A 282,370-nucleotide genomic window follows, 5' to 3' on the forward strand; every position below is an offset into this window, starting at 1 on the left:
ATGTATGTATGTGCATATGCATGTATGTATTAAGGTATGTAGGACTGTAGCCAATCGATCTATTTTAAATGGAATAAGTTTCCTTTCTTCGTTGAGCTAAATAAGGGAGAAAAGTTGATATGATAAACCGATATCAAAGCAAAAACTTGTTTTCTCTCGTGCTGCTTTTGACAGTGTGTCCATCCGAATGAGATTAGGTGTATATGCTTGTCGGATGAAAGGTCTAAATTCGGAAATAGAATGATAAGACACGTTGATCATTAAGATAAATAATCCCGAGTTCTGTTAAAGTAGGTTGCCTGGACTTGGACACATTATAGATTCGCAGTATGAAGATTGCCATTGTTTTGTGTCTTTGTTTCGCCCTTACAAAGGTAATGTACATAAATATATGCAGTTTTAACTATACTTCGTCTTCATGTCAAACTTCAAATCAAAAGTAATGTGCATAGGTTGGAAAACTCTTCCGACTCTATCATATGAGAACCAAGAGTTCTTCGTCTTCTCCTGATTGTTGTGATCCTTGGAACTTTCATCCCTCATGCTCAGACAGTTATGTCTCTATACCTTGGCCGCACGTTCTGCATAAAGTCTGTACGTTGATACTTTTTTAAAAATTCGAATCTGTGCGAAAATATCTCTATTTCCTTTGTAAAATTGTATTAGGGTTTAAGAAAATTAAGACTAATTATTAAATTATTTTAACTTATCGTTATAAACTATCTCAACGTATTATTATGCTAAGCATCTCAACGTATCATTATATTAAGCATCTCAACGTATCATTATATTAAGTATCTCAACGTATCATCATATTAAGTCTCTCAATGTATCATTATACTAAGTATCTCATCATGTTATTATGCTAAGTATCTCACCGTGTCATTATACTAAGTATCTCACTGTGTCATTATACTAAGTATCTCAACGTATCATTATACTAAGTATCTCACCGTGTTATTATACTAAGTATCTCACCGTGTTATTATACTAAGTATCTCACCGTGTCATTATACTAAGTATCTCACCGTGTCATTATACTAAGTATCTCACCGTGTTATTATACTAAGTATCTCACCGTGTTATTATACTAAGTATCTCACCGTGTCATTATACTAAGTATCTCACCGTGTCATTATACTAAGTATCTCAACGTATCATTATACTTAGTATCTCAACGTATCATTATACTAAGTACACTAATCAACTGTTAGTTCATCCAATTGCAATCCTTAAGAAAATCAATATTTTTTCCTGCAAATTTGCTTACTACAGAAGAATGTTACCTGCATCAAAACGAATGCAGCGTAAATATTTTTACAGTAAATATCTATTTTGCTCACCTTCGTGTTTTTGCACAAAATAATCAAGCAAACAGGTGGGATTCTGCTGCCGGTTACTTTCGCTAAAATCTTCTGTCATTTCATTCCAATACAGCTATTATTCGAAAATGCAACACAGCCAATGCTGATTCCTTTGATATACTTGGGTCAGGTTAGTGCCAACCGTAAATAAGATAGCCTTGATGTACTGGACCTATCACTGATGCACTGAACCGAATCAGGATGCACTGAACTGTTATGATGTACTGAAATTAATAATGATGCACTGAACCTATTACTGATGCAATGACATTATTAATTATTAATGATGGTGCACTGAAATTATTAATTATTAATGATGCACTGAAATTATTAATTATTACTGATGCACTGAAATGATTAATTATTATTGATGCACTGAAACTATTACGGATGCACTGAACCGAATAAGGATGTACTGAATTGATTATGATGCACTAAAATTATTCATGATACACTTAAATCAATTACAGATGCATTGGAATTGTTACTGATGAAATGAACTTGTTACTGATTCAGTGAATTTCACAAAAATGTAAAATAAAGAAGGAAGCATACCAGGCACATAGAATAGTAATAAATATAAAACAAGTTCAGATTAGTAATTAATAGACAAGAAACCTATAGACTTAATAACTATACAAGAAACCTAGAGACGTAATAACTATACGAGGAACTAAGAGCAGTAATAAATATACGAGGAGCAACAAACATACAACGGATTTCGAAATAAACATACAACGGATTTCGAATTGTATATATATATATATATATATATATATATATATATATATATATATATATATATATATATATATATATATATAATCTACAAGGGAGGTAGAGTAGCAACAAATATGCAAGGGACCTAGAATAATCAAATATACAAGGGGCGTAAAATAGTAATAAAAATACAAGGTACGTAGAGTAGTAATAAATATACAAGGGGAAGGGATGTAGAGTAGTATTAAATATACAAGGGACCTAGAATTGTATTAAATATACACGGGAATCAGAGTAGTTTTAAATGCACTCGGGAATTCGGGTAGTATTAAATATACAAGGGACCTAGAGCATTAATAAATATGCCATTAATTTAGAGTAGTAGCAATAAATATACAAGGGATCTAGAATATTATTTAATACGCAAGGGAAGTAGAGCAGTATTAACTATACAAAGGAAGTAGGGTAGTATTAAACATACAAGGGACCATGAGTAATATTAAATATACAAGGGATGTAGACTAGTAATACATTTACGATTGACGTAGAGTAGTAATAAATATATAAGGGACCTAGATTAGTATTAATATATAAGGGAAGTAAAGTAGTATTAAATATACAAGGGAAATAGAGTAGTATTAAATATACAAGGGACCAAGAGTGGTATTATACAAAGGAAGTAGGGTAGTATTAAATATACAATTGACGTAGAATAGTAATAAATATACAAGGGACATAGAGTAGTATTAAATATACAATTGACGTAGAGTAGTATTAAATATACAAAGGGCGTAGAGTAGTATTAAATATACAAGAGACTTAGAGTAGTATTACATATACAAGGGACCTAGAGTAGTATTATTTATACAATGGAGCAGTATTAAATATACAAGTGACCTAGAGTAGTATTAGATATACAACGGAGCAGTATTAAATATGCATAGGACCTAGAGTAGTATTAAATATACAAGAGACTTAGAGTAGTATTAAATATACAAGGGACCTAGAGTAGTATTAAATATACAACGGAACAGTATTAAATATACAAGGGACCTAGAGTAGTATTAAATATACAAGGGACCAAGAGTGGTATTAAATATACAAGAGACCTAGAGTAGTATTAAATATACAAGGGACCTAGAATAGTATTAAATATCCAAGGGACCTAGAGTAGTATTAAATATACAACGGAACAGTATTAAATATACAAGGAACCTAGAGTAGTATTAAATCTACAAAGAACCTAGAGTAATATTAAATATACAACGAACCTAGAATATTATTAAATATACAAGGGACCTAGAGTAGTATTAAATCTACAAGGGACCAAGAGTAGTATTAAATATACAAGGGACCTAGAATAGTATTAAATATACAAGGGACCTAGGGTAGTATTAAATATACAAGGGACCAAGAGGATTATTAAATATACAAGAGACCTAGAGTAACATTAAATATACAAGGGACCTAGAATAGTATTAAATCTACAAGGGACCTAGAGTAGTATTAAATCTACAAGGGACCAAGAGTAGCATTAAATATACAAGGGACCTAGAGTAGTATTAAATATACAAGGGACCTAAAGTAGTAATAAATATACAAGAGACCTAGAGTAGTATTAAATAGACAAATGAACCGGAGTAGTATTACATATACAAGGGACCTAGAGCAGTGTTAAATAGAAAGGGACCTAGAATAGTATTAAATACACAAGGGACCTAGAGTAGTGTTAAATATACAAGGGACCTAGAGCAGTGTTAAATAGAAAAGGACCTAGAGTAGTGTTAAATATACAAGGGACCTAGAGTATTATTAATTATACAAGGGACCTAGAGTAGTGTTAAATGTACAAGGGACGTAGAGTAGTATTAAATATATAATGGATGTAGAGCAGTATTAAATATTCAAGGGACGTAGAGTAGCATTAAATATACAAGGGACGTAGAGTAGTAATAAATATACATGAGACGTAGAGTAGTAATAAATATACAAGGGACATAGAATAGTATTAAATATACAAGGGATGCAGAGTAGTTTTAAATATACTCGGTAATTTGGGTAGTATTAAATATACAAGGGACCTAGAGTATTATTAAATATACAATTAGCGTAGACAATTAATAAATATACAAGGGATCTAGAATAGTATCAAATATGTGAGGGACCTAGAATAGTATTAAATATGCAAGGGAAGTAAAGTAGTATTAACAATACAAAGGAAGTAGGGTAGTATTAAACATGCAAAGGACCATGAGTAATATTAAATATATAAGGGATGTAGAGTAGTAATACATTTACGATTGACGTAGAGTAGTAATAAATATACAAGGGACCTAGATTAGTATTAATATATAAGGGAAGTAAAGTAGTATTAAATATAAAAGGGAAATAAAGTAGTATTAAATATACAAAGGAAGTAGGGTATTATTAAATATACAATTGACGTAGAGTAGTAATAAATATACAAGGAACCTAGAGTAGTATTAAATATACAATTTACGTAGAGTAGTATTAAATATACAAAGGGCGTAGAGTAGTATTAAATATACAAGAGACTTAGAGTAGTATTAAATATACAAAGGAAGTAGGGTATTATTAAATATACAATTGACGTAGAGTAGTAATAAATATACAAGGAACCTAGAGTAGTATTAAATATACAATTTACGTAGAGTAGTATTAAATATGCAAGGGACTTAGAGTAGTATTAAATATACAACGGAGCAGTATTAAATATACAAGGGACATAGTGTAGTATTAAATATACAACGGAGCAGTATTATATATACAAGGGACCTAGAGTAGTATTAAATAAACAACGGAGCAGTATTATATATACAAGGGACCTAGAGTAGTATTAAATATACAAGGGACTTAGAGTAGTATTAAATATACAACGGAGCAGTATTAAATATACAAGGGACATAGTGTAGTATTAAATATACAACGGAGCAGTATTATATATACAAGGGACCTAGAGTAGTATTAAATAAACAACGGAGCAGTATTATATATACAAGGGACCTAGAGTAGTATTAAATAAACAAGGAACCAAGAGTAGTATTAAATATACAACGGAGCAGTATTAAATATACAAGGGACCTAGGGTAGTATTAAATGTACAAGGGACCAAGAGTAGTATTAAATATACAACAGAGTAGTATTAAATATACAAGGGACCTAGAGTAGTATTAAATATACAAGGGACCAAGAGTAGTGTTAAATATACAAGGGACCTAGAGTAGTATTAAATATACAAGGGACTCAGAGTAGTAATGCCTTCAAGGCAGCGTCAGACCCTTGTTTGAACAAGAACACTGACTAACATGTTATAACTGGCATTACGACTGGTTATAATCTCAAATTTAGTTAAACTTTTCTTTCTTTTCAATTTGACCAAAATAATTGTTAGCAAAGTAAAGCAAGTAAATACAATTGCCGTGAATGTACGTATATACTGTGTTTAAACTACGTATACTACTTTTAGTATAGAAACTTTCAATACAAAACAATGATTTTACATACACATTTCATAAAGAAAACTGAATATGTCAATTCATTTACTTTCTTGGGTATCATATCTCATGTTATTTTTCTTTCATTTTTAAAAAGTCACATTTTAATCTGTATTTTTATATTTGTGGATTTGTGAAGCGGTCCTATTGTATCCACAAAAGATGGTCTTTCGTTGGATCCTTAAATTTATTGATTGGGGGGGGGAGTCATATTGAAGGAGAAGGATTCATTTGATCTTTAAATTTAAAGATTTGTAGCAACTACGAAACCAATAAAAATTGTTATCAGATCCACACAAAAAAATACTGAACTTAAAGTATGTTTGTGATTTCTGGAGATGGCTGTCACCGAAAGGTAGACCCAAAAGTTAGGATGAAAGGAAACTGATCAGTCCTTTCTTATTTAAGTTGTGAATTAGAACGACATCCTGCAATCGTAGTTTTGTAATATTCATTGTGGCAGAATATCGATATGTGATGGCTGTTGTTTGCAGCCTTCCTGTCATGATGGAAGAAAAAAAATAATAAGTCTTGCAGCAAATGAAGAAATATGCCCACAGAAAAGGTAAAATGACCAAAAGAATGTGAGCATTACAGCCCATAAAAATATCAAGACAAACAAAGGCACACTCATGCATAGATAACACAAACAGCTGTCTAGAGTGTTGGTTTTTTTATATAGATAACAAACACCTGAAACGAGTGGGGTTTTAAAGCTGATATAAATAACACAAACACCTGAAAAGAGTGGGGTGTTAGAACTAATATAAATAACACAAACACCTGAAAAGAGAGGGGTTTTAGAACTAATATAGATAACACAAACACGTGAAAAGAGTAGGGTTTTAGAACTGAAACGACGGATACAGTCCTGGAACAACATAGAGAGGGTAAATTCTAAAGGAACCAACCTTGCTCCAAAACATGAATTCGTTAGCGGAATAACTCCACCTTGATATCTCAAACCGGCTTGAAATATATATATATATATATATATATATATATATATATATATATATATATATATATATATATATATATATATATATATATATATATATATATATATATATATATATATATATATATATATTCAATCAAATAATACTATCATACAGGTTGGAGAATTTTTAATTCATATTCCAAATGAGATTCAAACCCAGGGCCGCGGGTAAACGGCACCCATTGCCTTGACTGCACACACGAGCCCATATTCACTCACGACCAAGCAAACATCACCAAAAAATGATGTTACTCTGTCGGTGTTATATGCACTCGTGTGTAGCAGACACACTCGCATGACGACCTCGTAATTAATTCTCATGTATCTACACAGTCATTCCGGATTCATATGAAACAAATCAAGGTATACAGAATTAATTATACAGAAGTATAAATATACGCCAGACAGAACCGAAAGTGCTATCCCTGTATTCTTTAGAAGAATGCTTGATAATAGTTGGCAGAATTAAAAAATTCTCTAACCTGTAATATTTGTATTAAATATTAATTCCGCCTACTATTATCAATCATTCTTCTATAGGAATCCAGGGATATTACTTTCCGTTCTGTATATTGATAATTCTCTCTCTCCATATATATATATATATATATATATATATATATATATATATATATATATATATATATATATATATATATATATATATATATATATATATATATAACTAATCCACATTCTGTGTTGTAGGGCGTTTTTCTAAACACACTGTTTGCTGAGTGTAGGGTTGACTCCGACTGCCGGGGTCTGGGAGGCTGCTGTTCCTTGGAAATAGACGACCTTTTGGGGGACACCATTCACAGCTGCACCCGATACTTACTGCCGGGGGAAAAGTGTGACTCTAACGACAACGGCCATTGCGGATGCATGAAAGGTACACATTATAGTTGATATGATTGATGTAAGTGTCGTTATCATCATGACCACACCACCACCACCATGAACACCACCCTCTTCACTAGCATCACCTTTAGAATGTAGGTACTTGGTAGAATGTTAGTACTTGGTAGAATGTAGGTACTTGGTAGAATGTTGGTACTTGGTAGAATGTAGGTACTTGGTAGAATGTTGGTACTTGGTAGAATGTAGGTACTTGGTAGAATGTAGGTACTTGTTAGAATGTTGGTACTTGGTAGAATGTAGGTACTTGGTAGAATGTTGGTACTTGGTAGAATGTATGTACTTGGTAGAATGTTGGTACTTGGTAGAATGTAGGTACTTGGTAGAATGTAGGTACTTGTTAGAATGTTGGTACTTGGTAGAATGTAGGTACTTGGTAGAATGTTGGTACTTGGTAGAATGTAGGTACTTGGTAGAATGTTGGTACTTGGTAGAATGTAGGTACTTGGTAGAATGTTGGTACTTGGTAGAATGTAGGTACTTGGTAGAATGTAGGTACTTGGTAGAATGTAGGTACTTGGTAGAATGTTGGTACTTGGTAGAATGTTGGTACTTGGTAGAATGTTGGTACTTGGTAGAATGTAGGTACTTGGTAGAATGTAGGTACTTGGTAGAATGTAGGTACTTGGTAGAATGTTGGTACTTGGTAGAATGTTGGTACTTGGTAGAATGTAGGTACTTGGTAGAATGTTGGTACTTGGTAGAATGTAGGTACTTGGTAGAATGTAGGTACTTGGTAGAATGTTGGTAGTAGTAGTATGAGGAGGAGTAAGAGTACCCATCATTATCATCATCAATTTCTTCTTCAACGCTGTCATTATCACACAGAGCAACAAATAGCATCACTGTTGTTGTTGTTGTTGTTGTTGTAAGGTTTAACGCCATTTTTCAGCACACGATAGGCTATACATGGCGGCCAGTATTAATGGTGGAGGAAGAACCCGGGAAAACCCCGGAAAGAACCACCGACCCACGAAAAGCTACTGGCAAGCTTTCTCACATACCCACATTGGCTGAATCCGAGACTGGAACCCATGCAGAATAGCATCACTGTAACCGTCATCTTGATCATTGCCATCATCAACACAATTACTAATACTGACACTATACAACAGAAACTCCCTGATGATGGTGGTTGTGGCAGTAGTAATGGCAGCACTAATAATAGTTGCACACCATAACTAGTAATGGTGATATTGGTGGAGCGGCAGGAGGTTGCATCAGTTTTCATTTCTCCCCTCGAGGAGGTGATATTGTTCATCATCTTTTTTCTTGTTCAATTTATTGTCATACGCTGTTCCTATCTTCTCTTTCTTTCCAGGTTACACGTGCACGGTTCGTGACATCAGTTCCTTGCACGGTATTGCCCTTGAACCGAACACCCATCTAACCTTAGGCACGTGCTTGCCGAGTAACGGCACTTCTGGCGGAGCCAGTATCGCTGTGGAAGGAGGTCGTTAATTTCCATGAACCTTTAACTTAACAAAGTAGTTTCGCGTGGGAGAGGCGAGAATAAAAGATACGAAATTATATATGACAAAGATTTTATCCTAAGATATAGTTTCATCAAATTGAACGCACGACAGTTACTTTCTGGTTAGTTATGACTCATGAATAAAATACAAGATTTTAAAAAATTGAAAATATTTCTTTGCTTCTTGCAAATGTAGGTCATTAGTCACAGCCTGACAGCACCGAGTCAATCAAGAATTAGGTGTTTTCTGCTCCAAGGAGCTCAATATGCCTTTATATCTTCAACTACCAATGCATGTTTAGAAGCAAATTTTGGTTCATTTCAGATACATACATTTCTTTGTGTCCCCGTGTAAGAGTGAGATTTAACCACAAGTTCTTAAAATACTGATTGTGACACGATGGCCGTCTTTCACTAACCTGAGAAGATTAAAGAAAGATATACAATGTAGCGATGGCAAACATCTATAAACTCAAGCTACTGTTGTAAAAAATCTCTGCTTAAAATGTAATAATTTCGCGAATTTATTCATTGCTTTTCCTTCCTTATAAAATAAAAGATGTAGATTATAACGTCATCGAAAAGCTCGTTCGTTCGTTCGTTCAAGAGAGAGAGATGCTTTCTAAAAAAATTCAGGGTAGATAACTCCTACAACACTATAGCATCCCCCATCTGTCTCCTTTCCTAATATTGATTTTTTTTATATTATTGCGTTCTTCTTGTATCAACAAGCGTACCCAAGCGACACAGGTGTGGCATTTCAGTTAAGTCTCACACAAGCCATCATCGGCCAGCTTTGTTTCCTTTAGGATATCCAAGCGAGGTTACCCAGTGGGTGAAAACTGTCCGTCGCTACCTTGTATACAGGTGTCGGCGACTTCAGCAGCACTGGTTATCGCCTGACACGGGGCGTTGTCAATTACGTTACCTGTAAAATTTCAATTGCTGGTCAAAGGTACAAATGAATGATGCATAATCAATGATTTGATCAACAGCACAAGGGATATGGCGTCGCATGGCGGTAGAAGGTAGGTTTATGTGTTTATTTCAGTCTGTGTTATTTGTGTGTATCAAGTGAACGAAAAGTAGGGTTGGTAAAAGTCAATATCACACAACTTGGTATATTTAGGTGGTCTTTATTGCAATATACAAACTCAATACACAATTCTATACAACGTCAATATTCTCTGCTGATAAAATTGTCAAGAGGATACGTTATGTTCTTATGTTGGATACATGTTCTTATGTTGGATGCATGTACTTATATAGAACTGTACTTGTACTTATGTTGGATACATATTCCTATATTGGATACATGTACTTACGTCGGATACTTGTACTTCTTATGCTAGATACGTGTACCTATGTTGGATACATGTACTTCTTATTTTGGATACATGTATTTATTATGTTGGATACATATACCTATGTTAAAATACATGTATTTATGTTGGATACACGTTCTTCTTATGTTGGATACATGTACCTATGTTGGATACTTGTATTTATATTGGATACATGTAGTTATATTTTATGACTTTAATTGTTATAAAACTTTTGTTTCAGACGATGCGCAAATTTCATGAGTTTCTCGGTTGCTGAAATGCAAATTTTTTAATTCTGCTTTTTAAAATTACTGGGGGGTGGGACAGAAGAGCTGCACTCTTTCAGAAAAGGTATCATCTTTCAAATGTAAGTCGCTGAATGCATTTGTATTCAAATTATTAGGGATCCACCATTTAAATAGTTTGGGAGCGAGTGTGTGGATAGAATGGGTTTTTTCTTTGACCATAAGATAATATTTTTTTTAATGAATAAGATGGATATAACATAATCTTTCTATTCTGTAAATTAGATCAAGAGTAATTGATTCAGGCTAATTGTGTGCTGGGAATACCCCCCGCCAATCAAATGGTCGTACCCGTAGTATAAAAAATGGGATTGGATACATTATTACAACATATAAAATTTTCAAGTGGTTGTGAGACACAGCATTTATTAAACAAACCACAGTACAACACCAGTGATTACAGCATTTATGAAACAAATCACAGTACCACACTAGTGATTAAAATATTTATGAAACAATTCACAGTAACACACAAGTGATTATAGTTTTTATGAAACAATTTACAGTGCCACACCAGTGATTACAGTATTTATGAAACCAATCACAGAACCACACAAGTGACTAAAGTATTTATGAAACCAATCACAGTACCATACCAGCGACTACATTATTTATAAAACCGATCACAGTACCACACCAGTGATTACAATATTTACGAAACAATTCACAGAACCACACCGGTGATTATAGTTTTTATGAAATAATTTACAGCACCACACAAGTGATTACAGTATTTATAAAACACTTCACAGTACCACATTAGTGATTACAGTAGTTATGAACCCAATCACATAACTATACCAGTGATTACATTTATGAAACCAATCACAGAAACCACACCAGTGATTACATTATTTATGAAACCATTCAGTGTCCCATTAGTTATTATAGTATTTATGAAAGCAATTACAGTACAAAACCAGTGATTACAGTATTTATGAAACGAATCGCAGAACCACACGAATGATTACAATATTTATGAAATCAATTACAGTACCACACATGTGATTACAGTATTTATAAAACAATTCACAATACCACGCAAGTGATTACAGTATTTATGAAACCAATCACAGTACCACACCAGTGATTACAAAAAGTAATCTAACAAGGAGACTGAAAGGTACAGCTTCACCAGGACCCTGTCACTAATTTAAGGGAACTTCTACAATATTGTGTGGGACGCTTGGTACGGCCACTTTATGTTACATTTATTCCTAAAAATATGGGCATGATCTTTTGAAATGTAAGTGAAATAAGTTAGTAAGAACTGTAAAATACGATTTATCTGGGAACGTTATAACCGTCCATCTTTCCCCCTTCTCTCAATAATAATAATAATAATAATAATAATAATAATAATAATAATAATAATAAAAACAAACAACGTTGTTTAACGATAATAACTCATTCATTCGTGAAAGACCCATCTGCCATGTGGTCCACAATTTTTGTAAGTGGGTATGTTATTAAAATAATTTATAAAAGGAAAAGAAAAATTGTTCACTTACACACACACAAGCGTCTTCGTACACGTAATGACACATATTTAAAATGAATTAATATGGATAACTATGCGGGTCAACAGATACATATATGAACGATATACTATACACAGGTACATACATATCGGAAGTCGTGTATACACATTCCAGCGTAACCGATGTTGTATATGTATTCGTCTAATAAAACATGCACATATTAGTTCTGGACAAAATGATAAAGTTCTCTGTTGGGACGCTTTAATGCTATTCCAGCCGATCAAGAAAGATTTTTTAACTGATGTTTTAAATGAAGCAAGAGAATATAAATTATGTACCCTCAGGGGTCAAGAATTCCAAAAGATAGGTGCTGATACTGTTACGACTCTGGTCACAAACTAAGAAACAGAAAGAAGCAAAACCGACAAGTTTTGTAATATTTAACAAAGAATTCAGTTATTAAAGCCATACATGAAAATGTGAGAGAACTAAAAGTATATAGATGTAAGTCCAGAATAAACCTGAAACAAATTATATGACAGTCCATAATGAACTAAAATTTCTGTAAAATTTAAAAAATCGGAAACGTATCGTGACGTTTTCAAGATATCGTCGTCCAGAATTCCTTCGAATAATTCAAAACAGTTCCAAAATAATAATAAAATGTCTGTCTTGCTCCAAAAATACAAAAAAAAATTACGTCTGATTCAGATAAATTATTTCTCAAAAGTAATTAGTGGCGTATGACATTCATCTATTGTCCCCCGTTTAAATGTAAATGCGTCAGATTTCAATATATAACAACTTGCAAGCTGTTTTGATTGATGAATATAAAATCCTGGACTTTGAAATGAAGACGATTCATGGATTGTCCTCATTAAATATCATAGGTTCATGGGCCCCCAATCAAACAGGGATGGGGTAGGACTGGAATTTTTTAAAAGCGAAATTCCGTTCCCCATATAGCTGGGATAAAATATTCCTTCTAAAATCTTCAGCTAAAGGCAATTTAGTCTGTATAAAGAAAGGTGAAGTTTGTCGTGTTGATATATACTCCCCTATCGTTACACACACACATACACATACATAGATAAATATATATATATACACATATATACACACATAGATACATATATATACATGTACACACACACACACACACACACACACACACATATATATATATATATATATATATATATATATATATATATATATATATATATATATATATATAGTGTGTGTGTGTGTGTGTGTGTGTGTGTGCTTTTCATTAAGTAGTGGTTCTTATGTAATATACGACTATCCTAATCTGCCCAGAGCTTGAGGTCTAACTAAAGGTGGACATAGTTCAATATCATGTGTATGCCCAAGTAAAATACAAAATGTCCGACTGAGTAAGGGGATGGGGTTGGGAACATTAAGAGTATATATGTTGGCAAACTATTAATGCCTTATGGTTATACGGAAGAAATTGTTTGCAACATATTGTATGAAAAATTGTATGGCATTTGCGACCTTCTGAGTGTTTGTCATTAGTGGTTTGCACGGTGGACATATCTTTTTACATTGTCCAATGTCCAGTGTAGCAGCCAGATTCTTCATGACATGTATATCTTTTTATTTAGTTTTGTTTTCAGATTTATTTAAAAGCATATGAAAGTGCACAATACTTTAATAGAAAATTGGAGTAATTGAGATTGCTTAAGGACTAGTTCGCGTGCATTTATTTTACGAAATATTTTCAGTAACATAGCATGGTATTGCATTAGTTTTGACTGTTTATTTTTAGAGGTTTTCATGTACAAGATTTATGACGATATCCGTATTATAGTTTAGACCGTCTATTTTTAGAGGTTTTCCTATATGAAAATTTATCAATATATATAGGCACATAGATACCGTGAGGATGTTGGACCCTGCTGAATGATACCCAAGTGAGATAAGCGTCTACTTGCCTTTGTTGCAAACTTCTATATTTTTTTTACTTTAGAATTGTTAATTGATTTTAGCCCATGGTCTTGCCATTAGATTAACTTAAGATATTGACGTTTGTAACCATTTAAAGTGGAGAGTAATTACTAGGTGCAGCGCGCGGTTCAACCTATCAGACGACGTCCAATCTTAGGTATACATGTGGTATGCGTGCAGGTGACTCCTGATAAAATTACACCTCTGTATATATAGCTAATAGAAGTAATGGTAACAAGTGGTTGGGAACTTGTATTCAGGCTGCTTGGTAATCAATTTTCAAAATATTTTGGAGTTTGGGATTTTATGTATTTTTACTACTTTACCCACCTATTCATTTATATTATGCTGAAGTATTATTTGCGTATCTTTACAAATTAGAGCCTGTACTTTTAAATTAAGATTTTAAAGTCTCTGAGATGAAAATAAAGAATTTGATGTGGGCGGAGTTGGGTGGGTGGGTTGATCTGCTAATCGAAAGTAAAGGAATGCATAATATATAATTATCTGAACTGATAAAGTCAGTTTCACTATTGTGAATCACACATTTTCTACTAAGCCTTATACATTAAAATGTCATCAGAGATGATTTCTTGTAGTCAGCATTTGCCTAAATACATACTTTACATTATTTATGACAATTAAAATTTAATGAAAATTATATATATATATATATATATATATATATATATATATATATATATATATATATATATATATATATATATATATATATAATATGTGTGTGTTAAAAATACGTCCTTATTGGATATCCTTTCAATTCGACTTAAAAACATTATGTGGTTAATTATGTTAGCTGAATATAAATTTTGCAAAATGATTTCATAAGATATCTGACCTTAAAAAGGCAATACACATATGCTTCTCACCTTATTTACTGGTTATAAATATTTATAACAATGCTTATTATTTTACTTATTACAACAATATCTTGGCAAACCTTGTTCAGTATGAAACAAATCAATTTGAATACCACTTATAATATCTCCCTCACTCCCCAGATGAAAACAGAAGGTTCCATTAAGAAGAGAAAACGTTTATAATTTTTTTCAAATTAATTAATTGATGATGATGATGATGATGATGATGATGATGTTAAACTTTATTTATTGAAGGCAACTCAATTACTGAGGACACTTAATATCCATTCAAGCCATTTTACAGCCAAATTCAAGAAAACAAGAAAAGAAAGTCTGCACTGCATATACCTAACCCAATATATTGTAGCTATTGACATACATATCTACACTGCATATACCTGACTCAATGGACTGACCTTTGCTCCAGTGTGAGTGTGGTCTGGACTAGTTCAAACGATGTGTGGTCGAAATTGAATGTTGTGGTGTGGTTAAGACGTTTTATCATGGAGTTCTTTGTGATGGCAGCAATTCCACCTCCACGAGAATTACGGGGGAACGACTTGATGGAGTAACCAGTGGCTATTAGATCCACACACTTGGGCTCATCGCCTGATGTTTTTAGCCATGTTTCTGTCAGGAAAAAGATGTCAATATTCTGGTCGTTAATAAAATTAACTATTTCTGTACGCTTTTCCGGTGGTCCTACTGAATGGGCATTGAATAATGCAATGCGCAGAGGTATCTCTTGGATAGTTGACACAAAAGTTGACGAATTAATTGAGATTTGAATTAGGTTATCTAAATTAACGGTCGAACTTTTTTTTAAACTGTTGAGCCGAAATAAGGGAGATAACTGGAACTCTTCTTCTTGTTCTACGCCGGCCAGCTTTGAAACAACGTTTCTTTTTCCGCTTCTGCGTACATTTAGGTAATGATGAATGTAGTCCTAGTTCGTTTAGTCTAGAGCACAATGTAGTGTGGAGAGCCAAGGAGTGATCATTTAAAGCAATTAACGAGGGCCCATCGTAGCATAAAGGGGTTGACTGGCGAGTATCACGTGATGGCGGTTTGTTCAAAAACAGTGGAGCAAGACAGCTGAGAAAAAGTCTAATTGTTCTCATTTCCAAAACAAGGAGATGAAGAAACACATATGAATTTAACAGCCAATACATAATGAACACAATAACGTAGATGAAAACAGGCAACAAACACAAATATCGTGAAAACGGCACTAAAAAACGGAACAGCAGCTTCAAGCCGTTTAAGCGATAGCGGCCATATTGTTTCCCATATCTACACAGTATATACTTAACTCAGTACATTGTAGCTATTTATATACATATCTACACAGCATATACCTACCCCAATACAATGTAGCTATTGACATACATATCTACGCTGAATCTACCTGACTCAATACATTGTAGCTATTGACATACATATCTACAGTGCATATAACATTGTGGCTATTGACAGACATATCTACACTGCATACACCTAACTCAGTACATTATAGCTATGGACATACCTATCTACACTGCATATGCCTAACCCAATACATTGTAGCTATTGGCATACATATCTACACAGCATATACCTAACCCAATATATTGTAGCTATTGGCATACATATCTACACTGCATATACCTAACTCAGTACATTATAGCTATGGACATACCTATCTACACTGCATATGCCTAACCCAATACATTGTAGCTATTGACATACCTATCTACACTGCATAGGCCTAACCCAATACATTGTAGCTATTGACATACATATCTACACTGCATATACCTGACTCAATACATTGTAGCTATTGACATACATATCTACACAGCATATACCTAACCCGATGCTCTTAACACTCACATATTGAATTATCTAAGTAGTTTTCACCAGCTTATTCCATGTTTTTGTCTTGTTTTCTTTATTACTATGTTCCGAGTTTGATCCATTCCATAATTAAAATATATTGACTTTAACGTGCTAGATTCTATTTCTGGTGGGTGAAAATCTTTAGTTTATTTGGATAGTGTGGTTTAAAACTCCCAGTTGTATAATAATACAGTTTCTTAACATGAATCTATTTAAATTTTTAAAAGCAGCAGTCTAGAAGGATTGTATCCACATCAAAATTAAAGGTCAAAGGGAATAAAGACAAAGCCTATTAACGTTTCGAATGAGCTACCCAGAAGTTTCTAACTGGTTAAATGCCATTGATGCCGTAAAAATGAAATATTCAGTGTCATTTGGTAGATGAATATCATGCTGTCGGCTTGTTTGTATTTACTTTTCCTCGATCATCCTTCATATTACTACACTGAATGATTGATCTACTTAAAACGAAATCTTTTTGTTCCTGCGGTTTAGAGTTGGAAACGACAGACATATTTGCGAATTTCTGAATAGACTAGATATAATTATGAAATATTAGTTCTTTATAAGTACACTATTATTTATCAAATGCGATATATGCATTTAGCAGTATGTGTAACACTAGATGAGTCATTTTGTTATAAATGAATACATACCAATTTTAAAGAATCCATCTGAATTAAATAAACTGCAACCGATTTCAAGTTTTCCTTAGGTCTATGTGAGAAATTTGTTTTCGGCTAAGATTTCGAATTTTAGATGTTCCTTCTAACTTTGGCGTGTCCAACCTCTATATATTGTGCTAGAAGATTTTTAAACAATCTTGAAGCATACAACTGAGGTTTGATGGGGACAACATGTTGTTGTTATTGTTCTGTATTTCATGTGCTGTATTCATAGCACCCTTGTATTTTGCAAGGTCTACCATATAGTATATGCTCTCACTAGTAGTCCACTTACATCTAGGTCACACGCGGACCCCAGCCCTTTGATCGGACTACTTGAATAAGTGCTAAACGAAGATTAGTGTTTAGTGAGGAGGGTGTGATCAGATGCATATATTAGGCAGTAGGTAGCCTCGTGTTAAATAGTGGGGTTGTATTTTTTTAAAGAAAGAGAAATGTGCACGTTTTACTCACTGGTTATCCTGGTTGTTAAAAAAAGACCTTTAAACCTTACATATTGTTAAAAGACCTTTTAATGCAATTCCATTTATTCTGTATGATTGATGGGTGTAATTAAGGTTATAGAGTATATAGCTTGACCTTATTTCAGATACACACTCGTCCAAAAACTGCCAGTTCGGCTTCGTCATTTTCACTTTCTGGACTTTAAAGGTACATTATAAAGGAAAAAAAAAACGAGAGGATAACTTTTTTTAAAATACTTTTTATGTATTTGTAGTTCATTCACTGCACATTCAAAAGCGGGTATTGAATACTCTGGAAAAATTCATTTTCCCTATTTTAATAACTGCTACAGTTATTGAACTTTGGGCTGATTCAGGCTGATTTTTCGATTACATGGAAGCAGCCATTTTAGTCAGCTGTGTGCTTTGGTCTTGTACAGTTTCCACAAGTACAATACAACAACAACAAATCAGGCATAGTGTCTAAAGGTAGAAAAAGATGTATGGCAACATTTTCCCCAATTTGCATGTTTCAAATGCAAACAACTTTACCTAACACATGTCACTACGTCAGAAGTATGTACTATTTGTAGAGCGCCTCCCGTAACAGTTGTTTTTATATAGTAGAAAGGTTATTGGCCACGTGGTTACATGCACACACTGGATGTAGGTTACCTGTTCTTTATGCATTGGTAAGGAAGGTAGCCTCGTGTTTTTTGTTTATGCAATAATAAGGTATGTGTCCTTGTCTTTGTTTATGCAGTAATGAGGTAGGTGTCCTTGTCTTTGTTTATGCATTACTGAGGTAGGTGTCCTTGTGTTTCTTTAGGCATTAAAAAGGTATGTGTCCTTGTGTTTGTTTATGCATTGATAAGATAGGTATCCGTAAGGGTGCAACAGTTTTGTAAATGTTCTCGCAGCACATCTTATCGTGGTCAGCATGACACGTAACAATTAACTTTGATGTTAGGTTAGGCCCGCAACCAATCGCCAGCCTGCGATGGTCAACCTTCCTTGTTTGGTGGCATGATTGAATTTTAATTAGGTCTCGCTAAGATAATGGTCTGACAGATATGTTAACTTGCAGTTAAGTAGAGGAAAACGACGAAGTAGAGACAATACATAGTTTGTGCCATTTTAAATAAGTGTCATAAAATGTGTTTTTCAAGATCGTTATTAATATAGGCGAAATAGAATGAATTCTTATAGCTTTGATGTACGTGTTACATTTTTGACGGTTAAATAAAGTTAATTTTGATTGGTTATGCTAAATGGCGGGGGTTTACCCAAACGAAATTCGATGTTTTAACTAATTTCCCTCGCGACCTTAGTCTAGCTTCTGTGGGAAGCCAAGAAGTTGACTCCGAGAACAGCAACAAGTATTTTTCACGTTAAATTGTCCAAGGGACGGGTGCATGGAAAGTTGAGGACACGGAAAGAGAGATTCGGCTTCATAGAAAAGGGATCGAATCTCGGGAAAGCACAAGGAATAAATAGCTCCATATGTGCACAAAGCTTTTTCTTACAGATCCATGTTAGCTGAACTAAGACTCGATCCTAATAAGAGATGTGAGTGAGCTGTAAATTCGAGCGCTTTAGATTAAACAGCCACTTGGAGACATTGATTGGTCTTAACGGCACCTTGAACGCAGTAGGATCTAACTCAAGAAATATCAAAATATAGCTATAATTTATGTCCTGATTTTTCAAAGGTACCAGTACCTTTCCGTGGGTCGTTGGTTCTTTCCTGGGTATTTTCTCCACCAAATATATCCTGGCCGCCATGTATAGTCTAAAATGGCGTTAAACCGTTAAACCCACATCATCCATCCATTCATTCGCGTTTAAGGAATCCACACAACATGTTCTTTTGTAGGACTATTTCCAATTTTATTAGGATTACAGCCTCATAACCGAAGCTCATAGGAATCTACTTTTTACTATATATATATATATATATATATATATATATATATATATATATATACATATATCCCAAACGGCGGATGGCCTTTCTGATCAGTAATTTCTAAAGGTAGGAGTACATGTTTATTCAATATTATACTCACCATAACAATGACTACACATTGCATATCGTGTTTAGGTTACATTCAGCAAGTTAACTGTGTATTTCACACGGGAACAAGAATGAATAAAATCTTTGGAGTTGCACGTATTGTGTGTGAGGCCTCGGCTATAGTGGCTAATGAAGGAAATTATCGATGAAGGAATTATGCTTTTAATAGTGGTAATCCTGGATGTCAGTCCAAGATTAACGGAAGCTTATATATATATATATATATATATATATATATATATATATATATATATATATATATATATATATATATATATATATATATATAATTTGATAGTTTTTATTTTTGTACCGTTACAAACATTTCGTATGTCAAGATTACTTTTGTCTTATGATGTACACATGATAACACGTTTATATTTTTTATTTTTACTGCGGTCGCTGGGTGAAAACTTTCTTGTTTTTATTACGAAGGGCAGTGCGTTTTTACATTAGCTTAAATTTTCCATATGAGGTCTCTGTTAAATAACAGTCTAAGTTGCTAAACTTAATATTTTGTTGAAAAACCGGAATTGAAAACAGATGTCGCATACACAGAATCACGCCGTGGAAAACATAATGAGAGCAGGTATATAAGGGATGTGGAGAAATTGTTTCAACAAAGGTACTGAGAAATTACATGGTAACAAACATAAAAGCTGGTAAAATAATCATGCTCACTTAACAGTAGAGTCGCAGTGCGACTTGTTGAGTAATATAGTGTCCGCAACATGGTAGGACGGGTGTATCAATGTGGCCTTGACAGTATCGGAATTGACACGGTTCTGATGATGTGTGTTTAATTATATGGGACATTTTTCCGAATTTCGCCCAAAACAAGTGAATGTACATGTCGCATCGTGCGAGTATTAACGGGAATTATGCAATCCCTTTTCTACGATTGCAATGAAGACAAAAACGTTTTGGAGTAGAGAAATAAAACCTATCATGCCTTAAATGCATGTTATTACGATACAGTTGAAAGGGACTTTTCAACTCGTCTGCTGCACATTAACTGGTGTGTATTCTCATTTGTGCATAAATCATAATGCGATTAAGAATGAGTCATTTCACTCAAATTTCTGCCAAACATTTGATAGTTGCTTTATTGCTCAGAACTGACATCTATTACACTGAAATATTCGTTAAAGTGATTATTTCTGAATAGATATTAGCTCTCTTGTGAGAATCTTATCCGTTATTTTCCACGTGGTCAGAAGTACTTTTCTCAGCAAAAAAGAATGATTCGTTAAAGTGATTATTTTTAAATAAATGTTAGCTCTCCCACAAGAATCTGATCCGTTTTTTTTAACATATTTTTTTTTGGGGGGGTTTGTTGTTGTTTTTTGGTTTTCTCACGTGATAGGATGGATAGGAAGTGCTCTCCTCCCGGTCAAAAGAATAATTAAAGTCATCTTACTGGATCGGCGATTTGACCTGGGCGACTTTCAATTGCATCTGAACATTTAACAACTTGTTTTGTTTTAATTAAAGGTTATCGATCATAAATGTTGTTTTTTTCAACAACAAAAAATTATCAACATTTGTCGAATTCCACGAGTGTTGAAACCATCACCTTTCGAACTCGGGGTTTAACTCACTCGTAACATGGTGAACATAAATACCAGAAAAAACAATTATGCTACTTTGCATATCGAGGTTTGTGGAAGGAAGCTTTGTTCACAAGGATGTTGGTGAGATTTCTTTTATCTTTTTTTTTGGTTAATGAGATTCTGTTTTCCCTTTAATGGCTTGTAACGCAATAATACATAACTATGGGGTGGGGGGTGGGGGGGGGGCAGGCTGAGAGGATTCTCCGAAGAACAAATAGCGAGTAAAATATGATAATCACTATGTCCATTTATTACAGATAAAAAGCATCTCCTTATAGCGTACGCGTTATTATTTATTGTTCGAGGTTTTCAAACAAAATATATGACAATGTGTTTACCAAAACATCATTGAATTCTGCTCCTTTTGAAGAAAAACAAAGATCGAGATATTTGATGACGATCATATGTGCCTGCCTAAACGCGTGTTTTATGACACATCTGTCTATCTATCTATCTATCTATCTATCTATCTATCTATCTATCTATCTATCTATCTATCTATCTGGTAAATAGTGGTAGGGATCTTAGATTTAGACTGCTTGATAGTTGTTCGTGAAAACATTTGGAATTGCGTAGAATGTACACCCAAAAGCAAAGCGGAAGCAGAGTATTTCAATATTGTCATGTTATTGAGAAAAAAGATGCTGAAAATAATCACCCGTTAGAACATTATCTCAGCAACTTTCAGGGTGATACATGTCAAATGTTGAATCAAAATATTTATATCACACACGCGCACACACACAGAGACATATATATATATATATATATATATATATATATATATACACACACACACACACACACACACACACAGAGACAGACATAGATAGATTGTGTGTGTGTTTAAGGATTCTCTAGGACTATAATAATAATAATAATAATAATAATAATAATAATAATAATAATAATAACTATTATTATTATTATTATTATTATTATTATTATTATTATTATTATTATTATGTAGAAGAAAACTCGATTATTAAATACACTAGTCTCCCTCGGGGCCTTCTGTGCTGTCCAATTAAAAACCCATAAACAAGCAAGCAATTACTGTAACTATTTACGTACCTGTCTGTTTAACAAATCTAGTCACTACACTTAAACACATGGCCCCACATAACACATTTACATCCACCTCATGTAATATGGTTGTCACAAGCTTATTTCATGTATTAGTATTTGACTTTACCTTCAATGCATTCATGTGATAATGGCATTCAGTGGCATGTACTAACTGAATAAATGCATCATACGGTCGACTTGCTCTCGCTAAAAAGCACCATTTCCAACCATCGGCTAAGTGCGTCAAATGCAAGCTTACAACACTGTTAGTGTGGGTTCTTGTTGGAATTGACTTTATTTTCTGGGCAAACAAGAAACAATTTTTTAAAAAAGAGATTTTGTTCTTTCTAAGGACGCTAAAGTGTTACAATTGCGATGGACACTTTTAATAAACATTTATCACTAAATGAGGAATATGTTATTGAAACATTTAGATGATCCACTAACAAATTAAACTTAAGTTTTCATTAGGATCTCTTGCCTATTAGGTGGATCCCTGTTGTCACTTCAAATTTCCAAGTTCAGGAATTTTCCTACTGGAGGATCACCACCACTGTCTACAGTATGCTTTGTACAGAAACTGAAATCATAAAACAGATGTTTCTGGTGTTCGTTGCTTTTTCGGATCTGACAGTATTCATCGTACTAAAGACATGGGAGAATATGTATGCACACATCTGTAAAGGATTTAACGGCACGTCAGTGTAACCCTGGCTATACAGTGTCAAGTAACTGGTAAAAAGTAAACGAAATGTTCGTGAAGCTTGACTATGGGATACAGAAGGTATTAATATACATAGATGGTCATTACAGAGTAACTTAACTGCTTATCTGGTTTTAAATCACTAACAGGAAAATAAGGGAGAATAGCATCTGTTAGGTTAGTGGACAGGATGAATTTATTATATCATTATCCATACAGATGAAGACGTTAGGGTTGGAACACGTGACAGTTGGATTAAAGTGTACTTTTACATGAGGGGGCTCTCACCAGTTGTTTTGAGAGAGTGACGTATGTAAGGCGAAGTTGTTTGCTTTTGAAACATGCACAGTGGAGATGTAATCTGGCTGACATTTCTTTGGATATTGTAATTTTGGAAACTGTACATGATCTAAGCACTAGGCTAACTAAAATGAACGCTCCCTTGTACTAAAAAATCAGCCGGAATTAGTCTGAAGTACACTATACTTAGCAGCTATTAAAATAGGGAAAATTAATTTTGCCAGACTAGACAATACCAGCTTCTGAAAGTGCAATGAATAAATTACCAAATACATAAAATGCAAACAAAAAGCTATTGGCTCTTTTATTTTACAATTTACCTCTGAAGTTCAGAAGTGAAAATGACCAAGTGAAGTTAGCACTTTTTTGAAATGTGCACATCTTGAGTAAGGCCAAGCTGTATACTCTATAACCCATATTACACCCAACAATCATAGACCAAAAGAAAGGGAATTACAGGTTCCTTGAGCAATATCTAAGATATACAAGGTCTATTGTAAACAGCCAGTATAACCAGTGAGGAGACCCAGGGAAATTCTTTTTCGTTAAAATTCTATCTATACAAAATACTAAACTGTAGAGCGCCACCTAAGAACTAATCATTAAGAACTAATCATTTATATGTTATTTATTCGCATAAACGGAAAATCGGTTAAACGGATATCCAGTTGACTCGAATAAAGTGTAACTGTAGGCATACACTTTTTATCTGATAATGTTTCTGATGATAACGGAAAGAAGTGATGCACACTCGCTACTTTATCACTAGTTCTCCCTTTTGTCACGAATCTCTGTATTAGCTTTCGATCGTTATTTTAAGTGGCATGGACTGGTCAGCTAATACACTGATAATGACCCTACTGATTCCTGGTGGCAGAATCACTTTGCCACATATTCACAATCGTTTCATATATGAGTAAGTACACTAAAACCTCTCATGACGAGACACTCAGTAAACTGAAATCTCCTTGGAAATTAAGGACATTTTTAGCTATGAGTTGTTCCTGTAATTTCTAAAATCGGTTACACAGTCGGTAGAAACATCTACGCTGGAAACCAAAACATCTGCCACTCCAAAAGTAAATTTTACACCAGAATGAATCATATAAAACCGAAACCTAATCAAAGTAATGAACAATTTCATGACTGATGCCATCCATGGTATAAATTAAGGAGAAGTCGACATTATCTCATTTGAAGAGATGGTTTACTGGGAATTTATTCCAATGACCCTTCCAACTTCAGTGATGCCCTTCCATCTTCAGAGATAATCTTTCCAACTTCAGTGTTGATTATATTATTGAAACTGTTTTTTGTTTTTGAAGAAATTAAGTTTGGAATTATCATGCAACATTGTACAAGAACAGTGTTTTCACCTACCAGACAAAGGTTGTTCAACTAAATAAAACTACTTTAGGTAACGCTGTACGCGTCAACTAAATCAATTACATATAGTCGTTCTAATGCAAAACCAAGTTTTTTTCATGTCTTATTCTGTGATAAGTAGTACCGTCACGTCTAAGGGGCAATAGGCTTTTTTTTTCTGGTATTCCAGGTATAAACACCTAAACGGACACCGTAGTCCAAGGGGCTATAGGCTTTTTCTGGTATTCCAGGTGTCGACACCTAGACGGACACTGTAGTCCAAAGGGCTATAGGTTTTTTTTGGTATTCCAGTTGTTGACACCTAAAAGGACACCGTTGTTCAACGGTCTATAGATTCTTTCTGGTATTTCAGGTGTCGACACCAAAACGGACACCATAGCTCCATAATCTCGAAACGTCGTACATTAATGCTTATGTAACTGTTGCTATGTGTACAAATGTTGTTTCGTGTCCTTGAATGAAACTTATGAGTATCGCATCTTTAAAAGAAATGCAGTCACCACTGCTATTGATTATTAGTGCTCATATGTACTGTCTGCGAAAGGTTTCTGTTTTCTTTTATGTTCTTGTCCTATCTTTTATTCACTAATGGATTCGTTCATTTTCGTATTGCAAATTGTTGCTCTAGACAAAGCACTGAGTAAATGCAAACTCTTTTAAAACATGTCACTCAATTTCTTGATGCAGCTAACCCTAACCCTATTTCATCCATATCGGCTTATAGTCACCCCATTGTAAGAAACGTAAGAAAATAGACAACGTAAATAAAAACTATGGAGTCCATGGAACAGATTCTATGCAAAACTAAGCAATTGACATTAATTATAGGGATAGTGTATCGTGGTCGGACCACTTTCTTGTGTGCATCTTTCAATGGCAATAGCTATAGACTTAAGATGGAATCTTTCGTTGGTAACTGGTAGCTAATACATTTTTCAGAGCAAAACACACATTCGATATTGATGTCGCGGGCATTCCATCCATATATGAACAGACTTCATTTTTAGCTACATACGGTGCGTCCCACTTTAACTTCACACACACACACACACATACACACACACACACACACTCTCTCTCTCTCTCTGTACATCTATATCATAAAGATACGTATGCAGTTTAACAGTCTAAAGAACGGTCCATTCTTCTGTGACTATTGCAAAATTGTGTGATCATTAACTCTTAAAGCTATATATATATATAGCATATATACATAAGGGGGTGGAGGACAGGGTGTTTGTTTAACCTTGTTTGACATTTATGTCGCATTTAATTTAGGCTCAGATATATTTCTTGTAGTCACAATAAGAGCGGAAAGACATACATACATACATACATACATACATACATACATACATACATACATACATATGACTATAGGTCAATTACGGTCAAGGAGATTAATATAAGTGTGTGTACGTGTGTGTGTGATTTAGATTTTTAACTTCGCTCTAACAATTTTTTCAGTCATTTCGATACGATGTTTGCAGTGTGGCAGTTTAAAGTGATGTCTAGCACTGGGACATCATGTCGCACGCATGTAGCATGATGCCCCATCCAGTCATATTATCATGACACCAGGCCGACCAGTCCTAACACTAATCTCTTAATGCTGAGCGCCTAGCTAGGCATCTGTTACTACCATTTTTAGAAGTCTTTCATATGACTCGGCCGGGGTTCGAACCCACGACCTCTCGCATCCGAGGCGGGCGCTTTAACCACTCGGCCACCGGAGCGGTCCATTAATATAAGTCAGTTACGGTCAAGGAAAACAATGTAAGTCATTACGATCAAAGATAGGAATATAGGTCATTACGATCAAAGAGAGGAATATAGGTCATTACGGTCAAAGAGAGGAATATAGGTCATTACGATCAAAGAGAGTAATATAGGTCATTACGGTCAAAGAGAGGAATATAGGTCATTACGGTCAAAGATAGGAATATAGGTCATTACGATCAAAGAGAGGAATATAGGTCATTACGATCAAAGAGAGGAATATAGGTCATTACGGTCAAAGAGAGGAATATATGTCATTACGGTCAAAGAGAGGTAGGCCTACGTAAGTCATTTTATTTTCCTCTGATTATTTATATTGTATTTTTAGAGACTATTCGTTGGCCAGTAAGCCGGTCTACCCTGGAGTCCTCAACGTATTTGCATAACACAAAACACACTGATGGATATGCACGCGCAGATAACTCCACACAAACACACGATATAAGACTTAGCCAGAGACATAAAAATGAAACACGTTTACAACAGTGACAAATACGAGATTATTATTGTAAAATCTAACAAAGAAATGCTGATTGGAATTAGAAGATGTGGCATATACCGGGGTATAATCTGCAGATTTCGACAGAAATATCGTCTTTCAGTAAAGATTTACTAGAACGCTAAAATGAACACAAAAATGGTTTAATGTCTAGCAGAGGAAAATATATTGTACAGACTGGTCACCAAATATATAAAAACAAAGTTTAAGCTGGTAGGTATAGAGACAAGGTTTTCGGGGGACTCGCTTAAAGACTGTCAGTGAACATTAGAAACATAGATAAGGAGGTTAGATATGTATTTCGGTGCAAAATTAATGGCGACTTAATCTACTAATATGGATTAATTGCCGCATTTGATTCTATCAAGAACAGAAAGTGAATCCAGCTTCCTGAACGTTTCATTTGATGGGATCGTTAAGTCAGTTTTTAATATCAATTTGGCTGTCCTTTTTTTGCGTTCAATGTCATATTTTGATACGTTACTAATCCATAATAAGGCGATCTTAGTCAGAAAGAGGCTAAATGTAGTCATTCGGTAAGATAAGTTTTTGAACATAGTGTATAGAACGATATACGTTTTAGGAGAGTACTTTTACTGAACGTATCAAACGAAACTGATCAATATAAACGTTCCAACATAGATTTTCATGTAAATATACCCCAGAAGTTGTGTTTGTTTTAAAGACGAAAAGTTCCTCAGTTGAATAACTTATTTGATTTTCAGTTCGAATTCTCAACGGATCGTTGTAGAGTATCCGTTTTCTTGCAAGTGGTTTTTAGTGGTGTGATTACCATGGGATTAGATACCATGTACTTCTGCAGTTGATTTTAATAGCATCTTTGATTTCCCAGAGGTATAAATAGCTGTGTCATCAGGAAATAGCTCGGTGTTACAATGAGTGGTATGGAATTATAGATCATTTTATGACATAGAAATAGAATGCAATCTTACTTTGGATTTTATCAAAATAAATCACATTTATTAGTGTAATGATTGTCAGCCTTCCTATTTCAACGTTTACAGTAATATAAGTTTTAATGTACTGTCATGTTAGAACCTGATTGTTGTTGTTGTTGTAGGGTTTAATGCCATTTTTCAGCACAAGATAGGCCATACATAGCGGCCAGTATAATTGGTGGAGGAAGAACCCTGGAAAACCCCGGGAAGAACCACCGACCCACGAGAAGCTACTGGCAGGCTTTCTCACGTACCAACGTTAGCCGAGGCTGAGACTCGAACTCACGCAGACAGAGGTGAGATGGCAGTGATCCGTAACGGTGAGCGCTTTTAGACCGCTCGGCCCCTTGGCTCCTGTTAGAACCTGAACTACAATATCAGTTTTAATGCACTATCCTGTTATAACATGGACAACAATATCAGTTTTAATGTACTTTGTTACTAGAACCTATACAGTAATGTCTGTTTTAATGTACTGTAATAAATTTGGGGTATACTCCATTTGTAAATACCTTTCCATTTTAAGGATTTATTCGATTTTTGTGATTACGTGCTTGATTATGGGAAGTTGGTGATGGGGAAATATTCCCAAGGCCGAGTAATTAGCCATATGCTATTGGCAAGCGTCATAGAGTGTAGTGTTGATGGTATTTCATGATGGCATTGCTTAGTTTCGCTATGCGTTTAGAGCCGCATAATTTATGCCTTTAGTCAAGTAGTCCCTATTAAAATTTAATTATGTTGATTGATTTTGTGCGTCTCTGAAGTATTTGTGATATAGGCTGATAAATTGTACAATAGAATAATTGAGAAGGGGTTGTTCTATTATCTGGAGGCGCCTATTATTGCTGGTACGATGGTAAATTTGGTGTAGAGCTACAGGCGAAATGAGGCTTAAAATCATGACTTGACTGACCTAAGGACAGAGTAGAAAAAATAGTTCCCTGTATCTCCCATATGAGTTGCATTTATATTTTCACGGCGTGAATTGTACTGGCGCTGCGTTTCAGAAATGCAATAAGAAGAAGCCATGCAGTTGTAAGGATGGCATGCATTTGTGACACTAGAACCTGTATAGTAATATCAGTTTAAATTGACTATGAAACCGTACACCAGTTTTAATTAGTATGCTATTAGAACCTCTTCAGTAATACCGTTTTTATTTACTATTTGAACCTGTACATTTATATCAGTCTAAACGCATTTTCCAATTAGAATCTCTACAGTAATACTGGTTTTTATTTACTATTTGAACCTGTACATTTATATCAGTCTAAACGCATTATCCAATTAGAATCTTTACAGTAATACCGTTTTTATTTACTATTTGAACCTGTACATTTATATCAGTCTAAACGCATTATCCAATTAGAATCTTTACAGTAATACCGTTTTTATTTACTATTTGAACCTGTACATTTATATCAGTCTAAACGCATTATCCAATTAGAATCTTTACAGTAATACCGTTTTTATTTACTATTTGAACCTGTACATTTATATCAGTCTAAACGCATTATCCAATTAGAATCTTTACAGTAATACCGTTTTTATTTACTATTTGAACCTGTACATTTATATCAGTCTAAACGCATTATCCAATTAGAATCTTTACAGTAATACCGGTTTTATTTACTTTTTGAACCTGTACATTTATATCAGTCTAAACGCATTATTCAATTAGAATCTTTACAGTAAGACTGGTGTTTCTTTTTTACTAATTGAATCTGTACATTTCTGCCAGTCTAAAAGTGTTATCCAGTTGGGAATCTCTACAGTAATACCGTTTGTTTTATTACTATTTGAACCTGTACATTTATACTAGTCTAAACGCATTTTCCAATTAGAATCTCTACAGTAATACTGTTTTTTATTTACTGTTTGAACCTGTACATTTATACCAGAGACTGCTCCGGTGGCCGAGTGGTTAGAGCATCCGCTTCGGATGCGGGAGGTCGTGGGTTCGATCCCCGGCTAATTCGTACCAAAGACTTGACAAAAATGGCACTAACAGCTGCCTCGCTTGGCGCTCAGCATTAAGAGGTTAGTGTTAGGACTGTTTGGCCTGGTGTCAGGATAGTGTGACTGGGTGGGACATCATGCTATATGTCTGCGACATGATGCCCCAGTGCTAGGCATCACTATAAACTGCCACACTCCAGACATCGTAGCGATATGACTGAAAATTTTTTTAAAGCTACGTTCAAAATCCAAATCACACACACACATTTATACCAGTCTAAACGCATTAACTAATTAGATACAGTAATACCAGATGACGTACATTACTCTATCAAGATTAACATGGGTAGATTAAAATGACTAGGAATCGAATATCACAAATTACAACTAATTGATTAATTTGCCGTGAACGAGTGCCTTTCATCTGTCTAAATAGAACTATATTGTAAATCGTTCCAAAATCGGTCCTTTCATTCATGATTATACGGGTCACGAAAAGGTCCATTAGTGTAATGGATCTTGTCTAAAAGACGTTGAAGGGGGGCTTCATATGTGTCTAAAAGACGTTGAAGGGGACTTCGTATGTGTCTAATAGATGTGAAAGGAGGAATGTCATATTTTTCCTAAAGATGTGGAAAGAAGAACGTAATATTTGTCTAAAAGACATGGAAAGGGGAACATCATATTTATATACATGACGTGCAAGGTGGGCTTCATATATGTCTATAAAACGTGAAAGGGGAATTTGTCATATTTGTCCAAAAGACGTGGAAGGAAGAACGTCATATTTCTCTAAACGACGTGGAAGGAAGAACATCATATTTATCGAAATGACGTGGGATGGGGGATTCATATTTGTCCAAAATACATGGAAGGAAGAACGTCATATTTGTCTAAATGACGTGGAAGGGTGAACGTCATATCTATATACATGACGTGGAAGGAGAATTTCATATTCGTCTATAAAACGTGGAAGAGGGGGATTTCATATTTGTATAAATGACGTGGATGGGGGAAGGTCATATTTATCTCAATGACGTGGATGGGGAACTTCATATTTATCTATAAGACTTGGACGGGCGGGTACTTCATATTTGTCTACATGACGTGAAAGGGGGACATGATTGTATAAATGAGGTTGAATAAGGGTTTCATAGTTTGGATCTAAATCAACCTTAAGTTTTATGATTTCCATGTCATATTTAGGTGAAAATTTTCACCATTTATAACTAAAACCTAAATATTAATTTGGCCCGAACGGATTTCAGTCTTGAAAGGTTTTACTGTATTAGTAACGACTACATTAGCTACTTAAAGGGGTCCAAATTTATCTTGTTTTCATGAGAGTGAAATGTCTAGTAAAACCAGCAACCCGGGGGACTGTTGACACGTTTCAGTCAAGCATTCAGGTATAACAGCGAAATGATATTCACTTGTCATCAGTGTTGTACAGTAAGAAGTTATTAAAGTAATCTGTTCAAGCCTCAATGCCACCGTTATGTGCAAAAGGTCGTATATGCCATGTCATCTGAATAATACAGCATTTTGAAAGATATTGGTCTGAACATAATTGGGTTCCATTACAATCAGATAATATGGACATTTCATCACATTATCAGTCGTGAAATTTCTCCCTCGAACTTAGAAACTTTTCATTTTTCATAGCGTATGAATTAATCAAATGTTGATAGGCGGCACCCGTGAGTGAACCGATCTGAGTCGAAAACTGGAAAACAAGATTTGATGACATCAACATTGTAAACATAAGAAGCTAACACAACGCTATACTGGATTTTCTAAGTCCTTCAAATTATTCAAGTGTCCCAGCTGATCACCAATAATAACCCGAGTCTTATTTTTGTCTAATGCACGCTTTTTCATATCAGATCCGCTTATAAAAATCTGGCCTGCCTCTCTTCATTCCCTCTTGAATCAATTTGTGAACCATGTAAGAATGTTGTTGTTTTTAGATTAGCCACTTATGCAATTTGTGGAATGTATCACATCACTGCTTTTGGAACACCCTAAAAAAAGAATGGAATTACGAGCGACTTCGTTGATTGATTTAAGGAGCGGTACCTCTTAATTTTGAACTGAATATTTGAACGTCGTTTTGATTATTTCAAAGGACGCTTAATATCAGACATTTTTGAACAAGCATTTCCTTCCTTCCAAACTCTTGATTTGAAAATTGGTGAAATTTATGATGAGCGGCGGCATTGGCATTTAAGTAATTGATTACTTGAAATATATTTTTTTATATCATAGTCCATTCTTGCAAGAAGTAACGAACAATTGTAATTGATTATACATCCTGGAAAATTAATTACTTTTAAATTACAATTATTATTTATCATAGTTACAATAACAATTTACAACATAACAGCACAATTTCGAATAATGGAGATAAAAATGACAAAAAGGAACTGTTTACAAATTTTTTGAAATTAGTTTTACAATACTGTACCAATTTGGTACGTTGAACTCTTACTGCGAAGAACATTATTCTGTACAAAACGTGAACTAACCAATACGAACTATAAGTTGTGGTGAGAGCGTCCACCTTGGATGCGGGAGGTTGCGGGTTCGAACCCCAGCCGAGTAATACCTAAGACTTGGCGCTCAGCATTAAGAGGTTAGTGTTAGGACTGGTAGGCCTCGAGTCAAGATAATGTGACAGGGTGGTACATCATGCTATATGTCTGCGGCATGATGTCCCAGTGCATGACATCATTATCAACTGCCACACTGCAGGCATGGTAGCGATATAACTGATTGTTTTTTTTTAAAGTTACGTTTAAAAATCGAAAACACACACACTCACGCACACACACACACAGAGTTGCACTCTAATCACAGTAATAAACATTAGTTGTAGTTGATTACTTCAGTGTGACAGAGTAAATTGTAATCATTACTTGTAATAATTTTAAACACTATCACAAAGTCCATGTCAGCTAAATCTTGTCAAGACGATTATCCCACCACCACCACCACCAATTATCATGGTGTTGAGTTAGCGCGAAGTTCGTGATCTGCAATATGCAGTCGTTATCATAAGTTTTCTGGAGGTGTTCCTTTACTTAAATAAATAAACACATCAAACCCGTCGAACATAATATTGATTGAAAATGTATATTAGTATTGAACACTTAATTTTATAAGTTTTTAAAACCGACTGGATTGATTTCGGATATCTTCCTCACTGTGCGGAAGGATAATTTCAGTATTTGTTGTCATATACAGGTAACTATTCCGTATCGAATTCGTTGAAGATGGGCTTGAGGGGGCAGCAAAGGAGAAATAAAGACGATATAACTATATCCACAATCCATCCGAATGTTCGTATAGTGTCCGAAAGGTCAAATATGAGGCTATTATGAACGAGCAGAGGCCCGTAGAACTGCTTTTCGGGGGTTGGGGTGGGGAACATCTACTGATGTAGGGCAAAACATGTTTAGAGGTGAAGCAATCGGACCGCGCGTGTGTGTGTGTGTGTGTGTGTGTGTGTGCGTGTGTGTGTGTGTACAAGTACCCCTATTTGTGTAAGCTCATGTGATCGAGTCTCCGCTCCACTCCGTTCATCTCCAACCACCCCCACCCCATTTCAAAATCGCAAATACGCGACTAAACGTACCCATACTTCTGTTCACTTTATCAGTCCTTTTTGAATAATGTATTCACTACACAAGTAGTCTTTCTATTTAGTTTCTGAGAATTGTTTCTTTATCGTGTGAGATATGTCCACTTATAGATAGTACCTTTGTACTATCAGCCAATTTTGCAGCGTCATGATGTCACATGTAAGAAACAAGCAGTACACATAACCGTGAATTCCGATTTACTGCGACATATTAATTTTTCGCTTTATTTTCCTCGACTGTCCTTCCACATTTTAATTTAAAATAAACCTCATTGCTGCACGTCGTACAGCTTTAATGTTTGACATATTTGCGAAACATGTCAACATTGCATTTATGTTCAGACCTCGATCGCTTAAATTTCTTCATTTCAAACTTATTTAAACAAAAATAACTGCCATTTCCCATTAGTTTAAAATGCATAACAAGTATAATAAAAGTGGAAACAAGTCATTCTTGAATATAGTACTAATTTTAGTGACATTACCCAAGTATGGGTGTTTGCTTTTTTTTCTTTCTTCCACCAAATTCTGTTTTGTAAGGAAATGCGTCTGTTCTCCGGTTGCATCATTTGGGCAGAGAAACTTCAGCTGTTTACTGGAAGAGTGCAGACAACTAATCTAAGGGTCGCGGGTTCAATAACAAGCAGAGGCCATCTCATTTCTGCAGTCTCAGTGTGACCTTAAGAAAAGCACTTATTTCCCATTTTTTCGGCATCATATAGCCAATAATTTGTTAAAAACGCCTTTTTGTGTGTGTGTATGTGTTTTATTTATAGCTCAGATGGACACAAGACCAAATGAACTTACATAGTTACGTCATTTTCCGTCGTCCATTGTCTATCACGCCCCGCTGGTTACAGCTTCAATTATCAATCCACTGCACATAATCTAACCGAATTTGAAAGAAATCATCTTCTCATGAAGACATGTCAAATTTGTACAAATCATGCAGATTCGTCTTCAGATACGGCAGTTGTATTATTTTTTAAAACAACTAAAAACCCGCTCAGCAGAATGTGATGGAACGCATTCTAGTGCGTTTACATATTCTGCCATAAGGGGCTTTCAGATGCGAACAAATGATGTCATTACTAAAAATAGACACAACATTTTGAGCTTAATTCCAGAAATTGCTCACCACAAACAGACTAAAAATTTACAAAAGATTCCAATTTACCATCAGATATGGCCATAGTTAATAAAATTGGAAAACCCTTTAACGACTTCTTCCGTAAAAATACTAATCTGGATTTTATCAAAGTTTAAATAAAGGATTCAGGTATTAAGGGATTGTATGTTTATATAAATATTGACAATAGTAGTAAGGTGGGATACTTTACGGACAATGGAAATTCCAGTCAAAACACCCCTGGGACACTTTACGGACAATGGAAATTTAACATGGCGAAAAATCGTGGGAACATATACGGACAAGGGGAATTAACATGGGAATAAATCGTGGGACACTTTACGGACAAGGGGAATTTAACATGGGAATAAATCGTGGGACACTCTACGGACAAGGGGAATTTAACATGGGATTTTTTTTTTAAAATTTTTTTTAAAAAAGGGGTAGGCAATTCAAAGACTATCTCTTTTCGAGAAATATGGCTGGCCCTGAAAAGGGCCTTTGGGTTTTCTTCTGCTTCTAATTTCTTCTTTTCCTCCACCAAGTTCTTATTTTATCTCCTACACTCTTCTTCTCTTTCTTTTTTTTCTTCTCCTCTTCTTTCTTCTCTTCCTTCTCTTTCTTCTTCTTTTCATTTTCTTCTTCTTTTTCAATTTTTTCGTTCCAATTGCGTATTCTTATTCTTTCCTCTTCATCCTCCTTCTCCTCCTTGATCTCTTTCATGACACCACTAATTTTGTCCTTTGCTTTCCTTAAGTTATTAATTTCCATCTTCACACGATGGGGACTATAGGAATAATGGTCTTCAACCAGTCTTAATAGCATCTGTTCCATTATTCCTAAGTTGTCTAAAACGTCTTGCAAGGTTTGTAATTTGTCCATTTGGTTTGACGCCATCTTCTTTGTATTCTTTGCAGAATGGTTTGAACAACTAATACTGTGGGTTCTTATACGAAAAGCGCGAACGTGAAGGAAAACATCCCCCTAAAAACATAAAATGGATCTTACCTAGATGATGACCGAACATCGCGTGTACGTGAAGGAAAACATCCCCCTACTTTCTCATTTCATATAATATAACCCTAACTATACTCTCCACATTTGCTAAAAAACCCATAATCTACTATTCACACTAACATACCTGAGCTCTTACAAACACACAAACACATACACTTCCACTATTAATAAAGAGTTAGTGTTTATTTTCACACTACTCTACCTACTCACATTGGCAAATTAATAGTTATTTCTTTTCTAGACTATTGGGTAGCCCTGAAAAGGGCTGTTTTTTTTAAACTCCAGATGCACCTATCTAATGGTTGCACCTTCCTGGCCTGGCGCCGCACACGCATCTTCTTCCCCAGTCTTCTTTCACCTTTCTTCTGGGGAGCGCAGAGGGAGGATGATTCGCTTCAGCACCCCAATCCTCTGTTTCAGGAATATTAAACGACATCATCTCTTCTCTTTTCTTTTCCTCCTCTTCCCTCTGTCTTCTCTCCTCTTCTTCCTTCTTTATTCTTGCTTCTTCTACGATAGCCTCCGCTGATAGTTCGTTTACTATCCGCCTGGCATATTCCAGGTGCATCTGGAGTTCTAACAGTTTCACTATTCTGCTAGTCATTCTTCTGGCTGTGTTGATCAATCAACAAGGGTAGCTGGACTGCCGAACAAGTTTCAATTTATACTGAAAGCGCGTACGTGAAGGAAAACATCCCCCTAAAAACATAAAATTCATCTTACCTAGATCATGACCAAAAAAAAAACAACAACAACGCGCAGACCTAAAAGAAACACTCGCTCACTTTTTTATGCTACCCATCACTTCAATAGACTATCCACATACTCAAAGCAATCCAATCTAACCCCAAATATACACCTCAAGCAGCCCAAAAAAACAAACATCATTTTTAATCTACTATCCACACCAACCTACTTTATCACTTACAAACACAAACACACCAACACATACCCTCAAAATTTTTAAGAAAGAGTTAGTGTTTATATTCACACTACTCTACCTACACACATTGGCAAATGGATCATTACTTCTTTTCTAGAGTATTGGGGTAGCCCTGAAAAGGGCTGTTTTTTTGCTATGGCATTCTTTTTTAGTTTCTAAGAATGCGATGTCCTCTGAGGATAGACTTTCTGGCGATAGGTCTGCTTCTTCGGAAAGAGAAGAAGAACTTTTTGGTGTCGATACGACAATCGACAAAGCCTCTGTCAGCTTCAGGTTGTTGCTGCTGTTGCTGTTGTTGCTGCTGTTGCTGCTGTCTCTGAAGTCTGTACTTCTCTGTCCATTCTTCTTTTTCCCTGTTCATTTCTTCTCTGAAGAGCTCTTCTATCAGGTCTTCAGTGATTTTTAACATTCTCACATTCTCTATTTCTTCTGGCTTCGGTATCAGACTGTGTCTGACCCTATGCAAATTCACGTAGGCTTCGTTGAGTTTAGCTAGTTTGGAGCACATCTTCGTAGGAGAATGAGTCGACAATGGATGGTTAGACTGGGAACAACCCGGTTCTTAAAGTGAAAGCGCGGACGTGAAGGAAAACATCCCCCACACGGTTTTCGAGCCGCAACGTTCATGAGAGGGATAGTAAGAAATGAAAGAGCATCAATCCAACATTCTTATAGCTAAACAAACCACAAAGTCATTTTTTTCTAAACACAACATTTTTTATTCAAAAAATCACTTAACACTAAACATCAACATTTTTAACAATAATCCAACATGATAACATCAAACAATTTTTTTCAAATCACAAACATTTTTTTCTTCAAATACAATCTACTTTAAACAGGGCTGACAACGTTGTGAATGAAATTGTGATTTCCACTGTTGGAAATCATTAGGCCATTGATGGACACTACGTTTCCTAGCTTGAGACAAAAGATAAGCATAATGGTCACAAAACCATCGATCTACTTTCACATCGTTTCTAGCAGAAGAACGAGGATCAAAATGAGTCACTAAATGTTCTAAGGAATAGCCCAGGCTGCGATGATGCAGAAAATACACACAATATTGTCCACACACCAAGGAATCTGTGCCTTGTAATTTCACGTTATTGAATCGGGTGGTTTGAGCATTTCTTCTCATAAAGTCGATGATATCGTCTTCCAAAGGGGGCAATCCGTACGAATCGAAATATTCCACACAGCCTTCTTGAGGAAAGTAGACGGCTACCCAGTGGGTTCCTGGGAGATGACTGTCGTCCGTGTTGATCACGTAAGCTTGATGGTCTTTAGGTTTGCGATGAGGGAGTTCATCTTTAGCACAGACGACAGGATTCCAAGAAGACGTATACGAACTGTGGTTCAAAAGGTAATAAAGTTCCCAGATATCCATTGTTTTGTGTTTGTTTTCTTCTTCACAGGTAATAATACGTCGTCAATTCGATCCTGACTTTTTGCATGAAAATGTCTGACGAATAAACGGTTATTCGTTCTGTTTCCTCACTCTGATTCAGGAGAGCTTCGATACGATGGATCTCTTGAGTGGTTAATGCTGGACAAGAATGTTCACGCAAGTCTTTATACCACTGGTGCAACACGTCTTTGTTCGAGATGAGACTCCAAGCTTCGTCCAGATACTCGTCCAATTTTTCTTCTTGACTTAACATCAGGCATTTATCGTGTTGAATTTGACTGGGATGATCGTTTTGACATCCATAGCAATTTTTCTTGATCAATTCCGTTATTTTGTCGACCAAGTGTTTGGCAAAACAGGAGACTAAATGGGCTTCTTGTTCTGGCCATCTCGACTTCATCATGATATCTTCTTCGTCTTTGTCTTGAGATTCTTCTCCTTCCACGGTCTCCTTACATTCCATCTCCAAAGTTTCTCCACTAGGTAAAGAGGGATAACAGTCTTCCATGGCTTTCTAATAATCTAGAATGACTTCTCTCAAACTGTTGATTTCTATGGTATTATCTAATTCTGCATACAGGATGACGTTCACTGTCTTGTCCAGTGGCTTTGCAAACTGAAGTTCCACACGAATCTGGCCTGATTTTATAGGGTGGAAATGTCCCTCGTCGGTGCCTTGGTCTGGAGTGAAATCGAAAGCCCACAAAGCATAGCCTCCTGCATAATCGTTGTACTCAATGCCGTGACTGGTGTTGGTTCCTAACTGACCGGTGGCTTCGTACAGGGACAAGTACGATCTCAAGTAATTTTTGTTGGCAAAGTCAGGTTCGAAAGGTCGGGTACACAAGGTCTTGCCATCGCGACTGACTTCGACTTTCTTCACGTTGAAGTGTTGAAAGTTGAAAGGATTTTCTTTGAAGGCTCCGTTGAAGGCTGAATTCGTGACCATACCAAGGATCAAACGTTTGGGTAACTGTCCTTGGAACAGATGATCTTCGGTTATGGATTGCAGTCCAGCAGAAATGGTGAACGTTTTCACTTCCACACGTCGGATGGGATACTTGGCGGTCGTTCTGCTCAACGTCTGACTGATGTCGTTTGCCACTTTAGGTAACACTTCTACGCGTCGTACGTACAGTTTGGCCTCTAAAATTGTGCTTTTAGGAGGCTTAGTAGGATCAGCAGCCATCAAATGGAAAGTGGTACTGCTGCGATTCAGTCTCAAGCGGACATTGACTCCGTTCAGCAAATATTTCTCTTGCAACCACATGTCCAAATGCAAACGATCCATCAGTTCTAAAATGTTCTTGTTTATGATTTTGTCTGCTCTTGCCTCAAAGCTGGAATTGGATGTATCTGTTTTTTCTAAGTTGCCCGCTTCGTCAGCTACCCACAGCACACAGGCATTGAGATGACTATCCTTGGCATCTATTCCGTACGTCAAGAGATTTTCCAAGTAGGCACGGTAAGGGTATGTATCCATGCTGCTGCTGACTAGTTTGTTATTCAAGTACAAATCCACTGAGCTGAACAAGGAATGCATGAAATTGTTGACGGGACCTATTTCGTCATCGTCTTTTACTCCATTACCATCCTTATCTAGAACTTGGACTTTCAAGTACAAGTAACTGCTATTCAGATCGATGTAATCTTCGGGCTGTGCCTTGATTTCAAACTCGATGGGAGCGGAATCGGTCAGTGAGGAGACGGGATGAAATTCCACCCATTGGGATTCTTGCATCGTCATCATGGTGGGGGGCATGGCAAACAGATCCAGTTCCGTCTTGGAACAGGCGCAAGACTCTCGGTGCATCATTTTTTGTTGTTGCTGTGTTTCAATAATCGAAAACGTCTAAGTCTCGAACGGTTCTTCTTTTCTTGGCCTTTCTCGCTTGAAGTCTGGTGAAAGGGTGTTTTCTTCTTCGTCGTCTCTTTCTGCCTTGTCCTTGCTGAATGCTTGACTCGGTAGCGTGCAGGGCATTTATAGGTGTGTCTCGTCGGCCCAAAATGTCTTTGCCCGTTTGCAACAAGACATTTTTGCCAGCCCTCATGAAGGCTTCTTTAGGGTTTTGTTTGTCAATGATGACATTTTGGAGAAATTCTTTGCCTTGTGTCAGTGCCGCATCTTTCAAGGCGTGCAATCCGCGTGTCACCATCGGTTTCAACACCGGGGCCACCGAACGAAAGGCCGATTTTAACATGTCTCCTAAACCGTGTCCTCGCTGTCGAGCCACCCCTTGGTACACTGGATACATGACTTACTTACGAATCGTGAGAGAACCGTTTTCGAAAATGGAGTTTCACCGTGACTTTTCCTTTGGTGAATGGAATATTTTGTCCCAAATCTCCTTTTATAGTAATGTTGACCGTGTCCAAATACGACTTGCTGACCGGCAAATAGTGAGGATGGACAAATTCGCGGTGGACGTGGTAAGTGTTTCCACCTTCCTCGTCAGCGTTCGTGGCAGAATCCACTTTGAAAGGAATGACACGCAGTAACGGTACGGAGGTGTGTCCCACCACGTTGTATTCCACTACATCGGAGTACACAAAGATCAAATTCAGTCCTTGGTTCAGTTCTACCGGGGTACGAAAATACTGGCCAAAAGTCACGTTGTCGTAAATGACTGGTAATTCGGGTGGTGTTTTTTGTTCTAATTTCTTCCTCATCTCCATGTCACCGCCCAACATGTCAAACAATTCGTGACAAAATTCAATGGAGACGATTTTACTTCGCTCAAATTTCATCAAGAAGCGACGAGCTACTTTGTGGTACTCCATGGTGACACTTTTGTTCTTGAAATTGTCCTTCTTAAAAACTTCCCCAAACACGCCATTAAACTTGGAGGCTATGGCGCTGACCAAATGATGACCACTGAAATAATAGCCTGGGAGAATCACAAAGTTGTAGGTCCACGTTTTAGTTTTCTCATCATAGGTTTTATTGCTATATGTGCCAATCTTATCCAACTCCTCTTGCAATGGTTTGTCATGAACTTCTACCTTAAAAGTATTTTGATTGTTAATGACATTGAGGACTTGGGTCGGGTGAATCATTTCCACTAAAGCCACTTCCCAATGGGCTTCGTGATCTAACGCGATGGCTTGAGGTAATTTGGCTGTGTAACAGCACAACGTGTTGTTGGGAAACACCTCCATGGAACTGTCACTGGGTAAGGTTAAGTAAAATTGGTTTTGGTGACTCATAATTCCAGAGTTCTGTGGCTGTCCGAGGGGTTAGTGGATGTCAGAGGCGTGTCTCCGCCCAAAATGGGGTTTTGGTTGTGGTTGGAGTGGTGACTGGCACTGACACTGGCACTGGACACAACGTTCCCGTTCGAGGAGAATTTCAGGGAGGGATTGGGAAGTAGGTAACCGATGCAACTGCTCAATAAAATGGTCCACAATTGTTTGTCTCCTTGTTGCAAACTCAAATTGGCGATGGCTGCCCCGATGACACAATACACCACGAAGATTTGGCAGAAAAAGACGATTTGCGTTTTAGGCACACGTTCTCCACACCACACCCACAAGGGTTGTTTTTGTAAATCTTGCACAGAAGAACTAGGGGAAGAAGGACTGGTCGACGTAGCTGCGTCTGCTGCTGTGTGAAAGGGCATGATGGTCACTTCTTCTTTTTATAGTCAATGACTTGCGAAGCGTCGATCCAAGAATCGAAACTGGGTGGATATCCTTTCCAACGTACTTTGACTTCTTTGACACGTCGTTTGCCCACTTTACGGGTTCTGCGTTCGAGAATGCTTTCGATGTCGTACACGTCGTCTTCTTTTTTGGTGACACGTTGTAACTCGGGCAAATAAAACGTTCCTTTGAGTACTTCTCCGTTCATGTCTTCCAATTTATAGACGGCAGGATGACGGCCATGCACTCGTCCAGTGACGCGAAACAGTTCGGTCGTCCAGTTAGGTAAGTAACCTTTGTCGAAAGTGCGTTTGGTTTTGCCAATGCGCACCCAATCTCCTACGGTCAACTCTCCACTTTTCTTGGGGACAGCCCTCGTCGGGGACGTACCGAACAGGCGCTCGAACACCAGCACTTCGTTGTCGGGAGTCACGTCTTGCGGGGCACGTCCGATGCTTCGATGGTAAGATTGGTTGTACGCTTGCACCAGGTGCGGTAAGATGTCGATGTACTTCAGAGTGTGGTGATGCGTAAAATATTTCCACATGCGTTCTTTCAAAGTGCGTTGAAAACGTTCCACGATGCTGGCTTTGGTTTCGGGATTCTCGGTGGTAAAAAAATGAATGTCACGTTTCTTTAATTCTTTTTGGAAAGCTTGGTTCAGAAATTCGGTGCCTTTGTCCGTTTGCCATCGAAGAGGGCGACGACCACTTTGTTTCAACACCCGTTGCAGGGCTCGCACTAACTCGCTGCTGGATTTGGAAGTCAAGGGTACGACCCAGGCAAATTTGGAAAAGACGTCGATGACACAAAACAAATATTTGTAACCACGATTGTAGCTGGCCAAAATGAGAGACATCGGCTAAATCGGCTTGCCATTGATGATCGATGCCTTCCACTCGGGTGCGACTTCTGGCAAACTTGCGTCGAATGGGTTTGTGCAAAGTGTAGGTAGCTTGTTCTTGTAACCATCGTTGCACTTGAGGTAAACGGAGACTTTTCAGTCGCGTTTTGGCAGCACGATACAATTTTTGAACTCCTGCGTAACCTGCAGGATGCGATGGATCGTAGTAAATGCTAGCTAAGACTTTTTCCATTTTTTGTGTTTGTGTGTTAATAAGGCACCCACTCTTGGAAGAGGCTACTCTTTTTCTCTTGGGGTATTTTCTTGGATTGCAAGGCTTTGCGTGTGCGACCGGCAATAGGTGTCGAAGAGGAGGATGTCTGAGCAGGGGATATCGGTTCTTGTTTCACTTCTGTCTTCACTTCTGTCTTCACTTTCTTTTTCTCTTGTGAGGAAGAAGGGGTGGCCATCATCTTTTTAATCCATCCAATTCTGGAGGTAGGTGGTGTTGTTAACTTGCGTACTTTTTCGGGTGGAGTTTGAAACCCTTCTTCTTCTTCTTCTTTTCCTTTTTCTGTCTTGGTCACGGGTAGTGGTGGAATTGGTACTGGTACTGGTGATGGTGCTGGACTTTTCATCAAGGTCTTAAAATCTTTCAAAGTGGGTAAAGCTGTTTCGTCTAAAGCTTTCTGGTGAAAGAGTTGCAGTCGTTGCAAGAGTTGACCGTACTTTTGCGATTTTTCTGTTTCGGACAAATCTTGGCGATCCATCAAGGATTGCAATTCGTGTTGTAACTGGGACATCTCGCTCAAATTGGGATTGGGAGGTAAATGCGGGGTGCGTTGTTCTTGCCACCGATGGTATTCCATCCATCGTTTGTAAGGCACTAAAGCTAGTTTTCGTCCTTCCATGGGGTTGTCAGGGGTCGATTCTGAGATCTTGGGACTTTCGAAGGCCTTTTTATCTTGCTCCCATCAGTCCTCCCAACATGGTTCCCAAGACTCCTTTCAGTATGGGGCCTAGCAAGAGAGGCAAAATGCCTCCACGTTGAACCAACATCTTCTTTTTTTGACGAATGGGAATTTTCTTTTGAACCATTTGGCGAAGAACGTGACGATGTTTGCCTAAGCATTGTTTCTGGTGTTTGGACAAAGGGATCGTGCCTTTCAAAACGTTCAAACAACATTCGCACACGGTATCGATGACCTCTTTGGAGGCCGTTTGAATGAGTTTTTTTCGTAGGGGCGAAGAAGCTTTGGACAGGACAGATAACATGTCCCCATGTTTGGCTAAACGTGGTGGCAGTCCTTTCCTTTTCTTTCCTTGGGGTTTTCTGGAGGGTGACATTTTTGCTTGTGGGTTCCGGGACATTCACCGAACAGACACTAACGTCGATGACTTAACGCACACCCTTTTATCTTTTTTTTGGGACTATCGCTTTGTCATAAAGGTGACAATGTTTTTCCCAAAATCGCCAAGGAATCCTCCCCTTTGTTGACGCCTCTTTTTCTTGGAACGACTGTGTCTTTTCTTAGGGTAATGTCGATGCTTGGCTAAGCGCTTTGTCGGATGACGCGTCTGCCTTTGTCTCTTTCTTTTGTGGCTTCTTGGAGGTGACATATTTTTTACAAGTTCACTGATACCCCGACTTGGTCACAGGCTCTTTTTATACTGGAACGCGTCGCCACTGATTGTCTTTACGTTTTATCAGTTTGAGGACAGGCATGACACGTCGTGCAGGGGTAACGGACTAAATCGAGCCAGTTCTTGCTTGGACAAATCCAGTAAACTTTGTAACATGCCCGATCTTTCTTGGACTTTGATTTTGGGAGAAGGTACTTTGTGAGCAGCAGCCACTGCCACTAAATTGGAGGGTCCTGCCACTGGGGAAGTTCTTTTGGGGGTCATCAACGGAGATGTTCTTGGTGTGATCAACGTCTCCAAGTACTCTTCAGTTCTGGGTGTCATCAACGGAGAAGTGGATGAACGTGAGGATGCCGGAGACGCAGTCACTGCCGTGGTGGCAGGTCGTGGTTTGCGAGTGTAAGGTTGCGTCCTGGCCGAAGTGCCTCTCTTGCGACTAGTTTTCTTCTGTGGACTTTTCTTTTTCTGGGGACTTTTTCTCTGTTTCTTTTTCTGGGTTCTTCTTTTCTTTTTTCGGGGTGGTGTCTGGTAAGAGGAGGGTCCTGCCACTGGAGAAGTTATTCTTCTTGGGGACCTGGTCTTTTTCTTTTTCTTCTTGGGGCTTCGTTGGACTTTTGTCTTGGGGATAACTTTGGGGGCATTAGGATCCCATCTTAAGAGTGAGCGAATGATGACCCCTCCTAGAGTACCGCTCCCTCCAGGTTTCAAAATGATTTGTTTTTTGGTTTGAGTGTCGATGCGGGGATCGGCCAGTTGGACCAAAGCGACTTTGTTTCGATCGAAAAAGCGTTGGGTTTGATGAGGAATCTGAATGATTCCTTGGAGTAATTGACGTGCCGTCACCGTGAACCATCGTAAGACTTCTTTGAGACTAGCTTCTAAGACACGGGCTCGTGTTTGTGGATCTTTTTCTCGACTGATGCCATACAAGGCACGAATCAATTTGACGGGAAGATGCGACTGAAGGGACGTCATGTTCACACTGTGTGAGACAGACGAAAAAGGGTCTGAGGTTTTTATAGATTTTTTGATGGGGAGTGAAATGAAGTCGAGGACGGAGACGTGTACAGGACAGGCCCTCCGTCTTGGCACCAGTGGTGAAACAAGTGGGTACGAAATCGCAAATCCTCGGGGGTCGTAGGTTTCAAATCGACGAGTAAATAGGCGTGTGGCGTTTGAGTGGCATCGTCGTACGCCTGAGTCAGCCAAGGCGTTCCTAACTGTTTGGCTAAGACTTGCACTTGCGATTTATCTCGAGGGCTTTTAAACAAGACCACGTAATGCGCATTGAGACTGATGGTGCGATGGGCTTTACTTTGTTGAAACAAATTTTGGGTGATGTAAATGACACTGGCATTACGGTGATGCCCTTTGCGCGTGAACCACAATTTAATTTCTTCTTCGTCTTCTCCTAACATGTCGTCGAAAATGACCAAATGGGTTAGACGGGAGTCAGAGACGATGCCGTCGTCTTCTTTAGGAATGCCTTCCACAAACACGATGGAATCGCCTTGACTTTCTCGCAAAAGGCTGTACGCCGATTGCCACTCTTTGTAACACCACACGATCCGTTGAGGGGGCCGATCGATCAAATGATGTTTATGTTCGATCAAACGTTTGACGAATTCGGTTTTGCCTGAACCGCTAGGTCCAGCAATGAGCATGTTAAAGGGATGGCGAAGATACAAAGCCTCCCAACTGGCACGATCTAAGTGTTCGTCGATGACTTTGACAGTAGAGGAAGAGGGAGCAGAGACAGCAGAGGTAGCCATGGTATGAGAAATGTCACTTGTGACACGAAAACAAACAAGACAAGAGTTTATATACTTTTTCAGAACACGTTTATTGAATGTTTCAAATATGAACACGAAAGACAAAAATACATACAACCCAAATAGTGATGTACAGGAATATAAAACACAGCAAAGCGATCAAAGTGGAATATAAACAAGTGTCTGTACAACATGTTTTGGGTAACCAAGATGTCCTAGGGACAGTGTGTAATGTTCTTACAGTCTCTACATGAGGTATTGTCACACAAGTGTCCTCTCGGAATGACCTTTCAGGAATGTCCATGACAGTCCTGTCCTGAAGCGAGTGGTTGTTCTCGGTGACGGGTTCTTCTGGCACCGTCACTAACACAGGTTGAAAAGTAACTTTTTTCCTTGAACAACTCTTGTGCATACTGGGCCACTTCTTGGGTCCAAGCCTCAAAACCCCCCTTTTTCCAATCACGAACATCTGTCCAATGAGGGTGTAAGTCACAAGCTACACACACATCGTCATACACGTCTTGGGTCGCTAAAAGTTGACGAATCTTTTTTTCCTGTTGAGGTCGAGAAGTATCCAGATGAAAACGCAAGGCTTTGAACAAAAGGAGTTTTTCGTGACCATTTAAGGCCATGGAGGTGGTAAGTACTGATCGTAAAGAGTCCACAAAGAATCGGCTGGTAAACGAAATCCCAGAAAACAAGTCACTAAGACACACACCACTTGTCGTCCAAAATTGAATGGATACAGTTCTTGTAATAATTGATGGTAATGATCCACGGTTTGAATATGGTCATTGAGTTCCTTCCACGGAATCTGTTGGATGACATGTGACATAAACCGTGGCATGACAGCCTGTTTTTATATTCTCTTTTTTTCGGATGCAATAGACGTACTTTCTAGCCAGAGATCTTCGTTCTCCAGTAGGGAATCTAAATCTTGCATACTGTAACCGAAACGTCAGAGTTCGTTTAGGTGTTTCCTCTTCCTCTAAGTAGATTCCACGTAAAATATGTTGGTAATCCTTTAACTTGTCTTCCTCAATGTATTGCTGTAGGTGAATCTCGAAGTAACCATAATCATGAACATGTCGATCATTAGCGACCTCAAAGTTTTGAACAAGGTCTGACCATTGAAAGAATTTCTGACGAATCAGTTCTCTTATACCATTCAGGTACCAGTGGTTAAAGATCTGGTGACGTATCGGATGCAATTGTTCTTTACGTTTGACTTGTATTTTCACCAGCTCTCGGTAAATGCGTTCTCTCAACTCCACAGGCAAAGCACGAATGTTCTCTTGTAAAGTATCCATGAATAGGTCATACTAAATCCTCTTTGGTCTGACACAAGAAATGTACTCTTTGCACAAACATGGTTTCACTTCAGTGTCGAATTTAAATCGTTGAGTCACTAATCTACACATTACAATTCGTTCAGAAGTTTCCTCTTTCACCAAGTTGACATTGTGTTCAAGATGTTGGTAATTCGTTAACTCTTCCTCTGGAATTCGATGCAGTACGTTTACAATGTAGTAGATAAAATCGTCAATACCAAACCATTCCTTTTTATAACCAGGAGGTCGTTGATCAATGTCTGTCCAATGGAACACTTTCAATTGAATCAGTCCTTGTATAGCCTTCAGGTACCAGTGGTTCAAACACCGGTGACGTATCGGATGCAATTGTTCTTTACGTTTCACTTGTATTTTGACCAGTTCTCGATAAATGCGTTCTCTCAACTCCACAGGCAAAGCACGAATGTTCTCTTGTAAAGTATCCATGAACAGATTATTATGGTAAAAAAGTTACTTCAATGTCTCGGTCCCACTAAAGGTAAGTAATGACAATTCGGTGACCATCGAGCATGTTCTACGTAGGCCGAATCTTGCGGTTCCCAGTGGTGAAGTGACACACTGCAACTGAAGCACTTGACTTTATCTCCTTCGCCCAAGTAGAAAAATCCGGCTCTGGCTAATTCTTCGGGGGTCGGTCCTCCCAGATACTTAGGCCATTTTCCTTTGAACGATTGAAGACGATTTTCAAAGTCGCAGTATTCCGACAAACGCACAGGAAACGAATATTCGTTTTTCACAGGTTCGTTTCGATGAGGGTTGAGTGACATGGGCAGGAGTTTGCTCAGGGCTGGATGACATCCGTAGGGAGGTAAACGTGAAGGTCGACATTCCCCTTTAAAACGAAACCCAGTAAAATGTCCAAGAGGACGAGCAGCATCGCTTTCGCATCCCTCAGGTTTGACACGCACAGCATCACTTTCCATGACAGGGGTAGTGAGAACAAAGTTCCCATGATGCTTTACGGCATCGCTCAGGTCACAACATACAGCATCGGTCCCATCGCAAGGCTCACAATCGCACTCGTCTGCAAACTCCGTTACGCAATTACAATGGTAACCACATGGACAATCGCAGTTTCCTTCCGGACATTTTCCGTCGCAATGCATGGGTCTTATCCATCCAGTATTAGTCACACTAGAGGAAGATACAGCTTTTTACAATCCCCAAACTGGAACGATGTCTTTTTCAAAGTATTCATCTTGTTCGCTCGGTCTTGGTAGTCCCAATGAACTATCGATCTTGCCTAGGGTTCCTTTTTTATATACAGACCAATACCGATGTGACCGTACGGTAAGGTGAAATGATTGGGAAGTCGCACTCGCTTCTGGTACACGATTTGATAGACTTTTTCCAGGGGTCGACTGACGATGTGGTGAGTGGGTAAACGTACAATCTTGTTCGGTTGGTAAGTGGTCACTTTAAAGTTTCCATCCTCTCCCGATTGCAAGGCTTCTTTCAATACCCCAAAATTGACCACTCGACTGGTACGATAATTCAGAGTCAGTCCTTTCACTTTGCACGTCGTGTGCACTTCTCCTTGTTTGTCCCGGTATTCGTAGCCGTAATTTTTGGGACCGCCACTGACAAAACTTAGAATCTTGTCGTCGGGATGCTCGTCTGTCCAGGCTCCTAAACGGTCTCCTTCGATGTTAGGGTGATGTTGAATCGGGTGATGGATGTAAATGCAACTGTCCGTGTCAAAGTACAGGACGCGTTCTTCTAACAGTTCTAAAGCTTCGTACAATTTTAAGCGAGCATGGGCTGTCACGTAAGCCGCAATGATGACATTTCCAAAAGGGTCGTCTTGCACAAAGTCCAGATCTTCTTCGTAATTGACCAAGATCAAATTCTCTCGAACGACGTCCACGTGTTTCATGTATTTGGTTTTGTCGTGAATCATCTGGAAGTAGCGGGAAGGTTCTGTCAAATATTCCGTCTTGGGTAAACACGGTCGTTGTGCCATTTTACCCCACAAGCAATTTAACATCACTTTGGCAAACGATCGCCTGCCTTCGTTTTTCTCGATGTGGTCTAAATTGATGCCTTCTTGTTCGTAGTATTTCTCTTTGAATTGTATTTGGTCTTCGGGAGTGTGACACCAGGAAGGATAGCCGCTGGCTTCTTGCTTCAGTTTCAAAAAGGCATCCACGTAGTCTGCGAAAATGCCTTTCTGACTGGGATCACCCTTGCAATACTGTTGTGTCTTGGGAAAGTGGCAAATTTCGTACACTTCTAACAGTTGGTATCCCATGTCCAAAGCTTTGAACAATTCTACGCTGACCCAGGTTCCCGTCAAGGCCCGTTCTTCCTGACTGTGCTGACAAGGTTGATCTTGGTTGCACGTTTCGGCACAAGTACGGCACAAGGGAAACATCAATTTGCCTTGACAATGGTGAGGTAAGACGGGATGGTATAGGTTCGTGGGAGGCAAAACTTTACACTTGATCAAGCCTTCGTATTGTCGAATGTTTTTCAGGTCGATGTGTTCCGTTAACAATTGCGGGTGCCCTACAGGAAAGCGACAATATTTGCACACGTAGGGATACAGCGAACACACGTCCAAGTATTTGATTTCTTCTCCTATCTCTTCGTCGGCTTGGTACAGCAAACAGGTGGCATTGGTCCTTCCTCCGTACAAACTATCCCTCGGGTTCAGCGGGTCCATGAACTGGTAACTTTCCACGAGGCGTTTAAACTCGGGATCGGTTTTCATACGGTGATCGTACTCGTGTTCCCACATTTCCACCACTTGGTATCCTTGCTGTTCTAACTTTAGGCGTCGCTGACAAGTGTCCTGGTACAAGTCTTCCATGGTTCGTTGCAAAAACTGATTTTTAGTGTCACGGTCAGGGTAGCAGACGGGACATCCGTGAAATAAGCAACCGTTAAACTCGTACACGATCTTGGGGTTTTCTAAGTCCCAACCATCGACCGAATACGTTCCGATGGTCTTTTCGCCCCCTCCGTTGCGGGCATGCTGAATCCACTTGTCTTCCTTGTCGCACAAGTAATGTAACCAACGTAGGGCTTTGACCGAGTATTGACGTTTGACAAAGTGGGTCGTTTGAGGGCTGATGACAGCCACGGTGTTTTCAGGCATGAATCGTTGTCGATACACTAAGGAACACGCTTTGGCAATGGTGCAAGCTTCTTTCAAAGGATCGACCCCTCCGTGTTCCATGAACAGTTCTCGAAATTTTCCACAGCAACGCCGTAAAATGTCCACGTCGGAACGACAATACTTTAGCATTTCTTCCTGAAACTCGAAAGGGTCCGAGGCGTGAATCTGGTACCAAGCGTAGAAAGCTTCTCGTTGTTCGGTACGCATGTTGTCGGGGTCGTAATAGTGAGCCTCAGGCAAATGGGGTAGAACGGCGTGTTGATTGGCTTCCGTATTGAAAAAGTGTGGAAAGTACCCTTTAGCCATTTCTGTCATTCCAAACGTTTTAGGCATTCGACTCAAAGGCATGGCCAAGTAACTCATCGAATCTTTAAACTATACTTGTCCCACTTGCATGAAAATGATTTTGGCTCCGTTCAAAGTCACTTTAGGCCGCTCGGTGCCTTGTTCCGTATAGTATCTGAGAAGAAACTGTCCATCGTATCCGGAAAAATTGTGAGCCATCACCGTGGCATGACGATGACAATCTCCGTAACGTTCGATGTCCTCTTGGCTCCACGTCTTGTCGACGGGGTCTAAGACCCATTGGGCAAAATCGGCTAACGTGTTCGGTCCCCGAAAGATTTTTTCACGTCCTCCAGGAATCTTGCTGCAGTGAGGGCAATGACTGAAGATAGGTTCTTGAATGCACTTCTCGCACGCTCGATGAGCCACGCAGAAATTAGGAATGTGAATGCCAGTCTCTTGCATGCATTCGAAATCGAAAAAGATGAAATTGCCTTTCTTCTTGTGACCGTCCTCTTTCTCTGGTGGGGGTTGGTATTTTTGCACGTAACATTGGTGTTCCAAGTCCACGATGTGGTGACAAATGTGACATTTTTTCTTTCCTCGACATACGTGTGCCTTGGCATTGTTGGTAAGTATGCCTTGTCCACACGTAGGGCACAATCTCAGGAGTTGACAAGCACATTTCTTCTGTGAACCTTGTGTTTTCAAATGTTGTTGGTAACAGGTAGGGCTGACAAACGTGCGCTGACAAGTGGAACAAGGCACTGGTTCTTCGCTCAGACAGGGTGGAGAGGCCAAACATCCTGAGCATTTCCATCCACAATGTTTGTGTTGCTCTCGATTATTATAACCATAGTCACATTTCTCACAGTAATAACCGTATCCCAGGAATCCGGTGATACTGGTAATGGTATCGAAATGGTCATCGTGATGATAAACATGAATGTATTTTCCGTCCTTAAAATCTTGGCCTCGAAACAATAGAGGCCCGCGCATTTCTTGAGGGTGCACTTTCAAGGTGTAGCGTGGAGCTAGGGCATCTTGCAATTTTTGCATCTCAGGAATGCCACAGGGTGTGTCTTTGGACAGTCCGGCTTGTTGTAACAGGAGTTCTGCTTCGTTTCGTTGTTTGGCTCGGTCGGAACGTTGAATAGTGTCCCAGGTTCTTTTCCATTCTACCGTGTCGTTCTTGTTGGCATAGGTTCGTCCCACCACGATGGCACGGGCTAAACACATCTGGTCTTGAGGGTTGTTAATTCGGACGAGACTCTTTTTGGTGTTGCGAAGGTCGTCCACCAATAACATCTTCTTGCGTCCTGTCCCTTGAGGAGGAGAGACGTGGGTCATGTCCAGTGTGGCTTTACCATCGGTGATGTCAAACTGATCATTAGATTGTTGTACGTGTTGAATCTTGTCCATGACTTTGGAAGCAGTCAATTCTGCAGGGGTGCTAAACTCGATCCAAACAGGGGATTTCAAACCGTCGTGTTGTATGGAAAGTCTCAAGCGATCGTCTTCTTTGGGTTGACATTGTCGCTTGAGTGCAGTGAGCAAAGAATCCCACACCTCGGTGATGAACACTTCTGCTTTCTCTAACGGCACTTCAGCCTTGAAATCTTTAAACTTCACCGTGTATTTGTAAGCCGTAGTTCTAAATTTTCTAGAGGAGCGCTTTTCCGTCTCTCGAATGGAATAATACTTTTCAGGGTTGACTAAGGGTGATGAACTTGGTTTAGAGGGTTGGGATTCTGGTTCACTCATGTCCTCTTCAAAATCACTGGCATGAATTTGTGCCAAGATTTCAGCCCTGGTACGAGGCGATAGATCACGTTTCTGCCTCTTACTTTCTTCTTCTTCTTTCTTCTCGAATGAATGGGATCGTTTCATCTTGAAAGCAAAAAGTCAAATGACTCAAGTTCAAACACCATAAACTACTTTATAGTCATAGCAGACCAGCGTATATAAAAGGGTGTGTGTCTTGTCCTTTCACTATTCATTTCACTCTCAAGCCGAGCACAACGATGGAAGAGACTAACCAGATGGAACGTTTCGTCAGAGCTTTGCGAGGGGTCATTAGAAAATTCTCTTCAGACCAGCCTACGGACTACTCTCCTTCCTTTAGAGATAAAAGTCAAGATACTTGCTATATCTGTCAGAAGAAAGGGCATTGGTCTTCAGAGTGTCCAGACCGTCAAAAAAGAAAAAAAACAGGGGATAAAAAAGACAAAAGTCAAGATACCTGTTATTATTGTAAAGAAAAAGGACATTGGTCTCCAGATTGCCCCAAAAAGAAACAAGAGGAGTCAGAAGAAAAGAGGAATTCTTCAGAAGAAGAGAGGGATTCTTCAGAGGAAGAAGAGGAAGAAAAAAGACAATTCTATTTAAATGAGGCAAAGAAACACGAGAAGAAAAGAAGAAGGGAAGAAAGCGAGGAGAAAGAAGAAGAGGAAAAGAGTGTGACAGTGAAGAAATTCAAAAAACAGAGAGACTAAAGAAGGAGAAATCAATGAACTTTTTATTAAAGTGTTGTGTTGTGAATTGTGAATTGGATTGTAAAAAATGGAGAAAAGAATAAATGAATGATATAAGGTAAGAGTCTTTGAGTTCTGATTTTAAAATAAGAAGCTACACTCACGCACTCATACACAGACACGTACTATAAGGGTAACATGGGTGAGTTTTTTTTTTTTTTGAGTTATTGGCAAATTGAAATTGTATTTCTTTTCGAGAAATGTGGGTGGCCCTGAAAAGGGCCTTTTTTCTTCATGGTGCAGGGGTGAGTTTAAGCAATCAATTTTAACTGCCTTAAGCCTTTGCCACGGCCAAGGCCTACTTCTGGACTGCGTAATGTTGATAATGATTGGGTTGAAATCACTAAGGGTGGTACGGTAGGCTTAGTCACAGGGTTGACGTGTTTAGCTCGGGAAGGTCGTATTCTCTTCGGTCGTGATAAAGAAGTCTGATACATTTGTTTCAGACTTCTTAACTCTGCTAAAATGTCCAACAGTACCGTGACCGTTTGATTTTCACCCTCTTGTTTCTTTGCTGCTACTTCTTCTTGCTGTTGTTTTTTTCTTACCTCTTCTTCTTGCTGTTGCTGTTGCTGTAGGAGAAAAGCCTGTTCCGCTTCCTTTTGTCGTTGTATAAATTTCTCCAATTCTTCTTTCTGTCTCTGTCTAAAATTCTCCACTTGCGGTAATGAAGAAGGTAACGAAGGTTCCGGAACAAATTCTTGCGAGGAGAGAAAATCCACAAAATCCCAATTCACCTCTTCTGAAAGTAAGTCAGGGTTCCCTTGGGCGGTCTCCCCTGATGGTGCACCCCACTGGATCGTTTTCTGAGTTTCCGTCATGTTGAATCACTGTCGCATAGATTGACTGCACACAAGCGCTAGCGAATCTATATTGACTACGTGACGTCACAGACTGCTCTCTTCGGATTGGATGCGGGCTGACTGAATTCTGTAACGCGTGTTCGGATTGGTGAATGAACTCAATCCGTTTCAATCCTTTCTGTCCCTATAAATAAGCGCAGTTCACTGCATTGATTCACCTATTCTCGGAGCCTCAACATGTGGACCGACGTTGAATCTTCAACCCTTGTGTCAACGATGATGTTCAGGACGGACATGCTCATGTATGTCCGATCCAAGTGGACCGTTGTCTACAGGACCAACAGCAGCCTGTGGATAAGAAGAGTCTATATAGAGAGACAAGGTTGCCTCAAGAGGACTCTGATGTACGGCCCTGCTGTAAGACGAAGTTTGAGGAAAAGAAGATGTCGCAAATGTCCTTTATGTTAAGGGAATATTAACATAAACCAAAGGCCCTTTTCAGGGCCAGCCATATTTCTCGAAAAGAGATAGTCTTTGAATTGCCTACCCCTTTTTTAAAAAAAATTTTAAAAAAAAAATCCCATGTTAAATTCCCCTTGTCCGTAGAGTGTCCCACGATTTATTCCCATGTTAAATTCCCCTTGTCCGTAAAGTGTCCCACGATTTATTCCCATGTTAATTCCCCTTGTCCGTATATGTTCCCACGATTTTTCGCCATGTTAAATTTCCATTGTCCGTAAAGTGTCCCAGGGGTGTTTTGACTGGAATTTCCATTGTCCGTAAAGTATCCCACCTTACTACTGACAATCTACTGTCAAATATGACTATTGTTAATGACAATAGAAAGACCTTTAACAAATTCCTCTAAAGCAACACTTAATAGACCTTGATAAAATTGGACAGTAAGCTTGAATTCAATTTTATACAAGTGAAGCTGTTTCATGATCAGATTCGGTTGACGTAAATAAAAGTTTAAAAATATTTGCACAACTTTATCCTAAATATCTTTTGAACAGAATGTGATAAGCTTTGACTAGAAACGTCCTGGCTTTTAAGTATTTGACAATTCGTGTTGATATGATGACAGAGATGATAGATTCGAAATCCAATTGAAACCGATTTAAAATTTAAACTGAAGTATAAGATAGTAATATAACATGTATCACTCTAAGTTGATAATTGGATAACATAATTAAATTTATAACGCTGCTTGTTCATATTTTTTTCCAAATACCAGTGGTTTGCGTGCTGGACTCCTATGTAGAAGTACCAGGTTTGATTCCAGACCAGCCTGGATGGGCTGCTTGTTTTTTGTGTGTGGTCAAGACAGTTTACTCTCACTGCCCAAAACAGCTAACCAAAGTCACTATGACGAACACCTTAAAGCTTACTAATTCCAGCCAAACCAAAGTCACTATGATGAACACCTTAAAGCTTACTAATTCCAGCCAAACCAAAGTCATTATGACGAACACCTTAAAGCTTACTAATTCCAGCCAAACCAAAGTCACTATGACGAACACCTTAAAGCTTACTAATTCCAGCCAAACCAAAGTCACTATGACGAACACCTTAAAGTTTACTAATTCCAGCCAAACCAAAGTCACTATGACGAACACCTTAAAGCTTACTAATTCCAGCCAAACCAGAAATGTTGTGTATCTCAGATGTACACCAATATTATTTCCTTCGGATAAAAGTTGTGCGGGACCATATTAATAAGGCAATGTCGGAAGAACTAACATCATATCCGATACAAACCAATACATTTATATACGTATCATATTTACTTTGCATATTTAATTATATTCAAGAAAAAGACTTTGCTTTAAAGGAGAACTTCCACCTACATTTTCAGAAAGTTTGCTTTTGTTTTCACCGTTTGATTTAAAATGTCGATTTAAAAAAATTAAGCTTCTATTCCATCTAACAATGCTTAAAATCAGGTTAAAAGACGAACTTCGACGTAAGTATGACGTCAAAAGACGGTCAAACTTCACCGTACGTTTGGCGTTAAAAAACGGTCAAACTTTGACGTAAGTCTGGCGTTCATGACCTAAATAGAGCTTGACCACGCTTAATATGATCCCGTGACAAATCAACATATTAATCATGGGCGTAAACGGCGCGAGAACGGATGTTGATGCTTTCAGATTAATTTATGTGGTAATAAAAGACTGTGCGCTGCTGTCGCCGATGGAATGAAATAGTTTTAATACACAATTACATACTCTTCTTGAAGTTAACAGTTTTTATATGTAGTTTTGGAGCAGTTGATCAAACAAGTAAATTGTGTGATGGGATCATGGGTGTCATCTCTAAGTGTTACCAATTGAAAGTTTGAGTTATAACATTCTCTCTCTCTCTCTCTCTCTCTCTCTCTCTCTCGTTAAATGAAATAATAAAATGATGAATCTTCTATCTTTTTATCTATATGGCTGACACATGCTAATCACAAGTTCACCCATAGTGTAGGTTTAATGTTAATACATGAAACTGTAAAGGAGTTTCTGCATGGACAGGTAAAACAGATGCACCTACATATGTATATGGACAAAATAAATCCCATATAACGTAAAAGATTTTTCTTTTTTTTGGTCAAGTTTGACATAAATTGCCATAATAGTTTTACAAATACTAAAACTGGTTTCGTCTTGGTTGGTGTCAAAAATGCTTGTTTGCTATGAAGGCTATACGAACCAATAGTATCTAAAACATGTCTCACTGAACCTTTCTTGAAAGCGTGATAATATTAAATGAAGTGGTTCTTGAAGAAGGTGTGGAAGTTATATTTCTCACCTGGATGTCATAGAGATCGAGATACACGTATTTGTTTGTAGATTATGACATAATAAATACTTTCCCCAATTCTTACTTAAAAATTGTACAAGAGTATTTTTGAGGCAGATGTAAAACAAAATATGTATTTTCTACTTGGTAACTATGGAGTTTTAATTGCTGCTGTGGAATATGTATATATATATATATATATATATATATATATATATATATATATATATATATATATATATATATATATATATATATATATATATATATATATATTCCGATCTTTATGGAAACTAATATATTGTCACTTCCTACGTTCATGCAGGACAGATGACACAAGAATAATGTATGATACTGTATGTTGCATGTCTCCTTGACGATGCAGTAGTTGGACCACTGCTCATAATATAAACCTATTTTCAACAATATGTTCATTTTAAGAGTTCTTTGGTACCTACATTTGTTTCTTACCGAAAATAATGGAAGGTTATTTTAAGAAAAAGTCTTCAGAAAAGCAGCATGTCTGCATGATCTTCCCTTGCATTCACAATAATCCCTATATCGCTATAGATGCAGGCATAAGAAAAAGTGTTAAAAGTCTATGTTGAAGGTGGCTACGTTGCACATTCTCAAAACACTCACTAGTTCATACTCAAATACTCAAAACGCTCACTAGTTCATTCTCAAAACACTCACTAGTTCATACTCAAATACTCAAAACGCTCACTAGTTCATTCTCAAAACACTCACTAGTTCATACTCAAATATTCAAAACACTCACTAGTTCATTCTCAAAACACTCACTAGCTCATTCTCAAAACACTCACTATTTCATTCTCTAAACACTCACTAGTTCATTCTCAAAACACTCACTAGTTCATTTTCAAAACACTATTTCATACTCAAATACTCAAAACACTCACTATTGCATAGTGTCACATGGGGATATGGTGGAAGCTTTAAGTAAAAAGGGTATCACGCATCACATGATATGCCCATCTTGTGCCCTTTTAAATAACAAGGGTACCACACATCCCATTATATGCCCATCTTGTTCCCTATAAGTAACAAGGGTACCGCGCATTACACTGTATGCCCATATTGTGCCCTATAAGTAAGAAGGGTACCACGCATTACATTGTATGCCCATCTTGGGCCCTTTTAAGTAACACGGGAACAACGCATCACATTATATGCCATCTTGTGGCCTTTTCCCCATCAATGGCATTGATCTTTTAGCAATAAACCTGCTGGCTGCACGATAAAATGTGGAACTGGATACGGTTTCATCAAAATATGCGAAGTAGTTAAAAATGACAGCCCAGATAGGGTAGCAGGTCACTGAGTTTCTTTTTTTGACCCTGACCTTCAAAGTAGAGCATATAACTATGCATACACGAGACACTATCAAGTCTAGATATGCAGCAGGCTAACGTTGTACAAAAACACCGTCATTGGTTCAAATATTGGACCTGTACATGGACGTAAGTTCCCTGGCTGTGACCTTGAGATTGAGACCGAAGTCATGGCTATAGTATCTCTAATTATGATGTATAGATGGTTATAATTTCATTAAAATATATTTATTTGTTAAAACGTTATTTTCCAGAAATTTTACGACATCACATAATTACATTTTCCCTTGCTTTGCTGTGTTGTTAACCTAGTGATAGCGGGCCTGTATACTGTATTAGACACACTGTCTAGTCATTATATATACATGGGAAGAGTTTCATGAAATCTCTCCAGCTGTCACAAGGTTATAGACTGAGCAAGCAAATGTTAACAGAAGGATGGACAGAAAATGTGCAAACATAATATGCCTGATTTATGACAGATGTAAAAAAAAAATGCATCAAGTCATATCATAATTTAGCATGACACCGCAAGTATATGTCTTGACCTTGACCTTGAGGAATGACAGAACATAGTATGTAGCACACCCTCTGTTTCATATATATGCATTCTTATTAATTTCTTAAAAGCTTCAGAGCTACAGCCTGGATACAAGAATTGAATACCATAACATTTAAGATAGAATCATGAAAGTAGTATATTAAACACTGTCATAAAAGCATATTCAGTTTCACGTCTCGAAATATGAGTTTTAGTTCAAGACTTAGCAAGAAATATATGCATTTGGCATGTGACCATAACGTTGTGGCTATCATCAGGAAAGTCTCAAAAAGTCAAAATGGAAAGCTATAAAATGTGGATGACACTACTTTTATTGGCTTCAAGTCAGGACTTAAGGCTTCACAAGAAAGTAACCTCAAGATGACTGTTACCTTAACATTGCAAAAAGATGACTGTTACCTTAACATTGCAAAAGGGATATTGATAGTGGTTGACGACACATCTTCCAAAAATGTTATTTTATACTCGAACAGCTTCTGAACTACAGCCTAACCATGTAAAATAACACTGGTCTTTCCAATTGGATCATAAAATGTGTTATGTGACGTGACATTATATCATGAAGATACATATTTTATCACACTATCCTTGAAAATGTGAGCTACAGGCTAGACCCGAACATATATATTGTTGATCTGTGATCCATCTTTTGACGAAATGCCATGAAAAATAAATGATACATCCATTAGCTATGATATTACAGGGGATACCATTTAATTCCATTATTTTTCATTTTATTTTTAAAATAACTTCTGGCGGAATGTTTGGCTACACATAAAATGATATTGACCTGGGAAATGAGACCTGGCCTTGTTAGATAGCTCCATGAAAATGCCATGTGACAAAATCAAGACATGATGCACAGCTATATACCAAGTTTTATGCATATTACGTTATTTAACAGTTAACAAATTACACTTACAGAGTAATGTCCACTTTTAACATTCAAACGAGAACCATGAAAGTTGGAAATTGTTCACCCCATGAGTTATATGTGTCTAAAACGTTTCCAACTATCATACCACTACTTCCATCCGATTCAGAGATACAATCAGCACATTAAATGTAACTTTAATGTGTGACCTTAACGTTCAAAAAATAACGGCAATGACAATGATCTCTATACTTACATTTACAAAACATCATCCAGTCAACAGGTTATTTTCAGTAAAGGTTCTGAGCACAGTAATATATATATATATATATATATATATATATATATATATATATATATATATATATTTCTAGGATGGAGATGTTAATAATTTCCATGTTCTGAGCCAGGGCCAAATTTTCAATCACAGAGACACAATTAATGGTCCGCGCTTGTATGTGTCTAATTTTGCTTCCTCGTGACTTCAGAACTATATACATAGTCATAGCCGGGGATTTCAGCAAATTCCAACTGATGACACAAGAGCAAGTCTACTTCGATAGGGTCTGTACTGGAAATTTGTCTGATTTCTTCTCATGTCCTTCAACAATCATTTGGTTAGAAACTGTGGATCTCAACTGTTTCCATGCTTTGATTCAGTCGCAAGTTAACAACTTAAGGTCCATGACCCATGGTCTCTATTTGATATACCAGAATGTCTAGTTCTGCTTCATGTCCCTCAGACCTAGATATAGTTTATTGATTTGGCGAACTCAGTAGTTTCCAACTTGTTTACCAGGGGAAGCATACCCACAGAGATAGTCCCAGGGCAGAGCCTAGATTAGATAACATCCAATGCACGCGTTACAGCCCTGGTCTTAAGAGGACACAAACCAACTTTCAGATGTCAACGTAAAATACTTCAAAGATTTAGATTTTGTTTTACAAAATAAATATCCGAGACTATGGTCCTTTCTTAAGAGTCTTAATTAAAACGTTGACACCAGTGTGTATTCCAGAGGCTATCCCCAGTCATATTCCAAGGTTTCAAGTCTGGGTCTTTCATAGTGTAGGAGATGCTGTATGAAGGAGAGACAGGCAGGATCAAACAATCCCCACCGCTTTGTAAGATGCATGGCAATAAAAGTCATTGCTTTTTTTTAAAAAAAAACTTAATCATTATGACTTTCAATGACAATTATGAAAATATGCCAAACACTATCCACTCTTTGAGAAAAAGCTTTGATTGGTTGACAAAGTACATCTTTTATGAAACAGCTTTTCAAGAAATGAGAAACACTAAACATATTTACATTCATTTATATTTGAACATAATGATAAAACTAAAAACTACACTCAATTCTATATCAACAGGATGATTTTAATTTTCAGTACTATATTATTAAATATACTTTCATAGCAACTATAAACAACAGAATCTCTAGTTTGATTATTGCTTTCCGTGTACCCTAGAAATATGATATACCAATTGTCTTCAGAATAATGAATGGGAAGAGGTAAACCAGAAATAACTATTTATATACAGTGCAGTTGAATAATAATAATAATAATAATAATAATAATAATAATAATAATAATAATTATCATTATTATTATTATTATTATTATTATTACCTCTATTTTTATAATTGGAAAAGCTTGACAAGTCTGTGGGTTTTTGTGTGAAACTTGAGGCCATTTCATGGTATTTGTAAAAGCGGATTCTTCATATTAAAATGTATGTCTGCTATTTCTGGCACACGCGACAATTTTTATTTCTTCCCTTCGGATGATAATTTTAAGATACTGAAATTACTATTTGTATAATTCATAATGTGTTACTTCTTCTGGTATGTGCGTCTTCGCTAATCTGTTTTGCAGATATCACATTACATCAAGGACCTTTAAAACCATTGTTTAACTAATTATTCAAGCCAGCTTAGCACATGCCTGGCGGTGATCGTCATATAGTAGAATCCAAAACCATTTTGGTCTATACTTCATGACATTTGATGCCGTCATGAATGCATCCGCAGTCCACACAATGCGCAGCAAAGAAATGTTTGAGTAAAGCAACTGAATTGTGTTTTAACATTGACACTTCTCTGAAATAAACAATGTAAATGACATTTCAGTAACGACAACTTTATCCATTGTATAGGATGCATTTCCTTTCTTCCGTTTTTGTTGTTAAATATCGTTGTGATTTATTTGTTGCAAGTATCGACTCGAAAATATGGTATCAACTAGGTTTGTGTAATTGTTTGAAGACGCCTCCCGTTCTCTCATACCAACTAACTTACATTATCCATTTAGAATGGAAGCATCAAGTCTAGCTCCACTGCATCTTATGCACTATTTCTTATTTTTCCGTCTTCTTGATCAAACTCTCTGTACAGGTTGTTATTGTTGTAGGGTTTGTTATTGTTGTTGTAGGGTTTAACGCCATTTTTTTCAGCACGCGATATGGTGGAGGAAGAAACCGGGAAATCCCCGGAAAGAACCACCGACCCTCGAGAAGCTACTGGCAAGCTTTCTCACATATCCACATTGGCTGAATCCAAGACTCGAACCCACGCAGACAGAGGTGAGATGGCAGTGATCCGTAACGGAGAGCGCTTTAGACCACTCGGCTACTCGGGGCCCCCTCTGTACAGGCAGGTTGTCCACAAAACGCATTACTTCTTCTGGTATGTGCGTCTTCGCTCATCTAAAAATTAACATGGAACCATAAGCTTATATGGTAAACAGCCAAAGTTATTCGAATAAGTATACATTATTCCTGTGCGCTATTTATAAAACTGAATCTGATGTTTGACTTAGATTGTCTATGAAATATCTAAAGGTTTGATATACATTGTATGGGACAGAAAGTTGAGTTTTTACAAAAACAAAACTCATTTTAAGTTTCCTGGAATTTTAGATTTTTTTCTTCATATTATACAGTAGTGCTCCATTAAAAGGCACATTTGTCCTGTAAGAAATCATGTCCACGTTTAAATTTATTTTACAGAGAATTACTGCTAAAACTTCATTTCGTTTATAATTCTTGAACATTTTCAAACAAATTTGAGACAAGCTTGGATAAATATAGTTTGACAGTTGCTAGGTCTTCCATATTGAAGTAGATATCAATGTTTTCCAAGTTACTGACTCCAGTGGCAGGGTCTCTGGTGGTAAGGACATGCCTAGGACTCCATGACAACTGTATATATTAGCAGCTCATGCAATGTCAAGTAAGTCTGTAAACTTTAAAGATGGGGCTATAAACAGTTTATTAGTTATCAAGCAGGGCAAATCCCCATGGGCTGCAAGTGATCCCCTTGACAATGCTTCTTCGCTAGCTAAGGTTCCGATAATCCTATCTACACCTTGGCATATCGAGCATATATTTATGTGATTCGGGTCTGTGAATTTCACTGGATGCGGCGGAAAGTCACAGCATCCAATCAAAATTAAGTTGTTCACATATGAATACTGTTCCTACGTAATCGACACAAAGAACACAACTTGAATGGACTGATACATAAGCAATTTTCCAGTGCCGGTCCGTATTTGCACAAATACCTTTCACTCAAATTGACCTGTAATGGCTTCCACCTGGTCCATAGTCATACATTCAATGTTAAACCTACAAAGTATCCTTTTTATGTCAGTTGCCACCACCGTTTTCGGCCGATGTACAATGCACCACACAGTTGGTTAGTTGGCATTACATACTAACAGCGACAACACATGAAATCAAAAAGATGTCGGTAGGACACAGCAACGATATAGCTGTTCGATCCGCCAAGTGGTAGATATGGTTATTGGAACATATGCCAGGGAATTTGCTGGACAATGCTGATTGTAACTCCTTGGTTGTCTAAGCCGAAAACGTGATGTGTGTGTGTGTGTGTGTGTGTGAATGTTTTCTAACCATCCCGCATGATCACCATAATAAATTGTTTATTCATACTCCATGAAGTTCACTGATCCTGCTAAAATCGATCCGAAATCAGTTCAGTTTCTAATTCAATATTTATTATTTATTAGCGATAGCTCAAAGCAATAATAACTACATATTATTATATCATATATCCGTTTGCAATTATGTGAGGGGAGCTTTGACTGAGTAATTCCAGGGATATTTATGAAAGTATTTACGCCCATCAACGAATTAGGTGCCCAGCATACTTTCGTATTTCTCTGAATACTCAATGCAGAAAGCGCGCAACATTACAGTCTTTCCTGGGTTATATTTTTATATTTAAGCCATTTTTATTCATTTGATCAGCTTTTCTGCTACCTAATTAGTATTCTCTCTCTCTCTCTCTCGTCATCTAATTTCTGCCGTTTCGGTAGCGACTGTGCAAATACTTTCACATGTTTACAATGGTCACCGCATGCAGGTAGTATGGTATTAAATGTTCATTAAAACATAGTGTTCGATCTGTTTCTGAATTATTCCATGAGTTGGCGAACGCGACCTTCTCCGATTGGTCAATATGTGCCAGATGGACTATGAAACAGAGCTAAACCGAGCAGAACATTTTGTTATCATCGGTAATGAGGTAATTGCTTGTGGCAGTACACCAGATTAGTTCCATGTGCGCAAATACTATTTTGAGAACAATCATACTAATTTACTGGATGAGTGGTTTGAAACCTGTCCATTTGCGCCGTGAGTAATTAATGCCCATTTGTCAATTGATAATTTTTACATACGGGCTACAACATGCTTGACGCCCGTATCCGGTAGGTGAAAACCTGTAGTTCACTCAAGTCTTATCCGTCATCTTGCCATTCAGGAATCTAATTTCGTCATCATAGAATTTCTCAAACTGAGTATGGGAAAATCTTGGGAATACATTTCAACATGTTAATGGTTATAAATATTTAGTTTTAAAAGTAAAATAGTAGGGTAGGTTATAAATATTTAGTTTTAAAACAAAAATAACAGCTAGGATTTTTTTTCGCTATCAAGAATAAAGGTCTAAAAGTATAAAAACAGCCAATCACTTACTCATATGACCAGATAGCTGTGCATGATTGGTTGAATGCCAGTGATGACATCAGTTCGAAAAAATCAACAACAGGATGCTTGTATCTACTTGATTACCACAATACACAGGATCAGTTAACCGTTCAAGTGAATGCTAACACTTGACAACTTATTAAGTTCTTAGCTGTACTGATAGATGACCGGCGGCCATTTTCACTGCCCTAACGAATTAGGGACTGCTTCGTTTTCCTTATCTACAGGCAAAATCACTAACCACGTCATAGTGAATTAGTGTTAATTTCGAGCCCTAATATAGTTGGAAAGAGAACTGAAGAAGGAGGGAACGTCACTGGATGTCAGACGATCTTCGTGAGCTGAATGACGGACCGATCTAAGGGTGGTCATAAGAAATTCATAAATTATTCCATCAATGCTTCAATGATTCCCTCAAATCATTCCTGAAACAATTTATTATTCTCCCCCAGTCTTGGGAAGATCTCTCATTGGATCGCTCCACCTGGCGCATTCTCATCCATATTGAAGCTTCAGACTTTAAACTTAGGGAAATTGCGATGACAGTACAGAAGCACAAACTGCACAAATCTCATAGCTGCAGCACGACCTCCTTTGGTCAAGCAAAGCAAAGTGAGATCTTCTGTCAAGTGTGCCACGGAGCGACTTCCAAAGAAGACCTTCGTTGGTAGTGGCCTTATCAGCCACTCACATACTGACAGAAACCAGACCAGTTAGTGATGTCATGTTGATCTTCAAACTCGAAGGACGAAACGGAGAGAGAGAGAGAGAGAGAGAGAGAGAGAGAGAGAGAGAGAGAGAGCGTACAAAAGACACCAATAACAATGATGGACACTGTATCAGATATGTACTGAAAGTTTTTCTTCCACCACTACAGCCTCTATCTCTAGGTGTGTGACTGCATTTGTAAGCAGACATATGTCAACTACCGAGGTAATCTATATCACTCCCACTTGGGTCTCTTCCTTAGATAATCATTTTAGAAAATACTATGACCTCAAACCTACAATGATTGGTGGCATTGTTTGTACAGATTTTGTATATATTTTGTTAATATCTTGTTTTTAATTTGTATATATTTTGTTCCTGAACATAAAATGTCATTTCTTCAAATAACATACATTTTAAAGAAATACAAAAAGGAAATATTGAGGTCCAGGCGCTTTTAGAAAGTTAATAGCTTATCATGAAATAAAGTGCACTTGAAGATCATGTAGAGTGAAGTTTATACAGTGTAATAGTGTACCCTGTTGATAATACTGTGATGTGGTGCGAAGTTTATACAGTGTACTTGTGTACCCTGTTGATAATACTTCGATATCTTTTATAAGCGGAGATAAAGTTATGGTTTATTTGCAAATACAGCATATATTGATACAAGCAGAATAAACTAATAAATTGTAAATTGGGAAGGTAAATCCACAATCTGTGGTAGAAGATGTGTCTCATACGGTAGTGATTACGCAGCATTATTCTTACGCAAAAGATACGTCATCCTAAATATATCACGGTACAAACCTTAAGCATGAAATAATATTGAACCCAATTTATATTTAAATTCAGCTTCACTAATGGAAGAAAAGAAACATCATCATGAAAAATGCAGTAGAATGTTTGAAATATACAGAAATCAAATGAAAAGTGAAACATGTACATTTGACGATGGAAACTTTTGATGCATAACAATATAAGCACATGCTCTCTTTGTTGTCTGTTTAATTATTATTATTATTATTATTATATATATATATATATATATATATATATATATATATATATATATATATATATATATATATATATATATATATATATATATATATGTGTGTGTGTGTGTGTGTGTGTGTGTGTGTTGGCATCAATATTCTTCTTTGCGAAAATGACGTTGGAGTGGAAAATAAATGGAATTTATAGGAAGTGTAAGTGGCACAAAGTAGCAAAGCAGCAAATAAATCTGTTGGTGAAATGGATCAAAGAAGGCAGTGCATGCAATCAATATTAAAGAAATCATTCTGATTGGTTCCGGACTCAGCAGTCCATGAGCATCTGTAAATGTTTTGTGTGTGTGTGTGTGTGTGTGTGTGTGTGTGTGAGAGAGAGAGAGAGAGAGAGAGAGAGAGAGAGTTTTATTTATATATGTTTACTGCCAGCATATCCAAACAGAATATGCCACGAACTTTCTGTCCTTATTCTTGGAGTGTTCATCAACAGCAGTACATAAATAAATGAAGTGAAAGTATTGGTTCCCTTATTCAAATAACAGTAAGCTAAGCTGAGAAGGCTAAGTCTTTTACGGAATCGAATATATTGGTCTTCTAATTGGAATTAGCAGGCAGTGGCGCACTGGTTTTACAGTAAATCAGTCGCCCGCGTTAGATGATAGGTGAATATGATAGGTGGATACTTGCAGGAACCTTCGTTCCATATATTTTATTGTGTCGTATCAATTTATGTCGTGAGAAAGAAACAAATCAAATGCAAGCAATATGAATTTTATCTAATAATGAACGGGTATTATATAAATCTCCACTTAATCGGAGTATAACTTTCTGAAGCTGGGAAATTATATATGAACGTATGCAACGTACTCTCAAGCACACGTACAGTGAGTGAGTCACCATCAGGTGTTATATAAACAATCAATATGGAACAAACGCGTCACAATCAAGTGGAATGGGAACCACCGTTGTATAATGATGCTCACAATAAAATGATATTCACAACCTCAAGTGCCATGAGGCAGGTGAGGATTCCATTATCAGCTTACGTTTCATTATTAAGGTCATCACGAGACACGAGGGAAGTTGCGAAACTGCGATAGCTTGGCCTTTATATATGTTGTTTCTCTTCGTTATTTTTAAAAAACATGTATAGTGATACGAGACCATTAAACATCATATTTATAAATTATTAAGCTAGTTCTTCATTTGTTGTCATCATAAAAATCTAAGTTAAAAATCACTAGATGAGTCAGAGTGTGAAGACAATTACCGAATACTGTTTTGAAATTTAATCATCATAAATAACAACAAAAGGCACACTGTATCAAATTATCAGTTTCAAGAAATGTATAACAGTTAATATCAATTTTCAAATAGGTCATAAGTTTAACAGAAAAGCAACAAGGTGCGTATCAAAAGATAGAGAACATTTGCTTTCAAGTTTAGATCAATTCAAAACGTAGACCAATTAGATATCTTGCAAACAATACGCTAGACAATCAAACACAAACAGAATACGTGTCTGCTTCTCGCACATCTGTTCGTCAGGTTCTTTTACTTGCTGAATTTTTATGATAGTGGGCTCCAGTAGGTTTTATCCCCTCCTTAATAGGCTACACCCGTTAGTTGCTTTATTGTACCCCGAGTATTGTAAACGACAACTCCTTTTTCATTCTAAACTGCTATACTGATGTCGCCTTTCCTTGTGATTTAAACTGTCCTATCATCTGACTTTACATAATGTTTTTTTTTTTTAATTTGTATAATGGTTTTCTCCAAATAGCACGTAACTCATTAACGGCAAGGTCAGAATCTATGCCGTTTTATGTGTATGGAAATAAAGTGAAAATGTGTTTCCGATAGATCATGACGATGAAGTAGATGCTAGTTTGAGTTACCGTTCTACGTCGATCCAGAAACCGTTTCTGTGCTTAACACTATATATATATATGTGTGTGTGTGTGTGTGTGTGTGTGTGTGTGTGTTTGAACCTGCGAAAGCTAAACCATCTACCCAAAGATTTCAGATAAAGTACACGCGTTGTCTTTGTCTACAGCAAGAGCAAGAAAAGAGCTATAGATTTAAGGTTTAAATTTATTATATATAAAAGTCGTCTTGCCCAAGGAAAATTGAACTTGCGCTTGGAGGATTTTTTAGGTTGCCTCAGAATACGATAACGTAATATCACTACTAGAGTAACAAAACACATATATAGCCAAATAAAGTATGGGATGTTTTAAAGAAATAGCTTTATGTTTATTTTCGCAACGTGGAGACCTTTTGTTTTCTTGTTATTTTTGTCTGTACATTAAATCAATACGTCAGAGATCAAAGTGATACAATGCTATGTTTAAATGGTGCATGTATATAGATATGAAGATGAGGAAAGAGATTAGAATGCATATATAAATGGTCAGAAGGGCACATAAAGACATATGCATCTACTAAAACGGGTTAATGAATAGATAAATTAGGTTTTTGTAATTGGCTAGTTTTCTAAGAGTGTGATATTTAGGAAACCTACCTTAAACTGATTTTTACTTTAATTTATAAACTTGACAGTCGGATTAAAATCTGTAGAGAATTACATACGTAAAAGGAAAATTTTGATTTCTAGTCTCCTTTAAGTTTAGTCATGCTGCATCTAAACGTTTTACTCTATCTACGTTTCCATTTAAAGTTCAATTGATCATGCAGATTTTAGTATCAAATCCAGTAAAATAAGGTAAGACAGAGCCCCTCACTGAAATATTTCAATGTCAGTGAATTCACTCTGTTTCTTTTCTGGAGCTTGTCTGATTCTGCTTCCAACTCATCCAGTTTTTGCCTTCAAATCCGGAACATGCATCTAAACAATGTTTGGAAAGATGACTTTTGATAACAGTTATTTTTATCGCTTTCATTATTTTCCAATCAATAAGTATGTATCGGTCTCCTGTAATTTTCAAGTGAATAATAATAATAATAATAATAATAATAATAATAATAATAATAATAATAATAATAAATAATGCTAATTATAATATGGAATTAATACAGCGAATAATCTTTAAAAGCGCTTTACGATATTAGATAGCACATGAAATCATAAAAGGACAACATTGCAAAAACAACCACAATGAAATTACAAAACAAAAACTTGCTGAAGCTAATTAAGGAAGTAAATGTTATTAAGTCTTGAAGTCTGTTCTTGTAGTTAAAATATGTGAGTTTTAAGAGCACTTTTGAATGACATCATATTGTTTTGTGTCTAAAATCTATGAGCAATTCGTTCCACGTAGCTGGGCCCTGGTGCGCGAAAGAACGTTGTCTGTATGATTTCGGTTTAACCATGGGAACAATGGGAATACGAATGTCGGAAGAGGAGCGTATGTTTCTAGATGGGGTGTACACATGGGTGAGGTCAAGTAGGTAATTTGGACTGAAGCCAGTCAACGAAATGTAGCATAGTTAACATATTTTGTGTTTGATTCTGGATCGAACAGGTAGCTAGTAAAGGTTACAGGGCAGTGTGTGTGTGTGTGTGTGTGTGTGTGTGTGTGTGTGTTCAGTTCTTCGTACTCTTTGGATGATCCAAGTAGCCTTGTTTTGAACTTTCGAAGTTTCTATAGTAGATACTGAGACGAACAAGATAGAAGTCAATTACAAAAGCTCAGTCAAGAAAGGACTAAGGAATACAAGTGTGTTAATATCATCAACCGAAAGAAAATTGCGAATGGAGCTTATGCGTCTAAGCTCACGTCATGTAGCCTTGCATATCTTCATACATGTTGGTGTAATGGGAGCGTACTGTCTAAAGTGACACCTGTGTTCCGCACTGACTATGTAAATTTAAAGTTGGTATTTATGATACTAATTATACGAGGTAATGGGTGTGAATGAGAATACGTGGTGATCAGCATGGCTTCATTTGTATCATCATTCATCTGCAGCTTGTTACGTCATCATGACTTCATATCGGACATGACCTCTCTACACCTTGGACTGTAGCCACAACTTCGTTTGGGCAACTGTATTTGTATATCTGAGTGTCATTAGCGTAAAATTGGTGATACACTAAATATCGATGACACTTGAGAGCGGTCGAGTGTATATAATGAAGAGATCAGGGCCTAGATCAGAGCCTTGTGGAACACCAAAACATAGACCAACTAGGGTGGAATGTTTTCCATTTACGGATACAATTTGTGTCCTGTTGACTAAGTAGAACTTGAACCATAGCAAGATTGTATCGTGAATACCAAATACATGATGGAGATGGTACAGTAATTTATCATGATCTTATGTGTCAAATGCCGCAGACAAGTCGAGGAGGGTGAGACTGTAATCTTTCAACTAAGCAAAGCAGAAAGAAGGTCGAAAGCATACAAAATGTGGATGATAAGATAAACACCAATTGTGGACGTTAGACTTTCAGTTGGCTAATCGTTAGAGACAATTGTCTTTTATTTCTGAACACATATTAAATGTATTTTGCGCACAATAAATCTTTATTTAACCATTCACCCTTAAAGCGCTTGTCGCGACATAAGTTACGTCAGTAGAAAGATAGTAAAGTTGGTCGCGACATCCGTTTTTCTTTTTCAGGTAATCGACTGTTTTTGATCTGCGCTCTTCAGCTGGTCAAGACCTGTTGTTATACTAAATTCACAGTGGGACCTGAAATAAGCATTCTATATTAGTTTAAATCTTTCATCATGGAAGTTTTACAAAACAGCGTTTAACATACTGTTTACCCAGAAAACCCCCAAATAGATGGTTACTAGTGTGGATCATCTTCAACTGACGATTTTGTTCGGCAGATATTGACTGATAATAGCGATGATGACTATGATTTTTAAAGTTATGAGGTATATTTGAATATTGGGGCTTAGAAAGTGTTAATGGAGATAGTAGTGGGTGATTTTGAGCCCGAAAATGGTGTCCCTTCAGCGGTATTTCGAAATTAAAAGTAGAAAAGACATAATACCAAGCCTAGTTAAACTACAGACAATTGAAAAGTATAGTGCAATTTTCTTTTATTTGCTCTAACAATTTAGCCTTGCATTATCTACAAAGTAAACTGAATAAATAAGAATTAAAATCATAAAGTAGATATTTTTTTATCAACATACCTCTGTCTGAATAAGCAGATTATGGCTTTGATGGACTTATCGAACAGATGAGATATAGGCATTATAGTCAGTATCATATCAGTTAAGTTCCTTATTGCAAATACCGACTAAATTAAACAAAGCAAAGCTTATGTTAGTGAAAAATCTCCTTGGAGCAGAACTCCAATTTCATTTAAGGTACTCTCAGAAAAGATAAGGATTTCAACAATCCTCAACGGACGTTTTGAATTCGAAGAGGTCAAATTTTTTTTTAGAAGGATTTGATAACCTCGAGGTTGATTTGGAAGACAGAAGCTGCACAACCCCTCATTTGTGTGGCATCTAGATGAGGACGAGTTCGTATGTTAAATGGTGGAATTGTATTTGATTTCTGAGCCTACAAATCTTGTTATTTGGGGCTAAAGACGATATAATGTGCAGGATTTGTTTGATTAAAGGGTAGTGTGATGGTGTACTGCATACAATTATTGGTCATTTGCCTCTGAATTGTCAGTGCTAAATGCACCCAGACAAGGTCTATGTTCCTGAGTTGATTCGCAGATGGACTGAAACGCTTCCCAATCTGCCTTGTTCAAGTTCCATCTCTTCCCTAGATCTTAAGGTTCGGGAATATTGTTTTTCAAATATAATGTCAACTGTTCAGTATCACGTAAATGCTCAACAAATTTTGAAGAGAAATAAAATAAATGAGATAGATTGCTGATGGTTAGACTTAAAGGACGAGTAATATCCTATTGCAAATAGCATGTCATGTGGCAAAGAGCGTGTTTTGTGGCAATGTAATATCCTGTGACGAGTTTTGATATGCATGATAATGGACACTCCTCCAGCAGCTTTATCAGCATTTCATGAAAAGCTGCTGAAGATGGTTTAGTTTTCATGATTAATTATGTTATCTATTATTTTTAAAGTCTCCTGAAGGCATATATTTAGTAGGCTAATCTTGTCAATATTTGCCTTTAATCCTCGACATTTCCATTGTTTTGGCGTCAGACATATTGATGATGATGGTGGAAGTACGTGACTTATGAAAACTTTCCTTGGTGCGATGTCAGATGGCTCTGCAGTGTCCATATTTTTCTAGTATCTCAAAATTATTAAGTGTAGTACACAGTTCTTTTGTTTATTTGGTTTAGAGCACGCATTTCCGCTGGCAGCAACTGACTGTTCCTCTTTCAATGTGCCAGATTTAGCTGGTTCCTCAGGACTAGAGTTCGGGACAGTGTGTGATAATGTTTGGGACATTGTGTGATACATTTATTCTGTGACCATAGTGGCCATTGGTTGGCTACTAGTTTTCTGTGCTGCATTAAGTGGTTTGTTGATTTTAGCATTACGTTTGTTAATTGCTACACTGTCACATCGATTACGCTTGTCTACAATTGTTTGGAAGTCGTCTTCTTCAGAGATAAAATGTGGTATTTGTTATGGATTTTTTGATGTGTTGAATTCAAATATGACAATTAAAACAACTGATTGGCTACTGTTTCCAAGATATTTAAGTTTCTAGATTTATGTCTATGTCTATTATGTAGATAGTAGAGTTTTAATTATAAATTTTAAACCTGGGTCTTTTCATGTGTGTATGGTTACTTTACATGATAATATTTCACCTGTCCTGTTTATGTAACCCTTACAAAAACAGCAAAAGGGTTATATAAACAAAATGTATTATGAACTGTAAGGCAAAAAACAATTATGTATCTATACGTACATAGTTTAGTCCTTATTCAGTGTCTACACGTCACATCTTGTCTCTTGCATTCATTAAATGGAGCATCTCTTGTCACTGTGCAGTAATAGCTGCAAGCATTGTTGGGCTCCATTTGTCCTGACAGCGATTCTCCATTGTTATAATGTCCCAGTGAAATCGCTCGCCGTGCTCCGCAGTTCACTGCAAACAAGTCTAGACGAGAGTGCAAATAATGTATGTTTAGTGACATGTTATAACCAAGGATTTTTTATGCCTCGAGGAGGTTTTTCACCAACTCCCTGTAGTTGTCTGTCTTGTTGTTTCCTATAAAATGTGATGCCACTAACTGGACTGCGTTCCATTCCGTCTTTTCGTTGCCATGCAGTGCACGGTCAAACGCGTCATCTTGAAGAAGTTCGCGAATCCAAGGACCAACAAAGACACCTTTCTTTATCTTAGCTTCACTTAACCTTGGAAATTTTCCACGGAGGTACTTGAAAGCTGCTTGTGTTTTGTCCATGGCCTTGACAAAGTTCTTCATCAGACCCAGCTTGATGTGCAAGGGTGGTAACAAAATCTTCCTTGATTCAACAAGTGGTGGATGCTGAACACTATTCCTCCCACGTTCCAATGACTGTCGGAGTGGCCAATCGCTATTGATGTAGTGGGAATCTCTGTCACGACTATCTCATTCGCACAGAAAACAGCAGTATTTTGTGTATCAAGTCTGCAGACCAAACAAGAGAGAAAGAACCTTCAAATCGCCACAGAGTTGCCACTGATGTTGGTCATAGTTTATGCACCACACAAGTTGTTTCGTGTTTTCATAGGTTTCCTTCATATGAATTTCACGATGAACTGCACGACCAACTGGAATTGATGACAAAACATTGCCATTATGCAGCAAAACAGAGTTAAGGCTCGTCTTCGATGAATCAATGAGCAGTCTCCACTTATCTGGATCGTGAAAGATTTTGAGGGCTGCCATCACACGATCCATCATGACCGTCCTGCCCACGTCGGGGACAGACTGGTTTCCTCTTGCAACCATCTTTGTGGTGGCCATCGCCTTCAGAGACTATGTCCTTTGGGAGGTTCGATGAACAACAACATGCTGATTAATCACAAAGTCAACTTTTTAAAATGCATACACATCAGTTTTGCAGAAAGCCTTAAACGTATCCCCTGAAACTTGGCGTTTGATCAGATGGGAACATTCTGACTACCCGTCTAGCTGAAGTTGAGGCCAAAGTAGCGTGGTGTATTGGTGTGACAGCCATTAGCCTCTCCTCTGCTCGGAATCCACTCATACATTGACATGGAACACAACCCACGGCAAAGAGGTTACCTCCACTCAGTCGACTCTTACCACATGCAGCGAGGAATCATCGGGTACAGTGGCTGATGATGAAATTTTGTTTTGGGCACAAGTAGGCGAGGGGATTGTGGACGGAACTCAAGGCCGAGGTCCAGAGGACGAGCCCTCAGATGCTCCTGAAATGTTATATTTTCAGGACATAATACTAACGATTTAAACTGTAAAGAAAACTACTGGAAATGTCCCGTTTGTTTTGCGTTCATTTTTATGGTTGTGATTGTGGGAAAGCGCAATTTCGGCTATCGAGTTCTAGATACGCACCTGGGGCCAATTCAACAATCCCGATCCGCAGGGGCGGGGGTGGGGGTCAAACGACAAATCCTTTCCTGAAGGGAGAGCAAAGCATAATTGTAAATATTATGAACCTTTCATATAGGGGGTAATTTCATTATTTAGAACTTCATTATGTGTTAATATATCTGAATCAGCTATTTTAGTGCTAAAATAAAGTTGCACGACCAGCCAGCTGAAATGAACACTGACAACATTGCGGCCATAGTAGTTTGTGATTCAAACGCTTACATTGGCATTCTTATTCATATTTTTAAAGAAGAAAATAACAAATCTTACTGTGTAAGGCCCCCCACTTCAGTTAGCAAATCAAGCGTGCACTGTGAGAGCAAATTTTACTTTGTTAAGTGGGAACTTGGACAAAGAGAAAGTTTTGAAAGGTAAATTACATCGTCTAGAAAGAGATGTCTCTTAGCTGAGCGTGAATGCAGTGTATATATATATATATATATATATATATATATATATATATATATATATATAGAGAGAGAGAGAGAGAGAGAGAGAGAGAGAGAGAGAGAGATGTTGTTGTTGTTATAAGGTTTAACGCCATTAATCAGCAAAAGATAGGCTATATATGGCGGCCAGTATAAATGGTGGAGGAAGAACCCGGGAAAACCCAGGAAAGAACCACCGACCCGCGAGAGAGAGAGAGAGAGAGATATATTCATGTCAGTGCGATACAAACTGAGAGAATACACTTCATAAATTACACAGAACCTCCAAGTATTTGGCAAATACATTAATCGTCAAAACAATTGCATCACAGTAGCATGTTTAACACAGTCAATATCTTACCGGATATTACATGGATATTACATGGATTCAACTGATGGTTTATACATTTTTAATATACATACGTCCTTAATTCACACTAATATTTTATAATACACCTATGTCCTTAGTTCACACTGTAATATTTTATAATATACCTATGTCCTTAATTCACACTGTAATATTTTATAATATACCTATGTCCTTAGTTCACACTGTAATATTTTATAATACACCCATGTCCTTCATTCACACTGTAATATTTTATAATATGCATATGTCCTTAATATTTTATAATACACCTATGTCCTTAATTCACACTGTAATATTTTATAATATACCTATGTCCTTAATTCACACTGTAATATTTTATATTATACCTATGTCCTTAATTCACACTTATATTTTATAATAAACCCGTGTCCTTAGTTCAACCTGTAATATTTTATAATATAACTATATCCTTCATTCACTCTGTAATATTTTGTAATACACCCATGTCCTTAATTCACACTAATATTTTATAATACACCTATGTCCTTAATTCACACTAATATTTTATAATAAACCCATGTCCTTAAGTCACACTGTAATATTTTATAATATACCTATGTCCTTAGTTCACACTGTAATATTTATAATATACCTATGTCCTTAATTCACACTGTAATATTTTATTTATAATAAACATATGTCCTTAGTTCACACTGTAATATTTATAATATACCTATGTCCTTAATTTATACTGTAATATTTTATTTATAATAAACATATGTCCTTAATTCACACTAATATTTATAATAAACCCATGTCCTTAGTTCACACTGTAATATTTTATAATACACCTATGTCCTTCATTCACACTGTACTATTTTATAATACACATATGTCCTTAATTCGCACTGTAATATTTTTTAATACACATATGTCCTTATTGTACACTAATATTTTATAATACATTAGTGGACTGAATTCCTTGGTCCTTGAAAGTGTTAAGTCTCTTCATCCAGTCTCATATGCAATGCCGTTCATAATATAGAAGATCTGAGACAATGAGGAAAACTTTGTAGTAAGGGACAAAGGTTTGCATTCCACAGATAATAGGGAAAAGCCAAATGACTTAAATGGAAGAAACTGACTATTCATTTTAACTCCATTAGCATCATAAACGTATCTAACAAGACCCAATGGATTAGTTCTTTACAGAAATCATTAGCTGCCAAAACTGACTCCCATACAGTTACATTCTGTTTGGTTAGGTTTCAGTTCCATTCAATATTGTATTCTCTTAAGGATTTCATTTGTGTGGAGAACATGTGACGTAAAGAGCGTGATGAAACTTCTATGTATACATGTATATACAGAGACAGATGTATTTGTCTCAAAGTTATTATAAAACATTAGTTGGCCAGACGTTGAGGTTAAATTAGATTAGGCTTTAAAATTGATTGTACGTTTCATCTTACATTAAGCCTTTATTCCGGTTATATTGTTTTCTGCCTCAAATTATTTAGTCAGCTGTAATTTGATCTTTTTATGGAACATCAAAGTAACCATTGCTAATTTGTGTTTATTAATTCCTTTCAAACTTCTGCTGATCAATAAACAAGTATAGTAGGGCTATTAATTATGTAGTAAAATTAAACTATGAAAAACAAGATTACAAATGTATTCATTCGCGTGGGAACTGATGAAGCCAATACATTTTATCATCAAAACGATTCGTTGGATATTGTTATTACTTAGGTCATTCGGTAAAAGACCGTTTTAAGTTGCCTTTTTTTGCACACAGTTTGGACGATTTCAGGCACTTCAGGTGTGTGGCGATAATTTCGTGAGTTGTATAAAGTTATAACAAATAATATAACTTTTTGTTCAAGTAAAATCAGCAGCGTGGCAAGAAATTCCCCACTCCCCCGCTGAGAAACTTAATTTTTTTTGCCACATCCTATTAAACAAGTTGTTTGATGCGAATCCCCCTCCCCTCGCTGCGGTTGTGGGGATTGCTTGGATGGTAGCTACCCTTCTGTGTATTATTTATGTCAGTAATAATGATAGGAAGATTGCGGAATCCAATTTCCAGAGCAGATCAATCTGACCGAGACGGAAATCTATTCTTTACACAATTCGTAGATAAGCTAAATATAACCCACTTCTATTTTTGCATTGAAAATACTGTAAATCGCCCAGATCGAAACAACTTGATATATTCTCGGATCTAGCGATGAAACTCAAGTCGCAAAAGAGGTATTAAACGTTTTATCTAAATATGACAATTCTTTTAATGTATTCATATGTGTTGTTCCGGTTGTTTTATTTGTATTTACCTAACTGGATTTTTATAAATAATAAACAATCTGATTAAATTCAGATCTCCACTGTCCTACGTGAAGATCTAACAACTACCGATTGGGGGTCATGTTCTGGTGACCCTTGAATTAGCAAATGGAACTGCAGCTTTAAAAAATCAGAAAGTAAATCAAATCGTTCGGCACACATTGATGCTCTTCAGCCTAGGCTTAGCGATTATGGTGATAAAATAGGTCACCAGACATGACCCCTAAGCGGTCGCTGTCAGATCTTCATGTAGGATAGTCGATAGATGATTTTAATCAGATTGCAGTACAAAATGCTTGTTCCTTGACATTGGTAGCCTATTTAAAAAATTATATTTTGTATTGTTCAGCAAATACAGTAAAGTAGAATATCGCTAACATGGTTCATCCAAAGTGTTTTTCCTAACCACTTGAAGTTCTCATATTTTTCCAATCTTCCTTACCCCCACCCTGTTTTCGTTTGATATTTGATATAACTTGATCTTGTTGACCAGAAATTTCACATATCAAAATGTATTTCCTATATCCCAAGTTTTTCAAAAAGTTTGATAACAACCGGTACTACATTGTGTTGCTATTGGACACAATTCGGCCTTTCCGCCAAAGATCGGAAAACCCCTTGATGGAATTTATGCAGAAAAGCAATGATATGTTCCAGTTTACCGTAATATGTAAACAAACAGCTGTCTGAGTTTCATCTTTTCATTGTTACAGATGCTGCGGCTGGTGCAAGTTTCTGTACGGCTTGGTGACAGAGTGCATAATCATAGCCTTGACCTTTATCCACGCACTCGCAACAGTTGTTGGCTTGTTGATAAATCGAAAGATTATAACAGGTAAGTAAACGAAATAATTTAGAGAGGGCGTGATGCATAACAGTATACAGTGTCGAATCATTATACTGACGTCTGATATTCGGGTATTGGCTTGCTCATTTGTACATGTGCTTGGGCTGTATTTAGTTGCACTACGCTAAATAAGATGGAAGTTTCAGATCAGAATGGCAAATCACGTTCAGTCATCAGACGCATAGCATGATTTCAGTGTAAAGCGAGTAGTGAACTTCACTGCACTATCTAGACCCAACATTTTTTAAATAAAACTTTCTAAGTTGTTTAGTGTGCAAAGCAACCTCAAAAGGTCAGCTAAACATGAATTTAGTCTTACATATCATACGTGTCGATACTTCACATGCATTTTGACTGTTTATTTTTTCGCTTGTGATATTTTCCTTCAAAAACACAATCACCCACTGGGTGGCCATTTAATAATAATACCTGACTGCGTCTCTGTAAAACAACGACCTACAAGTAATCATAAAGAAAAAGTTTGTTACGTAAATATAACTGTCACTATTACAGAAGGTTTTACTATAACATCAATGTTAAAGTTCAAAATAAATAAACTAAGTTTTAATCAAAAGCATATTATCAGCTTAACAAAGAAGTTTGGATTCTAATCTGACATAACAAAGACTCGGTGAATATTTGTCCGTTTGGAAAGAGAATATATTTGCATTCCAAGGTGGGGACTATAAAGATATGGTTGAAGAATATTACACAGTTTACGGTGGTATTTAAGGCCGTATCGTTAAGTTCATTTTAGTTTCATTTCATCTCCATTTATATTCAAAATTCAAGCAGGCTTTGACAAACAAATTGCTAAAATCGTTCAATAAATTACAAAAGATATTGTTTTTGATTTTTTTTTTGTTCTGTTCTAAGAACCTGATTAATGGGCTGGATAAATTATTGAAAACTGATTTAGAATAAGTCAATTAAAGTTTCCGGAGATAGAGGAGATCGAAGCACTTGATTAAATAGCGACCAATTTCAAAAATTACCTGGTGATGTAAAGTTGAAAGGGTCTTCATATTTTGCACACACACACACACACACACACGTATGTATGTATGTATGTGTGTGTGTGTGTGTGTGTGTGTGTGTGTGTGTGTTTAGATGGATTCATTGATAAAATATGTCAAATAGTACAAAACCTTTCTGATATTTCGTGCCATTGAAATTTCCGACACCGCCTCGTATTGGTAATGTGTCAGTGACATTTTTATAAGTCATTGAAACAGCAGCTTGCATGATTAATGGTTTTGAAAGTAAATCGTCTTTCCTTGGTACACGTGGAAATCTCATAAAAGTATCTGAGATAACGAGGAGGAATGAATAAGGTGCATCATTTCTAGAATGTATGTATGTCATGCAGCAACACAAAGTGTCTTCTCAACCAACAGTATAACATTGATTCTTGCTCTCTTTTGGATTCACTTAGCCCTAAAATTGACATCACTTTCTCTAGGATATGTTATGATCCAGGATGTCGCCATCTTTGAAACGAATCGACCCTTGGACATGTGGACACTCCACTGTTAATGTCTTATCCAGTCATGCATTTTATTCTTTATCTAAAGTTCCTTTCAAGAGTCACCACGCATAACATGACGCAAAATAATGTTGCATTGGGCTAGCTACCACGCGACCAATATAACATGGTTGAAAGATCTGCTGTTATGATCCTAACATTAATGTTAGAATGGAATTAATTGATCGCCCCAAAATTCCTCTCAAAAGGCTCAATCAATGTACAGCCGCTAGCTTAAGTATGTACAAGTTATTTTCTTGCCGCCAATATAATTCCATGCATTCTTTGTCGGATTCGAAATATTTTACAAAGCCCAACCACATTCCTGTTGTTCCTTCTTTAGATCAAAGTACCGTCTGATCAATTAGGAGTATTTTGTTCAAAGTAGTTATGGAGATAAAAGTATATGTCTGACGACTAACGGAGACTAAAGAAAGAAACTGAAAATATTTGGTTGACGAGTTACATTTAATGTCTCTTTTGTACTACCTTACATGTAAGAGAATAGACCCTTTCAATCACATCTATTAGCAGATCTGATTTGAAACACACCATGACACTTCAAAGAGCATATAGTGATAAATTAAATGCAATATGTGCATGGTTCCCACGCTTTTCTAAAGATAAATTTCCAGGTCATTTCCAGGATTAAATTAATTTTTTCAAGGTTCACATATGACCGTTACTGAACGGAATTAAAGAACATTTTAGATTATAAAACATGCATTTTCTAAATTTAAAGATAGTTCTCTTTCAAGACTCTCCAAAATGTCTAAGCCAGAAAAGATGATCATGTACAAAACCACAAAATGTATCACACGAAGCAAGTTTGATTATATTCATATAAATTGGCATGTAAAGTCATTTCAATGTACAAAATAAAAATTCTAACTTTATTTTGCTAACCTGCATTATGTTGTTAAGTGGGAACAACATAATGAACATAAATTAGTTTTGTTTCCTTTCACATCTTTAATTCTAAAGAATTCTATAGCAATATATATTTGCATCTTATAGAAAGTAAACATTTCCTATTACAGTATAAAAAACAATAAACTCAAATAATTAGAATCTTGTCTTGTAACGAAGAGAGTTTAACCCTGAATTTATCTGTGTCAGTAAAATCCCAAAGAAGATTTTTCAAACAACCTAATCCCCTTAGGACGATATGGTTAAAAATCCATCATTAGAAAACATTTTCAAAAGAGTTGATTTAAATTTTGACAAAAGACCTTCAAAATTATATACTGTTGTATAAACAAGGACTGAATTTTCTATAAAATAAGCTTGTCTTCTTGTAATTCGTTAAACCAATCCCCAAACTTGTATTGATACAGGAGCTCGAATCGTTTTTTAATATATAATGCAAGGGACGACACTTTCTCATTTCAGCTGAGATTCAACAATTTGGACTACAAGTTTGGTTTAAAATGAATAGCAGTCCCTTTTCTAATCGGGTTTCCTTCGAATATTCCCACCCGATTTTTCATATTTGAGCATTTAGGTTGGAGTGTGGGGTCGTTGCAATTGCATATCGAAAATTTGGAATTTGCCGCCACCGTGCGGTAGCGACACATGGTAGCCGCTTACCAGCGGGCCTAGAAAATTTAAACTTATGTTATATCGACTTATACCTGCATAAAATCGATAGAAAAATGATTTATTTTCTCAGTAATGGAAAGTATTATAATCGTTATGTCTTTAATCCGCCGACAGACTAGACGAAACTACGGCATTGATGAAACCTGACCCGATACTTGCCGTTTGAATTGGTAGTCACTTCACAAATCTCAAACGACGACATCGGAAGTCCATTAGTCACGTGATGTCAACAACAAACTCCATTTTAATGTTGTTGTAGAGAAATTCAATTATAGTAGATGAAAGTCAGATACTTTTTGTAAAAACCAGCAAACTGGCCAGTCTGGTTTATCAATCAGAGAGCACATATCAACGTGGTAGTCATGTGTTACAACAAAACTCCTGAAGTTGTTCTCGGAATATATAAATATGGAAAATTTTGTGTTCTTTCGTTTATGTATTTCTATTACAACCAGTATACGACTTTTATTAATATTTTCTTATTTTTTCTCTACAACATTTGAAAATGTGGGTTGGATTTGTGTACTCATGCGACTAGCAATGCAAATCGCGAGTACCAGGTCACATTTCATCAACACAGTAGTTTTATCTTGTCTTTCAGCAGATTACAGACATAATGATATATATATATATATATATATATATATATATATATATATATATATATATATATATATATATATATATGTAGGTACATAAATACAATTGGTGGCGGGAAAGAAAAGAAGAAAAAATGAATTAGGCATAAATCTACAAATACAGATCTGAATGGCATACACAGTTTTGTTCCAATATGGAAATAGAACGAAGTTCCTAAATTGAATCCGCCACGGTGGCGATAAAAGTGACATCGCTACTGTTTCGACATCATAACTGGTACATTTCACTAACTCAGTATGAAATAAATAATAAATTTGATTATCGATATGAAAATCAACTAATCAGTGTTTGAGGAAGACATTATCTACTAAAATGACCAATAAATTTAGCACTACAGTCTGATTATTCTTGACCATTCGAGCCTGGTAACATATAGGCGTACGAGTCTGGCAAAATCAAATTGGTATACGAGTCTGGCACAATATAGGCATACGAGTCTGGCACAATACAGGCATACGAGTCTGACACAGTATAATCATACGAGTCTGGCATAATATAGGCATACAAGTCTGGCACAATATAGTCATACGAGTCTGGCACAATATAGTCATACGAGTCTGACATAATATAGGGATACGAGTCTTGCTTAATATAGGCGTACGAGCCTGGCATAATAAACGCATACGAGCCTGCAACAATATAGTCATACGAGTCTGACATAATATAAGCGTACGAGTATGGCTTAATATAGTCATTGCAGGTAGCTTTTTAGAAAAAAATTCACAATATAAGTGTTTTCCGGGTCACATTTTCGGGGAGGAAAAATAAGGGTGGGGCGTACAACATTAGGATGGGCATACATAGATTGTCCCATAACTGTTTATATACTCGACCAGTGAGAACAGGGGATACCATTCAGTCCTGACAATAGCACGTTTATAGAGGACATGTGATAACTCAGGTAAATTCTTGCTAGAGGACATGTGATAACTGAGTTGACATCTTGCTAGATGACATGTGATAACTGAATTGACGTCTTGCTAGAGGACATGTGCTAACTAATGTGACACCTTGCTAGAGGACATGTGATATGTAGGGTGACATATTGCTAGAGGACATATGATAACTAAGGCGGTATCTTGCTAGAGGACATGTGATAACTGAGGTGACATCTTGCTAGAGGACATGTGATAACAAAGGTGAAATCTTGTTAAAGGACATGTGATAACTAAGGTGAACTCTTGTTATATGACATGTGATATGTAAGGCGACAACTTGTTAGAGGACATGTGATAACTAAGGTGACACCTTGCTAGTTTTGGTGCACGTTCTTGATCAATCAACGCGATTCACTTCCAATGCATTCCAGCTCATTGTGCATTTGACATAAAACGATTAAAAATCGATCATTTACTGACAGAACCAGACCGATATTCGATGCACATTCTATATATTTGATTTGTTAGATCTAGTGTGGGTTGAATGAATGTATTCGAAGGAAAACAAAATTATCATCATATAACAATAACAACATATAAATGAATACAAGTCAGCAAGTTAGACATTTTAGTAAGGATCATGCTCAGAGTTATCAACCAATCTATATCACATGTACCAGGTGTTGAGATATGATTCGTTCACTCAGATTTATTCCCAATCTGATTATGAGCTTTCAATAATAAAACGTAACACACCCATGCCAGTGAATATCTGGACAGATATACTTCGATAGACCATGCTTGTGAGATATTATGTGAAGACACAAAATATTGAGGGGAAAAAAAAATACTTTCCATGGCAATCACAATAATTGCCTGACAAAAATAAAGGTGGAGGGGGACATTTCAGATAGATTTAGAGTTTTACTAAGATAGCTCTTCCATTCACTCTTATCCTCAAGCTTCTAATATCAACCAGTAAGATATAAACTAGCTCATGCTGACTATAAGTGGCCACCGTGTTCTATCAGCTACGTTAGGAGACAGGGGCCAGTTTTTATGTACAAATTTAAAGCCGCAATCAGCAACCTAGTATAAAAAATAAAATACAGAATTGAGGTGAAAAAGGTCCATATTTTTACCTATATTAAAACAAAGCATAAGAATATTATCCACTTGACCAGAGAAGGCAATGGCAGTTCATAGCAGAAGACGTTTATACACCCCAACCCCTATTTTATACACGCATTTTCCACATCCGAAGGCCATTTTTGACAGCATATGGTGCTCACAGTGCAAACGCAAGCCCTTTCCCTTGAAGAAAAGTTTGAAAAACATTGTCAACTAAATAGTTTGATGCAATTCAGAATAGTTGTCATCCAAACCGTTTTTGAGATATTCTGCAAGCCTTGAACCCACGTGTCTACTGCTGTGGAAGGCTAGCTCTTCTTCCTAGCCGACTACTGGTATTTCAGTATCAGCATACTGCAGAGCAACTATGGAAGTTGTACATGCCTGACATCAATTTCAAGAACAACACAAGACCGAAACACCTAGTTCGTAAATATATCCATATCTGTAAATAGTAAACAATAATAGCTGAAAAAGTCACAACATAGCCTTAAGCTACGAAATCTGACAGGGACCAATTTACGAAACTGTACCCTGCCACCTTATAATAAATAATACTGACTGTAAATGGCTTCCATGTTCTATCAGGTACGTTATAATAAATAATAATGCAGCAGATGTGCATTAACAAATTTCGAGCCCCCCCCACATCTGAATCTTAAATAATAAAACAGCTCAAGATTTAATAGATACAATTAAAAAACAACAAACAAATTAATCAATATATTTAACATGAAGGCTTTAATTTCTGCTCAGTACATGAGACATAGTAATTGACCTGATTAATCCAATTCCCAATGAACAAGTTTAATTATAATTTTCTAATCTACATGTGAAAGAGTCACAGCTCTTTATGTTATCCGTTCTACTCATCTGCACCTTCCTTCTTCTGCTATTGTGTTGCCTAGTGCGTGCACCCTGGAAGATTTTGAAGGATTACAACCAGGAACATAATTTCTTGCATTCCTAACTTATCTTCCAGGAAATGCATTACTCTGTCACATACCTTTCGTCGGATTAATGGGCAAACCAACCTTACAAGGTCCGATGTGCAACAACAAATCTCCGTTTACATAATTCATACATGCCTTTCGCTACTATGTACGAATAATATTACTTCTATAAATATGGTCACACACACACACACACACACACACCATCTAAATATATTCCTACACGGTAACACACAATATAGTTAATGAAGTAATCACTCATTCCACATGCGTCATAAGAATTAAGAAGTATATATCTAACTTCGCGTAAACACCAATCTACACTTATTAAATTATAGTACATGCATATCCAGATCCTAACACAAGCATTCTAATAAATATAAATACTCGTCATAACTCAGTTAACTATAATACCGTAATTGAAGTTCTATCCTTTTACTTTTCGAAGCTTTTAAATTCCATTTACAATTCTCTTTTACGAAATAAGTCACCACGAATCTCGGAGTGGCCTTCCTTTAGAATTCCCTTAATCACACGGTTCCGTCTCATAGGTCTCTATGATCTGTGTCAGGCTCACGCGTCTGTACTCTTTCAGAATTCTTAGGGCACTGAAATCTTCATGAAGTTTTTCCTATACAAATGATGAATGTTCCCGCTTAAGTTTAGACCACGCACCCATTCTGTTTGAGCCGTCTGGTCGTCTATATTTGATTGGTCCATTTGAATCTAACCCTATGTCAAACGTCCCGCTTTTGGCGGCTGTGGGAGCTAGTGGCATAAGAGCTAACAAAGCCTGCGGTAATAGCCGAAGCTGATCAAAGGACTTTGTTCCTTTGAAGCAATCTTGGTGCTTCCGGATTGCCTACAGCCTAAGTCGAACATCCTTGTTCTCTGGTATCCGTGTATTTAAAAATATTCTGCCACGAATAGAGTTCGTTACAGTCATTAAGGGTTTAGTTGGGACCCTGTCTGTTCGATGAAGCAAATATTACTTGACCATTTTCGTTTGACTCGAAAATAACCTCATGCAGCATTTGTCCGGCATATTCAGAACCATTTCTAGGAGGGATAACTCCATCATTCCTGCTGATGTATTATACAAATAGGGATATACCTTTTATAGAAGGCGTCCGGCAAACATTTTACATTGATTTGATGTAAATTACTGTGTGGAATATTATTCGTTTACGAAAGGGATGAGTGATGTTCGGATCGTGTGTTCGATTGCAACTTGAGTGACATCCCCCACGGAGTCTACTTTGGAGGATGAAAAGTAGGCACAATCTCAGTATTACAGTCAAATGAGGGGCATTCAAGAGATGAATAGACAGATAAGGGATCATTGTCTAATCTCAAGATAATTGCTTTAGGAGAGAATTTATAAAGCCATCAGAAATATTAAATATCGATTTCAAAGAGTCATGCCTGCTAATTTGACAGATTCAGAATCGATTTAATAAGATGTAATGGGATGACACAAACATTTTCCTGGGAAATGATATTTAATTCCACCGTCTTTGTTAATAATCAATGCATATGTTCTAATTACAGGGGCACACTTTATAATATACAGTTATTTTATATAAATTTAATATGATTTGCATCTACAGAGGTAGACAGTTTTGCAGTGTAACTTAAGGTGTACTTTTAATGACTCGAGTATAGGTATATTGTATGTGTAATAAAAAAAAACAATACAAAACGCACGACTTGTTTGCTGCATCTAAAATTACGTTCTTGCTGATACTATCCAATAATAATAATAATAATAGTCATATTTCATCATTATCATCTGGTGATGATGATGACGATGATCATATGTGGGTGGGTGTGATTAGGATTTTTAACGTGGAATAAATTTTTAAAAATCAGTCATATCGCTACGATGTCTCAGTTTGACAGTTTATAGTGATATCTAGCCTTGGGGCATAATGCGGCAGACATATAGCATGATGTCCCACCCAGTCCCATTATCCTGACACTAGACCGACCAATCTTAACACTAATTTCAATGCTGAGCGCTTAGCGAGGCAGCTGTTATTACCATTTTCTAAGTCTGTGGTATGATTCAGATGGGTTTGAACCCGCGACGCGACGCTCTAACCCCATCAAATCGTTCCTCCACATAAACAACCTAGAAATGAGGCTGTTTCCCAAGTGTTGCATGGGTGCATCAACAGAGTAAGGGGTCAATGTGTCATGGTTTCCTCCAACAACACGTCAGGAGCGGTCAATGATGATTATGACCATGATGATGATGATGATGAATGTGAATGAAAATGTACACTCTTCAGTATTCTTATATACCAGTTTATGGTTAGGAATATATTCCAGTCCAATCATTAGTAAGTTTTATGGTTAGGAATGTACTCCAGTCCAATCATTAGTTAGATTTTCAGCACTTTAAGAATATAAAGGGATTTTGATACAATATGCTTCATTAGCTTTTCATTCCAAAATGGGGGACCTTATGAAACTGATGAAAAATGGAAAAGTAATCATGTTTAGCATGGTTTCTTTAGCAAAAAGTCAACTTGATGGGCACTTCGCTTTTACATGAGGTTGTTAAATTATGGCAAAACGAAACATTCTTTATCATCATGATTGAACGCGGAAGTTGGAAAAGTGCTTCAAGTAGAGTGTGAAAAATGAAATCTCGCATATTCTTTGCATAGATTTTCAAATACAAACATGAGTTATGGTTATGTTTGTCAGAAATCTTTAATTTGAACTAGTCTTAACTGTCACATAATTGAAAGTGAATGTATGTATGTATGTATGTAGACATGCATATGTGTGTGTGTGTTTTTCCTGTCAAATTTCACTCAGTTACCTCAACACACGCATAAACACACCCTCACACTTAAACAATTTTAAGAAGCTACGGTAAACTAGAGGAAATAAGATACATGCCGATCAGTCAAGAACAGTGGCGTCTCATATCATATACAAATAAAGTGTATTTCGCAATGCAATTTAATGCAACGTCTCATGCAGAGGGCGCTTAGCGGATTTTCTCCCATATCTTGTGACGATGAGTTAGACGTGCAGTCCGTTGTCGTCGTACTACTGGATTCAGACAGGTCTTGACGAGAGAGTGAGCGTGACTCAGCTCCATCTCTTCCTTACTTAAATTCAGCTCACTCGAAACTCATGACTCCATTCCCCTTTGACAACAAGATACTTCGAGTCCTGTGGGTATGGTAGAGCGACTACGCAGCAGATGTGGATACACCGGTAGCTGTAGCTGGAAAACTGGGGGCTCAAGGCCATATGATCGGTTTTCTCTTGGTAAACGTGGATCAGCTATCATCAGTGCCTGTACTATGCGCACACTAATGGTCACTATATCATCAGATATACCAGCGAGAAGAACAGCTCTGGTTGATAGAGAACTGGACAGATTCAAGATTCATATAGCAACTCTGAGCCAACATACCTAGCTGAGGATGGACAATACTTTTTTTTCTGGAGTGGCCGAAGTAACGAAGAGCGACGTGAAGCCGGTATTGGGTTTATCTCCATCAAATCACAACTTCTCAGGTAGCTCACAAATCTCGCAAAGTGCGTGAATGACAGACGAATGCAGATGAGGCACCCACCATGACCAGCCTAGATGCGATCAAGGACAAATTTTATGAAGTACTGGAATCTGTTATTGTTAAAAATACAGAAGGCAGACAAGCTCATCATCATTGGTGATTTCAATGTTAGAGTTGGCGCAGATCAACAGACATGACCAGGTGTCACTGGCAAAATGACTAGTAAGTGCAGCAACAACGGACTCTTCCTACAGAGGAAATACGTTAAATACAACCTCCTAAACACTAACAAAGTATTCAGCCTGCAAACCCTCCAACTACTTGCATTTAACTGACTACGTCATCGGCGGGAGAATGAATAACCAGGATGTCGTAGTAACGACGCACGAGACGTGCAGAATCATGAACTAACACAGGCTAATAGACTTCAATATCCAAATTCAGCCAAGCAGACGAGCAGAAGGCAATAGAGTACCCCAAAATATTAATGTCTCCAATTTTAAACAAGAGAATGTGAAACAGTAAATTGTCGAAGAACTGTGCAATTAGATAGAAACAATTGATGCTAACACTGACAATATCGAGGAAAACTGGGCATCCTTCCGTGACTGTGTACTCAGCTGCACCCAGAACCCTTGGTCCCACCACATGTACAAACACAGATATTACTGAATGAGAAACATCAACTACAAAACGCGTGTTTATTAGACAGCACTACATCATCTTAAAAGGTACCTTCAACAACATCAAGACGTCTGCCGAATGCAAGCTCAGAGAGTTACGAAATTCATGGCTGAACAACAAGACATATGAGATTCAGTCATATGCAGTCATGAATGGCATGAAGAACTTCTTTGGTACGTTGAAGACCAATCTGCGGCACACAGTTATGAAGAACTTCTCCAAAACTGAGTGTTGACAATACCACACTGCACACTGGCAGTAACAAGATACTACAAGGATTGGCAGAATAATTCAACAACATCCCTCGATATACAATTATATATCAGTGATGAGGCAACTGGTCGACTTCCTCAAGCGGAAATCAACACATTACTTACTGATCCCTCAGCGCTGACTGAAACTGAGAAAGGAACTGAACTAAAAAGCACATGGAGCGAATGATATGGCAGCAGAAGTATGCGAACCCAAAGGATCGCACGTGGCACAAAAGCTGACTGAACTCTTCCACTCAATGTATACTCCAAGAACTATACCCAGGATTACAAGGATCCATTCATTGTGCGCTTGTACAAGTGGAAAGTAACAGACAATCCGGTGACAACCATCGGGGCATATCCTTATCAGTAGTGGGCCAAATCCTAGCTATAACTGTGCTGAATCGCATTGTGCATCAGACTGATCACGGGCTCCTTCCTGAGAGTCAGTGTGTTTCAAGAAAGGACCAGGCACTACAGAAATGGTGTTTTCAGCTTGTCAGCTCCATGAAAATGTAAGGAACAGAATTCCAAACTGTACAGAACACTTATCTACCATGCTAACACCTTTGACACAGTCAGTCGTAGGGGCCTCTGGACGATCATGGCGAAATTTGGCTGCAAAGAGAAATTCATCGTAACGGTTCGACATTTTCATGATGGAATGTTGGCTCGTATCATGGACGACTGGAGTCGTCTGAACCATTCATACTTATGTCTAACAATTTTTCTTTTGTTCCAGGGTAGTAAGTGTTATTTCCTGATTGCTTTGCCTTAAAGGTACAGAAAATGGCTATTATTCCCCACAAACTTTACTTTTGTGACCAGTACAGTGATATTTTGAAATTTACCTATTTTCCAGAACATTCCATATAGATTCAGTGCTGAGTAAACTTGGAGTAACTTCTAGAACTTTCTAGAACTTTCCAGTAATATAAATAGTAGTATAAATACAGGGGCCTTACGCCCACGAGTTCGGTTTAGTTCCAGCTGCCTAAGTGGATACATATCTGAATTTGTCTGAGATGGCATCAAGAGGCTGCAAGCATCCGGCAGCCGCATTTTGCTATGTATGCGGCCAATTTATCAAGACAAGAGAGAAAAAGTACTCCGTGGAAGCATCTGCTAAAAAGTGTAACGACAACAAGGCATATTTCAGCATGCCGGTCGGGGATAAAGACAAACCCTGGGCAAATCACTTCACGTGTGAGCACTGCAAAACAAATCTCTAGAAGGTAAGATAGACAATTGTTGCTCGGAATTTTATGTTATAACAATTGTTAAAAATTGTACAGTTGTAAAAGTTTATAATTTTAAAATCTTTTTCAATTTTCAATGTTAGAAAAATCATATCATATATATAAAAATCATATCAGTCATGGGTGAAATAAATGTAATTTTGTAGGATGGTACAGAGAGAAAAAGAGAGCCATGAAATTCGCTATCCCAAGAATTTGGTGGGAACCCATTGACCACTCAAGCAACTGCTACTTCTCCTCGGTGGACCCTTCCAAAACTTCGGACTGGCAAGAATGCACCTGCTATCACGTATACGGACCTTCATTCATCCATCGCCCCGTGCCACACTTTCCTGAGCTCCCCGTATCCACTCCTCCGGAGAGAGAGCAGCCTTCTTTAGAAGAGATCAGCAAGTCAGAGAGCGAGGAAGACGTTGTAGATCCGGATGACAATTTTAGAGGTGGAGCTGAGGAGAGAGACCCATACTATCCCAAACAAAAATACCTCAGCGACTTGAACATATATCTTGGTCTCAGTAAGTCCAATGCCGAGCATTTGACGTCTAGGCTCAAGCTGTGGAACTTGTTGAATGAGGGTGTGCAAGTCGCAGATCAGAGGAAGCGTCACCAAGCTTTTTCCAGCTTCTTCACCCGGCAAGATGGGCTCTGCTTCTGCCACAATTTGACCAGTCTGTTCGTGGCAAGCGGAATCGCCTGTAACCAGAATGAGTGACGCTTCTTCATTGACAGCTCATCCAGGAGCCTCAAAGCCGTGCTGCTCCATAATGGGAACAAGTACCCGTCTCTTCCCCTGGCTCACCCGATGCACCTCAAAGAGGATTACAACAGCATCAAGACTTTGCTGGACGCCTTGAAGTATTATGAGTACGACCGGGAGGTCATCGGAGACTTCAAAATGGTGGCATTCCTGATGGGTCTCCAAGGCGGTTTTACCATGTTTTCCTGCTATCTTTGCCTTTGGGACGGCAGGGACACCAAGGCGCACTACCACAGGCGGGACTCGCCACAGCGGACCGAGTTCTCTATGGGTAGGAACAAGTGGGAGCCACTGGTGAACCCCCGGAAGGTGCTGATGCCACCACTGCACATCAAATTGGGTCTTATAAAACAATTTGTCAGAGCTCTAGAGAAGGAGTCGGCAGCCTTCAGGTACCTTCAAGATTTCTTCCCTAAGCTGTCTGAAGCAGAGGTCAGGGTCAGTGTCTTCGTCGGACCACAGATAAAGAATATCCTGGAGTGCAATGAATTCCCTAAAGAAGCTCACTAGTAAGGAGAAAGCGGCTTGGAACAGCTTTGTCGTAGTGGTTTGCGGCTTCCTGGGCAATCAAAAGCCCGAAAACTATGTGGAGCTGATTGAGACTTTGGTGAAGAACTACGGCACAATAGGCTACAGTATGTCCATCAATGTCCACATCCTTGATGCTCATATTGATGAATTCAAGAAGAACGTGGAAGGTTACTCAGAGGAGCAAGGTAAGCGCTTTTACCAGGATATACTGGACTTTGAACGCCGCTACCAAGGACAGTATAACGAAAACATGATGGGAGACTACATTTGTGGGCTGATTCGTGAAAGTGATTTACAGTATAATCGTAAATCTCGAACAACTACTCACTTCTAAATCTTTTGTGGTCATTTTGGTATTACTTTAGTATAAATACATGTTAATTTGGATTCATATGCTTTTTTTGTTGTTGTTTACTTTATGTGAACAAAAATACACAAATTCGCCTGTTTTCTCATTGGAAATAGGAAAATTTCAACATATCACTGTCCTGGTCACAAAAACAAAGTTTGCGGGAAGTAATAGCCATTTCCTTAACCTTTTAGGCATAAGCAATTACGAAATAACACAACCCAGGAACAAAAATTGTGTTACTGATTATAATCACTAGTCCAGTCTTGTGTTGGCCATAAATGTTTTCAATATGATGTTCTCTGCCATTCTTATTGATACATTCCGTGATTATAACATTGGGATTGACACCATATACTGGACTGATGGCATATCTTCAATTTGTCCAAAGCCATTATGTTGCCGACACTGCAATATGCATGCGAAACCTGGACATTATACAGATGCCATGTCAAGAAGCTGAGACATTTTCTAAGGATGCAAATCATTGAGGTTCTTACACTGACAGGCATTCCAAGCAGTCACACTCTGCTGGTGAAATCACAGATGAGATCTGCAGACCACGCCACCAGGATATCAGAAGAGCAACTACCAAAGAAGATCTTCTACGGTGAACTAAAGGACGGAAAGCGATTCTTTCAGAAGTGGTCAGAAGAAACGCTTTAAAGATTCTTTCAATTCATGATTGAAGCATTTTAACATTGACGCTGAACCTTGGAAAGATCTCGCATTTAATCGATCCATCTGTCAGTCTCACTCGAGCTACAGACTTTTAACTGAGAACTGCAGAGGCAGTACAATTGAGCAAGCAGCTTAAATCTCAAAATTGCTTCAGGACCAACGGGTCTGCATTGAAGACGAAGTTCTATGGATCCTTGGACAGACCGTTAGAAGCAGACCATTGGTGGTGGTTCATTGACTATCCGGCAGAATTGTACGCCGCAAGATGTGTCCCAATTTATATTAAATCAGTTATCACTATTTGACTGAAACGTTGTCACTCTTTATATGAAACCAGTTATCACTATTTGAGTGAAACCATATCATTGTTTTGAAGTTCACATATGTGCTTTTTTTTTTGGGGGGGGATAATTTCAATTCATTTATTATTGTTGACTGTTCATTTTATATTGCATCTTATAATTCGTTCCAGCTAGGAACCGTATTATGTTTCGTTATATTATTTCAGTTATCGTTTAGTTATTTACTTCAGTGCGCATCATTGTGTTACAAATCCAGTCTTGGAATTTATGCGCACGAGTTTGGTGCAGGACGTTTTTCTTTTCTTTAATCATATATAAATAAACATCTTGTTTGCGTTATCATCCTTAGCGTCTTCGTTGTAATAATCTGACACCAACCCGGTTAATCTTGTCACAGTCACATAGTGCACGATCCTGCCTGCTCAATACAGAATTCTAACAGGTGATACTGAAATACCATACTGAGCATTATGAAGTATGCACGCTGCACTTTCAATGGTCTCTGTAGAACTGAACAAGTCGATCGAGAACAACGTACAGTATTAAATCATTCTATGATCTACGTATAGGTTATTGCAGCATCCCAAGCGTAACGTTGAGCAAGATGCATTGTCAAAGCAAAGGGGGATTGGGTGTCTTCTTTCTAGCTGTTTGGCTTGCATTTTTCGGGTGGAGGATAGAAGATGGAATCGGGGCTTGGGATGAGATTTCTAGCTACCAGTATACTAACTTTTCTTTTATCTGAAGATAGTTTTAAAAACATGGATAGAAATATTGTAATCTTATTTTATAAATAGGAGCAAGTTGTTGTTTTTTTAAACATCTGGCGGTCGAAAACTTAAGTCCCATTTTCCCCACTAACCCCCTCTCCCGGAAAATAAAATTGTCCTAATTAAGACACGTGAAACTTTATTGTTCTTAGTTTAACGACATTTTTCATGACATGATATACCGCTCCGGTGGCCTAGTGGTTAGAGCGTCCGCCTCAGGTGCGGGAGGTCTCGCGTTCGAACCAAAGACTTATAAAAATGGTTCTAACAGTTGCCTCGCGTGGCGCTCAACATTAAAAGGTTAGTGTTAGGGCTGGTCTGCCTGTTGTCATGATAATGTGATTGGGTGGAACATCATGCTACGTGTCTGCGGCATGATGCCCAAGTGCTAGACATCACTATAAACTGCCACACTGCAGACATCGTAGCGATATGACTGAAAATTGTTAAAGCTACGTTAACAATCCAAATCACACACACACACACACACACACACGCGCACGCACGCACACGCACACACACACACACACACACACACACACACACACATGACATGATAGATTATGCATGGTGGTCAATTTATCTGGTGAAGGAAGAGCCAGAAAAAAAACCCCAAAAGAACCAAAAAACCCGAGTGAAGCTACTTGCAAAACTTTCTTGCATAGCCACAGTAAAATTCGAACCCACGCGGACAGAGGGGAAATGGTGGTAATCGGTAAAGGCGAGCGTCTTAGACCACTCGTCCACCTGTGGCCCTGAATATAAAACGTAACTTTGTCAATATTGAATTACCTCATGATGACTTAAATATTACGTATTACTGCGTCATAATAATGTATGACATATAGGCGCGTGTTCAGTATTGCATATTACTGCATCGTAATATACTGCGCGATATACCGGTGTGTATTCAGTATTTATAGGTTATTTGTATTGGAAAATATGAACACATTTTTTAGGATGGATACTGCACGACCGTGGAAGTGCAGTATATCCATCCGTCAAAACGAGTTCATATTTTCACTTACAAATGCAGTAACCCTTTTAGCATATGCTCATTTTCTTATTCTACATATGGCTTAATTATATAAACAAAAATATACTACAAGAAACAAAGTAAATGAATTCATGCTGTATTCCTAACTAAATACACAAGCGCAGATTCATCAGTACACAACAATATTAATGCGTACATAACTCCGCCCAGCGAAATTTGAACTTGGTAACACGCTCGACATCACTTTGGACAGAAATTGTCGTTCTGGTCTTCTTAAAATTTGAATTTAGAGTCATATTGTGAATAAATGCGCATTGCAACAACTTTTCCATTCGGTCCGGAATGAATTGATTTTGGTATTTTCGTCGATTCTACTAAATTTCGTGATTATGAACTGGATTTATCTGTGTCAATTCGACATGAGGTACATCTGATTTGAACAACGAGGAGGCGTCTTGACTCATCTACAGGTGTGTTTCTGTTCTGTCATTGAATGTTTGGAATTATAATTTGGCAAAAATATGAGTCTTTCAAGTGCAATTATCAAAAAGACGCGATGGAATATAATGGTTATTTCATTGTAATTGCAGTAAGGAGGATGTTACTACACTTGGAAGGTAGTAGAAATTACAGTACAATTTCGAAATGTGTAATCAAGCTTTAGAACTCATGATATAGCTCATGTAATTCGGATTTGAAGAACTAAGAAAGTACACATTGAGGAAATTTAGGCTGTAAAACTGTAAGTATTTTGTTTGCCATTCCTATTACCTGCTATAGAAGACATGTTTATGCCTTATCACTTGCATGCTCTTTGTAGGGACCCCAGCATTTGTATGACCTGTCTGGCGTCTATCGCAAGCCTAAATCTGAAACAATGTATCAAACAAGTTAACGCGGAATATTGCAAAGTAGCTGGTCTGTGGCATTCCACGAAACAGCTTTTATAGTTCATTCAGAAACAAATTTAATCAACCAAAACGTAAGGCGTCTATTACATGCGTGTACATGATTTGTTTACAAAGTAGTTCCAAATACACTAGGCTAATATTGGGCACAAGTGTCGTGCACGCGTGCAACGTGAAGGTGTTCAATATCGTAAAATATTGCAGGATTCTGATAGTCTAAAGTTAACAGAGACGAAAATGAGAAACTGTATCGTAAAAGTGAGATTTTTAAGTTTTATCTGTTTGTTCCAAACATGGAAATTATTCTAGCAAGGAAAAGGTTACGTCTGGATTCAGTTAAATATATCTCAGATTCAAAGCGAACGTTTGTTTGTTTGTTTGTTTTTTTGGCGGGGGGGATTAACCTGTATTGTACTTTAGATATGTAAAGGAAATCTTTCCTTGCTATTATGCCTTTACTCCTGAGGCTTGATACAGTGTGAGGCATGATACAGAGTGAGGCATGATATGCAGAGGGAGGCATGATACAGAGGGAGGCATGATATGCAGAGGGAGGCATGATAAAGACTTAGGCATCATACAGAGTAATGCATTATAGAGAGTGAACCATGAAACAGAGTGAATCTTGGCTTCAGTGTTATTTTCTCAGACAATATATTATACATCTAGCCGAGACGTGCAAAAAGTACTCATCCTTTTCATTAGCTGACTGCTGCCGGCTTAGCCTTCTCATTATCTGGCGTCAGTTGGCTCAGCCTCCACATTAACTGACGGCAACCCGCTCAAACCCATTATACTGTTATAAATTTTAAATTGTCGCAGTCTACTTTTAAAACACTACCATTATTTGTTGTATTGTTCCATTGACTTAGCATTGATTGTCAATTCTTCAAAAAGATAATGAGAGGGCAGAGTGTTCAAGATATCTAAGACAGACGTCGAATAATGTCACTGTCACTGATCTATTCCTTTCACGGTCACTGATAAGGTAGATGTCTGTTACTGTCACTCCCACTATAAAGACAACTGTCTATTACTGTCACTCTCACTGATTAGACATGTGTCTATTACTGTCACTGAAACTAATAAAACAGATGTATATTACTGCCCCTCTCACTATTGAGACAGACTTTTATTACTGCCACTCTCACTGATGAGACAGCTGTCCATCACTGCCCCTCTCACTGATAAGACATATGTCTATTACTGCCCCTCTCACTGATGAAACAGATGTCTTTCACTGCCCCTCTCATTGATAAAACAGCTGTCTATTACTGTCCCTCTCACTGATGAGACAGATGTCTATTACTGCCCCTCTCACTGATAAGACAGCTGTCTATTACTGCCCCTCTCACTGATGAGACATATGTCTATTACTTTCACTGTTACTGATGAGACAGCTGTCTATTACTGCCCCTCTCACCGATAAGACAGATGTCTATTACTGCCCCTCTCACTGATGAAACAGATGTCTTTTACTGCCCCTCTCACTGATGAGACAGATGTCTATTACTGCCCCTCTCACTGAATAGACAGATGTCTATTACTGTCACTGTAACTGATAAAACAGATGTATATTACTGCCCCTCTAACTGATGAGACAGACTTCTATTACTGTCACTGTAACTGATAAAACAGATATCTATTACTGCCCCTCTCACTGATAAGACAGATGTATATTACTGCCCCTCTCACTGATGAGACATATGTATATTACTGCCCCTCTCACTGAATAGACATGTGTCTATTACTGTCACTGTAACTGATAAAACATATGTCTAATACTGCCCCTCTCACTGATAAGACAGCTGGCTATTACTGTCACTCTCACTGATGAGACGTATGTCTATTACTGCCCTTCTCACTGATGAGACGTATGTCTATTACTGCCCCTCTCACTGATGAGACAGATGTCTATTACTGTCACTCACTGATGAGACGTATGTATATTACTGTCATTCTCATTGATGAAACGTATGTCTATTACCGCCGCTCTCACTGATGAGACGGCTGTCTATTCTTGCTCCTCTCACTGATGAGACAGACTTATATTATTGCCCCTCTCACTGATAAAACAGATGTATATTGCTGCCCCTCTCATTGATAAAACAGCTGTCTATTACTGACCCTCTCAATGATGAGACAGATGTCTATTACTGTCACTCTCACTGATGAGACATCTGTCAATTAGTGCCCCTCTCACTGATAAGACAGATGTCTATTACTGTCACTCTAACTAATAAGAACACTGAACATCGCATATGTTATGAAATATATTATTCGTTTATGATTTACATGTCTTAGATATTCAGATAGGAGAGATACATTAATAACCAAATGCCTGAAAATACGGATTCTCTTATGGCTGAAAATGTAACTCGTTCTAATTTTCTGCATTTTTCATTATTATTTTAACCGAGATTTGGTTCAGTTCCACAAGTCAAAATTAAATATAAAATTTACAACTAAAATCTCTCAAATATTTCATGATGTTTTCTCTATTGTTTCAAAAATTGTTGCGTACGAAGAATGCATCCTTTTGCCAAACTGTTAGCTTCCACGTTATAGAAGCTTACCTGTTATTGGGTGGTAGCATTTTTATTTGGTAAAATCTTACTTCAACTGATTTATCACATTATGTCCTGTTAAACTCTTCATATAACTAAATTTGAAATGGTGAGGTGCGGGAGCAAAGTAGCTTTCCCAAAAGCGGACTGAAAGGATTTTGCGGATTGATATAATATATGTGCTGTCAATTCGTTTTCGAATTACTTTTTAATTGTTTCATTGTATGATAATGGTTTACGTACAAAAAATGATATAGGTTTCATTTTAATGTCAACCAAATATAGTTTAGTCATATATGAAATATGCCCACTTGAACGACGAGAATTCTACAGATCGCAAGAATATCTGCATTCTGGTCAGCATCTTTGGTCTATTGGATTTTGAAATCATTTGCTAAAGAAATTTTTGTACCTTTCCTTATTATTATCAAATGAGGTATATCCTTTTTCAGATCCGACATCAACTGTCTCCACAATTATCACAATACAAACAACAGACGCCGAAGCAGCAAAAACTACAGCTAACTCAAGTTCATCATTTGACCCTGGGGGTTGTACGCCATTCCATCTGGACAGACATCTAGAAATAGCTGCCCAAGTCTTTCAGTATTTTACTCTCGTTGTATCATCCTTATTCATGCTTGAGGTACGTCATCGATTTTAATGTTTAATATATATTTTATAATACCTTCGGCGATTATGGTTAAGAATAGAAAATCCATATACTAGTATCTAACTTCATGATGACATGCAACCTTTACAATTTCTAAAGATAAAAAATTGGACAAAACTCAAGTTTTTGAGCACCATATGCATATATCGTGACCTATAAAAGGAAATATAATTTTTGAAGAAATTAGAATATCATGTTTATGTAAAACGAATTTTCTATGGAACGATATATCTTTTGAGTCAGGATAATGACGCATAATCTTTATTTTATTTTGTGATTTCTTTCTCGATTATTGTTAATCCATTTTGAAACGTATTGTAATTATTTTTACCCTTCTAGCAAATTTAAACAGAAAATTCTGAGCAATGATTTATTATTATTTGCATTAACGTGTGCCCAATTATTATTCTAAATTCATACACACTAATATATATATATATATATATATATATATATATATATATATATATATATATATATATATATATATACACACACAATTTTTGATCGCGCTAGATAGCTTTATAGTGCTGGTGTGCCGTAAACCCACAATCAATCAGTTATACACATTAGTTCTGACTAGCGGAACTGACATCGTATTATATTAGTACCGGAATTCAAGAAAATGAGGACAAATACTAAAATCCATCAACATTTGTTTCCTTAATAACAGGTGTTTCTAAAGATAATCTACTCACGGATAGCATTCATCAAGGATGTCTTGCAGGTAAGATAAATCACTGTTGTTTACACAGGTGATTTCTCAAGCGATACCACGAAAACATATTTCTAAAGTATATATTGAACAGATTGATTGTTTTAAGAATCTTAACCCTTTGAGGTCTGCTATCTGTTAGTTAAGTCAAGGCAGTTTGACAATAGTGTTGCAATTTATAAGTTAAGTATTGGCAGTTTGACAATAGTATTGCGATCTATTAGTTAAGTCTTGGCAGTTTGACAGTAGTGTTGCGATCTATTAGTTAAGGCTGTTTGACAATACTGTTGCGGTCTATTAGTTAAGTCTATGCAGTTTGACAATAGTGTTGAGATCTATTAGTTATGTCTTGGCAGTTTGACAATAGTGTTGCAATCTGTTAGTTAAGTCTTGGCAGGTTGACAATAGTGTTGCGATCTATTAGTTAAGTCAAGGCACTTTGACAATAGTGTTGCAATCTATTAATTAAGTCAAGGCAGTTTGACAATAGTGTTGCGATCTGTTAGTTAATTCTTGACAGTTTGACAATACTGTTGCGGTCCATTAGTTAAGTCTTGGCAGTTTGACAATAGTGTTGCGATCTATTCGTTAAGTCAATGCAGTTTGACAATAGTGTTGCAATCTGTTAGTTAAGTCTTGACAGGTTGACAATATTTTTGCGATCTATTAGTTAAGTCAATGCAGTTTGACAACAGTGTTGCGATCTATTAGTTAAGTCTTGGCAGTTTGACAATATTGTTGCGATCTATTAGTTAAGTCTAGGCAGCTTGACAATATTGTTGCGATCTATTAGTTAAGGTCAAGGCAGTTTGACAATAGTGTTGCCATCTATTAGTTAAGTTTAGGCAGTTTGACATTAGTGTTGCGATCTATTAGTTAAGTCTAGGCAGTTTGACAATAGTGTTGCGATGTATTAGTTAAGTCAAGTCAGTTTGACAATAGTGTTGCGACCTATTAGTTAAGTCTTGGCAGTTTGACACTACTGTTGCGCTCTATTAGTTAAGTCTTGGCAGGTTGACAATAGTGTTGCGATCTATTAGTTAAGTCTAGGCACTTTGACAATAGTGTTGCAATCATTTAGTTAAGGCTAGGCAGTTTGACACTACTGTTGCGGTCTATTAGTTAAGGCTGGGCAGTTTGACAATAGTGTTGCTATCTATTAGCTACGTCTTGGCAGTTTGACAATATTATTGCGATCTATTAGTTACGTCTGTGCAGTTTGACAATAGTGTTGCCATCTATTAGTTAAGTCAATGCAGTTTAACAATAGTGTTGAGGTCTGTTAGTTAAGGCAGTTTGAGAGTACTGTTGAGATCTGCTAGTTAAGTCAAGGAAGTTTGACAGTAGTTTTGAGATCTGCTAGTTAAGTCAAGGAAGTTTGACAGTAGTTTTGAGATCTGTTAGTTAAGTCAAGGCAGTTTTGCAATAGTGTTGAGATATATTAGTTATAGCAGTTTGACAATAGTGTTGCGATCTATTAGTTAAGTCAAGGCAGTGCGACAATAGTGTTGGGATCTATTAGTTAAGGCAGTTTGACAATAGTATTGATATCTATTAGTTAAGTCAAGGCAGTTTGACAAAATTTGTTATGATCTATTAGTTAAGTCAAGCCAGTTTGTTCAAGTGATTTATCAGGATTCAGGCCAAATCAGACTGCCTTGACTAATCCAATAGATAAATTCCTCCTAGCTATTAGTGTATATACATCACCGGGATTTTCTTTATTGATTTAAAAAACGGCTATCGTTATTATTGATCACGAGATTCTTTGGAAGAAATTAGCAATTTATGAATTTTGGTTTAGGTTTTACCTGACAAACTTGATTCAAAGTGTCAGTATGGGAAACCAGTAGTGATTATTGGTGTAATGTCCACTCCTGTACATACATACATACATACATACATACATACATACATACATACATACATACATACATACATACATACATACATGCATGCATGCATGCATACATACATACGTACGTACATACATACATGACGTACGTGCGTGCGTGCGTGCGTGCGTGCGTACATGCATGCATGCATGCATACATACATACATACATACATACATACATACATACATGACCGCTCCGGTGGCCAAGTGGTTAGCGCGTTCACCTTGGATGCGGGAGGTCGCGGGTTCGAACCCCCGCCAAGTCATACCAAAGACTTCAAAAATGGTACTAACAGCTGCCTCGCTTGGCGCTCATCATTAAGAGGTTAGAGTTAGGACTGGTCGGCCTGGTGTCAGGATAATGTGACTGCAGATATCGTAGCGATATGACTGAAAGATTGTTAAAGCTACGTTAAAATTCTAAATCACACACACACACACACACACATATACATACATGCATGCATACATACAGACACACACACACACACATACATACATACATACATACATACATACACACACATATATACATACATACATACATACATGCATACAGACACACACACACACATACATACATACATACATACATACATACATACATGCATACAGACACACACACACATACATACATACATACATACATACATACACACACATACATACATACATACATACACACATACATGCATACAGACACACACACACACATACATACATACATACATACATGCATACAGACACACACACACACACATACATACATACATGCATGCATGCATGCATGCATACATACACACACACACACATACATACGTACATACATACATACATACATACATACATACATACATACATACATACATACATACATACATACATACATGCATACATACATTTGAATAACTTTTTCTTTTTCTAATCTTCATTAACGATTTACCTCTTTGTCTTAATTACTCTTATTAGGACGTATTTACTAATGGAAAAACTATCCACCATTCGGTCAAATCTACATCCGTTAATCATTCTGAGACCAATATTCATTTTCTTCATATGTGGTATACACAAATAAAATGCACATACATCTATCAAACTATTTTCTGACAATTGGCTCCATTCAGAAACTTGACAAATCGACTCAAGTTTGAACTCTTCTGTCTATACTCTTAGAATTGTTTAGGTATTTTCATTGATAAGTCTGCATTGTGGCACCCAAGTTAATTGGTTTTTTATGTTTCTGGTTAAACGGACTGTACTTATAAAAAGGGTTCCTAATCACGTCCATAACACTATTTTAAAACTATATTACACTATTTATAGTCTAACATTTGTGGATTATGGCTGCGACATTTTGCCACAACTGCAGTTTTGCTCATCCTGATAAGATTACTAAGTTCAAAAATGAGTTGCACGAGTATTTATAAAAATGATATCTTCATAACATCTTCAGGAATGTTTTATATGTTAAACTTTTTAACAGTGTGTGAAGAATGTGTTATACAAAACGGTTGTATGACTGAGCGATGTACAAGGCGGTATTTGATTGTTTATCATATAAGACAAGATCGTAACCTTGCTTTATTTTCAAACCAATATATTTTCATTCCACGATCTTGCTTTTCCTATTTCGAGATATCCTTACCTGAATCGGGCTCATACAATAGAATACTATTCCTATCGAATTCCAATCTATGTATGATGATTACTTTATATCACACCTCTAATTACATCTCGATTTTATTGCATACACATTTTGCTCATCTTTTAATTGCTTAATAATAATAATGATAATATCTATATTATTTTACATGTTTGTTTAGAATTATAAGTACGCTTACGAGTTTTAACGAGTTGAATATACGAATGTAGAATGCATGATGATTATAAGCTTTTAACGCTTCATATGATCTCTTATTACAATAAAACCCTTGCTATTATAATGTCCTTTTATAATAAAATCCATGCTATTGTAATGTCCTATTCCAATAAAATCGTTGCTGTTGCATTGCCCTATTCCAATAAAACCTTCGCTATTGTAATATCCTATTATAATAAAATCCTTGCTATTTTAATGTCATTTTATTATAAAACCCTTGCTATTATAATATCGTATTTCAATTAAAAAATATTATATTGAATTGTCCTATTACAATAAAACCCTTGCTATTGTAATGTTCTATTATAATAAAACCCTTGCTATTGTAATGTCCTATTGCAATAAAATCCTTGCTATTGTAATGTTCTATTATAATAAAACCCTTGCTATTGTAATGTCCTATTATAATAAAATCCTTGCTATTGTAGTGTTCTATTATAATAAAACCCTTGCTATTGTAATGCCTTATTACAATGAAACCCTTGCTATTGTAATGTCCAATTATAATAAAACCCTTGCTATTATAATATCATATTACAATAAAAGCCTTGTTATTATAATAGCGTATTAAATAAAACCCTTGCTATTGTAATGTCCTATTATTATATAACCCTTGCTATTGTAATGTCCTATTATTATATAACCCTTGCTATTGTAATGTCCTATTATAATAAAATCCTTGCTATTGTAATGTTCTGTTATAATAAAACCCTTGCTATTGTAATGTCCTATTATAATAAAATCCTTGCTATTGTAATGTTCTATTATAATAAAACCCTTGCTATTGTAATGCCTTATTACAATGAAACCCTTGCTATTGTAATGTCCAATTATAGTAAAACCCTTGCTATTATAATATCATATTACAATAAAAGCCTTGTTATTATAATAGCGTATTAAATAAAACCCTTGCTATTGTAATGTCCTATTATTATATAACCCTTGCTATTGTAATGTCCTATTATAATAAAATCCTTGCTATTGTAATGTTCTATTATAATAAAACCCTTGCTATTGTAATGTCCTATTATTATATAACCCTTGCTATTGTAATGTCCTATTATAATAAAATCCTTGCTATTGTAATGTTCTATTATAATAAAACCCTTGCTATTGTAATGTCCTATTACAATAAAATCCTTGCTATTGTAATGTTCTGTTATAATAAAACCCTTGCTATTGTAATGTCCTATTATAATAAAATCCTTGCTATTGTAATGTTCTATTATAATAAAACCCTTGCTATTGTAATGCCTTATTACAATGAAACCCTTGCTATTGTAATGTCCAATTATAATAAAACCCTTGCTATTATAATATCATATTACAATAAAAGCCTTGTTATTATAATAGCGTATTAAATAAAACCCTTGATATTGTAATGTCCTATTATAATAAAACCCTTGCTATTGTAATGTCCTATTATTATATAACCCTTGCTATTGTAATGTCCTATTACAATAAAACCCTTGCTATTGTAATGTCCTATTGCAATAAAACCCTTGCTATTGTAATGTCATATTATTATAAAACCCTTGCAATTATAACATCGTATTACCATAAAACCTTTGATATTGTAATGTCATATTACTATAAAAGCCTTGCTAATGTCCTATTAAAAAAAATTCTTGCAATTTTAATGTCCGATTACAATAAAACCCTTGCTATTGTAATGTCCTATTATAATAAATCCCTTGCTATTATAATATCGTATTACAATAAAATCCTTGCTATTATAATATCGTATTACAATAAAACACGTTCTATTGTAATGTCCCCTGATATTATAATATCGTATTACAATAAAACACGTTCTATTGTAATGTCCCCTGATATTATAATATCGTATTACAATAAAACACGTTCTATTGTAATGTCCCCTGATATTGTAATATCGTATTATTATAAAACCCTTGCTATTATAATATCGTATGACAATAAAACCCTTGCTATTGTAACGTCTTATTATAATAAAACCCTTGCTATTATGATATAGTATTTCAATAAAAAAACATTGCTATTATAATATTGTATTACAATAAAACCCTTTGCTATTCTAATATCGTATTAAAATAAAACCCTTACTATTATAATATCGTATTACAATGCAACTCTTGCTATTATAATGCATTGTGAAAATGATTACTGTATTCATTCATTAAGCCGTTACTGTGGTTTACAAGTAGATTATTGGGTTTGAGAACTTGTTATATGTGCTGACATGTTGAAACAATAGCTTTTTTCCCATAGAAAATGCGCCCATTTTCGATGCAATACGTATGTAAGCATCAGAAATGACTCGTACAAGGGTAGTGAGGGCATTGTCAAGGGAGAAAGGGGCTATGTCCAAGGGGGAAAGGGGCTTTGTCTCAGGTGGAAATTGTGGGCTTTGCCTAAGGGAGAAATTGGCTATTTCTACGGGGGAAAGGGGCTTTACCTTAAGGGAAGGAACTATGTCAAGGTGGAAATAATGGGCTTTGTCAAAGCGGGAAAGGGGGTTTGTATAAGGGGGAAAGGGGGGTTGTCTAAAGGGGAAACGGGCTTTGTCTAAGGGGGAAAGGGACAATGTTTGAGTACAAAATCACTCAGTGTAAAATATCATATAGCTTTTTATTTGCGTTAAGTCTCCTACTATTCATGAATTATATTTTCTGTGTCCAATCCGATGTACGTAGAGATGAATGTGTATACTGGAAATAAATTTGTCTTTCGAAAGAAACCGATAAAGGGAGTATATTTCGGGCATCTGTTTCACATGCATGCATATATATATATATATATATATATATATATATATATATATATATATATATATATATATATATATATATATATATATATATATATATATATAGGTTTTGTCTTCAAGTGATGAAGTTCTTAAATTTTTGTTCAGATCGTTGACCTTCTTGTAGTGATGGCTAGTCTTGGTCTCGAAATCCTGTTCTACGTCCTGCATGATAAACTTCTGAACTGTCACCCAGAGGTAGAACTATCAGCTTTAATTATCCTGTTTAGACTTTGGCGGATCCCAAGGGCTTGCAACAGTAAGTTAACCATTTGTGATTGGCTGTACAGTTTCTGTTATAAACGTAACATTGTTTTCCATCATTGTGACGTTGATTTTTCCATTTACTGTTCATGGCACTTGAACGGATCGTTGATGGTGGCCTCATGGTAGCCGTTTGTATAATACGATCCACTTGGTGGTCAAATTATGTTTACTCCTGCGTAGGTTTGCAGGTTTCCTTGCGATAATCTTCCTTTTGAAATATCTTTGATAATCTTCCTTGTAAAAAAATTAAGCTTCCTTAAACGAAATTTTACAAGAGGCATACTCTTTCGATGCCTCATCCCATGAACTTCTGAGTTGCACACACTGCGATTTAAATGTAAGACACTGTCCGATGATGAGCGTATCTGTTTGAATCTAGTATATTAAAAAGATAAATGATTGTTTTTGGATATTTACCTCTATTTAGTGTTTACAATATTGGTGTTTTATATCTGAGAAAACGGAAATCAGCAAGAACATGTGCAATGTGCTTTGCATACATATATTGAGGGAAGAAATGTTCTGATGTCGTGTGTGTGTGTGTAAACATTTAAAAATTCCAGAGAAAATATATTTTTGCATGATATATCATCACCAAGCCTCGCCAGTTTTGAATCAGTTTTAAGTATGAATGAGGTCTTCGAAAAATATTTTGATAAGCAAAATATGAAAATAAGCAGAATAATAGATATGTTTCTCATCCTTAAATACATTATTTGTTTCGGACATGTGTTACGATGAAATATGCACTGGTATCGGTGTAAGAATTAAACACACACCCTTTACAACTATTTTCAGAAATTATGATTTGATAAATCATCGTCATATGCTACAGGATTCACAGTAGTTCATATTCAGTTTATGCATTAAAATGGTTTCAACGTATGGAAATATATTTTCTTTTATGTGGCACATGCATTCAAGGCTATTTATTGACTTCAACAGATGTGAAAACATTAATTCCCAACCCACCAGAGACTGGATATTTGTTCCCATACGAAAACATTCACAAGGTCAAAATGATTCTTTGATCATTATTTATTTCAGTCCAAAAAGAGGAATACGCCAAGCGACTTGAATCGGAGATGTATTATTTACGGAATGAAAAGATCAACCAGGAAAAGAAATTCAAGGAATTAGAGGACAGATTTGAGAAACAAATGGTAGATCTCGCACACAGACACATTTGATCATTATTTATTGTCTAGACAGAATCAAATTTTCGACTTTAACTAATTGCAACAATGTATGAGACACTTGTTCAAATTCTTTCGCAGTGTTTGTCGGTTTTCTAAATATTTTTACGACAGGATTATTTTACGCGTTGTATTTTTTTTTCCAATAAGAAAACAAAATAGGGAAGTTAGTTTTTGCAAGAAAAGTTGTATAATCTAAAGAATATTCAAAAGCTTTGTTAAGATTTTCTGATACCTGGGGGTTTTGATTTTGGAATCAGTTTTTGTGTTCAGTCAGTTTCAATATGGAATCGGTGTTGGCTGATACATACTTTGTACTTTTGTTTCCCTGTGTTAGTACATGAAGTCATTGATGAAGCGTTTCCTCAAGTTGTTTCAGAGTTTAACAAATATTTTAACTATTGAAAGTACTAACCTCATTTAATTATAATGAATAATATTTGAGGGCATCCCAATACACTTCAGACTTCTTTAACTGACTCATCTAATTAAACATATCGGCGAGTTTTATCACGTGATAAATCGAATCTTACATTTGTACTCATTCAAATATTTTTATTTAAACTTTCAACGGACGCAGAAAACTAATTTTTATTTTCACCTGTGCTAATTTGTATAACTGAACGAAATATAATTTTAACATGTTTCCACATTCCAGCAAGAATCAAAACAGCAAAAAAATGCAGAAGCAAAACATAATGGCATCTCCATACACATAAATGGTGAGTAATAGTGAACTTGCATCTTTGCTAGCCAAGGTTCCGATGTGATATCTATACCTTGGCGTATCAAACAGATATTTATGTACTTCGGGTCTGACAATTTCAGTTGGATGCGGCGGCAAGGCACCGTATCCAATCAAAATTAAGTTGTTCAAATTTGAACACTGCTCCTACACAATCGAGACGAAGGGAGTACACAACCTGAATGGATTGATAAATAAGCAATTTTCCAGTGCCGGTCCGTGTTTGCGCAATTACCTTTCACTCAAATAGACCTGTAATGGCTTCCTTGTGGTACATAGTCATACTTTTGATGTTAAACTTCAAAATAACCTTTTCAGTTTCCCCCACCATTTTCTGCCGATGTACAATGCACCACGCAATTGGTTAGTTGGCATTACATACTAAGGGAGGGAACTCATGAAATCCAATAGATTTCGCAAGGACAAAGCAATAATTTATCAATTCAATCCGCCAAGGTTTAGATAGGGTTATCATATCGGAACCTTGGCTAGCGAAGATGGTGGACTTGCGTTTCTTAAGATTATACAAAATATCAACAGACTAACACTTGATCTATTTCGTGCATTTCATCAAGAAAATTAATTTAAAAAGTTTTTTTTTTTAAATTAAGTTTGTATAATATATGTCTAGCTCTATTTTTGTTATTGAAGACAGGAAATTAGAGAATTTATTTTAAGTTTTTGGATAACCCGCTTAATGTTTCTATATAGGAAAGACATCAAATATGAATAATTCATCATATTATGTTGATAAGGATGAATTACCTTAGTATGCACAGAAAGATGATTCACCGTATTATGTACACAATGATTACTTAGAAAATTATATACACATGGATGACTTGATATATTATGCACACAAGGATGACTTACAATTTTATGTACACAATGATGACTCACCGTATTATGTACACATGGACGACTCACAATATTACCCACACAAGGATGACTCACAACTCACAATGTATGCACATAATGATGGCTCACAATATTATATACACAAGAATGACTCGCAATATTAGGTAAATATCGATATTCACCATATTATGTAGATAAAGATTACTAAAAGTAGTATGAACATGATTCACAATATCATGTTCACAAGGATGACTCGTAACATAATGTACACGAGGTTGACTCACAATATTATGCAGACAAGGATGACTCGTAACACTATGTACACAAGGATGACTAACAATAGTATGTACTAAAAGATGACTTACAATATTATGTACTAAAGGATGACTTACAATATTAGTTAAATAAGGATATTCTCCATAGTATGCAGATAAGGATGATTCACCACATCATGTTCACAAGAATGACTCACAATAGTATATAGATAAGGATGTTCACCATATTATGTTGATAAGAATGACTCATAATATTATGTACATGAGGATGAATCACAATATTATGTAAATGAGGGTGACTCGCCATTTTATCTACATGAGGACGATTTACCATCTTATGCACACAAAGATGACCTATTATAGAATGTCCATAAGGATGACTCACATTGTAACTTTATGTACACAAAGATGACACACAACTTTATGTACACAAAGATGACACACAACTGTATGTACACAAAGATGACACACAACTTTATGTACACAAAGATGACACACAACTTTATGTACACAAAGATGACACAACTTTATGTACACAAAGATGACACAATTTTATGTACATAAAGATGACACACAATTTTATGTACACAAAGATGACACAGTTTTATGTACACAAAGATGACACAATTTTATGTACACAAAGATGACACACAATTTTATGTACACAAAGATGACACACAATTTTATGTACACAAAGATGATTACTATATTATGTATACAAGGATGATTCACGATATTATGTACACAAGAATGGAGTGGAAGATCATTATACTTTTATCTTTACTCTCTTGAGGTCAAATTTGCAATTTTCATTGGTTCACTATTCATTTGTAGATACGTCCCAATGTAACGGACGCGCACAGACAGGAACATTATACGAAAAAGTTACAGCTTCACTGCCTAAAGAACACCAGTCAAAGCACTCAAAATCTAGAAATGGCAGTGCAGCTTCACTTAGTAATGGTGATCTTCCGCGAAGCGCGCCCGACCAGAGCAAAGAAGAAGCCGACCAGAAGATGGCCATTAAAGATTCTGAAGGTGAAAGCAGTCCAAAAGATCAATCTGGAGACACAGAGTTTGGGAATAAAAAGGTTTATGACGAGGTTGATGGTCCCGTATCCAGTGATCATGTTTTTGTGGACAGTTCTGCAATGCCTCAACACCATCTTGTGCAGGAGGTCGAAATACATATTGAGGAGGCACACAAACAGCGTCAGCTTCCCTCAGTATCATACAGGGCACTGGATCATGAGGGGCGTAAGTTTTTTGTCTCTCCAAACTACACTTCTCTAAATTTGATCGTCAATTTTCAGTACTATTCTGTCCTCACATATCATACGCATATAATTGACCAAAACAAGTGTATAACTAATTTTTTTTTTTTTTTTTTTGGGGGGGGGGAGGTGATATTTTTCCATACTCCTATATTTAAAAACTGTTCTGTTAGGTTTATCCTGCTGGCCTTTCCAGTATTCCAAGTAGAAGTACACCAGGTTACAGTGGTATTTTTCCGTTGGTGTGTACCACGGTACTTTTTCACTGTATCTATACTTCCATTGTTACCATGTGTACGGAATGTAAGGATGTTCCCTACTAATCTTGTTACAAACGTAACGATATTAGCAGAATGTTTTCATTCTTAATAACAAATATATATATATATATATATATATATATATATATATATATATATATATATATATATATATATATATATATATATATATATATATATATATATATATATATATAAAATAGCTGTATTTGTCACAAATTAATTTAGAACATTATAAATATGAGTATATTTATGATACTGTAATCACATGTTTGACACGTGGGTTTGTGTAAGGTTGAAACTTTATTGACTTTAAATTTCATAGGTTTCGACATTCACGTATGCCATGGTGGCTGCCAAATCGGATCGTATGAAAATTTTCAAACTAAATCCAACTTATAGACAAATTTCCGATGTAAAAAAAATCCAAAACAAAACAAACAAAAAATATAATGTTTTAGTTCTGTAGTAACCTATGTTAATATGTGAAGGATGTATTCCTTTGTATGACTAATAGTCATCCTAAGCTCCAATTCCAGGCATCTTAACACATAAACCCCTAGCGGCGACTTTACGGAGCAGGAGGTAGTAACCTACTGCCGAGCTCTGTAGCGTCATGGTCATGCATGATACACTAAAGTGGGTGGTATTGTAGAAAGGTAAACAGATGTAGCTCTACAATGATACCAAATAATCTGGAATATCTAGTTGCACTACAAAATACAGATAGAAAAACCTCATTTTTTGGACCCGAATTTTTTTTAACCCAAATTCGCCCGTGGTCGGAATCCGATTTTGTGTCCGGATTTTAGACTTTTTAAAAGTAGGATAAGATGGGCATTTGGAATAAAGAGTGATCTCTATACAAAAATAATGGCTCCGTTTAGCAGCAAAAAAAAAAAAAAAAGAAAAAAAAAGGAAAAAAGGCCAACTTTTACCCTTCTGCTCATGCGCGAGTCAAATAGCCAGCGAAAATCGATGTTTCTAACACCATTAGGCAGCATGTTATTGAAAGATGACGGGGATTTGGTGTTTTCGAGTCCATTCAAAAATAGCTTTCAAAATGTGTTTCCTGCTCGATTTTCAGGCAAAAATGACAAAAAGCTCCAGGGGTTAATGTGTTAAGGTCATGCGTCATTTGTAAGAGATAACAGATCAGCCAGAATCATCAAGGCGTCATAGTCCCGACATTTTAATTATACTCTGCTCTCCACGTTTGAAACTGTCAGGCAGACGACGTTGTTTTCAGTTTAAATGTGGGGACAGTTATCATATGGCTACATTAATTTAGTTTTGTCTGTTAAAGTTGCGGGGAAAAAAACACTATGTAATGAAATTAATTTTCACCATGCAAATAGCGTTCTCGTTTTATAAACGAACAGCACGTCACGAAAAAATTGATAATAGGAAAAAATTTAAAACTTTGGAATTTGTTTTGCATGCGAATATATTTATGATTTACTGCATTTGGTGTTAGTCATCATTAGAATAAGCTTAAGATTTACTGCAGTTGGTGTTAGTCAACTTGACTTTGAGTTCATACGACTGTAAATGTTTTGACTAAAGAAACCTTTTTTGGCCGGATGGATTTCTGTAAGCCTTTTTGTTTCTTACACAAAATATAACCTTGAACAGATTACTGTCTGTCGGTGAGATTATATCTCCATACATGTTTCACTTCACGAGGAAGAGTACTGTTTTGCATATTCATACGTATAATTATGTGACAAATATCTAAAAACAGTTTCAGAGAGGATGGACACATCTCTGATTGGCATGGATAACGGAGGTTACGATGACTCGAATGAACACGGTGATGAAATGGATCTTATGTCCGTGACAGAGGATGGAACCAGGACGTACAGAACCGCTGTAAGTTTTCCGTCTCAGTGGGAACAATGGTCACCTTTGCAGGCTTTGTGTAAGGTTGAAACTTCATTGACTTGGAATTTAATAGTTATTGCCATTTTGTTGATGAACTCGTATTGAGCCAGTCCATTCTCACTATATCGACACAGGAATACATGTACATTGTGAACCGTGTAAAGTGTGTGCCACGGGTTGTTAGAATTAGTGTAATCGACCTAAAAATAAATAAAGATTTCGGGTAAAAACCATTTCACCTTAAGGCAGATGAAACACTTTGGTGATGAATGGTGTAGAAGTATGGGCGTATTACACAGCTCTGGCTTGGTACTTAACCATAATAATTTACATACAAACAGTTCAGACTCTGCGATGTACAAACATCCGGAATTTTCTGTTCTTGTTTTACATCACCAATAAAGCGTCCAAAAGCTTAAACCATGGAGTATGTAGAAATATATCAGATGCTTTTGGGAATACATACTAGTATTCAAGTGCGGTTTTAACATAAAAAGCATTAAAAGGAACTGTTATTATCCAGAAATTAGAGGATACAAATCGCGAGCACGGAGTGAACCATCTTATCAAATGCACAAGTAAATTAAAATTTAAGTCTTTGATTGGTCTTATGCCTGTGATGATACATTAGTACTAGAAGTGTGTTAATGAAACACGGATGCCGCAACACGTTGCCTGAAAGGACCTAAGCTGTGTTGAACGGACGGACGGACGGACGGATAATTGTAACAAAATATGCCCATACCACTGTCGAGTTGGTAAATACAAATCATTGACATGTAAAGATGTATTGATATTACATTTCTTCTTATTTTCAGGATGGTATTCCGATGACAGACTTGTGAGTACAAGAGGTCGATATCAGCGTATTCATCACAACTTTCACAATACTATTTTTAACATTCACTTCAAAGAGTCTCTCTACAGTGTTTTCTTTGGTACATGTGTTGATACTGACAGATTGGTCAACGTGGGAGCGCGATGCTGAAAATCGTAATAGACATGTTTGTTTCATCAGACATTTGTCAAACATAGGAGACAACATTGGGCTTGATTCCGTTCTGCCTCTAAAGCAGAGAGGGATATTAGAAATGAGAAATCTAAAGCACGACCTCACTAGACCTGCATCATGTAGTTAAAGGCAATGGTGCATGGGCGTTTTAATCCAGTCATGGTCAGGTCATTGTGTAATGTGATTTAATCAAATATTCATGTAAAATATCCCATAATGTGCACATGTTAAACATATCTCGTCAGTAGACAGTATCATTCTTTGAGTTTTGTGCTTCATCTTTCCTGATGGTCTTTAATTATATTAAATTTGTATTCATATCACGCTGATAAAGTGAATCTTCCTTACACTGGTCCCTCTGAAGACTTGCATCCTTCTTAAACTGGCTCCTCTGGTGACCTGCATCCTCCTTAAACTGGCCCCTTTTTAAACCTGCATCCTCCTTAAACTGACCAATATGTATTCCTGCATCCTCCCTAGACTGGTCAGTCTGTTGACCTGCATTATTTCTAAACTGACCCCTCTGTAGATCTAAATACTCCGTAAACTGACCCTTCTGTAAACGTGCATCCTCTCCAAATCGGCCCCTTTGTAGACATTAATGCACTCTAAAAAAGCCCCTCTGCAAACCCGTATCCTTCGTAAACTGACCTCTCTGCAGACCTGTATCCTTCGTAAACTGACCTCTCTGCAGACCTGTATCCTTCGTAAACTGACCTCTCTGCAGACCTGTATCATCTCTAAACAAGCTCCACTTAAGACTTGTTTTTTTTCTTAATCTGACCACATTTTCAGACCATGCTGAGCCATTCTGGTATTTCTTAACCTGCCCAATAAGCCGCTATACCAGCCACATTGTGTGGTTCCAAAGTGACCGGTTTAGACAATTTTGATTGCATATTCAGTTCTCTTACAAATTACTCGCAGTAATTCTAAGCAGAAAGGCCAGAAACGTTTGGAATCTATTTTTATTTGCTTCCTCCAAAAATCAAAACCCGAATGCAAACTAGATTGTCTAGACAATATTTAAACAATGTTTTCTGTTCTAATTAATGAACAGTCAATATTTACTTAAGGTTGTGGGGTGGGGGTGTTATTCATACTGCACAGATCCCTGCCCCTCTCAAATGCCATTACACAGACAATCGAACGATTTCAGCAGAGGAATAAAGCTGACTTGTAGATATTTCCAGAACGAGTGTACCGTCCAGTTTTGTTGAGTCCGTAAGGGAAAATAAATCATACGCTCTCTCCAAATTACACTCACAACACTGACCACTACCTGCTGGTTATTGTAGTAGAATTTGTTATCACAGGTAAAGATGGACTAAAAGTCCTATTTTTCATTTTGTACCCATTCTTAAATCGTGGCTATGATGTAAAGAGTGATTTTTTGACTAGTTTCCTTTGTCGAAATGCACGTTTTATTGTTTGACTACTACTGTGCAATTTTAAGTTTGAAATATAGAAAGTGGAACATTTGTAGAAAAAAAACAACCAATTTTAAACAGCTAGAGCTGCGGTAGCACATTGTTAGCGGTCTGAAAGTGTACGGGTTCGAATCCTGTCAAGATCAGGCGTTTGGGCAGGGCACTTTACTCCAGTTGCCGTAACGAGAAATAACATTTCATGTTATGCTGTGTCGTTAAACACCAATCACAATGAAAAATGAATGAAGCTCACCCTAGAACGCTTTTTCGTAGTGTTTTCTGTCACTAGTCATCATATCTCTGAATATCCCAACAAAGAGCAACATAAATACTGTATTAAACTCCATCTTTTCAACCGACACCCTAAGATCCAAGCTATACCCGCGTTAACTATGTGAATGATTTGTTCTAATCACTTATCTGCAGTGTACCAATTTATCCACCCCCACCCCCATTTTTGTGTTTAGTAAGTTTGCAAGAAATTGTACATTTTCTATATGCAGAAAGGTATAGAGTGGGCCTGTCATACTAAGGTTACAATTAGGATATAATTTAGTAACATGTACATAATGTAACTTTGTGAGGATAAAGCGTTATCATAATCTGATTAAATATAGTGACTTTTGTCAGTCAATTGTAGCTATAATTAAATTTAACACATAGTGGTTCCCATGCGAGTAAACCATCAGATGTCCATTTAAGTTTTTTAACACAATCGGTTGACGTTGTGCTTTTCGTTTGTTACATTTTAAACTAGAGTATGAATTGCTAAATAACGTTTTCACTTTCATTCGTATCGGTGTATTCAGTAATCAGTTAAGCCGATTTCAGTTTTGATCTAATTAACATACTCTTATACCTATATTCATGGAACTTGCTTAACGAATGTATATTGATGAGCACTACACACTTATTGTCCAGGGAATGTATCGTGATGAGTACCACATCTTCACTGGCCATTAAATGTATCATGATGAGTACTACATATTCATTGACCAGGGAATGTATCACGATGAGTACTACATTTTCATTGGCTATTGAATGTATCGTGATGAGTACTACATCTTCATTGGCCAGGGAATGTATCGTGATGAGTATTACATTTTCAGTGGCCATTAAGTTTATCGTGATGAGTACTACATCTTCATTGGCCATTGAATGTATCGTGATGAGTACTACATCTTCATTGGCCATTGAATGTATCGTGATGAGTACTACATCTTCATTGCCCAGGGAATGTATCACGATGAGTACTACATCTTCATTGGCCATTGAATGTATCGTGATGAGTACTACATCTTCATTGGCGAGGGGTATATCTTGATAAGTTCTTCACACTTATTAGCGAGGGATGTATCGTGATGCGTACTACACCCTCATTAGTGATGGAATGTATCTTGATGAGTACCACATTTTCATTAGCCAGGGGATGTATATTATGAGCACTACTCTCATTGATGATGAGATTATCTTGACGAGTACTACACACTCATTCCAAAAGTAGCTAAGCGTGTTCCATATTTCACTCTTCGCTGAATTTACATAAATTGTGCTTTATTTCACAAGAACTGTTCATGCTAGAAACAATACATTTGATGTTGCATGTATCTCTTTTGCAACCACATCCATACAAGAAAAGAAGGTCACTGTTTCCTATATTGACCCACTTAGGGCAAGTTTTGCTTTTAACTTATGACGACATAGGGATTTGTTTGCATTCTTTGTACATACAATTCTATTTAGAATCATGAAACTTGGTGAGGGGGATGTTACCTGCTGAACACTACATACTCATTGGAAAGGTGAGTCACTATGGCTTATTTTTTAAGCTTCAGTAACTTAGCTTAAATTTTGTGCTTATGTTCATTTCTCTGATACTCATATAGAATCATGAAGTCAATGATGATAAATTCCATTCAGTACCAATCCAGTACATGAAATGCAGCTACATCATGACCTGTATTTCACATCTTATTGGCTTTGGTTGAGGCTTTGGGTTTAGCCCATGCCCATAGGAATATATGTTTCTGGTATTTCGTGTCATCTGCAAAGACCTATTCTGCTCGTAATGGATCAGTTGACCCTGCTGTATGGAGTTCCATCACTTTGTGACTATTAACGGTGCATGGCTAGGAAGGCTCAGTCCTGGGAAAGAGTTCGTGTCTACGAGGATTAATTTATAAATAACAGAAATGTTCCCATTAAATAAAAAGAAACTAATTTTTATGAAGATATATATGAAGATAAGTTTACATTCTCTATGCAGGCCGTAGAGTATTTAGTTATAGTTTATCCATAATTGTTGTCATTCTTTGTTTCGAAAATAATTTGCATCACCATTTTTGTTGTTGTTATTGTTTTTCTTTTTGATTTTGCCTGTTTGTATGTGCTTTAATTTCTTTCTTCCTTTCGTTTTAAAGAATTGATTCAGTCGTATACTCATAACTGTTCTTATTCTTGCTGCTGAGAAGCAGGAAATAGAGTTACACAATTCTTACAATTTAGTGAAGCAAATAAATTCACCACTGATTAAGAATTGAGTAAATAGTATACATGAACCAAGAGGAGTGAGAGCTCTCGAAGATAGTCTGCAATCAAGAGGAATAGACGTAAGTCAGATGGTGAAATGCGAAAAGATAAGATCTTTCACCTTTATTTTGTCATTATTGTCGAAAGTAGTTCATTGACCTACACGAGTTACAATGTTTTCGGCTTGTGTAGGTGAATTGATCTTCGTTTTCGAGTACGTAAGGGACAGAACATTTCATTTTCTGTGATGTTGAGGTATGCTGAGAGCAGGTACGATTTTCTTTTTTTTAAAGTCTGGCTTATATAGACTCAATAAAACACTCTTGCTCAGATTTGAAGACTACAATTAAGAAATTCTCTCCGTGTTATTTTTTGTGTCTTGCTTTTTAAAATAAATTATCCTGTGACAAAACAAACAAAAATCTTCTTTAAAAATATAGCAGCGCCGGCCATTCTTCCCTTTAATCCCGAAGATTAAATGATCAGTCCCTACTTAAATATGCGACTGTAAGCATGGTGATCTCACTGTGATATAATATACAAGTCATAAGCAGAGAAACACTTGCTACAAGAAGAAGATTATTAAGTATTATACTGAAACAGAATATGTTTAATGCATCAGATGTAGTTTAAACACATTGTTGCTCACTTACATAAAGCTATCGTATTTTAAAAAATGATTTTATATATATTAAGAGAAGGCCTTCAAGACACCAACTGCGATTCCACACTTTTCCAGTACAAACAATATATATATTGTCAGGCAGTATGGATGTCCTTTTCACGAAATGCATTGTTATCACTAATTCTTGACACTTTGATGGTAATTTTCGTGCTAATGTACACATTGTATTGGAGTGGATGGATGGATGAATGCATCTATACGTGTGTGTGTGTGTGTGTGTGTGTGTGTGTTCTAGCGACTCTATGTCTTAAAATAAGTAACATAAAAAAGTAAACAAACAATGTAAGTAAAATGAAGAACTTATCTAATTATTTAGTTACAAAGTGTAAATTTAAGAGAAACTTTGAGTATTGTTAATTAAATTCCCAATAATCCTACATGCCCTATCAGACGTCCAAAACTACAGAATGCTCGGAATAAATTCCAATAGTCATGAATATCCTGATGCGCTACAATGAGGTATTCCAGAATGTCTTTGAATGAGTCCTCGATAATACAATTTAGTGTGTTTATAGATCCATTTGATCACTTAAGTAAATCCATTGAACACACACACACGTATATATATATATATATATATATATATATATATATATATATATATATATATATATATATATATATATATATATATATATATTTGACCTGAGCAACTATAGAATGTCCTAAGAAAGTATAGAATGTCCTGGACCCGGAATTGCCTGGATTTCAATAGTGTCGAAATGTAAAATTATAATAAATTGTTTCTTAAACATTCTAAACTCAAAAGCTATGTCAACATCTTATTGAAACTTATAATCATAGAAAAAACGTAGCTATGAGAACGTGCTATTTACAAATGACTATTAGCGTGAAGAACCATCTCCATTTATGGACTAAATGAAGCACACACACACACACACGCACACACACACACACACTATCTGTATATATAATAAACTGCCAACTAACAGCTGAAAACTAGTTTATCATAAGCCTGAGGGCTTTCTACTCTTGAGGCTGTTTTCAAAGGCTAACACAAAACAGGTACAATACAGTCAATAAACACAAAATGCGTTGAAATGACAAAAGTTTCCATAACTATTTCTACTGAAATCAAAGCTTGAAATTGTCCGTTTGGACTAGTCGTTGACTGATGATATTGTGTCTATTTACATCGACCTACAAGTGAATGTATCACATCGCCATGCCTGTTGTACGTAAATTGGTGTAACCGTAAACTACATCCTGGATATATAATAATAAATATAGGCGAGTGACTAATGAGCGAAATGAATATATATATATATATATATATATATATATATATATATATATATATATATATATATATATATATATATATATATATATATATATATATATATAATGTGTGTGTGTGTGTGTGTGTGTGTACTCGCTGTTAAAAGATGATTTTAATTGCGAGTGGTTGTCTTTTTTTAGTCTTCTTGATTTATACCGCTTGGTTTCAATGTTCTAAAACGGCATATCCAGTAAAATTGTTTTTTTTCTCTGGTTTCGGAACTCCAATTGAGGTTGTGAGCAATTTCAATTAGTGTCACATCACAGAAAGTGTGGCCCGAGGAAGACAAGTGTTATGCAACTGGACTTCTGTCCAGCTACACTGTCATCCAATCAGATCTGTGAAGATTGATATTCTTTGTAGCTTTTCAGCTTCTCCGACATACCGAAGGCTACATATCTTACATGCGATGAGATAAATTATATTCTCTGTTTTGCACGTTCGGTTTGGACCATACAAGTTCAAAGTTTCGCTCGTTGCTGTGCTAGAGAATTTTGCTGGTCTCTTTCTTATGTTAATAGATTTTGCATCTTTTATCACCATAGGGACCAGATTTGCCAGGATGGTTTCGACTTGTGAATGGCGTTAGTTTCGCTCTGACTAGGATGTCACGGAGTTTATATGGTCTTCGGAAGGCTTCACATTTGTGTGTGACAAGATTCCACGATGGGCCAGTGTTTCTAGAAGATTTTACCTATGTTTTGGTTGTCTGGATGGTAGGTCAGGATAAATGTTATACGATCGACCATTTTTTTTTCTCAGTACATTTTAGTAGGTTCTTACAGTTTGTTTGTTTAACCCTTTATGTTGCCTCTTCTATCAGATGTTTGTCGTAGCCTAGGTTCATCAAATGTTCAGAAAATTCTTCAGATCTTTTTTGGAATGCTTCGTCGTCGGAGCCGATACTGCGTATCCTCCATGTCTGGCTATATTGTATGTTCCGAATGTTTTGGATGACAACTGTTTTGGAGAAGATACTGGTGTTTAACAGTTGGTTTTGAGTAGATGTCTAAATGGAGTGTTTTTTTCTTCTACTAGTCTGGTTGTTGTGTCTAGGAAAACGTGGTTTGAGTTGGAGACTTCGGTCGTGAATTTTATTGAATGATGGAAGTTGTTTACTTTTGCTATGAGATCAACCAGATTCTCTCTTCCATATTGCCACTTCATTTCTATATCATCGCTGAAGCATACCCACCGATATGGTATAAGTTCAAATGATGTTAGAAGTTGACCCTCAAGTCTTCTCATAAAAATATTAGAATACGAGTGGGTCATTTTGTACCCACTGCGGTTCCATTGATTTGGAGGTAGTTTTCTTCATTAAATTCAATGTTATTGAGTTTTAGGACAAGTTCCATTCACATGGAGGTTGTCTCTTCATTGAATACACAGTTTTTGAGTTTTAGGACAAGGTCTGGAAGTAGGCATGGAAGTTTAATTAGGAAGTGAGTGGGCGGATTGTCCACAGTTCTTGTTTCCCACGCTTCCTTGCATGTATCCCTTCACTGTGCTGTATATTAGTATACAGAGAATTGACGTCTAAAGAAACAAGCATTGTATCTGGCAGTAATAGTTCCCTTGCTTTGCTTTTTATGAGGTAATCTGTTGTTTCCTATCGTGTTCTTCTTTTTCAGTTTATTTATTAGTCGCTCACTCGCCGAGAATTACTATCAAAATGATGAAATATCCGAGATATAATTTTCGGTTACACAAATGTACATAAGAAACAGATGGTGATTAGCTCATCCATTTGTATGTCGATATAAATAGATACAGAGCAATATCAGTCACGCTGATACCATCTAGTCGAAACATAAAACGCTTTCAAGCTTTGATTCCAGTACAAATGGTTATGTAAACTTTTGTAATTTCAAAGCTTTTTGTATTTGTTGTTAGTTTTGTCTCAGTTTTGTGTTTGCCTTTGAAAAAGACCAATTTAGAGTTGAAAGCGCTCAGGCTAGTGAGAAACTAGTTCTGCATTGGTCGTTGTCATCTCAATCAATCCCTGACACACGCAAGCCAGACTCGGAACAGATTTTGCGTATCCTCAGATTCTACTTGTCCTAAAACTCAGTAACTTTGAAAAAGACTCATTGAGAGTCGAAAGCGCTTAGGCTAGTTAGATACTAGGTTTGCGCTGTTCGTTGTCATTTTATTGCACACACACACACACACACACACACACACACACACACACATATATATATATATATATATATATATATATATATATATATATATATATATATATATATATATATATATATATATAAGAATGAGTGAGGTACATATCTATAGATCATTTGAGTCAGTTGGTTGTTAACATTTAAATGATAATTGTGATTTATTTTGCGCAACCCACATGCAAATCTATATAATAACCAAAATCTAATAAAACATGGTGCCTTCTTCGTCTATATTATATTCCGAATACTTAAAGATGTTAATCTTGCTGTTACGCTATAATGTTAGTTATTTTGTTTTGATGTTGTAAGTGAATACTCACTGAATAAATATCATCAGAGTGTTTACTGACTTTTGTCTATATTAAAGGGGCAGACACAATAGTTTCCGTTTTCTGACGTTGTCTATATAAAATGTGCAGACACAAGAGCGTCCGTTTGCTGATGTTGTCTATTAAAAAGGTGCAGACACTAGAGCTTCCGTTTGCTGATGTTATCTATTAAATAGGTGCAGTCACAAGAGCTTCAGTTTGCTGATGTTGTCTATTAAAAAGGTGCAGACCACAAAAGCTTCCGTTTGCTGATGTTGTCTATTAAATAGGTGCAGACACAAGAGCTTCCGTTTGCTAACGTTTTCTATCTTAAAAGGGACAGACACAAGAGCTTCCGTTTCGTGTGGGACTAGACGTTATTCACCATCTTAACTTTCCTACCAAGAGTACACGTTTAAAGAGAAGTGCTGTAAATAGAAAATTCTGAAGGACCTATGCATGCCGGTCTCGGGTAACACCTTTGCAAACGTACCAACACTGCTAATTCGTGCAGTTGGTTACAATTAAAGGGCATTTTATTTTCATCGCATACCGATTTTGTAGACTTAAAACACCGTTTAAAAATGAATTTAATTGTTTCTGTTTTTATTGCGTTGATGTTTGCTATATCTTTGAAGTAATACATAAACAGTCGATTTTTCTAGTCCTAGCGTCTCACAATTAACTAGTTTTTCAAGCCAAGTTTATCATCACAAAACGAAGTTTGTAAGGCTTGGGGCGATCTTTCAAACCTCGCGATCTTATCTGACAGCCATTTGGATACAATACTATCATACACAATTTCCAACACCATTCCCCATGTGACTTCAGCGTGTTCTGTGCGCTTCACGCACAAAGATTTCCAGCATCTCAATCTATATGCCTCTCATTTGGAACATCCTGGCTTGCTTCTGGTAGTCGAAAAACTTCAACTCTAAAAGGGTCTTGGACGTAATAATAGTGATGCTTCCCAAATATTAAGTTATAGGTGGACTAATATCCGGCTAAATAAGAGAACAACGTAGCTCCTAAAATTAAAGATCCTGAAAAGAGCACCCGACGGCGTTTCCACATTCAACGAAATACATGTACATTTAATTTTTCAAACATTTCTGAGAGTCGACTCGCATCTGACAGAGACGGTGCTATCCCGAATGACCTAATTCTGTCTCCAGAACGTTGGCAAGACTGAACCATGTCAAGTTCAGATCATTTGTTGAGGCCACCCATTTCTCTGACAGCAGTATAAAACAAACCAAGCAGACAATAAACAAAGAAAAACAACATAAAACAAAAGAACAAAAAAAAAAAACAAAGAAAAAAGCAAATTATTCGACGGGCGAAACCGGCAAAATTGTCAATTTATGTCCATGTTTAGATGCGTCGTTATCATTTTTTCAAAAATTTAATTCCAGTACTTGAACGTCGCAATAGATAACACGGAAACTGTTATGTGGAAGTTTGTTACGCAGATCTTTTGTGTCCAAAGGAAACTTGCTGAACGAGTTTTATCAACTAACTATGCAATCGTAACGTTCTCAACCTTTTCTATCACAGCGAAAAGAAATATTCGATGTAAATCGCCGCTATTTAGAACTATATTTGGAACTACTTTGGTTCGCCGGAGTGGAGTCACACACACCCCTCCCCCCCATTTTATGTATATTCCTAGAAGTTCTTCCTAGGTATTGACGTAAATGTCCGGGCAATGTTCCAATTTCTAATCAAGAAGTATGTGATCGGATTACAGTCAGAACACGTCGGTAACTTTCCGCCAATGATAGGAAAACAACTAGGCAAAATAGTCGCACGCGCATATCCGTGTACCGTGTTTACTAAAGAACGTCATGTTTTTACATCACACAAAGCATTCATTACAGACAAATCGATTGACTTATTCTTAGCCGAAACATTCCGAAGTTTATCTTTTTTTAATGTCAAGCATGGACTCACTAGAGAACTTTCTTTGACAAGGTATGATAACCATGTGATTTGATTCTGTTTTACATAGCGTATGTTAGGGTATGGCTAAGTTCTCCGCCATATTCCAGCGATTTCCCCATTTTGACGAGGATGTAGTTGTACTTCTCAAAGCGTTTTAATAACATTTTTTCGAGGATAAAGCCACTACCAAAACAATGTAGGTTTGGCAATTGTAATACCACTTGGAGAAAACCGTATATGCTTCGAAAACTGCATTATTCTCAATTCATGTCAGTTTTGTGCGATATTCTTTTTACACAATGGCTTTAGAAAATTTTGTCTAATACGTAGAAGGAAAATGTGCTCCTGCTTACCTGCAGCGATGAAGCACAGTGCTGACAACGTTACAAGGTAGCACGCGGCAGATTTCACAATAAACCGATAATATCAAAATGAAACCAATCTGAATTATCTTGCATAGTTTTCGTGTTTATATTTCGTTGTTGATTATATTTGAATCTGTGATTCTAAATATATCGTAGAATCCAGTCAACGCACTAATGTATTAATACGCAAAGACGATATACTAAGACTTAGATGACTCTGGGGTCAAACAGCCTTCCGGCAGATATATTCTGTAATTTTTTCATTACAAAGTTGCAGAAATAACATTAAAAAGTTAATGTGAAGGCTTCTTTTTATCGATTGTTGAAATCTTCTCGAGTGTTACTTTCAAAACCTATCCTTTTATGAGACTATATTCTTCTCGTATATCGCCGGATGTTCGTCGGCCAAAACCTTATCAGTTTGGGAAGTATCACGACGATTACCTCCGAGTCTCTTTTAGAGAGTCGAAATCATTAGACTTGCAGTATTAAGTGACAAGGACATTCCGAATGCGTCTCGTTCAAACTGACTATTGATTGACTCCGTAACATCCTCTGCATTCGAGGGTTCGGTCAAAAATCTTACTCGGGGTCACCCACCCAGCTTCGGCTTTTATCTCTGTACAAAGGACAGCCAAACCAAGGCGAGCATTGGGGGTGGGTGGCGAAGTCAAATAAAAACGAGGCGCCATAGGGTGGGGACTCTTGCATAAGAGTAAATAAATAAGTAACTTAAACAAAGTATACAATTAACATCTTTCATGTTGTATATGTTGGTATAGAGCAATTTGATATAGCAATACTATTGGCATATCAAATTGTGATCCGCCCATGGTGCGTTAATAAGTATATATAAATATTGTTTCAACATGAGGTTATATTTCAGCAGCATGTTATGGCTTCTATATTCTCAAAATCTGTGATGAATTTCCACTGATTAATCATTAACGTTGTAATAACATAAACATAATGATAATAATAATGTAAATCCCCGTCTACTAAATGAATTAAGAATGGTGAAGTATTTTATCGAAATCATCTCTGCTTCCCTCCCCCGCCTCTCTCTCATGCATAAGGAAGATAATACGGGGAAGTATGTTGAGTCAGAGGGGAGCAAAAATATAACCGCACTTGCTCCGAGAACCGACAAGAATCTCGGACTTTTGAATGGTTAGGTGTAAATGTTCCATGGGATTTGAATTCATTGTTCACAGTATCAAGGATACAAAGTTGCTATAGCCTGTCAAGATATGTACGGTACATTTATTTGTAAGGAGGAATACACATATTTTAATCTGTTTAATGCCTTATTTATTTGGACTTTTGTCTTCTTCATGTTTTACAAAACTTATTAACATGGGTCTAAAAACATATTAATAATATTAAAATGTCCGAATACCGATCTTTTTCTATCACTGTGTGGGTTGGTAAGGCCAGACTAATCGACCAATATAGAAACATAGGGATGGCCAATGAATGACTGCTTTTGTGATAAGTCTCCCAAACCACAACCCCCCACCCCACCCCCACCCCCCTCCGTTTAAAAAAGTAAAAATAAAAACTAGTTTGGCGGATTTTATATGTTGTTGACAAATGATAATACGATCTACAGTTATGGACAAAGTTAAACACACAATATAGATATGCATAACTCCAACAGCAAAAACGACTGGTGCACCTATGATAGTTTATGTGGTCAAAATTCCCTCCACACCCAGAACAACGGTGGACGCCGAGGCGATTTCGAAAATGGCGTCTACACACACACACACACACACACACACACACGTTTGTTTTGTATCTCACGAGTTGCGCGAGTTTTGGGCGATTCATCTCGTACATGTTTTTCAGCTTCGATTATTATCCCCGTCTGTAAGTTTGAGGGTCTATCATAATTTTGATATTCGTAACGTCATCGCGAAGTATAATTGCTTGACAGGCTGTCTTTCTTCAGGTGCAACATGCACACGCACTTCTAACCAATTATTCTTTTCACTGGTAAAACTGTCGTACAATCATATAAAATATATTTCAGGGGAATATTTCAATTTCCGGCAATTCTGCGTTAATGGGGCCTGGCATAACGTTCATATAAAATCATATTGATTATACCATTTAATAGTTTCTGAAGCGATTGTTCTCGTCTTCGCCCAAAAACTGTTACACGGACACGCGCCTCCAAACTGAATAACAGTCGAGATTTTTCTCTTCTTGGTTGAGTCGATATCGCTGCAACTTAATCAACGAGGAATGCAACCGCGGTTGATTTGTCGATGAACTCCCACCTCATTGTTGTCGAAACAATTCCTGGTTGTTCAGTCAACAACCGGGTGTTTTCACGTGATATTGCAATGATCCCAAGATGGCTTCAAGTTGATATTGTCACAACAGGTTGTTCCCAACTACTGATTTCCATCTGACCCTTAACCAACTTATAGTTCAGTGTATACGAGGGTTAGTAAATACCTTTTCATGAAGATATGCATCAACAAGTGGAACAAAATAACCATCAATGATGGCATAACCGATCGGCCGGTCCAACATACCGTCGGCAAATTCCGCAACCTCTTCTCCGGGGTCAGAATTCATCACTAAATATGTAACGATGAATCTATTCTTAAACACAAACGCCAAGACCGTTAAATACCCGTCTGGCTAAACATCGAGTCCTTCTAACTGAATTTCGTCTCTGCGACTAACGATACAGGTACTGCATATGTGAAACGTTCTGCATCAGCAGTTTATGGTCTTTTGATACGTGAAATTGATGAAGAAAAAAAAGAACAAGATACCCCCTGGTCATTTATAAATATCGTCATTCTACCCTGTCAGCTTTACTTCCGGTTAAGATAAACAAGTATGATCCGTAATCGCGAAATTTTAAGATCAGAGATTTAGGCTTATGAAGACTTTTATCGAAAGGATGGAAATCAAGACGACCATTTGCTAGGGTTAATAGGTTTGTGTTTTCCACTGCTTGCTTAAGATTCCTTGAATTTAGCTCTATGAAGTTACTACGTGTGGTCGTCAGGGCGACTATTTTATCTTTACATCCATATATTCTTTTGTTGCAGCAGCACCATCATCAATCGGCTCTTAAATCAGTTGAATTCGACTTCCGTCCATAACAAGCTCTCCACTGATTTCATCGCCAGACTTTTTTAATTTCCGTACTGTGTTTGTGTCGTGGTAGTCTTTGTTAAACCGATAAACCAAAGCAGAATTACCCTGTAAATGCCAATAAGCATCTCGTATACTGTTAACTGAAGTTTGATAATATAAAATCAATAAGCGTTTGTGGCGTTGTTGAAAGCTCAACGGCATGCAGTGTTTTTACAAGAATATGTCCACATTTAGGGTCGTCCAGTCAAGTTTGCAACGGCAGCGTTGAATTAAAAAGGGGTAGACAACTCTGTCGTCGAATGGCAAAGCCACCATTGTAAATAAGCAACGACTTCACCTTGTGTTAACGCACTTCTGTAAATGGTTTTTCTCATGACTGTATTAACCACGTGACAATACCTGGTAATGTCATATGTTGTTTTTCTTACAGGATTAACACCATTTTTCAGCCCATGATGGCTAGTACATTTGCTGTAGAATATACTGTCATCGTAAGCACATGATGGCTAGTATATTTGCTGGAGGATATACTGTCGTCGTAAGTACATGATGGCTAGTATATTTGCTGGAGGATATCTTAAGCACATGATGGCTAGTATATTTGATGTAGAATATACTGTCATCGTAAGCACATGATGGCTAGTATATTTGCTGGAGGATATACTGTCGTAGTAAGCACATGATGGCTAGTATATTTGCTGGAGGATATCATAAGCACATGATGGCTAGTATATTTGCTGGAGGATATACTGTCGTCGTAAGCACATGATGGCTAGTATATTTGCTGGAGGATATACTGTCGTCGTAAGCAGAGACTGCAGACAGGAGCGGTTGGTCGCTGTCAAGAGATAATTTATAATTTTATGGGCGTATATATACGAGCCTTTTGTCTATATTATAATGGATAGGAATAATACGTTAACTTCAAACTTACCGGTAAATTCTACTCTCCAAGTGATGCAGACAGTAGCGCCAAGCGAAACTTCCGAATGCTAAAAATGCATCAGCACGTCACGGTTTTCTGTATAATACGAGAGATAGCGAAAGCAAAGTAAGGGCGACTTATATCTGGTTTAATTTAATTTTGTATATATATATATATATATATATATATATATATATATATATATATATATATATATATATATTCGTATGTTATGTTACGTGTTTAGGCTCTAATAAACGGTGACAAAGAAAAAGTGAAATCAACAAGCTTTGTCAAATTTAACAAATAATTTATTTCCCTGAAGAAAAAAACGATGTAAAAATGGTAAAAATGACCAAAAAAACCAAGAATCAGATCCAAAAGAAATCCAAGAATAATCCACGAATTCAATTTTAGAAGTCCTAGTAATGAAATGTTCTAACGAATTCAAGTTCGAGTCCCGACGAAAATTCCTAAATGGGAGGCGATGGCGTATATTGTAGGCTTTATAGTATAGATGTGTCTACAGTTCTTTGTTGATTCACAAACAAAATACCTGTGTTTGAATTTCCGAATAAAATTTCAAGAAATGTCTTTGTCCAAGAATTCTGTACGAGCACTCAAATATTTCCTGGAAAAAGAATTACCAATTCCTTAAAATAAAATTTCGACTCAAACCTGGTCACAAACAAACACTTTCCAGTGTAAAAGCCCAACTGACTAAATTCACTATAAACATCGGTATTAAACATAACTACAGCGCAATTCCGGAAAATCAAGAATTTCGAAATAGAGGCTGTTTACATCTAAAGTTATGCATTCCCAGTATAACCTTGACAAAAACCAATAATTGTACTCTAAGAATGAGATAAAAATAGAAAGTTGTTTACTTGACTCACTGGCTTCTGAATCAAGGTCGGAAACTAGGTCAGCTTTAGTTGTTTACGACAAAACATTCCGGTCAAACTAATTTCTGGAAAAAGTCAAATTCCAGTAAACAAAAATACATTACTCTAACATGCAATGAAATTAAAACATTAAAACTTTCAAACAGACAACTAAATTAAATCAAATATAAATTAAATCAAATATATATAACAATTTTAACTGTGTGGAAAACTAGACGTGGTTTGTATTTTGATTCGCTGGAGGAACCATGTATCTACCCCCACCTACCAAGGAAACAAAATGCAAGGTGGTACAACCTAATCTTATTTGGTTGACCTTCACAGGATTTCCAAGGTGAAATAAAGAGCTAAAAATCTACCTAAGTGTAAATATCATCCTAAATTAAATTTTCGTGAAAGTTTCGTGTGAAAAATCTCAGATGTAGACATAGCGCTAAACGTCTTTAAGATACTACCACCACTCTTTGAACAAATATTTGTTTTAGAAACTGTTTCGAAGCAAAAAGTAATTAAAATGTATTGCATGTAAACATAATAAAACTAAGCAGGAACTCTGTAACTATATAGCTATAAAAATCGAAATAATTTTCCTGAGGGAACTCTGTGAATGGCGCAACACAATCATTTCACTTTGATGACTGTTATTATATTTACTCCACTTCCAATCAGAAGGGCTAATGAAGTAAAATTGTACACCAGTCTTTTTTTTTATAGTTTCCTAACGAGAACTTCATGAAATCAGTGGCATTCATTTAACTAATCTCTTCATATCTCTGTGGGGGTCTAGACAAGAATATCATTTGGGTGGGTTGGTGGCTGGGGTTACGTAAGTAAGTAGGCAAGGGATCTTTGGGATGGAACCTCTGATGGTGGGCTCTGGGGACGAGGACACTGCATTTCAAGCATATCATCTAACAGTAGGGAGGGTGAACAGACCAATTTTGGAGCAAGTCTTCCTTGAAAAAAGTTTCATACGAAAACCAAATGAAAGTAAAAGGTCAATAACATTAAACCGAAGCCTCTAACTGACCTAGATTATCTCTAATTGGGCTAACTCATTTTGTTACTTTATCTTTGTCGTTCGTGTTTTCAAATGTATATCTGTGTTTGTTTACTCACTCGGACACTCATTTTTGGTCGCACCCTCCCTGCTGCTGTAGTGTGTGAGTAATTAAATCATTATTTTATCAATAATGGAAGCTCACACAGCTAAATTATTAGCTCAATAGCAACTAGAGGCAATTAAGAAATATCTCCCTGTTCGAGATGCTGTCAAGCAGCAACTACAAGCGCGTCAGGAGTCTCAGGTTGGAACAGTTATTTAAACCAATTGTCGAACCAACAAATAAAAATTGTTACAGCAACTGAGGCGGCTAAAAATACTCTTGAGACATTACCTGTTGATATTGTTGTCCGTCTTCCAGCAGCTCAAACACCACCCCAGCAACCTCCTTAACCACAACCTCTGCCAAGATTCAGAATTAACATTACAGATAAATTCACGCATGAAGGTATTGCCGCTATCAAAGACCCAAACCAAGTATTTAATATTGCCGCGTTTGGATATCATGACTGAGATAAGTATGTAAAACCCGAATATGTTAAAACTCTAAAAGCTGCCGATTGGGTCAGGGATATATATCGCATCTCTGCTAATACTCCGCAAATCAGATCTGAGCAAGATACTCATGCTTTTGGCCTCTTTAACAATACAGTATATGAGTATATTGAACAAGCAAAGCTAGAAAGGATACTAAGAGAAGAAAAAATGAAGCAGCAACTTGAAAAAGCAAAAGCAGAAAGGAAATCAGCCTCAAATGCATGGAAGAAAAAAGCAGATAAAACAACAAGTGAGGAAGAAGGAGCGACTGGAAATGGTCTTGTTATTCGAGGATGTTGTCTTATTACTCCATGTCCCACTAATGTCCTTGCCGATGTTGAACGATTAGAAATTCTGATTGGCGGAAGACGAGCCGGTAATAATTCTCCAGAAATTATTAATGAAGCAGCTGATATTTGTCAATGATTATTTACTGGCGGTATCATGAACATTACTGTTTATCGGTCTTTCGTCCATGAAATAGTTGATGATTACCACAGTGATTTAGGGTATGCAATCAGATACAATGACTACAATAAGATGATCATACATAATGTTCAACGTGGATCGATCATGTTCAGGGTGATAAATTTGCGATTACCAACATACAGAGTGGTCTACGGTGATGTACTCGGTGATGTTGTTCAGGGTCTATTTAGAAGGATAGCCCTAAAAGCAATACCGATTGCAAAACAATTATCAATGAAAGCTATTGATGTTGTTCGTGATAAAGGTATTGGTGCTGTTGATGATGTTGCTAGTAAAGTAATCAAGGACAGACTAGCACGATTAATACAACGAAAACCACAGCCAGTAAAATTACCAGCACTGAAGTTACACCTTCGAATGTTAGTAAAATAATCAATCATGCTGCAAATAAAAAACTAGCAGAGTTGGCTGGTGTACCACTATCAGAAAAAGAAACAAATATAACTGCTAGTCTGATAGCAGGAAGTGGTTTTCGTGTTAGACGATAACAATTATAATAAAATGTTTAAACGTATATCTGATCAAGCATCTGACATGGATGCGCCAGTTTTCAAAGATGAATCTGTGCGCGATTATCAGTATTAATTTTATGACGCACGAGAGCCAAATCAGCGTGGACATATCGAACTTCAAGTTCAGGATACAAAAGGATATATCTTACCCGCTGAGGCATTCATTGAAGTAGAAGGTAGACTTTTACAAGCAGATGGTACAGGAATCAAAATTTGTGATCGACCTGGTTTTGTTAACAACGGTATTATGGCGTTATTTAAAGTGCCATATAGATGATTGACGGAAGACCCACTGAATCATGCCTGGAAAACATTGATATTGCCACGACGATACTTGGCCTTGCAAGATACAGCGATGATTACTCGAGATCAGCTGGTCCTTCAATGATGTTTGCAATGGATACAGATGATCATCCAGAAGGCAGAAACGTAAATATAGGTAACGTAAGAAACGCTGCAGGGAATGGACCTACCGATGCATTAATATTAATGAACGATGAATTCATTAGGATTTGCGGCACGTAGATTAACGTTAAATGATGTAGAATAATTTTCATGTGTGATTCCACTATCACATATATTTGGATTTTGTAGACATGTCAGAAAGGTTATTTTCGGAGCCAAGCATACAGTTTGACTTGTATAAAAGACAACAACAGTGATGAAATCTGGCGACTCGACGCAATTGGTGCGTGTATAGTAAGACTAACAAAACTTTCGTCGTGGATGCCAGTAATGACTCAAACAATATCTGAAGAAGAATGTCTACTCTCTTTTATGAGTCAAGGTGGTAAATCAACATTGTCATGGTTGACGATGACAATAGACAGTATTGCAAGTGAAGTTGCTGGTTTGTTTACATGGCAGATAGCATCACGGCGGTTGTTTCTGCACCGCGACATATATTTATCGCATTTCAGGAAAATGCATGAGAAAATACACAAACACGAAATCCAATGGTATTTGACACGCTTGGAGTTAGTGAAGTTTCGTTAAGGATAAATGGGCATCAGGAACCATCCGAAGAAGTATTACTGAGTTTTGATCACTATCATGTCGTAAGTGCTCGGTTGATGACATTTATGGGGTGTGATCAGAATGTTGATTCTGGTTTGCAGATATCTCAGCGTGATTTTACAACGCTGTATGCAGTCTTTTGCTTTTCGTTGGAACATTTAGACTTACTCAGGCAATCTGTCGTTGATATACACTTCCGAGCTCGTGTAGCACGATCACCACCAAGAATACCTAGTTCACCAGTTATTCCTGGTGGTTACAGAGCAATCGCTGTCATACTCTCAAACAAAACATTGCTACTTGAAGGTGTTAGTGGACGAATAGAGTCATTGATGCCTCAGTAAAAACATTTTATGTTTTCCAAACATGTAATTAAATCGCTTATGATATTATAATGTCATATGATCATGTTAGTGTTACTGTAACCACTGGTCAGATTAAAAAGCTTCAATCGAAATCAGTAAAGAACTGTGGAATAAAAATATCACTAAAAAAAGAAATCGAAGGTAGTCCAAATAAACTATCATTGTCAGATCGTCAACCCGGGCACTTCAATAAAAGTAAAGAATAAAAAACCGGTGTTAGACTTAATCTCTCTGAGAGTGCCATTAAAGACGCAGTCAAGACGGGTGGTATATTTCCACTTCTTGCAGCTATACCAGAGTTAATAGCTTCTGCAGCCCCAGATGTCGCAAAAGAAGCTGCATTTGGCGCTGTTGGAACTGCTGCTGGGATGGCACTAAAGAAAGCAGCAGGTCACGTTGTAAAGACTTCCAAAAAAGGGAAAGAGTCTAAGACTACCAGGACCCCCCCCCCCATAGAGGTATGGAAACGGTTTAAGCCTTCCCGGGACACTTCGTTAGATGCAAAGCGTCTCCTTCCTATGTCCAAATTTGACTTGATGCTGCTAAAAAATTAAACATCAAAAACTTCAGAGGTGTTTTTGTGCGTGACCAGTTACCAAAACAACCAAATCGTGTTGAAACCGGTATCATTAATCTCGATGGAAGTTCTGGTCCAGATACTTATTGGGTTGCATACGGGAAGCCTTGAAGTAATTGCTGTTCTCGACTGTGTGTCATCATCAACAACAACACCTCATAAAGTAGTACACGATTATACAAGTAGACGGTATAACCGTCCACAGTCGTTTTAAACAGATCTTAAAGTATAATGACAGATATTTACGGAAGATCTACCCTAGACCAACCTTAAGTCGACTTATCTAATATGCAACCCTTGCAAATGTGGATCTAAATGAAGTCCTTGTTGTTCAGGATAAACAAGGATGATTAAAGACGAGCAATATCCCGTTGAGAGAAAATATTCTTCGGGTTCATGATGAGACCGAAGATAACTTAGTGGTGTTTGCTAAAAACGGCAAAATTAAAAAAATCTGACGTATCAGTCTTAACACACATGGGAGAGATTACTGGACGCATCAGAAGAATTGGAGATATTATGTATGGCGATATCAATATCAGTAAAAATACAATTATTAATGTGAGAGAGCCAAAATCAGACGATGATGTCGTGGCAAAAAGATACGTAGACAGCAACAACAATATGATCAGAACTGAGATCAGTAAATATGTTGCTAACGCTGGTGATACAATGACTGGCAATCTCAATATTGCTAGTAATATCATTGCTTATTTGAGAGAACCATTAAAAGACGATGAAACTGCAACGAAGATATACGTGGACAACAGCAACATTCCGATGATGACATCGTTAATGACAATCAATGATGGATTGACCACATTTAGATCTGAATATTCTAATCATGTACAATCGTTTATAAATTTTCGTGATTTCTTTGGAAAGCCATCATTTATCGGTATTAAATCTCTGACATAGAAAAGATCATCGTCAATGTAGTATATACAGTAGCGTCTGGAACATCATTATGGACACCACTTAATAAATCCGTCAAACATTGCACTGAGGTTACCGGTATATACAGGTTCTCGGTAATCGGCACTACGATATTTACTATATCTACCACAATTTCACAGTGTTATCCACTAACTGGATTCTCTGGATATATGTTAGTGATATTGGAGAAAAAGACAAGGAAACATTTGTGGTGGAGCCCGAAGAAACAAAATTAGGTTTATTGTACCATTGTTGTCTTGAATTAGTCGCTAATTTACCACCTACTGTATAATGAACTCCCCCAACCGACGTTCACCATTACAGATACAATCAAGTATGTGAGTGGCAAACCAAACGGAAAATATCGCTGACGAGTATACAGGAAAAGTATTTAAAAAATGTCGAGGACGTGTAGTTGTCCTTGACATAATTGTGTATTTGGTGTCCGCTGTTGTCGCTGGAACCGGCGTATTGCTATCAACAATAACAATGACATCACCAGCAGTTGTAACAATTTGTGTTTCAGCTGCAACAACAATTGCTGGTGTTCTTAATATCATCGCGAGAATATATACATTCACAAATACAAAATTGCATGAGTATACAATAAAGTTACACACAGCCACGCTAGCATACTCCAAATGATCTTCGTTGACATCACCAGGCCTTAGCGATGGAATAATATCAGATAGTGAGTTTACAGAAATGGTTAAGATTTACAACGAGGCAATGACTGTATCAGAATCTACGTCCGTTTTAGAAAATCGGGATTTAGAACAGATCGTCGCTAATATAACTCCGTCAAAAACAATGATGATATCAGCAAGCTCAACTAATCCTGAGTTCAGCTTCAACTTTCCAACTGTATTTCCAGCGAAAGAAATAGAACTAGCAGAATTACGAGTTTATCATAGTTGGTCATAAATCAGCTCAAATTCATTCGGTGGGTTGCAAGTAAATAATTCACTGGTACTTGGACATTAAAATAAACCGATGGAACCCCCCACTGGCAATTTGTCAGTATTCCCACAGGTAGTTATCAAAACGAACAAATAAACGGTGAATTTCAGCGCAGAATTAAATATATCATGATAAAAGAATCTAAAATAGCTATCACTATTCACGAACCAACATTATCAGCCGCGATCAAAATAAGCTCTCTAGATTATGCTGTAGAATATATATCAATCTTCAATCCTAACAGTATTAGGATGGCCAGATTTACCACCTGTTTCTCGAGGACCGTTAGAACCAAAATGAATTGATTTCCTGACGGATAAGAAAATATTTATAAAATTTAAAGAGTATCGAAAAACTCACCAATGGAACAGAGCAGATATATTTTATTATATTACTAAGTTTGATGGCACAATATTTCCCAGGTTATTATATCATGACGATATATCTGATATAGACGAGGAGACTAAAAATTTCATCTACGAAAGAAAAAATAATTTTCCGACGTCATTAAGTCTGAACATGAACAAGTAATAAACTACGAAATTTATTTTACAGTGTCACACAACATTGCAACGATGATATAAAGCAACAGATCATTGAGTCAATACAACATCTAAACCAAGTTTTGTCAGGCCTTGATTTAATCAATAAAGAGGTTGTATTTGTGGTTAACTGGGGTGATCATGTAACGTATGATAAGCTTCCATACCCCAACATAAATTCATTTAAACAGTTGCTTCTAAGGCACTACGCGATCACAGAAGAACAATTACCAAATTTTATCATGCAAGGATTTAATACCGACGAATTAAAAATATCACTCAACGACGTCATCAATGAATATTATCCTAAAATCGTCGAGTCATTGAGAAAAATAGCCCCCCAGCAGGTATCCTCAAGTATAACAATAATCCATACGGCGGTGACAGGCATATTTCGCTAGTTATTGTTAATATAACATTAAAGATCGCAGTCTTGTATGTGATGCAATTGATGGCAGCTATCAAGTAGAAAAATCCAGCCAGGCTCAGCAGGGATATATTTTATATACATTTACACCTCAATTACCTCCTTGATATTTGATCGTACAAGAACCCATTAATCCGGTTGATCTGCGATGTCATAATCCGTTAATATCAAGGATACATTTCAAGCTTACTGACCAAACTGGACACCTTCTTGGTTTGAGATATGAAGTTTTGAATTTAAATCTGTATGTAAGATCACAGATCTTCATGTTCGTACAGGATTTTGTAAAATCTGTTTCTGAGTCGACGTTGGCGTTTTACAAATAATTATTCTTTGATTTAATCATGTGGTATTATATAATGTATCAGCACATAAGAGTTTTGTATACAACAAAAAGATACTCGAAAGTGCCGTCAGAACAATATTGACACTTTCACACACAGAAAATTTAGTGTTAATATAATTATTGATGAATACGGCGATGAAGAATTTTTCTTAACGCAGGAACAGTTAAATGAGCTGTAGCGTGAACATATAATTACGATTGTGTGCGATAGAGATCAAATTATGAATTATGCACATTCTTGCATTGAATTTGATCAGCGTAAAAAATATAATCTGATTCTGAATAAATATTATTATCAGAATAAAAATAAATATCAATGATAAAATTATTAAATATGATTCAGAATAAAAATCGCCCAAATTAAATCAGATTATTAGTCAAATTCATTAATGATTTTATATTCAATGATTTTAGAATGATTTCATCGTTATTAAAATCATTTAAGATTAATGGTTAATTTCACAGATTTGATGGGTATATTGCCTATAATTTTTCAGATTATCAAACAATTTTATCAAATCGATGGGAATATTACTCAAATTTATAATGATTATTAACCAATTTCATCAAATTGATAGGTATATTAATCAAATGTATTATAATTATTAGTCAAGTTCTTCAGGTTATCGATCAAAACTAAAAATTAATTATTATAATCTAATTTTGAATAAATACTATTATCAGAAATATTTTTTTTACTATAGTCAGAAAGGAATAATTTCCCCAACAACTCTTTCATCGACTTCGTCATCGACTCTATCAAGGATTTTCACTTTTGTTTATCTGTTACAAGTACTTTCACTTTCACAATCCGTTACTACTTTCACTTTGTTTAGCCGTTACTGACATGGCTTTCACAATCATTACGGTCACTGGTGACAGCGCTTTCATTTTCACTTTCACCTGTAACAGAGTTATTTGCAGACATATTCCTTTTCAATTGTCTTACACGGGTACTTAATAGTTTTTGTTTGGTATTCGTGAGATAATTCTGATCTAATTTTTTCAATCGCGCTTGGGAGAGATACGAAATGATCAACTTCTGTATATTTGACTGTCGCCAAGGATTTTAACATAGAGTGTTGAATAAAGCTAAATGAATCTGTATTCTTCTGGTAGTGTATGTGTCTTCAAATTTTCGTTGTTGTAATGATTCAAAATCACAAATAATTTTCTCAGGATCAGAAACTTTTATACCATTATTATGTAATTTTTTTATTTCACAAATAATAGCATTGATATTTTCGAAATTCATTATACAATAAGTATCTGTTTAAAATAAAAATAAATAATTACACAACACTAATTTAAATCTATAGACAGCACAACTCCGATGTGAACTCCTAGACTGCGAAACAACATTCTATCAAATTCAGAGGGCGATACGAAATATTTGCAATCTTAGATCTAAGGACGGTACAACACCCATGTGAAACCTTAGATTGCCAAACGACATTCTAGCAAGTCCAGAGGGTACATATATACAGTATATAAAATCTAAGATCTAAGGACGGTTCAACACCCATGTGAACTCTTAGAATACCAAACGACATTCTAGCAAATTCAGATGGCCATGCAAAATATTTATAGTATATACATTCTTATTCTAAGGACGGCACAATACATATAGTAGAATATATACAGTATACACAATCTTAGTTATAATGACGGCACAGCGTATGATCATATCTAACTTAAATCTAAGGATGGCACATCACTAACTTATTCAATAACTTAACTCTATGGACGGCACAATACATATATGGGTCCTTCTCTACTTTCAACAGATTTCTGCACACCCTCCCCGATAATCAACGCGAGGAGTGCAAAAGGGCATCCACCACGTGGTGACATGGTAGGAGGGTGTACTTTTTTCTGTTGAAATTCTAGCTTGGAGCGTATCTCAATAATATCACGGGTCCTATGCTATATAAACTAACCAATACTTAGAAATGCAAAGCTAACTCAATTTGCGTGGCTTATTCGCTGTTTGTGTTTTTCTTTTTTTTTTCTTAATTATTATCGCTGAAAAAAATCTAGAGGAAGCAAGAAATCTGACAGAGTCAGAAACATAGGGATAATGTTTCTTAAAAAAAAAAACAACCAGAAACAGTATTGATCAGTAAATAAAAATTATTTATAAGATACAGGCTCGATCTTTACCTGACAGAGTTATATCCCTTGATTTTGTCCAATGACAAAGTCACTGACGTTGAATTTTTCTGTCTTACAATAGAACTATATTCTGAAATAAGATACCTTTGTTTGTATTTCTTTGAAATACCGATTGGTTATATTATTTGCCACGCGATGGGAACAAAATAAAAGAATTTATTTATAAGCGAATGCTATTTTAAAATACATGCGAGATAACTTTGTAATCGCCCTATCTTTTACCCGAAGGAGTTATTTCCCTTCATCAGGAGTGTTTGCATCGAACACAATGAGAGATACTGAAATATTATTTTTTGTACATATTTCTTCGAAAACGCCGATTTAGTTATATAATCCGCGACGCACTGTACCGAAAGCATGCAAATATCAAAATGTTTGCCAACTGCATTCATTGAGCGAAATATTATTTCTTTACCTGTCTCTGTATTTGCGGATTGTACTGCTCTTATTGCAACTATTATATATTTTCCAGTATCACCAAATTTGCAATTCTGACTTTGTAAAGTGAACCGCAAATTATTCAAGGAATTATTTTTCGGATATGAATTAATATGATCGATCACAAGACCGTCCTCGATTACTCAGTGAAATTACTCGTACACGAAACTATGGGAGTAATAATTTTTCTTTCTATCAACACCCAAAATTAGATAACCATTATTATTAACAAAACCGACTGGTCTTATTAGTCGACAGTTCCTAATTACACCATCACGAGATGCTTCATCATTTTTTATAATAGTATGTTTCACAAATTTATTTTGATCCATTTATATAACAATGTTATTTGTCTAAATAATTATTTGGAAAATCTGATGAGATAGCCTTCAGCGCTTTTAATGATCTTATCGTTGCCAGCATTAAGTTTTTCTTAAAAATAATATTATCGTATTAGCTCTCTGTATTTTTTTCGCACATTGCGCACACAACTGCGTTTTTTCTCTAACCCCAACGCCACACTTTAAACACGGTTTTGGTCCGAGACTCCCTCTTCGTACGCTTTGAGGTGAAGTCCACAAAATTCGTTTGTGCAGGCTTTGTTACAAGAAGTTGTAGAACCTTTCATTAGCCATTTACAATTATTCTTTCTTTGAAACATATATATATATATATATATATATATATATATATATATATATATATATATATATATATATATATATATATATATATATATATATATATATATATATATATATATATATATAATCATACTTGAATTTAAATATATATTTGTCTTTATTATCGTATGGAAGAGTTTGAGAGATTCTCTGCAATAGAACTTTCTAAAGCCAAATTCGATCTTGGCAGAAGAAGCCCTGACTTGCCGATGCGAGTTCTGGTTGATCCGACGAATAAAACTCTGATTAAAAGTATTCATGACGCCAAGAAAGAATTTCTCGACGACGGTGCAGCTCATGTGTGGTCAACATTCCGAATGTAATGGACACCGACAGGTGTTGATGATGCTACAATGAATGACCGACGAGCGGTGACGATTATTAATTATCTCGACAATCAGTCAATTTGTTTAGAGTAAAATGTATTACGGAGGTAGACAATACTTGGTCTATCCGTGACAACGTGACTCTGTACGTCTTCACACTGGAAATATTGTTACGTTAAATAAAAATTCCAAACCAGGAATGTTCACTGGTATTGACAAACCGTTTTATGAACGAGCGTATCCTGTGACTGCATTTATTTATGCAATATATCCGATGAATAATAAACCTAGCGTTCATGATCTGAAACCAATGAAATTTTCGAAAATAAATTGTGTAGCCGAGCGAATTACAGAACATTTCACATACCCGAAACGTGGAAATAAACTAAAGCACTACGGCGTGAGAAAATAAACAAATGGGCTGAATCAGTCAAATATAAAGGAGCTACAATTACTGATGTTGCTAAGTTAGAAAAAAAACACTGAAATTTCCAATAATGGTAAAAACAATAACAGGAAAAATATTATACGAGCTAAATTTTTTATCGAAAGGAGCTCCGATAAAAAATATCGTTGATCATAATGCGCATGCGTGGACATCGGAGGTGACAATATTTCGACGAAATCGAACTGTCAAGTTCTATAACGGTGATATGTTCGATTTTATCAGAAATATCAGTAAAAGCGATTCTGAATCCGTGTGGCTATTTTAAAGTTCCGATGATGGGAATTATGATCAGCTTGTACGGCCTAATGGAGATATTTATCATACAGAATCTCTCCAGGAAGAACTGAAAAATCTTGCGTTGAAATATACCCATGACAATGCTGAACAATCACTGAGTAATTGTTTTACCGTTCCTTTAATTGCTGCACATTTTGCTCAGAAGGAAACTTCATCGAAACCAACACGTTTTGAATTTCTTGAAGAAATACAAAGCAATTGTGTTGAATACGGACACAGTGGATTATGGAATACCAGATACGGTTATAAGGATATTATCTCGGTTGATATGGTTGCATCTTAACTTGTAAGTTTTCTTGGAATGGGAGAGTTTTCTAAATACTTTAAGAGATTTGGACACCCAACACACGAGATGACCAGAGTTGCGCTAAACGGACCTTTACCAGATTTTGCATTACTGGACTTGCATGAATTGAGTCATTCGAATTTGCACCGAAAAACCTTCATCCGATTGTCGCTGTTTGGTTTGGAAAACATTTTGGCAAACGCGGCTGGGCTCCAATAGCTTTATTACGATATATGCTTGATGTAAATATATTGATATCGTTGATTGTAAGTGAAGCAATTTTATCATATAGTCCGCAGAGGCAAGTTTGCTTACCATAGCAAAATAAATATTCTGATGATGAAAAGCCTGATATAACTGATTTTGAGAATAAAATCGCAAAAGATCTTGCCAGAAAAATAATTGGTAAATTTACCCAAGGAGGACAATATGATCATAAACGACACTGTAAAAAATTAATTATAGATGATGCTGAACTAGATTTTATAATTACTGATACAACGAGGACAAACACATTTATAAGTCGATGTAATGTTAACTTATCGGACGGAACTAAATTAGGTACAATTGTGAATTACACTGATAGTGAGTCACCGCAGATTACTCAAGATCTTCAATGCTAGCGTACGTCTCGATAAATAGATTTCCTGATGCCGCTGTTAGAGTCGCCACAGATTCATTTTATATCAATAAAAATACAGAATTGCTAGAACCACTATATATCGGCGCCGATGTATCATGGGTCGAATGGACAATAAAACAAGAAAAGTTACTTAGTTATTCTGAATCTGCCCACTTGAAAATAAGGATATTTATTACAAGAATAATCAAATATAAAAATTGTCATCTGCACCATCGGTATATGATCTTGTGACCAGACATAAGACAGTTTATCTTGAATGGATATAATGGTTCTGGTAAAACAAAACATTTTTCGAATTATTTCGCGGACTTGATATAACTGTGTTAACCCCTACACATAGACTCGCCAGAAAAATGAACGAACGAGGAGTTAAATTTCCTACTTATTACAGCTTCTTTTGGTGAAAGGGGGATACATGGACTCCTGAACGAATGGGTGAAAAATACATTCCAAAGATTATTATCTGGGAGGAAATATGTACAGTGACGCTGGAGACATTAAAAATATTTCTTGATTGATTGTTAACAAAATATTACTGACGTGATAGTGTGTGGTGATCATGGTCAACCGCCACCTTTTGTTGGATTGTCTCCACATGCATGGCTAAAACAGTTCTTAGACCATTATGAAGAAATAACTAATGATCATAGACCGCTTGATCCAGAATTAAGGGAGTTTAAACAATTAATCAGACTACAACCAAATAAAATTCAGTGTGAAATAATGCGGGAGATAATTTCAGAAACTCCTATAAATAATTTTTGGAATATGTAGAGACCAGATGATTTGATAGTTGCAAGTAGAAAGATAGTTCGTGATACATTTCAATAACAATTATTTCAGCTGCATAAAGATACATTTATCAATCTACGCGTACCATTGTGTTATTGCCCAGCAGATACTCGACGGCAAAATATCGACGTTGAAATTCCAGGTTGTGGTAGTTCCTGTCATTGTTGTTGTGAACGCGTTAACGATGGACATAACTCCATGGACGCTAGGATATGCTATAACGATTCATTCGCACAAGGATTAAATATTTCCGATACTAATATTTGCATTGTTGATGATCGTATTGAATGGTCAATTTTAGTTTAGAATATTGGGCTGTGGGGGGTTATCGTACACTTCATAGAAAATAATAATCAAATCAAGGAAACTATTGCTGGCAATAGCGATGATGTAGTAAGAAAATAATGTTATAAACAGTGTGACAAATAAAATAAACGTGACTTTGATCTTGATGTTGAATTTATCAAGATATTGAAACAATAGCAGATTAATCATTGTGCGAGATGTAACACAGTAATGTTATGGCAGCATTCAAAAAATAATCCAAGACAGTTTACCGTAGGTAGACTTAACAGTTGTCTTGGTCACACACGCGAAAATGTGATGCTGAACTGGCTTGAATATAATCGACGTCGAGGCGCTAGTTCACATGTACAAAAGCGAACGCGGTGGTAATTGTGTCTTCAGGAATTAATTGTAACTGTTCACATACAAGGAGCAGTTGAATCTAGTCTGTAGATTCCAGTCTAGCCTTGGATCTTTTCACGCTGGAAATGTTTTGTGTCGTCACATTCCAAATAGGATCAATTGCTCTTTTTTTTAACACCATTAAGTTCACCAGGTTCATATACATATCTTATAGTCACATTACCTAGTACTGGTTGTTGTGAGAAGGAGTCACGTCGTTGTATTGGTATATGTTTTTTGTGATTGTATTGATGGGTTTCATAGAAATAGCACGAACAATTTCATTATTTAACGCAGCTATTACACTTGGTATTCTCGCAACTCATTCACGAGATCTCGTGTCTTTCTGAATTATTTCCTTCGCATACTGATATCAAAACAATCACTCAGCAAGTGTTCGATTAAATCGTTCAACAATTGCCTCATCGCAGTGAATTGCGGTATGTCCTCGTTAATTTTGACGTTATGTTTTTTTCATCAGAGATGACATTGCACCAAGCAATTCCTTGCCATGATCAACCTGTACTAACTGTGGCCATCGCAAGGGTCCTCTTTGATAAATTCGTTCAAAAGCATTTGCAACTTCATTTGCTGCTTCAGTTGATAGTGGTTCAGCTTCTTTATCCCTACTTGCAACGGCAACGACAGTCAACACGTATTTATATGTGCGTGATTGAAGTCTACCAGTTTTAACGGTATAGTGTGGTAAAAACAAAATATCTGCTTGATGAACTTCATTTGGAGTGATTACATCAAAATGTGCATACTCAGTTTGTTTAGGTGATGGTAGAAATTTGCCATTTTGCCTGTCGTGCTAACCAATTTTCAGCAACAGAACGTGTAACCTTTGCTGCATCAACAAGTTTAGTAATCGCTGCTCTACTCCTCCAATATCGTCTGAGGCTATAATAAATTTATTCCATTATAATAATAATCGGTTGATTAATTACCGGCCCCTAGCACTAGTTTACCTTTTATCGCAGATTGTACTAGAAAGCTAGCAAGTTTTTCTCCGAGAAATTTATTTTTTTATGAATTTAATGCTTCACATCTGCAATATTGTTGTAAATCCTTATTTGTATACGCTACATCATGAACGTGACATGCTTGATCAATAACATTTATTGGATACTCTCCTGGTCTTGGTTGTTCTCGTTTGTCAAGTCGAATATCAAGTCCAGGACCATAATAACTATATCCTCCCTGCTTTTCATATTTATACTTTTACTACACGAAACGATTAGGTTGGTTAACTCACTATTTTTGGAGATGGTGGGGTGGGCTTCAACTCCAGTATTGCATCCGATCCAAGCCTGACTTCATATTTCACAAAGAGACAATTTTGCATTCAAAAAGGTACGTAGCTTTTTGATTAAAATTCAACAGTAAGCATGCAGACAATACCTTTAGCTTTACGTAGCAAGTTCGTATTGGTTCATTGGATCAGTAATGTTCAACAGTATGTAGTTTCCCACAGAACATCGACCGGTCTTTTCATACAGCTCTCCCGAGGAAACGTTTTATAAGCAAATTGTCAATTACGTTAGTCATGTAATGAATACTGTCAAAATATAATCGAGAGTAATAATATAAAGCCATCTAACTCCATTCTTTTTTTGCAAAATCTTTCTATAATTCTTAACAGTAATAAATAACAGTGTATGAAATTGTTTCCTGAGGGAGCTCCGTAAAAATATAAAATACTCATGAAAAAAAGTAACAACTCAGGCATCTACCACAACTACAAAAAATAAAACCATACTTTCTGAAGGAACAGTAATGAAGAACATTGGCGAACACTATTCACTGAAAAAACTCAGTGAATATCGTACGTAAAAAGTAACCTAGCCGTCGTCAAACTGAACTTTTCAAAAACCTACTTTACTTCCTGAGGAAAAAGCAAATGAGAACAATATAGTGAATTCAGTTACCAATTAATTTAAAACAGTAAGTATGCAGTCTTCTAAGATTTGGATTTTCAAAAACATTGTTTAATGTTACTTTAACATTTTCAGTCATATCGCTACGATGTCTGCAGTGTGGCAGTTTACAGTCTATATATGTCTAGCACTGAGGCATCGTACCGCTGGCATGTAGCATCATGCCCCACCCAGTCACATTATCCTGACACCAATCCGACCAGTCTTTACACTAACCTCTTAATGATGAGCGCCTAGCGAGGCAGCTGTCATCTACGAAGCATCATAACACTATCCTATATTTCCTCTGGGAAACGTAATAAAGAACAATACGGCATATTGTTCCTAGAGGAACCTAGATAAAAACTCATGTAAAAGCAGAAACTAAGTAATTTTAGTTAATTCTGCAGAAATCCTTTGATATAAAGTAAGGCAGAACTGCATATCAAACCGAGCCATAAGGAAACTGTAAAAGCAGTAACCATGCATACATTAAACTCAGTTATGAACAGTACTACTTTTTTGAGGGAAATATCATGGAGAATAGCATATTGTTTCCAGAGTGATAACTCGGAAATAAATTCAGTGTACTGGTTCATCAAACTCTGCAATGCAAAGAAATGCTGCATTTCCAGAGGGATGATTAATGGAGAACTGTACATTATTTCATGAGGAAACTACTCTTACATGCAAAAACAGTAGTCATGCCGTCATCAAAATCCTTCGGGTCATTAATGGTGAATAATACAGGAAACGGTAGTAGCCATGTAATCATCAAAATCCTCAGGGAACACTAATGGAGAATGATTTTTTAAAAAAAATAATAGTAGCTACGCGGTCATTGAACTTCTTAGGGGACACTTTAGAGGTTACTAATGGAGAATGATTTAAAAAATAGTAGTAGATATGAAGTCATACATTTTTTTATGGAACACTAATGGAGAATGATTTAGGAATGAGCAGTAGCCATGTAGTCATCAAACACCTAAGGGGTCACTAATGGAGACTGATTTAGGAAATAGTATTAGATATGCAGTCATCAATTTCCTTAGGGAACATTAATGGAGAATGATATAGGAAATATTAGTAGCCATGCAGTCATCAAAGTCCTTAGGGAATACTAATGGAGAATAATATAGGAAATATTAGTAGCCATGCAGTCATCAAAGTCCTTAGGGAATACTAATGGAGAATAATATAGGAAATATTAGTAGCCATGCAGTCATCAAAGTCCTTAGGGAATACTAATGGAGAATGATCTGGGAAATATTAGTAGCCATGCAGTCATCAAAGTCCTTAGGGAATACTAATGGAGAATAATATAGGAAATATTAATAGTCACGCAGTCATCAAACTCCATAGGAAATGCCAATGGAGAATGATATAGGAAACAATTATAGCCGTGCAGTCATTAAACCCATACTCTGTCCAGCGTAGGAGGTTCCAGATTTCCATGCAGAGAGAAGAAATATGAGCATCTCCTTCTCTGAGGTATGCAACCACTGATGTGTCGATTAGTATCGTAATGCGGATGAGACAAGTTGTCAGCTAAGGTTACCAGACTCTAAACGTCTTCTAGTTCCTATGACCTTTTTTCCAACGAGATTTTTTCCACAAGCGTGGATCTGTTTGTAACCCTTGTGGGAGGCACTAGCGCACTTGGACGGGAAATGTGTTTTGCTTGTAGATGTACTACCGCATTTCAATATTGTGGCTGCGAACTCACTGGTAGATAGATGTATAAACCAACTGACCGATATGAGCCTAAATCCCATGAGTGATTCACTATTAGAAATTCCAGTGGAATATTATAAAATGCTAGCAGAAGCTTCATAATTCGATACATATAAAATTGTGAAAAATTCACTTCTGCGACAATTGCCAGTTAAATTGTGCGACCAAAGGTGCTTTTACAACTTCAAAGATAAGTTTAAATCGCTAGTTAGCACAAATGCATCATATAGATTAATTAAGGAGGCCCATACGATGCTATATAAATTTATTTTCAGATACGTATCAGGGGCGCCTTGATAAATTAACCGGGTTAGGGATCGCGTTGGAGGGAGAACAACTAAAACTCTGCCAAGATTATAATACAGTACCAGCAAAATTTGTATGATATTTTAAAAGAAACTTTCAGTGTTTGACGTTAACCGAAGCACCGGCGAATGTAAACAATGTACCGTCATGCGAAGACAGCGGCGACACTGAAATGTCCAGTCAAGATGTTTGGCGATCACAGTCCAAGGCAAATCAGTGAGAAATACCGGCTTTCATATACATGACAATTCATGCATTCACAGTGACAAAGTATATCAGGAAATCGTATGACGCACGGAGACATGTCATGCAGTGATCTGGCCAAAATACCGGCTTGAAAAAAGTTGTATTCCAGCGAGAAAAGTTATTTGATGTTGATCTGCAGTTTCCGTATCCTGATGAAACAACTTGTTTACGAGATGCTACCTTAAAGTTTTAACATTAATATCACTGATTCAAAGTTTTTACAGCTGTTGGTCGTGCAGTTAAATACAATCCCCTGCAGTATGCTCTGATACATAGTACTGCCTTAAGTAAAGGACAGGACACGACTGAAGTTGTTACGTACACCATCTATTGAAAACATAGATGATTACTTGTATCGGAGAATACAATCCGGTTGTACATATAGAGGCTTCGATGGCACTGGTACGCATTAGATGCAAGGGCGTATGCTCTGGAAATGCGAACTTTGCAACGTGCCATTATGAATACTTGCTTGCTTTACGTGCTGAAATCGGTATTCAACAATGTCTTACATGTATTATCAGTCAAATCGCGTAATCGGCTTTACCATGTGGATCTGTTGCTGAGTATTATGGCGAGCGGCGGCGAAGACTTGCCAACATTGTGGAAAATATCATCCATGAAACAGCTAAATGTGATTCTTAGGAAAAAGCCGACGATGTCGTCACGTAAAAATAATATCTAGGGCCAACGTGATTGCTATTTCAGATCCTGATACTATACAAAGGTATCAGAAAAAGGTTCTGTGATAAAAAAGTAAATTAGACATCAAGACCGTAGAATAAGACTTAAGAGAGGTACAGGAAAGGTAGGTATACTGGCACTATTAACACTTCCTCAAACGAAGCCAGAGATGTTTGAGCAAATTAAAGCCGATGCAGTGCCAACTATGAATCAATTCAAGCAATCTGTGCAAGAACTGATACTATGGATACGACGCAGTACAGTAAAAGGCGCGTATAGTTCCATACTGAATACTTTCATTATTATGTCTTCTTCCAGATGAGCCAAGGTTGACTGTGAGACAAATTTGTGCAACTGCAGCTAAGTTATATATTAAGATTCTTTCATGGGCCATGCAGACCGAAATCGCACGTATGGTCGCTGATTAGGAAAACAGCCGCCGTATCGCAGATGCCGCTTCCACTGTGGCTGTCACGTATGGTCGTCAAATGGTCCAAGTCACAGAGTCTAAGTTAAACAAGCGCCTTGGTGATTTCAGGAGGGTTGGGCGTGGGACTAGCAACCCGACCCTGTAAAACCCAACTTGCTACAAAAACGACAACAGAAGAAAAACCAGAAACTGAAAGCCTGAGGGAAGAAGGGTCTTCTTCTGGAAGACTTATGACGCTATGTGGTGAAAGCCGCGAGCCCGCGGAAGCCATAAAGCAGACCACCCTTCTATCAAACTGGAGAATTAACATCTCAACTTGGAACATGAGGGCAATGGACGAGGCACACAAAAACAGCACATGTAGCAGAGATGAGGAACTAAAACCTATCCCTACCGGGCATTAGCGAAACATGATGGATTCAACCTGGACAAAGAAGACTGGTGACAGGAGAGATGATATTGTATTCAGGACATTAGGAAGATAACGTGCCTCATACACAGGGGATGGGGCTCATCCTGTCGTAGCAAGCATATTAAGCACTGATAGAATGGGAACCATACGGGGCCCAGAATCCTCACGGAAACGTTTAGGTCCAAGAAGGGGAAAATAAAGATTAACTTATACAGTGCTACGCTCCAACAAATGATGGCAAAGAAAAAGATAAGGACCAGTTTTACAGCAGACCATAGAACATAGTATAGAACTTCCCAGACAAAGACATCAACATCCTCATGGGTGACTTCAGTACCAAAGTTGGGTCAGATAACATAGGATATGAACAAGTCATTGGGATCCATGGCCTAGGCGAGATGAACGAAAATGGAATGAGATTCGCACACCTTTGTGCACTGGACAACCTGGTCATCGTGGGTACCATCTTTCACCAAAAGAACACATGGATATCACCAGACCATGTGACAGAAAATCAGATTGACCACATCTGCATAGCCAAGAAGTTCAGAAGATCCCTGCAAGATGTGAGGGTCAAGAGGGGAGCAGATGTGGCGTCTGACCACCACTTAGTTGTCGCAAGGCTGAAACTTAAGATGAAGAAGAACTGGATAGGCACAACAGAGAAGAAAGCAAAATATAACACAAGCCTGTTGAAAGACGCAAAAACTTTAAGATGAATAAAGACTGACGCTTAACAACAAGTACCAAGTGTTACAAGAGCTTTTTGAAGATGAGAAAGATAATGCGAACAACAGATAGCAGAAAGTTAAGAAGGCAGTAAAATCAACATGCCAAGAAGTACTAGGCCCCATGAAGCACCAGCAGAAAGAATGGATTTCAGCCGAAACATTGGGCAAAATCCAGGAGCGGAAACAGAAGAAAGCAACAGTAAATAGCAGTAGGACAAGAACCAAAAAAGTAAAGGTACAAAAAGTGTAAACTGACGCCCACAGAGAAGTGAAAAGAAGGATCAAGATAGATAAGACAAACTACGTCGAAGGACTGGCAGCAGAGGCAGAAGAAGCGACCGGAAGTGGAAACATGAAGAACCTGTACGACATCTACTGTCCCGCAAGTAGAGCAAAACAGAGCGACCCGTAAAGGACAAGCAGGGAAAGACCATAGTAAGTACAGAACACCAAATTAATAGTTGGCAGATGATTTTGAAGAACCGTTGAACAGGTCAGCACCACAAAATCCCCCAGAAATCCACCCAGCCAGCGCAGATTTCCCCATACGTTTTGACAATCCCATCAGAGAAGAGATCAGGAAAGCCATCACCCAGCTGAAGAACGGCAAGGCAGCTGGACCTGTTGACATTCCCGCAGAAGCCGTCAGAACAAACCTAGAGGTTTCAGTGGAAATGCTATACCCCCCGCTTTGAGAAGACCTGAGAGGAGTAAGAAATACCGACTGACTGGAAGGAGGGACACCTCATCAAGATCCCAAAGAAAGGCGACCTCAGCAACTGATCCAATTACAGAGGGATCACACTCCAGTCAGTACCAGGGATAATCTTCAACCGGGTGCTCTTGGAGAGGATGAAGGTCGTCAACCCACAGTTAAGAGTCAGCGGGCTTCCGGCATAACAGATCGTGAACAGACCAAATAGCTACTCTTCGCATCATAGTTGACCAATCGTTGGAGTGGAATTCTTCGCTCTACATCAACTTTGTCGATTATGAGAAGGCAGTCGACAGCGTGGACCGAAAGACACTCTGGAAACGTCTTCGCTACTACGGCATCCCAATCAAGCTGATGAACCTGATCAAGAACACTTATAACGGAATGACATGCAGAGTCATTTATGCCAGACAGCACACAGACAGCTTCCTAGTGCGGACTGGTGTGATGCAAGGGGGTTTGCTGTCGCCGTTTATCTTCCTTCTCGCCATCGACTGTATTATGAAGATGTCCACCAATGGGCGGAGAAATGGGATGAAATAGACAGTGTGCAGTCAACTTGAGGACGTGGACTTTGCCGATGACCAAGCGCTCTTGTCCCATAGTCAGCAGCAAATGCAGGACAAGACCGACGTACTGGCATAAACACCAGCACAGGTTGGACTCAAACATCCACATAGACAAGATCAAGATCCTCAAGATCAATTACGTCAGTAACAACCCAGTCACACTGCAGGGACGTCCTCTGGAAGAGGTGGAGCCCTTCACGAATATTTTATCGGGGCCAAGTAACAAATGTGAAAAACGACAATAGATGTTTCTAATGTGCGAATGTAGCTGGACTTCATCCTAAGCGCAATCATGCATATGGACCTCAGAAAAGCGACACATACATGGGTGAACTCAAGTTTTGTAACAGAGAATTTCATGTACAAGTTTCTCAGATCGCAATCAAAAAGTGTTAAGAACTCAACCCTGTGTATATTTGGAAAAAGCTGCCACTCTATGTCTGTGTATGTGTGTGTGTTTGATTATGATTTTTAACGTAACTTTAACAATTTTTCAATCATATCGCTACGATGTCTGCAGTGTGGAAGTTTATAGTGATCTCTAGCAGAGGCATCATGCCGCAGACATGTAGCATGATGTCCCAGCCAGTCACATTCTCCTGACACCAGGCCGACTAGTTCTAACACTTATCTCTTAATGTTGAGTGCCAAGCGAGGCAGCTGTTAGTACCATTTTTGTATGTCTTTGGTAGGACTCGGCCGGGGTTCGAACCCACGACCTCCCGCTTCAGAGGCGGACGCTCTAGCCACTAGGTTACCGGATCGGTCGAATATTTTATCGCGGACAGTAACAAATGTGAGAATTTCCTGTAAAGGTTTCTCAGATCGCAATCAAAAGGTGTGAAGAACTCAACCCTGATATCGCCGTTAATGTAAATACCTGGAAAAAGCTACCTTAGTCTGAGTGAACAATGTCCATAAGCACAAATACACACATGCAAGCAGGTCGATGTTGCTATATTGTTGCTGAGCAACATAGATACCTTTAACGGATCTGATCTTCCAGCGACGCAGTACTACTACATGCGGTTGAAAACTTTTTCCCGAATTGTTTGCCGGCACAGCAAGCAACACAGCAGAAAGTTTCCTGATCGGAGCTACAAGCACGTATTTAGCACCCACCAGCTGCTTGTTGGCAACGAATTTTACTGCGAGCTTGTTACCGTGAAGCCTGATCATGCTATTATGCCGGAACCTGGCAAGACTATTCTTAACTTTACAGCCGTGCAACGGAAGATTAAAACATCATGTTATTTACGCGAACTTCTTATAATTGAACGTTCCCATGAATGACGGGTTGTCGGGTGAAAAATCGTTGCCCGACTCTCTCCCGGTTCAATCAGATACGACGAAAACTTTGAACAAACAACGTGCGGGTTTTGCTACGTTCTTGTTATATGCGAAGGACAACTTAACAGCGAATGTTGTATCGTGGAAGGTTGAGGTGTTTGTTAAATTGCTCAAGGGTACTTGAGAAATGGATTCGACAACAGCTTTCCTCAGCAGTGGATACGATTATGACATACGATGAGCCTGACACCGCGAGTTTTCCGTGACGACTCATCGTTGGCTCTATGACAGAGCTTTACCGTCCACTTATCAAAATCTTCACGATCACTGCCTGATCTCAGGGGCCCCGAGTGGCCGAGTGGTCTAAAGCACTCTCCGTTATGGATCACTGCCATCTCACCTCTGTCTGCGTGGGTTCGAGTCTAGGTTTCGGCAAATGTGGGTATGTGAGAAAGCTTGCCAGTAGCTTCTCGTGGGTCGGTGGTTCTTCCCTGGGTTTTCCCCGGTTCTTCCTCCACCATTAATACTGGCCGCCATGCATAGCCTATCATGTGCTGAAAAATGGCGTTAAACCCCACAACAACTGCCTGATATGTGGCGTGTACAGAGGAGCCGCACACAAGGCATAAAATTTACAGCTGCGATTTTACGACATTGAACGGGGCAATAACTTTTATTCCCAACATGGGAGAAATACGCGACTTTATGGATGGGCTAGCTGCAGTTCATTAACTCGTCGCAGTTTCTCAACTCCAGCCTGATAAACTTGAAGGGACGATTGCTTCTTGATCACTCGCCAATACGGACATGTCGTAGACGGCAAAGCCCTAAAGCCTGACACTATGAAGTTGCTTACGCGTAAAAGAATCTATCCCTACGAGTAAATCTGCGATCAGAAGTTTTATGAAATGCAGTTGGAACTAATTGAGGTTTTTCGTCGACTTCACGCAAGCGAGCAACGTCTGTTCCACGTTCGGTTGTCTCAATCTCGGTGACTATCGTGATCCGTATCTTTGCACGGATGTGCTGATCCTCGCGTAAATCTTTGATGCATTTCGCAATTCCGCCATGCGTTTTTACACGCTTGATTGCTTCTCATCATCTGGAATGTCTCTGGATGTACTGTTGTCGACAACCAACATCAAGCTATATTTTTATTGAATATTGTATCTATGACAGTGTTTCCTTGGCGAGTAACTGGTACGCCCCACGAATAACCCAGCGTGGACGGATTCGACCCCGCCCATTCCAAGTTACAACATGTGTCTTGATTTACAAAACCTTTATGGATAGGCTATGTTGTAGCCCTTGCCCACAGCCGTGTTTCAGTGGGTGAACTGGTGCTATGCGTCTCGCACAAGTAGACATTCATAAACGCATAGGACGTAGGACTATGCATACTTATTTGGAATTGACTTGGAATCCCCAGACGAGCTTCACCACGCCCAAAATGATTATCCACTGGCCCAGGAAGACTTTTGCTTGCCCGCAAGTGGTTGCCATGGTACCAGTGTGCGCTCGTGGACGATTCCGGGCATAGGCACACTGAATGCACCAAACTGGTTCCTAGCCTGCGCCTGAAACTCTACTATGTCGTCAACGTATGAAACTGCATTTGTTTCTGTGGCTGGGACTACTTATGTCAAGAATCCATCGGGTGCTTTTTTTCGCCAGCGCGCATGGATGACATCTTGCACTCAGATGAATACAAATTTGCAAACGGCCGCCATAAACGAATCTGTAAAAGACTTAATGTGCCACTACAACCCTACCTCTGCCATAAAAACGCAAACCCTGCCACTACAACCCGCCCCGTGCCACTACAATCCTTCCTGTGCCACTACACCACTTCCTGTGCTACTATAACCCTACCTCTGCCACTACAACCTTTCCTGTGCCACTACAACCCTTCCCGTGCCACTACAATCCCATATCTGCAATTAATACCCAAACCCTGCCACTACAAGCCTAACTCTGCCACTACAATTCTTCCTGTGCCACTACAACCCTTCTTGTGCCACTACGACCCTTCCTGTGCCACTACGACCTTACCTCTGCCACTATAAGTCAAACCTTGCTCAAACCCTACCTCTGCCACTATAACCCTTCCTGTGCCACTACAATTCTATCTCTGCCATTAAAACACAAACCCTGCCACTACAACACGTCCTGTGCCACTACAACCCTAGCTCTGCCACTACAACCCTACCTGTGCCACTACAACCCTACCTCTGCCACTATAACCCTTCCTGTGCCACTACAACCCTACCTCTGCCACTATAAGTCAAACCTTGCCCAAACCCTTTAATGTAAACAAAATGTAAAACAAAAATCACTTCAAAAACACAAAGAAATAATAGAACTGGTAAATTCACTTAGAAGGCAAGAAAAAGTCCAAGCTCAAACAGTACTTTTTAATTAAAAAAGAAAACAAAACAATCACTGAAACTCCATGTACCTGTCATGGGAACTGTTAAGTATCACAGGTAAACAATCATCATCAATTCATTAGACAAACCAAATATCATTAACACATATTAATTAGAAATGTAGATTTTAGTTTTAAAAGAACTAGATGAATCAGATGATGTTTTTATGCTATGGTTTCCTTAACTGTACCTGTATGCTATGGTTTCCTTAACTGCTCAATTTCATATTGTAAATGGACTCTTCCATAAAGGCAGGATCAACATGGTGGATAGGCTGTACACAGACCACTCTTTTCAGTGTATATTGAGTTAGCGATGTTGCTTTGTATGTTAATACAAATGGTGTTGAAATCATTTGTGAAACATATTATGTACTTTCAGCTACATTTTGAGATGCAAATCCACTGAGCTACAGATGCAGACATCATTCAAGAAGCTGACCTGAACAAACTATCTTATGCAACATGCATCAATGAAGCAAATACTAATGTAATAAAATATGGACTAGAATACAAAGAAAAGATAACTGCAATCTGTACATTTGCTGTCACTCAAATGACTTACTCTTTTTTCAATTTAACATTTGGCTGATAACACATAGCTTGATTCAGTTAACAACATTTTAGTATCAATAAGATTGGTATTCATATTCCACATCTACTACAGTATTCATAGCCCACATGTACTAGTCAGCATATCCCATAAATACTACAGTATTCATAGCCCACATGTACTAGTCAGCATATCCCATAAATACTACAGTATTCATAGCCCACATGTACTAGTCAACACATCTCACCTCTATTACAGTATTCATAGCCCACATCTGTGAGTCAACATATCCCACATCTACTACAGTATTCATAGCCCACATGTACTAGTCAGCATATCCCATAAATACTACAGTATTCATAGCCCACATGTACTAGTCAGTATATCCAGCATCTACTATTCATAGTCCACAGGTACTAGTCAGCATATCCAACTACTAGTCAGCATATATGTCTACTAAAATATGAACAGCCCACACCTACTAGTCAGCATATCTGACATCTGCTAGAGTTTTTAGCATATCCCACATCTAAATACAGTATTCATATCCCACACCTACTACAGTCAGCATTTGCAATGTAGATGTTACATGCAACAGAGCAGTTTAACTGGGCACAAAAGAGTTTCTTAGGACAAATTTAAACTTGTTTCTCAGTTAAGGAACGTATGTAGGATTTATGGAAAATATGCACATAACCTTTAACTGTTATCTATAATGTTATCTATAATGCTCACTTCATGACTATAGCTGTTTTAATAATGCACTATAATCATCGGATATAAAAATGAAAATTATTTAAAAAATGAACTGAGAGAATTCAAAGCTTGGAGACTTTCATTAAAATTGACAAACATTCAATAGTTAATCTGCTACCATCATCTTAAATACCAGGTACTGGTCAAAGCACACATACACCTTTGGACAAGTAAAAAACCAACGTTTAACAATCTCGCAGACTCCATTTTATCTGATGTATTTTTGTGCAAAACATTTACCTTGACAACAGGAACCAACTTAGATTTTGACTTAGTTTATTGAAAAAAATATGGCAGCACCATTGGTGACCATTCAAAAATCGTACTGCTTTGCTTAAGTACCTACACATAAAGAAAGAAAAAACTTTCTCATCAATTTTGGATAGAAACAATTTCTTTTTCACCTTCAGGGGACCACACACCTTTCAAAGGGATGTACTTTGCAATTCAGACCCAGCCCCAGCTGTTTAGATTAACAGATGCCTGTCTGTCTGGTAGATTGTTCTGTCAAGTATGGAGAATAAAGTACTGACTTTGCCAAAATGAAACTGACAATAATGTAAGAAACATCGTCATTTAAGTGGTACATATGGCCACAAGCAAGGCAGCCAATGAATCAGAGATTTAATGACTGGGGATAGAACCTACCCGGAGATGTAATGACTGGGGATAGGGCCTACCCAGAGAAAAAACATTACAGACAGGAATGAAAATAAACCAGTTGAGAAAAAGTGGAAAGGGTCCTTCAGGATATGGGGATACTAGCATAACTTGTGGTGTTGTCATCTTATCAATCCTGTGTATATTTGAAATTTGTAAAACAAGCCCAAAAAGGGGGTGGGCCTTCCTATTGGCTAAAATTTTGTTAAGCCTATTTCATTTTTTTTCAATTGGCCTATTTTTGTATCTAGAAAATGATTAAATGAAGATAAATCTTTGGGGGAAAAAAACTTCTCTTTGATACTAAGGATGTATATAACAGATGCTTCAGATTCTGTGAATCATGTAAAATAGAAATGAGACTATACAAGGAAGTGGCCTCAACTAATATGATGCAATAGAAAGACAAAGTACTATGTCAAATAGGGGTCATAACATCAAATTCTGCTGGAACTTAGTGAAAACTTAACTTGACCTAGGTCTTCCTAATGTAAAGTCATATAAGAAATTAGTTTTCAATCCATGAAGTAAATCAAAAGATATTAAGCAAAAATGAAATCTGATGCACGGTGCACGATGTGAAGGGTCAGATGGACATGGCCAGGCTTAAAAGCAGGTATGTTTTATACAGATGCAATAACTCTACACACTGAGCCCTTTTATACATACAGCTTGTATATTATTTTGTTAGTTCTAAGCCTAGTCACTTAAACAATCCTGAAATTTAATTATGCATTCATGCAAAAAGAAAACAAACATCTAACTTGGAGACCCTGATATGGGTAAATTTACCAGTGCAACAAAATTAGAGAGGAAGCATGCAAAAAATTTAATTGTTTTAACTTCATAATTACTCAAGTACAGAGAAATCCATCAATGGTTTAGGAAATTTAGGAAATATAAGGAAACGAAACATTAATCAAAACCACAATGTGAATTTTCTCTGTGACCCTGATCTAAAGGTAAAGGAATAAGCACACATGTAACTGAATGAATTGTTTCAATGTGTTATGACTCAATGAGCTTAAAACTATGTAACAGAAAAGAGGAAAAACCAAAAAGTTTTGTAAATTTCAAGAAATAATTTATTTCCCTTGAGTACAAAGTGAAAATTAAAAAGAACTTGTTCCTAGAAGTTTCATCACAAGTCATAAATGTATAAAGTTCCAAAAAAATTTCAAGAATGAATGTGCTGATGTGCCTGTAGTCTTGAATGTGGTAATGTGCCAATGACCTGGAGTGTGATGGTGTACCAACAGTCTTCTGCTGTCTCACTGTTTCACAATAATTAGTCCAAAAGTTTTCATTGTCTGAATTCTGTAAAATTCCAAATTAATGCTTCTGACCAAGAATATTATTGATGAGCACTTTGTATTTCCAGTGGATAATAATTTCACCAAAATCAAAAACTGAACACAACAATAAGACTGATTCTACATCAAGATGTTAAGGCAAGAATGGGTAATTTTTAGATAAACAAGATTATAAACCCCTTTACCTGACTTAGGTCACAATTACCAATTTCTGGAAATATAATGTCACTTAATGGAAGCTTCCATTCTAGAAGTTTCTAAGGTCAGAATCAAGACTATCATTTAACTCAAATTCAGGTCAACATGTTTACATTAATAATGACCTGAATATTTATTCTTTCAGTAAAATTCGTGTGTTTATATGATCCTTCATTAAGGAGAAGTAGTGACAAAATATTTTAAATAAGGTCACTGTGGCAGCCATATTGGAGGTCTGACTGGCACCATTTTGATCTAGGACCATCTAGAAAGCATAAAAGGTCTTTCTGGCAAAAACTCATGTCAATCTGATATTCTGTTCAGGAGTCTTTAATTAAAATCCCCATGATGATATGATTATCTATTCAAGAAGAATAACAAGATTTTCAAAATGGCCACTGTGGTGGCCATATTCAATGTGCCTGTGTACCATTTACATTTACAACCATCTAGATATCAAAAGAACTCTTATGGTGAAACTCCATGCAATTGTAAGTTTCATTCAGGAGGAACAGTAACAAGATTTTCAAGATGGTCACAGTGGCAGCCATATTGGACATCAGATTAGTATCATTTTTATCAAGGATCAACTACGTATCATAAATGTCTGTTGGTAAAAAATCTGATGTTGATATTACCATCTTTTCATAAATAGTGGCAGTAACAATATTTCCTAGATGGTAACTGTGGTGGCCATATTTGACATCAGAATGGCACCATTTTACTATGACCAAGTAGACATTAAAGTCTTCTTGTGCAAACCTCATGTAAGTTTGACTCTCCATTCAGTAACAATATCAAGCTTTTCAAGATGGCTGCTCTGAAGCCATATTGGATATAAGATCAATGCCATTTTCATTTAGGACCAACCAGACATACAAAGAAGTCTTTTACTGAACAGAAGCTATAACAAGATTATAAAGATGGCTGACATGTTGACCATACTGGATGTCAGAGTCGCAACATTTTCATTTAGGATGAATAATAAGGAAAACAGATAGAAATGTGAATGCATTTCATGAATAGATTTGAAAATTTATTTTCAAAATATCAAATATCCCAGCTGAATGCCATTTTGTATGATAATCCTAGATCAAACTGTTAACAATGACAGATATTTTTTCATCCCTCACAAGCTTTACACAGTTCTTGTTGAGGTCAGACATTAAAAAACGAGCCTAACAGTGATGTGATAATATGATCACTTTTGGTTTTGATCTCTAAATATTTATTTGTATGAAATGAAATAAGAAAAATTAAAATAAAACAAATACTCTACAGATTTATATTCACAAACCTATTGCAGCTGTAAATATATTTTACCATAAATTTAATGTCATATTTTGCATTTATGTAGTTGCTATTTTATATTAATAAGACAAATTATAAAAGCTATGACTGTCTCCCTTTAACATTCTTGTTTGCAGAAAACCCGACTTCAGTAGTTCCAATTCAGTAAAAATGAAAGGAAACAATGGATACTGGGTTTAAAAATACTGTATAAACTGACTTGTACGATGGATCCGACTGCAAACTGCATAGATCCATATCTGCCATTGTTTATTGCACTAGAAGACCTGGGTCTACATGTTAGGACAAATCAAAAGAAAGAAAAACAGAACTTGATCAGACCCCATGTTTCCAGCATTGGAACTGACTTACAAGCTTGTATACATGGCAATAATATGCAATTGGTTCAAAACTCACAAATTATAAGATTTTATTGTTTCTAAATTTCAGACCTCAAACAAAATCGAGCAAGAATTTTAATGAAACTCAAACAATCATTGAATTAATAATTATATATTCCATAAAAGAAAACCCACTACTATGCATAGAAGTTTCAACGTCATAGATCCATAAAATATGACAGACATGGAAGACTGCTTGTAGTTACCTTGTTTTGTAGTGCATGAACAGTGAATTAATTCAACATACACTGCTGTGTGAGCCACTGGATACTTCAAAATGGATAGTCTGGTTGAACAGTTAACGACAACAAAATAAATTCAGGCATAATTTTACCAAACCTGCATTCAAATTCCTGAATGTTTTTTTTTTCTGGAAGAAAATTATTGATTATTTTTTAAACCAAAGAGTTACAGTATCATCAGTATAACTGGCAACTGCATGATGTTTAATAGTCCTCTATGCAGATAATAAACGGGCACATTAGCCTGTTTAATAAGTCCTCTATGCAGATAACTGGCACGTAAGCCTGTTTAATAGTTCTCTATGCAGATAACTAAGTTTGTGCGTAGAACGTTTCTTCTTTCCATCACAGTGATCTTGACCCATAACCCCAAAATCAAAAGGCCAGTTTTGCCCAGGTCTGAGATGCAGAACTTGTGTTATTGTCACAAAACCATTTTTCTTCTTTCAACCTTGACCTCTTACCCCAAGTGCAAGCATTTACAAAGTTTGGTAATTTTTTTATTAGCTAATCTAGAGTGTTTGTTTATGGTGGAACAGGCCCATACATATGCCAAAGTGACACCTATGTCAGGCTTCCACCAAGAAAAACTCAACAAAACTGATAATATCTCTTAAATATATTTTGGCTGTAATTATGCAGATGATAATTTTTATTTTAATACCATGCTTGAAAGATCGGTTCATGCTCTAAAAATCTTTCGATAAAAATTACAACATTTACACAAACAGAATTGACAAACTATAACTTCTAAGTCGTCCTCATTAAAAGTAATAGTTTCATTAAAATTATCAAGGACTTGGATAAACCCCAAAACAATCATGGATTTCTAGATATTTTAAAACTTTTTAAGCTGTTACCATAAATAACCGTACTTAACAGGAGTATGTGTGTTTTAAATCTTCATAACCATACAAATATAACAATGAATGAGACACTTCTGAATGATAATGCCACCATCCAAATCACATTACAGCAATCCAGATTTTATCCCCATAATTAGCCCATCAATCTGATCCTCAATTGCTGAGAAGAAATTCACCAAACTTGATACACAGGCTGCACATGTGGTAACCATCTGTGAGAAGAACATAATTTCTAGACTCCTTCTTGGGGTTCCAGTGGCAGTCATTCAAAGGTCAGGAAATGCAATTATTGTTGTGTAAATTTTGGACTAAACTTTTTACATTCTGTCAAGCAAGATTATGCATCAAATACCAAATATACTTCCTTTTAAGTAAGATCCTACAGCAGAGACGCTGATCTGCCATATTATAATGCACCAGCAGATCCGGTTCTTTGCATCTTTTTTAAGGACTAATCAGTAAAACAAACAACATAGATCCTGATCTTCATTTTATAATGCACCAGCAGATCCGGTTCTTTGCAGTTTTTTTTAGGACTAATCAGTAAAACAAACAACATAGATCCTGATCTGCCATTTTATAATGCACCAGCAGATCCGGTTCTTTGCAGCTTTTTAGGACTAATCAGTAAAACAAACAACATAGATCCTGATCATTACTTGCCAGCAGATCAGGGTCTAAGTTGTTTGCAGTTGGACCCAACTTTTACGCAAATATATAGAGTATGTAATAGACTTTAGATAACAACCCCTGAATCGTGGTCCAGCAAAGGGAAATGTCATAAAAAGCAAAGGGGATTTTGCCATGTTGAGTTATGGAAGTAATTCTAGCATTTATTGTAACAATGTTCTTATGCTGCATTGAGCCTTATATCTGTTGTGCAAAAGTAAAGCATGTTTAAAAAATGTGTATATTGATCTGGCTGAAAATTAATCAGCTTTATATAAATATTAATGTAAAAATGGCTATGTTAACTCTGGTCCCATTTACATTTCTGCAAAACTGAACCACAGCCAAAAATAAGTGCTTTATAGTAACGTAACACCTGAATAAGTAACATTTCAAATGTTGTTATGTATATTTGATTTATATTTGATGTAATGTAACTTTATTTACTGGAATGGAGTTCAGTTCTGATTTTTTTATTTTTGATGTAAACAACTTTTTAAAAAAAAATTAATATTCTTTCTTGAGTAAGATTCATAAAGTGAAATTGAGGCCATACTTGGAGTATGTGACAAATAACATGTAGCAATTGTTACAAATGCTGGTTTTTCCAGAGGACTGATACACATCCGGGCATCTATTTTGCACTGTAGCTAGACTTATTATTGATGGTTTGAGAAATAATAGTTATTCTTGCTATAACACTTGAGAAGTCAAAGTGTTTTATGTTGTGACCAGTTTTGGGCTAATTATTTAATTTTCTTCAATTTATTTGGATTTCAAGTTTGTTTACCCTGGAAATACTAGTGCTCTAAATTAATTCTTGGACAAAGACATTTATCAAAATTTACACAGAATTCAAAGACTGGAATATTATGTTCTGTGATTCAACAAGAGCTGTTGACACATCAGTACGATGCTGACCAGAGCATACATCATCGCCTTCCATTTTGGATTTCATCAGGATTCAACAGCAGTTTCATTAGGACTTTTTATTACAAGGATTTCTTTTTTTTAATTCTTGGATTAGTTTTGGATTTGATTCATAAAACCATAAGTTTTTTCTCATTTTTACCTTGCTTTTTTCAAGGGAAATAAATTATTTGTTCAATTTTACAAAGCTTGTTGTTTTCACTCTTTTCTTGTTACCGGTACTTCTGTAAGAGCCTAAACATATAACACTGTATATTAACATTAGTAAATGAAACAAAGAATGAATGGATTTGTGAATCGGATTGAATAAATGGATCAAACCATCACCTGACCAACTGATCAATTATCAATCAGAGAAAATGATTTAATTAAAAATAAATGAATGGCAGTTAGTTATTTGAAAGCATTACATAATGGGTAGTTTGTCCCAAAGTTCACATAGTCTAAGACTCTGAAATAAACATAACTTCTATAAACCATTTGTAATTGCACAATGATGGAGATTTTATACACATTGTTGATTTAACATTATGCTTAAAATCCACATCATGCAACTGACCCTACAATGAAGCAAAGGTTTTGTGTCTCAAGTGATATCTATCTGCATGAAATTTTAAACCTTATTGTTATTTATAACAGATTATATACAACTTTACTGATTCTTATGCAAGGCAGATAAAAACATCTGGATGATAATTTAAGCATGTCAGACTCAACCAAAATGGTATGGATTAAAATCCTATCATCAGATCAGCCCATGTTGGATAGCATGGTGTGTCACTTAACTCCAAATGCCTCACCACATAATAACCTACTTGTGTTGGTGTGCTATAAAACACCAAACCATAACAAAGTCTTGCAATAAATCAAGAATAGTACAGGAATCAGTAACTTTGACATTCCTGTTGACTGTTTTAAACTCCAAATGGAATCATTAACTTTGACATTCCTGTTGACTATTTTATAATCCAAATGGAATCATTAACTTTGACATATCTGTTAGCTGTTTTATACTCCAAATGGAATCATTACTTTTGACATTCCTGTTAACTATTTTATTCTCCAAATAGAATCATTAACTTTGACATATCTGTTAACTATTTTATAATCCAAATGGAATCATTAACTTTGACATTCCTGTTGACTGTTTCATGCTGCAAATGGAATAATTAACTCTGACATATCTGTTAGCTGTTTTATACTCCAAATGGAATCATTACTTTTGACATTCCTGTTAACTATTTTATTCTCCAAATAGAATCATTAACTTTGACATATCTGTTAACTGTTTTATACTCCAAATGGAATCATTAACTTTGACATATATGTTAACTGTTTTATACTCCAAATGGAATCATTAATTTTGACATTCCTGTTAACTATTTTATTCTCCAAATAGAATCATTAACTTTGACATATCTGTTAACTGTTTTATACTCCAAATGGAATCATTAACTTTGACATATATGTTAACTGTTTTATACCCCAAATGAATTATTAACTTTGACATATCTGTTAACTATTTTATAATCCAAATGGAATCATTAACTTTGACAGTCCTGTTAACTATTTTATACTCCAAATGGTTTGTTTTCAATTTTTATAAAGATAAGATCGTACCATATTAAAGGAAGCTTCAGACAAAAAACCCACATGTAAATCAACAATTTAATTAGTCCTTAACCTGTTTACCAGTGTCACAAAGTCAGGTTATGATATTATCAGATTGACACCTAACCTGTTTCAATACCAGCTAAATTTCTTCTAGTAAATTAACTATGCCCATGAAATGAGTCAACAGCAGAAATGAACAGGAAAGTTTTCAATCACAACAAAGATCAATAACCTCACGAAAATATATGAAAATGCAAAACTTTGTGACAATCTGACCAGGTCAATTACAAATAAATATATGCTAATAAATTTTTATCTCTCTATTGTAAATTCGATTTTTTATGGGTACAAAATATCAGTGCGTTTTTGACTGCTACAAAAGATGAATTTAAATAACTCACTTATCTTTTGATGAATAGTGGCTTTAGTCCTCAATCCCCAAAATAAAAATATTACTTTTTAGAAGCCAAAAATTGATACCCACAAAAATCCATAAAATTCATTGCACGGGTGACACTCAATTTATGCAAATGATGCATTCATGAGGCAACCATTCTGGTGGCTTATTGGCTAGAGTGTCCACCTCGGATGCGGGTTAGATCCCTGGCAGAGTCTTACCAAAGACTTACAAAAATGGTACTAACAGCTGCCTCACTTGGCGCTCAGCATTAAGAGGTTAGTGTTAGGACTGGTCGGCTTGGTGTCAGGATAATGTGACTGGGTGGGACATCATGCTACATGTCTGTGGCATGATGCCCCAGTGCTAGACATCACTATAAACTGCCACACTGCAGACATCATAGCAATATGACTGAATTTTTTTAAAAACAACGTTAAAAAATCCAAATCACACACACATTCCTGAGGTTAATTCATAAATTGAATGTAATGTAAATGCACAGACAAGAGCTGCGCATGAATCACAACACATGGCACCAGCTATGGTGTAAAAACAATCAGTGCCACAAACTGAATGTTATTTCTTCACTTTAAATGCCATTAAAAAGAAGCGCATACATTGAATTGGTGTAAACTGAGCATCACCTGTACTTTTCATGTAGAACATTTTTACTGCATGTCTGATGTTAAGAAAAACAAAATCCAAGTTGAGTAAATTGTTCTGAATGGTTTTACTATGATGTCAATATTGAGCCAAAGATTTAAATTTAAAACAAGCATGTGTAATGATCTAATTTAAAAGTAGATAAAAGTAGACAAACTTTACTTTCATACATATATGATGGACTAGCATGTATAAATTACTTTCAAGCCATTTTGAAAGTCTATGTCAAAACTGGTGCATAACTTCAAGTCCCATGTATTCATCCAAGTAAAATGTTTTCAACACATGTGCAAAATCATATCTATTAACAACGATCACTTTCAGATGATCAAAAGTAACTGATTGGTTAAACAATAAAAATATTTGGTGCTGAATGTGAAAAAACACAATACTGATCTTCATGACAATGTGTAAACGGATTTCATTCCTAACAAGACTGAGATGAGAGGGTGCATCATTTTAAGTATTTCATTTTTGTGCTATTTTTAAGACTTTTTAAAATCTTTTGTATCCAACTTCATACAAATGACTGGTATACAATGAAATACAGTTAACTCCAAATAAAACAATATCCAAACAGATACCTGGCTTTTGTGGACTCAGCAATACAACTTGCCCCCAAAAATGAATATACCTCTGTTTGTTATATCATTATAAGCTGAGTTAACTGCATTTCTAAAATAACACTGCATATCTTAGTTCAAGCTATCATCATCTGAGATTTTCTCTGTTGTATTGGGAATACATCAGACCAGTTGCAGATATAGCGTCTCCAAGTCCTACAGTTTTCTGCGGATCTGTACATACTAACACTGGGCTAAATACAAAATGATAACCTTCATAATCCCAGAAAATAACTGGATGATTATGGTCCAACTGTTTCTCTGGTCCACCTGAGTAGAGTCTGAAAGTTGCAGGTATTCGCAGCTCCACGTGCTTTGGAGTCAAATGTTTAACATCACATGCTTGACGCCCTGCTGTATGAGTTCCTGCGGCGACTGCAGCTTCATTGTTGCTCCATGCATCAGGAACTGTACCAAGTATATGATATGTAAGAGAATGGAAATGGACCCTCGTTAACTTTGATTCTGGTCTTTTCTTGGAATTGCCGAATGTTTTAAGAATCCAAAGAATCATATCGCTTATCTTGTGTATTTCTGGTTGTCCAGTCTGGTGAATAAAGTCATCACTGTGTGGTCCTTTTAACACATGAGAAGAAAAAGATAGCTCCTGCTCATTCAAGCCAAGAGATGAGATGTCAGGTATTATCTGGAAAACAATTGTTTTCATTTAATAAAGGAAAACTAAATTTACACTAAATATATGAAGAAACTCTTAACACATGTTTAAAACTGTTGTGATTTGGTCCAAATTTCAGTCAGCATAATTGTTTCGTCCCAGCTAAAAAGGCAATTATTTTATCAATTATAACATTGCCAACAAATATTTGGATGCTACACTCACTAAAACCACATGCATTAAAACTTTCATCAACAAGAGACCCTAGAAGGGGTGCTACTGCTCCGAACATTAACAGGAATTCAAGATATACTTGTTTCTCCTATTCTCACAGGTTCCCTACTATTTTTGTGTTGACTACTTCCATTCTAAATAGATATCTGCACCACCTGCCAGTCATTTTTAGTTGTAGCTTTGTTAAATAGAAACATTTAATGGAAACAAGCAAGAAATTAATTAATCAATAGAAAATACAAAGATCTACTTCCCCATTACCACCTATCCAAATTTATCTCCTAAATATGATACTGAAAACCCAATCACATCCAGCTTGGCAGAATAATATCACTGACAATGATGCAAGAACAGTCACATTATTAACACTGTTTACGTATTGTTCATTGTTACACATCACAAGACCTCTTTTAGGGAAAGACCCAAGTTGCTACAACTATTCATTCAGGAAAATGAGTCAATTATTTTTCTACATTTAGTAATGGCAGCCAAAACTGATGGTGGATCAGCTTCAGATCTGAAAGCTCTTGATGCCAGGATTCTTAAAGCAAATTCTGATAAGCAGTCTTGAGAAAAAGCTATTTAAAGTTTGTTTTCTTTTATCCTTAGCAACAGTGGCCATATTTAATGGCAGATCAGCATAATTTGTACAAGTCTGAAACTAAACCTTGGGATGAATATGTGTAGCTATGCTCAAGAAAAAGGGGTGGTGGTGATATAAGCAGCTTCTGAAAATTAACATTAGACTCCAAAATCAAAACAGGTCTTTCCATACCCTGTGTTTACGTGATAACATCTTGATAGAATTTTGGTTTTTATGTAAAGTAAAATGCCAAATCTTCCATATCTGGTTTTAGTTTCAGTTTAGTACACATTTTAACTGAAAAAGGCACACAAATGTTTAAATTGCATTTTATCCTATTATTCAAACAAATATGCACTCTATATATTTTTAGAAAGAGCAACAATTTTAGCTAGTGTGCATTGCCTGAAGTTAAAATTTGAATTAAATGGGTCAGGCATGTAGATGCACTGCCAGCATGACGAAAGTAGTACATATACTTAGTGCAGTCATTCAAAGGGCTTGAAAATATTACACTGCAAAATCGGCACATCATAAAACACATTTCCAACACTAGATGTTCACCAGTTTAAGAGGTATAAACTTCTGGAATGTTCATTTGGCAATTGTCAGTGGGACTTGTAAGGACTTAAAACATATTCTTGAGGAGTGTTGTTTGTTAATTATTGCCTCAACTTTAAATTTAGTACTCAGTTTTCAAGTACAACAACGTGTAATTGAAACTATGACTGGTAACACGAGTTTATTATTTTTTGATTTGCATGGATTTTATTTTTTATTTTGGAGTAAGTCAATGCAAGGTTAGTTCTAATGTACAATCGGGGATGCCAAATACATGGCAAACTATCCAAGGTAGGAAAATAGGGATACATGTTTGTGCTGTCTTTTTAAATGTTAGGGATATCACACATTTATTAAGTTTAAGGTACTATAAAAAATGTTTTTAATTTTGACATGTTTGCACATTTCCAATTGCTGATGAGAAAACTTGATCTCCAATTTCTGGTAACACAAGCTATTTTAAGATTTCAATTTTTAATCAGCTCATGGCATGTCTTGGGGTTTATGGGAGAGAAAAAAATATGAATATGTAAGAAACAAAATATGAATATGTAATAATGAAAACTGTAAATCCAAAAATGTTAACAGTTCTCCTTAAAAATGCAAGTTTAAAAATACCCTGAGCATTGATAATATGTGTAAAGTTCCATGGCAAATCCTCCTAGCAGTTTAGGAGGTGTAGCGATAGCAAACCTAAAATGGATAGAAAGACAAGAAGTCATCAACACATAAGCACTATGACCATCAATTCAGATGGGTAACTAAAACACAAGCTAGCTGCCAAGGTATCTATACTGCTCTATGACCATCAATTCAGATGGGTAACTAAAACACAAGCTAGCTGCCAAGGTATCCATACTGCTCTATGACCATCAATTAAGATGGGTAAGTACAACACAAGCTAGCTGCCAAGGTATCTATACTGCTCTATGACCATCAATTCAGATGGGTAACTACAACACATGCTAGCTGCCAAGGTAGCCATACTGTTCTATGACCATCAATTCAGATGGGTAACTACAACACATGCTAGCTGCCAAGGTAGCCATACTGGCAGTCAGATTGGAAGCAATGTTATATTTTGGACCAACCATACAACATAAGAGGTCTTCTGGTGAAAAGTCCAGGTCAATATGGGGAGTAGCAATAACAAGATTTTCAAGACAGCTGGTAGTGTGGTCATACTGGAAGTCAGACTGGAATAATTTCATTTCGGACCAACAAAACATTAAAAGAAGTCTTTTAATGTAAACTCCATGTTGACATGACCATCCATATCAGAGAAGCTTGTATTATGTGAGGCATACATTATTCCTGTACACCAATGAAAATATCTAAAAATGATTTTTGACAGGTTTGACTTAAAAACATGCAAAAAACACACCATGCAATTTCTTGAGAAAGATGGCAATAATTTGGAATTACATGTTGTTGATTGCAATTTCTGAAGAAAAGATCTATTCTAAGTTGTCATCCAACACAAGTATGGAATTCAAAATGGCAATAGTAGCTAGGGTTGTTATTCCACATGCATTTACAACTTGTCAAACATAGGATCTGATCTGGAAATATTCTGTACATGTTGCCAAAAGAACCCATCAGCTGACTAACTCATGAGCCTCAAGAAATGCTGGTGTCTAAACCAATGTGTGAAATTGGGAAGTGTCTGCACAAAACTGCACAATTTAAAAATAACAGGCAAGATCAACCCTCAAAGCATCAGTTAGTACTTGTACAGGTTTGGGGTCGATTTATCAGATTAATCAAGATGGTGACTGTGGCAGTCATACTGGATGTCCATGTTGCATCATTTTCACTAGGACCAACTAAACCAAGGGGTGCAAAGTTTTATGGTAATCCTCCATGTAGTTTAGGTGGAGCAGCAATAACAAACTTGTGCTAATGGTTGGACGGATGGCAAATCATCCAGAAGCTTTTTTTGTCTATGATCACAAGAGATAAAACTCCAACTAAACAATTACTGTATATACTCGCGTATAAACCCATTCGCATATAAGCTGACCCCCCCCAAACTGAATAGGTATAAACACTAAAAAGTGCATGACCCACATATAAGCCGATCCATAACTCCAAGACATCACAAGATGCAGTAAGTCCTAAATGAATTTATTTAGGCAAACTTGTTTTAATAAAAATTACATGTATACTTCTCTCCGGATTGGCATGTATGACAATTAAAAAGAAATGGTATAAACTTTTCTGTTTTCTTATTGTTTCTGCTTAAGATTTGTGCATAACTTGATTGAACGATGACAAGACTTTAGCATTTGCGGGTTGCTGTAACACTACTTCTCCCTTTTGACTCAATTACTGTTTGTTTATGTGTTATTGCATTGGACATTTTATATCAGTGCATCTGTAGCTACATTTTTATTTTTGCCTTGAAATGGTAAATACCTAACTCATTAAAATGTGATCCCAGTATGACAACACAACAAATAACAATATGGTTTGATCCAAGCTTGCAATTAGGCTAATGAGCATACTTACATAATGGTGCCACCACATGTACATTGTAGGTTTGAACATGCACTGAATGAAGTACATCCCTTGGAGTCTAATCATGGGCATCACTGCACTAAACTTTAATGATATCTCCAAAATACAATAATGAAGATTCAGAAATAATACTTCGAAAATTATGCTAATACCATAAAAGCGGAGTTGCCGTTTGTTTTGATATAAGATTATTAACTGGCCTGTGTTGCTGTCAGAAAACACAAGACAAATCCACCAATTATCAACAAAGTAGATGCCGAAACATCAAGCTTTCCATTTCATGATATTGTTCAGCCATAACACAAAACTAAAATAGATTGATAATCTTAGTTGATCTATAATAAAAGTTTTAGCCTTTATTATTCCCACTCTTCATGACCATGCAACAGTTATGCTGGTTATGTGCCTTGTACAATTAAATGCAGGAACCATTGCATAAATATTACCTCAGTTTGTAGGATTGCTTGTATCACTGAAAATGAGTTACTCATGAGCGCCTGATTCAACATATATGAAACAGCTGAAATGTTATCTGGAAGAATGCAATTTGGTCGAAGCAATGAATAAAGCAAAATGTGCAGCTAATACACTCGGGAATAAATAAGGATTTAAGTGATGCTATGCACAATTTGCACTGTAAGTACTGTACATTATAGTTCAACCTGGTCTCCCCCGTAAACTCAAGTGGCACACGAATTATGAAGTCTGTATTTACCTTTGTTTAATTTGGTGTTGGAGAAATCAGAAAATATGCACATGCAAAATAATAACAAAATCAATCATAGAACTTTATAAGTTTAATAAGTGTTGGGACACAGAAAATGATTTTTTTACATGCATACAAGTCTTAGGACATGGAAGAAATTTTGTTGTGTTTCGATGACTTACAGTCATTACAGTAGTCAACAAAGAGACTTAAAAACTTTTAAGTTTAGACACTGGCCTGTGGATAAGCCAACCCCCTCCTTCCAGGTCTTTATTTTTTCCTAATTATTTGGCTTATACATGAGTGTATATGGTAATGCTATGATGATAAAAATCAACATCAGAGAAGTGATACCTATGTCCTACCTATGATTAGCAAGCAAAACAAAGAATAATAATTTCAAAAATAATTTTTATTTCAATACTGAGATCTTCAGTTGGGACACAATTAATTGGCAGCAACTTACCTCTCTAAAAACTTCCTGTACCAAGTCACCATTTGCCATGCTAGCCAACTCAAGATGTACTGGAATGGTTGGGTTAAGCTGATTAAGTCCTTCTCTAAACACCTTCAATCTGCCAGTGTAAAAATCTTTACCTTCTCCTTCCATCAAGTGAAGACCTGATATAATTATCAAATCTGGCTCAAAACCCGACAGACTTGAGAAGAATGTCTCTAGATGTGTCATCTTTGAATTTGACTCATCAAAGCTAGTAATGAAACGTGTTGCAACAGTGGCCGTACTATCTCCCCATTTCTCTCCCACTCTGTATTCCATGATGAGGTGGACTTCATCCTCCTCAATGTGGCTTTCCTCAGGGATCTGTATGGACCGAGAAAACAGCTCTGACAACTTGGGACCTATTGGGCCTACCAGCTGAAGCTGCAGTATAATAGATGTTATAAATATAAATTTATCACTGACATGTTAACACTTATCAACAGGAGCAACATTATCATCAAAATATGTCACTAGAGAGTGAAGCTATCACGATTGTCATAAATCTTTGAATATGTTCACACCTTCTTCATTTAAATCCCACCAAGCTGCAATTTGGATTCATATACTTATTTAGCAGAAAAGGAAATTATTGAAAACTGTACAACAGTCTGACTCAGCATGACTGGTTCAAAGCATATCTGCTGGAAAAGTGAATATTTATTGCAGAAATTAATAAATCAATGATACAAATGCCTGTGATAATGATATGTGCCTATTTCTTGAAGACAGTAAGTGTATTTGTGACCCCTGCTTTTCTAAATGACCCCTTTTTTGACCCAGTATGGGTCAGTGGACACGACTTTTTCCATTTCTGGAATGAATCCTATTAAACTCACTTCACAAATCATATGAGTAAAGTTCATGAATGATCCACAGTGGAATTAACGATTAAATGGGTTCTTGAAAAATTAGCTTTCAACCACCAATCTGCATGGGCTTGTGCCTTATGAGACACAAAATATTTGATGCATTATGTGGTTGATAAAGTCGTGTGTAATATGGATCTTTTTAACGTAGCTTGAACAATTTAGCACTGGGGCATCAAGCAGCAAATATGTAGCATGATGTCCCACCCAGTCACATTATCCTGTCAACAGGCCGACCAGTCCTAATACTAACCTCTTAATACCATTTTTTTCACTAAGTCCCACATCTTAGGCGGAAGCTCTAATCACTAGGCCACCAGAGTGGTGCTGCAAAGGACATAACTTTAAAGCCACAAATTTAAATAAGAAATACTGCCAATGATAGCATGGTCAGATTCTAGCCATGAATACTGCAAATTCATATCCATGGAGATTCCTACCAGAGACACCCTGAATCCTGTAACAACCAAATGAAACCATAGTCTGCAGGGTGGCAGAAGAGACCCTTCTCATGTCTGACTGCCTCTTGGGCCAGTACCTATGCTATACAACTTGCCATGGCTGAGTGGTGAAGCAATAGAAGGTCAGCATTTTTTCGTGACCCTGTGAGCATCTCCAGACAGGAAAGAATTCTCTTTTCGAAAGATCCAAAAGGTTTTGGGCACAAATCTGGGGGTATGGCATGGAAATCAATTTTTTATAGTAAAATGTTTCTTTGAGAATACTTACCCAATCATAATACTTTAGCAAATCCAGCCCTCCCAGATTAACTCTCTTAGCTTAAAAAAAAGCTGGAAGTTATCTGCCCACCCAGGTGTTACTTGGGCAAAGTGACCTTCCACTGGTATAGAATTGGCAGCAAATTCCACATATATCTCAGTTACTAATGGAGCACAAGGAACACTCTCTATGTAGATGTGACCATGAGGAAGCTTAGAAGATGTATGTGTATTATGATTGAGTAAGTATTCTTGAAGAAACATATTTTACTATAAAAAAAACTGGTTTCTTCTTTAAATACATTACCCAATAATATCTTAGGAAAATAGGTAAGAGGTGGAGGGAGATATTTCCATTTTACCCTGGAGATAGTATCTTAGGAAAATAGGTAAGAGGTGGAGGGAGATACTTCCCTTTACCCTGGAGATGCTATATCCTGTCCCCTACATTATGTGAGACAGCTTGTAAGTAAGCAGACAGGAGAAGACTCCATCTGTCAGGGATTGGCATCAAGTAGGGAAAATCACCTCCCCCTGCAAATCCAGTGGAAGTTGTGAAGCTGCATCTTATGAAGCTGTTGAGTGACCTGGAAAGGTGACCTATTGAGCCATGAATATAAGTCCGACCAAATCGAGTTCAGCCCTTTGGGATGAAAGATCTCTTAGATAAAAACTGGAGAATGTGGATTCCGATCTCCATACCATGGCCCGAATAATGTCAGTCAAAGAACAATTCTGGTCTATGTTATGCTTGTGATATCTAATCTCATCAGCTGAAATGCGTAATGGATTCATTTGAGCTGGGGTTATTTCTCAATATGCATAGCAAATAACACGCTTTGTCCAGAATAAAGGATTCAGGAATGATATATCTTCCTGTTCTTTTTTCAGAGGTAAAAATAAGCATGATCTCTCTAGATGCAGCAGCTATGTCCATTTCAAAGCTTGTACTGGGTCATGTATGTGGCCTTGAGCTGAACTTTCCAGAATGGACAGTGGTTCATTACAAAAGTCTGGTTACCCATGGAGAAGAGCCTTTTCTTGGTGATGAAAGAGAGTGTCATCATGAGTGTAACTGACCTGTCTTGTTGGAACTGCATGTAATTCGGGTCCATTGAAATGCATATATTTCACGGATTCTGCCTGCCATCATTAATTTAATGAAGAAGCAGACCTTGTAATGAAAGGCAAGTCAATGATTCCCTTTAAACTGGTTCAAATGGTGTATTGTCCAACCAGGTCAGTACCCATGATAGGTTCCACTTTGGGCACAGAGCCAACGTTTTTGGTCATGTATAATCAAAGTTGGAGAAAAGGTAGGATAAGTCTCTGATTTGTCTGATATCCTCTCTTCCATGCTGATAAAAGGTGTCAGCAATCATGGAGTGGTAATCTTTTATAGTACTCAGTAATAACTTTCTTTGAAAAGCCAGAGGAAGAAATTAGCTATTTGAGATGGAGATGACTGTAGAGTTATATGTTTTTGTGTGTGAAAATTTGCCATTTTGCCTTTGTATGATTTCAGGGTGGACAGCCTTCTTGCTAGATCAATTCTCTGCATGACTGGTTATAAGAACTGTTTATTTCTGAGGGCCTGTAATATGATCCAGACAAGCAGATTCAATAGCTCTAGCCTTGGATCAAACAACTGCCATCGTAGCTGTTTGAGCAGATGAGGGAAAATCTTGATTTTCCGGGGAATTTCCATTGCAAGATTGATGTGCCAGCTGATCCAAGACTTCTCCCATCTGAATGGAACAATGAGGATGAGGCAACTCAGATTCTCTTGCTTAATATACAGCCTTTGGAATCAGAGATGTAGAAGGGTAAGCAGCTGTATCCAGACCATTCCAATCTATGGATAGTGCACCGACTGCCCAGGCTTTTGGAGCTACGACTGCTGAGACAATGTTGTAAGTTTGGTATTCCACCCTGTCACACACAGGTTCATCAATGGTCAGTTCCATCCAGCACATATCTGATTCAAAACAAGTGGGGAGAGACCATTCCATCCATAACTTAGTTGATTGTTCCGGGACGATGAATGTGCTTTATGTTTAGTTGCCCTGGAATATGGCAAATTTAGAAATGGATATGTAGTTCACAAGAACACTTTGGAAAGTCCTGCACCAGGATGCAATGGTCTAGGGACTTAATTCCACCTTGCTCTTTGAGATGGGTCACCGTCATAAAGTTGTCAGACAGAAGGAGGCCTCCCTTTCCATTTAAATACTCCTGCCATCAGTTAAAGGCTTTCAAAATGCCCTTCATATCTTGTACATTGATATACAGAATTGATGCCATTCCTGGGAAGATTACACTCCGCTGGTCTCCTGAAATGATGTTAATTGGTGTGCCGCCCAGTCTTCTGTGCTTGCATTCATACAGACTGTGATGTCTAGTGGTTGTACTTGCAGAAGCACACATGTTGTAAGCCAAGTTAGGCTGCTCCAATTCTGCAGATGGTAACTCATATTTATTCAGAAGGCGAGAGGTTGATACAGTGAGCAAAATTTTAGTCTCCACAGGGAAAAATGAATCATTTGAAACAGGTGCATATACAGAAGACAAAGTGTTAGAAAACTGAAAAGGTTGAACTTTGTCAGCATAGGAAGAGAGAAAAGTTGGAAATTTAGATGGAGTATACTTTCCTTAGAAGCGAAAAACTCTTCCAACTTGCAATGGTATATCTTCCAAGAAGTTTATTATGGTTTTTATGAAGTCTCTCATGGTGAGAACATGCTTCTTAGGAAGAGATGAAGTATTAACTGGGATATTCACAGGATCTGGTGCCAATCCCTACACCAAGGGGAGATCACTCTGCCCAACTGCCACCTAGGAGGGCAGGCAACATTTAGCTTTTTTAAACAAAAAGTGTTATCTGGAAGGGCTGGATTTGCAAGGTAGTAGTAGTAGTTCTCCTTAGGAAATATAACTGGGCAACGTAATTCAAGAAAGAGACACAAGATGGGGAGAAGGTGTCAACTCAATTGGAGTATCCTCAAACTCAGTGGAGTCTACTATAAAATATAGCTCATCATTCTGTCTCTGCTGGCAGAGTCAGACAGGACTACCTGTTTCCATCTTCTCAAAGAAGTGGCTTGGTATGAGAGTATACTTGTGCATCCGTCATGGACTTCTCATGTATTGCTACTTTCCATGTGTGTAATTCATGCAGTCGCATGTCCTGGAAAAATCTCTGCACTTGCATGAGCCCTGAACGAGTAGCCATAATTACTGTAAATGATGTTATAAAATGCTGGTAACTGAACACAATGAGTAGTATAATTGAGATAAAATGCTTGTCATCATGATCAGAACCATACCTCAACATCTGGGAAAAGAAACTTTATTTTGCTGGCCATCAATGCTGCATTACCACCAATGTAGTACTGAAAGAAATTAAATGTCAATCTTTATAAATATGCAATACTGAAAGAAATCATATAATTGTAAATATGAGAAAATATCCGTATTGTTTGATACCTGAAATGAAAATAGATCAAGTGTAAAATTCACAAAAAGTTTCATCTATCTTGAATGCAATTTATAGTGTCATTAATGAGGATACAGTCAATTAGTAAAGACAATAATGCATAAATGATGTTTGACACATCTTATGTGTATTTTATCTTCAATTTTTCCAAAAGGTGTTAGATATCTTTAAAACCACTGGGAAAGAACCTTCTTTATTTCTTTAAGTTTAGAATTGTAATTTATTTTAACATTTCTTTAAAGTATGATTGTCAGTATTAAATTCATTTAATCAGATGCAATGGAGCATGCACTAGTAATATATGTTGTTTATATTTGTTTACATATATGTGTATTGGAAGAGACAATTAAGAAAATGAATAACCATGGCAGAAACTGGTATCCAGTGCAATTTCCTTCTTCAACGTTGTGAGCAAATAAAATATCCACATATATAAGAGAGAGGTTTCCGGATGATTGTTTAGTTACCTGATGATTGAAATCTTACTCATGTACAAGGGCAATAGTATATTCCAACTATCAAATAATACCACAGGGTAAACAAATCCTTCAGGTTTTAGTTACAATATCCAGTGTCCCAAGAACGACATGTTATTTACATGCTATTAAATATGCTACAGCTGTGGTCAGGTCATTCTAGCTAACACCTGTTTGAGGACAAGATTCAGCAGACCAAATCAAATTAGTGAGGCTACATATAGGGAAATGAGGCTACCCACAGGGTATTGTGAATGCAGTACTGTGTAATGCCAAAATATGCCATGTGCTTACTTGTGTAAATTTCTCAACCAGTGTCACCTTTTGTACTTGTCAACAGAGCTGTCAGTGCAATTTAAATTCACAACTAGTATGAACAAAGATCGAAACCAAATGCCACCAAACCACAGGATGTGTACATGCACTTACTGATAAAGCACGATCTTTTTCGAAGAGAATGGAGAGGTCATTATAATTGTGTGTGTTTGTGCGTGCATGAGAGAGAGATGAAAAACAAATTGTCTGTTACAAGACCATTATTTATTCAGAACGGTTTTTATTTGTAGCTTTTGCAAAGATTAAAAAGAATGTATTTTGAGTTACCTGACGATTGTGAATATTCTCATGTATTACAACCCTACTATAATCCATTATCAATAAACACCATTAAATCAACAATTCATTCGTGTTTTAATTACGATGTACATTGTCACAACGACATGGCTATGCAGTGTTATTTACACAGTATTAAACATACTTAGCGCTTTGGTTATTCCAGATGAACCTGACTGAGGGCAAGAATCGACAGGATATGTCAAATCAGCAGGGTCGCCAGTAGCGAAATGAGGCTCTCTTTAGGGAAATGAAAATCAATCAATGTGCTATTGAAGCTGTTGTCCATACAGAATTGTTATAAGAACAAGCGATCATATGCATTACTTGTTATTCGAACTCGCCAATAAAGATAAAAAAGGGGTATATTGTTGAATAGATGTGCAATACAATTTCAATTATATCCAAGTCAAAAGAGAACAAACACTTAAAAGATAGTATATGTATATAAACAAACTGATTTAACGGAGTTCGGGACTTTCAAATTTACAACAGAAAATGACAGGGTTTTTATATCTTACATTTGTATGACTATAATGAAACAATAAGACTAGCTGACAAAGGGTCTGTGGTTTTCACTTCAGCATGTACTGAGATGTAATTTTTGTTGTATAAGAAAACATCAAGGGTCTTCCTAACTCATTTTAAAATGCATGTGGTGTTTTGTTACAGTGACGGACTTTACAAGGAGAACTAACTAACGATAATATTTAAAGGTATGGTCTGTGAAGTCCTTTGTCTATTTGTTAATAAGCACCAGTAGATATTGTAATGACAATAAGAGAGCTTATGCATCAATCACTGTGTTTTCTCACCAACAATTATTAATTTTTGTAAAAACAAAATGGCTATACAGTATTATCTATCTTTTTTGCAAATGTAAATCTTCTTTATATACATTTAAATAATTATGATTTTAATAAATGGATTATGTACAAAGAATTAAAGGGCACGAAAAAATAAATGAAATACAGTAAAGATTGTGAACATTTAAACTGTGAAACAGAAGGATTATGATATGCAATTTAACAGTTTTCATGTTTATTTAATTTATTACTGTTTTCCCTCTTTAACAAAAGCTTCAGCTAAACAGAGGCAGTAAGGATGGAAAATTTGCAAAATCGGCAAATTTGACTTGTACTCTGAATTGACTTATAGACCATCAAATATGGTGTTTATATATATATATATATATATATATATATATATATATATATATATATATATAATTTCATGAATGAAACCTGTAGATACATAAGAACGATATAAAATGTACTTCAGGATCTCCATATTAGGAAAATGGTGGTCTATCTAATGATGGTGAACTGGAGGTTACCATAAAAAAATCTGGTACTAAACGACTATACTCAAGCCAATGGCAGGATGGGGACTATCTTTCCTGATGGCATTACTAATCATCATGAGAAAGAGCGTGGTCTATCCAATGAAGACATAAAATGACATGGCACTGTGCTGACAGAGGTACACTCCATGTTGGTCAAAGATTCCTATAATAGCCTTGGAAAAGGAATCATACTGTAGTCCCTCTACCAAAGGCCACTCAGTATACTGTTTGATCATGGATTTCAATCAATTATTTGAATTTTATTTTAGTCTTGTTTCATGAATTATTTCACATATGTACTTCTTGTATAATGAGAACCAATTGTGAAGTGATTTTGCTTAATTTTAAATCTCAGACCCTTTTATAGAGTTTATACCTTCTGTTATAACAGAGACTACCTCAGTTTTGTTATTACACAGACTGTCAGTTCTGTTGTGACAATGACTTTGTCAGTTCTGTTATGACAGATTCCATAAGTTCTTTTATGACCCAGAATGTCAGTTCTGTTATGATACAAACTCCCTCAATTTTGTTATGACAGACTCCCTTAGTTTTGTTATGACTTTGTCAGTTCTGTTATGACAGACTCACTTCTATTATGACAAAGACTCCCTTAGTTTTGTTATGACTTTGACTGTCAGTTCTGTTATGACAGACTCACTTCTATTATGACAAAGACTCCCTTAGTTTTGTGACAAAGACTCCCTTAGTTTTGTTATGACACAGATTCAGTTCTGTTGTGACAAAAATGTTGTCAGTTCTCTAACGACACTCCCATAGTTCTGTTATGACACAGACTTCATTACTTTTGTTACAACTTAGACTCCATCAGTTATGTTATTACAGACACCATCAGTTCTGTTATGACACATTCATTCACTTCTATTATGAAAATGACTCCCTTAGTTTTGTAATGACACAGACTCTGTCAGGTCTGTTATTTATAGTTCCCATTAACATCGATATAATTAAAGATGGAATACTGTCTCTAATGCTGCTACAGTTCTCCCTGCCCCTAAGAGCAACACTGTTTCAACACAGGATTAATGGCAGGTTTGAAAGCAAGGGTGTCTCAATATAAGGAAAAGAAGAATGTTTCAGGTTATGACAAAAGAGAAAAAGAAAGTTATCAGAACTCTCAGCTTGCCTGCTTTTCCTGAAGAGATTCTGCTGCCTCAACTATTTCCTTGAAAATACTGCCATTTGTGAAGGCTCTCTCTGCAGCTGAGCCCTTAGAGAAAAAATGATGAAATGTTTCCTGTAATGACTGTAAAGAGTCTAGTCTTGGATGATTTTCTTTTCCACCAGGTTTTACATGTAATGCCTCAAATAAGGGTAAAGCAGGAACAATCAGGTCTAAATTACAATTGATCCTGAAATGTATAACAAGAACAGGATTAAAAAGAAAATATTTCAGTAAGAGTCCCTGGCTGAAAAGAATTTCTAGGAATTTACGATAAGACCATTTCTTCCTTAAGTTTAACTGCCGAGTGTTCAAACCATTTTGTATATTCTTTAGCAATAACAAAAATTTCAAATAAGCTGCTGTTGTTGACATAATGGCTGTCATCTTGGCACAATTTCAGTGGATACCCCATTTTAATTAGAGATGTTAAAATTTTAGAACAATTCTGCCGGGTACCTGATGATCCTAATGATTACCCAGGTACCAATCAAAGGGAAATTATATTAAATGTGAACCTGAACTGCTTTGTTAAAAATTCATACATGCCCCGGCCGAGTCATACCAAAGACTTACAAAAATGGTACCAACAGCTGCCTCGCTTGGCGCTCAACATTAGGAGGTTAGTGTTTGGACTAGTCTGCCTGGTGTCAGAATAACATGACTGGGTGGGACATCATGCTACATGTCTGCGGCATGATGCCCCAGTGCTAGACATCACTATAAACTGTTACAATGCAGACATCATAGCGATATGACTAAAAAATTTTTAAAGCTATGTTAAAATTTCAAATCACACACACATACACATTAAATGTGAACCTGAACTGCTTTTTTATAAGTTTACACATGCCAGCCCCCACCATGAGATATAAGTGTAATTATTACTAATATAAGTGGCAAAAAAATGCAATCTGAGCAAAAAAAGAGTGATTTATATATTACATGCCATAATTACAGAAAATCATATGAAAAACTTACATTTATTACTGCTACTTACTTGGATCTGCAGTTAGTTAAAATTCTTGTCACAAATCGGCTAAAACCATGTGGATTAACAGTAGTATGCAAATACAGACACAAAACAAAATGATAAATTATTTATACATAACATTCCCTTGAACTAGTCTACAAAGTCCACAAATTCTCAATGCTGTCTTACATCACTTTAGAATTCCTCTTTCAAAATTTATAAAGCACTTTTGATTTGTCCTTTTCCTTATGCAAGTTTTTCAGTTTAACAAAATCCCTCTCCTCTAACATTTTTTCATCATCCTTGAGTCACATCAATAATGCCAGTTTCACTAGATAATAGTTGATGCCATGTATTTTCAATATAAATTAGTCTACTAAATAAGTGTGTATCAAACTATAATCAATCTTTGACACATGGCATCATATTCTAGAACCTGTCTGTTTTCTTGGAAATGTGTCATGTACAATTACTATCTTAGAAAATAAGGAAACCATTGAACACACATACCCAATTGGTCACACATGTCAAAAATAAAAGGTCATTAGATGGAAGTCTATGATGGGTCAATGTCACAAGATTTTGTGTCTCACTCACTCCTGACATCGCCAGATATAATCTTTGATCTCAACTTAGAAACACGGTCTTATTTTTAAACATAAAAAGTTATTTAGTAAAATCCCCATATATCAATCAGGAGTAGAGATAACAATAGTTTGTAATAAACATTTTCATTTTGGACTATCTATGCATCACAAGAGGTCTTCTGGTGAGACCCCATGGCAGTATTACTTTACATTAAGGAGGGTTAGCAATAACAAGATTTTTTGGACAATAGATTGGCACCATTTTCATTTAATAGTGACTAAACACTATAAGAAGCCTTCTGGTGAAAAACCTCATGGAAACAGTAGCCATAACTAGATTTTCATTATGGTCACTGTGATGGTCATAATGGACTCCAGACAGGCACCATTTTCATTTAGGAGCAACTAGATATTGTAAGAAGTCTTTCAGTGAATGATGAATATGACATATGACCATCCATTTAGGAGACGTAGCAATATTAAGATTTAATAATTTTGTGTCCCAACATTTATAGGTCATAAAAAACTACTTTGAAAATAATTAAGGTTGTCCTAAGACTTAAAATCAATAAAGTATTACTAAAAATGTGAGTTTGATTTAAAGCCATGGTTTAAAATAAATAGAGTTATACTTACATCTTCATGCATAGGTCACTTGAAATAAGTATATAAATTAGAAGTGATTGGCCCAATAATCTTCCTAATAATTAAAGCTGATTTTCCAGCACAAATGTATTATGCCTTAGGTAGTTGTTCTCAGCCACTAGTACTAACATTAGTATCCCCTACTTCGTGGACAGGGTACTATAGTGCTCCTATACTAGGGCTTCCCGGGAAATGTTTTTCTATGCACCATGAAATTTGCCAAATTTAAAAATCTGGAGCCAATTTTCATCCAAAGGACCCATTTTATGCCATGATACAGGGACTTAAAAATTGGCCCTATTTTTAATCTATATAAACATGACAATAAAATGGTTTTTACATGTTTTTGTATTACATTTCAAAGCAAAAGAATAGTTATTAATAAATATAACAATACCATTATATACATGTGAAGTTCAATGTATAGGATGTGAAAAGCATAAATGAATAAGAATGTTTCTTTAAAACTGACAAAATATTGCTCACTTCCACTTCATCAATATCTGCCTCATTTCTTTCCAATTTCATTTTTTAAATGCCTTCCTTAATTAAAAATTTTCAAAACTTATCAGAGCAGATATATCTACAGAATTTTTTAAGTTTATTTTGATTAGATTATGGCGACTGAACCCCTTCTCACAGACTGCAGTAGAAATAGGGGCAACAAGTTACCTGGTAGCTGCCTCAGCTGCAGCTGGATATAAATCTTTGTTTTTCTGAGCAAGATTAGCCATATTCTTTGTGCTTGATATGTACAGACTTGTTTTATAAAGTTAATTTTTAATTTTTCACTGATATAAGCAATTAAGGTCCTTTTCAGTCAACGACTGGCATCCTTGTAGCAGCATCCTGTGTTACTCAGTTAAGTTCAGACATGTAAGAAAATAATCCCTAAAACACTAAGCAGTCCCAAGTGTGTCACACACTCAGTTTGCAAGAAACATAAATCAACATGTGCAAATGACACTGAATCTTTTTGCTGACTTGTTCAACCATAGAGTATATCCCCTGGCCATTCCTTATTTCCTACTAATCACATTTAATTGCTTCTGAAAACGACTGACAGCTTGCAGTTATCTGCAATCACATTTGAATAATGTCTTATTCATGATCTACTGACATGATCCACTGACTGCCACAGATAGGCCTAGTAAAAACAGGTATTAAGTGGCCCTAGTTGCTTATATCAATAAAAATTTAACAAATTTACTTTACAAAAATTTTGTTGCCACCAACTTTCACCAGTCAGTAAAATGTTGCGCCACTTTCAATTTTTTTTTGAATTTACCAACAAATGCTAAGCCTAGGCGAGGCCCTGCCACTTTCAAAATTCTTTCGCATTTGTCACCAAATGCGAAGCCTAGTGGAAGACCTGGTATGGGATCTCAACCATGTAGATTCCATGACATCATATTTGTAGCTACTCTGCCACATTATGTCAGTGAAAAAGGGTACTGAACAACTAAATGGTCTACTGCCATGTGTATAATGACTATAATTAAAATACAGGGATGTGAAACTAGTGACAGAATTCTCTGCATCATAAAAACGTCATGAAAGCACAGGTTTTAAAATCCTTTTTTGATCATATATTTAAAAAAAAAAAAAATATGCTGTATATGTGTGCTTTTTTGTGCATCCGCGTCACAACCCTGCAGCTTATCATATAGGCATACAATAGGTTTCGCCGTGTACTAAAAAATTACATAGATTTGTATTTTTAAAAATTCAAATAACAAAGTTTGCGCGGACGGAACATGCTATGGTCTGAAATTTGTAAGGCCTTTTGGACTAAATAATTCTACACTAGAATATGGTTGTGCCAGATAAATACTTTCGGAGTTTAAAGGTGGGGTACGATTCATAATTGATAGGGAGCTGACTATAGATACAGTGCCACGTTATTATTACCCAACGGCCACTCGCTGGAACCGTCTTTTCGGTAAAGTTATATATTCACTCCATGCGTCAATAATACTCTTCTCGATCTCGTCTAGGTAACTTTTAGGATCCTCCACTAGTCTGCCATAGAAATATGCTATGGCAATGACAGTCAAACCAACTAAGAGAGTTTTTGGTATCATGTTTTTCGCTTCCTCTCACCCTCAATATTCAGGACCTAACAGCATACCGAAGAATACAAACGGAAATCTGAGCTAACAAAATAGTTCGTAATTAAGAATAATACACAATATACTGTCTTTATTTATTTAATACTACATGAAATAATTGTATGATTTCATATCTTAGTAATAAATTATAAAGGAAAAGACTAAAAATAAACTGGTATTTTAGATCATATAATCTACATTTGTAAATTAAGAATTCATACGCATGGGGACCAAAATGGCAGACGACGCGGTTGTGTTGGAAGTATGGAAGGGAGATTGGGACCTTCCCTCTGTAGATTCAGACTGTCTTGCAGCCATAGTAAGAGAACTAATATCAACATATTGTGTATTTTTTTTAATTGTCACATAAATGCTCTTCAATATTTTATGATGTTTTTACTGCATGAATTCATACCAGGACAGTTTGTGGTTCATATTTTCGACAATGTCAATACAAGAACAGTATCAGCTAAGCTCCAGTGATATGAAAAAGACAAGCCATGAGACCAGCGCATCTGACGAAAATCTTGTAAAGCTAGTACTAAGGCTAACTGGGGAAATTTGACTGATATGGTCTCAACACGGAAACTAATACAGCATTCACACACATAGCAATACACATATAGCAAACACGAGACTAAGGAGACCACTAGCAAAGGTCACAAACACGAACTAGGGGAGCGAATTCGAGCTAGGTTAAAGAAACTTGGCTCAGATGAACACCCCTATAGATAACACTAGGAAATATAAATACCCCATAAAAAATTTAAAATAATTACATTTTCGATTGAAAATTCTTTTTATAAAAATAAAACAAGCAACATACCTGGGGATACACTTACACATAAAACACTTCATTTTTGGGGGGGAAATGGGGGGGGGGGACATCTGTCTGGTGACCCCCCCACCGGAACAATCCAAAACAAACCGATAATTCCAGAACAAACTGAAAATGCTGGGGAAAAAATATATAAATAGTCGAAAATACTACAGCTTTATTGTTTTCTGACATATATGTTAATTATAATTAATCTCAAAGTAGTTTGTCCTGATGTTTTATGATTGTTTAGAAACGGGTAATGTACAATTCACATGTCTTGTATATGCTCATTCACTTTTTGCAGCTTTAGGTGTCATTTTCGAGAATCTGATTACACATACCTCCAAATGGCGTTTATTCACTTTATTTTGCTTCTTGTCCATAAAAATTCCACAAGATTATAAATTCCTTGAGAAATGCTTAATGGCAATTTCAATGATATCGTAGATAAGTTTTAACAACCCAACTGCTATTTCATCTCCACACGAGCAGAGAAGCACCTCTACAACACATGGTCCCACTGGAATTAGAACTGACTTACCCATGAGAATCCTAGTAATTAATTGTCAATCTATAAAGGGGCCTGGAAAGAAGGGGCTACTAAGCAATATGATCTCCTCTACCAAAGCTGCCATTGTTATTGGTATGGAATCATGGCTAGACAGCAACATAAATTCATCTGAAGTATTCCCAGCAAATTTCAGGTCCTGCCACAAAGATTGTCCAGAGGGATCCCATGGGGGTGGTGTATTTGTCCTAGTATCAGACCAGTATTCCAGCTGCGAGCCAGAAGGCCAAAATCAAGGTTAAAGGGGCATCAGACCTATATGTTGGTGCCTTCTGCAAACCTCCATCCTTAACCGAACCAAACTACAGTGTGACCCCCGCTAAAGCACACTCCGTTATAACGCGAATTCGGATATAACGCGGTCATGGTGTGGCTCACGAAATTTCATATACATGTATTTTTCTTGTGCACCAAAAAAAAAATTGCTTAAAAAGTACGAAAAAAATGTAACAAGTTGCTTATCATTTTGGGGAAGAGATCGCTTATGAATAATACAAGACGATCGTGGCTTGGCTCCTGAAATTTTATATGCATTTTTCTCGTACACGAAAAAATATTTTCTTCTTCTTAAAAGTAAAAAGAAGAAGAAAAAAAACGCATAAAAAGTTTATTCTGGGATCGCGTAGGTCTTCGCCAATGTCGCAAACTTGGATTGTTTTTCCTTATTGGCTGCAAAACATATCATGTGGCTTTTTATTTATTGGCTACATTGTTGGCTGTTTTAACTTTTATACACGACCATTGGTTTGGAGTGCAGAAATTCAGAGGCCCCATGAAAGGAAGCTGCAAACTGGATATAAAATGCACTGAAATTTATCTATTGTTACATAAACAAATTCTTTGTCCATACTGACAAACCATCTAAACAGTGCATTGTTATATCATAATCCGCTTATCATGACAACTAGCATGAGTTCTGTATGTTGTGAAATATCTGCTTTTTTGTTGTTGACATTTCTGGTAACAGAGATCAACCAGACGAGGCATTGTCTCGTAATCTATCTTTCATCGAATTTTTGGCTGCACGCTAGTAATTAATATATTTACAAAGAGTGACATTTGTATGTAGATGGTAAATAAAATTCCTCTTCTTTTCACTCAGAATTAAATCCTTCAGAACACTCACGTTTTCTGTAATAATCCCTGTAAATAGAACACCTGTGTCTCTAACGTCCATTGACCCTTTGTTAATTTTCAGATGCATGCGTGGAAAGAAGCATCAAGCTGCTACCACAAATGTAAAAAAAAAAAAATATATCTTACTTATTCAGTAGGCATGGAGGGACATTAACTAGAATAGTCTAAACGACGGAGAATTCCTTTTTAAAAATGTACCCAGACAAAATAGTTTGCTGAAATTGCAAAGGAAACAGATTACCTTTGAAGTACCGACTGTTATGAAAACGTACTCAGCAAATGAAAAAAATACCACTCTTAATCAAGTAATACAATTATTTGATGTTGCTGCCACAATAAGAAATGGGCATTCGTTTGGTTCTCCAAAGCTGTCCTTTATCGGTGACTTCAGTAGCACATGCACCCTTCATCAAATAAAGCTGACTACAATCTTTCAATAACAGCAAAGAACTTTTCTTCAAAGGAAGTCAGTACCAAACTTAAATAAAAGTGATGGAATCTGATGGATTTTTGCATTTTCCAATGTGACTGGAACACGTTAACTGTGCTGTGAAAGTAAGTTTTCTTTTTGTAGGGAAAAAGTTTATGCTTACGAACACTGCCAACGGCGGCTTAAAGTGCAAACTAACTTTTACCAACTTGGAACGTACTTTAAAGTAAATGTGTTTCGTTAATTGTTATGTGATTGTGCTATGTTTTTCCACTGAATTCAGACCAATATGACCTGTTACAAAATTATTGAATATTTTAAAGCTGTGTGTGTGTGTGCATATTTTCGATGGAATCACTTGTATTGTGGATTCAATGTATATGATGAGGTTCGCAGATCAGTATACGGTGTTGATACTCTGTTCGTGCTATACGTTAGACATTTATATGTAAACAGGATTCACGTATATGTACCAATTCATGGTTCTCTAAATAAAGTAAACTATCATATTATGTCTTCTCTGTTTTCACTACAGGTGTATTTCTCATTTAATATGCATCAATTTAAGATGGTAACTGTGCTAACAAAGCACATATTTTATTGCCCACATTTATTACTCCCCCCCCATTTTTGGGGGAGTACATTTTCTTAAGCTAACTGACTTGGTTGCATGTAAAACGGTTCGGTATATAACGCTGTCAGGTTTTACGGCTCCCAACTACCGTGTTATGGCAGGGTCACACTGTACATAGATCAGCTTCACTCATGCCTTATGAGAATCCCACGAGGTGTGCACGTATGGCTAAGAAACTTCAATCTGGCAGATATTGACTGGGAGAATGAGTGTCCACTACCAAAAGGCAAAAACATTGCCCAATGCCAACAGCTACTAAATATCATAAAGGACTCATTCCTGTAACAGGTTGTAGATGGCAGCAACACGTGTAACTGAATTTACTTTGAATCTGCTTGACCTGTTCTTCACAAACAACAAAACACTAATCAACAAGTGTGATGTCATACCAGGAATTGCTGACCATGAAGCAGTTTACATAGAGTCCAGCCTATGACAAATGAAAGTGAAGAAAGCAGCTCATAAAGTCTTCCAATACAGGAATGCAGACTATGGCCAATTACGTGAAGAATTGAAGTCAACACAAGAATCATTCATACGTGAAACAGATAACCTTTCTGCAAATGACACAGGGAAAATATTTGAGGAGAACGTCAAACACTTAATGGATAAATTTAGACCATCTAAGACGTTATCTGGAAACAAAACAAACAAGCAATGTATAGACAAATCCATTAGAGCCAACACAGAAGACGGAACAAATTGTTTGCAAGACAGAAAACAACAGGAAAAACAAGAGATTGAAAACTATACAAAGAAGCAAAAGCAAGATCACAACGCTTAGAATGGCAGGCCTACTGGAGATATATTGAAAACTTGATAAAAGTCGGTTGTTGTTGTTGTTGTTGTAGGGTTTAACGCCATTTTTCAGCACACGATAGGCTATACATGGCGGCCAGTATTAATGGTGGAGGAAGAACCCGGGAAAACCACTGACCCACGAGAAGCTACTGGCAAGCTTTCTCACATACCCACATTGGCTGAATCCGAGACGCGAACCCATGCAGACAGAGGTGAGATGGCAGTGATCCGTAACAGAGAGTGCTTTTGACCACTCGGCCATTCGGAACCCCCTCAGAAAAGTCGGTAACCCAAATCAAGAACAACAACCAAAAAAGATGAAGAGATTTTGGAATTACATAAAGTCCTTATGTAGAGACAACTTCAGTGTGGCACCACTCAAGGAACACAGGAAACTACATTCAGAGGCATCTGACAAGGCTAACATACTGAATTGTCAATACCAGTCAGTCTTCACACAAGAGGATAAGAGTGATCTACCAAGCCTACATGGAGATCATTACCCACCAATGCCTGACATCCAAGTTACTGAAGAAGGTGTATACAGCTTGTTGCGGAAAATTAACCCACAGAAAGCTACAGGACCAGACATGATTCCAGCAAGGATCCTGAAAGATCTAGCAGAAGAATGTGCACCTTACTTGAGTTATATTTACCGGAAGTGCCTCTCAACAGGTTATGTCCCTGATGTATGGAAAACAGTAAATGTTACAGCTATCTTCAAAAATGGAGAAAGATTCAAGGCCAGCAATTATAGACCTGTCTTCCTTATATGCATCTGCTGCAAAATGCTTGAACACATCATAGTCAGCAACATGATGAAACATGTAGATCGCTACAACATTCTAACAGACTGCCAGCATGATTTCCGTGCCAATCGAAGCTGTGAAACACAGCTCTTTACCCTAGTGAATGAGCTCGCCAAATCCTTAGACAGAGGGAAGCAGTATGACCTTGCTATCCTTGACTTCACAAGGCTTTCGATTGTGTCCCCCATGAAAGACTCCTCAGTAAGTTGGACCACTATGGCATCAGGGGTAACACCCAGAAATGCATCGGAGATTTCCTGTCAGACAGACCACAGAGAGTTACAGTAGATGAAGCAGCATCAGGCCCAGCACCAGTCATTAGTGGGGTACCTCAAGGGAATGTTTTGGGTCCTATCCTCTTCCTGGTGTTCATCAATGATCTACCGGTGAGCGTCAAATCCAACACGAGACTTTTTGCAGATGACTGTATAGTCTACTGGGAAATAAATGTCTTCAAGGACTGTGAGATCCCTCTGGGAAAGAACTTGGGGTATGTCATTCCACCCAGAAAAATGCAGCATCCTAAGAATTTACAGGAAATAATCACCAATCTTGTCCGAATACACTCTTAAGGGACACAAGTTAGCCAGTGAGCATGCAACAGAATATCTCGGGGTTGAATTGTCTAGATGCCTCTCTTGGAAAAGGCACATAGACAAGATAGTGAAAAAAGGGAACAGTAACCTTGGTTTCCTGTGCTGCAACCTCCAAATCAACAATGAAGAAGTAAAAAGTGTGGCATATTTCACTCTATTTCGACCAGGTCTTGAGTATTGCTCGACTGTGTGGAACCCACATAATACAGCTCTAATAAATAAGATAGAGATGGTTCAGAGGAGAGCTGCTAGATTCACCACAAATATATATCGTAACACTAGCAGTGTCATTGCAATGTTGAACCATCTCTAGTGGGAATCACTCGAATCCAGGCGAACCAAGGCCCAGCTGACCATGATGTGCAAGATTGTGAACAACCTAATGGAAATACCAGCAGACAAATACCTGACCCTGGCATATAGCCAAACTAGGGCAAACCACAGGAAAAAGTTCCAATTAAAGTCAGCATCAACAAATTGTTTCAAGTTCAACTTCTTCCCACGTACAATAAGGACTTGGAACAAATTACCATCAACAGTTGCAGAAGCTCCTGACTTGGTATCTCACAAGCAGGAGCTTTCCAAAATCATATTCTAATGAACTAGTTAGCGGCAAGTAAGACCTAGTGATTCTCAGGGCTACGCTGGTTGAGATTCCATATCGAATTGCTGCTACAGTAGCCAGATTGGTCTGGGTATGAAGGGACGAAAACGTACACTGACACTCCTTTAGTTATTCTGCCTTTCCTATCATTACTCTTCTGACTGTCCTATCACTTCCATCTTTACTTTATCTTTGACCACGCACCACCCGTCACTTAATAGTCAAGTGTGACTGCACCAAGGTATCTATAGATAGATAGATAGCTAAGCCGGGTGATCCTGTTTAATCTGGTTTCTCTTGTACACTGTGATGTAACAGGAAAGGTGCCTGCTGTTTGGATGAAGTTATACTTCAAACAGACATCTCGGAAATGCTTAGTTACATGTATTTGGATGCCAGTTTTTGATCTGGGATGCAGAAAATCACTGAGGCAGGAGTCCTCCATATGCATGTAATAGGTGTGTGGCAAAATTCAAAGACTTGCCAGTCCTGCTTCAGCCACCTGCTTTGTGGGAAAATGTGTTGATCAAAATAGCTGTGCTGATATTTACAATGACAGAATTCAGTGACTGAAAGATCCCTTGATGTACATACATGTTGCCATTAAAAGAGTACATCAAAAAGAACATGATGCAATAGTGGGCTGCAAGTTCAAAGGCTTTGACTGGCGGCCGGATGCGAAAATGTATTGATATTTACAGTGATAGAATTCAGAGTCAGAAGGACCCAGAGATGTACATGTGGTCATTTATAAAAGTACATCAAATAAACAACTTTAGCTTTCGTTATTGTGTTCATTTCCGAATGTATCGGAATAAGTAATGCACGAGAATCAAGACATGTTGAGACTTAGTCAAAATGCCATTTGTAAATTTGGATAAGTATTTTGGGGTTAAACGGCAAACTTATGAAGATTGTAACGAGATTGAGAAGAGTGCTAAAGCTGCTAGAATTGATAGTTCGGGTGGGACAGTTGATAAGTGTAAGAAAGTGTGTGATGCTTAGCTTAGTGTTTGGAATAAGTCCTTACTTGGATTGACAAAATTCAGTATCACTCTGATGGACGAACAAGAGCTATTTTAGACCAACACGTTGTTCTCCACCTTTTTTTTTTTTTGTTTGACTGGCGTCAGTCAAACAAAAAAAAAAAAAGGCGCAGAACAACTTGTTGGTCTAGAGCTATTTAAGAGGTACAATGACTGACCATACATTTTTTAAAATGCCCCTCGCCTTAGCCCGGTTAGTTCTAGTGTTGTAGCAAAATGTATTCATCAATACATCAGTAGCTAGGCCTAGTTTTGATATCAATTACGTTGACAAACAAACTCTTGCCCATTCACAAACATTATGTTTTGATAACTGATTGACCATTAACCCTTTTCCGAGTAAAGTAGCAAGTATCAATTTCCTGCATGATATCCTTTGATGATAAAACATACAAACATGTGTTTTAAGATCAGAATTGGTAATCTGGATATATATTAACTGCCTCTTGTACACTATTTCGTCATAAAATTAGTTTGAAACTCTAAGTGAACCAGTAGGCCTTACAGGAAATAATGGCGGACTTCACTAAGTCTGGGATGTACCAGTTTATTATATTGTCTGTTTTCGTAAATCATCGGGCAAATATTTTCAGAAAAATATACATATCATTGAAAGCAAAGCCAAGGTATTATTTTATTAAAGATTTAACTTTAAAATGCGACTTATGTTGGTCAGAAATGTATGGGACAATGCTATGTTGTGGAATTCACGAAATGCGCTTTATGGTCTAAGATGTTTTCCGACCTGACATGTATTTGCAAAAATACGGGGGAAAAAACCCCAGCAAATCAGATACTATTTAACCATTGCCTAAAATTACTACAAGCATGCAGACAAATAAATAAGCCATAAATTTGCAATCCTGTCAATGGACTGTTGTAATGGAGCTATATTAAAGTGAGGGATTACATTACGAAAACCTCTCCATCTAAAAATAGATGCACTCACGTCCGTGTTGATTCTGTAGGAAAGAAGGGACTGCAACTTTTGATGGTGGGACTCCTATTTTTACCAAAATGGGAGTCCTGGACTCCTAGTTTTAAAATCCTAGCGAGACCTCTGCTTGATGCATTACTGGTGTATACAATAGCCCTTTTGAATTTTAATGTGATAAAAGGTTCAATAGTGCGGTTTAGAGGGGCACTGTGAATGATTTAATAGAAATCAGATTAGCAATTTTAAGCTTTTTTAAGGACTTATGTCTTTAAAAAAATAAGCTAACACACCCACCCCACCCTGACTATTGGGTGAAATGAACAGTCACAAGTGTTTCAACATCATCATTTCTTTATTTTTGTAAAGAAAGACAGTGTTTGGACAGAAAGCTTATCAATTTTTATTTGTTTCCTTACATTTCCTAAACATCAGGATGGATATTCTTAATACTTGGGAATGAATTAATCATTACAAAGCTTAAATTTCAAAGTCCCGTTAATGAAGATTGTATCATAACTGTCATGCATGCAAGATGATGTTGTATGGAACTGGTGTGTTGTTATCACCATTCATTTTAAAGGCTGATGTTATGCAAAAACAGTATGATAAATAAATATTTTTTTTTGTATTTCAGGCATATTGCAAATTTTCTGGTGTTCCAGTAAAGGTGAAAGCAACTAACAATCCATGGAAATCTCCCTCAGGTGAGAAGTGAAAGGAGTGAATTAAACCTATCATGTGTAAGCTCATATATTAAATTTCAGATGCTGTTTATCCCCTTTTAGACACCAATGCACAGCTTCTGTTTTGAACCCTCTCGGTTTATTTAAACATGGATACATGTATACTGTTTAGGTCCTCATGTAAGTTGAATATGAAATCTGACATTTCATCCTGGTCATGAGTAGAAGATCTGATTAGATTTTCACATGTATATCTCTTTTTTTAGCTCACCTCTTCAAGCTAATCTATTGCACTATAGTACCCAGGCATTGGTGTTAGGGTCTGCACATATTAAAACATTTGCATATGTATATCCACATTGAATGTCAGCCATTCATTCTTTCTAGGTTCTAGTCAGCAGTTTTGAGTGGGTTTCATAGCATCTACCCCCATCAGAGGGGGCTAAATTGGTACAAACATGTTACAGTTGTACATTCATGGATAAGCATTTGCAGTTTTGCTCAGGTTTTCTGCAGTGTATAAATCATGTTATACCCAGAATCATTAAATGTGGTGAGGCAGTGTTTCCCTTTACCCTCATGTGTGCTTCAGAGACCCCCAAATTTTTAATTTGACCTCCAGTTTTGATACCAGTTTTTTTTTTTTTATACTCAGTCTGACCCCCAGTTTTGAAACCAAGGAGATTTTTGATTCTCAATTCTGCAACCCTAGGGTATACAGAGGGGATTCATTTTGATGAGTACTTCACTCTCCAAACAAACAAAGGTCCACTGTGAACTTATATTTCACACTTAACTGACTTTGATTCATTTGTATAGCTTACATTCATAAAACTGTATGATTAGTAGTACCACACAGTTACCATAGTGGAATGTCATGCAATTTACTGGCTTAAATTCTTGGATTTAGCTCATTACCAACTAGATCTTTTTGCACCCTGTGTGTGTGTTTGTGTGTGTGTGTGTGTTCATGATAAAGAGGGGATGCATCTTGATAAGTACCAAAGCTACGTCACAAAATTAGGTCACTATGAACTATATTTCATATTCCATTGACTACTTAAATTTACACTGTCTTGGGTTAAATTTTGTTTTAAGTCAAGTCACTGGGATCTACATTTTACTAGCTGATGTTACTTTGCATGTAGCTCTTGTCCCAATAGATTTTAGCACCCTCTGTGTTTGTATATATGTGTGTGAGCATTATATATATATATATATATATATATATATATATATATATATATATATATATATATATATTATAAAATAAACAACACCAACACGTAGAACGTGTGACCGGTTTCACTTTAATGCTTCATCAGACTATGTATATATATTTTTGTGTGTGTGTGTTAGGGATTACATCTTGATCAGTATTACACTTATAACATATTTCATGCATCACTGATTTTGTTGAAATGCTCTTTCTTAAGTTTATATCTCAAGCCCTGTTCAAGCTAGAATCATCACACTAGACGGTTGTATGCATGTCTGTTAGTTCCACTCTCATAGCAAAGAAGAATGTCACTGTGACCTACATTTTGCATGTTCCTGGCTTTTGGTTAAGTTGTTGTATTTAGCTTGTGACCCTGCAGATATATACTATTATGCCTAATTTCATGAAACTGAGATGCATTTGATGAATACTGCATCATCATGCATCACTGCTATTTTTAGAAGGACGAGGAAGTTAAACAAAGTGACTAATCAATCATGAGCCGTCACTATAAAGGAGGTTGTTGTTGCTATCATGAAACCTGACTTAAAACAAATGAATATCAAGACTGACTTCGAAAAAGTAACAAAAGTGCTAACAAATCAAACAGCTTTCCATTTAAAAAACACATTGATATTTTGGCACATCCAGAGCCCATTATGGGGAAACTACTGCCACTGCACCAGCCTGTGTAGCCCCAGCTAGCATTGTCCTGGAGTTTACCAGTTTGATTATTTTCACTGCAGATTCATTAGAAGTTCTGGAAGCAGAAGTTTTTTCTGGATTAAACCATTTCAGTTTTCATAATTGTGAAAACATTTCTGACATTGTTAAGATCATATTTCCAGACATTGTGAAGAAGCATGCATGTGGAGTATGCACAGGGATCGTCCTGGGCTTCGCCAATGTCGCAAATTGCGATTTTTTTTCCTTATTGGCGACAAAAATATCCCATCTGGCGATTTTTTTGGCGACAGACTTTTTGGTTATTTAATTTGTATATACAATCATAGATTTGGACTGGATAAATTAAAAGGGAGAACGAAAGGAAGCCACAAACTTGACTAAGCAATGCATTGGAATCAATCTGTTACACAAACAATCCTTTGTTCGTATTGACAACCCCATCTTTACAGTGCATTGTTACATCATAATCTGCTTATGCTGACATCTGGGCTGAGTACTGTATGCTGTGATACAGTCAATCATGCTACCGAACTATACCTACAACTGACCGACTTCTGAAGACGCGAATAGAACAGATACAATTAATTGAATGGCTAAATCTTCTGTTGGTTTTTTTTTTTTTTTTTTTTTTACATATACCAGTACAATAGTTTTGCTGAACCTTCATAGAAAACTGATAACCTTTGAAGTACCGACTACTGTGTATAAATACAAAGCAAATGGAAAAATCTCAATCACAATTATGTCTGTCGCCAGTGCAGCATTTTACTCATTGATCTTTTCCTTTTGCCATCAATCCGTGTTACGGCTGCTGAGACTTAAACTCCGAAACAAGAAATAGCACAAAAAAAACCAACAACCAGTTTTGCATAATTAATAATAATTATTTATTTCTCAAAATACAAGAGTGAAAGAATCTCTAAATTGGGTGTGAATTTATGCTTATATATACGGTCCAATATTGCCAGGTGTTGACTCGTGTAAGTTTCATTCGTGGGAATGGAGATCCTATTTTGCTTGTCGAGAAAATTTATACAGCATTCAGTGATCATTCTTGGGATTTAGGAAGCAATTCACTACAAGCTTTGTGAAGCTAGCCATGGGGGTGGGGATGCTGATAGACTACTGGTGTCACCTGTCAGTGCTGTGGACTGTGAACGTGGATTCAGTAAGATGAACCTCATAAAAACTGACATCAGAAATAAACTCTGCATCTCATCTCTTGAGAATTTCATGAGAATCAGCATGTACAGATGTGAAAAATTAGACTTTGAAACTGCATTCAACAAGTGGGCAGCCCTAAAATTGCGACGGATCTTCATGTAACACTTTGTAACATTTTGTTAATGCTTGTTGTAATTAAAGAATTAACTAACCCATCTTTTGTAATTTTCATTGCCTGTTACATTAATAGACTAAATTAACACTTGGAAAAATGTACACTACTTGTTCTGGTGACACTTTTTGAAAATTGGCGACAAAATATTGAGGTTGGCGATTTTTTTGGCGACAGCTTTTTAAAAGCCAGGACCATCCCTGATGCATGCAGTGTAACTTGCTACCTTTGGTATAGCACCATGTTTTTCTGCTCTTCTAGAGCAGAAAATCATAGGGAACACCTTTGTGCTTTTGTTTGATGAAAGCATGAATGTCAGTCTTGCAAGAAAAACAAATGGTTATGCATATCAGCAGCACTTGTGAATTTTGGATGACTTTTAGTTCCACTGAATTAATGGTAAATACAGCTTGCTTTGAAGTAGTTTTTTCATTTTCTTATGTTTTACTTTGCCTATTTTTGAGGCATTTTAGCTTATGGTTCAATGTTACTCCTTTAGAATCAGCATTCTGTTCTTGAATTGTAATTGAATTTTTTTCCCACATAAACCTATATGAACCCTGGGGCCCCGAGTGGCCGAGTGGTCTAAAGCGCTCTCCGTTACGGATCACTGCCATCTCACCTCTGTCTGCGTGAGTTCGAGTCTCGGATTCGGCTAATGTGGATATGTGAGAAAGCTTGCCGGTAGCTTCTCGTGGGTCGGTGGTTCTTTCCGGGTTTTTCCGGGTTCTTCCTCCACCATTAATACTGGCCGCCATGTATAGCCTATCATGTGCTGAAAAATGGCGTTAAACCCTACAACAACAACAACAATATATGAACCCTGATTTTGATTTAGGATTTCCCGACCATTCATGTTTTATTACTCCTGTCACATGAGACTTGAGAGGCTGATTATGTTTTGGTAGAAGCAGCTGTGTCTTTATGTGAAGGTAAAAAGGTAAAGGTACAGGCAACTGAAATTATTAACAGTGATCACATTTGTATTGAACTTGAAATCAGTGAATTGTCTGATATAAAAAATTCATTTCTTTTTTATTGTGTTAATTTACATTCACCGTCTGGCATGTCAGTTACGTCATTAAGGGCCTCTTGTTAATTCCAGGTGGCAATACCTGATGGATGGAACAACCTTTTGTTAACTTTAATGATCTGCAATTACTTAATTACACAGGTACATTGTTTCGCTTGATAAGCTTATTTTTATATTTGGCTGGTATTGTTTGGTGCATGGGTTTGTGTGTTGTTGTTTTTTTTACAGCTTTCCAAGAAGAAGGCCCTGAGTATACATGAAAATTTAGATTAAATTCATTTATAGTAGTATTTCTCATTGAAACTAACTTATTGTTAAATTATTTTATATAGCTAAGAGTTGAAATAACATAATGCCCATATATAAGAGTTATGTCAAAAGAGGCTTATTGTAACCGATATTTCATCTTTTACTTGCTTTGGTTAAATTTTGAATTTAGCTCCTGATCACATGAGATTTTTGGCATGTTTTGTGTGTACTATCCTACCTAGAATCATGAAACTTAGCAAGTGGATGCATTATGGCAATTTCTGTATCAGTATTGCCAAAAGAAGTCTGTGGCTTGTATTTCATGCTCAGTGACTTTGTTCAACTTTTGTGTTAAAAGGTCATTCTTGGGTGTTGTTTATATTCTTGTCATGAAGCTTGGTAATTGGATGCATCTTTATTACTTTGATGCACTTAGGAGAAGGTTCATATGACCTACATTTGAGTTAAGTATTTGTATTTATGATTCCATATGTTATCCATGCTAGACTTTAATACAGTCTACCCATCTTGGAAGGCCTTTTGTGACCAGGTTAGTTGGAAGTAGATACAAATATATTCAATGGAAAACTTTCCATTTTACAATGTGATACGTTAGCCTCAGCAGGTTTGATATGCACTGTACATTTGAATGGGTATGGGATTAGATGAGGTACTGTATGTTGCATGCTTTAAAGTTGAGGCTTCATTTGTGATTAATCAGATAATTATTGATGCATGAACTTTGTATTGCCAGTTGTCACTCCAAAGGTTATGCGTGGCTATGGTGACATCTGAAAAGTTTACAAGAGTGTCCAAGCCTTAGCATTTCTGTCCTGAACAACTTTCCTGTGACTCATTGGCATTATGTCATTATTCAATGCATATAGCACATCAACCTTGAAATTGGTTGTATCACCGGCAGATCAGTATAATCTTCAGTTATATCTTCAGCCTCATTGGAGCTCCATGTAAAGACTGCTTCCAAGATATCAGGCTTTAGGTCCAGGAATCTGTTTTAAAATGGGTTCTAGAGTTTTCATATGTTGAACACTGATGTTTTGGAGAAATGTAGATGTCCTCATTTTTATATGTGCCCACCCAAAAGGCAGAGCTTTTATAATGTTATGACATTGTCCGCATGTTTATGTACATCAAGCCATATGTACATCTGACCACCTATTTGTAAGCCTTTTAGTTTCTGTACAATAACTTAGTTTAACACCATCTACCTTTACCAAACTTTGAGGATGGCTTTCAATTCAAGTAACCAAGAAGCCTGTCAATTTTGAAGTTAGTGGTCCAGGTCACAGACTGAAAGAAGAATATGGATTACACTTAGTCAAATTAGTTCTACCTTCCAGACAACAACAACAACAAAACAATAAAAAATTCAAAATAAATTTAGGTCTAGAGCATAGTTCAAGTCCTAGACCACATAGCTTGACCATAGATTGTTAAGGACTTGCACTAAAGTTAAGAGTCTTATTGATTGTGGGTACAAAAGGTTAAAGGCTGAGGACATTGTGACTCAAAAATCAGTTTTGCACAATAAATTTTGTTCTTGGATAAGTTTCTTGACCAACCTTTGTAGGTGATTTGCATTGTAGGGAAGAAAGAAATATATAGACTTTGGTCTGTAAAGGTCGGCAGTCAAAGATCATGGTAAATTTAAGAAGAAAATAATGGAAAATCGCATAGCAAGTTTAGTTGAAAACTTCATACCTTGACCAAGGGTAAGATACTTTGTAAGTTTTGTAATGACCTCCAGGGTCATTTAGACCTACAACGTCAACACAGAGGACTAATTCATTATGAATAGTTGTTTTTGTATATGCATATATTAAATTTTTTTCCTTCCATTCATTTTCATCATGTACATTTGGTTTGTGTATATGATAGCTATGGTAGCCTAGTTGATAGATCATCAGTTGTTGTTGTTGTTATTGTTGTTGTAGGTTTTAACGCCATTTTTCAACACAAAATAGACTATACATCGCAGCCAGCATTAATGGTGGAGGAAGAACCCATGAAACCCCCAGAAAGAACCACCGACCCACGAGAAGCTAATGGCAAGCTTTCTCACATACCAACAGAGGCCAAACCCGCGACTCGAACCCACGCAGACAGAGGTGAGATGGCAGTGATCTGTAACGATGAGCGATTTAGACCGCTTGGCAACTCGGGGCCCTGATAAATCATCAGACTCCTAATCAAAGGGTTACAGGTTCGATATCCATCAAGGCCAGCCTAGGTCAGCTGCCTTGGTATGTATTTGGGAAAGACCCTTGGATCCTATTTATTTATCACAATGTGGTCAATAATGCATTAAAAATGCAATCAAAGTTTGTCAAAACAAATCTTTGCATATTCAGTAAGGACCGCTCCAGTGGCTTAGTGATTAGAGCATCTGCCTTGGATGCAGGAGGTCACAGGTTCAAAAACCCAGCTGAGTCATACCAAAAACTTATAAAAATTATGCTAACAGCTGCCTTGCTAGGCGTTCGGCATTAAGAGGTTAGTGGTTGGACTGATTGACCTGGTGTGAGAATAATTTGACTGGTAGGGACATGATGCTACATGTCTGTGGTATGATGTTCCAGTGCTAGACATCACTATGTTTTGCTACACTGCAGACATCATAGCAATATGACTGAATGTTTTTTTCAGGCTATGTTAAAAATCAAAATTGTGTACATTCAGTAAGGACAGGCTTATTTTAGTCATGATCTGTTTCTGTGAAGATATCAACCAAACCTCCTATTTATTTGTTCAATTTATTTCAGAAATATTAATACTAGACATTGCAAGTATTGGATGCAAATGACACAGTTTTTTTTTGCTGAAATAGACTCTTGTAGAAACCAGAATGTAAAGTGAGCAGTCTGACTGCTTGTTTACATCAGGAGCTTGCATTGAAATGTCATCATTCGACAGTGTTAGGGACCCCATGACGGGGGCCCCAAGTGGCCGAGTGGTCTAAAGCGCTGTCCGTTACGGATCACTGCCATCTCACCTCTGTCTGCATAGGTTCGAGTCTCGGATTTGGCCTATGTGGGTATGTGAGAAAGCTTGCCAGTAGCTTCTCAAGGGTCGGTGGTTCTCACGTGGATTTCATGGGATCATCATCTTCCTCAGACCAAAGAGAATTTTTAAAACAATATACTATGATAAAAGGCAAGTTTAAAGAAAATAGAACAAGATATACTTGAGGAAGCTAAAGAGTCAAATACAGATCCAGCTATACTTGAGGAAGCTGAAAAGATAATAACAGAGCAAATCAAATGTGAAGAAGCTGAAAGGTTAAAAGCCTAGAAAAAGAATGGAAAGATGCTGAATCAGCTAGAGCAGTAACTTTAATAGCTATGAGATAACAATACTATCATCCATAAAACAATTATTTACTTATTTTTGCTTTTTTTATGTGTGATGAATATAATTGTTATTTCATCAGTCTGATACTTCGTTGCTGATAAAATAAATCATCCTATGTTTTTTTGTGACTGAGGAAGCTTACATTTTCATATATATGTAATTATGGAAGTTTCCTCAGTCGCAGTAAAGTATTTTGTATTGAGTCAAATATCAAGATACAGCAGTTATTTTATCAATCTGAGTCTTCTATCGTTGATGTTGAAACTTCTGTTTTCATATGTGATAATTGTTTTTGTGTTATTTGACGTTTTTTTTCTTCGTTTTTGTATGAGGTTTTAGTCTTCAATGACGATTCAGCTAAAGGTCTGTTCACCCTTTCTGCTGCTATTTTAATAATTGTTTTTACTTTCAGGATATTTGCCAATTATGAAGCATGGCACAAAACAAGAAACAAAAGTCTCGAATATTTTTGCTCATCTCAGGCTACAGGTAAGAACATATTTGTTAAGAATTCTGTATTAAATATGCTTCCATTTTGTTTTTTTTAAAAGGAGTTCTTTGTACATTTCAGTGACAAATATCAAGATGTAAATATTGTTTGTTTTCATTGTAGCAGAGAGTGCTTTGTGAGTAAATTAACTTATTTTTGCCAGTAGAAATTAGGAATGCTAATGCTATGACCCCATATATCTTATGATTGTGTTACATAAACATAACCATGCAGGGTAATCAGTTTGGCAGATAAACAATGGCTAAACAATGTCATTTTAAAACTTGCATTTAAACTGAGTGTTATAAGTGCCAGAGGAGATCACATTATATTTTAGATTTTAAATCTTTTAAAAAAAACAGCATGGGACAAATGTGTGTGTGTGTGTGTCTGTGTGTGTGTGTGTGTGTGGTGCCCATAGCTGCCTGATTACCTTAAGCTAAAATATGTATAAAATATCATGTATTTTTACTTGCTCAGAGCTAGTTTAACAAATCAGTTGACATGCACTGCCTCACAAGAAATTTGTTCTAAAATTTTGGTTAATGAATATATTTGGGAAAGGTGTTTTAGGTAAATTATCTTTTTTCTTTTCTTTTTTTCTCTAAGATATAAATTAATATTATTTTAAATACAATATCACACATTTAAAGTGTATACAGTCTAAATACTTTGATTTTATACAGTTAGATTTAGCTTCTGTTTACTTATATCTGACCAGGTTGGTACAATGTGTCAAGGTTGCATTATTGATTTCTGTCTACCAATATTTTTATCATAATTTTCCTTAAGAAGTCATCTCCACATTTTTTTCTTCTTTTTATTTAAAAATCTAAACTGATGTAAAATTTACTCAACAGTTCTTTATTAATGATATTAATGATATGGTAATATGCAGATGTAGTATTCGCTAGGTTTGCACTTTGAAAGCATGTGTGTTTCTCTCTGTTTTTTGTGTGGAAAAAGTTTTAGTTTGTCTGTTGTCCTTACCTACGGTAAGTGCAACCATGTACCATTATGTCAGGAATCTGTACTTGGATCTTGGGCATCCTGTTTTTAGGATCTTATTGTCAAGACTATTCAAGATTTTAGGATATGTTCATACAACCTAATGAATACCAAATACAGTATTTTATCTACATGCTTACATGTACCAGCTTTTCATGTCTTAAGACTAGATATAATACATTCATGCTGTTGCTCTACTAGATTGTACAGTTTGGAAATGAACTCTTTTCACAATGCCGGTAGAATGAAGATGACAATCACTCCTGATGTTTCAGAATTTGGATTATTTGGTGAAAATTTCGCATTTTGAAATACAGTATATTGATTAGCTTCCAGAAAATCTTAATTTTACGAGATAAAAGTTTGAAAAGTAATGACTGGTACAGATAAGGTATTTAGATAGGGTATTTTTTTCAAGGTAAAAACAAGGTACACCAAAACGAAACCATTAGACCAAACTATATAATAGGTGGAAAATGGCAGAAAGGATACAAATAATTCATGAGGAAAATAACTGTTTATGCACATTGTTTTGACCCAGAATGTAGAAAGAATTGATAAATATTTGAATTATACTAATGGATACTTAATTACTGATTCAGTACAGGTATGTATTGGCTTAATGGAAGATACATTCTGATTGTACTGTTTATTTTAGAAAATGTTTTATCCAAATAAGATAAGCAGCCTAGATTTTTTTTAAAACATTGGTGCTAGGATCTTCTGGGTTGTGTCTCTGATAGAGAGGGACTGGATTTTTAAATACTTTTTTTAAGATTCATAGGTTGAGAATATGCTTGGTGTAAAATACTGAAATTTAGATTAAAACATGAATTTGTTCACATTTAATTTTTTTTTAAAATCTGAATATTGTCAGCTCTCTTGATTAATAATTTGAAAACCTAGTAATGTCACCTATGGATTGGGTGGAGGGACTTTTTCCATGTGTCTTTTTGGTTTGAAGTAATCTCATCCTATAGAACCTATGCCATACCATTGGTTCTCTGTGACATTAGTTTTTTGTTTCAAATAATAAGGCACATTCTAGATTTAGCAATTTAGCCATAACTCAAATTCTAAGCCTGAAAGAAAATGATTAATTAGAGTGATTATTTCCCTTGATGTATTTTGACAGCTGTTATGTAGCGTGACAAACAACACAAAATCATGTCAATGGATACTAATTATCAAAAATCATTACGTAAATATTTTTCACAAAATATGTTATATACTTTTTTTTATAGTTCTGTGTAGAGAGATAAATAGAATAAAAGACTTCAAACATTAAGATAATTTGTATTTAGAGGGATATTTGTGTTTTCTTATGATCCTTATAAAAAACAACATAGTTATCAGTATCTCACTGTTTATATTCATTCCTTTGATCCTGTTTAATGTAGTATTATCTCAACCCTCCAAGTCATCTGTATTCTGAATACTCTTATCTTACTGTTTATATTCATTTCCTTGATCCTGTTTAATGTAGTATTACCTTAACCCTCTAAGTCATCTGTATTCTAAATACTTTGATTTGAAGATAAGATATGAACTTATGAACTTTTGGCATTGCTGCATATCCTTTTCAGTTTCACATTGCTGCATTTCCTTTTCAGTTTCACATTGCTTCATATCCTTTTCAGTTTCACATTGAGCCCATTTTATTTACAGGGTTGGGGTGCAGACTCTAATCTTACCGAGAAGGAAGGTGCTGATGTTATAGCATTCTGTGCCTTACTGAGTGAAAAGTTACAACCTGCTTTGGTGAGTGTGCTTCAGAGAAAACATTGCTTTAATCCAGATGTTGAAATCTAGAACAAATACATATGTCAATATGAAATGTGAAAACTATATTAACTCATGATTCAAGGAAAACAACAAACAAAGTAGTTCTTAATTTGATACTTTGTTTCATTAGGATCTGTATTCAGGTAAAATTGGTTGCACGGATCTTCACCTGTCCAAAGTGATGATCATACCCATCCCATACAATGTCATGAAAATTTTAGCAATAGGAATTTCAATGTGTGTCATATAAATGAACAGATGTGCAAAGTTTATTGAGCAAAATTAACTTCATTGCATTACAACTTGGAATTTGTTTTGTTTTTATGATCAGTGACTCATGCCATGACCGATCAGTTGATAAAAGTGCTAAAGCAATTTTTAATCTTATTTTCATGTGACAAATTTCCATGGGGTGGTTTGATAGTTTTAAATCATATTTTCTTTATTCAAAAAACCAATTCACAATTTCCGGTTTTAGAGGTAATTCGATGTGCTAGTAAAAGGAATCTCCTGGTGGGAACTTTTTACATACAGCCTAGATCTCCTGATTGGAACTAAGTTGAAATGTCAGTTGAGCCAATTGGGGAAGTATTTAAATACATCTTAATCTTAATATTAGGTGACTTTAATGAAGAAATCTGACACAGAACAGTCAGGCACATCAACAACATATTGATTCATTTGATCTGGAAAAGATTGTAGAGGAACCTGCTAACAGAAGTCCAGATTTTGAGCATTAATTACTAGTAATCAAATTCTGGTATTTAAAATCTCAGTATTTTAAGAAAAGGTGTATTAGATGCAATTTGCAGAGATTACTGTACTTTTCGTTTAGAATGAGGACTTTCATATCTTTTTACCTGACTTGTTTTTTTTAAAGAAAATATGGAAATCTGACCAGGGAAATCTGAGTTGTGTAGGCAGCTGATGCATAACAGTAATTGGTACTTCATGGGTAGTAGCATTGATTGAAAGATCCTGTCAGTGACCAAAAACTTAGAAGCAGTATTACTGCTGTATGTTTTGTCCAGTGTATTTTAAAAGTGTGTCTTTAAATATTTGTATAGTTATATTGTTCAGCACAATTTAATTGCACCAGATCAATCAGCCATTACACATAGAACTTAACAACCCATTATTTATTAGATGTTTATAATACAGTTTGCCTAGTTTTGGATCAGAGAAAAGAAGTTATAACTGTTTCTTCTATACAAGTTAGGTGGCGCTCTACAGTTTTGTATATTTCACAGGTTTAGATTTTTAAAGAAAAAGAATTTCCTCCATTCTCTTTGCTGGTTATACTGGCTATTTAAAGAAGATCCTGTATATCTCGGGGTATTATTAAAAGAACTTTTCCCTTTAATTTGGTGTATGTGTCTCTTCAAGCCCATTGTGTGAGATTCAGATCCAAATATAGTAGTTTTAAAAATGATTTTTTTCATAAATCGTCTTTCCAGCGATAGGTACTGTATACATGGACATATCAAACAGCTGTTAGAATGTAAACACTGTAAAGCTCTTAGACATTTTCTTATCAAATTAGTTATCAAATTAGTTACTGCACTTCCATTTACTTGGATGAAATTAATACTCAGACATACTGGGCAAAGCAAATCTTTCATAATGTTATCAGAATGCTTTTTGAGACTTATACATGGATCACAGCTGCACCTATCTTTTCTTATTATGCAACTCTCTACAAGAACTGCATATAATAATATTGATTATCATATAGTAATATATGTTGGTGATCTATCTGTCTCATCAGGCCTCAAAACTGTATTGCTATTGATGAGTAGTTTGAGGTCTGATCTAATCTTTTTATATGATATTGAAATCATTGCAGACAAATCTGGCTGCAACACATCAGTGCACTGTTTATAGACATTGGTATTTCCTGTGGCTCTTGAGTTAATGGTCAGTTAAAGGGGCCTTTTTTGATCTGTAAAGCTTATTTTGGCAGTAAATCCAATGTTTGACGACCTGTAAATCCATGTTGAATAACACATTCCTACTTCCAGTTTCCATTTCAAATTAATAGGCTATATTGGCAGATAATTAGCTGTTCAGTCAATATCAAGTAACTAATTCCAATTCATTGTTTTGATCACATGACTTGAGTATCTGTAGATTTGCCATGAGACAATTGTGTGATATCTCATCTTGTGACTGTTTTCATGGTTCATCATTATATCAGATTATAACATGGATGGATCAGTTTTATATTATAGCCCAAATTGCTCAGAACACAAAATTAATCCTTATCTGTCCATCTTGTCATCTGACACTTTATTGAAACATGAAAATAGTCACATGATGAGATATTCATCATTTGATAGTCATATGGCAAATTCAGAGATGATCAAGTTTTATATTAAAATGACCATTTCAAAAAAAGTCACATCTGATTACTTCCTTGATATTGATTGAACAGCAGGTTATGTGCTGTTGTACAGAACAATAGGTCGCTTAACTTAAAAGCTGCAAGAAATACCGTCAAGTGTGTAAAAAAGGTTCATAAGCGCTGTAGACACATCTGTTTGTAATAATTTCAGTGTTTCATGAATTAGCAAGTTCAGATCTCAAACCACCCATCAATACCACTACAGGTATGAGGACTGTTGACCTGGATGGTGACATGTCCACTTAAAGTCAGTCGTATTGCCAAGTGTGTTTGGGTTCCTCCTCCCTGGATGACCCACTCTATTTCCAAGGAGTCTGATTATCTTTCTATGTTGGTGAATGCACACATGTATGCACACACACACACACACACACACTTTTTAGAGCTAACCCAAGGGCAAAGGATCCCTGACCCTGCCTACTGGTTAGGGACGAGCACTGCTTTTTCATGGTCAGTGTCCTAATGACAGAGATTAACAGAATATATGTTGGGGTTGCTATGGGACAGGAAATCTCAGTCAAGGAGTTACATTATTTGTCTCCCCATGAGGCTTTTCCTATGATTGGGATTTTCTTGTCTATGTATGAACACCAACATAAATTATTTTTCTCACCCAGTTTTTCCATTCACTTTTGCAGTATGGTTAGCAGATTCAATACATACAGTATCATCAGGTGATGATTTGAAGCTCATGCAGAAGTTTTTCTAATTCCAAACAGTTTGCCAAGCAGTGGAAGGGCCATTCTCTTTGTACCTTTCAGTCACTGGTTTCTGCCTTCAGTTATTAAGTTCATTGTCCAGCTATGCCTTTTAAGCTGAACCCCTTGAATGTTTATGCATCCCAAGAGGGGATATTGACTGGAGTCTGGGCTCACTTCATGTTAAAAATCTTAGAGGCCCTGGAGCTTAAGATTTGCAGCCTAGTGACAATTGCCTCACATGACAATCTCTTTTCAGTGGCTTCCTTCGCTGTCTTGGTGGAAGAATCATTTTCTCCAGCAGTGCTTCATGGCTTGCTGCAGGCCATAATTAAGACTTCACATCATGCACTTTCCATGTCAAGGGTGCTTTTGGTTGAGCTTCCTCATCTCTGTAGTGCTGTCACTGTGAAGAAATGCAAGGTCTTGCTGGACCACAACAAGGACCTTTTAATGGCTGCAGGCAGAGATTCTTTTAAGATGTCTGATCCCCTCCATAGTATCACAGGATTTGAGGGACCAGCTACAGATATCTTTTGGCAGGAACTCTAGCCCATCAGATCTGGTCAAAAACATGCACACATTGATGGCTTTTTGGCCCTTATCAGAAATTCTTAAAGCAGGCACTGTCTCATCAGTCTCACAATCAACCTTCAGAGCTACCTTCTACTCTTGGTTCATTAGGTGAGGTAGTTGTAAAGGCCTCATCAGTATCACAAGCAACCTTCAGAGCTACCTTCTGCTCTTGGTTCATTAGGTGAGGTGGTTGTAAAATCCTCATCAGTCTCACAAGCAACCTTCAGAGCTTCCTTCTGCTCTTGGTTCATTAGGTGAGGTAGTTGTCAAGGCCTCATCAATCTCACAAGCAACCTTCAGAGCTACCTTCTCCATTTGGTTCATTAGGTAGTTGTAAAGGCCATGAATCTTAAGGATGGATACCTAGAAAATCTCTCATCTTCCCTTTTTCTCAGCAGGAGGTATTTCATTTTGAGCTCTTCCATTCAGCATTGCCGCTAACCTCAGATCCTTTACCAGGGTGATGGGGACATTAGCAGCCCACTAGTGTTCTTTAGGAATCCTCATCCTCCAGTATTTCAATGCCTGGTTCATGCAGAATGTCTTCAGAAATGCTCTTCTGAAGGACATATCCCTGAATTTCTCAACGGTGGCTAGTCTCAATCATATCCCCAACTACAAGAAGTCAGCTGTCATTCCTTCTAAGAACTTGGTATGTGTGGGGACAAAGTTCCTCACCAGCTTTGGAAGGGTCTGTGTTCCTCCAGATAGTATTGACCAAATCCTGTCCCTTTGAACAGATCTTTGGCCAAAACCTAATCCCTTACATCTGTCTCAGAATTCTGAACGTGGATGTTACATAAGGAGACTTTATTTGCACCAACTCCACTTCCTGCTTCCAGCAAACTGGAGACAGCAAGGATCTTCTATCAGCTTGGATCTCCCTGATATCTGACTTTCACATCCACCCATGTTGCTGGGTAAATCAGGTCAAATTCCTGACCCAAGTCCCAATTCATGACCTCAAAACCCACACCTTCCTGTACTCTGACATATCAGATTCAAGATGTGGTGCTTACTTGGAGCTAGTTCTTAAGGGATTTTGGTCTTGGGAAGAAGCAACTCTTCATATAAACAATTTCAGAAAGACCCATATGACATTGTTGTTTTACAGTAGTAGCTTACCTCTGGCATCAGGGAGATACACATGCTCCTTCCGTTTGTGTGGAAGTCTGGAACCTCCTCTGATAGGCAGTCATGGAGGAAATAAGTTTCCAGGTCTGCCATATTCCAGGCAAAAGAAATATCCTGGCTAACATCTGGTCAAGTCAGGACTGAGTGGACCTCACAGAATTGTGTCTGCACTATAAGGGAGAACTTTAGTGGACTTGTTTTCAACAAGACTGAATGAAAAGCTTGCTTGTTATGTTTATCCAGTTCCAGTCAGAGTGCCTGAGTGATGGACACTTCTGTCTAAAGTGGAATTGTCTGTACATGTACAACTTCCCATCTTTCAGAATAATTCTGCAGGTGCTCCAACAAGTCCAGATTTCCACTTTTCAGTTCATCCTGTTAACCCACTATAATCCCAGTGTCTGTGCTTCAATGTTCTACTCAACTGTTGTTAGAAAAGCCCAGGAGGTTACGACAGAGCAGGAACCAGGTGTTGCTACACAGGGTTTGTCTCAACAACATCCCAGATTCTACTCCTTCATGCTTGTCTCTTTTCAAGTGATCAATCGTAAAGGACCAGGTTGCCAACTGTATCATCAAGCTAGGAGGAAAGCTACATACAAAGTGATTCGAATTGGAAAATCTTCTGTAAGTCGTGCTTCTTTTGTTGGAAAAACATTGATGCCCCCTTGTCAGTTGCAGATTTCTCTTGTTTTTTAAGGAAAGAGAATGTTCTTTGTCCTCCATTAAAGACTGTAGGGCAGCCTGAACACTTTCAAGTTCTTTTGGTGTTCTGCCATTGGATGAGATCCTCAGCTTTCTTATCACATTAGGTATTTTCAGCTTCAGACACCAATAGCTTGCTCAATAACATGTAGATAGGATCTTTCATGTAATTTTTGGGTGTGTCTAAGACCCCACATGAACCAATGAGTGAAATTTCCTTCAGGAAACTTACCCACAAGACTGTTTTCCTTAGCATCAGTGAGAAGGCGTGTCCTTCATACCATTTCAATGAGAAAAGGTGTATGGTTCAGCAGTAACTATAATTAATTTCTCTTTGTCAACAGAGGCTCTGAGAAAGGAATCAGCTACTATCAGTGGCTCCACTTCCTATTGAGATCCCCATTCTTAGTTATATCTGTGCTGGGGATGATCAAGATAGGCTTCTTTGCCCATTTAGGGCTTTAAGATTTTATTTGGCTTCCTAAAAAGGATGAAAAAAGGGTCAGAATCATCTGTTTCTCCCTCTCAAGGGTTCATCTGATATTTTGGAAGCACCATTTCTAGATGGCTAGTCATCGCTTTCAAGAGTACTTATCAGTCCCACACTGAAATATACCTTTCCTGAGAATTAAATTACGTGAAGTTAGGGCTTTTAATTAATTTTGGCTTATTTGAATGACTCTGTTTTGGATGATTTATGAAAACTGCCATGTTATGGTCTCACACTGCCTTCTTTTCCTGTTAGTTACCTTCGATCTTTGGTGCACCATAGTAAAGGAGTTTTTTTATTCAGTCCTGTAGTGATAGCACTGCATGTGGTCCATCATTCTACCAGCCTACTGTAGTGAACTTCTACCATAAGGATAAAGTCAGATTGTTTTCTGTACCAGTATGTTTGAGGCAATCAGTCTCCCTCTTAACTGGTAAATTCAGTAATTCGGTAGGAGCAGGTAATCTGTTACTGTAATTAAAATGTAGGGGTGGTGGGGTAAAAATATATTTATGTAATACTTACTACTCTTGCAAAGATTCACCCCCACCTATCTCTGATGTCCAGTAGTCTATGTCCAATTCAAAAGATATTCTGTATGTTGGCTGAGATTAAGGAGTCAGACTACAATCTTTTCAATTCTAGTCCTAGTTGAAGGAGGAATATTTAAAAAATGGTTCATAATGGTGCCATATGTTATCTCTGGATATTAGTTCCTAACAATGCAAGTCAATTAACCTATCACCAAGTAATAATTTACAGATTCCTTGTTTTATTTACCTCAGTTTGCATCAATTTGCTTTGTTGCCAACAGTTGTGAGAAAGTGAAATATTTTCCCTGACCATATCAGATCATTTCTGTCCCTAAACATATTAAAACATTACTTAAATATTGAATTATATATTTGTTTTATTTCTTCATAGCACTTGCCAAGCACAGATCTGTTTGCTAGGCTCAGAAAGGGATGCTCATTTAATTTTGATTTGTTAAAAAAAAATATTACAAACTCATATTCATGCACTTCTTGTGCTCATCTTGAGACTGTAGGTCATCATCTTCTTTTCTGTAGCTATTGTACAACATTCAAATTATTCTTTATATCTTAATGATGATGTTGCACTATTATTGGAAGGCAGTGCCTTTTTTTCTTTGGCGGAAACACAGACATATTTTTGAGGAGTCCATTAATTCACAGTAAGCATCAAGAGATTTTTAGTTTCATGAAATGTATGAAATGTTTTATTCCAGTAGCTTTCTTGCCATCAAGAATATTCTTGAAAATTATTTGTTTGCAGAGTGTATTATGATATCATTAGTGTATTATGAATGTTTTGTTATGCTGCGATCGCTCCGGTGGCCTAGTGGCTAGAGCATCCACCTTGGATGCGGGAGGTCATGGGTTCGATCCCCGACGAGTCATACCAAAGACTTATAAAAATGGTACTAACAGCTGCCTCACTTGGTGCTCAGCATTAAGAGGTCAGTGTTAGGACTGGTTGGCCTGGTGTCAGGATAATGTGACAGGGTGGGACATCATGCTACATATCTGTGGCATGATGCCCCAGTGCTGGACATCACTATAAACTGTCACACTGCAGATATCGTAGCGATATGACTGATTTTTTTTAAAAACTATGTTAAAAATCCAAATCACACAAGCATGTTATGCTTCACAGTAATGTAAGTTTGCACCGTCTACAATTTCCAAACTTTATGGATGACTTGCACTTGGCGTCAGGAAGAACTGACTCAATTTCAGGATCAAATGGTCAAAGGTTAAGGTCAGTGTGACTGAAAGAAGAAAAATGGTTTCCACATAATAACTTAACCTCCATCATCTACAGTTTCTAGAATTTGTGGATTGCTTGGGTACAAAAAAACCTATTCAATTGGAAGCTAAACGTCAAGGTTGCTGTCTTTCAAAGAAAAGCTTGTTTTCTAGAATATTTATTGTTCTAGATTAAGTTACTTGACCAAACTTTGTGGGTGGCTTGCAATTAGGGTAATAAAGAAACAGGCAACTGTGTATTGACTATGTGAATGAACTTCTCACATTCCTGCTGAGAGTGTCCGCTGCAAAATGTAGTTCTGTGCCTTTTGGGCTATTCACAATCACCTTTGCATATTGATAAGTTGATTGTTTTCTTTTTTGAGTTTCTATTTTTATTCACATTGATAAAATCAGTATAAGATACACTTATGATTTAAACATGACAGATGGTTTTAATGAAAAAATAGAGCACATGGTTAAATTCTTGAACACTGAATGCTGAGCCATTCACTTACCAACACATGGAAATTATTGTGGAATAGAAACTACCTTAAGTGAAATGACAAACCAACAAGAGGTAATTAAAATATTTTAATATATTTATAGTTGATCTAAGTCATTATTCTGCTTTAATTAACATTACTAATGACTATAAAATTGTTTCCCTCTCTCTCTCTCTCTTTTGCGCCAGGGGCTGATCACAATTTGATTAGTATTGATATACAAACACTTTAAAGGCCATGTTATTTTTAATGTATGTGGTGTGAATGTAGGTGCATTGAGCCTCTTTTCATTATGTTATAAGTGCTGACAGTGATTCAAGAGACATTCCTTTAAATTATTTTTGATGAAACATCTTCATCACAAGAACATTCAAAGATAATATCACTTTATGTAAAGCAAAATTCTTTCAAACTATTGTCTGAAAAAGTAGTGTCTAATCCTCCATTATGGGGGATGTAAAATGCACAACCACACATGTAGTGATTGCAGATCAAGAAATCAATTTCACTGGTGAATAATTATTTGAAATAATAACCAGGCATTAAAATTACTGTTTGTTAATATGGATTTAATGTGAATTTATATTTGATTCTCCATGCATTGGAATGTAATTTTGGATTTTTTTAAATATGAAGATTTTTATGGTGCCTGTATTTTCCGACAGGTGGATCGCAGAATAACATCAACTCAACATTATCCATGGATTAAATGCAGTTGCTATGCATATGTGAAATATGAATCATGATTCATCTCATTATCACAGTCATATGTTTCCTCATTCCATCTCAGCCATTAGATTGCTTTACGAGATTTTGGGAAAGCCAAAATTTTGTGAAGCCATGTGAGAAGATTGGTTGGTTGAGAATAGATTAAGACTAGATTATAGTTTCCCTCTATAATGTTCTGTTTGAAATTTGTGCCATCTTACCATTTCCCATTCTTCAGTTATATTCATGGTGGATTGACAGTAAGACTTACGTTGATTTGACCCGACCATGGTATGCCAAAGCATCCCCCTTCCCACTGAATTACTATGTCCCTGGAAAGTGGCAGCGACATGCTTCTTGCAGAGTGTATCATCAGAAAGGGGGTGATGATATCGAGGACTGGGAAGTGGAAGCCAAGGTGAGAATGTACAAACTTTGCTTTTCAGAAAATTGTTGCAATCTGAGGCTTAAAAGAAAAATAGCTGTACAATTTTTATAAGGCTGTGCATATTATGTTTCATGTTGTCTGTCTGTTCATCCATCTGTTCCCTATTTCATTTCCAAGCAAAGTTCTTCACCATCAAGGTGGTGCATGTAGCATCTCCCAGAAAAGATGTCCAACAAACAAAAAGCACCCTGGAGATAAAAGGGACAATAGGCTTCTTAACAAGTTTAAACAGCATAGAAGTAAAAAGGAAAACTCTTGATTCTTTGGGGAAAAAGTAGCAGGGGCAACAGTTATCTTTATTGGACATTATGGTGTTCATTAAAGTATGTCTTGTAGCCACATGATTGCTGCTGCCACATGTAATTGACCACAAAAAAATTAAGCAAAACAAACCCAAAAGATTGTATCAAGTTGAGAGATATAGCAAGAAGCCTTTGAGCTCAGAGGGGTTTGGAACTTCAGTTTTTTCAACTGTACTGAAGGTAATTAAGGTCTGAGTGTACTTTACAAACTGTTTTAGTTAAGGATAATGTTTGCCTTCACTGCAATAGTCTCTTGTAACACTTCTGAACTTGTGTTTGTGGGATCTACACCTCTGGTACAGCCTTGCTGAATATAAAAAAAAAATCATTGACATTCCCACTTGGAAAATCGTAAAAGTTGCAGAACACAATCATTCTATAATGTCATTTTTTGCGAACAACATCCAATTTACTTGACACTATACAGGTGTCCATAGACTTTCAGTTCATAAGCTTGTCATTTTGAACCTAGAAGAGATAATGGACCAGTATATAATGTTGCAATTAAATTGGTTTGAAATTTTCAAGTAACAAAACTTTAGGAAAATGTTAAGATGAGGGTGAAAATGTATGCACATTTGATACATGTAGCATGTTAAATGTGAATTGTTCACGGTGGGTGTGGTATTTACTGTACACACAACTTAAAGAGTGCCACAAGTATTTGTGCAGGAAAGGCCTGTCAGTCATCATGTTGATATGTTGGATAATTTGCCTAGGTCTATTACTTCAGAGACACCGTAGCTGCAATATGCAAGAAGTACTAAAGCCTCTTTTACCAATAAGCATAAATGTACTACATGAAAAGCTGAAAAATCTGACTTTGTATTGCTGACTCATGTGTCATTTGTGATCTTTCAAACATTTATATTAATTCCATTATAACTTGTATATGTAGATATATTTGTGTGCTACCAAACTGAAATTCCCTTGATTATAGGCATAAATGTTACAATTGTTTGGAAGTGTTTAGTCTATTTGCAGATTTTTCTTACTTGGGTGAGCGGTAGTGGCTAATTTTGTCATAGTGTAGAGGTGGCAAGGGTCATAATTTCATTGCCTGACTAAGGCCAGCCTGGGGCATCTGCTTGGACAAGCACTTGACTCACATTTCCTAGGCATGATATAGCCAATAATGTGTTAAAAGTGCCATTAAAATGACACTACCAAACAAAAATTAATTTGGGTATTTGTAGCTACAGTATTTTATTACAAATGATCAGAATCTCTGTTGTGTGATATTTTTGATATTAAATGATGTGACATGAAGTAGTTATTAGCACTGCAGCGTAACCTGGAAAGGTGAAGACATTGTTTTCTAATTATCATCCATTTTACTGATACCGCTTGCTAGGTGCATAGCAATAGTGTCCATCTTATCACTAGTGAAAGAGATTGTAAACAATGTAAATCAGTGTGTAAAAATATCCATAAAGGATTCTAATTCCTATTGTTATTATTGAAAAAGGAATGAATGTTTCTTGTTGGACAACTGGTTTTACAGTTAGCCCAGATAGAATTTTAAATGAAGAAATGCTGCCTGAAATTAAAATGTTCAGTGTCTGCTAACTGGATTAAACTGGATGAGCTATATTTCAAACAAAAAATATGATGTCCAAAAGAGTGGCGATGACAGGCCAACTGTTAAGAAGAAAGGGTATAGAAGGTTCTGTATGCAAATAAAGATGACAGTGATTTGTACTGGTGTTAGGAAATGTAAACTTGTATGGATTGGTGCAGATGACCAGAAGCTTGTGAATGTAAAGTATGATGAAAATTATTACAAAACTACATACATTTTATGCAGAGTAAATAATGTCACACATAGTTGATGCAATGTAAGAAAATCACTTACTGTTCTGGATGACTTTCAAAACATGTTTGTGTCTGATTCTAAATTTATATAATTATGTTTTATGTTCTGAGCTTTTAATAATGTTTTTTATGTTGATGTCATTTATTTAAATTCCTGACTTGGTCATTTTATGTGCTAGCTCCTGTTCAACCTTAAGTCGTGTTTAAAAAAATAACTAACCTGTAAGAAAAAAATATGAGTTTCTTCAGGTGTAGAATATAACATAAATTTACTTGTTGCAAGAAGGACTAGTAGATTGAAAAATTTACTATTCCTGCTGAATCTTCACTAGTCCTTCCCAGAAAATAATTGTATCTATATTAATAAAACTCAGGGAGAAGGTTATTTAAAAATTGTTGTTTTTTTTTCAGCTATCAATTTATCAATTGCCCATCCACCAAATTCCCTTGAAATAAATATAATTTGCCTATATGATAATCCTACCATATATTGACAGTGTTTTGTGATTTATAATCGCTGTAAGTCACACCTCTGCTTTCAAGATCTGAGATGAGTTGGCCACAATAAATGCTTCTGAACATTCAAAAATACATATAGTCCAGAGTAATTTTCTCTGAAGTTTCCAGGCAATGGTCTCTAATTATTTGTCGTGGAAGTGATATTGTGAGTGAGTTCAACTCATCTGCTAGATTGGAAATCATGAATTTAAAATCTTGCATGCCAACCTGTTGGCATAGACAAAAATTTAAATGGTATCAAACATGAACAATTATTTGAGCATACAATAACAGAATATGAACTACCTCCACTTTGTTATGTTTTCCATCACTATCCATGTCACTGTTTAAGAGTAAACAAGCAGAGATAAAATATAAACAAAATGACATATTGTTTTGGTGGATTGTGTAGTATCTATGTTCCTTTCAATGTCATCATGGCTGATACATCATAAAATTTGTTAATGGCTGCACTCGGGGAAATTGGGGTTAAAGATAAGAGTATCTCTGTTACTGACATATTATTATTTAATGATAATGTTTAGAAGTAGACAGTGCACTATATATTTTCACATTTCTAGCCTTCTTTTTTATATAAATTGTAAATGAGCAGTCAGGGGTATAACTACAACAATTTATCATAAAATAACAAGAAGTTGGTCTGAAATGTTGAGAGTTATCTCCCATGTATCCGAGTTGCAAATTAAAGGTGTAGAAAAAGGAAAGAAAGAAGAAAACATTCAGCAGTGGTCATTTCTTGAATTTATTGGCACAACAAATCCAAAAGCATTTTTAAAAAATAGATCTGAAATTTAATAAATGTCTAAAAACAAGACAATATTATGTAATAGAGAAAAGAATTTGTCATTTTAGTCTTTTTAGCATAAAATGTACACTATTGAAAAATGTATTTTGCCTATATTTTCAATATTGTTAAATAACTTTATTCAGGTTGCCTACTTAAGTTCCTAATGTGGGCTTGAGATTTTCTTACAAAATACCAAAACAATTTCCAGAATTATTTAAAGACAAAATAAGTTTCTTACCACTAATAAATCTAAAGAAAACAAAACATACCACAGCGATACATGCAACTGTATAACAAAAATAGGAATTATTGCATTATAAATATGTAAAAGGTCAAACGGCTTGCAGGAAAAAATTATGTATATTAGTGTTCGACTACAAATAAAAACATTTCTTTTACATTATAAATATGATTGGAAATAATCAGTGATAATGTCTGTAGATAAATTATTGCAGAATTTAGAAAATGTACACATTTATTTGGGGTTTTTTAATAGGCACTTTTAACACATTTTTGGTTATATCATGGAGAAGAACTAGGTGCCTTTCCCAAGGATACACCAAAGCAACCAACCTGAGCTGATGTGGGCGGGAATTTTAACAGGTAATAAAGTGATCTGGCTTTTATTGAAAGGGACAGAAATAACTTTAACATGTTATTTCATATATCAGAAAATGTACACTACAAGTTAATATAAATAACAGGACATTTGTGAGCAAGAGTCTCTTGAAGTGACTAATCTGTACAAGCTGCAAAGAGTTTACTGGAATTCAAGAGAAGACCATCGTCTTCTTTTTAATTGTTGGGTTTTGAAACCATGTAATATTCTTCTGTGATAACACGATTTTAATATCAATCACTTAGTTGGCCATACTGAATGTAAGAAAAGCACAATTTTCATTTTGGACCAACTAGATATCATAAAAACTCTTTGTAATTTTTTTTCTTCATTTAATGCCATTTTCAACACATGACAGACCATACATGGAGGCCAGTATATTTGGTGGAGAAAAAGACTGTGAAGAACCACCTTGCCACAGCAAGCTACTGGCAAACTTTCTCACACATCAACTTTGGTCAAACCGAAGCCATGATATGTGATCACATCAAGTCTGTAAGTGAAAAGCCCATGTTGATATGACCATTCAGGAGGAATAAATAATAGCAGAATCTTAAAATGGCTACTGTGGTGACCATATTGGAGGTCCAAGCACCACCCTTTTCAATTAGGACCAACTAGACTATGAGATGTATGAAGTTTATGACAATCCTCCAAGTCGTGTAGGAGGAAACTTGTGCCAGCAGACAGATGGATGATGGACAACAGACCATTCCATATACTCTTTTGATTTTTAATCAGTTGAGCTACAACTTAAGGAATTGTGCAAGCGATTTTATAGAACAGGAATAATTAAATTTTCACATCGGGTGAGGTTTAATTTTTTGTTGACACATTCAAATAGCTTGAAACATTAATATTCTCAATTCTGATAGGAGAAAGAACTTTTATTTGTTATATTGGTTGGGGGAAAATATCTTCAGGTAAACAAAAAACTAGTTTGAAATAAAATAAAATAAATCTTCCACCCCATGCCCTGTAAAATTAAATGGTCAGTCTCTAATACATAGGACTGGACATAAATGAAAGTGGCAGAAATATCTTTAATAACTTATTTCGGATATTAGAAAATGTACACCGGAGTGAACTTAAGTAGTTGATACTTAGAAAGATACATAAATCAAAGAATAAACTTTAACATCTTAGAAGAACACTGATAACTTCTACATCTTCCAGTCTAAAACAAAGCATGACTAACTCTGTTCCAATGAGCAAGGAAGTTTGATAGGCTGTATATGGGCAAAAATAACTTATTTCAGATGTTAAAAAATGTACACTACAAGGAATTTTAATAGTTATAAGCATTGTTATATGCATTTTTGAAAGGGACAGAAATTGGAAAATAAACTTGGCAATTTACAAGAATGCTGATAATGCAAACATCAACCAGTCAGACTCTTGCAATTGTAGCAGTTTGCTTGTGTATGTATGCTTCTTTCTTTTTGTTTTATAAAATAAAATACTTTTTTATTGAAATGAGTGCAGTACAAGAATTTTAATTGAAAGGAGTGCAGCTATCATTTTTATGAGAGAATGAATGTTAAATTCCTTTCAAGCACAAGGTCTTATTTATGCTCCCCCATTCTTTTCTGGTAAATGTTGATCCCAGAATTTCACAATCTTAACATTATTTGTCATAAATATGAGGACAAAGTACCCTATTACAAGTTGTCCATAAAATAATTGCTCATGTTTAGTCTTTTCAAAACAGTGCCTTCCATTTTTCCTATCACCACACTCTTATGACAACACCCAGATACCTGATATGCATTCAGTTCTGCAAGTGTTATGTGCTCTTAGCTTGGAAAGCAGTTTGACCAAACATGTCAGCATTGAAATTTTCAGTATGGTGAACAGATGTTTGCATTAAGTTGGCATTGCGTTTAATTTTCCAATTTTTAAACTGGGGGTCATGAAAAGATTAAATTGTTAACGATATTTGCCTTAGAAAATGAATATTTAAAACATATTGTCAAGTAAGTAAGCGTTACAACACGAGATGTATGAATCTGAAGTAAATGAACTGTAAATAGGTTCTCCACATTTGGCAGGTTATTCTGTGAGTGAAACAGAATTTTGCATGAATATTTCACGACAAGCTAGAAATCTTGACTTAGTTTTTGTCATTTATTGCGATTCACTAGTATTGTGACAGGATTGATTGCCTAGAACTAGCCTAATACAAACCTTTCTGAACACATCCATTTTTCTCTTGCTGTTAATAACTTGGCTAAATATTATCTTGGCTTATCTGAAAGATGATTATAATCCATTCTTTATTTTAATCGCTTGTGAGCATTTATTTTCAAGGTACAGATTCTGGTCAGTTGAAGAAAGAAGGGTGATGACATGGGAACATATCGAATGCTACTTGCCCAGTACTGAAATAAGTATCCAACAAACTATATTCAGATTCTTATTTCAGTACTTTTTAATATGAAATGAAATATCTAAATTTACTGTTAGAAAAAAGCCTATTAAATGGTTCTCTTAGACAAAGATGTGGAAGAAAATTGCTTGGTATATTTTCTTAGGAACAAATATTCAGTTGGGCTCAACATTTCCTAATTTGGGAGCACCTATATTAAAGAAAATGTTTTATCAAGTTCAGATTGAGAGCTGTCAACTCATTGAAGCATTACTTAAATTTGCTTTGTGTGCCATTTAAAAACAATATAAAGTGGATTGACCACTGTAGGGTGCAGTTGTGTGTAGCGCAGTTACACATACTGTGACACTGGCTGTACTACACTCGCCAGGTTTAAATCACATTGTTTCACAGACACATTTGGGATCTCTGGCCATTTAGTGGATTGAACAGTGGAGTTGATTCCTTTAAGGAGCTGAAGGTGATCCCAGAGCTCATAAATTGATCAAATTTGAATATCCCACTGCACTGTGCTACCTAGGCATGACTCCACCAGTGGTACCTAGATTATACACACTGTAGTTGGATGCAAACACTTTGATTTAAAAGAAAATGCTTTTCATCTTAATTCTGGTACTGTATATGTAGAGGTTTAAAGTTGTGCTCTGCTTCCTGAGTGATGAAGCTTGGGTTGGGCATGGTTCCTTAAAGGTCACCGGCCACCTATATTGTACAAATGTGTGATATTATTATAGTTATAAACAAAACGCATTGGTTATGTATGCACACCATAAAAATGTTTAATTAGACTTAAAACTCCGCTTTATAAAATGAAAAAATTATTCGGCAATCTCCGTAAACAATTGGTAGTTTGCACATGCCAAAACCGGATATGACGTACATTTATCCCTTCTATTCAACCTAGCCATTCAGTTGCTTAATTTCCCCACGTAAATGTCCATGTGATACAGCGTACAATCGTGCTTTTGTACAGCAAATATGGTGCACTGTGTTGCATATGGATGTAACCAAAAGAGTGATGATGTTTACCAGAAAAAAAAAGTGTATTTAATCTGTGGGATCGAATAGGGGAGGGATGGGAAAGTTGTATCATTTATGCCAGATTATAGTGAATTTGGCCCAAAGACAATTCGGCTCAACTCGAAATACAATTCGGCCAAACTTAACAATAGTTTGTAGGTTTCTTTTACTTCAACAAAAAAGTAGATGCTATGTAAGATAGGTTTTAGGGAAAAAAACTAAATTTAAACAAACTATTTTGATATTCTTTGAAAGAAAATAATCATACTTCATAACGTACATATTTATGAGAGAAAACACAAACTGACATATCTTGCTTGTTGTAATTAAAATATTTATATACATTTTTAATGCTAACAAATATATGCATCTGCACATTCTCAATTTAAGTCTTCCAGTCAAATTATCAATAATCATTTATAAAACAAAAATACGTAACAAATAATATTCTACATAATACATTTACATTTTGCTAAGGGTAGTGTACATGAAATATTATAACAAATATACTTAATTTTAGGCTTCACGTTGTAACACAGCTGCATACAATACATACTAGATTACACATGAGAGAGTGAGAGAGAGGATAATGTTGAGCATTTTATCAGTATTTAGTTGCTGCAATATGAAGCTCTTACCGGTTAATTTTATTGTTTGTTTTTATTTTTCAAGTTGTCTTAGTGTTTCTTCGTGTAAATTGAAAGCTTGTCATTACTGGTCAATATCGTCAGTCATATTTGCTCCATTATTCAGTACAAATTAGAAAGGAAATAATTTTGTGTTTAATTTGTGTCCTCACACACACACACACACACACACACTCATGGTACAAAATAAATTGATAAACATACACTTGTTTGAAAATAAAATGAAAGAAATTAACCTTTCATTGTTATCATATGTTCCTTCTTTTTTCATCATGCAAAAATTATTTTTAAAAAATATATATCCAAGAACTTTGTGTATGTAGCGGATGCCGGCTTGCATATGCATCCTTAGTGTAGTGTATATCGCTTATGTCAAAAAACAAAATCACAAATGAGACGAAAGTATCACCCAATTGCTTGAAGGCACCTGCCATTTACACGTTATAAGTTACTCATTGCAAACTGACCCAGATTGTATTGTATCCAGGTTAACTATAAGTCGGTATCTCGCAAATAAAAAAAAATCATTATTTTAAAATACATTCAATGTGAGTGCAAATGATAATCTTTTTGCCAGCATGGGTTACAAAAGCATTATTAAAGCAAGTTATTATTGTGTATACTATTTGCCCTGCAAACATCCATTATGATTACATATGGCAAACAAATAGAAGCCCGGGTGATAAATACAACTGGCATGGAGCAATAAACTCATTGTTTAAACTTACCAACAGGATATCAGATACATAGGTTATTTTATTACAGTGCAAACCAACCCCATAAACTTGACTTTGGTATCTTTTTAGTGTGCCAATTTTTTCTTCTGAAGTCGGCCGACAAAAGGAAGTCAAGTTTGGTTCCTTTGGATTCTTTAAGTATGCCGATTTCTTTTATCTTTTCTTTTAATAAAGTCTGCCGACACAGGGAAGCCAGCATTGATTCTTTTTACCTGTATTAACGGGAATTTTCAAAATAAATTTAAACAATGGAACAGTTTTGAAAGTGACACAATCTAGTGCGTCATGCACGCATTCAGATATAAGGCTGAACAGTAAATTAGTTTTCATTAGTTTCATCTAAAATATTCCCTATCCATAGTTTATAGTGTTTTATTTTTCAACAACAAGAAGCATGTACTTCATCTTGTAGGGATAAATGTACGTCATTTCCGGTTGCATCCTCTATAGGTGGGAAATCGTAACTAAAGGGAAGTAATAGCATTGTATACTTCTATTCGAGTAATTAAATTAATATTTCTTCTTTACACTTGATAATTTTTTTGTTTTTGTTGTGCGAGTATAACTATTTTTAATCATGTAATGCAAATCTGATATAAATAGGAAAATGTTGGAGTATGGCCGGTGACCTTTAAGGAAACCTGCATATAAAAGACACCTAAGAGACAAGATTTTGTCCATATTGGACAGGTGCACTGTTAATGAGATAGGACTGCTGTTAGTGAAATAAGGAAACAGGGTTCATGAATGTTTTATTTTGTGAGCATATTTTCTTTATTTGGAGATATCTGCCAAATACAGGTTTCACTATACATGTATTTGTCAAATCTACATGTATGAAGAAAACTCGCGTGGATGTGCCTTGTTGCCATAGATTTCTTGTTTGCTTTATTTGATCTACATCATATAATCTTGAGATTGTGTTCTGATTTATTTATGCAAGGTCTTTTCTCTTTCTTCAGGTTTTAAAAGAAGCCAAGGAGTGCTTGAACAATTTGTCTTATAAATTGGGAGACCAAGATTTCTTCTTTGGGGATTTGTAAGTAACATGTTGGTCTCAATGTCAAATAAAAAATACATTTTTTTCAGCTGAAAACTTTTGTTAGCCCCTACTCTAAAGCCCTATGATATACCTCCATCCCCAGCCCTTATAATGCAGGTATATTCATGGATCCCACTAAATCAGTTTTATTATTTCCCTTAATTCTATTATATGGTAAATTAAAATCAATTTTATTGGGGTTCCATATCATAAAATATCCTATTTGGTGCTTTTGTGTCCAGTTTTGCCAATCCTTGTTAGCACATAAGCATAAAGTGGCCTCACTTAGAACACCAATTACTAGATGGATGCCATTTACAATGATAAAGTAAGAGCATTGCTCAAAGTTTCATTTACATGATTTATAGTAGTACTTTGCTGTTAGTTCGTTTCAGGTCATGGAGGCAAATACTTAAACTCCATATATATTTGTTAATTTTATGGTGCATTAGTACATGATGGAAATAAATAATGCACTAAGTGTTTTGAGCAACCTCTGGTATGAGCGACCACCTGTCATTTATGGTCACAATTGTCATGCACAGATCAACTTTATTATATAATTGCCACAAGCATCTACCTGCAGAATGCAACCAGCGACCATGATTTTTGTGCAGTATAAGCAACTCAACACTGCTATAAATGACTACTTACAGCTGTGAAAAATGAGTATATTTTACTTTGTCAAGTAACTACATTGCAAAAATAGAGATAAACATCGTTCTCCTTTATTTCTTTGTAACCATGACCTGTTAGGAGAGTATGCAGACAAAGTGCAGATTGTTCTGAACAACACTGCTGTGAACAGCTGCATCAGAAGAAATGAGATAAAGACTCTGACCTTTTTTACATGCCACTAACTGCAATAGTGGTGTTAAAAGTCATAGAATCCCAGTTATGCTTTACTATTCCTTCTTCAAAGGCAGCATTCACAGATGTCAATTCAGTGCTTTGTATTGTTTCTTTATCTTTGACAAAAGCTGCTTAAGCCCAGTAATTCCAAAATTAGAATCTTTCTTGAAAGGCTTCACTGTAGCAGTTGAGTTACTGTTGTTTGTAATAGGAGTCCATCTATAATGTCTAGATTGAATGAGGTCTTTGTCTTTTTTTTTTTTAAATATAGCATTGATTGCTCTTTGTTTTTCAGACCCTCTTCATTAGATGCCATTGTGTTTGGTTATCTAGCTCCAATTCTAAAGGCACCTCTCTCTGGTAGTCAGCTACAGAACCATCTCCGTGCTTGTGATAATTTGTGCAGACTTTGTAATAGAATACTTCATCGCTTCTTCCCTCCAACTCCAGAAGGTATGATACAGTTTCAGTGTTATGTGCATAAACAGATAGCAAAATATTGGCATCACTTTTTCTCCGTCAGTTGTGTTATTGTCAACTTCAAGATTTTTTTTTTACAAGTTATTAATTTCCAATTACAGGGAGACCAATATCAAATGAAATCTATTGTTTCACAGAACTTTTGTGCAAGCATTCCCAATAACTGTGCTTTTAAAGCCCAATGCAGTCATTTTTCATAAATTTCACTATTCTTCTGATATAACTTAAGTTTGAAGAGAAGGAAATGATTTGTTAAAAAAAAGAACTGATTTTTATCATTCTTTGAAATCTGATGCTAGGATTAAATGACATTCAAATATTCCGTTTATAATCAAGAGGTGCCACCTCTTAATTCAGTCACTGAAGTCAGTCATAATTCCTTATTTTTTTAGAGTGCTCTAAAAGTAGTGATATTATACATTTGACAAATTCTGTTATTGACTGATCTGATAACAATATTCACACATGGCAGAAAGATTGATTTGAGAGAGAACGAAGAGAAGTAGGCCTGTCTTATTAACTGGATCTGAGAAGATAAATCCTGCATTAGATAAAAATAAGACTCCAGTGAATACTGGTCATCAGCTGGGGCACTACAGAATTTTGAATGGCAAATTTAGGCAGAAGACAAACCTAGTTGTTGCAGATTTCCTTATTAATTGGTAAGCATATGACATGGACTTGTAAAAAAAATATATATGTCAGTTATGCTTTTAAGGGTAAAAATGCTCATAAATGCTAGATCAAGTACTGCATCATATCAAATGCAAATTCAGTATAATGTATCACATAAGGGCAACCTACTGTATCTGACATAGCTTGATATTTAGAATGGGCATCATCAGATTAATTCTTACACATGTGAAAAATATCCTAGTTTATTGGTGCAGGGGAGAATGGTACCCAACAATGAATTCTGCACTTGGCAAGGAAAATTCTGTCATATCACTGGGTAGCAACCACAGGGAAAATTCTGCAAGCACACACTTGCAAGGGCAACCTTACCTTGCTACCAATAGCAACAAACCATACTTTAATTGCTAATTGTGATTAAAAACCTGTATTACTTAGAATAACAGCGAAGTATACATACAATGAATGTTTGTTTAAATAGTCAAAGTTTGCCATATAAAAAAAATGTTTAGGTTTAAAATGGGTAATAACATAAGCAACCATAAACCATTAGCAAGATAATGATGGTAGTATTCCCAATTCCCAATGAACAAACCTGGAAACAAGGCTGATGCCTAGGATAGTTATACATCATTCCTGGCATAAAAACATCATGAAATTAAAGAGTTTAAATGATGATTTATGGTCATTTTATCTGCAAATATGAAACATACCTGGGAATCATACCAACCATTGTTTGGTATTAGACAACTGTAGGTATTAATAAATAAATTAATATTGACTATAAATGCTACAACACATACCCACCTAGTTATGATTTTGTATTCCTTGTAAAATCCTTGCATTCCTTTCTGTGGTACTAGTATTAGTACTACTACTCACTCTGCTTTACAACCGAGTGCTTTACAGTTAATGAATTTAATTTGAAACTAAAATAATTTTGAGACTCAATTTCCTGCCCATTTTGATATTGATAATAAATACCTTGACTGAATTATGCCACAACCCCCACCCACCCCGATTGCCTGTCTTGCTGACTTAAATTTTCACAGTATAACTTTACCAACATTTGCTGGATTTCAATAAAAAATTGACATGCAGGTTTATGTTGATGAGACTTTGAATGAATGTGATTCATGATATTATTTACAGGAGTTATATCTCCTTATTGCCCATCCATGAGATGACGGTTTCTACAATATAACTTTACCAAAGTTTGTTGGATTTTAACTAAATTTGGCATGAAACTTTATAATGATGGAGTCTTGAATAAGTTTGATTTCCTGCAGTCCATAATACTACAGAAGTTATGACTCCTGATTGCCTGCTGTCCTGGCTTTGGTTTCTACAGCATAACTTTACCAAGTTTTTTTTTATGTCAACCAAAATTAATATGTGGCTTTATATAGCAGAAACTTTGACCGAGTTAATTTTCTACATTCCACAACATATTTACACAATATGCCCCAAAACTTGGTATGGGACTTTAAGTTGAAGAGACCTTGAATGTTTGATTCGCTGCATTCCACAAGAGTATTGACAGGAGTTACTTCCCTTGGCTGACTGTACTCCTGATTTTGGTTTCTGAAGCATAACTTTGCCAAGAATTCTGCTGCAGGGTTGTAGGAGCACCATTGAAAGCAACTTGTTTACTCCACAACTCTCGCATTGTATAGAAAGTTGACATTGATGAGTTTCTTTTTTTTTAATGGCACTTCGATAGCATTCCCTATATTACGGTCAGGAAAGGGAGCTAAGTGTTTTTCCAAGGGGGACTTTATATCTAAGGTCAGGATTGCTCTCTCTTTCTCTCAGTTTCTCACTCACACACACACACACACATGAATAGCATTGAGAGTGACTGTATTTCTAAATTTGACTTGGTTTATTCATAACAATATCACATCAAATGATAATTGGTCACGGTCTGAAGTAAATTGTGGGTTTTTTTTGCATGTTTGTAGCAGCTGAGGTTGGTGGGGGGGTTCAGCCATTCTTTTGATGGCTATTTTTATAAACTTAAATTCTATATACAGTTAATAAACAAGATCAGATGGGTTGAAAAGATGAAATGTCCTGTAAAAGAAAATGATGATCAATGTCAATGTCATGTAGTTCACTTGATGTTAATTCCAATTTTACAGAGATGGAGGAAAAGAGAAAACTGAAAGAAAAAGAGGCAAAGGCCCAGACAGATTCATTGGAGTTCCCCCATACCAGACGAAACAAGATTCTCGCTGGAATATTTGCCTTTACTGCCTTGGTTGTGTATGCTTTTATGAGTGGACTTGTACAGATTGAGATTGTAGATGAAAACAACCAAAGTCCAACTCAAGTACATTCTGATAATAATGAAGAGGATTAACTTAAGGCTGCTGGTAGTTCATTCTAATTTTGTTTTACAGTGATTTTTACACCAGATGTTTATATATAAAAACCAAACATTAGGATCAAGCAGTGTCTGTAATGTGTGAGTAAAGTGGTTGGTAAAAACCTGTGACGCCCTGATAAATGGGACTCTCTTTCTCGAGAGCTTGTACTTTGTATTTTATATTTTTGGATGATAAAGTGATTGAATACACTTAAAAATTGACACTTAGAATGAAATTGTTATGAACACTTCAAACAGTAATGTAAAATGACAGTTTTAATGAGATACATTAGTAATCTGCGTACAAGCCTAAAGGGTGGAGCTGAAGAGGAGGTCATGGGCGTGGTGGAGTTTATTTGTCTGTCTGTAGATTTATCATTGGATAACCACCAGAACTGTTGAAATACTGCAATATGTCAGAAAAATTACTTGAAAGTAAAGATTAGGCATGACATTCAAGTTATAATGTAAAATAGATCATATTGAGCTATTGGTTTTGTTACCCAGACTAATGATGTTAAATACAGTTTCATTTATTTTTTATCTCCATTGTGATTAACTGTTTCCTTGCTAATGTAGTTCTTGCTATTAGAGGTATGTAGCCCCACCACCTTAAGAAAACAAAACAAATAATCTTGAGAAAGAAATTGTATTTATAAATGAGATTATTTTCAGTGAAACTCATCTAAGAAAATAAAAAGTATTAGGGTGTTGTACAAGAAGAGAATCATGATGGGATAAATGACTGTCAAAACTAGACTCATTATGTAGGGAGATGAATGTTTTTAGAATAACGTTTGCAGTATTGTTGATATAATTTTTTTATCTGATGCTGTTGAATGAACTTGATATCCTGCCCATCATTGTGTGCATGCAGAAATTTCAAATACTGCAGTGCATTTGAGGATTTTATGCCAGTGTTCAAAGTGGTTACAAAATTTGATCCTGCCAAAGGCGGTGATGTTGTTAAGATCAGTGGTGGAGAGGAATGTCTGAGAGGAGGGTGAGAACATAGCTGCATTATTGGTTTGTAGTGGAAATAAGTAATGCCAAAGGTTCATTTGAAATGCATAGAAGTATGAACTCTAATTGGGGTTGAAAATGTTTACCTCTGGAGGTGAAACAGTATCTCTGCTTGACAAAGAGCTGTAAATTCCACATTGGCAGGATTTTTAATTATTGTACTATGGACAGCAATACTTGTACCTTCTTGTCACATTATTTGGTATATGTAAATAGGCACACTTACTCAGTTTTAAGATGTTGCAAAACCTTGTACTTTTAGAATAGATACACTTAATCATGGTCTTAATCACATATATGATTTAAGGTATTTACATGAAGCTTTTCCTATTTTGAATAAAGATATTTTTTCAACAACAAAATTATTTATTTATTTATTATGTACTAATAATTATAATATTTTTGAAATCTTGGGGTACGTATTTATTGCCAGTAAATGACCATGACCTTTTTTGTGACATTCCAACCCTCCTACCACAACAGTTTTCATTAACATCAATATTTACCTCAAGTACATTTATTAATTTTAAATCTATTTTATTATCATATTATATAAAATCTTTTGAAACTTACATGACGTTAGGATGAACACATTAAATGGCCAAATTTTTATAAAGGAAGCACTTTTTATTGTACTTTATGAAATTAAGGATTCCTGTGGTATAGAATAAAGTGAATAATATGATAACCCTGACTGCTGTTATATGTATTGTATGTAACTTATATTGTGTTCTGTAAATAACTGGTGATGTCGCACTGTGGTCTTTAGCGTGAACGGAATTGAAGTACCTATTGGAAGCAACAGACCCTGTTTAATACTTCATGATGTGCTGGATTCCAGGATGGAACAAGAGACAGAAATGCACAGAGCATGTTACACAGCACATTTTATACTGTACTCACCTAATCAGCTTATATCAACCAAAACCTTGTAAAACTGCCATACAAGCCTCTTTGGTAAAGAAGACCTGGGTGGTAAGGTGCATGCCTTTACAGATCACTTATATCTCACCTTGTCTACATGGGTTCAAGTCTTGGCTTGACCAACATGGGATGTGAGAAAGCTTGCTTTAGCTTCCCATGGATTCCTCGTCCACCATATATACTGGCCTCCATGTCTGACATATTATGTACTAATCATGGCATTAAACTTCAAAAATTAGTTCCTCTTTGGAGGAATGTTTCTTCTGAAGTGATTTTTTTGTGGTCCTCAATAATATATTTCAGATCTCCTGAGAAGTTTAACCATTTTAGTTGTACTAGTCAAAGATCAGAAGGGCTTATATGATGGCCTGTCGTCGATCATGACTACTCCTAAATTATTGGCAGACTGCAATGAAACTTGATACACACATACAACCCAATGTTTGGTTTGTCATAAATGAAAAGGGTGCCCTTGGACATCAGGTATGGCAATCATGATGGTCTTATTAAAAGTCTTGTTGTTGCTACTCCATCTAAACAAATGGTCATGTAGACACAGGGAAAGTCATCAAGTTGTACCTAGATAACAGTGCTATATGTCTGACATTTAATATCGCAGTTGTAGAGGCCCTATTGAAAATCTTGTTATCACTACGCTGCTTGAATGGATTGTTGTATTAAGATGGTATTTTAAATAAAAGACTTTGTGTTTTCACTAAAAGACTTCACATGATGTTTAGTTGATCCTGACTGAATGTAGTGCATCTTGGATATCCAGTTTGCAACTGCAAATTCTCCTAACAGATGGCCATAGCACCATGAAATGTTTGTTTTTTACAACCACAGATACTTCTGAACAAATCATGAAATTTGACCAGACTTCTCATTCAATTGCAATTCCAATTAGCAAGTTCATTGTCAGTACTGTCATTTTTATAAAGGTAAAAATTCTAGTTCGGTTTTTAGGTGTACTGACTTGTAAAAATAATGCCAAAAAGAAGTACAAATAGACTTTTATTAAACAGTCTTTGTGTACATATTTGAAGAGTACATTCAGTGATGCCACTTGAACAGCTTTGTTTTTTTCTCATATAAGTATTAATAAGGTTAACATGTTCTTCTTCTTGTAGGGTTTAACGCCATTTTTCAGCACAAGATAGGCTATATATGGTGGCCAGTAAAACTCGTAGCTGCCAACCCTCATGATTTTGGCATGAATTTCACAACTTTTTCAGTGATTCATGCCGCATGCAAAAAAAATAATAATTGCCCAATTCTCAATTATTTTAAATCTTTAATAAAATAACTGATTTCCCGTTATATTGGCAGTTGCTTAAACAGTCCGGTACTGCTGGTCACTATATTAGTGGAACTATAGCTGATTGGTACAGTTGGCCCGGTAGCAAGCATTTTAGCATATTTTAATCTATATGTATAAGAGTAGTTTTACAAATGCTTTTGATAGAAACTGGGGCCTAACCGTAATTTTGCTCCACACATGCACCACAAACACTGATTTGAATTACCATTCGGCATCACATCTTGAAAATGTCTTCACAAACAAGGAAAAAGAAATGTATTGCACAAAAAGTAAAGTTTAGTTTGGAATATACCAAAAATTGGCTGTGCATTCAGCCATCAAACACTGATATACATCATGCTTTCTGCATGGAACGTGCCACAAATTTTAGCATTGGGCATGATGGCAGAGATGATGTGAGGAAGCACATTGGTAGCAAAAAGCACATAGAGGTTGGGAAAATTAAGAACTCGCAGATTTCAGCTCTGGAATATTTTAAGCCATCGACAGAAGACCTGCAAGCTACCCACGCTGAAGAATTGTTTGTGAGTTTTCTTGCTGAACACAATCTACATTTATCAGCTGGAGACCATGCTAAATATTTGTTCCGACACATATTCCCATACCGAAGATCGCTTCACGAATTCATGTCAAATTTCACTAATTTTTATCCCTATTTTCACTTATTGTGAGCTTGCCAGTAGTTTCTCGTGGGTCGGTGGTTCTTTCCGGGGTTTTCCCGGGTTCTTCCTCCACCATTGATACTGGCCGCCATATATGGCCTATCGTGTGCTGAAAAATGGCGTTAAACCCTACAACAACAACAACAACAACTTATTGTGAGCCTGGAGAGTTGGCAGATATGATAACTTGTGGAGGAAGAACCCTGGAAAACCCCAGGAAGAACCACCGACCCATAATAAGCTACTGGCTGGCTTTCTCATGAACCACATTAGCCGAGCCTGAGACTCTAACCCATGCAGACAGAGGTGAGATGGCAGCAATCCAGAACGTTGAGTGCTCTAGACCACTCGACCACTCGGGGCCCCAGTTAACATGTAATAGGGTATATCTTGACATTGCCATAGCAATGAATGTTTTGACAAATGAAATCACCCTTCATTTTATTGCCGAGTTGCAAGGGCATATGGGCCAGAAGGTCTCCAGAATTTTCTTGTTTAAAACTCTGAAGTCTACCATATTTGCTCAGACAGATGGTACATCAAAACAGTTCTGAAACCAGCAATATGTGTGAACATTTCTAGCTCACCTGATCATAAGGCCAAGTAAGTTTCAAGCATTGCTTTGTACCATACATCCATCAACAACTGCTGTTTTAAACATTTCTCAAAAAACACTTGACCAGTTTTTACCAAATTTGGCATGGAGCATCATGTCATGAAGAGCTTTCAGTTTGTGTCAATAATGCCAACCTGCCTTGAAATACAGCCCCCATTACTAAAAATATTTGTTTTAAACAGGAGAATAAATTTTGATTCGATTTGACTGAAAGCATCCTGGCTGGAAGACCTTTTCAGGTTAGTACTGATGATGCCAATCTGCCTTCAAGTATGGCCACTATTGTTAAAATAAGGAGAACCCTCTGTTACAAATTTTTTTAGAAAAGCATTGAAAGATTTCTTTTTAAAACCTGCTAAAAAGCATTTGACCAAGCCTAACAGAAACCATTCTTGCATGAAAACCTTTAACACTTGTATAAATGATGTCAGTCTGCCACTGAATATGGTCACTTAGAAAAACCTTTTTAAAAAACAACAACTGCTCAACAAAATATGAAAAATCCGACGGAAAGCATCACAGGTTAGTACATGTACAAACTGATCAACCCTCACATATGATAACCTTTCCTTATAATAATTATTTTTAAAAGACCATCACAGTTACCAGTGTCTATGAAGGTAATGTAACCCACGATGAGAAGAACTAATGAGTGACATGTTTCTGATTATGCTGAATTCGACAACTTAAAAAAATATTAAACAGATTTTAAAAATAATTTCAGAAATATCCAAGGAACAAGTTATTTAAATTATAAAAATAATTAGAAATTAGAAAAAAATAATACCTCATGTATGTATGTAAGTAATATAATTACCTTAATTTAGCCAACGCATTGACAAATGTGATCAAAGATAGCAAGACAACCAAGTGAAATGAGTGCTTGGTAAATAAAAAGCTTTGTTTCCCAGATATGGTTCCTTTAATATGAAGAAGTGAATTCTAGAATATATAATGAACTTAAAATTCCTGAATTGACACTCAGAGATTTTTTCAAGGATGAGAAGTTTCACTATTACTTGCAATGAAATCATGACATCTGTATTTTACGAAAAGAAAAATAACTTCAAAATGTCAAGGAAAAAAACTGATATAATAAACAGTGTTTTTGATTACATAGTTGCTGAAAGCTCATGGAGTAATGTAGTTAATGATCTTTGACAGGTTGGGTGTCTTGAAAATAAAGATAATTTATACAAAAAGTGAACAACTTCATTAGAAAAGCTATTATTGAAAATTATTCCCATGTGATTATAAAACCAGTATCCAAGCATTAAACAGCCCCGTTTCCCCCTGCCCCAGGTTTTCTCAATGTTAGCTGGCATCCCCTTCATTTTTTTTAGGTCACTTGATAACCTGCACCATATCTTATAATGCAGTCTATGTTTTTGAACCCCATTTGTACGCAAGTTATTGAGGGATATGTGTATCTGGACCCTCCAATTCTCAATCCATAAATAAAGGAATTATCAGAAATAATCGTAGCACATGAATTCCAGATTTTCATTCAGAGGTAAATGTTAGACTTGATATTCATTAGGATGCTTACTATTTTACCCAATATATTTAGCGCTTACTGGACATAAACTAGAAAGCATGTTTCAATAATAGCTAACTCTGTCCCGGGGTAACTTCAGATTTGCACAAATTTCTATGAAATGCAACTTATTTAAATAATTATATAGAGAATGCATATCAGTTATATAATACATTGTTAAATAATACTGACATTGGTAGATGATGGGGGAAACAAGTAGTAAAAAAGATCTTATTTCAACAAAAAACCCAATTTTGTTTTTAGCAATGAAACCAAACCATGCACACAAAAAAATTATGCCTAATAGATAGTGGGTCAACTAAGCTGCTAATTACTCCAAACTTTTTCCACCATTATACAGGTTCACTACAGGTATGAATTTACTTTCATTGGTTTACATATGTCAGTTACCAACTTGAGTGATACCAGGCCCAGTTGGGCTCTTGTTTGGAGTTGCAGCATTATTTCGATAGAAACAGTATTGCTATTGCTTTAAAGTACATACAGTAAATATAACTCTACCATAATACTTTTGAGAGTAAGCATGCACAATAAATTGGATTTTGTGAGTAAATAGAATGATAGGCTAATAAATCAGCCCCTCACCCATGACAATATTGATTTTTGGCTTAGGGGCATATATAACTTTTTAATTAATAGCTGCAAAAATGTGCAGTCGATTTTAGCTGCACAAATCATTGTACATTTTAGACTCTTAATGGCATTTCTTGTGGCTGTGGAGCTACCAGACACTGAGGGGTTCTTCTGTGACAAGTACATTATGTTTCCAGAGCAAATCCTGTTTGGTGACTTGTAAATCCACATGGAATAGGACAACCATCTGTCCTGTGTCCATTTTGAACTTCGCGCTAGATATGGTTGTTACCAGTTGCCGATACGTGTCTAAAGTATACGTAGGTTTGTTCCAGAAATATTTGCATGCAGCAAACTTGCACATTTTAATGAACATGACATCAGACCCATATATCATCCATCAGTATAAACTCAAATTTGGGTGGTTGATTTATCAGATAAATAGAACAAGAAGAGAACAATTGGAAATGTGTCAATGCAGTTTCTGTATTATTTCTTCCCAAATATGTGGTCAGGTTTATGTCATATTCCGCTTAGATAGGCATGTGGAGAGTATGGCACACTTCATGTACATATAATTACACATAATTGTAATTTTTTGTCGATCTCGGGTTAGTGCATCATGAAACCAAAACAATTCTTCAATATGCTCATGTCCCCTTTTTAGCTTGTGATCATGATCACAGGCATAGAAAATCTGCATTAAGGTTTCAAGTTTTTCATTTGGTTATATTTCCTAAACACCATTAAAACTTATCATCATACTTGTTATACTTATCATCATGTCCATGTTATAGGGATTGTTTTAAACTAATTTGGAAATGTTTTGACTGTCATTTTCTGGTGCAGTTTTAGAAACTAAAAACAAACAAATGCTTGTATAAGTACCAGAGGATGAAGTATCTTTCTAACCTAATTGTAATTAACAATACTGTAATCTAGGTACTCCTTATCAGTTAAAATTCATTACAATGTTTACAATGTATAGTATCCACAGTGCTCATCTGAAGCCATGTGGCCAAAATACATTGCATATATCTCTCCATCAAAAACATAGTTTCAAGTATGAATACAAAGCATATAAATATGGTACATTCATACACTTGTTTTTATAATAAACATACAGTATAGAGAAAGTTCAGCTTGAATAAACATTTGCATAAGTAAATGTTAAATGCAGATGTGCACAATTATAGATCATTGTTAAAATAAGAAACCCAAAGCACACACACAAACAGATTGAATTTGTTGATTTGATCCAACTTTTCCCTATTCAACTCTCACTTCATCTTATTCTGTCCAAAAGGAAGTCAGTTCACACCTATATTCAAGCCTAGCTTGACCCCTGCATATAATTCTTGTATAAACACTACATGAATTACAGCTAAATTGCAAGCAACGATACAAGCCAATGCATTTTTAATTCAATAGATTTTGAAGATGGCTTCAGCTCACCTTGAATACATTGTCAAGTATATCTTTAATTTGCATTGTTTGTTTTTTATTTATTTATTATATGCTACGGGTTATGTAAAATTGTATTTTGTAGCGGACCTTGTCCAAAATCAAGATCATGCCCAGAATCATTGATTTCTTGTAAATTCTATAAACAACTAATACTAAATTTCTCTGTAGGTTAAATATTAGAATTATTATCTTGATCAGAGTCAAGGAAATTATGTTTACCATATTCTTTATTATGATTTTGGTAATAGACCTTGTCTACTTATAGCTTGGATTGTTCTAGAAATGAACTTTTGCCTAACATCCTGGTTCTTCTTTTGTATCTTAGTTTGTTTTATGTTTTTATATAATCATGTTTATTTAGAAACTATTCATTCATGCTGTAAGGTCTTGAAGCAGAATCATTTGTAGCATTCATTGATTGATTTCAGCTGGAATTCTTTATTCAAATTATTTTTCTCTGGAAATACAAAATGCTGATAAATAATATTCTTGAAAGGAGACATTAATTTGGAATTATAGTGAATTCAGACAAGGATATCTTGAATTATATTATTGTGATTCATCAGAAGACTGCTAGCACTTTATTACAATTCAGGCCATTGGTATATTAGTACATTGGAGACTACAGGCCACTACAGACATATCAACGCCTTCAGCTTTGTAAATTACTTGGAATACTACTAAAGATTATACAGAGCATTATTCATTAAGACTTGTGTTAGAAATTCTAGGATCATTTCAGATTTAATTTGCAATGCCAAAAGTTATTTTGACATTTTAACTTTGTTGTATTATAAGGAAATAAATTATTTGTTAAAAGTTGTTGGTTTTCACTCTTTTCTATTACTTCAAGACCTATGACCTAATTAGAGACCTAATTATCTCAGAAAATATAATCACTGACTTAGCAAGAAATAAAGACAATTAAGTTGTTTTTTTTTTATAAGAAAACAGCAACAATTATTAGGACATTAAAAAAAATTAATTTTGACATATTAATCAAACTCATAATACTTATTATATATTGATGGCTGCTTGTGGCATTTAGGCTTTCTATGTTTACGTATAACACATGCCCCTAAGAAGCCTATTATTGATTTTGCTTTGGACTGAAAACCATGTACATTTACTTATATGGTCTATACCAAATATAAATGAATTTTTCTGTCAGAAAAGCCTTCAAAATCATAATGAATTCAGAAAATCTTACTTACCTTGTTTTCAATTCATTTTTAGTGATAAAATCAGATTTATGTAGGTTTTCATGATAACTAAATATATTACAGTGATAAGTAGTAGTGAGTCTTGTTTTTTTTTTCTTTCTCCATTACCCGACACAAAGCTATAAAAATGTGCATTTTTAGCTCACCTGGCCTTAAGACCAAGTGCCCAAGTTTGTCATGCATTGTCCATCCATCAACAATTGCTTGTTACCTCTCTGAAGCTCATAGTTCTGATCTGATTTGGATCACACTTCAAAAACAGGCTTATATGACGAATATCTCAAGTGAATTCGAAAACTGAGCAGGATACATGCATGTTAATGAGGATTGTGCATGTGATGGAGCTTGTTACCACTCTAGTGACTATTTCTGACCCAACTTAATAAATGTGTATAAAGGTTCTGCACTGACCGACTGACCTTGTAACACTTTAACAACTCTATTCCTGATCATAATTTTATCAAGCTTGGTAAAAAAGCTACTATCATCAAGATGCATCGTGCTTATTGTGAGGAAGATCTATGCATATTAATGAGGTGATACTGCTGAGCTTTCTATCACTAAAGAGACAGTACTTCTGACCCGATTTTAATCAAAGATGTTGGATGACTTTTATTGTTTACGAGCCCTATGCATATTTATGAGGTGATTTTGTGTCTCTCTAGAGACGGTAATTTTGATAAAATATTTCTCAGACATGGCAAATAGGCCAAAGTCAAGATCTTGGTTGAGTATGACTGAGTGAAATTCATACATAATAATGACACAACTATGCATCTGAATGACTGAGCTTGTGAACAGCCTAGTCTGATCGGATTTTGATTGGACATGCTAAATAGTCTTATATTATCAAGATGCTAGATAACTTTATCTGTAAGAACTATGCAGGTTAATAAGATAATCTTGTGGCTAACTGGATAAACTTCTTACTATTCTGGAGACTGAATTCCAGTCTGATCTTGCTTAACTTTTATAAGACATATCAAGATGGTATACGGCTTGGGAAATATTTTATACATGTCCACTTCAATCTCTTGTTACTTGACAGGTAGTACATTATCATAGCTGCTAATTTTGCTTCTTAGGCAATTTTTTTGGTAAATAAGCTTTTATTACCATTGTTACAGATGGGTACTTTACTAAGTAAGTAATGAGATAATTTGAGACTGATTGGCTTTAGATCTAGATACTATATTTCATATCCAGTGTCATTAAAACTTGGTAAATGTGCTTATATCATCACGATCTTGAACAACTCTGATTATGAGTAAGAGAAAATGCATTCTAATTATATGTTAATCTTTGGAAAGAAATTTTATTTGGATGTAGTGAAAAAGATCAAGATGGTATACGGTTTTGGAAATATTTTATATATGTCCACTTGGATCTTGTTACTTCACAGGTAGTACATTATCATAGGTGCTAATTTTGCTTCTTAGGCAATTTTTTTCCCCATGTTTACAGAATCCAAATGGAGTCCTTTAATAAGTTTTAGAACAGTAAAAGTACTGTACATGCGTTACCAGACATATAAGAATTTTAAGAATACATTTTTAAACAAACTCCAGGGCTTGCCCAAGACCAAAAGGTTTAGTGAGCAATCAAAAATCAATTGTTTAAGTTTTATAATGACTCTCTGAATGTGTGAAAATTTATCCATGAAGGGGTTTAAGAATATAAGCAATTAAAAAAAAAATTAACACAAGACCTCAAAGGTCAAAGGGGCTAGTAGAAATGTCACAGAATGAATCGCTTTAGGTTTGATTCAACCCAGATATTAAGATGGTCCGTCAAGGGATTCAGGAAATATACCCCACCCCGTGTGTTTCCTATCGCACTGATTTTAAAATTCTTGTAGGTTGTTCTTTTATATATATTATGATTACTATATGTAATGTATGAAGTGTTTCTTGTACTGGGCAAAAGCAGCTCAGTTAGATGCACAAATCAGTTCTGGGAATTTTGAGAATTTTTTTTATTTACCCGGGGAGAAAAAAAAGGGTTGGCAATGGAAAACAGGGACAGTTGGTCAACCTGAAACACAATTTTTTTTGCCTTAGCAAACAAAACTCTTAAACACAACCTTAGTAAAACATTTTAATCAATGATTGTGACCTTGACCCCTAGATCAAACAGGGGTAAGCAAGATATGTGATAGAAGGAACTGTTTCATAATGATTCATGCCAGGTACAATGATAATCTATCAATGAATTTATCAAACATAGCCAAAAGAAAAAAAACTTAACAAAAACCATAACATGAAGTTTCTATGACTATGACCTTAACCCCAAGGTAAAAGGGGCAAGAAAGGATCTCATGATATAGTCTTAGCTTTATAATGATTCATGTCAAATATGAAGAAAATCCATAAATGGATTCAGTAAATATATGCAAGTTAAAAGACCTGGACCATAACATTTACTTAAACTTTTAATAACTGTGAATTTGACCCCAGTATAAAAGTGGCAAGCCAGCATGTTGCACAATAAAATGTCAGTTTTATAATGATTTATCCCAAGTATGAAGAAAGTCCATTAAGGAGATTAGGAAACGTATTAAGAAAATGAAAAAATACTTTAACGAAAAACATTAATTTAAATTATCTATGAGGATGATCTTGATCCCAAGGTAAAAGAAGCGAACAACCGTCTCAGAGAATGAACTGGTTTAGCTTCATAATGATTCATACCCAGTATGTTGAGACTATGTAAAGAGGTTTAGGAAATATATACAAATGAAATCTTAAACAAAAGCCATAAGAAACATGGCAATGAGACTGCTGTCAATAGCATTAATGCCATATTTTGCTTTCCACTAACAAGGACTTGACATAAACTGTAGTCTTCTGGTACAAAAATAAGAATTGTAACAGCTAATGGGGTTGCAGGTTAGCTTGTAACATAATAGATATTATTTCCATATAACAAATGAAATGGGACATTGTTATGATGAACTATATTTCTACTAGAATACTTACTCGATCAATTATATGTTAGGAATTTATCTCCAGCTATATTCTTAGTCCAGCCTTTTCATAAAGACATTAAATTTTCTTTTTCCCAGTCTATATTCGTCATCAGTATTAATACAGGTGATAATAAACAGAATCTAAGGAATAAACTTTTTAGAGTTAGCATTATAATTCCCAGTCTCCACAGGGCTCTAATCAAATGTGCTGGTATCTTCAGAAGTATCTGATCATGTAAGATCGCTGAACATGTCACACAAAACACCCACTAGAACCAGGTTGTCAACCCAGTGAAGAATGAACATGTCACACAAATCACCCACTAGAACCAGGTTGTCAACAGAGTGGAGAATGAACATGTCACACAAATCACCCACTAGAACCAGGTTGTCAACAGAGTGGAGAATGAACATGTCACACAAATCACCCACTAGAACCAGGTTGTCAACAGAGTGGAAAATGAACATGTCACAAAAATCACCCACTAGAACCAGGTTATCAACAGAGTGGAGAATGAACATGTCACACAAAACACCCACTAGAACCAGGTTATCAACAGAGTGGAGAATGAACATGTCACACAAAACACCCACTAGAACCAGGTTATCAACAGAGTGGAGAATGAACATGTCACACAAAACACCCACTAGAACCAGGTTGTCAACAGAGTGGAAAATGAACATGTCACAAAAATCACCCACTAGAACCAGGTTATCAACAGAGTGGAGAATGAACATGTCACACAAAACACCCACTAGAACCAGGTTATCAACAGGGTGGAGAATGAACATGTCACACAAATCACCCACTAGAACCAGGTTGTCAACAGAGTGGAGAATGAACATGTCACAAAAATCACCCACTAGAACCAGGTTATCAACAGAGTGGAGAATGAACATGTCACACAAAACACCCACTAGAACCAGGTTATCAACAGAGTGGAGAATGAACATGTCACACAAAACACCCACTAGAACCAGGTTATCAACAGAGTGGAGAATGAACATGTCACACAAAGCACCCACTAGAACCAGGTTATCAACAGAGTGGAGAATGAACATGTCACACAAAACACCCACTAGAACCAGGTTATCAACAGAGTGGAGAATGAACATGTCACACAAATCACCCACTAGAACCAGGTTGTCAACAGAGTGGTGAATGAACATGTCACAAAAATCACCCACTAGAACCAGGTTATCAACAGAGTGGAGAATGAACATGTCACAAAAATCACCCACTAGAACCAGGTTATCAACAGAGTGGAGAATGAACATGTCACACAAAACACCCACTAGAACCAGGTTATCAACAGAGTGGAGAAGTCTACGATGGCCATGATGACTGCCTTCAGAGTTTTTAACTTAGCTCTTCAGAGACTGAAATGGATCTTGGAGTTTCATTTTTTAGACAGGTAAAGTGGTAAAAGACAGCAAATGATAACCTTCTAATTAAACAGTTGCTTGTTCTTGACCACAAACCCCTGCTGCATCATTAAAATGACAACCATCTAAACAAAACTGCCAATAGTTTATGTTGATGAGAGTATGGAATTCACTTACCCTTCAAACTAAAACCAGAGCTATCAGAAAGAATGATGCATACAATAGCAAGGTTGCTGACAAAGGTCTGATTTGGTGTCTTATGGCACAACAACACAAGCAGGTTATTTAATGCTGTAGCAGTTGGGGTACAGTGCCTTGTCTCAAGGCACATCATGGGCTGACCTGGGTTGGGCTGATGGTAGGATCTGAAATTACACCGTTTCAGTCATGAGTCTAGTATTAAAAGCTGATCACAGGCCAACAGCAAGGCTCCTGTCTCCATTGGCCTCTTCTTACAACATGCTGGGGAGCACATCAGGCCAGTTCTACCCAAGTAGTATGGGATACATAGGTTTCAGCTTTGTGAAGCTGAGCAAGTTGGAACCCACAAAAGACTATGCTTTAGGAACTGAGGCCAGTTCAGGTGCCAGTTGGCCATTAAATTGGAGATCCTTTTCATAATCTATATCTGCTCTCCCATGATGTCATAAATCAAGTAGCGATATCCTTTAAAGGGAATTGGAGCTAACAGCTTTTTCCTCATCAAGCCAGTGAAAGAAATTAGCCAGTTAAAGGATGGAAGCCCATAAGAGAAGAATACTGCTTTCCTTAAACTTGAGTGAAAAGACTTGCTACATTCCATATGTCTTCTAAGCGAAGGGCCTAAAAGCTTGTATGATTCTCTCCATGACTGAAGGCTTGAATTACTTTCTGCACAGGGCTTGCCTGATAAGAACCAAGTGTGCAGGAGAAGTCTGTCTGGAACAGGGATGGAAAACCAGCAATCTCAACTGTTTGAGCTGATTAGGAAACGCTCAGATTTTTCCTATGGACATTTATGACTGTATCAGGCAAGTCACTGACCCAGGATTTGTCCCATCTAAGGGCTAACCATAATCACCTTGTAAGATCCCTTGTCTTCAGAATTACTTTGGGGATTAGCATTGTATGAGTGAAAGTATAACCAAAGAAAAAGTCCCAGCTGAATCACAGAGCATCTGTTTTCAAAACATCTGTGTCGTCCAGTAATAGAGACACAAAGGTGGAGAGCTTGTGATTCCACCTGGTAGAAAAGTGATTAGCAATCAGATTACCCCAAAGAAAGAAATTATGATGGAATACTGACATGTAGACAGACCACTTGATGTGCAGTTTCTGACATCTTCCTACGAAGTCAGCATGCACACTGAGTTTGACCAAGAAAGGCACTGATTATGACATTTAATTTAGGATATTTAGGTGAAAAGCCCTTTTCTCATGCATCCAGCTGTGCTTGACCATGAAAGTCACATCAAATTGATATACAATTTTAATGTGAACTGAAGGATCTTGCACAACAAACTGAATCAAAATGAGAAAATAGGCGTGTCAAATCGAAACTGAAAAGAAAGTCTTATCAACTGGGTTGTCTCCATCTTGATCTTGGGTGCAGCTGTGAACTTGTTGACCTGTGAATCACCAGTCAGAACTTTCTGTTTGCTTCAGCACCAAGAAAAGTTGTGAACAGATGCTTAAGGATTTTCTACCAACTGCTTGGTGTGCAATGTATAAATCTCCAAAAAAATTAGAATTTTCTCTGGGTGAGTTGGGACATTCTTCACAGAAGGGGAAGATGAAATAGAGGGGAACGAATAATAAATTTTTTAACCTCTCTAAAAGTAGCTTTTATTACCCTTTAATCGTACAGAATAAGTGTGGGAAAAAAGACTAGCAGCAAATGGGATATTGTCAGTTTGTGGCATAGGCAACAAGTCATTGTTGTTCGTTCAGAGGCATGATGTAGGAGAATCTTGGGTTCCTCTTTCCTTTGTTTGATGGCTCTTTGTGTTGTCAAGATAGCTCATTTTCCATCCTCCTGTTGCAGATGAAGTTACTGCTGTTGATTAGAGACAGATTGTTTCTCCTAGCAAAAGTCATCTCAACACTGGATCTGATATTAACACAGACAAGAAGAGGAAGGATAATATAGGGCAAGTCAGTAATAAGGACTAACCCAGGGTTATGAGTCTAGAGTAATAATGAACAAAGGATGACATCTCATTTAACAAAGTCAAGACAATTTTATGAATTGATCAGGGTGTTCACCATAGTGCGGCATGCATCCCTATTAACAACTTTGGCAATGCAGCATGCAAACACCCACTCATGTTCATTATCTGCTTTCTCTGCAAATCTGAAAATAGTGAAGCCATGTTCAACAAGGATGAAGTCACCTCTATATTCTAACTAACCAAGGCTGCCTGAAACTCAATATTCCACCTTATAGAAAAGTAGAGCAGACATGCTGACCACTACTATATTCATATACTGGTTTGAGTCTTCCACGTGATAATCATCCAAATATGTCTAGTACCAGCTGGTGGAGGTTACCAACAGATGGCTTTCTTATGCATATTTAATTTAATTGCTTGTTAGTTACTTTTATATTCTTATATTTTTTATTTCATTACATGCTTCTGTAATATAACATTTTATGTTGGACTTGACCTTGTCCAGAATTGAATTCATTTCTGCTTGACCCAAACTGACTTCTTTTTTTAAATTATCGTAAACAATTAATACATAGCTAAATTGTTCTCTACATGTATGGGTTTAAAATCAGTATTATTTTAAATAGAAGTAAATATGTTTATTTGGGTCAAGTTTTGAAATTTAATAATTATACATAATCCAGGTTTTTGTTTTGTAAACATCTGGATCATTCTAGAAGGTTATTTTCCATTAGGTAATATTGTTTTTTAGAAAATGCTAATTGCGATCTTAGGTCAAGAAGAGAACTATATATATTGTAACTGTGAGGACTTGGTCATTCGTGCTTTAACATCTAACACTTTAAAGCTGCATTATGTTGTGACCAGTTGGGCTGAATTTTATTTTCTTCAAATTATTGAATTCAAGTGATTATTTTCTCTGGAAATACAAAAGTGCTCTGATAAAATTATTCATATGTCTTTACACTGAATTCAAATCTGGAATTATATTACTGTGATTCAAAAAAAGACTGGACACATCAACACTCTAATAGCTACCACAGACACGCCATCGCCTTTAGATTTTGGATTTGTTCTGGATTTATACTGAGTTTTATTCAGGACTTTAAATTATAAGGACTTGTATCTGTAAGTCTAGGATTATTTTGGGATTTAATTCAAAATAGTGTAAGTTCTTTTTTCTCATTTTCACTTTGTATTCTAGGGAAATAAATTATTTGTTAAATTTTACAAAACTTGTTGTCTTTCACTCTTTTCTGTTACTTATTTTAAGAGCATAGACTCATAACAGATTTCTAACAGGCCAACCCCTACCAACATGAAATAGGAATGTGAGTTTTAAAAGCTAAACCTATACATTATAAGCATTAAACCTTACTGATTCAAAGTGATTTTTAATATAAATGCGTATCATGCAGTCTTCTTGCCCACCGTGTGCCATGCTTAAGTCCACAAAGAAACGACTTCAAAGTCATGGTAATCTTTGAGTGCTGATGCCTTGTATATCACTTATGTTTCATTTCAAGATCTTTCTCGAACTTTCTCAGTTCAGTCAAAGCATTAAGCTGACATGACTTTTGATTGGTCAATATTTAGTTGCTTTTGTTTTGCATATACAAGTGCTTAGGTACACTTTCACAAATGAATTACAATTATACACTACCAGTGTTTCAATGATCTATTCATACTGGCATTTATGCTGCAGTTCACTTATATACAATTTGATTTCACTGGAAAATCAGAATCTGACAGAAATTATTGCATGGTATAATTTTGGGGAAAAAACAAGAATAATTCTACCAAAATAAGATTGGTTGGTACCTCAGCATTCCACGAAAAAGGCCTTCAAGTTAGCAAGGATCAGTATTTTTTTCAACAAACTGTTGGCAATATCCTTAATCTTGAGGAAATGAGGCAGTCAATGGAAGGCAGGATGAACATCATCGACCACCTTCTACTGTGGTCTTAGGTCTAAACCACTCACCTGTACAGATCACTAATTCTCACCTTTGTCCACATTGGTAGGAATGCCTGACTCAATGACAGTGGGAGGCAGAAATGGGGTATTTGTTAGGGGACAAATTTTGTTTCAATTGCTGTCTTAAAAATTAGCTTGGCACTGCATATCAACAGGAAATGCTGTGAATTGCAGGCCTACTGCTGATATGGGCTGCTGAAAGAACTGGTGGAGCCTAGTTGGGCAGTTATGCAGTTGGATCTACCGAACAGAGCCTCATAACAGTCCATGGAAAATGGATGAGTCCGCCCATTTGCAGTCCAGTCTGTTGTTTTCAACTTGCCTCTGATCAAACTTGGGAAGTGTGGATTGGTCAACTGAACACACATGTCAGGAACCAGAGTGGCATAGTCATAAGCTGCCAGAGAGCACTCAATAGGTCAGCTGGAAACTGCATGAACTAAGTCTAACCCCACTCTAGCATGTGGGACAACTTATGTCCAAAGGAAGGATCATATTCTCAGTGTATATCTAAGTGAGAAGACAGGCAAGATGGGAAATCCACATAGACCAAGGTGTGACATAATTTCCTGGATAATTCTTCTCATCTGAGACTATCACAAAGAATGAGAAGACCAAAATCTGTTTGCATCTATGATTCCCCATTCTTCTTCCAGTACACTGGAAGTAACTGTAGCAGGAAGCAAAATCCAACGAATCTTAGAACGGGGAGAGGATGGAGATATATTCCCACCAACAATAGCAACCGACTCTTTACAGGGATGGTGACTAAGAATTTCTGTATCTTATTATCCCTGAACTGTTTCAGAAGACCAAGTGTCATCTGACCAGCTGACACAAGTGCTGCAAGGGTTAGTAGAAGTGCACTTAATAGATTCTAGACAAGTTTTGTGTATCCTTGTGCACAATGAATTCTTTACATTTTAGGCAGATATCTGCACTGTGTATCTACAACAACAAAGAAAATTAAGTCTTCCAAATAGACAAATGGTGAAAACTAAATCAATTCAAGGCACATTAAAAAGTGAATAGAAATACTAAAGCAACCAATGTTTAGAATAATGAAAAAATGAAAGAACATGAAAGCTTAAGACTCATATTTCCCAAGAAATCCAATGGATTCTGAAAGTAGACAGATACAGTGTTACCTGTATCAAGCTAAAGCTTAAACTGATTAACATCTGTTATGTGTGTAGCTACCTAGTGGACACAGGGGAGGTAATTATTATAGCATCTCAAAAGTGTTTTTCTTGTACATGCCGTGTTTTAGATTGTTATGCAGATGGGAAAGAAAAATGTCTCCTGTTTTATTTTGAAGGTAGTGGAGGCTAAATTCTTAACATAAATGTGATAGGGTAATGTATTGACCATAATATTTTTGTGCAATTCTTCATTTTTACATTTTTCTTAACTTTACTTTTAGTTGGCACCATATAGCCTTTACTGTGTTGATGTACCATTAAACACTACTACATAATACATGAACGTATTTGACAGAAATTGAATTTTTTTAAATTCTAGTGCCAGCAGTATAAACACGTAGAAGGGATGTGATAAGTTTGAGAATGGGGGTGACAAGTACTGTTACAATAGGCAGACAATAGTACTGGATATAATGTATAACATCTTGGACTGCAACCAGACCAAGTATATGTAAAGTTCCCAAGCCTGTGGGAGGAAGGCATCTTGTCTTCCAGTAGAGCAGCACTGCATGTAATTTATCACAGTTTAAATCTTTATGCACCACATCAGCCTGCAACAATAATGAAAATAATAGATTTAAACCATATATATATAAATATATATATATATATATATATATATATATATATATATATATATATATATATATATATATATATATATATATATATATATATATATATATATGCCCACCAACTTAAACTATACAACAGTAATCAATATATATAGAGAGAGAGACTTTAAACCATGCAACTGTAATAATTATATGTGGACTTTAAACCATGCAACAGTAATCAATATACATAGACTTTAAACCATGCAACAGTAATCAATATACACATACTTCAAACCATGCAACAGTAATCAATGAATAATCAATATATATGGACTTTAAACCATGCAAAAGTAATCATTATTATATGCTCATTTTTTTCTCCTTTAACTTTACATTGTCAGAATCATGCAATATTACCCGATACTGAACTCACGTGCAAGTACACATATTGCATTCACATACATAAAGGAACTACTTTCTATTGTAAACAAACAATGGATCCAGCTATTTTGATTTGTAAACAAATCATGTACACTAGCATAGTAGGTGCTTTACGTTGTGGTTATTTAAATTTGTTTCTGAATGAACTAAAGCAGATGTTTTGTGGACTGCCACATACCAGCTGCTTTGGCACATTCTGCATTAACTTTGTTGATACAATCTTTTGGATTTAGGCTAGCTATACAACAGACGCAAGAAAGTGTCCTTACAAATAACATACAAGTGACAAGTCATATACTGTCTTCTTTAGCTGGTCATAAGAATGGCAAAACAATATACTTACAGTTTTACATCCTGAATTTTCTCAAAATGTAATTTCTTAGTTCTACAAATCCGAATTACATGAGCCATGTCATAGGTTCTCAATCTTGATTACACATTTCGAAATTGTATTGTAATTTCAAATATAAGTGTAATTACATCCTCCTTACTGCACTCAAAATGAAATAAGCATTAAATTCCATAGTGTCTTTTTGATAATTGCAATTGAAAGACTTCATATTTTTCCCACATTATGATTTCAAACATTCAATGAAAGAAACAGAAACACATTTGCAGATGTCAACACACTTCTCCCTCGCTTCTTCAATCCGATGATTTTCATGCGGAATTGTCACATATAAATATAAGTCCATAATCACGAAATTTCGTAGAATCGAGAAAAAAAAATACCAAAATCTATTCATTCCAGATCAAATGGAAAAGTTGTTTCAATGCAAATTCATTCACAATATGGCTCCAAATTTCAATTTTAACTAGACACTTCATTTTCTTTCGAAAGTTATGTCGTGCACATGATTAAGTTCAAATTTATCTGAGTGGAGTTATGTGTGCATTAATATTGTTGTTGTGTAATGATGAATCTGCGCTTGTGTATTTAGTTTGGAATACAGAATACATTCAGTTACTTTGTTTCTTGTAGTGTATTTTGTTAATATAATTAAGCATTAGGTAGAATAAATTTTTTTTAGCATATAATAAAAAGGTTACTGCATTTGTAAGGGAAAATATGAACTCATTTTGTTGGATGGATATACTGCACTCCCAAGGTCATGCAGTATTTCCATTCAAAAAACTCGCTACCTGAAATATTCTCAGCATGTTTTTTTATTTTTTAATGTTTTTCTAATTTCATGTTGTTTGTCTTTGTAATAATATTATTATGTTTCTTATCTTATAGGTGTTGTCTAATGTTGTAAAGTGCTTAGAGCTTCTAAAGATTAGGCACTGTACAAAGTCTTCATTATTATAATTATATGTTCCCATACAAATGCAGTAACCTATAAATATACATGGACTTTAAACCATGCAAGAGTAATCAATATACACATACTTCAAACCATGCAACAGTAATTAATGTACAATCAATATACATGGACTTTAAATCATGCAACAGTAATCAATATACATGGAATTTAAACCATGCAACAGTAATGAATATATACTTTAAACCATATATAGTATTAACACACCTTTATCTTTGTCTGTAAACCCCTTACCATCAATTTTAAAAGCAAAAAGCATCAAGGATAAAAACAAATTTACAAAACTTAGTCATTTCATTCATCAATTAATAATTTTAAACCTGATTGTCACCAGGGGGTCTCAAAAACTGTCAACTTGTTGGTATTCCAAATCAAATAGGAATTTCTTAAGTAACACAGTCGTCATATTTGCATGGGTGAGTCTATGTTTTCAAGCAACAGATGTGATGTAGTTCAGTCTTTGATAATCCCAATAATTCTGTAAATTTGGAGTTAATCTCTTTGAACACATGAATACAAGAGTTCATCCATTGTATTTGTTCGTTTGTTTTAGAAATATTAAAACTAGACATTGCAAATAGTGGACAAAGATGACAGAGCTTTTATGGAAACCAGAATAGGATAGTGAGCAAGCAGTCTGTCTGCCTGTTTACATCTCAAGATTTGATTTCATTTGAAACACGAATAAGCTGACAGTGTTAAGGACCCCCTGGTGACATTCAAATTAGAAATTGATGAATGAAATGACTACTGGTAAGTTTTGTGTGTTTTATTAATTATATCTTTGATGTTTTTCATTTTTAAAATCAGTAGAGGGGTACAAACAAATGGGAAAGTGTGAAAATACTATAACAGTAAGCCATACTAGAGACTTTAACCATTAGTTGGAATACAAAGCTAAAAATATCACATCCATAGCAGCTTGAACCAGGTAAATATTTTGTTGGCTATGTTCAATTATATCAATTATATGTAACTTAGCCAGAATTTGATAAAAATATATTTCAATTTTTTTTTACAATTTCATAACAATCTTAATTCCATACAAGAATGATATTTTAATATTTACATTAGTATTAAATGATGTGCAACATGGAATGAAAAAGTCAGATGCAATCAGTACTCACACTGATCATTTCTGCCAAAATAAAATTTTAAAGAGAAACTGAAACACACAAACTGAAATATGATAAAACTATTACTAAAAAGTCTGTACATATACTATACATGCAGTTGCACATATTCAACAACTTTCAAACTTAGCAGAATAGCATTATGCTGCAATTAAACTTGACACCAAAATTACCAAACTGAGAAATTGGCATATCATTATTTTTTAGATGTCCTAATGAATAGTGGTGAAAATAATTTGAACAAAGGTCAACCAGATTCAAGAGAAAAGGGAGACTTAAAATGTCAAACAGCTGTGTTGAGGATGAAAATACCTTTTGTATTTAGATATGAACATAAATGTTAATGGATTTCATGGCTGCATACATTATTAACCATATTCTGTGGTATTAGCCTAAATACTGAAATACTGCTGTTTACTAACTGCAGCCTGCATAATGCACCTGTAGTGGTGGTGGGGGGGGCATTTACCATGTGTTCTGTGGACATGGATTGACCATGCCCATAGTACTCATTTTCTCTCTATCATTGCAATGCATATGAGACTTATTAGGGAGATGTCCACACAGGCATAATGTACATCACTGTATTCATACTTAAACACATTTTTAGATATGTCTTACGTATTAATCAGTTTAGTTTTATATTTAGCTATTGCATGGAGTTGTTGAACTTTGTGGGTTTCTTGAATACTTATAAGGTAGGCAATGGTAACATTGGTTTAATAGACAAATCTATCAACTCATTGTGAAGGACCAAAGTTCCTGGACCAACAGGTCTTTGGGGTAGGGAGATTCCTGAGGGGTCCTTCAGCAGAATGGGATGAGTGGACTACATGAGATAATTCTTCATTGGGAAATTAGGATCAGGATTATTCATGATCACCATTGGGATGCCACACGATAACAGCATCATACATGTTGATGGAATATATATAGTACGGGTTTTCCACCTAAAATTCAATGTCATTATATGTGTGAACAGTCTAATGCACCATCATACTTGTTGATGAACAATACATCATATTTGTTGAATGTTCCATATATTGATCATTCTTGTTGATAAATCCATGCACTGATCATAACAACCCAAACATCAATCATTTATTGATGAACAATGATTTTATTGTATCTGTTTGGTAGTAATATCATTTTGTTATATCCAACAAAGAACTTCAAGGGCATGTGAAGGATATGGTTTTCAATCATTTGAGTTTGGTTTGTGAGAGATGGAATTAAGGGTGTGAGAAAGGGTGTCAAAGATTCAATTAGCATTAATTTGCATTATAAATAAACATCTTATTTTGTGCTAGTGTTAAGTGTCCTTGCTATATCCAATCCTGCCTAGTTTCATCCTATAGCATTGAACTGACATGACTTTTGATTGGTCAACACTCTTATCACTGTGTCAACCAACCAGTGATGAAGTCACAGTGCAGCTGTAATAGCCAAATCATATTTAGTTCTTGGGGTGGAAAAGCAAAGTCTATAGAGCATGTGCTCTCTTTGTCTAAATATGGCAACAGGGCAATATAGGGATCTCAATAGCCTAGAAAACCAGTGGGCCCTTGTCCTGGGCCAGCGGCCTACTTTCCTATATAACACAATGCAAATGAAAAACAACTGATCATCTGAAAATGCATAGGGCCATCAAGCAAACTAGATGGCAGGGAATCTCTTTAAAGAATCATCAAGTAATCTGGATGACTAAGGATCTCGTAATATTGCTCCTGAAGCAAAACATTTTGGAAACAAATACAGTACACCAGAAGATGCATCTAAAGTCTGAGGGTCAGAAACTCAGTTTTAGAGATGTGGCTTGAAAATCCATTTTCAGGTACAAAGTCACTAAAGCAAGAAAAGGTTAGTGACATACTTCATGCATCAGTGTCTAGTGTTTGTAAAAGATGAATCAGCAAATAAAGTTTGATATGTGTAGTGTTTTAAAGATCAAAGAGACTTGATAAAATGCCTATTATTTACAAATTTGATCATGCACAAAGAGTACTGTATTGTCCATAATTGATACGCCATTAATCCATACAATTTTCATTCATATTTTTCCTATAATTATGTGTAACTGAAACACCATGGATCCATAAAAATTGTCATTCTTATCTGCTTTTTAATTGTATATAATTGATACACCATTAACCCATAAAAATTTCATTCTTATTTGGTCTATAATTGTCAGTACAGAGAACTATATTCTTGTATTTTGCAGACTTTTAATACTTAAGAAAACGATTAATAATTTTGTTAACCCATAATTATCTCTAAACATGAAAAAACAATAATAAACAAAAACCAAAAACAATAAAGTAAGTCCAGTTTGCTCTTCCAAAAATTATCTATGCATCCAAATTCTGTCTGTAGATGAAACACAGTCTAAGATTGTGATAGTGTTATGAACAAACACCTGAAAATGTGCATCATACAGGTATAAAAAGTTAGAGTGATCTTGTTTTACATGGTAATGAATTGCTCTTCTTTAACACGTTAACCCCTGCTGACAAGTTTACGTGGCAGGAGGTAGTAGCCTACCTCTGAGCTCTGTAGCGTCACGGTCATGTATGATACACTAAAGTGGGTGGTATTATAGAAGGGTAGACAGACATAGCTCTACAATGATACAAATAATCTGGAAGTTCTAGTTGCACAAAAAAATACAGAGGAAAAAACCTCATTTTTTGGACCCGATTTTTTCCACCCAAAATTCACCTGTGGTCGGAATCTGATTTTGTGTCCGGATTTTAGACTTTTTGGTCTCAGATCTAAGGCAGACCAGTATGAACTGCAAACAGACAGATGAACCTTTGTAAAAAGTAGGATAAGATGTGCATTTGGAATAGAGAATGGTCATGATCCGAAAATAATGGGTCCATTAGGCAAAAAAACCCCAAACAACTTTTACCCTTCTGCTCATTCGCAAGCCAAATAGCCAATGAAAAACGATGTTTCTAACACAACTAGGCATTAGGTTATTTGAAAATCACCCTGAAGTTGATGTGTTAGGAAGTATTCAGAAATAGCTTTCAAAATGTGTTCCCTACTCGAATTTCAGGTGAAAATGACAAAACCTCCATGGGTCAATGTGTTAAATACATCCACATACTTACCAATTCTGATGAAAGTAGATGAAATGCAGTCAAAGAGTCTTCAGGTTTTAAAAATTAACTTCTAAAAGTACAAAAATTTATTTGACCTTGATGAAAAAATCACAGTAATGTACCTTGTTATGGCTGAGTTTAGTCTTCTTGTGAGGCATAGCAATCTTGATTAGTGTAGGTAAAATATGTTCCAAGATATAGAGTTTTTTAATATGACTGAACCTCTATAAAGTCTTTCAAACATTAAAACATTGGTTAAAGTGACCTACATTAGGCATGTTTAAGTTACTCTTCTTGAGATGCATCTACTTGAAACTTTGGATAAGTCTTGCTGAAATATGGTCTAAGAGGTAGAGATTGTTGCCCATGACTAAAGAGAAAAGGAAGAATCTGATAACACTCGAACTCATAAATAGTAAATATGTCACAGAGACCTATTTTAGGCATGGTTGAATTACTCTCTCCAAGGTGTATCCACATACCAATTTTAATACATGTGAAATAGGGTTCATAGTACTGAGGTTATTGCTCACCTCTGTCTGCATGAGTTTAAGTCTTGAGCTTGGCTGATATCGGTATGTAATAATTCTTGCCATAAGCTTCCCATGAGTTGTGGTTCTTACCAAGGTTTTCCCAGTTTCTTCCTAAAACCAGTTATACTGGCTGCCATGTCATGTGCTGCAAAATGGCACTATACCCCCACATCAATAACAACAACAAAAACAGGTTATTACAAATTTGTACCTGTTGGTGATGGAATAATAATAATAATATTAATAATGTATCTATGTATGCATAGGGTTTAATACTTGCTACAACATCAAGAATCTCTCATTTTTCTAGATACTTACTAATGTTTCACTCAACAAATGCACATTTTTTACAATCTTCATTTCTACCATGTATGCACACATTAGTAGATAAGCCATTAACACTGTCCAAGACCCTATCACTGTCAGTAAGCAGACCCTGAAAGGAAAAAATAAACAACATATATATATATATATATATATATATATATATATATATATATATATATATATATATATATATATATATATATATATATATAACACATGACAGTACTAGCTATAAATCTGGAATAATTTTATACATTTGCTATTTTAATTAATTTTGGTTTTATATACCTAGGTTTTATATGTTTCTATGAACAGAGAAATGCATCACAATGCACTTAATAGATTTAGATGGTTATCAACTAGATTTAATGCCATACCATATTAAGGAGACTGATCAAAGAATATTATGACCACACAAAAGAAAGCAGTAACAGAATAAGATACTTGATTATAGTCCTGTTTCTGTAATTTCTTTGCCAGCAAATTCAAGACAACCCTATGTTCTTATGTTCCTTTTACATTTCTTTGCAGTTATCATCCAGATTTAACAGAAAGGATTTTCATTGCCAAAGGGATGTTAAAATGGAGATGCTGTGTTTGTGCTTAAAGACAAGGAAGGGATGTTTAAGAGGGACAAGTTGCCAGGAAGGGAAAGCTGCTGCTGCCTAGGGACAAGGAATGATGGTAAGAAGGAGATTCCAATTGCTATCATCCAAGGAAATAGAAGGATGTTATGAGGGTATTATTTGACGATGATGCCCAGAGACAAGGAAGGGATGTTAAGAGGCAGATTTTGGATTCTATTGCCTAGAGACAAGGAAGAAATGTTAGGAAAGAAAAATGTTGGATGCTATTGGTGCTGTAACTAAGTCCATTTTAGATTTCCTTACCGGATATGATCAAAATGAACATAACCTATACTACAAATAATTATTCTTTGATACCAATTTGTATTTAAAAATGTCATTATTAAATCTAACTTGAAAAAGAATTACAGAGTGTACTGATTTTAGCCATTTACTGCATGGTGAAATTTCTTTTCAGTTAGAGGTAAACGCAGATCTAATGGCACATATGGGTTTTGTGGAAATGGAAATATTTATGCCAACAAAATACAGACTGGCCCAGAAACAGGGTAATCAGTTCAATATTCATTTTAACCCTGAAGTAAAAAACAATTCTCAGTTGCACATGTATGTGGTGCTCAGCTCATTTGAGTTTCTACAATGTGCACAACCAATTCGTAATACAAATGTGTTGATCATGGCTGAGTTAGGTTTCTGTTTGCAACCAAAGTCCCCTGTTGATAAATAGATCTGTGTTGGTCTGACACTGTAATGTTTCATGCTTTTTTCTAGGGACACTAACCATACCCCAGTTTTGTTTTCAGGCAAAATTCTTTCAACTACATTTTTGTCCAAACAATCCTGTACTGCTAAATGTTGGCAAAATGGCTGATTACTGACCACAGGTAAAACATTTTCATATCATTAATGGTCATTTAAGAAAGACAAAACAAATGAGCGAGATGCAGATATTGATAATCCCAAAAGAACTATAAGTGTGTGTGTGCATGCATATGTGTGTGTGTATGTGTGCATGCATAAGTGTGTGTGTGTGCATAGGGTTTAAAGGCAGAGCAGCACAATCCTGGCTATAACATGCCAAGTTTAGGCATCCCCCAAACAATCATACAAAACAAAGAGGCAAAGCCAGTTAAAATCTTTAAAGTACAAAGTCAAATTTTTAAAATAATAGTCTTTTAAAACGTTGATGACATTCTCAAGTCAAACATCATCATGTGATATGTACCTGGACAAAATGGTTGCCTCCATTAGTTACCTGCTACAACATGCATGATGATGTATCAGGCCTGATGTTACGTACATCCCTCAGTCTACAGAAGGACACAAAAAACAGATGAAGCAATATTGCTCCTCTTTGCAAGTAAAACAAAACAAATTTTGTGTGGATACTAGTCTAATCAATACAGTAAGACATTTAATGCAGCCACCTCTGGGAAGGGAATGTATATCATGTATAATAGAATTTTATTTCTATATAAAAAAATGGTACTAGGGACCTAGAAAAATGACTGTTTAAGACAATTACTTAGGATAGGTGACCTTTAAGGCAGGTTTGGCTATATTTATTTCATTTCCAGACATCCTGCATTAAAGAAAAGGTTGTGGTATCAAGGACTTATTAACCAAGCTGCTTCATTTTCTGACTGTACAGGTAAGTGATTTCCTATCTGACTGTACAGGTAATTACTTTGTCTATCTAACTGTAAAGGTAAATAATTTTCTATCTGACTACATAGGTAAGTAGTTTTCTAAATAAGCACCTATTTATTCAATTACATGCCTGACATTTTTTTATGGAAAGGCTTAGTGTCACACCTTGGATGCATTTAGTAATGTTAGCTTTACTAGCACAAGGCTAACAGTTATACTGCACAGACTGCTAGTGAGCTGCATAAGGTGACACAAATCTGACAGTCAAGAGAGGTAGATCACCATCAGAATGCCTTGCAAATTTTGTTTGTCTCACAAAACAGCTTGTCAACTGTGATTTGAACAGAGCAACTAGAAAAAGCTGGACATCCAAATAATCTACCTTGACTGACATTTTGTCTGATGTGTACTTAGTCCTATTTATTCAATGATAATGATGGAATACACATATTCCAAAGGCAAGTAATGTATATTTGTTAACACAATTTAATAAAAAGAGTACAATCTGAAACATTAAATGCAAAGGAAACTTGATGCAAGTATTGGGTCACAATGTTGATAATTCCCTCCCTGTAAAGGAGGACAGATAATCTACGACAACCCAGTTTGCCTTCCTTTCCAACAGTGTATATCATTATCTACACTAAACACAGCCACATTCAGCCCAGTAGCTGGTGGGAAGTGTTTCTCTGGGTAAAGAAACATTAAGAAACAGGAGAACATGAAAGAAGCCAATTATTCTTGGATGAGCAAATCCTAAACCATGAACATGCTAGCTCCCAGGATTCCCCATCGGACTGCAGAGATGCCGAGTATGTATGTTACTACTGCCCTTATCAAGCCTTTGTGTGTGTGTGTGTGTGTGTGTGTGTCTGTGTGTGTGTGTGTTAACCAAATTACCATTTCTTGATCCTCTTGGGAGAGAGCTTGTTGCTGGAAAACATGTTATCTGCTAGATAGTATATAAGTGTCCCTAAACCAGCTGTATATGTACATATATATAGCAAATAGCTAACAGGGACTTTGCTTGTATCCAGGGACTGGTGAATTCTGTCCTGAAAAGTGAATTGAATCCTGTGAAAACTCATGATGAATCTGAAATTTGCACTTAACAAATATACAGTTTATTGTCTCCTGTATAAGAATGCTGCTACAGTTTAGTAATACACTACCAATTGACACCATGACCTTGACCTCTGATGCTACTTCCACTGCTAGGTGTTTCATTTCTTGTGTTTGTGTGCCAACTCTAATAACAATTTGTTCATGGAAATAGATGTATCCACTTCATAAAACTTAAAACATTTAACCTTAAAAGGTAAAAACAATTCAACTGGTGACCTTGATCTGTCATCCCCTAGGATTCTCTATGTATATGGTAAATCTTGTTCAAAGTCTGAAGCCTATCCTCATGCATGTAACACAATTATTTTTATATTTAAAAATAATATAAGAAACTGATTGCTGTAACCTTGACCTTGAACCACTGCCTTCATAATCCAAAGAACTTTTCTATAACCCATTTGAACACATTTTGCAATGGCCAATAACAATGTATCCATGCCAACAATAGGTACTGAAGATTCAAAGACTTCATCCTATGACTATGCACCTAAAATTCAACCACCTGCTGTGATTTTGACCTTTGGACCTCAAGTCAGAATGTTTCTTCCTTTCAAGGTAAGTTTTGGTAAAGTATGCTGACATTCACTGATATAAACAGCAGATAGTGAACATGGAAAATAGGCATACATCACAAGATTACAGTTTGTATATGAAGATCAAGGAATCCTTACAATTATCTCATTCTTTCAGACTTATTTTTACCATCAATGCACCCATGAAACTAATTAAATGGATACATATACATGGGACAATAAAACTAAATAGTCAGATACAATACCCAACAAACTTTGCGATATTTTCAGGACTGTACAAAACATTTCCTGGCCACTTGTCCTGGGCAAAAGACTATGGAAAAGTGACATGTCCTTACAAATTTTCACTTGTCTCATTTGTCAACTTCAGACTTATTTCATTTCCACTCTCTAATATATATATATAGATATATAGATATATATATATATATATATATATATATATATATATATATATATATATATATATATATATATATATATATATATATATATATATATATATATATATATGCCTGTGACTTAGAGTTATCTCTGAAGTAGAAAAAAATTGTGAAGAGCTGAGTTATATCCCTTTTCATTAGTAAGGTGTCATTCAATATTCAAAATGTGTTGTGAAGGCAGGTAAAGTTTTGGTTACATCAAATAGTCATGCATATATTACTTCTTTTGAGCTTCTGTTCATCACAGGCTTCTCATAAGAGAACTATGTTTTTGATCTTGGCAAGTTGAGCAACTGACTATTCCAAGTACTGTTTTCACTGTGGGAACAAACAAAGTTCAGTGAATATTTTGAAGTCAGTTATGATTTGATTTCTAGGTTGGATTAAACTGATCAGGATACAGTAATCTTGTGTGGAACATAAATGTAGAAGAGAATAAAATGTGTGTGTGTGTGATTTGGATTTTAAACGTAGCTTTAACAATTTTTCAGTTATATCAATATGATGTCAGCAGTGTGACAGTTTATTGTGGTCAGATGTCTTGCTAGGATTTTAAAACTAGGAGTCCAGGACTCCCATTTTGGTAAAATTAATAGTCCCACCAGCAGAAGTTGCAGTCCCCTCCCAAAAAACTATGCAAATTAGATGAACTATTGGGTTGCTACTGAGTTTAATTTCTACATTCTTTATAACACTGACAAAGCTTTTGTTTGTCCATCAGAGTGAGACTGAATTTTTTCAGTCCAAAGAATGTCTTATTCCAAGCACTAAGCTTGGCATGACACACTATCCCATCCAAACTATCAGTTCTAGCAACTTGAGTACTCTTCTGAATCTCACTACAGTCTTTGTCAGTTTGCCATTTAACCCCAAAATACATATCCAAATATGTGAATGGCATTTCGTCTAAGTCTCAACATGTCTTGATTCCAAGGTCACATGCACTGCACTGCTTATTCCGCTACGCTCGGAAACTAACACAATAATAAAATCTAAAGTTGTTTATTTAATGTATTCTTATAAATGACCACATGTACTTCTCTGGGTCTTTCTGCTTCTGAATTTGATCACAGTAAATATCATTACATTGTCCCACCAAACCACCAGTCAAAGCCTTTGAACCTGCCGCCCAGCTATTGCATCATGTTATTTTGACGTACTCTTGTAATGGCAACATGTACATCAATGGGTCTTTCAGCCACTAAATTCTGTCATTGTAAATATCAGCACAGCTAATTAATCAAAACATTTCCCACTAAGCAGGATGGGCAAGTCTTTGAATTGTCGCCCACCTACTACATGTGTACAGAGGACTCCTGCCTAAGTGAATTTGTGCATCCAAGATAAAACAATGGCATCAAAATAGGCGTGATTAAGCATTTCCGAGACCTCTGGTGATGTCTAACACTACGGCATCATGCCACAGACATGAAGCATGACGTCCCACCCAGTCACATTATCCTGACACCAGGCCGACCAGCCCTAACACTAACTTCTTAATGCTGAGTGAGTTAGTTGCTAGTACCAATTTTTTTATAAGTCTTTGGTATGACTCGGCCTGGGTTCAAACCTGCTACCTCCAGCATCCAAGGTGGATGCTCTAACCACTAGATCACTAGAGCAGTTGAGAAGAAAATATACCTGTGATTATGATTTTGATCTACAGCGCACACGAAACAATCTTGATAATAATAATAATAATCAGTGCATGGTATTTATTCAAAAATCAATTTTTAAAGTTAAACCTGTGTACAGCAGTCACCTGTGTGCAATGCCCTGTTTGCCTTTCCCCATGAGTGGCTGCTATTGACAGGTTTGTCTATGCATATATGCTATATACTAATAGTCAATCCCAGACTGCATATTAATAATAACATCTTTAAGAGGGAAAAGAATTTATCCAGAAGAGGAAGGTTTTCAGTAAAAGGTGGTGGATAAATCATCAAAATAGAATTAGTCTTGGACATCAGGTTATCCAATTTGTACAGCCCTGATTTGGTTTGAAATAATGCTAACAATAAGACCACAAATTGGAGGTCAAGCCCAAACTAAGACAAATTTTGAACCAAACTGTAACTAAGCATTTGATGCTGATATTGTTGGAAAAGTGACAAATGCCCTGTTTCATTTACTGCCAACTTGCATTCAACAAAAGAATGTATTTTTCTGTGACACTATATTAGATGGTACACTATTATGTTAAAATAGACTATTTTCAACAATTTCATATGATTTTTACTGTGGTAAGTTTTGATGTTCAATCAGATATCATGTTACATTCACAGATATATAAGAAAATAAATTTTTGTTAAATTTTTTTAGGATCTAAGTAAAGTGACTTCTGTAAAGTTAGAAATTAATGTCCATTGGAAATTACCTTTATTCCAGTTGTTTAAGATTTTAAACACTAAAATATTTGTATTGTGCAAACATAATTACTTCTTGGGTCACAATCTTATATTGATATCAGTAAATCTGATTTTATTCCAGTTGTAATTTGTTTATCCAGATTCTTCTTTATAACATGTGTGTTTGCTTTATCCAACAATCTTACATCCATTTTATTTTTAACTTATCATTCTTACCAGCAAATTTCTGAAGCCAAAATGCCACTTTAACAAGGAGGCATCAAATTGTTCCTGTGAAGTGGAGACATCTACAACATGTTTTCTTTGGAAGCTCGACAATTCCATATAATAGTCTAGCAGAATGTACAAAATTGAACCTAAAAAATGAGTTTGTTGAAATAATTATTTATAATTTCAAAGAAGTAAAGCATTAACTAAGCCAAGTTTTATAGTAAATAATTTATCCTGGAAATATTTTTAACATACAATTCTTTCTTAAACTAAAAGATATAAAGCAAGATTATTAAAACTCTACTACATGCAGTAAAAAAAAAAATACCAAAAATTTACCATATACAGTTGCTTATAAGTCAAGTACAACTGCAAACAACATAGACTCTGATCTGCTGGCACATTGTGTGCCAAAAGATTAGGGTCTATGTTGTTTGCTCTACTGATTACTCATAACAAAGTGTATAGACCCAGGTCTTCCACCACATGCGATTCAAGATCTGGGACCATGAAGTTTGAAGTTGGAATCAACTTATAAGCAATTATATATGGTATCTGACATCAAATTTAAGGAAAAATAGCCCTGACATTTTGGCTAATTCCTAAAACAGTTTTTTTAAAGTGAATTTATTGCACAATTCTTCAAAAATTCTGACATGATTGTGCCTGTTATAATCACAACAGTACATTGTGTTATTTTGATTACTACCAGGAAATACAAGCCAAACTGTCCTGCCAAAGTTAAGTAAATAAAGTGAACATTTAATTAACTTGAAAAGTCTGTTATAAGGGGATCCCTCAGATCACACAGATCCCCAAACTCAGAGAATTCTCAAACTTTGTTTGAGACTCCCAACTCTGCCTTAAATAATGTTGTAAATTACACCTTGTTTAAAATAATTACTCTTGGACTTTTACTAAGATTTCTTTAAAATCAATAGAAAACCATTTTATTACAATTTTCTTAAAAAGACACTTAAATTATGTTTCTAACATACCATGGAGTTGGAAGAAAAGTGTTCCCACAACAAGAAGAAGACCAACACACACTGCTGCTAGATGAGCTACTTCCTGACCAGTCAGTCTCATGTTTTCCATGTTGGGCCACAGGGAAATTCCACCACCAACATTAATAGTGTCAACTTTCTGACGACTTTCCTCATGCTTTTTAATTAGCATATACTGCTTTGCTTTCAGTACTCCAGCTGAAATTTCAAAATTTCCTGATAAATTTACAAATGAGACATTGGAAAATCTTGTTCAGATTCATGTTACGATGTATCTATAAAATACATGTAAGATGGCAGACCTATTTCAAGAACAAGATTTCTCATCATTTGACTCATCTACATATAACAACAAAAACAAGTACATTCCAAATGCTGACCTGATTCTGTATTTCTCTATCTATCCATAGAAAATGTCCGCTATAATGATCAAACTTGTAATCTTGGATATTTGAAGCTTTTAGCTTGATGACTAAAATTTTTATGTTGATACTGAAAGCTCAGAGAATGATACGGTAACTAAAATTGTAATCTTTGATACTGGAAGCATTTAGCTTGTTGACTAAAATTGTAATCTTTGATACTGGAAGCTTTTGGCTTGATGACTAAAATTGAAATATTCCATACTGGAAGCTTTTAGCTTGATGACTAAAATTGTAAATCTAAAGTGTGCTTAACCTCTATTCATTATAATTTCATAGGTTGTGGTTTAAGTTATTGGTCAATTGTAAACAACCTTTTAAGACAGCTAGCTTTGTCCATGATTGTAGGTTGAACTTTCAGGTAATATTTGTAAACATGTTTACATGGCCTATTTACCTTTATAGAAAGTTCTAACAGTGAACATGTTTATGAATTTGATGGGAAAATGACCCACATCCTAGTCATCTTATTGTGTTTTAAGTTTGTTGTCATCAAAAGTATTCATTCCTATTTTGACATCATTGTGGAATCACTTTCAGTGGTATTCAGATACAGTTTGAGAGGATTCATTTATTTAAAAAATTCAGTGGCATTACAAACTGCTCATTGTTATTTTGGACTAAAACATTACTTTGGGTTTATTGTGAATTCTTTCAAAGACTTCATGGATCATATCATTGTGATACAGAAAGTCTATTGGCATGTCAGCACATTCAAGATTGAAATTCATCTGAAACATTCTATACTTCTGAACTTGTTAGGATTATACTTTTGAACTGTTAGGATTATTTGTGATTTAATTCACAATACTGTTAAGTTCCTCTTAAATTTTCACTCTTTAACTTAGAGAATTAAATTATTTGTTCATTTTAATAAACTTGATTTTGCTTCATTCTGTTATTTAAAGACCATAGAATCATATCAATACTGGAAATTTTAGCATGATGACTAAAATTATGTTTGATATAGGAAACTTTAGCTTGATGACTAAAATTGCAATGTTTGATATTGGAAGCTTTTAGCATGATGACTAAAATTATAATGTTTGATACAGGAAACTTTAGGTTGATGACTAAAATTGCAATGTTTAATACAGGAAGCTTTTAGCATGATGGCTAAAATTGCAATGTTTGATACCGGAAGCTTTTAGCATGATGACTAAAATTATAATGTTTGATACTGGAAACTTTCAGCTTGATGATTAAAATTATAATATTTGATATTGGAAGCTATTAGGTTGACGATAATTAAATTTTAATGTTTGGCGTTGAAGGCTTTTATGTTGAATATGACTAAAACTGCAATGTTTGATAATGTAAGCTTTTAGCATGATGACTAAAGTTGCAATGATTGATATTGGAAGCTTTTAGCATGATGACTAAAACTGCAATGATTGATATTGGAAGCTTTTAGCATGATGACTAAAACTGCAATGTTTGATAATGTAAGTTTTTAGCATGATGACTAAAACTGCAATGACTGATATTGGAAGCCTTTAGCATGATGACTAAAACTGCAATGTTTGATACTGTAAGCTTTTAGCATGATGACTAAAACTGCAATGACTGATATTGGAAGCTTTTAGCATGATGACTAAAACTGCAATGTTTGATACTGTAAGCTTTTAGCATGATGACTAAAACTGCAATGATTGATATTGGAAGCTTTTAGCATGATGACTAAAACTGCAATGTTTGATACTGTAAGCTTTTAACATGATGACTAAAACTGCAGTGACTGATATTGGAAGCTTTTAGCATGATGACTAAAACTGCAATGTTTGATATTGGAAGCTTTTAGCATGATGACTAAAACTGCAATGATTGATATTGGAAGCTTTTAGCATAATGACTAAAACTGTAATGTTTGATAATGAAAGCTTTTAGCATGATGACTAAAGCTGCAATGTTTGATAATGAAAGATTTTAGCATGATGACTAAAACTGCAATGTTTGATACTGTAAGCTTTTAGCATGATGACTAAAACTGCAATGATTGATATTGGAAGCTTTTAGCATAATGACTAAAACTGCGATGTTTGATAATGAAAGCTTTTAGCATGATGACTAAAGCTGCAATGTTTGATAATGAAAGATTTTAGCATGATGACTAAAACTGCAATGATTGATATTGGAAGCTTTTAGCATAATGACTAAAATTGCAATGTTTGATACTGTAAGCTTTTAGCATGATGACTAAATCTGTAATGTTTGATACTGGAAGCTTTTAGCACAATGATGACTCTCTAGCAAGGGAAAGAAGACACTTCACCTTATAATTTGAATCCAGTGTGGACACTGTTTCACCAATATTCACAGTGATGATTTTTATTTTTACTGCGAGTAAATTTTTTACTTTGTGACAGTAACTAACCATGCATCAGACTTCTATTCAAGGCATTCATGGTATATGCATCTTTTGCTAAGGAATAAAACAAACCTAAACCAAAAAAGGTTGTATCGATGATTTTACCCCTGCAACATTTTTGGGTGAACTACATATGAAATGGAAGATTTGTTGAACTTTACAAATCAAATTACTAATTTTGCTGATTTATTAATTTTACAATAATATTAACATTAACAACAATAATAGCAATAACATTTGTTTTGATCCAGGGGTAAACATTACCTGCTCTGACAGGTTTTCTACCTACCTGGTGTGCTTCGGAGCTTCACCAACATGGGACTCGTTTTGTCACTAGTCTTAAAACTTCCATTTAGTTCCACACTCCCTTCTCCTATCTCTTTTTCCAATCTCTGACGAAAATGATTTAAAGAAATAACATTTCTAACTGGCGTTGCTGAACCATTAAGCACTAATGAAGGTTGATCTTTTTGTGAATTTGATGTATAACCACTTTTGCCTGACAACTCCAATTCAGAAATAGATGTGTTTGATGTTGATCTTGTGACACGACGTACAATTGTGGATGTGCTTTCTGACATTTTTCTAATAAAAACTGTAGATTGCAACTTTTATTAGCTACTCAGTTCAGAAGAGCTCCAAAATCTTTATATCTGAAAAAGAAAACAAAGCTATACAAATAATCATTTTTGGATAACTGGTTAAATGTAAATTAAATCAAAGCAATAATTCACCAGTGTCAAATTCTATGCCACAAGTTTATAAAGACTAGTTACAAAACCCCCACTGTAAATACATGTGTACAGGTATATAAACAGGTCTGTATAGCATGGACTTCCCAACACCTGTGACTAGTTTCATATGTATCTGTCGCAAAGTACCTGATGACAAGAACATAGTCTCAGGTAGGTACATTAGTACAAAACTTTAACATTTTAAATATGAAAAGTCATGACTGGCAACACTAATTTTGATATCTGAATGGTAAACAACTAAAGTGTTCATGTCACACAGATACCCATCTGACTCAGTGCCATCAATGACCTATATAAAAGTGTGTGTGTAATTTGAATTTTAACGTCATTAAGAAACTTCCAGAGGAAAACTATCGATAACTGTGGATTTTTACGATGGGCAGATATTAAACTGGGTCAAGAATAGCGCATGTCAAGTCTAATCATCAAAATATTTTGTTTATCAACAAGGGAAACTTTCAATGTGACATCACAGCTCATGACATTCAATGCAGATTGCACTGGATCACACCTTTAGCCTCAGGTTGGCTTATAGACAATTCGGCTCACCTTGGTAGGAAATTAAGACAATTTGGCCCAACTTTGCGATAGTTGTATCAAGTTCTTTTTCTTCCAACAGCAAGCAGATACTATGTAAGATATATATAATATTTAAGTCGGACAAAATGTTTTTGAAAATTGTTATAGGTTGTAAAATAGAATAGGTTTTAAGGAAAAAAAATTGAACAAATTTTAACAAACTGAACTATCTAGATATTCTTTAAAGGAAAATGGTCATATAGAGGATATTTGCTTGAAACGAGTGAATAACAGATATATTTCATCGAGTGGATGAAAAACTCAGTATTTTCACAAGTGGCAAAGCCACGAGTGACAATACTAGAGTTTTTCACCCACGAGATGAAATGTATCCGTTATTCACTCGTTTCAAGAAAATATTCTTTTTATTTTATGCACACATACATTGGCTACCTAAAGTTTGTGAAACAGTGAAATAGCAGATTTCTTACAGTAATGTCAGCTGTTTACCATACATGTTCTGCTGTGCTATGTGTACCTGTGTACAAAATTAGTTCCACATCAGAATGATAAAAATTAACTGATATTTCCAGAATAACAAACGACAAGTTTCAAAGATAACAGACAGGGATTATTAATCTGCTAATAATTAATTATTAATTTGCTAAGGTGCAAAATCAAAGGGAGGTAAGTATGTTCTGACCCAAAAAAGTAGTTCCTGTAGTGAAAAAATATTGTTATTTTTTCACTACAGTGAAATATCAATATTATTTTAATTAGAAAATCAAGTAATTCACTGCTAAGTATAAAATAAACTTTGTTTATATATATATATATATATATATATATATATATATATATATATATATATATATATATATGAGAAAACACAAACTAACATATTGCACATTCTATTTAAAATACTTAAATACATTTATTTTTTATGCTAGAAAAATATATTCAACTGTACAACAACAATCTCAATTTAAGTCGTCCTGTCAAATTATCTATACTGATTTATAAAACATAACACCTTAACAGATAATATTCTACAGAATACGTTTACATTTTTCTAAGAGTAGCAACACCCTACATGACATAACAAATATATTTGATTTTAGGCTTCAGATTGTAACACTGCTTTATATATGACACACTCGATTGCACATGGCTGTATAAAATAGAAACAATCTATTGTTACAAATTAGTGACAAGAGTAGAAGCCAGGCATACCTCTTGAAACCTCTAATCCGACTATGAGAGGGATACTTCTTTCTTACCTTTTAATCAATATTTACTTGTTTTGTTAGATGATCTGTTATTTTATTAATCGGAGAATAGAGCAGAAAATCAATGACCCTTGATGCCCATGGCATATGTTTCACCCAGGCTTCATGGATGTACTTCAAAGAGGCTATAGTAATTGTTAATGCATCTTTTAATTGATTCTCCTTCGAATTCGTTGTTTGAGTAATGTGTGTTTAGCGTAGGCCTATATATACAATGCATATAGAACCAGTCAAATGCACATTTATTATTTATGAGTTATAGTGTTGTAGATTTATAGTGTTATACTGTGTGTCTGTACCTTGTATATTCCAACAATGCACTACCCATGCATTCAGTGTACTAAGGAGGTGACGACTCTTTAAAACAAGTTCTGGAATGTGACTGTTGCCATCGTATACACAAAACTCACCAGCTTGAGTGCACATACATATATACATACATACCATCCATCCATACATACGTACATACATGAATACATATACACAATAAAGACTTAACGTTCTTTTTGCAGGAAGCTTTGGTCAAATTATCCCAAGTCTGAAACAATTGCTCTACTGAAGATATGGACAGATTGGAGAAAAAATTACATCGGAAGCTGCATCAATTAATTGCTATTGAGAGTCATTTTATGCAGAAACCGGTTGATAAAACTCTTGCACAAGGAATAAAGAAGAAGAAGAGATAATGTATATTGTATTTAGTTATAAATACTCAAGTGCTGAACTAAACTGACCTTACACAGGTGATATGATGCATCTCATTATTGTCTATGAAACTCCCAAAGCATCACATCCATCTCTACTATACTTCTTTTTTCAGACGTCCTTTTTACCATGTATGATTTGTCTTTGGGACTCTTTTCCTAAAGATATGCTAAAGCCCCTATCTAATTCAACACATGTTTCAAAGTTTATTTTCAACCTATTCTATTTTACAAACTAATTAAATTGAGAATGAAATGGTGTTCTCAAACCAGTGCACATGTAGGAACTAATTATTGTACATCATTGATATTCAGTCTGATTTTGAAAAACAAAATAAGTACTAGAAAGGAAAAGGTGACCTCCCTTTATTTCTTATGTTACACTCATTATATCCCAAAAGAAAAAAAATAATTAAGTTACCGAAAGCAAGGATTTTGAACTATACGGTAAAAACATATTATATAAGTATTGTGAAAAAATAATTTGTCTTAGTTAACTTACGCATATATAAGTTATAAATTACTGAGTATTTCTTACTGGGTATTTCCTTTTAAAAATAAATACTTGTTAAACTATTGTCAGTTGTATTATACAGTTGGGCCGAATTGTCTTTCGAGTTGGGCCGAATTGTCTTTTAAATTGGGCCGAATTGTCTTCTTTTCGGTCCAAGTTGGGCCGAATTATCCAATAGCCCCTCAGGTTGACCTCTTCCAAAAATGTCCACGTACTTGTAAATTGACTTTGTGTATATACTTTTCGGGGATTGTAAATAATGACCTTCCAAAAGAATATACCGATAAATAAGGATTCAGATAAAGTGAATAATTGTCATTGAAAGGTATGGTGGATCAAACTGTAGCAAATGATATCAATTACTGAAATAATAGTTGCTGAACGCATGCATGACCCATAGTATGATTTTTAGTTTTGCTATTATATGCTGTACATACCCCGGTTTTCATTGATTCAATCAAGCGACTCAAGATCCACCAGTTGAAAGAATGGGAATCGAAACTCTTTCTTGGACTACAAGGTCAACGAAGCTGTCTTGCATAAAGAAAAGGATTCCAAAATATGAGAGAAAACCTTCATTTTAATCAAGACCTACAATTGTTTTGGAACTTTCATATTTCGCGCCGGAAATATCTTACCGGAAGTTAAAAGCATAGCTAACTATCCATGACAGACCATCCATTATTCTTAACACGGATTATCACTGTTTCTAAAAACCGGTCTAACAGTCCGTTAGGGCAAAATAGTGTAATACTATATTAAATTAAAACAAATTAATTGACACAAAACAACTCCATCTATTTGTTTACGATTAGAAGAAAGCTCGCGCCACAGCCATTATTTAGGAGAATCTCCTCTAGCTCATGATCAATCTTACCCTTACCCTAGCAACCCCTTTGGGGTAGTAGTAGTAGTAGTCGTGGTAGTAGTAGTAATAGTAGTAGTAGTAGTAGTAGTAGTAGTAGCAATAATAATAATAACTTTATTTCAGACTTAAGTCCATAGACAAAAACGACCAATTTCGCACAAGATATGACCAAACCCCGTAGGAAAACAACACTTTTGCTCCAACGATCAATTAGTGATGAATTACGATAGCATGCAAAGCGAAACGCTTCTTATAAGACCGTATTATTACTACCAAAGATTTTATTTCTAAATAAATATACCTTATTTCAAAGCAAAATGCAAAGGCTGTTAAAGTTATTATTCATAAACATTCCCGTCGTACAATGCTAAATGTCATAACCCATTAAAATGCAAGACACAAAATACAAGAAATTTTATATATTGTAAGTCTGAGCAAAATACATAAAACATTAGCTCTGAACGAACTATTTTACCGACAGACAATAGTATTTCATAATTCAATCGACAGGTACACAGATAATACAGATTTACAGTGTAATACTACACATGTAGACATTACAGTGCCAATGGTAACATCAGATAAAAGACAATGCAACATTAGATAAAATACAATACAATAGCAGATTAAAGGATAATGCAACAAGAGACAAAAGACAGTACAAAATCAATTTAAATTACAACTCAGTAGTAGACAACATGCAGACTTTAAGTATGAACACGGCACATATAGCAATTTTATTATTTAAAAGCATGCACAATGTCAGTGATTACAAATGATTAAAAGACAAGACAAAGACAAAGATAATAGTATACCGCATGCAACTAATGGTGTTCATTACGTAAGAAAGGAACATTAGTAGAAATCGGGGTGCTAAAACGTGTGTGTGTGTGTGTGTGTGTGTGTATATATATATATATATATATATATATATATATATATATATATATATATATATATATATATATATATATATATATATATATATATATATATATATATATATATTGTAGTAGGCATTTAACTGTGTCAGAATTTGTCCAGAGATGAGCACAATTCCAAATCATAAAATGGATTTTTACATCCGTTGAACATGTTTCTGAAGGAGTTAAAAGCCATTTACTCGTAGACAAAAAGAACTATGTTGCCTTTCACTGTCATTACCATCTAGGAAAGCAGAGTGAATGGCAGGTAGGTGCATATATTTTGTACACAAATAGCATCGTTTCTCTACAAAGTCTGACCTCAAATATGGACACTTTTTCAGATTTTGTCGTTTGAAGCACATACGGGATTTTTGTTTGTTGCATTCGATATCATTTGCTGATTGGAAACGTTCATATATTCTTAATAAATTTCGTAATTTGGCAATATTATGAGCAAAGTACAGATATATCAACAGTAAACCTAAAATTAGTTATAAAAGAACCATCGTTGCTGCATTCAACCTAAGACCTATTCAAATTGCTATTAAGGACGTCAGTATATACAATAAACAGAGATGGGAATAAAACACATCCTTGCTGCACACCATTCATCATCAATTATGATAATTATATCACCGTGTTGATCCCTTTCCTTCTTTGTTACTAGAACAGTTATGTTGTATTTGTCTATAATGATTGCAAACACACTTACACACACGTCAAATTCGTTTGAAATTGTTGCTATGTCATCAACTTTAACTGGATATCCAATCAATCAACTACTGTATTTGCTAAGTTTGTAGTAAGAATGCTTTTAAGGGTTGTTATATGGTCTGTATAAGATCCATTCGATTGCATGAAGACACATCGGTTTATCAGTACTTGTAACCTTAATGCATGGTGTTACCTCTTAACTAGCTTAGGTAATCCCATGTATAAGATCACGTTTAATGATTCAAACTTGTCTCATTTCACTTTATATATCAAGCAACCACTTTAAAAAATTTGTTTTGTTATAGAAACTTCGTTGTTTCATCTAATCTCCATCTAATCAATTATTATCAACTTTCCATGCATAATTGAGTTAGAGTTGAACATTCAGTGAATTAATTTTTCTCAGATCAATTGTAATGATTACTTTTTGCATATAAATTAATCCCATACACGTATACTTATCATTTCTATTGACAATCAACATATGTTGAAAGTTGACTCATTCCTTGAGATTTGCCCTTTGTGATATTTTTCCCTCTTTTAACACGACAAGTAAGATACGTAATCTTTTTTTCCTCCTCGGCCTCAACTTATATTTTTGAGCATGAAATCTTTGCAGAAACGCTCTTTGCAGCCTTTGATAATGTTCTTTTCTAACCAATATTAATATCTCTATTTGAGAGAGCTTTATAACCTTAGTATACCTTAAATCTTTCAATATATGAGATGTAGACTTCTCGATTGCTGTCGCGATTTCTTTATGCAAATTATACATGGTAAAGTCCATATTTAGAATGCAATGGTTGCTTATTAATAGTATCCGACAGTAATGGATAAAAAAGTTGCTGTATTCGATCTCTATCATATTTGTTGGGGGGGGGGGGCAAACATTCTTTATCCAATTAGTCACTGCACTATTTATCATGTTATGAGACTCATTTAGCTACATCGTGCCACCGCTTATAATTTATTCCTAAACCCATTTATTTTAGTTTATCGTTTTGAATGTTTACTTCAGTATCAGGTATAAAAGAAAAATAAATTTTGTGGACATCTACATGTTCTTTATTGTTGATCTATAGGCAAATGATTTGCTGAACCTTGGATAACTGATGGTCACTAACCATGGAATCTGTTATGATGTTTTCTTCTTCAATCAAGCGAGATACAATATATATGTTTCTTTAATTTCTTCACTTTCACAAGTTTTTCCTCCTCTTCTTCCTCACTTTCTCCCCGACTTCTTTTCTTCTCTTTTTTTTTTTTCTCTTTCTGTACGTGTCTGGGTTCTTCGTTTGGGAAGGGTATCTCTTCTTTTTCCTGTTCGGAACCCATCTCTTCTTCTTTTTCCTATTGTTTCGTAGGGCATTGTGAAGACCAGTGTAATTTCTCTTGATAATGATAACAGGTATCTTGCCTTATGTCTCTTCTGACACCTGTTTTGCTTTTTTTTACGGTCCGGACACTCTGAAGATCAATGTCCTTTCTTCTTACAGATGTAGCAAGTATCTTGACTTTTATCTCGAAAAGAGGGGGAGTAGTCCGTCGGCTTGTCTGAAGAAAATTTTCTTATGACACCTCGCAAAGCTCTGATCAGAAGTTCGATCTGTGTGGGTTCTTCCATCGTTCTGGTCAGTGTGAGAGTGAAATGAATACTGAAAGGGAAGATACTAACCCATTACATATGCACTGGTCTGACATGATATAAAGAACACATGGCGTTTAAAATGTAGTCATTTGACTTTTTCAGTCAAGATGAAACGATCGCATCTTGTCACGTAGAAAGAAGAAGAAAGTAAGAGGCAGAAACGTGATTTATCGCATCGCACAGTAGCTGTAGTCTTGGCACAAATTAATGTCAGCGATTTTTATGATGACATGAGTGAGCCAGAATCCAGACCCAGAGAGACTTCACCCAATCAAAGTTCACCACCATTAGTAAACCCTGAAAAGTACTACCACATTCGAGAGACGGAAAAGCGCTCCTCTAGAAAATTTAGAACCACGGCTTACACGAACACAGTGAAGTTTAAAGATTTCACGTCGGAAGTACCGTTGGAGAAAGCAGTGGGGTTCATCACCGACTTGTGGGATTCTTTGTTAAGCACACTGAAATGACGATGTGAAGCCAAAAAAGACGATCCCTTGAGACTTTCCATTCATCACGACAGCTTGAAGTCCCCAATTTGGATCAGGTTTAGCAGCTTAGCAGAATTGACACCTTTCAAAGTCATCGACAAGATTCAACACGTGCAACAATCCAACGAAAAGTATCACATCACCGATGGAAAAGCGACACTATTCATGACCCACGTTTCTCTCCCCAAAGGGACCGGACAACGAAGAAAAGTGTTATTAGTGGACGATCATCGCAGCACCAAAAGAGCCTCGTCCAAATTAACAACCCTCAAGACCAGATGTGTTTATCCCTTGCCATCGTCGTAGGACGAACTTATGCCGACAAGAACAACATAGAAGAATGGAAAAGAGCCTGGGCGAACATTCGAAAATGGAACAGCGCCAAACAACGAAATGAAGCAGAACTCCTGTTACTGCAAGCGGGGCTATCCAAAGACACACCCTGTAGCATTCCTCAAATACAAAAATTGCAAGACGTCTTAGCTCCACGCTACACATTGAAAGTACATTCTGAAGGAGTGCGTGGACCTCGTTTGTTTCCAGGCAAAAATTTCAAAGATGGAAAATACATTCACGTCTATCATCACGATGAACATTTCGATGCCATTACCAGTAGCGCTTCATTCCTGGGATACAATTATTATTGTGAGAAATGTGCCTACGGCTATAACAATCGAGATCAGCACAAACATTGTGGATCAAAATGTGAGGATGTTTGGCCTCCCAACCCTGTCTGGACAAAGGACGAGAGCGAGTGCATTGTCCTGCTTGTCAGCGCACTTTTGTCAGCCCTGCCTGTTACCAACAACGTCTGAAGACGCAAGATTCACATACGAAAAGTGCTTGCCAGCTCCTGAGATTGTCTCCTACTTGTGGACAAGGCATACATACCAAGAGTACCAAGTTGCACGTTTGTCGAGGAAAGAAACGATGTCACATTTGTCGCCAAATCGTGGACTTGGAACAGGAATGCTACATACAAAAATACCATTCCAAACAAGAGGAGGAAGATGACAGAAGAAAAGGAATTTCATCTTTTTCGATTTATATTGCCTGCAAGAGACCGACATTCACATTCCTAATTTCTGCGTGGCTCGCCGAGCTTGCGAGAAGAGCATCCTATAGACTGTATATAGTCATTGCCTTCACTACAGCAAGATTCCTGGAGGACGTGAAAAAATCTTTCGGGGACTGAACACGCAAGCCGATTTCTCCCAATGGATCTTACACCCCATCGACGAAACGTGGAGCCAAGAGGACATCCAAACAGTACGGAGATTGTCATCGCCATGCCACGGTGATGGCTCACAATTTCTCGGGATACGATGGGCAATTTATTTTGGGATGCTATACGGAACAAAGCACTGAACATCCGAAAGTGACTTTGAACGCAGCCAAAATTATGTCCATGCAAGTGGGACCAGTACAGTTTAAAGATTCCATGAGTTACTTGGCCATGACTTTGACTCGAATGACTAAAACGTTTGGAATGACAAAATTGACCAGAGGTTATTTTCAGCACTTTTTCAATACCGAAGCAAATCAACATGACGTTCTACCCCATTTGCCTGAGTCTCACACTACGATCCCGACAACATGCGTACCGAACAACGAGAAGCTTCTACGCTTGGTACTAGACTCATGCCTCGGACCCTTCGACTTTCAGGAAGAAACGTTAAAGTAGTATCGTTCCGACGTGGACATTTTACGGCGTTTCAGTGGAAAATTTCGAGAACTGTTCATGGAAAACGGGGGAACGATCATTGAAAGAAGCCTGCACTATTGTCAAAGCGTGTTCCTTAGTGTAACTCCAACGTTTCATGCCCGAAAACACCTTGGCTGTCGTTAGCTCTCAAAAGACCAACTTTGTCAAACGTCAATGCTCAGCGAAAGCCCCACGCTGGCTACATTACTTGTGCGAAAAGGAAGACAAAAGGATCCAACATGCACGCAATGGGGGAGGCGGTAAGATCATCGGAACGTATCCAGTGGATTGCTGGGACTTAGAAACCCCCAAGATCGTGTACGAGTTTAACGGTTGCTTATTTCACGGATGTCCCCTCTGCTACCCTGAACGTGACACTAAAAATCAGTGTTTACAACGGACCATGTAAGACTTGTACGAGGCCACTTGTCAACGGCGCTTGAAGTTAGAACAGCAAGGATACCAAGTGGTGGAAATGTGGGAACATGAGTACGATCACAGTTTGAAAACCGATCCCGAGTTTTAACACATCGTGGTAAGTTACAAGTTGGTAGACCCACTGAATCCGCGGTTTGTACGGGGGACGGACGAATGCCACCTGTTTGATGTATCACGCTGACGAAGAGAAAGTAGAAGAAATCAAATACTTGGACGTGTGTTCGCTGTATCCTTACGTGTGCAAATAGTGTCGCTTTTCCGCAGGGCACACGCAATTGTTGACGGAACACATCGACTTGGACAACATTCGACAATACGAAGGACTGATCAATTGCAAAGCCTTGCCTCCCACCGACTTGTACCATCTCCTTTTACCTCACCATTGCCAAGGAAAACTGATATTTCACTTTGTCCTGTACTTGTGTCGAAACGTGCAACCAAGACCAGCCTTGTCAGCACACCCAAGACAGAACAGTACCGAAAGGGCGACGAGACACAGAAAGGCATTGTCGCAGACAATGTGGATGCCTTTTTGAAAGTGAAACAAGAAGCCAGCGGCTATCTTTCCTGGTGCCACACTCCCGAAGATCAAATGAAATTCAAAGAGAAATACAGGGAGCAGGAAGGCATCACTTTAGACCACATCGAGAGAAACGAAGGCAGGCGATCGTTTGCCAAAGTGATGTTAAATTGTTTGTGGGGTAAAATAGCACAACAAACGTGTTTACCCAAGACAGAGTATTTGACACAATCTTCACGGTACTTTCAGATTATTCACGACAAAATCAAATACATGAAACACGTGGACGACGTTCGTGAGGATTTGATCCTGGTCAATTACAAAGAAGAACTGGACTTTGTACAAGCCATCGAATTTAGAAATGTCATTATTGCGGCCTACGTGACAGCCCATGCTCGCTTAAAATTGTACGAAACTTTAGAACTGTTAGGTGATAGCATCCTGTACTTTGACACGTACTTTGACAAGGACAGTTGCATCTACATCAATCGCCTGGGTCAATGCCATCCTAACATCGAAGGAGACCAGTTAGGAGCCTGGACAGACGAACACCCCGACGACAAGATTCTAAGTTTTGCTAGTGGCGGCTCTAAAAGTTACGGCTACGAATACCGGGATAAACAAGGAGAAAGTGCACACGGAGTATAAAGTGAAAGGATTGATTCTCAATTATCGCACAAGTTGAGTGGTGAACTTTGGCGTATTGTAGTCTGGACAGGATGGAAACTTTAAAGTGAACACCTACAAACCGTAAAAGATTGTACGTTTACCCACTCACCAAAATCGTCAGTCGACCATTGGAAAAACTGTATCAAATCGTGTACTAGAGTGCGACTTCCCAAACTTTTCACTTTACCGTACGGCCAAGTCAATATTGGACAACGTCCAAGACCGTAACTACCAAGACCAAGCGAGAAAGATGAATCCTTTTAAACATACATAATTTAAGTTTGGGGGTTGTCAAGTCGAGTGTGATGCTGTGCCTTGTGATGACCTCAGCAATGCAGTACCACATCATGGGAACTTTGCTATGACTACTACTACGATACCTAACGGGGCCCCGTTACGGATCACTGCCATCTCACCTCGAGTTCGAATCTCGGATTCAGCCAATGTGGGTATGCGAGAAAGCTTCCCAGTAGCTTCTCGAGGGTCGGTGGTTCTATCCGGGGATTTCCCTGGTTCTTCCTCCACCATTAATACTGGCCGCCATGTATAGCCTATCGTGTGCTGAAAATGACGTTAAACCCTACAACAACAACAACAACAATACCTACCATGGAAAGGGACGATGTACGTGTCAAACCTGATGGATGCGAAAGCAATGACACTCGTTATCGTGGAATCTTTACTGGTTTTCATGGTGGATGTCATTCTCCACGTGATACCATGCAACTTCCACCCTACAGATGTCATCCAAAACTGAGTAAACTGCTGCGGATTCCACCCTGCCCTCATCGAAATTAACCTGTGATAGACTTATATTCGTTCCCTTTGCTTTTGCCTGAATACATGAATACTGTGACATTGAAAGTCGATTCCAAACCTTCCAAGGAAAATGGCCAAAATATCTGGGAGGACCTACCCCCGAAGAATTAGCTAGAGCCGGATTTATCTACTTGGGCACATGTGATAAAGTCAAGTGCTTCAGTTGCTGTGTGTCACTTCACGAGTTGGGGCAGAAAGATTCTGCTTACCTGGAACATGTTCGATGGTCTCCGGATGGTCACTCCCTACCTTTAGCGGGACCTAGTCACTGAAGTGGCATACCATGTCGTTTAAGAAACCAGCTTGGCTAGGAGACACTCGTTGGACAACACCTAGACAAGTGTTTAAACCCCATTTAAAAAATAGTATACAAGGATTACCAAACGAATTGCAAGAGAAGATCTACTAGGAAGTTTGGCAGGGACTTGCCAGAGCAAAATCTCAACTGATGACTGTAGAACGTTTGTGTCGAGAAATTCACAAGAGGAAAATGAAAAAGTCAACAAACGCGTTAGATTTCTCTGGATCAAGTCTGCGTTCTTCTGATTATTCCGCTTTAGACCCTTTACATCAGAAGATTTTGTTGACAGTCCTGACCGTTACCAAGAATGCTCCCTCGTCCTCCATTTTCAAAGTCATCGACGAACACTTAGATCGTGCCAGTTGGGAGGCATTGTACCTTCACCATCCCTTTAACATGTTGATTGCTGGACCTAGTGGTTCAGGCAAAACCGAATTTGTCAACCGTTTGATCGAACATAAACATCACTTGATCAATCGTCCATCTCAATGGATCGTGTGGTGTTGCAAAGAGTAGCAATCGGCGTACAGCCTCTTGCGAGAAAGTCAAGCCGATTGTATCGTGTTTGTGGAAGCCATTCCTAAAGAAGACGACTTGATCTTGTCTGACCCCAGTCAAACGCATCTGTTCATTTTTGACGACATGTTAGGAGAAGACGAAGAAGAAATTAAACTGTGGTTTACGCGCAAAGGGCATTATCGTAACGCCAGTGTCATTTACATTACTCAAAATTTGTTTCAACAAAGTAAAGCCCATCGCACCATCAGTCTCAATGCTCATTACATGGTCTTGTTTAAAAGCCCTAGAGATAAATCGCAAGTGCAAATCTTAACCAAACAATTACGAACGCGTTGGCTCACTCATGCGTACGACGATGCCACTCAAACCCCACCCGTCAATTTACTCGTCGATTTAAAACTGACCCATCCCGATTATTTGCGATTTCGTACCCATCTGTTTCACCACTGTACACGTCCTCGTCGCCCACTTAACAACAAAAATCTATAAAATCTTCGGACACTGCGTCAACATGACGTCCCTTCAATCTCATATTTCCATCAAATACGTGCTCGTGTCTTAGAAGAAGGTCTCAAAGAAGTCTTTCCATGGTTTACGGTGACAGCACGTCAATTACTGAGGCATCATTCACATTCCTCATCAAACCAAACGATTTATGAGAGAAACAAAGTAGCCTTATCGCACATGGACGATCTCCACAAACGAACCGCAAAGAAGAAAAATAGCAGTGGTGTCAGGACCAGGTCACAACCCCAGAAAAAGAAAAGCCCACAGAAAACAGTTCTATTCGCAAGAGAGACACTACGGCCAGGACTCAACCTTACATTCGCAAACCACGACCTGCACCGACGGCGACTGCGTCTCAAGTGGTCTCAGGTTCTTCCACTTCTCCGTTGTTGGTGATGCCTGCCGAACCCAATTTTATACCAGTTCTTCCTCATTTGATGAAACAATGGAAACCC

General features: G+C 36.2%; 5 protein-coding genes and 1 pseudogene across 5 annotated transcripts; 4 read left to right on the forward strand and 2 right to left on the reverse strand.

Annotated features, from left to right (window-relative positions):
- The first annotated feature begins 241 nt into the window (after positions 1-241).
- On the forward strand, positions 242-9,504 carry LOC149800796 (uncharacterized). Its single transcript, XM_089954218.1, has 3 exons — positions 242-374; positions 7,311-7,494; positions 8,842-9,504. Exons 1-3 carry the CDS (start codon positions 330-332, stop codon positions 8,979-8,981), a joined length of 369 nt encoding a protein of 122 aa, XP_089810344.1. The 5' UTR covers positions 242-329; the 3' UTR covers positions 8,982-9,504.
- A 225-nt stretch (positions 9,505-9,729) lies between these two features.
- Positions 9,730-119,066, forward strand: LOC149800797 (uncharacterized). The gene is made up of 10 exons (XM_089954790.1): positions 9,730-10,022; positions 79,070-79,191; positions 100,006-100,199; positions 100,900-100,953; positions 107,614-107,764; positions 108,820-108,935; positions 109,627-109,690; positions 111,681-112,103; positions 114,146-114,273; positions 115,104-119,066. The coding sequence occupies exons 1-10, from the start codon at positions 10,000-10,002 to the stop codon at positions 115,128-115,130; spliced, it is 1,302 nt and encodes a 433-aa protein (XP_089810916.1). The 5' UTR covers positions 9,730-9,999; the 3' UTR covers positions 115,131-119,066.
- A 37,919-nt stretch (positions 119,067-156,985) lies between these two features.
- Positions 156,986-186,944, reverse strand: LOC149800798 (ADP-dependent glucokinase-like). Its single transcript, XM_089954792.1, has 5 exons — positions 186,727-186,944; positions 182,575-182,800; positions 178,825-178,890; positions 173,878-174,294; positions 156,986-168,837 (listed from the first exon to the last, which is right to left on the reverse strand). Exons 1-5 carry the CDS (start codon positions 186,897-186,899, stop codon positions 168,280-168,282), a joined length of 1,440 nt encoding a protein of 479 aa, XP_089810918.1. The 5' UTR covers positions 186,900-186,944; the 3' UTR covers positions 156,986-168,279.
- Positions 186,945-187,152: 208 nt separating this feature from the next.
- On the forward strand, positions 187,153-232,206 carry LOC149800799 (metaxin-1-like). The gene is made up of 8 exons (XM_089954793.1): positions 187,153-187,245; positions 195,943-196,012; positions 204,300-204,376; positions 207,054-207,146; positions 216,399-216,578; positions 226,406-226,482; positions 227,633-227,790; positions 230,595-232,206. Exons 1-8 carry the CDS (start codon positions 187,162-187,164, stop codon positions 230,813-230,815), a joined length of 960 nt encoding a protein of 319 aa, XP_089810919.1. The 5' UTR covers positions 187,153-187,161; the 3' UTR covers positions 230,816-232,206.
- On the forward strand, positions 192,618-193,319 carry LOC149800800 (uncharacterized; annotated as a pseudogene).
- A 17,724-nt stretch (positions 232,207-249,930) lies between the features above and the next one.
- LOC149800801 (uncharacterized) lies at positions 249,931-268,656 on the reverse strand. Its single transcript, XM_089954794.1, has 6 exons — positions 268,299-268,656; positions 265,211-265,417; positions 264,219-264,358; positions 260,433-260,587; positions 257,287-257,404; positions 249,931-250,423 (listed from the first exon to the last, which is right to left on the reverse strand). Exons 1-6 carry the CDS (start codon positions 268,588-268,590, stop codon positions 250,181-250,183), a joined length of 1,155 nt encoding a protein of 384 aa, XP_089810920.1. The 5' UTR covers positions 268,591-268,656; the 3' UTR covers positions 249,931-250,180.
- Positions 268,657-282,370: the final 13,714 nt, after the last annotated feature.

This window comes from Sinohyriopsis cumingii, chromosome 4 (genome assembly GCF_028554795.1).
Source record: "Sinohyriopsis cumingii isolate HCF-2022 chromosome 4, ASM2855479v2, whole genome shotgun sequence".
Taxonomy (NCBI): Eukaryota; Metazoa; Mollusca; class Bivalvia; order Unionida; family Unionidae; genus Sinohyriopsis; species Sinohyriopsis cumingii.

Coding starts and splice junctions, on each gene's coding strand:
- LOC149800796 (XM_089954218.1), top strand. CDS start 330: ATGAAGATTGCCATTGTTTTGTGTCTTTGTTTCGCCCTTACAAAG. Junction 375..7,310: donor TTTGTTTCGCCCTTACAAAG/GTAATGTACATA, acceptor TCTGTGTTGTAG/GGCGTTTTTCTAAACACACT. Junction 7,495..8,841: donor CCATTGCGGATGCATGAAAG/GTACACATTATA, acceptor CTTTCTTTCCAG/GTTACACGTGCACGGTTCGT.
- LOC149800797 (XM_089954790.1), top strand. CDS start 10,000: ATGGCGTCGCATGGCGGTAGAAG. Junction 108,936..109,626: donor ACAGATTTGAGAAACAAATG/GTAGATCTCGCA, acceptor TCCACATTCCAG/CAAGAATCAAAACAGCAAAA. Junction 109,691..111,680: donor CATCTCCATACACATAAATG/GTGAGTAATAGT, acceptor ATTCATTTGTAG/ATACGTCCCAATGTAACGGA.
- LOC149800798 (XM_089954792.1), bottom strand. CDS start 186,899: ATGATACCAAAAACTCTCTTAGTTGGTTTGACTGTCATTGCCATAGCA. Junction 178,891..182,574: donor AATCTCTTCAGGAAAAGCAG/GCAAGCTGAGAG, acceptor AATTTCTTTCAG/TACTACATTGGTGGTAATGC. Junction 168,838..173,877: donor TACAGGAAGTTTTTAGAGAG/GTAAGTTGCTGC, acceptor ATTGTTTTCCAG/ATAATACCTGACATCTCATC.
- LOC149800799 (XM_089954793.1), top strand. CDS start 187,162: ATGGCAGACGACGCGGTTGTGTTGGAAGTATGGAAGGGAGATTGGGAC. Junction 187,246..195,942: donor CAGACTGTCTTGCAGCCATA/GTAAGAGAACTA, acceptor TTTGTATTTCAG/GCATATTGCAAATTTTCTGG. Junction 227,791..230,594: donor CTTCCCTCCAACTCCAGAAG/GTATGATACAGT, acceptor CCAATTTTACAG/AGATGGAGGAAAAGAGAAAA.
- LOC149800801 (XM_089954794.1), bottom strand. CDS start 268,590: ATGTCAGAAAGCACATCCACAATTGTACGTCGTGTCACAAGATCAACA. Junction 260,588..264,218: donor TTGGCTTCAGAAATTTGCTG/GTAAGAATGATA, acceptor TTCACTTTTCAG/GACAGAATTCACCAGTCCCT. Junction 250,424..257,286: donor ATTTGTTGAGTGAAACATTA/GTAAGTATCTAG, acceptor TTATTGTTGCAG/GCTGATGTGGTGCATAAAGA.